Here is a 288,358-nt window from a genome sequence, read left to right as displayed (position 1 = left end):
ATGTGACAGAACAACTGAGCCTGCACAAGACGGCAGTGATTAAATCTGGTGAGCATGGGGTCAAGAAAAGTGTCATAGAAGACAAGAGGTGACCTTGAGCTGGCTTTGGAAAGATGAATAGGAATACACCAGGCAGATGAGGGGGCATGCCATGCACTTAAAAGTGAACATGTCACACCAGGTGTGTGGAAAAGGGGGATGGTCATTTTCTTCTATCCTCTATAATTGCACCCTATGATCATATTAGTCTTTTTGGCAGCCACAATGCACAGCTGGCTCACAGAGGGCTAAAGCCACTATCTTTCTTGCATTGTTTTGCCACATCGCCCCTCATCGTTCATGCCAGTGAGTCATTACTCTTAATCAAGGAAACAAAAGCAAGCCCTGAGCTCCTTCATCTGTCCCTTCTTGATCACCGCTCTTTGGTTCTGGAAAACACAGCTTCGTTTCTTCAACATTCGGTGTGAGAACCCCTCCACCTCCATCAGTCTCCCTGTCCTCCCTTCCTCACGCAGCTTCTTCAGAGATGACATGCTCCTAGCTTTGCAGGAGGTAGAAATCATCTTTCAACAAGTTTTACAGAGAGTTAGATGCAGTTTCTACCCAGCTGTTGTCCAGCGTTCTCTGAAACCAATCAAAAGAAAAGAAACCAAAAACATGTTTGCAAAAATCAAATTAAAGCCAAGCTCTGATGGAGTCGCAGCTTTCTACGCCCGTACGGGCTGTCTGCCAAGAATGTTTTTAATGTAATAATCGCTCATCCATAGACCCATAATAATTGATATTTGCAATTCGATAATGCTTCTGAACAATTTTTTATTTGTTTCCAATCTCTCTGGTTCCCTCCTCACCTCATCTGCCCAACAACCCCCTGTGTCAGCACATTCATGGCTCTTAATGACCCTCTCAGCAGCTACTGATCAAAGTCAAATTTTAATTACGAGTCTAATTTTGGAAGTTTGCTTCCTTTTAATCAGAACTTTTAGAAGGGAGTCAAATCTGTGCTTGCAACAGCTCACAGGAAACACAACAAGCTCTAGGACTACTTAATTAGAGGTGGCCAACTAGTTTAGAGCCTCACACTTCCTACCAGTTTATATCTAACAGGTGATTACACCTAGAGAATGTGAAATACATCACTAATGACTGCAATATGACCTGGGAGGTGGGGAGATTGGAAACGAGATGCAATTGTGTGACCACAGAACTTTACTCTCATCATTTGAGAAGAGCTGCTTTTTCTCTAATACTCTTTTCTTCCTACAGTTTGGTCTGAGCCCACCTCAAGACTTCTCTGAGTTTCAGTACTGTTACCATCATCCCTTCAAGGAATATCTTAGTTCAGGTTTTGTAAATCCTAACCATTCTTATAAGACCATCTCAAAAACTCCATCTTCTGGGATTTCCCTGGTGGTCCAGTGGTTAAGAATTCATCTTCCAAGGCAGGGGACGCATGTTCGATCCCTGGTTGGGGACCTATGGAGACCCTATGCCAAGGGCAACTAAGTCTGTGTACTGCAACTTTTGGACCTAGGTGCCTCAACTAGAGAGAAGAATAAATACCACAACGAAAATCCTGTATGCTGCAACTAAGACCTGACAGAGCCAAAAAACAATTAAAATAACTCCATCTTCTGGAGTTCCAATAAAAATGACCCTCTGGAAATCCCAGAGTACTTATTATCATCATCAATATCAAATGGTAATCACAATGATAACTAGCATTCATTGAATGCATGCTATATTGGTACATAGGAAACATCTTTATCTTCCCAACAATTCTATTGTATACTATTTCATCCCCATTTTATAGATGAGGAAACTGAGTCTCATACACATTAAAAGGCGTTCAAAATGAAGTAACCATTTAGTGGCAGAGAATTTGAATGTCGGTTCTATCACAGCAAACCACAAGGATTCATATTCCTTCAACATGCACAAAAATAATCTCCATTATAATGTAAACTTGCGCAAGAAACTTATATCTCCTATTTTTTTGAATTTTATAACATTCACCAAGTTGTCATTTAATAAATAATTGAGGGTTGGATAATTCTCTTTTAGAACAAATGCAAATATATTTAGAAACTTGCTCATGAGGGAGAATAAGTAACTTTTTAAAAATTATTTCTCCACTTCCCAACATCTTTATAAATTTGGCACTTAAATAAGATCAATAAACTGATGCCCATACAGCACCATAGCAAGTTTTTAATGAAAAGATAAAAGTACAGGCTCGTGCATTAATAGTGCCATTATTAGACAGCAGTTATTATGGACATAATATATGGGAAACACCATGGTAGGTGCTGAAAAGGGCATGAAGATGAGCATAATTGTTCTTGCCATTAAAGTAGTTTACTTACCTAGGTTAGGAGCACAACAAAGCAAAACAGTGAATGCTTTTACTAATCCAGATTGTCTTCTGAAAATGTTAGATGATGATAAAGACAGAGTTTTTGTTCTAGAGCTTATTTAGATGAATACATGTGTGTGTGCATTTGGAGCAGAAGCCAGAGGGAGAATGCAGTTGTTACAATAATAGAATTCCAGATAAACTCTGGACTAAGTTGAGAAGGCAAGAAACAGAAACTGTCAATAGCAATGTTTTACAAGGAAAACAAAAATGTTAGCTGTGAATTTCAAATTGTTTGCCAAGTGGTACATGGTGTGTGCCTTCCCCTGTGAAATCTTCAGTATGGTTTAATGTTGTATGTGTGTGTGCTCAGTCACTCAGTCATATCCAACTCCTCGCAGCCCCGTGGACTGCAGCCAGGCTCTTCTGTCCTTGGAATTCTCTAGGCAAGAATACTGCAATGGGTTGCCATTTTCTATTTCAGGGGATCTACCTGACCCAGGGATCCAGTACGTGTCTCATGTGTCTCCTGCTTTGGCAGGTGGATTCTTTACCACTAGCGCCACCTGGAAAGCTCAAGGTTTAGTGCTGATCACCCATAATTTTATGTAAGTGAACTTTTCTGGGAAATAAGTAGTAGTAGTACTGTCAGTCGCTCAGTCATGTCCAACTCTTTGCGACCCCACGGACTGTAGTCTGCCAGGCTCCTCTGTCCATGGGATTCTCCAGGCAAAAATACTGGAGTGGATGGCCAGTCCCTTCTCCAGGGGATCTTCCCAACCCAAGAATCGAACACAAGTCTTCTGCATTGCAAGCAGATTCTTTACTGTCTGACCTACAGGGAAGATCTCTGGGAAATAAAAAGAGGCTTAATTTTGCATCTGTGTTAAAGCAGTACAGTCCAGGGACACCATGAAGGCTGGAGGGACCAGATACATCGACCAAAGCTAAGAGTAAAGAACAGACGCCATTCAAGATGATCAAAAGATCTGTGCCCTGTTCCGCCCACTCTTTCCTATGGAGGTGCTGCACTTACTCTCTTCTCCCTGGCTTGGGCTTCCTGCTCCTTTATCACATGGCCACTGCTGAACTCTGAACCCCATTGTTTTGATGGAATTCCCTTTTAGATTCCTAGGCTCTGTTGAAAGGCATAGAAAGGGGGTCTTCCAAATACTGGTATCCAACATGAACCTCAGAATGTGACCTTATTTGGAAGCAAGATTTTTGTAGAAAGAGTCTAGAAAGAAAAGAGGAGATCATGCTGGATTAGGGTGGGCCCTAACCAGTGACTGACATTGTTGTAAGAAGAGAGAGACCTGAGCACAGACACTCAGGCAGAGTTCTGTTTAATGATGGAGGCAAAGATAGAAGTAATGTGTCTACAAACCAAGCAATGCCAAGATTGCCAGCAACTCTCAGAAGGTAGGAAAAAACCAGAGAATAGATTCTCCCTCAGCATTTCCAAAAGGAATAATACCTGCCAGCATCCTGATTTCAGACATCTGATTTCCAGAACCACGAGAGAATAAATTCCAGTTGTCAGCCACTGACTTGGAGCCACCCTAGGAAACAATAGAGACTTAATTTTCTGACTGAGGTTTTGGCATCCCCCAATACTCAGTGAAACACTCTCCCTCTGTCCCAGCCCCAGAGCCCAATTCTAGCCAAATCTATCCTAAAAAGTAAAGGGATTCAGTGGAAATCCCTACAGAATGTATTCAGTTTTTTTCTAAGATCCTGACAAGGAAAACCATAAGACATATTTTTTCTATCACAACCCTTTCTGATTCTCACTGTAATAATAACTCAAGACTCTTCAGAGGTTTAGACTCCTGAGTGATAAAATCACTACAGGAAGTCAGCAGCCCAGTCATGTTAACAGGCAGTAAGTACAACGTGGCAAACTTCATTTATACTTGAAAACACAGATGATAGAACTGTCACCGTCCATGAACTCACATGTGCACACTCCATGCCCTGCAGATAGACAATAAGTGCACTCTGGCCTAGAGTCTGGATGCTGCTCTGCCATGTGGGCATCTCCTTAAATGACCTGGTCCAAGAATTGTTACATGAGACGAGCACAAGGTATGCTGCTCTGATAAGCGACTCCATTCATCTCTTTGACAAATGTTTTTCAGTGCATATTATGAGCACAGTATTGAAGACTTAATTTTTTTTTTTTTTTAAGAAAGACATAGGACTCAAGGTATGGTTAAGAAGGAAGAGACACAAACACTCATTTGTAATACATGGAGGTAAATGCTAGGACCTAGGCTCTGGGAATTCTTAGACTTCACTAAAGTTTCAAATATTCAGGAATGAGCTGAAGATGCTTTTTATAAAAATCTGGATTGTCAGTTTTGACTCTTGGGCAGATGAGTCTAGCTAACTGGCCATCATTAGCATCTCAACACAGGTTTGCTGTTCTCTATTCATCTTGTGTACATAGTTACTCCAGTGAGTGATAAAACCTTTCTTTCTTTGAGAGAAATGATCCTCAAGTGAGAGATAAAACTTTAGTGTGAGCTGAAAAGCCATACTACTTGCCTTGTGCTTCTAGAAATTCCAGAACACCTACAGACATGAAGTTTCAGAGAAACCAAGTTACCTATTCAAATATTGTCATTGTATAAAGTGGAGATTTTAGAATATGCCGTAATGGACCGTAGATAAATAGCAATAATCCACTTTAGTGAAAATGAGAAAGAAAAGGAGGAGGGGGGAACTCTTGAATGGCAATTAAGTAATGAATTTCTGATGCTTCTTTGTTTTGTTTGGGGGTGAGAAGTTTGTAAAACTGTTGGAAGAAAACCTTCATTCTCCTGTCCTTATATTCTTATGAGAGAAATTCAGTTAGAGTGAAAATGCTGGACTCTTGTCTGTATTCTTATGGATCCTCCAGAAGGACAGACAGGGGGTTCATACCAGTGGGCAAAGACACTGAAAGGGCTTAGCCCTTCCAGTCCTGTTTTTCAGAACCGTTTCTTTAGGATGCACTTCTGTAAGAAACCCAACCCTAGTGAGCAGAGGAAGACAGGAGAACTGTAATTCAGTAAAAGTGAGTCTTAGGAATTCAGCTGAGGCACAGACACCCAAGCTGCACCTCCAATCACCTTTATCAGCCACAAAGCTGATGCTATGCTTGCAATTTTTCTAACTCCTGCATTTCCTCCTCAGTTGACTCCAAACTCAGGAAGGAAAATATCTACCAAGTGTGATTTATCAATGCCTCAGACATTCGCGGTTTCCTGACTCACTTCTTCACTGTCCCCTGGGATTCCTCCATGCCTCCCTTTATCTCCTTAACTTGCAGCCCTCCCTGCCAGGTTTCCATTATGAAACACATTTAGGCTCTTTTTAATGCTGGGAAACGGTGTCCAACCACATGGGCTCTCCTCTTACACTGATCACTGTGGCACATCATGAATATGACTCTGCGGCAGTTTCCATTATACCTTGAGATGCAAATTTTTTTAAGAATTGATTTTATCTGCCCTGCTAAACTCCACCCGGGAGAAGGAAATGGCAACCCACTCCAGTGTTCTTGCCTGGAGAATCCCAGGGACGGGGAGCCTGGTGGGCTGCTGTCTATGGGGTCGCACAGAGTCGGACACGACTGAAGTGACTTAGCAAACTCCACCCACACCACCATGTTGTCAGCTCCATCCTCATCCCCTTCTTCACACAACTGAGCTTCAAGTTCAGAGATGACAGGAACTCAGACTAACTTAGCAGTTCCTAGGCCACCTGTGGCATGGTTTGTTGAAAGGAAGTATATTTGTAATGTACTGCTCATTTCATGAAGACTCTTCATTCTGATGAACTTCCCCGGTGGGGAAGGGGGTCTCCTCTGGAGGCTCTCTACCACCCACTTCAGTTCAGAGGGATTCACTCATCTGTGGGGTGGGTGGGTTCTTCTTCCAAGTAGCAGAGAGAGAAATGCAAGATCTTGTCAGTCACAAGGCAACATCTAGGCATCAGATGATTCCCATCACTCATCCATCCTCTTTACTTGTGGAAAAGGTGGTCCCTTTGAGGGCCGTGGGGTTCTTTTCTGCCAATCAGTTATGACCATCTCAATCCGTCAAAGAGATTCTAGTTGCAATCTGTTTTTCTAGGAGATACCTTGGCCCCTATGCAAACTTGCTGCCTCACACGTATCTGATCACATCTGCATTGGGAGGGGGTAGCCTTGATCAGGATTCAACATATTCAGTGTGTCCACACTCATCTCACAGTTGCAAAACTAAGTCTTCTGAAAATACAATGATTCTCTAAACTCACTGACTGGGTTCATCTAACAAAGAAATTCATAGCCCTTATAGCTACAACCTAAAGTTAAGTAAAATTAAATAAAGTTCACCTTGCCAGGAACCTTAGCAAAATTACTTATGCCCAGAAAATATGTGTATGTATCTGTTTGCCAAGGCAATGTTTAGATTTTTTTTTTAATACAAATACCTTCAGGAAGGATATACATACTCCTCTTCTCCACAGGATCTACCTAAATGTGAAAACTCAGTTTTCTGCCTGGTCTCTGTAGGCATTTGAGTTTGTGCAATCTGCTTTATGAGTCCACATGGTTAGTTACACCTCTGGAGGTATGGGGATGAAGATACACATACATACACACACACAGACACACACACATACACACACACACACACACACACACAGAAGGCAACATGAGCAGAGAAAGCATACACTTCACAACACTTATATGTTTCTACCATTCATCCCAGTGCTCCTTTTAGCAAATTGTCCTCTTAACAGCCATAGGTAAAGTGGTGGAAATTGAAGCTTAGCAGCACAAGAAGAAAAGATGGCCTTCCATCACCCATAGAGCTGAGACTTTTCCCAATCATGCATATTATTGTAATGGTCAGATTGTCTATTGGATAGTTTAAAAAGCTACTCCATGGGATGTACTGAACTAGGTTGGTCGTTGTCCTGTGGGTGGGCATAAGGGCCATCTGCAAGGAATGGGTGGCCTAAGGAAGTGGTGATATACGGGAGTCAGTCTCCCCCACCAGCACCTTCTTTGGTAAAGGAAGCTCTGTTTCCACCTATTTTACATATTGGTGACTCCACTAGGAGAAAATGAAGTGGATGAGAAAACCACTGGTATGAGTTAAAATAATTTTTCTAAGAGTACTCTCTTTAGAGAACCCTACACTTCATTTATTTTGCTTAAGTGAACTTGAAGAGTAGTGATCCTCAACCTTAGATCTGCATTAAAATCATCTGGGGAGATTTTTAAAAACACTGATGTCTAGGTTTAAGCTCCAGAGAGTCTGATTTTTTAAGTTGTCTGGGGTGTGATCTAAGTACTGAGGTTTTTTTAAGTTCCCAGAAGATTCCAATGTGCAGCCAGGATTAAGAACTCCTACAGGAGGGACTTTCCTGGTGATCCAGTGGTTAAGACTCCATGCTTCCACTGCAGGAGGCATGGGTTAGATCCCTGGTCAGGGAACTAAGATCTCACATGCTGAGTGGCCAAAAAGAAAGCTAAAAATAAATAAATAAATTGGGCCAAGATATTTAAAATAGGACAGATTTTGGAGTCAGGGAGATAGAATGGACTCTTGGCTCATCTCTAACATAAGCTTATTACACAAACTCTCAGATCCTCCGTTTTATGCACTAACATATCTAAGTATACCTATGTTATTATTCACTTGTACCCTTTTGTCTTCAAAGTCATTCCAGCTGTCTTAAAGAAATACATGTAGCACAGCAAGGTGCTTTGAGGGAAGGAAAATGAAGCAAGAGTAGAATATTCCCTAACAGTTATTTTAGATAGATCTCCACACTTCCTAGACCTTTTCAGCAGTGAGTATAAGTAAAGAGGGACTCACAATCACTTGCACAATCTACAGCTCTTGTAAGCCACTGATGGCTCAGAGAACCACAAGCAACAGGGTTTTGTTCTGGAGTTTCCAAAGAGATCATTATGTGATGTGATTTAAAAAAAAAAAATCCTTAGAACTACAGGAAGAATAATAACAAGCTCTATAGGGTGGAGTCTCTGTTTCCTACCTACACCTACAAAGGGGGGACCATGGCAGAGATGACCATGACCAGTGTCACCTTGCTCCTTAGCAAAAGAACCATAGTTATTGGAGGCAACAATGACACAGGCAGGGAGGAGAAAAGGGAGGGAAAGTCCAAGGACAAGAACAGGAATAGGATGAAAGCAGAAAAAAAAGAAGAAGAATGAGAAGAAAAGGAGAAGGAGGAGACCTCTGTTTTTCCATTTGCTTGCAGATGGTGGTGGCCAATGGTGGGTAAGGAGAAGTCCTTGAAGATCAAGTTTTCAAGGTCATTCCTCAGGTGGGAAAACTACTCTTGTTCTTTATCCTTTTCATTTAGAACAAGGGCCTGATGCTGGACTACAGCAACCATCTCAGGACCACAAAGAAAAGCACAAAGAACTGCAGAAATCTTAGTCCTGAACTATGAATTCATAAACTATAGCCAGTGACAATTGAACTCCTGATGACATTAAGCCTTTGTTGTTGACATCATTATAATCAGGTAGGTCTCACCAACTTGCAGCCAAACTCAATTCTTAACAAATATAGGGATACTTACACCTTAAAGTCTTGTGAAAGATTGAAGGGAGGAGGAGAAGGGGATGACAGAGGATGAGATGATTGATGGCATCACCAACTCAATGGACATGAGTTTGAGGAAACTCTGGGAGATGGTGAAGGACAGGGAATCCTGGTGTGCTGCAGTCCATGGGGTCATGCTGCCCTCCAGAGTCAGATACAACTTAGCAACTGAACAACAATAAAGTCTTGTGAGACTTGAACATGAGCAGAATTTCTGGAATTTCTTTGTGCAATCATGTTATTCATCTATTCATTCAGAATTTATGAAATGCCTCCTCTGGACCAGGCACCATTCTTAGTGTGGAGGACATGACCCTACCCTTATGCAGATTACTCTCTACAGAAGCATTAATTTTGCTTGCCCAAGCACTCCTGTTTTTATTTCTCTATATCTTTTTGCTGACTTTTTGTCTTATGAAAAATCTGGGTTTCACCACTTTCCATGGACAGTTTTAGCATTAGAGCCATTGATCAAATAGGATTTGCAAGTATGTGTGTGTGTTGTTATGTATCAATAGGCAATGAATATCTTTAAACCACAGTACGTTTTCAAGAATCAAGACTTACTGGGAGAGAGAAGACCTGAATGAACAAAAACAAATCCATAAGAGCCAACAGACAATAACACTAGCTAATATCTACAATTTGTCTACTAATCTAGCTTGTATGTGCCAGACATTTTTAAAGCATATCACATGGAGTATCTCATTTATTCCTAAAACCAATCTCTTGGGATAGTGATTAATATTATCTTCATTTGTACCATAAGTAAAGTGCCCCCAAATCATAGAACTCCTAGGTGGTAGTCCCAGGATTCAAACACACTTAGTCCAATACTAGAGACCATGGATTCCTAAACAGGCTCGAGTAACCAGAGATAACAGCCATGACAGCCATGGAAAGCTTATCCAAACACTGTCCATGAAACTCCTTCTGAATGCCAACATTGGTTGGGATACACACAACTCCATCAGAAAACAAATCAACAAAAACAGAAAGGGAGAAAGGAAACCTGTCCATCAGAGTGGTCATCACTTACACTGTTACAGTATGAGTAATCACTGGCAAAGGCAAATGTTGTATGAGGGGAACAAGGGAGATGCTTTCAGTATTGCTTTTAGTATTTCACATACTTGCAGACAAAAAATTAGACCACATTCCTCAGTAAGCCCCCTGGTCACTGAGAAATCTCACCACCAGAGACTCTCTCCCCCTGCTCTTCCCAAACTCCTTGTAGAACAATTCATTTTGTTCCTTTTCTTTCCTTCCCTGAGTGGTGACTGATTTTTTTTTTAATCCCCTAACATTTCCTTTCCTCTTCCCCCTTAAAAAACAAGTGTCAAAATGATAGTCGGTAAGGGCTTGCCCAAATTTGGTAAGTTGTGAGAGGCAGTTACCAGCATGACAAACCAGAATGGTATTTCAAGGACGGCTCTGTCAGGAGGGAATCATCTGCAGAGTGTGGTCTCTAGTGAGAGAAAGGCCCACAAATGCATCCTGAATAGAACCCCTTAGTCACAGGATGTGATCACGCTTTTAATCCTGAGGGCTCTTCACTTTCACAACCCCCAGTGAGCCAAGTTGAATATGGTTCATCTCTCTTTTAAGAGTAAAGAATATTCTTAGCTTCATACCTTCACTCTTTAGGAAAGAAAACAAAATGAAGCTATTACATCTTTTTCTTTTCTATAAATAAGTCAATCTCTTGGATAAATATGTTGTATCCATTACAAATAATAGCCACCATTTATAAGGCATTTATCCTGCATGTTCCTGCCACTGTGCTCAGTGTTCTGTGAGCAGTGTTTTCTCGTTTGGTCTTTCCACAACCTTAGGAGGTGGGGTCTTTTGTGTACCCCATGTTACAGATAAGAATAATGAGGCTTATGAACTATGGAAAAAGGTTAGTGGTTCCTAAAAATGTTAAACGTAAAGTCGTTGTTTGACCCATCAGTTCCACTCATAGGTGTATATCCAAATGAATTAAAAATGGGTACCTAAACAAATATACCTACACAAATGTTTATAATGGCATTATTCACAGTTGCTAAAAGGTGGAACAACCCAAGTGGTCATCAATGGATGAATGGATAAACAAAGTATGATGTAACCATATAACAGAATGCTATTCAACCAGAAAAAGGAACAAAGGACTGATAACAAATGAATACAATAAGAATGAGTATCAGAAACATTGTGCCAAGTGAAAGAAACCAGTTACAAAATACCGCATGTTGTATTATACCATTTATATGAAATGTCTATTATAAGTAAATCCATAAAGACAGAAAGTACACTTGTGGTTGCCAGGGGCTGGGGGAAGGGGAAACAGGGAGCATCTGCTTCCTGGATACAGGATTTCATTTGTGGATGAAGAAAATGTTTTGAGACTAGCTGGAGTTGATGGTTGTATATGTGTTGCAAATGTACTAAAATGCCACTGAATTATATACTTTTAAGTGTTTAATTTCATGTTATTTGAATTTCACCTCCACTTTATTTTTTTTTAATCAAACTTTTATGGAGTAGCAATTATGTGCATGCTTCATGATCCAGGCATGCTCTGAAATTGCTGGGAATGTAATTTTTCTTTTTTTTTTAATTTATTTATTTTAATTGGAGGCTAATTACTTTATAATATTGTAGCGGTTTTGTCATACATTGACATGAATCAGCCATGGGTGTACATGTGTTCCCCATCCTGAACCACCCCCCACCACCCTCCCCATCCCATCCGTCTAGGTCATCCCAGTGCACCAGCCCTGAGCACCCTGTCTCATGCATTGAACCTGGTCTGGTGATCTGTTTCACATATGATAACATACATGTTTCAATGCTATTCTCTCATATCATCCCACTCTTTCCTTCTCCCACAGAGTCCAAAAGACTGTTCTATACATCTGTGTCTCTTTTGCTGTCTCGTATATAGGGATATCGTTACCATCTTTCTAAATTCCATATATATGTGTTAGTATACTGTATTGGTGTTTTTCTTTCTGGCTTACTTCACTCTGTTTCATCCACCTCATTAGAACTGATTCAAATGTATTCTTCTTAATGGCTGAGTAATACTCCATTGTGTATATGTACCACAGCTTTCTTATCCATTCGTCTGCTGATAGACATCTAGGTTGCTTCCATGTCCTGGCTATTATAAACAGTGCTGCAATGAACATTGGGGTACATGTGTCTCTTTCAATTCTGGTTTCCTTGGGGAGTATGCCCAGCAGTGGGATTGCTGGGTCATAAGGCAGTGCAGCCCAGTGCAGCACTCTCACACGTGAGCTTTGCTTACAACTGAGCTGCGAGCTGAGGTTCCTTCCACTCACTTCCACTTCCTCTCATCTTTAACATATCTGATGTGCACTTCGCTCCTCTACCTCCTCCTGCTCCTCATCACTTACCCACCAGAGACGTTTTCCCACAGCAAATCTTTGGCACATCTCAGCGTCTGCTTCTTAGAGAACCCAAACTGACAAAGCAAGTAAACTGTCCATAGTTACACAGATAGCTAGTGGCAAAGCCAAGATGCTATATCTAAATATAGTACTAATCTTCATCAACTGAACAAAAATTTTAAAAAGTAAGATGTATTTGATGATGAGAGCTAACTCAGTAGGGTTTTCATGTATTCCTGGTGGAATGGTTCTGATTCTCTCATTAAATAGCTGTGATTTGCAGCAAACTGCTTGCCTTTCTATATCTCTGGTTTTTTTTTGTTTTTTTTTTTTTAATGTAAAAATGAAAAGGTCGCCCACTTAACAACTTATAAACCACTTCTCCCTTAGGTGTCCGTGGCTGAGCTCATTAATCCATCCTCAGCCTTTTCTCACACTGAGGCTTCAGGCAGCTATTCTAATTGATTAGAGCTGGGTATAGATGGGGCTTCTCAGGTGGTGCTAGTGGTAAAGAATCCACCTGCCACTGAAGGAGACAAAGAGATACGAATTCAGTCCCTGGGTCGGGAAGATCTCCTGGAGGAGGGCATGGCAACCCACTCCAGTATTCTTGCCTGGAGAATCCCATGAACAGAGAAGCCTGGTGGGCTACAGTCCATGGGGTCACAAAGAGTAGGCCACGACTGAGCACATCAGCATATATATATATATAAATGATGAAACACTTGCCTCAGTGTGTAGGGTCTGCAGCAGCCAGCCCAGCCCATGAGTAAATCATCACTTTTTTTTACCTTGGCACTACCCAGAGCAGTGAGCTCCTCAAGCAAGACCTCCATTCCTTCCTGCCCAGCATTCTCACCACCATAATCAGTTGAAACCAGGATATCCAGATGAACTGATCTAACCCTATTTCCATAAGTATGTCAGTTCACACCAGAGGCTTCATTCTCCAGGTCATCCTGTACCATCTGATAATTATGCACATCTTCTAATCTGACCCCGTCTCCCACTCCTCCCCATGAGCTTTCTAGAATTCATGGTCCATTTTTCTTCCACTTCTCTTATTTATTTTAACTGAAATACTGCTGAAAACCCTGGCTCCCCCACAGCATTCTCGAGTACTTTTTCCTCTCTCTCCCTTACCTCTCATACCATTGAACCTCAGGGAAGTGTGCTGTCTTTGTGCCTCTTAGCCATTTCTAGATCATTGTCTCTTCCTCTCACTGTAATTCCCAGCTTTGAACTTAACTCAGTCAGACAATACCACCATTGCCACCCTCCTTCTTCATCACTAGTCCTTAGTCACTCATCTTTTAACAATTTTAGCACCGGGCTGATTCTTAGTTTGCAGTACTCCTCCTGTTATAATTCTTGATAACTCCCATATCCACTTAGTCTTTGTTACTCTAGCCTCTTGGTTAAGGTGTTTCTTGACCTCCCTTCTTCATGCTCAGCGTCAGCCACTCAGTCCTTGGGCTATTTCCTGAACTTTGTCATCACCATCATCTCCAGTCCAGCCCCGGCTGATCCAGGGTATTCGAAGCGGGGACGGCGTCGGCGACTTATTTATTTATAAATATTTATCAAAGATTTAAAGAATAATAGAATGAGGATAGCTCAGTGAAGAAATTCAGTGGAGAAAAGCGGCTGAAATAAGGATAGCTCAGTAGGAAAATTCAGTGGAGAAAAGCGGCTGAAATAAGGATAGCTCAGTAGGAAAATTCAGTGGAGAAAAGAAGCTGAGTGGCTTGGTTTACGCGGAAAATCAATATAACCCGTGACACCAGGTTAGCTCTGACCACGGAGGCCGCAGGCGCCCTCTCGAATAGCGGAAGGTGCCCCACCTTAGACACCTTCTCGAGTGGGTCTTAGAAGCCCAGGCAAATAAATGGTCGCAGAGGACATCCACGCTCCAGATGGACACTCAGCTGGAATTTGGGAGAGAGAGTGACATGGGGAGACCAAGTTTCAGTGAACAAGGCCCGCACTTTATTTTCCAAAGTAGTTTTTATACCTTAAGGTATGCATAGAGGATAATGGGGGAAGGGGTAGAGTCATGCAGCAAGCCAGGCTTTCTTCCTGCAAACTTATCATATGCAAAAGTTCAGGTGATAGACATCATCTTCTGGCCCGGAGGCCTGTTAACATTTTAAGAAACTTATCTTTCTCTAAAGGTGATTATTCCAAAGTCAGGCGCCAGCCTTCCAAAAAGCATTGAACAAAGCTGCATTTTACATTTCTATACACCCATTATATCAATCAATACACTGCCAAGGACACAGTAGGTAAGGAGTATGGAGACTTAGCAGCAAACATTGGCCCAACAAGTGAAAAACCCTTCACCAATACAATTTCTAATCAATCTTTTAACTACTCAAAGGAATCTGTGTTTAGGCAGTTTAGAACATCTCCTGCCTCTCACAGTTGGGAGGCTCTGAACAATCACATGTGGCCGGAAAAACCCATTCAGGCAGGCTAGAGGATTTCCAAAGGAGTTTGTAGGTTAAACACTGTCACACCCAGGAATTATTAACTGGAGCTGTGAGCTAACTCTTTTTTCAGAGAGAGGTAGTGGGGGACAGCCCCCCGTAAAGTCAGAGGTGTAGGTGAAAGCACAAAGCAGAAAGTAGGCAGACTCTGGTTTTGGGGGTAGATGCTCGAGAATTTCCAGGGGGACTCCTGAGGCTCGATCCCGCCTTTGCGTATGCCGAGCCTCCTTCCTCATGACCTTTGTCATGGGCGGAGTGCCTCACGCTGGCTCCCGGAAGTGATAGAATTCCAGTTGAGCTATTCCAGATCCTCACTCAATATGCAATGTGCCGGCTCCCAGCATCTCCCCCTTTTTTATTTCTTAAAACAGCCAGATGCAGCTCAGTCGCGAGCTTCTGAATGTTCTGCCGAAGAATCCTGACAATACAAGGAAGAATGAATATGAGAAGCAAAATTAAAGCACCAGCAGCGATGTATCCAAGGATATTAGACAGAATGTTTTTTCCTGAAATAAAAGTTAGAGAAGGTGTGAAAAAAGTCATTAGCTGCTCCAGCGATGGTAAAATCCAGTCGAGAGTGTTTCAGGGTCTAGATTTGATTATGAAGTTTCCCTAAGTCCAGGCCAATGTCAGAGCTGTTCCAAACACCTGAGATATGATTTTTGATTTTTTCCCATTCATAATCTGTCTCATGTACCTTTAAAGATGTCACGCATATCCACCGGTAATCAGCATGGCAAGACAGAGCCATTTTCACTTTTAAAGTCTGTAACTCAGTCCCAATATGCATTATTGCCTCTTCTAAGGCGTCTACTCTCATCTCTAATTTCCTATCTATAGCTTCCTGTGTTGCTAGAGTTAGTGAAACATTTTTAGACATGGTATCAACATATTGGGCAGTATGCACTTGTTGAGTCAATGATATTGCTGCCACAGTAACAGAAGTAATTGCAGTTATTAAAGCTGATATTCCTAAAATAAGTAAGCCCACAAACCGTCACAATCGCATTAAATCCTGAAGTTGTTGTAATACAGCAAGACTATAGTTATATCAATAAGTGGTTACATTATAAGATAAGGTGGACATTGTAACACTACAAAGGAGCAAACATTATATTGAGGGTTTAAACAAGATGAGAGCATACATTGTTCACAGGTCACTACATTGGGTCCACCAGTTTAAAGTCACATGTACATTAAGTTTTCCAGAATCATTGGTAAAGAGAAAAACATAAGAAGAGGGTAGACAAGCCAAAACAGAATAAGTAGAATTATTTTCTGGTTGGAGTTCGCGCTGCAGCAGCCCCGTCGGTCCCGCGGGGATCTTGATGTTTATCTTGCCTCCCCTTCTGGCGGGCTCCTCTTTTGTGATCGAAGCAATGCGTGAACTGGATGTCTGGGGGTCTGCAACATGGCGAATCAGCCTGTCTAAATTGAAGAATCTGCATTCTGTGGAAAAATATAAGCACGTCCTCGACTGCTAGTTAATAATGGGTCAGGACCCTTCCATTGTCTTGAGAGAAGGTCCTTCCATTTGACTAATGGTTTTGCATTTAATTGCTCTGGGCACCAATGGGAAGCATTGCAGTAATTCTGGCTGAATCAGTATTTAAAATATTTATTATGAAAAGAGCATGTTGCAAGATTTGATGGGGAGAACTATACTTAAACTCCCCTTCTTTTAGTTTTTGAATTTGGATTTTTAATGTTTGATGTGCTCTTTCAACAATGGTTTGTCTCTGTGGATAATAAGGGATGCCTGTATTATGTTTAATTTGAAACTTTATGCAAAATTTCTGAAAAGACTTAGAACTGTAAGCAGGAGCATTGTCAGTTTTCAAAACTTTTGGCAGGCCCAAATATGAAAAACAAGTAAAGAGATGTTGTATTACATCTTTACCTGTCTCTCCGGTACGAGCAGTTGTAATAATAACGTGAGAAAAGGTATTTATAGTTACATGAACAAAAGACAGTTTTCTGAATGAAGAGACATGAGTTACATCCGTCTGCCAGAGTACGTTAGGTTTGAGACCATGAGGATTAACTCCCATAGGTAGACTATTATAAACAGTGGGGCAGTGTAAGCAAGAACGCACAATCTCTTGAGCAGTCTCTCTGGGAATTGCTTTGGAATTGTTATCTCTCTTTGGAATTGTTATCTTAAAGCAGTAGCGTATTGATGATGAAGTGAGTGAGAGGCTCTGGCCTCCTCAATCACAGTAGTCACTGTATTTCTGGTTAACAAGTCAGCCAAATCATTAAAGGCATTTAAAGGGCCGGGCAATCTGGAATGAGCCCGAATATGTCCAATGAAAAATATTTTATTTCTTTTCCAAATTTGTTGCTGTAACTTAGTTAACAAATGAAATATGGTAGTTTTATTTTCAGGCAGGACCGCAGTCTCAATGTGTGTAAACAGCCTGACCACATACTGAGAATCAGAGTAAAGATTAAATTCCTCATCTGCAAACATAGCAAAAGCCTCTATGACTGTTGTTATTTCAGCTCTTTTAGCTGAAGTTTTTTGTGTTTTTAAAACTTTTTGGTGATTTTTAGTAACTATGAAGGCTTTACCATTTGCTGACCCATCAGTAAAAACTATTTGAACATTTGGAACAGGAGATTGTTTATATCTGACAGGAAAATTAACTGGATGTCTGGATATAAAATTCAGCAAAACATGTGAAGGAAAATGATGTAAAAATTTTGACCAAAATAGTTTCCTATAGCAATCTGCCAATTTTCAAACATTAGAAGCACATCAAGTTGTTCTTTATTATATGGAATTACAATTTTTGATGTCTCTTTACCAAATAATTCAATGTTCTGCTTTTTTTTTTTAATATCAAAGTAGCTGTCAATCCTGGATAAGAAGCCGCTACTTTTTTAGTTTGAGCCGGAAGATGGACCCACTCTAGGGGGCCGTTTTGCCATAAAACCAATTTTTTGTCTGGCTTCCCCAATTACACCTATGGGGGTTTTATGGCAAAGGAATTGTCAAGCAGTTGTCAATTTAATTTTTTAATTTTTAAAATTTACATTTTAACAACATGAATTTAAAGATATGTTAATTTAGGTCTAATGTTTAGTTTAGGTCTTTGTATAAATTTAAAAAATAAACGTATAACCTCCTTATCTCATTTTAGTATACAGATATACCTAAATGCAAAATGTATTTATAGTTTATACTTGTTACCATATAATATATATAAATCGATATACTTGAATTAATCTTTATAATATATTAATATATATATTACAGCAATACAATACGTACACAGCTAATACCAACCAACACAAACCAATGCACTGCAATAATACATGTCACACATATATAATACAGTATATAGAACATATATCACAGTACATCAATCCATACCAATTAATATCAGCCACTCACACATTATATTACTGTAATATATATTCAATTATACAGTATATATATAATATGCATATATAGTATACATATTAATTTATATACAAATTAATCAAGTATAGATCTATAAATAGAATTAGGTATACCTTTATTATATTTTATTTATACCCATACCTAATTAGGCAAACTGTAATTATGTAAATATATTTATATTATGTATTTATAACATATAAAGTATTGTTAATTGTATCTCTTGTTGATAACTAAGAAATTGAGAAAATTCCTCTGAGTATCTCTTATTTGAGACAGCACGTCCCTCCCCCATAGGGTAAAGGGGAGCGTAGGAACTACATAGGGTTGGAAAGTTCCACAGGTATCTTTAAACTTCCAATCTAACATTTTTGAACTTTTAACTACTGTGGGGGCTTGAGGGCAAATGAAACAAAATTTGACTCCTGAAATCTATCAGGGCAACTTGCCAATCATCACTATTTTGTAAAAGACTTGTAGTTGATCCTTATTAAGTGAAATTATTATATTTGTTACTTTTTTTTTAAAAAGTTTTACACTTCTTTTTTCCTCCTTTTATAATTAATTGCGTCACCAAGCTGGGAAAAGATAAAACTATTTTTCTTGGGGTCACTGGTAGATGGAACCAATGGGCCTTTTTGTCACAAGCGCCTTGTAGGTGTATGTTTTGTGGCAAGAATAGTTTAATCTCATCTTTTGGTAATATTAATCCTAATTAACTGATCATTTAAAGTCTCATCTACTTTAACAAGAGCGGTCTGTCTCATTTAGTCAACTTTTTCTTAGAACTGGAATTAGGATTGCTTTTTAAGTAATCAAACAAAGGCTTTAAATCTGCAGTAGTCAGTTTTAAATGTGGGCGTATCCAGTTAATGTCTCCTAATAATTTTTGGAAATCATTTAAAGTTAGTAAACAATCTTCAAATGGGCATTATCAATTTTCAAAACTTTTGGCACCTAAATATGAGAAGCAAGTAAAGAGGTGTTACACAACATCTTTATAAGCTTCTCCAATTATCATTTTGTAAACTAAATCTGGTCTATAGCTTTTTATATGACAAGTAACCATCTAATCTTTGTTTGAATACTTCCAGCAACGGGGAACTCACTACTCTTCAAGGCTTTAAACGCTCTCTCACCTTTTTCTCTATAGCATTCCCACTCTGCTTTTTCTAATCCCACCAACTCATTTTCAGTAGTATGTGTTGGCCAGGAGCTGGGTCAGTCTTTCCCAGAAATGTTAAGAGACGTCTGTTCCTGTGTCTAATAGCCCTGACATTTTATTTTTTTGAATTAAAAGATCTTTTAAAGGCCTTGGAGCTGTAATTTCCTGGCACCCAAAAGGCTAGATCACTAGATCTAAATGTTTTGTGGCTCTTAGCTTGAGAAGTCAAATTTTTTCTTGTCTGATAAGGTAAAAGCAAAAACTGTGTTATTTTTTGACTTTTATTAATTTGTAGTTTTAGTAGGCTGTGAGATCAAAACTTTAATTTTTCCAATATAATCAGAATCTACTACACCATGTACCACCGAATTTTTTTTTTTTTTTTTTTTTTTTTTTTTTTTAAGAAAGCGAGCTTCGCCCTAGCACAAGTCTTACAATGTCCTCAGGCAGGGGGCCAGCCACTCCCATTGGAATTGGAGTAACCAGCTAGTCAAGGGTTAATATTATTGCTAAATCCCCTTACGGTTTTTTTCTTAGCCTGGGTGAGACCCCCCTGAGGGGGTTTTTTCCAAGGAGCACGCTCTGCATATTGTGCATGTAGTCTTGTTTTAAAAGCTCCACTGTTTAAAAAACTTTTTATCTTCTTCAGGCTTAGGCAACACTTTGAGAGGCTTTGGGGGCAAAGTGGGGAACTCTTGGGCCCTGAAAAGCGCAAACGGAGGCGGCGGCGATGGCCTTAAATCATAAAGTGGTGGATAAGTTTTTTGTTTTTTAAAGGTTTGTGCAGAACGGGAGGGAGCTCGCCAGGGCACCTGGTCACAGCGTCTCTTTCTGTCTTTCTCTCTCTCTTCTTGCCTTTTTCACTTTTTTCTCACCCTTCTTTTTTCGCTACCCTTCTTTTCCTCGTTTCTTTCTCTTTACCCTCTTCTCTTCTTTAATTTTTTTTTTTTTTCTATCTTTTTCTCTGTATCTCCTTTTTTAACTTCTTTTTTCTATCTTGATGTGTTCTCTGATTCCTTCCTTCTCCGTTCTTCTCCTTTTCACTCTTTAGCTCTTTCTCTAGATCTTTTTCTATTTTCTTTCCTTTTTTTTTTTTTTTTTTCACTTTTTTTTTTTTTTTCTTTTTCTTTTTCTCTTTTTATTTTACTCTTTTTTTTTTTTTTTTGCTTGGGTGAGGCCCCCCGAGGGGTTTTTCTGCAATGAGCAGGCTCTGTATATTGTGTATTCTTTAAAAGTTCCTTTGTTTAAAAGAATTTTTTTTTTTTTTTTTTTTTTTTTTTTTTTAAATCTTTTTCAGCCTTAGGCAATGGTCTGGGAGGCTTGGATGTAAACTGGGGAATTCCTAGGCCCTGGGAGGTGCAAGCGGAGGTGGGGTAGTCTCCTTAAATCAGAAATTGTTGGATAAATTTTTAAAGGTTTGTGTAGAGGGGGAGGGGGCTCGCCAGGGCGCCCGGCCGCAGCGTCCTGTAAGTCTTCTCCTTCCTCGGGAGGTAGAGCACAGTCTCCCTCCTTTCTTTTGTCAAGGGCAGAAAATATGATCTGCGCAGAAGGTGGAGACCCACTACCATCCACCGCTATAGCCTCTCCCATAGGCTATCCCACAGCCTCATGATGAGGGTCCAGAACATTTTTAATCATATTTATAGGATAAGTTTTTAGTTGTTTTTTACCTTCACCCAAGTATCTAAATTAACAGTAGCCTCTTTATCAGTTTGAAGATTATTTGTATAAAGAGTTGCCATTCTTAGTTTCAGTGTTACCCATGTCAGAAAATTAAGTATAATAGAAGATAAAGCTTTTAGCTTTTAAAAGATCAGGCTTTTCTTTGGCCTTTTAACTTCAGAAACTGTTTTTTCTCTCTAACTCTTCAACACTTTCAACACTTCCCACTCCTACTCGCCCTGTCTATCCTACAGGGGGGTCCGCGGCACCCTGAGTGGGGTCCTATCCGTCCCTAAAATTCAACACTGGGGGAAAGGGTTGGGGACCTACCTTCGAATGTCCCCTGTTCGGGCGCCACCTGCCGGGGTCCAGCCCCGGCTGATCCAGGGTATTCGAAGCGGGGACGGCGTCGGCGACTTATTTATTTATAAATATTTATCAAAGATTTAAAGAATAATAGAATGAGGATAGCTCAGTGAAGAAATTCAGTGGAGAAAAGCGGCTGAAATAAGGATAGCTCAGTAGGAAAATTCAGTGGAGAAAAGCGGCTGAAATAAGGATAGCTCAGTAGGAAAATTCAGTGGAGAAAAGAAGCTGAGTGGCTTGGTTTACGCGGAAAATCAATATAACCCGTGACACCAGGTTAGCTCTGACCACGGAGGCCGCAGGCGCCCTCTCGAATAGCGGAAGGTGCCCCACCTTAGACACCTTCTCGAGTGGGTCTTAGAAGCCCAGGCAAATAAATGGTCGCAGAGGACATCCACGCTCCAGATGGACACTCAGCTGGAATTTGGGAGAGAGAGTGACATGGGGAGACCAAGTTTCAGTGAACAAGGCCCGCACTTTATTTTCCAAAGTAGTTTTTATACCTTAAGGTATGCATAGAGGATAATGGGGGAAGGGGTAGAGTCATGCAGCAAGCCAGGCTTTCTTCCTGCAAACTTATCATATGCAAAAGTTCAGGTGATAGACATCATCTTCTGGCCCGGAGGCCTGTTAACATTTTAAGAAACTTATCTTTCTCTAAAGGTGATTATTCCAAAGTCAGGCGCCAGCCTTCCAAAAAGCATTGAACAAAGCTGCATTTTACATTTCTATACACCCATTATATCAATCAATACACTGCCAAGGACACAGTAGGTAAGGAGTATGGAGACTTAGCAGCAAACATTGGCCCAACAAGTGAAAAACCCTTCACCAATACAATTTCTAATCAATCTTTTAACTACTCAAAGGAATCTGTGTTTAGGCAGTTTAGAACATCTCCTGCCTCTCACAGTTGGGAGGCTCTGAACAATCACATGTGGCCGGAAAAACCCATTCAGGCAGGCTAGAGGATTTCCAAAGGAGTTTGTAGGTTAAACACTGTCACACCCAGGAATTATTAACTGGAGCTGTGAGCTAACTCTTTTTTCAGAGAGAGGTAGTGGGGGACAGCCCCCCGTAAAGTCAGAGGTGTAGGTGAAAGCACAAAGCAGAAAGTAGGCAGACTCTGGTTTTGGGGGTAGATGCTCGAGAATTTCCAGGGGGACTCCTGAGGCTCGATCCCGCCTTTGCGTATGCCGAGCCTCCTTCCTCATGACCTTTGTCATGGGCGGAGTGCCTCACGCTGGCTCCCGGAAGTGATAGAATTCCAGTTGAGCTATTCCAGATCCTCACTCAATATGCAATGTGCCGGCTCCCAGCAGTTTTCATAACACACATCCTCTCTGTGCAGCTTACTCACTCTTTTTGCACAACTTAAATAATGAAGAAAGCCCACAGGAACCAGTAGACCATCCATCCCAGCACCACTCTACATTTGTCTTCATTTCCCCACTGTCCCCAACGTAGATTCCACGATCCTTGGCAAACAGGCTCAAGTCCCTTCCCCTCTTTTGCTCCATCATGATTCCCTGGTCAAGCCCCAATCTCGAATAAATGTGATTCCCCACTTTCTTTATGCCTACACCAAGGTAATTGAACTTAGCTAGAGGAAAACATATACAAATTCTCACTCATGTCACTTACAACCATTACCATGGCTCTCAAGAGGGTCCTGAAAGCTACCTGAGAGTTCCCAATTCAATTTTCTCTCACATGATTCTAGGCGACAATTTTGTATCTTCCCTTTAAAATTTCAACACCTCCTGCCTCCACCTTACTCCCCACCATGATGTTACTGCCAAGTGCACTGAGAAAATGGAAGCGATCAGAAGAGCACTTCCTCTGCCCTGCTATCACACTCACCCCTCCTCACTCCTTTTCTCTTACTCCCATGTTGCCTCACCCCACACTGATTTTTACAGAATGATTATTTATGTCACCATTTCTTTATTGTTTTGCCATCCGTTTCCCCCTGTAAAATCATATTCCCAAGATAGCAGAGATTTGTCTTTGTTCATCGCTATACCCTGAGCACCAGAGCAATGCCTGGCATACAGTAGTGGTCAATAAATATTTGCTAATTGTGTAGCCATTATGTTAAACAGGCACAATTCATGTGTTCAATCACCAGCAACCTGGCTGTGTCTCCCATTGCCCTTTTAAGCCCACTCTCAGGGTTTCTAGTCCTGCCAGGAAACTCTGCAGGGTTTATGATGTTTCTTTGGTCACCCTTCAGCTTACAACTAGTTTTTTGTTAAAGTAACCAAACACCGCCTCAGTTCAGTAATTAAAATATGTAGTTCCATGTAACAATATATCTTCAATTAAAATGAAAGCTTATCCCTCCCTCTGGCTCAGTCTTATCCTTTTCCTCATCATCTTTTCTCTTCTTTTCCCTTTTCCCTAATTTGCTATACAGGCTTTCTGATGGCTCCCCTCCCAAACCCAACACTGAGGGAAGTAAGAGAAGAAAGTAAAGGGAGGACATCTCTTTTTAGCTGACATTGTCATGTTGACTTGTCATTGACTCTTTGTGTAGTTGTCAGATGTTGACAACTGACTCTCTTATGAAGCGTTAGTATCCTTCCATCACTGAGACTCTTACTTGCCTCACCTGCAGTTCCACAGAACAGGGTGAACATGTTTCTACTGATTCTTACTCCTTTCCCCAGATCCTAGGAATCCAGCAGCATCTCCAATTCCTCTCTGCTTAGATCTGCTCACCTCTTTTGGACGAGATTTAAGACCCCACCTTGCAGATGTTTATTGTGTATAGGCACACGAATTCATATAAAATATTCTTTCTTCCTCTACCCTTACAAACTCAAAAGCACCTGCTGCCTAATGCCGCAAACTTGCCTTTGTTTTACCAAAATGATCATTCAGCTGGCCAGCCCATTCTTGCTGGAACTTAATAGCAGACCTAAGTCTCCAAATAACCATGTCATAATAACTAACAATTTGGTACTTAATATATGCCAGCAGCCTTTGAAGCACTTTAAGTATATTAATTTATTTAATCCTCTATAGTCATTAGAGGTAGATATTATAATCATTTCTATTTTACAGATGAGGAACAGAAGTCATCTTCTCTGTGGCAAATCCTGCATGAAAGAGTCTAACTTTGGAGCATGATTCCTAGTATGTCTAGCCTTACCAAAACAACTGAACTCATTTACTAATAATTCTAGAGTAGATAATTTCTAATATTCTTCCCCATACCTATAATTTAAATTTTTAAAATTATATCACTCTTCCATCCACCCATGGGGAGGAATAGGAATGGGTTAAAGTTGTGGTAGGACAGCAGTAGAAGATTGGAGAAGGATTTTCCTGGTCTAAATCCCTAGAGGTGCCCCAATGTGATTCTTGCTATGACTTTGTAGCTCAGCAGAAGACTAACATAGCATAGATGGTATTACTCATGGAACCATGGAGTTACAACTCTTCCCAGGTCCTAGTAACAGATGTTTAATTGACCATTCACACTTGCACCAAACTGCATGAAGCAAATGAAAGCATAGTGCCAGAGACAGTAGATATGAAGGCCTGCTTTTTTTTTTTTTAATGTATATACTTAAAACCAAACTCCCAACTGTTTATGCATCTCCGCCCCCATAGAATTCCAACATTCCTCTATTGAAAAGACGTCAGAGAGTGGGAACCAAAATTAACTCTGTTACTAGTTGGAGGTTTTCTGACACAGGAAAAAGATGCAATAAACATGAATTTTATGACAATATTTTGGTATTTGCTGCTGGGGCATCTCCTTCCTGAAAGAGAAGAAACTGAAGGACTTAAATATGCATTGAAGAAGACACTTAAACTGGCTTCATGAACTGTGATCTTTGATGATCACAGACTTTGGGCATGTTCTGTTAATGTCCAGTTGAAGAGCATCACCAGTTGAAGAGTAGGAATAAGGAAAGCAAAGAAGTATTAAAAGTTAGAAAGCTCTTATGCCTCATGTCTTAGATTTTGAAGGCTTTTCAGAGCACCTGGAAAGCAGAGTCCCCTGTCTGCCAGGATGCAGCTGTAACTGGTGAGGCATCAGTGAACTCATAAATAAAAGCCAAAGAGAATCCATAAATGTAAGTGTGTAACAGTAAGGTGGATGTAGAAAGAAAAGGATACCCAGGTCTCTTCTCTCTCACCCCACTACCATTGTCTAGACTTCATTTCACTGCAGTTAGTCCTAAGTCTCTTCTCTCCTTTTAGCCTTCCTATTCTTATTCACACTCAACTTCACAGCCAGAGTCATATTTCTAAAATGCAAATCTGATCATGTCACTTCTCTGCTCAAAATGTTGCTCCCCACTGCCTACAGGCTAGAGTCCAAACTCATTAAAATGGAAGTCAATGCCTTGAAAAGCTGGCGCTGACCCACCTTCTGGCCTCATTTCTCAGTATAACATTTCCAAACCCATCATGCCCTCTTCTCTGTGAGCCTTTGCACATGCAGCCCTCCTATCTAGAATTCCCTGCAGTTTGGGATAGATTAGTTGCAAGTAACAGAAAACTCAGCTCAAACAGGCTTCAATAATGAAGTGTACGTATCAGCTCACAGATCGGAAAGTCAAGAGGTTGACAGGATTCAAGGTTGGTTGAACCAGCGGGTCACCAGCATTATTAAGGGTTCACCACTTAGCATCCCTTTCCTCTGCCTTTTTACAGTACCTATTTCAGTGCCAGGAAAACTCATCTTGGGGTAACAGGATGAATATCAGCAGCAATCAGGTATGCATGGGATGGAGGATACACATCTTGAGCAAAGGGTGGCTCCCCAGAGAAAAATCTGGATGCTAAAAGGAGAAACGGAGAAATAAATTAAGTGTATCTTTCAAGTCCCAGCGTATCAGCTGTGGGGAACCCCCTATGCCCCAGGCTAAGCTAATAGTTTCTTCCTTAATGCTCATCTGACACATTATACATAGCTCTTTCCTATTTATTAGTACTCCTACAACTCATAAAAGTTTTCATGTTGGCCTATTGTATGCTGACTATTTGATATATGTTAACATATTTAACACTAATGGCAAAACTTTGAAACAGATACTGGTATCCATGTTTTATTTATGAGGAAACTGTTCTGAAGTGTTAAATAACTCTCACCAAACCCTCTAACTTCTGAGTTCATATTCTTTACTCTATACTATGTAAATGAAAGCACATTACAAAATATTCACTACATGGCAGCCACCCGAAAGGTATTTTGAATGAATTATAACACTTACCACATTGTCTTATATTTATGGATCTCTCTTCCACACCAACCATAAAACCCCTATCTTATTCCAGTTGAGAGCTCTAGGGTGTCATGATTAAAACTGCTGGCTTTAAAGACAAACTTCCTGTGTTAATATCTGAGTTTCTTCACTTCCTTTGAGACTTTGGACAATTTTCTTAAACTCCGTATGCCTCATCTGCCTCATCTGTAAAATGGGGATGATAATAACACCTACATCATGGAGTTGTTATAAGAACTGAATAATCTACAGAAAATCTAAACAATTATTCCTGAAGCATTGAAAGACTTCAGTAAGTATTGCCTAAAAAGTATTGTTTATCTGCTGCCCCCTTAGGATGGTCACTGCTACACAGCTAAACAATGCGATCAGAGCCATGAGGAAAATCTTTACCCTGCAGAAAACATTTACTCTTTCCTCATATTTTCCTCCCTGTTTCGTAACTTTAAGGATACAGAGCTGTTTTGTTGATCTGAAGAGGAACTGGCCCTGTTTAGCACAGAACAATGACTTTTTGGTGTCCTGGACAGCACGACATGGGGGAGGGGAAATCATGTTACAGTGAGATGGAAATTAAGCATTGTCCAGAAATCAGCAGATTTCAGTTCTTGGAGTTGTTCTCTTTAACTGTGTGTGAGATTGAGGTGAAATCAATAGAACTAGATGACAGTCTGAATGTGGGGATTGAGAAAGAAGGAATTAAGCATCATTCTCAGCTATTCTGATTTAGTTTTTTATACCAATGAGTGTGTTTCTATTATATATGTTCTTCTATTTTTTTAGAGTCCACATCTAAGTAATAATATACAGTATCTGTCTTTCTCTTTCTTCTTTCACTAACCAGAATAACCTCAGGATCTATCCATGTTGATGCAAATGGAAAAATTCTACTCTTTTTATGGCTGAATAATACTATATATATATATATATATATATATATACACTATATATATATAGTGTATATATACACTATATATATATATAGTGCAGTTGGTTAAGAACCTGCCTGCCAATGCAGAAGATATAAGAGATGTGGTTTCGATCTCTGGGTTGAAGATACCCTGGAGGAGGCAATGCCAACCCACTCAGTACTCTTTCCTGGAGAATCCTATGGACAGAGAAGCCTGGCAGGCTTCTGTTCATAATGTCACAAAGAGTGGGATATGACTGAAGCAACTTAATACTATATATATATATATAACATCTTTATATATATATAACTATATATATAAATATATATATATATATAACATCTTTATCCAATCTTCTGTTGATGGACACTTAGGTTGCTTCCATATCTTGGCAATTGTAAATAATGCTATGAACATTGGGGTACATGAATCTCTTCCAATTAGTGTTTCTGTTTCCCAGAAACCTTATTTAAAATGGAGTCAAGAGGAGCTGTCATGCCCTACCATTCCACCTCGATTGCAGATTCATCAGGAAGAGACACCTTGCACCTGCAACAGAAAGAAGGTTATGACTTTGCTACTCAGCAGAAGGAAGAATTTCTTCTTGCCTGGCAACAGCCCAGACAATGAGAGACTGTCACAACTCTTGATGAAAAGAATAAGGTGCAATAAAACTTGTTATTTTTTTTTATTGTTCTACATCTGTTCACATTTCAAAACCAAGTAAACTATGATAGAGCCAATCCTTGGTATCCACTGAGGATTGGTTCAAAGACTTGCTATGTTATACTTAAATCCAGAGATACTCAAGTCCCACAGTCTGTCCTCCTCTCTCTCCATATCTGTTGATTCCACATTCAAGGGTTCAACCAACCTGGAAGAGATTATAAGTATAGCACTTTTTACAATTTACAGTTGGTTAAATCCATGGATGTATTAATATAATAGCTGATAGCGAAGGCCAACTTTATAATACAGTTACCCTTTGAAAAACAAGGGTTTGAACAGTGTGAGTTCACTTACAAGTGATTTTTTTTCAAAACATATACTACTATGTCTATAGTTGGCTGAATCTCTGGATGTGAAGTCCTGGATAGGAAGGGCAAACTATGTGTTTTGACCCTCCAAGGATTTTGGTAACCATAGTGGGTTACTGACGGAGAAGGCAATGACACCCCACTCCATTCCTCTTGCCTGGAAAATCCCATGGACGGAGGAGCCTGGTGGGCTGCAGTCCATGGGGTCGCCAAGAGTCAGGCACGACTGAGCAACTTCACTTTCACTTTTCACTTTCATGCATTGGAGAAGGAAATGGCAACCCACTCCAGCGTTCTTGCCTGGAGAATCCCAGGGACAGAGGAGCCTAGTGGGCTGCCGACTATGGGGTCGCACAGAGTCGGACACGACTGAAGCGACTTAGCAGCAGCAGCAGCAGTGGGTTACTGAACCAATACAGAGGGATGACTGTATAATATATTGCAAAGATATATATATATATATATATATATATATATATATGGCAGAACTATAGAGGAAAAAAAGAGGATTTTAACAAAATGCAGGATAGAGATTTTCTTGGGAGGCAGGGGCACATGCTTTAAAGATGTTGGTGATTTTTAAACCTTAAACTGGTCAGTGGATACAAGGATGTCATTTCATTATTATCTTTTAAGCAATACATTTAGGTCCTCTAAACTCTTCTGTTACATAAAATAGAATGTGTGTATGCTACATTTCACAATAAAAACAAAGATTTAAAAGAGTCTATTGTCTTGGTCTGGGCTTCCCTGGTGGCTCAGTTGGTAGGGATTCTGCCTCCAATGCAGGAGACCAGGTTTGACCCCTGGGTGGGGAAGATCCCTGAGAGAAGGGAATGGCTACCCACTCCAGTATTCTTGCTGGAGAATTCCATGGCTGGAGGAGCCTGGTGGGCTACAGTCCATGGGGGTCGCAAAGAGCTGGATGTGACTGAGCGACTAACACACATTTTCTTGGTCCAGGTTGTGGCTTGGTCCAAGCGGGTGGGGACTAAGATACTGGGCCAGATTGGTAAATATATCTTAGAGGCAAAAGGGGAAGGACTCTGTGACTGTTTGCATGTGAGTGTTGGGGGTGGGAGTGTCAAGGATGACTCCTAAGGATTTGGCATAAAGACTGAGGGGACACAGCATTAGGCATTATTTCTTAAAATGAAAGGACTTAAGTGAAGTGATGCAGAATTTGGTCCTGAGTAAGTTTGCAGTGCCTGTGAGATACCTGATAGGAGATGGCTTTAGGCATCTGAGTGTGTAGGTCTTGTTCAGAAGAGAGACAGTGACTGGAGAACTCAATCAGGAGTCACTAACATGAAGATGACCATGAATATGGTGCTTGATAAAAGGTAGTACTTAATTAATATTATTACATCATCAAGGTCACAGAAAATGCTGACCCAATGAGTGGGAAGGAAGACTTGATGGTGGTGGTGGTTTAGTCGCTTAGTTGTGTCCAACTGTTTTTATGACCCCATGGATTGTAGCTCATCAGGCTCCTCTGTCCATGAGATTTCCCACACAAGCATACTGGAGCAGATTACCATTTCCTTCTTCAAGACTGTCCCAATACAGGGATCAAATCTGGGTCTCTTGCATTGACAGACAGATTATTTACCACTGAGCTACCTGGGAAATCCAGAAGACTTGCCACCTGGGAAGTCCAGAAGACTTGCTACACAATTCTGCCCTTTTCATTCTTGCTGGGGAGAAATATCCACTCTTTGACCAAAACTATATCTTTTATTCCCAGCCTAAGGAAAGTGGAAAGCAGGGCAGAGAAACCAAGGAAGACGGAAGGAGGGAGGGAACACTGGCTCACCAGATTATATTGCATTTTAAAACAACATATGTCCTGCCTATTAGCATCACATCCTGCTCTCTGTCTGAGTAGGCTGCCCAAGTCCCTAAATGTATCTGAACCATGCATAAACTTCATTTTCCCTTCCTCTTTTCTTTACTTTTCATTGAGCTCATCCACACACATCATTGTCTCTCCGTGAAAGTCACCATACTCATCTACAAATAAACATTAAGCTCTCAGTTTTGTCTGTCATTGGGAAACATTTTCAGAAATTTGGTATGAAGATTGCTGAAGAAAAACAAATTGTGCTCTCTCCTACCTGCCAGAATGATTGTTGCCATACCAAATTTAATGAAAGATTGCCATCAGGTGTCTAAATGCTTTAGTGACCCAAAGGTCAGAGTATACCTTTATCTGCTGTTGCAAAACCTAATGTAAATTACAGACTCCTAGAGCCAAGGGAGGGAGAGTAAACAACAGATATCATCATGAAACTCCTACTCCTTCTTCTTCTCCTTTGTCTTGTCCATATTTTCATGCAAATTTTCAAAATACTAATAATGCAATACCTTTTCTGTGAAAAATGTGAAATTAAAGCTCACCTTTTTTCAAAGCTCACAGCAATGTAGTTCTGAAATTTAAATATTTTCTAAAATTATCATTATTAGGAATAATCTCTTCAATTATAAATATATTAACCAAAAACATTATTTCTTTCAAGCAAAAGTAAAATACTATAAAATATTGAAGTGATTTTAACTCTCAGGAAACTGCAATGCTCTACCTCAGTTTCAAACATAATAATTCATTCATTTATGCATTATTCACTTTCACTTATTTAATGAACAACTATTCAGTGCTAGAGACTGTTATAGACTCCAGGGAGAAGCAATATAACAAAATAGACAGGCTCTCTATACTCTTAAAGAGTTTGTATTATAATCGCGGGGCAGGGAGCTGAAATGGGAAAGACGGACAATAAGTATAAACAAAGAATCAATTCAATTACAGAGAATGAGAAGTGCTTTGAAACAAAAATAAACAGAGTGGGGACTCAAAGGACATAGGGATAGAGTGTTCAGGAAAGGGGGCAACCCCTCTAAATGAGGTGGTATAGACATCCCAGAAGGATGGGAATGAGCCATTCAGGTGATAATGGGGGTGAGGAAATACTCTTCCAGGCAGTGAGATTTGGAAATGTAAAGGCTCTGGCTGGGAAAGCACTTGGCATGTTCACAGATCACAAAGTAAGTCAGTGGTTGGGTTATATAAAGGAAAGAAGTGAATGCAAGAGTGCATTTCCAAAGCTTTATGGGTAGTGAGAAGGTTGTATTCAAAACCAATCCAGTACCTTTGGACCCAGGAGTCTTACTATTACCCTAAAGCAATAAAACAGCTCGTTATTTTCACCAGCAAAATGAATTTACTCAGCAACAGCAAAGAATTGCAACTCAGGATATGCAATTCATGGTGAACCACAGGCAAGTCTGGACAACAAAGGAAAGGACCATTGTTTTTTTTTTCTTTTTGTTTTTATTATTATTATGTGTTTTTTTTTTTTTTACTTTACAATATTGTATTGGTTTTGCCATACATCAACATGCATCCGCCCTGTGAAGTGAGTCAGAAAGAAAAACACCAATACAGTATAATAATGCATATATATGAAATTTAGAAAGATGGCAACGACAATCCTGTATGTGAGACAGCAAAAGAGACACAGATGTATAGGAAAGGACCATTCTTGACAGAGGAGAAAAGAGAGTTGAGAAGGGCTGTTATAAAGAGTCCATTGGAGGAAACTGGGAGTTTGCAGTGACTTTTGGGCTGAGTTGTGACAGACTCTCATTGGCTGGGGGTGTTGCCAGGCAAGGAAAATTCTTTCTTCCTCCTGCTGAGTAGTAAGATAGTAACCTTCTTTCTGTTGGAGATGCAAAATGTATTTCTTCCTGTTGGGTCTGCTACTGAGGTGGAGTTGTAGGGAATGATGACTCCCTCTTCTGGCCTCCTAGGTCCATTTTAAATAAGGTTTCTATGAAACAAAAAACACTAATTGGAAAAGATACATGTATCCCAATTTTAATAGCAGCATTATTTATAATAGCCAACATATGGACGTAATCTAAGTGTCCATCAACAGATAAAGAAGATGCGCCATGTATAAATGCAATGGAATACTACTCAGCCATAAAAAGGAATGAAATTTTGCTATTTGCAACAACATGGATCAAGAGTATTTTTCTTACGGCAGTAAGACAGACAGAGAAAGACAAATACTGTATGTTATCGCTTGTATGTGGAATCTAAAAAGTAAAAGAATGAACATAACAAAATCAAAATGACTCATGGAGAACCAACTAGTGGTTTCCAGTGAGGAGAGAGAAAGGGCAGGTAGAGGATTAAGAGGTACAAAATATTATGGATAAAATAAATGAGCTACAGGGATATATTATATAACCCAGGGAATATAGCCAATATTTCATAATAAATAACTTTAAGTGGAGTATAATCTATAAAACTATTGAATCACTATGCTATATACCCAAAACTAATACAATATTATAAATCCTCTGTACTTCAATTTTAAAAATTGTATCCACAAAAATAAATAAATAAATAAGATTTCTGTGTCTTAATTTTCACATTACCCACTTGTGAACAATCAGAGGAGAAAGCTACGACAATCTGGTGGCTGTTTTGATTTCTTCTTTTTTGTTGGCTCTGTCCTATGGCTGATTGAGTTTACTGATGCAACGTTTTTCAAATCCCACCCAAAGCTCCTGGCCCAATTTAGGCCTTCACCATTTTTCACTTGGCCTGTTGAAGAAACTCTGAGCTCTGGACTCCTGCTGTTACTTTAGTCCTTCAGACTAAAGTTTTTCCAGTCTGCTGCAAAGTTAGCTTGTTAAGGTACCTCTGACCAGGCCACTTGAACTCAGACAACCTCAGAAGCTCCCAGATGCTCAGACTGCTGGACCTCCAAAGGAAAGACTCTCACAATCTAGCCCCAGTTTGCATTTCCTGCTTCACCTCCTGTATTAGTCTCCTAGGACAGCACTAACAAAGTACCACCGACAAGGTGACTTTAACAACAAATTTTATTGTACCACAAGTTTGTGGAAGAGTTGGTTCCTTTTGAGGGCTGTGGGAGAAGGATCTGTTCCAACCTCTTTCCTTGACATATAGCTGGCTGTCTTCTCCCCGAGTTTCTTTACATCACTTTCTCTCTATGTGTGTCTGTGTCCGAATCTCTTCTTGGAAGGACACCAGTCATACTGGCCTAGGGCCCACCCTAATGAGCTAGTTTTAACTTGGTTACTTCTGTAAGGACTCTCACTCTAAGTCACTTTCTAAACTACTGGGGGTTACAACTTCTACATATATATTTGGGGGAAAACACAGTTCAACCCATAACACCTCCCATCTCCCAACCAATATTTTTTCATCCTATGCTCTGCTCCCATTTAACATTCAGTTCCCCAAATCATCCTATATTCTTTGATACCACCAGGGGTCTCTTGACTCTTTTCTTTCTGCATATGGAACATCCTTCATATCTTATTCAATATGGTGAAATCTTTCCAAAATAAGCCAATCTCAAAAGTTATGACCTCTATCCTTATCTTCCCCCAATGCACACATTTCTACAGTTGGAAGAAATGGCCTCTCCCACTTGTGTTTTTGTACCGATTGGTTCATAGCCAGACATGACTTGTGATGCATTTTATTAATTAGTTTGGGGTGCATCCATCTCCCCAGATAGAGTGTGGTGAGCTGCTCCATGCCTTCTATGTAATAAATCATCAATAAATGCTTAACGGACCACACTGCATGGCATTGCTTTTACTCTTACTCCCTTGGTTTTCGCTTTAGAAACATTTTTGTTGGAGACTTTTGACAGTGACAAATGGCATTATCAAAATAATGATGGAGACAGTGTGATGGATCATGTGTCAGACTCTACAGTTTCTTTTATATACGAGGTATTGACCAGCTGTGTGATTGAGGAAAATAAAAGTATTATCTATTGGATGAGTGGTTGGACTTGACAACCTTTAAGCTCTCTTCCCCACCCCCAACATGTTATGATAGAATTTTCAGTTGGATTTGAATAGCTGTTTAATTACTAACCCATCCCAGACCTCCCATAAACAATACTTTATTACCTAGCTTTTAAAGATGCAATGAATAATAATCCAAAGCATTAACCAATGAATAAAGGAACCCCGTGGTCAAATGAGTTTGACTAAAGCTAAATTACAAATCTCCCTCTTGAAGACAACAATGATGTCAATATATTAAAGACTGAAAAATCCAGCAGCAAAGAACTTTTTAAATGTGCTCCAATATTTTCCTCACACATTTGAATATACAAAATTATATATATACACAAATAAATAATGAATAAATTTATAAAGTGTTTCAGTTCAGTTCAGTTCAGTCACTCAGTTGTGTCTGACTCTATGCGACCCCATGAACCGCAGCACGCCAGGCCTCCCTGTCCATCACCAACTCACGGAGTCCACCCAAACCCATGTCCATCAAGTCGGTGATGCCATCCAACCATCTCATCCTCTGTCGTCCCCTTCTCCTCCTGCCCTCAATCTTTCCCAGCGTCAGGGTCTTTTCCAATGAGTCAACTCTTCACATCAGGTGGCCAAAGTATTGGAGTTTCAGCTTCAACATCAGTCCCACAAATGAACACCCAGGACTGATCTCCTTTAGGATGGACTGGTTGGATCTCCTTGCAGTCCAAGGGACTCTCAAGAGTCTTCTCCAACACCACAGTTCAAAAGCATCAATTCTTGGGCACTCAGCTTTCTTTATAGTCCAACTCTCACATCCATACATGACCACTGGAAAAACCATGGCCTTGACTAGACGGACCTTTGTTGACAAAGTAATGTCTCTGGAGTAAGCGTCTTTTAATTTCATGGCTGCAATCACCATCTGCAGTGATTTTGGAGCCCAGAAAAATAAAGTGAGCCACTGTTTCCACTGTTTCCCCATCTATTTCCCATGAAGTTGTGGGACCAGATGCCATGATCTTAGTTTTCTGAATGTTGAGCTTTAAGCCAACTTTTTCACTCTCCTCTTTCACTTTCATCAGGAGGCTCTTTAGTTCTTCTTCACTTTCTGCCATAAGGGTTGTGTCATCTGCATATCTGAGGTTATTGATATTTCTCCCGGCAATCTTGATTCCAGCTTGGCTTCCTCCAGCCCAGAGTTTCTCATGATGTACTCTGCATATAAGTTAAATTAGCAGGGTGACAACATACAGCCTTGACGTACTGATTTTCCTATTTGGAACCAGTCTGTTGTTCTATGTCCAGTTCTAACCGTTGCTTCCTGACCTGCATACAGGTTTCTCAAGAGACAGGTCAGGTGGTCTGGTATTCCCATCTGTTTCAGAATTTTCCACAGTATCAAGTGTTTATTTGCATGTAAATATGTATGTGTATTTACATACAGTTAAAGTGCATGTTGAGTATGTAAATACAGGCATAAATGCAGATAGATATATAGATAGCAATATTGTAAATAGGCATTTCATCACAAGAAACTAGTGTCTGTGAAGTCAACTTTAGGAAAAGTGGACCCAACAACATTTATTGACTTTAATAAAAAAAAAAAAAAAAAGGCTGTTTTATTACGAGTAGTCATTTATATTTCTTTTTTAGTACTATATGCTTGTATTTTTCCCCCAGTATACACATACATGTATTCAAGGGAGGAATATAAAACTCATTTCTCCACCTAATTCCTCCTTAAAGATATAACAGCAAGAGTCCTGAACTTCTGAAGACAATGTAAAATTGGTGAGTATAATTTCAAGATAAAATTGTTAGCACGTTAGGTAACAGATTCTTGTAATATTTGCTCAGCAGACATTGTGATTTTGGAAGAGCTTTACATTAGATCTCTGACTCATGAGAATTTTGCAAATGATGATTGTGATAATCAATTTTGTCTGTCAGTTTGACTGGCTCTAGCTCCAGGTTATTCAATCAAACACTAATCTAGGTGCTGCTCTGAAAGTATTTTGTAGATGAGATAGACATCCATAATCAGTTGACTTTAAGTAAGAGACTTTGTCTTCGATAATCTGGGTGGACCTGACTTAATCCATTGAAAGATTTTAATTGCAGCTGAGGCCTCCCTGATAAAGTGCAAGTTGTACATGTGTCATCAGCCTCCACTTGAGCCCGTGGATTCCAGGAGGGCCTTCCTGATGGATCTTATGATCCTGATGGCCCATCTTATGGACCTGAGACTTGCCTAGACAGTCCCCACAATTGCATAAGCCAGTTCTTTGCAATAAATCTTTCAGCATGTATCTCCTACCAGTTCTGCTTCTCTGAATAAGCACTGATTGATACCAAGGTGATGTGTCTTCTATGACCACCACCTTACACTTTATTTTGCTTTTTTTGATCAGGAGACTTTGAAGGGCAGGGAGCAAGTCTCATTCATCTTGATGGCCCAGTACTCATGGGACTTGGCAGACTAGAGCTCAGTAAATATACACTGAATGAAGTAATTAATCAACACAGGCCAAACCTATGGCAAAGACATTTAAATAGGCTTTTCTGTGCCTCTATATGGTTTTATAATAACCCACTGAGGTCATATTTTTGTGGTTTCGCTGATAAAGGAAAATAATTCTATTTTTCTCTATCCTTCTGTGGAATGAAAGAAAAATATAAAAGCACTATAAACACAAGCCTCAGCTAATTATTAGGGAAATTACATGGAGCAAGCACAACAAACAAAATAGTTTCAAGGGTAATAACACTGTGACATTTTATATAACTATATACTTTTGTAACAGAAAGCTTTCTTTCCAACTTTATGATAAAAATTCATAATTTTGTAAATAAGACTAATTTCTTATCACACTCTAAAATGCAGGTGTATCATCAGGGGAAAACCTAGAGTTTCAAAGGGACTGTGTTGGTAAGAAAGAAAGAAAAATAGTATAATTTTCATCAAATGTGTATGTCATAGATGCTGCCCTGGATTAGTTTGAAATCCCAACAAAAATATCCTCCTTCAACAAGAGGTCAAGTGATTGTGATAAAGTGAAATAGGCTTATGAATGTGCAGAGGATGTGTGTGTGAGGGTGTGGAAGATAAATATATGTTGTTCAAGAAAAGAGAAATGAGGAAATTAATTCACAGTAGAGTTCTACTATATGACAACCTTGGTGATATTGAGAGAGAATGACACAAGTTATGCGTTTTACTCATGTAATCATGTAAGTCCCATGAGATAGGTTTTGCTTGTGATATTTCCCAGATGAGGCTTAGATAGGTTGAATTATTGGGATGATAATCACAGAGTCAGACACGACTTAGCAACTGAACAACAACCACTGGTTAGTTAAAAAGGCAAGATGTGAATTCAGGGCTTGACTCTGAGGTTGATGCTCTTTTCACTACATAAATGTTTTCCTTGCATTTCATTGCACTTTATACTTGATAAACTCTTTAATATTGTTTGGGTTGCAGACTCATGCATGCTCAATTGCTTCAGTCATGTGTCTTTGCGATCCCATGGACCATAGCCTGCCAGGCTCCTCTGTTTATGGGATTCTCCATACAAGAATACTGGAGTGGATTGCCAGGCCCTCCTCTAGGGGATCTTCCCAACCCAAGGATAGAACTTGTGTCTTCTGGGTCTCCAGCATTGCAGGTGGATTCTTTCTTTTTACTGTTTAGCCACTGGGGAAGGTGGATTAGGTGTTACAAAAAATCACACACTATTTCCCATGCCCATCTCTTAAGAAAAGAGAAAAAAAAGTTAGATGGAGAACAAGTATCCTTTTTATTATAAGTAAAAGTGGAAGAGAGAAACCAGCTGAAATGGGCATCCACGTTAGGGTTTTCCAATTCTGACCCCCAAATCTGGATATGGGAAGACCACATAAGGGATAATGTAGACAAGTAGATCAGACACTGTTACTCAGAACTGTTGGACCACATGCCTTCTGCTTTATTAGTATAGATTCAGAACTCCAGCCCATCCTTCAGAAACCAGGCTTAGCCTCTGATTCACATGTGCTAGCCAAATGGAAGAGCAAAGCAGAAACAGTTATCCTGTTGGCAGGCAGAGCCAAAGGGAGAAACTGGAAATGGATTCAGCTCTGAATATCCACCCTCTTTCCAATCTCAGCAGTCAAAGTCACACTTCTCCACAGGAGACGAGTGAGTGAGTCAGAAAGATCAGAAGCATACCTTCTGAAATGTCCCCTCGGGTAAGAGTGGTGGAGCCCCACTCCACCAGCACTCCTCACCTTGCTAGTTACAGAAATGTAGGCAGTGAGAATTGCTGCTGCTGCTGCTGCTAAGTCCCTTCAGTCGTGTCCGACTCTGTGCGACCCCAGAGACGGCAGCCCACCAGGCTTCCCAGTCCCTGGGATTCTCCAGGCAAGAACACTGGAGTGGGTTGCCATTTCCTTCTCCAATGCAGGAAAGTGAAAAGTGAAAATGAAGTCACTCAGTCGTGTCCAACTCCTAGCGCCCCCATGGACTGCAGCCTACAAGGCCCCTCCGTCCATGGGGTTTTCCAGGCAAAAGTACTGGAGTGGGGTGCCATTGCCTTCTCCGAGTGAGAATTGAGGCCCTTTCTAGTATCTTTCAACCATGTCAATCAGAATGTAGCTACGTTACTGGATGCAGATAAGGGAGCATTGGAAGAGTAGCATTTCATCTGGGACAATCTTACTCCCACTTTTATGAGGTGATTCCCCTTACCACTGCCTCTTTGGAAGAGCAGGAGGACAGCTAAGCTTTTCCTTAGAGAAGGCTCTGAAATTATGTTTTGTTTTTTTTTTAAATTGATTAGTTAAGCACCAAAGTCAAGTGCCACCCATGGTTGCAAATTCATTTCTGAGTCTATTTATCATCCAAAATTTTGCCCAGTAAGTTATTCTACATGGCTTCCCAGAACTATACAATGTATATTAGTTTCCTAAGGCTGCCAAGACAAGTAACCACAGACAGACTGGGTGATTTAAAAAAATAATTTTTTTTTTTTTCTCAAAGTTTTAATGATGGGAGTCTGAAGACAATCAGAGCCATGCTCCATCTGAAACCTACTCAGGGAATCCTTCTTTGCTTCTTCTAGCTTCTGGTGTTTGCTGACAATACTTTAAGTTCCTTGGCTTACAGATACCCAACCCCAATCACTCTCTCCATCACTACATAGCTCTCTTCTCCACTTGTAGATTTGTGTCTTCACATGGTGATCTCTCTCCTATAGTCTTTTCTTCTTGTTGTAAGGATATAGTCATATTAAATTAAGTGCCTATCTTATTGCATTATATGGGGCTTCCCTGGTGGCTCAGATGGTAATGAATTTGCCTAAAATGCATGAGACCTGGGTTCAATCCCTGGGTCTGGAAGATCCCCTGAGAAGGAAATGGCAACCCATTTCAGTATTCTTACCTGGAGAATCCCATGGACAGAGGAGCCCAGCGGGCTACAGAGCATGGTGGGTTGCAAAGAGTCAGACGTGACTGAGTGACTAATGCTTTCCTTCACTTTTACTTTCTTTCACTGTATTATACCTCTTAACTTAACCGGCCATATCTGCACTGACCGTATTTCCAAATATGTTTGTGTTCTGAGTACTGAGAGTTAGAACTTTAACACATATTGTGGAAGGACACAATTCAGCCCATAATACAAAGTCATTGCATGAATACCTAAAGGTGCTAAGACAATAAAACATCAGCAACCCATCCAAGAGCTCCAGATGTGGACAAATATTTACATTCCTAGAGAAAAATTAAGGCTTCAAAATCAAATGTTCCTGCTCAATGATGTGACAATGCAAAACTCCTGAAGTTAGGGTCCCAAATTTATCTCATTCTGCTGTATCTCCACCAGAACATCTATGTTGTGTGCTTCCAGGAGTCCTCCAGCACAACCAGGAATGAAGGTGATCTTCCACTGAATTGTTCATAACAAAGAATTAGTTCAATACAGTTTCTTTTGTGTTTTCCCTTCTCAAAAGTCTGAAGAGTTTGTAGGACCCACAGATAATTACAATACCCCCAAGTCCACATAATTTAGAGAACAAGACAAACCCCAGTACCAAAAGCAAGATTAATTCTCCCAACTCAGCATGGGTACGATCCTAATAAAGAAGCAAAAATCCTAATAAGTGGTAGATTACTCTATGTCTGATGCTTTCCAGCAGGTCCACTACTTATAACTATGGGACTGGAGCAAGAAGACATATAAATGGAGGCCTTCATACCGTTGTTTAAACATTCAAAAGTTATCGATCAAGTTAACAAGCTATGAAATACAATATGTTCTATCCTCCTACCTAGACAAAAATATAACCTGGAAGTCAAATTAGAATTTGGAATTCTCAAACTTTTCTGTGTTCTTATTCTAATCATCTTTTTAAGAGCATTAGACCCCAGGGCATCCCTTTTCTCCTCTACCCTGTGATCATGGAGTTAGTCTCAGCAGTCCCCTCCAATTTATTTTCAGTTTTTGGATCTACCTCAGTTTCTCTGTTTCCAGAGTTACACACTTTGCCTGAGTTCTGGTTCCAAGTTCTGGTTCATCTAAAATATCTTCAGTTTGGTTAATTTGCTCTTTCAGGTCTTTGCACTCTTCCCACATTCACCTGCCCCCTGAGAGAAGACATTCTAGATAAAATCCATCTTTGGTAAACTTGTGGCCTTTAGATTTGTGATGGCAACTTTTTCTCCTCCTTTGTTCACAGAAACTTTCCCCATGGATCAAGAACACCACTAATCTCAACCTGTTTATCAATAAAACTACACTACTCTACCAGGGTTGAAGCAAGTGTCCAGGCATCTAGAATAAAAACCATTGTCAGAGTTTTCATAATTGACAAGTCTAGAGCCAAAGTGGAGTAATGTGATGGAAAGGTGGGGAGAATTAATGACCCTAGGACTCTGTGAAAAATCCACACACAATCAAGATGTGTGTCTTTCAGAGTCCCATAATCAACCCTCTTTACAGGTAGTTCACAGAAAAGAGAGTGAGAGAGAAAAGAAACGGAATAGGGGCAGCTAATTTATTATCCTTTATAGGCTCATATCTAAAAATCAGTCTTTTGCCTGTTCCAGTAGAACTTAGCTGCCCTTTGCATTTTCAAGTCCTGTTTTGAAGTTCTAGGGGAGAACGCAAAAAAGCAACAACAATAAAGATATTGTGACAAATACAGATAGAGAAAAAGTCAGCATGCTGCAGATCTGCTCATTTGAAGTGAGCTTTAAGGAGAAATAAAAATAGCCTTTTCCTTATAATCTAATCACTTTCTCAGTTAAGCCTGAAAGGTCAAAGCCAGTTTTAAAAGTCAGTTCATTCAATCCCCATGTGACTAGGCTCAGCATGGCCCAGGTGAGTTTCAACAACAAAAACAACAACAAAATTTTAAAACGTTGCTCATTGTTCTCTCTGGTCCTTACTCACACACAAAGAAAAAGAGGTGTGGTGACAGACGGGGTGGGGGTGGGGCATTCAATTCCTTCCAAAGAAATAAAAAGAGGTTGAAGAAATAGTCAGCATTGTCCACTTACATCATGACAATGTCTCTTGTGGTTTTACAGGTGAGAAAACCACTTGCCTTTGCATCACAGGCTGAACCACGCTGATTTTACTGAGGATGAGCAAAGATCTGCATTGGTACTTTGAGCTAAACAAGAACAAAGGAAGGCTTTTTCTTCTCTCAAGATTTATCTTGCGGGAAGGAGAATAGTTCTAAATGATGACCCTTTTTGGTTCTGAGAATATATGAATCTAAGGTTATCAATTTCTCTGAACCAAGACAATAACAATTAGGTTATCTTGGAAATTTCTCTATAAGTAAGAGAAATCATTCAACTGGAGGAGTGGACAAGACATCAGGGAGAAGGTGACATTTGAAATAGGAGAGGGTGGATTGACGTTTATACTCTTTGACTCATGTAACTATTTCTCTATAATTCAACTTATTTTGCTCAAAAGCACCATTTCCTACCTTTTGGGCAGCAATGGATTCAATTTGATAATCTCCAGGTCCATCCATGTTGCTGCAAATAGCATTATTCCATCCTTTTTAATGGCTGAGTAATATTCCACTGTATAAATGCACCACATCTTCTTTATCTGTTCACCTGTTGATGGACATTTAGGTCGCTTCCATACCTTGGCTATTGTAAATAGTGCTGCAATGAACATTGGGATGCATGGATCTTTTCAAATTATGGTTTTCTCTGGGTATAGGCCTAGGAGTAGGATTGCTGGGTTATATGGTAGCTCTATTTTTAGTTTTTTAAGGAACTTCTGTATTTTTCTCCATAGTGCTAAGTCACTTCAGTCGTGTCCGATTTCTCCCTAGTAGCTGTATCAATTTACATTCCCACCTACAATGTAGGAAGATTCCCTTTTCTCCACACCCTCTTCAGCATTTATTGTCTGTGGGTGGGATGAAGGGAGAGTAAGAACTATAGTTTGACTTCAGTTTAGGTTTAAATCATACTATGAAGAGCCATGATTATAGAGTTTATTCAATAAACTAGGAGGAACCATTAAAATGCTTAGCTTTGTGAGCAATGTAACTGAACCAAGTCTGGGGGAAAAAAACTTACTGAAATCGTCCCCCATAGGAACTCAGAATAGATGTGACTTTGGCGGGGGGGGGAATCATAATTTACAGAAATAATATATGGACAAAGGAGTACTGCATTCTAGAAAATATCCCTTTCCCAAACCTGAACTAATAAATTTTACCCAAAAGACCATAGAACTCTCTCAAGTAAAAACTGTTATTTATATCACTAGGCATACACATAGTCTTGAGAAGTACAAGACACATCAAGACATTTTTTTTTAAGAATATTAAATATAGGTCATTCACAAATTCCCCTGACTGATCACACCAAATGTGTTCAAGTTATGCTTCGATGACTTACACTCTGACAGCCTGGCATGACTTCCGAGTGACAGCAGCTGAGATGTGCTTTAAAAATAGATTTTCTTTAATTGGATTCCAAATCAATTAAAATCCCATTAGGAGCATAATTGTAGTGATACAAATCATAAAATGATATCTTTTAAAATAAACTAAAATTCAGGGGGTTCTGGTGTAATTATGGCTTGATACACATAGACAGCATCATATTTTTCAGTCACCACCTGCCCAGAAGCAGGTAGATGTTTCCATTACTGAAGAAGGAAAAATTGGAAAAGTGTGTCAGCTGCAGATGTGGGCACCAGTAAAATGTATAGATCCCCACTGGTTCACTTGTAAGAAAATCAAAAACCTTGTAGATATTTCATCATGGTTTTGGACACATTCTACATCCTTTCTATCAACTAATTAACCAGTAAGAACATACTGAGCAACACCCTCTACTACTTACTTTTACCCATTATTCAAGATCCAACTCACATCCTGTTCTTTCAACAAAGCTAAGCCGCTTTCCTCAGCTGCAGTTACCAGTTGGCTCTTTAGAAGAAGGATGATACAGTCCTTTGGCTTTTATCACTTCAAAATTCTCTTTAACAAAGACTCGGTCCTTGTTCTCAAAGATGGTCACACACCAGCAGCAGCAGCATCACCTGGGAGCTTGCCAGAAATGCTCAGTCTCGGGCCCCACTCAGATCTACTGGATCAGAACAGCAGTGTGACAAGATGCTCAGGTGGTTTGTCTAGACATTAAAGTTCGAGAAGCAGTAGTACACTTTGCCTTGTCCTTAGTGGAGTGCCTTGGAAAGAACTAATTCTCAACGTACAATTTTAAATAAATTCTTTTACAATTCTGATGTATTAGCAAAATTACATTAAAAAATTGAGCCCATTTTTTCCTATATTAAGGGCATCCTTTGCTTCTGAGTGGTAAGAATTAAATGAGACAATTACATATAATGTGCTTATACAAGGCAATTACATTTAAAGCATTTAGAGTGCCTATCATTGAGCTTATTAAATGTTACTTAATAACATCATTATCTGGACTCTTTTGCCAATTGGTTTCTTTACCCATATAGGCATGATCTCCCTATTTTGGTCGATGTATTCCAATATAACTTGGTTGAATTTTGCTTTCATTTTAAAAGGAGCGAAATGACACAATATTGCAGAATCATTATTTTAAAAACCAGTGGAAAAGGCAATGGAAACACGAACTTTTTCTCTTGTAGCAAATGACTGTGAGCCTTAATGTGAGGAATACAATTAGTATGATCATCGTATAGAACATTTAAGTATCCACGGGGTATCTGAGAAAATTCAGAGCCCACAGAAAAGATGTATCTTCTACCCAGCATAGTGCTACAAAAATGATTTTTGTGAGGGAGTAGGAGAAATCTTCCTTCAACCAAAGGAAATTTCAATTTTCACTCATCACCTTGTCAATCTTGCTCTTAAAAATCTCTTTAAAAGAAGATATTTAGGAGAAAAAAAAAAAACTTTGTTTTAGAAAAAGTGGACATTTCCAGTTTCTGGAATGAGTCTTGAAGTAAAGCCCATATAAAAATGAAGTACATAGTTTAATTGTCCTTTTATCAGATTGGGGGTGGGTGTGCCTGATAAGATTCCCTTCAGCAGCCTATTGACTCTTTCAACCTTGCCTCTTGAAACCTTTCTGAACACAGGAGCTGATACTGCAGGTTTTATATTTATAATGATTAATTAATTCTGCACTAAGCAATGTTCTTGACTGCAAGAACAAAATCCACTTTAGAAGGCCTAAATGACAGCTTGCCTAAAATAATTAACACTCATACTGATAGAATTGAAATGTTCTTACTCTACCTATGCAGATTTCAGCAGTTTAATTACTAGTATTTCTAATTGTTCTAGAATTATAATAAAAATAAAGAGAGTTTGATAAAACAATAGTCCTAGTTGCTCAGTCATGTCCATCTCTTTGTGACCCCATGGACTGTAGCCCACCAGGCTCCTCTATCCATGGAATTCTCCAGGCAAGAATACTGGAGTGGGTTGCCATTTCCTTCTCCAGATAAAGCAATGGTGCCAATGAGAAAAATCAAGCCAGGGATAGGAAATGAAAAAACAACATTTAAATGTGGACACACTTAAAATTATTATATACACAACAGGCACAAACAGGTATTTTGGTTTGGTGAGCCACAAACAAAAAGATGGTGCCGATTATGGTCTAGGCTTGGAGAGAAAGCTCTGAGAACACCATTGTAACTCTCGGGAACTAGTAACTCTCTGGCACCCCAGTGAAGTACTATGTAACTGTGGCTTCTGAATGTCAGCGATTTACCATTTCCTTGAAACTCCTTGGCCCTGACTGTCAGCTTTGACTATTATCTAGTTCATCATGGGACTTTAAAATCTACAAATTTAAGAGTTCTGACATCTGGTTCGCGTGACTTAAGCAAATAAAAGAGGCAGAAGCATGTGATACTGCCTCTTGCCTTTTCCTGTGAATCTCTGAGTAGAGTTCATAAAATTACTCTACAAGTGGAAGCTTTCAACCGAAGCAAACTCAGGGTAGTGCCTGTCAGATTACGTCTCTATAAAGTGACAGCTTTGCTGATAAAACACTTTGATGGCATCCTCACACTTTTCACTCTCCCATCTCTCAGTTTCATATTCCCTAAATATGTAGTAAATGAAATCTAAATATTTCCTCCTGTTCTCCATAAAATCCTCACTACCTTTTAAAAGTTTGCTTTGAAAAAGGTAAAAGCAACCGAGTTCCTATTTTGAGTGAACAAATCAGTTTTTTTTCTTAAAAGCAAAATAATATAGACCCTTCTTTTCTTTGTAGATTTAGCCAATGTAATCCAGAATTTCACTGACAGGATTGATTCATAAAATCTTTGATCACATTTTCCTTTTTGTTAGTTATACTATGGCAATCTTGCTGTGGCTAGCAACTTCAATGCCTTCCGTAGCTTGGAGAATTATCCAAATTGACAGAGCTGTTGTCTAAAGCTCCCCAATCCAATGTGGTAGCTGCTAGCCTCTTGTGGATTTTAATCACTATTTGAAGTGTGGCTAGCTCCCTTTAGGGGCTTCCCTGGTAGCTCAGTCTGTAAAAGACCACTTGCAATGCAGGAGACCCAGGTTCAATCCCTGAGCCAGAGAAGATCCCCTGGAGTAGGAAATGGCAACCCACTCCAGTATTCTTGCCTGAGAAATCCTGTGGACAGAGGAGCCTGGCAGGCTGCAGTCTATGGGGTCGCAAAAATTCAGACATGATTTAGCAACTAAACTGCCACCACCGGCCACCATTGAGATGTGCTAGAAGTTTAAAATGCATAATGGATTTCAAAGACCAAGCACAAGAGGAAAAAACAGTATATAAACTCATTAGGCATCTCCCATACATGGTTGAGTAAAAATATTTTAGATATAGCAAGTTCGAAAATGAAATTAATTTCACCTCTTTCTTTTTTTAAAAAAACACCAACATTTAAAGAAAAATAATTTTATTTTTTACTTATTTATTTTTGGCTATGCTGGGTCTTCACTGCTGTGCCAGCTTCTCTAGTTGTGGCAAGTGGGAGCTACTCTCTAGCTGCATGGGAGGTTCTCACCACGGTGCCTTCTCATGCTGCAGAGCTCAGGCTCTAGGTACACAGGCTCGGTGGTTGTGGTGCACGGTTGCCCCGAGGTATGTGAAATTTTCTTTGCATTGGCAGGCAGATTCTTAACCACTAAATCACCAGGGAAATCCTCACTTCTATTTTTTTTTTTTAATTTGTTTTAAAGTGACTACTAGATAATATTAAATCACAGCTGTCTCTTATTTTGAGGGCTCCCATCCTATTTCTATTAGACAATAGTGGTATCAAGAGAGCTCTACACTCAATATTTTACAAACTCCACCTCTGTATGTTCTTAGTACAGAAAGAGAGTAGACCTTGGAATCTGAGAATCAAGGATTTAGACCTTCTTTCTGGGTTTTTCTATCAATGAAAATCAGAATACTCACTTCTCAGAGTTACTGTAAACAATAAATAAATAAGCTCTCAATGGGTCAAAGGTAATGTCTAGCAATGGTGTAGAAGAAAGAGTTTGAATTTGTCTCACTGGACAGAATAACACCTTGGAATATGTGCTTCTTCCCAGCATCATAGTTTTGGGTCAGGTAACCTCCCAGCATCAGTTTTTTTCACCCACAAAAAAAAGTGATGACACAGGCTTGCCAGGTCGTCACGGTGACAGCACAGGGCTCAACGAATAGAGGTCATTATTAAGCGTCTCCATAAGCACAATTATATTCCTTCTGCTTTTTACAGTTTGCTGCTTAGCAGGTGCCAGGGATGGTTTTAACGAATTTCAGATACATTGTACAATTTAGTCCTCACCACCATGATCACAATGATGGTAAGAGCTGCAGCTTGTAGAGACTTGACCGGGCACTGAGCAAAGTGTCTCACTGCGTCACCTTACAGCCTCACTGGTAAGGAAAATGGAGACAAAAAGCATTTTTAGACACACTTTACGGATGAGAATATTGAGACTCAGAGAGGCTGAGTCATCTCCCAAAGTCCCAAAGTAGGAGACAGATCTTAGCATCACGTGCGTTCGTTTTAAGTTGTTTTCTAGATCACTGCAACACTGAGTCTGCCAGCGTCCTCTCTCCCTTCATGGCTTTGTTCCTTCCTGCCCTTTTTCCTTTCCTTCCTCCTGTCTTTTCCTTCCTCCTGCCCGTCCTATTCTTCCTTTCTCTATGTCTCCTTTTCTTTTATTCTCTCTTCTCTCCAATCACTGTCAAGGTGCCTCTTCAGACGTGAATACATTTTTTGTCTTTTCCTCCCAGCAATGTCTAGTTCAGTGGATCAAATAACTGTTTAACTTGTCTTAAGCATCTCTATCAAAACCATCTCTGTCTGTGATGTTGTGTTCGTACTTTTAATCGTAAATTAAGATGTGGTGTGTTACTGTTTCTCTAACATATCACAGGGGCTTTGTGCTGCCGTAGAGGTGCCTCTGGAGTTGCACTCACTGACTGTCAGATGTCCAGGCAAAACAGTCACAGAGCACTGCCGCCAGGTTCCAAACTGACAATAAATATGCATGACCTTACAGTATAGACAGAGAGTCCAGCACTAAACAGCATATTGGACGTTATCTAACTTCTGTGTTTGACACCACCACCATCATCATTTCTACATTTTATAAATAAAATAATTCTGCCCCAGAAAGATTTTGACTTGATTTTCACTTTCATATAACTATTTGGCCATTAAGGTCTACAGTTAATCCTATGTTCTTTATATTATACTAGTCTATACTCCAAGCTTAATTATCTTGAATAAATAGCTAAAATCCTATTTTTAAATAGAAAGTTCCATTCAAGAAAATAAAATCCAGGGAAAGCAAAGCAATACTAAAATTTTTGTGGCTGAAACCCATTATTACTTTTTTACCTACATTGCTATATTACTATATCTATATTACTATCTAATTATCTATATTACTCTTTATGTATATCTCCTGACCCTATTTTAAACTGTTTCCTTGTCCCATAGCCAAGCCTTCCTTTGCTCCAAACTTTAGAGCAGAAAAGAACAAACTGCCTTTCCCCAAGGCTTGACCTTTCAGCATCCAATGGAAAATTGGTCACTTCATTTCAGAGCTGCAAATCCACCTGCCTAGTGTATGGCACCCCACTCCAGTACTCTTGCCTGGAAAATCCCATGGATGGAGGAGCCTGGTAGGCTGCAGTCCATGGGGTCGCTAAGAGTCAGACATGACTGAGCAACTTTACTTTCACTTTTCACTTTCATGCATTGGAGAAGGAAATGGCAACCCACTCCAGTGTTCTTGTCTGGAGAATCCCAGGGACGGGGGAGCCTGGTGGGCTGCCGTCTATGGGGTCACACAGAGTCGGACACCACTGAAGTGACTTAGCAGCAGCAGTAGCACTGTTATACAAATCAAAACAACAAAGTTATCAAGTCTGGCTAATTTCTCAATCACGCTTGTCTCCTTTCACAAATCTAAGCCCTTGGTCCACGTTAGGTATTATCATTGTACTTAGGACTGGAGCTTTATCATTTTAAAAACCACTCTGGGAAAACATGTGAAGCTGAGTGAAACCCTCTAAGCATTTGGATAAAACTTTACCAATCATCTGTATATCTCTAATAAAGCTTTTCAAACTTGGGAGCATCACTTCCTGTTTATCCACTCTTAGTAACAGTGAGCCGTTTCGCAACACTGGAGGAGGAGTGATTTTTTTTTTTCCTTTTTTAAAATTGGACTATAACTGCCTTACCATGTTGCATTAGTTTCTGCTGTACAACAAAGTGAATCAGCTATATGCATACATATATCCCCTCCCTTCCTCCCCTCCATGCATTTTAAAATGCCTTCCCCAGTAGAGGCATTTCAATCTGAAAGAAGATTTACAAACTCATCTTTGTGGCAGCTTACTCCCACCATGCTTCATACAATTTCCTCACCATCTCTATTTCTTGTCACCTTCCAAAATCAATTATTGTGATTATATCTTCTAAAGAAGGTGGCAGAAATGATCGTTTATTGTTCTACATCTTTAATTCGCTGATGAGAAATGAACTACAAATTTATTAACCTTGACCAGACAGTAATAAATTTGATGGAAATAATGTTAATTTGTAGCAACCACTGTACACGTTGACATCTCTCTAATCTCTGAGGCTGGTTACCAGTCCTTCTGATCCATATCTCTAGCAGAGGAATCTAAATCCTTCCCATCTCATGGGGTCATTAGTTCTTAGGAGAGTTAGATATATTTTCCAATTGTGTGTTCTGGTGAGTGAATGGGGAGAAATCATCAGAACCAGCATCTTTAAACAGCATCAATGGAGTAGCTTTCTATCCCCAGCAGAGGTCTGGGTAGCACATAAAACCAGATAAGTAGAGGCTGCCCTGCCCTCCAGGAGCTTCAATATATATCCATTCTGTGGATACGTAGAGGCATCAAGCATGCATTTCTGCTTCTATGTGCTGGACACAGCGCTCAGTTATACAACATACAAATATTGGGTTTCAACAGCACTTATTACTGCGGTCTCTATTCATGAAGCAAATCCAGTAGAATGGAACTAAGTTTCCTAAGAAAGTATATTTTTAAAACTTGTGTTGATTACCATTTTGCTTCAAGATGGAGCCAAAAATTGAACTTGAATTATAACTCAATGCCTGTCTACAGCCTCTTCCTTTCACATCAATCAAACTGTGGTACAAAGATGCAGATTTCTGAGAGATGTGGGGGTGGATGTCCCAGGGAATAAATACTATACAATACATCAGACATATCCTTTTTATAATGTAGAGAGAATTGTTTAGCTGAAAGGAAATAGATCCCTATTTCTCCCTTAACCCCGGACATAACAGACTAAGTGTGAATGTGTTCCCTTTGAGAGTAATCATTCTTGGATGCCTGATGACCTGACCCACATGTTAAAGGTATTTCACGTTCCTTCCCCTAAAGTCTCTCTTGATTATTTCTCAAGGTCTCCTGGCAGTGTGACATGCCCTCTGAAGTGTTTTCTTGCTTTACTCCAGCCCCTGAATTGAAAACCCATTCTAGAAACTTCTCCCATTTCTGCTTCCTCCAGGATCCTCAGTAAGATCAAAGATGTCCACGTAGGGGTCTGAATCAGAATGTCCATCCTCCCTACATAGTGAGCCAAGGGGCTGAGGGGTCCCAAAACAGCACTGCCCCCTCTCAGGCCTCACATGGGGAGAGATACCATGCCATGTTTCACACAGAAATGAAGAGAAGCATCACCCAGCCAGGTCCACGCAAGTGCTGCTGGGAACCCTGACATCCAGAGTACTCTCACAAATCAACAAAAAATAGTCCACAAAGTCGAACCCACCAGGCACTGAGCATTTCCCCCGCCACCCTTCTTTCCCTCCCCAGCTCCCCTCATGCAAAATCAGGTTATGAAAAACAGATGTCTAGTTCCTGCACAGCTACAGCCAGGCAGGGGCTTCCCAAGATGTAGAAGAACAACTCACCCTTTCTGAGCATTTGATGTAAGCCAGGAGTTGTTTTAAGCAGCTGGTGGGTTTAAATCCTGATTGTGGCTGTGTGACCTTAGGCATATTTCTAAACTCCTCTATGCCTCAGATTCTTCAGCTCTGAAATAAGGATCACACTAATCATAATAACAATAGTACCTATGTCATAGGTTTCCCTGTGCACCAAAGGATTCATACATAAAGGACTTAGACTAACACCAGACACATAACAAGCACACTATTGTTTGAATTGCTAATAATTCTCACAGTAACCCTCCCAGGACCAACATTATTGTCAACTTGCAGATGAGGAAACCAAGGCCTATAGAAGTAATGTCACTTGTCCAGGATAACCCAATAAGTAGGTGACAGACCGGGGACTGAGAGTCAGAGATACCACAACTCAAGCTTTTAACTCCCACTTTTGACTTGTATGCAATAAAATTCAAATATGCTGATTATCTAGCAAGAGTCTTGTAAAATTCCCATTTGAGGCTTCTACTTGATTATCTCCAGTTCTTGCATAGTGGGGGCAACGAGGGATAATAAGCAAAGAGCCCCTAAGCACCAAATTCCCTGGCAGTGCCCTCTACAAAGCCATTTTCTCCTCTCAAGTGCAGTCAGTATTAAGTCCGTAGCACCCAGTGCCGCATCTCTTCAACACCAGTAATTGCCAACCATTTCGCTTGTATTTTTGTCTTGTGTTGTGTTGTCCTGTTTTACTCCCCTCTAGCACAAGTATTGCCTTCATTGCCCACTTCCACACTACAGCTGGACATATGCCCTGAACTTTCTTTTTCGTACTTGATTCCATCAAATAACCTATAACCGAAGTTCGGAAGTAAACTTGGGCAGTGCAGCCCTCCCCCTAGTGGTGATGCAGGGAATATCCTCAATTTGCTTGCATTACAAATGAATAACGTTTTATTAAAAACCTACCTATTTCTTTGAAAGATATTACAAAAAGAAGCAGTAGACGAGTGTAGCCTGTCAAATGAGGATGAAACAGGTTTCTGAGGTGCCCTGAAAACTCAGGTACTTCAGTCATCTGGAGGCTACGTGGAATTAATAAATTGGAGGAGAAGGAGGCTACTGTGTGTATACTCAGTCGTGTCTGACTCTTCGCAACCCCATGGACGGTAGCCCTCCAGGCTCCTTGGCCATGGCAAGAATTTTCCAGGCAAGAATACTGGAGTCGGTGCCAGTTCCTACTCCAGGAATCAACCCGCGTTTCTGGCGTCTCCTTCACTGGCAGGTGGATTCTTTACCATAAGCGCCAACTGGGAAGCCTAAAGGGAGAGTAAGAAAACTCAGATTTACAGGGGAGACCAGGGAAGTGCATTCAAAGTGTGTGCGGGTGTGCTCAGTCATGTCCGACTCTTTGTGACCCCACGAACTGTAGCCCACCAGGCTTCTCTGTCCATGGGATTTTCCAGGCAAGAATACTGAAATGGATTGCCATTTCCTTCTCCAGGGGATCTTTCCGACCCAGGGACTGAACGTGAGTGTCCTGTGTCTCCTGCATTGGCAGGCAGATCTTTTATCTCTGAGCCACCTGGGAAGAGGTGCATTGGAAGTCCCTGATGCAAAAGGGAGTAAGCTGTGTGGGGAAGGTGGGGGAACTAAAAGAAAAACCTGTGAGGCTAGAATTCACAGAAGAGAAAGAATTAGCAAGACCAGCACATGCAAGCTTTTCTAGGCAAAGTTTAGGACTGGGCAGGGGGTGGGGGTGGAGCAGTGCTGTTGTCTAATAGCAATGGGCAGCACTTAAATGTCTTTAGTCAGGGAAATGGCATAATCAGACCAGAATTCTTAGCCAGTCCCTTAAATTCTATCTACCCCATGCTGGAGCTGGGAGTCCTTCCCAATACAGGGGGTTTGTTTTCCCCATTATCCTCATTTCATATTCCTGGACACAGGCTTGACTAAACCAATAGCAGAAGAGACCTGCTCCTTTAACAAGACTGTAAGAGGGATGGTCTCACTGGTAAGTAAGGGATATTTGTAAGTCAGCATTTCCTCCTGGGGGGATGTCAGCTCCATCTGGAAATGGCTGAAGCACTGTTGGAAACATAAGTGTCATGATTCCTCAGCAATCTTCCCCTCTGTGAAAGGAAAAAGTATAGACACTTCTCTGTGGTTACAGTACATTTGCTAATCTGTTTACTTACCCAATGGCAAGGGAGTCCCAGAGAATCTAGGATTTAATGTTGCCAAAATTCTACCTGTCCTTGAGACACTTTTCCATGAAACCCTGCAGGCTGTGATCTGCCCCTTCTTTCTCTGCTCTCCTACAGTAACTGACATCACTATGGAACTGAATAGTCAAACCTTAGTTAACATAGTCCAAAGAGAAACTGTGAGCTCTCTTCCCTGCCCCTAGCCTGCTCACCATGTGGACATACACATAGAGATGAGGATGATGCACCTACAAGCCAAGGATTGTCAGCAAACCACCAGAAGTCAGGAGAGAGGCACAGAACCAATTCTCCTTTGCAGCCCTCTGAAGGACCCATCATTTCTGACCTTGACCTAGCACTTCTAGTCTCCAGACAATAAGCTTCTGCTCTTTAAGGCACTTGGTGTGCAGTGCTTTGTTAAGGCAGCCCTAGCAAACTCATATGGCTTTTGGTCTCAGTCTTTCGTATCTGAAGAAACATCACCCCTATTTTCCAAAAATCCAAGGTCACAAAGTTGAGTCATGCTTGATTTGTCCATTTTCTTCAATATCCACCACCCACCCATATTCCAACTATCAACAAGCAGTCTGTCAATGAGTAACATTGGCTCCTCCTTCCATTTTCACCACTATCCTCTGATCTAAACTTGCACCACTTCTTTGCCTGGACTGTTGCAAAAGGTTGTTATTCTCCTGGTTCCCTGCTTGTTAGTGTTAGTCACTCAGTCATGTCCATCTCTTTGCAACCCAATAGACTGTAGCCCATCAGGCTCCTCTGTCCATGGAAATCTCCAGGCAAGAATATTGTAGAAGCCATTTGCTTCTCCAAGCAATCTTCCTGACATGATCCAGAGATTGAACCCGGGTCTCCTGCATTGCAGGCAGATTTTTTTTTTTTCTTTTTTTTTTACCATCTGAGCCACCAGGGAAGCTAAAACCTTCCAATAACTTCCATTACATTTAAAGTAAAACCCAAACTCCACCCGGGGGCCTCCTGGCTCTCACATGACCTTGCCTTGCTCATTACACTGGCCTCTTCTCTTACCCATCTTTTTCTTATGCTTCAATACACTCACCTTTTTCTATTACTAAAATTCACCAAGCGTAGTCCTACCTCAGGGCCTTTGCACTAGCTGTTCATTTCTGTATAGAATGTTCTTCATCCAAATATTTACATGACTGGCTTCCTCTTCTCAGTCAGACCTCAGCTCTAATGTTGAACGCTTCAGTGAAGCACTCCCTGACTAGCCAATCTGAAAGAATCCCATAGTTCCTCCTGATCACATCTTCAGTTTATTTTCTACCAGGCACATTCTATTACTTGGTAACATGTTTCATTAATTGAAAATATTGATTGAACCCTTACTCTGTCTTGAGAACTCTTTCAAGTATTATGGAATACAGTGGTGGAATGACAGTCTTGGTTCTTAAGTTTACCTTCCAATGGGGAAAGACAGATAAGTGACTTATCCCTACCTGATGTTTTTCTGGTTTATTCTGGTTAATTGTCTGCCCAGTCCACTGCCCTTCCCACTAGAATGTAAACTGTTAGACATCAGGGCACTCTTCTACCTTGGTCATCTCTGTATCTCCAAGGCCTTAAAACAGATCCAGAAACATTTTTATTTGGATAAAAGTATTGAACAAATAAAAGGAAAAAACACCGTATGTTAAGTCTCCTAATTAGTCTCCACTGACTAGCAGAAATATCTGGAGGAAGTGAAGAAATCTCTCCAAGACCTAAGTTTCTTTCATAGTAAAACAGATACCATGATATCTACCTTGTTGAGGATTTATACTGTCCAAACACCAGGTTCAGAATTTTTAATCCAAGAAAACCTTTTAAAAAAATGTATGGTCTCATTTGCCATAAATAAAAACAGGATTATCAAACAGGAGAAATATAGAAATGGTCAACTATGAAGATTCCACAGATAAGCAAGTGCTCATGTTGAAAGAGTGAAAACCAACCGGCAGGAATGCCTGTTGGAACATAATTATAACTAAACCTGTAAAACCAGCTGGGGGGTGCTTAGATCTCAGGCTTTTTCTCTATATCCTCAAAGCCCACATGGAAGCAGGAATCACTTATTGAGGAAAATAAACTTTAAAAATGACTGTGTAAAGTAGGTAATAAACATAAGAAACTAGTAAACCTGAGATATAGTATGAGATGAAATGGAAACACAGAAATATAGAACTGAAAGGGGATTTAAAAATCCAGAGCTTATCTGAAAATCTTTCTTAAAAAGAGAAGAAAAGTCCAGGAAAAGGCAAAATCATTGTTACAATGTTTATTCATCAAAATGTGTGTCTTTTAGTCTCTTGGTGTCTATTTACCTTTTGTTTACACACAATTCTAACAAGTATGGAAATTTAATTTTCCTACTTCCTCTAGATTCGGCTCAGTTATTGAACAAGCACTAGCTTGACAGAAAGACGATAAATAACAAAAAAATTAGACAAAACCTGAAAAACAATAATAAGAACACCCTGAGGCCATTTAATGAAGAGGAAGGAAGTCCTACATAATGCAGTAGCATCAGTGCATTTCTATTTTATAGACATACATAAGTATTTTGATTAAACCAAATCTTTCCAAAGATGCAAAAAATTATACTTTACATTTTCTCTCTCTAACCATGAAAGTGTGCCGTAACTTCATAAATTTTTATTGCTATTTGGCATTAAAAATTATATATGATGTCACATTTCAGTCTTCCATTGAATTCAAGTATAAATCCCCCTAACTTTGTGACAGCAGGTAAATAAAATACTAAATAAATGCACAGAGAAGGATCTCAGACACCTAATGAATCACTGAGGGACACTGGGCTATGCAAAGTAGCCCTTAATCTTTGTGACATCCAGAACGAGGGGCACATCCATGTGCCCATGTCACCTGGGACTATCAGACAGAGGGTTCAGCAGGTGAGCATGTAACCGCTTGAGAAAGAAGGTTCCAACTCCAGTGCCTGGACTTTTCATTCTCTGCGCAGGGATGACTCTTTTACAACATCACACTGTGCTTTGCAGTATCGACAGGGTCCCTCCATCAATTTGCCCTGTTGTCGATTGTCCCATTTGCAAGTCATTTAACCAAGAGCTATTTCCCCACCTAACATTTTTCTCCCCAGTGGTTCTTCGAGGACCTCACATGGAGTGAAAATGCTCTGTGCTGTATATTCAACAGTTGCTCCTATGATCTCTCTCTCTCTCCCCATTCTGCTCTGGGCTCCAAAAGGCTGACCTCTAAGGCCTGCCTGACAGAACCCCTGGTTCTCTGGCTTCTGGGTAGCTACCGTATCTATGAGAGACAGTAGGAAGGGAGAAAATTTCATTTTACTTCCCTAGTTTCCTTTCTGCTGGACCAATTGTTAGATGTGGCTTCCTTCCTTCTTCCCTCACTCTCTCTTTTTCCTTCTTCTTCGGTCTCTCCCTGTCTCTCTCTCTCCTTCTTTTTTATCAACTTTTATTTGCCTGTCATAAAACCACTTTTACTTGTACTGTTCAATGCATTTTTTAAATGCATACACTTGTGTAACCAGTACCACAATCAAGAATTTGGAAAGCATTCCATCACCACAGAAGGTTATATGACAAAGGAGCCTGGCAGGCTACAGTCCGTAGGGTCGCACAGAATCAGACAAGACTGAAGTGACTTAGCACTTATGCACACACTTGCAGTCCGCCCTTGCCTTCCCAGCCCCAGGCCACACAGATCTGTCTTCGTCAGTACAGATTAGTTTTACCTTGAATAGAATTTAATACAAATGGAATCACAGGGTATGAATTCTTTTGTTCAATTTATTTATTTTGAGGTTCATCTCTGTTGTTGAGTTTATCTATAGTTCACCACAGATTACTGCACTGTAGTATTCCACTGCAGGCCTATCACAGGAGCGTAGTACTTCCATAGCAGTCCCTGGAACATAGTACTTCCCTGTACCTAGAACACAGGCTTCCCTGGTGGCTCAGACAGTAAAGAATCCTCCTGTAATGTGGGAGGCCTGGGTTTGATCCCTGGGTTGGGAAGATCCCCTGGAGGAGGGCACCACAACGCACTCCAGTATCCTCTCTTGGAAAATCCCATGGACAAAGACAGACAGTGGCTACTTTTTTACAGGCTTTCCTACAACTGGCATTTTCCCTAGTTTCACTATCCTTGTTGGTTTCCTTTAAGTCTTTTCCATTTTTGTAAAGAGCTCCCTCAGGACACCATCATCATGATCCCCTGTGGATATGCCCTCTGTCTCCTGCTGGGCCTCTAACTGCCCCAACATCACTTAGAAAACACAATACGAAAAGAGTATATACAATGTTCATTGCAGCACTGTTTACAATAGGCAAGACATGAAAATAACTTAGATGTCCTTTGACAGATGAGTGGATAAAGACCATGTGGTACATGTACACAATGGAATATTACTTGGCCATAAAAAAGAACAAAATAATGAAGTTGCAGCAACATGGATGGACCGAAAGATTGCCATACTAAGTGAAGAAAATCAGAGAAAAACAAATATCATATCACTTATGTGTGGAATCTAAAAAAGAATGATACAAATGAACTTATTTACAAAAAGAAGCAGACTCACTGATGTAGAAAACAAACTCATGATTACCAAAGGGGAAAGGTGGGAAGGGGGAATAACTTAGAAGTTTGGGATTAACAGACACACATTCAGTTCAGTTCAGTTCAGTCGCTCAGTCGTGTCCGACTCTTTGTGACCCCATGAATCGCAGCACGCCAGGCCTCCCTGTCCATCACCAACTCCCGGAGTTTACTCAGACTCACATCCATTGAGTCGGTGATGCCATCCAACCATCTCATCCTCTGTCGTCACCTTCTCCTCCTGCCCCCAATCCCTCCCAGCATCAGGGTCTTTTCCAATGAGTCAACTCTTCGCATGAGGTGGCCAAAGTACTGGAGTTTCAGCTTTAGCATCATTCCTTCCAAAGCAATCCCAGGGCTGATCTCCTTCAGAATGGACTGGTTGGATCTCCTTGCAGTCCAAGGGACTCTCAAGAGTCTTCTCCAACACCACAGTTCAAAAGCATCAATTCTTCGGCGCTCAGCCTTCTTCACAGTCCAACTCTCACATCCATACATGACCACAGGAAAAACCGTAGCCTTGACTAGATGGACCTTTGTTGGCAAAGTAATGTCTCTGTTTTTCAATATGCTATCTAGGTTGGTCATAACTTTCCTTCCAAGGAGTAAGCGTCTCTTAATTTCATGGCTGCAGTCACCATCTGCAGTGATTTTGGAGCCCCAAAAAATAAAGTCTGACACTCTTTCCACTGTTTCTCCATCTATTTCCCATGAAGTGGGACTGGATGCCATGATCTTCGTTTTCTGAATGTGGAGCTTTAAGCCAACTTTTTCACTCTCCACTTTCACTTTCATCAAGAGGCTTTTGAGTTCCTCTTCACTTTCTGCCATAAGGGTGGTGTCATCTGCATATCTGAGGTTATTGATATTTCTCCCGGCAATCTTGATTCCAGCTTGTGCTTCTTCCAGTCCAGCGTTTCTCATGTTCTACTCCGCATATAAGTTAAATAAGCAGGGTGACAATATACAGCCTTGATGTACTCCTTTTCCTATTTGGAACCAGTCTGTTGTTCCATGTCCAGTTCTCTGTTGCTTCCTGACCTGCATACAGATTTCTTAAGAGGCAGGTCAGGTGGTCTGGTATTCCCATTTCTTTCAGAATTTTCCACAGTTTATTGTGATCCACACAGTCAAAGGCTTTGGCATAGTCAATAAAGCAGAAATAGATGTTTTTCTGGAACTCTTTTGCTTTTTCCATGATCCAGCAGATGTTGGCAATTTGATCTCTGGTTCCTCTGCCTTTTTTAAAACCAGCTTGAACATTGGGAAGTTCACGGTTCACGTATTGCTGAAGCCTGGCTTGGAGAATTTTGAGCATTACTTTACTAGTGTGTGAGATGAGTGCAATTGTGAGGTAGTTTGAGCATTCTTTGGCATTGCCTTTCTTTGGGATTGGAGTGAAAACTGACCTTTTCCAGTCCTGTGGCCACTGCTGAGTTTTCCAAATTTGCTGGATATTGAGTGCAGCACTTTCACAACATCATCTTTCAGGATTTGAAATAGCTCAACTGGAATGCCATCACCTCCACTAGCTTTGTTCATAGTGATGCTTTCTAAGGCCCACTTGACTTCACATTCCAGGATGTCTGGCTCTAGGTCAGTGATCACACCATTGTGATTATCTGGGTCATGAAGATCTTTTTTGTACAGTTCTTCTGTGTATTCTTGCCCCCTCTTCTTAATATCTTCTGGTTCTGTTAGGTCCATACCATTTCTGTCCTTTATCGAGCCCATCTTTGCCTGAAATCTTCCCTTGGTATCTCTAATTTTCTTGCAGAGATCTCTAGTCTTTCCCATTCTGTTGTTTTCCTCTATTTCTTTGCATTGATCACTGAGGAAGGCTTTCTTATCTCTTCTTGCTATTCTTTGGAACTCTGCTTTCAGATGCTTATATCTTTCCTTTTCTCCTTTGCTTTTCGCTTCTCTTCTTTTCACAGCTATTTGTAAGGCCTCCCCAGACAGCCATTTTTCTTTTTTGCATTTCTTTTCCATGGGGATGGTCTTGATCCCTGTCTCCTATACAATGTCACAAACCTCATTCCATAGTCCATCAGGCACTCTATCTATCAGATCTAGGCCCTTAAATCTATTTCTCACTTACATTGTATAAAAATATAAGGAAAAAATAGAAATCATTCATAAATCTACTTTCCTGATATAAATGTAACCTAAGTCTCTCTCCCTCCACCTCACCAGTGGAACTAAGGGGAGCCATTTTAAAGAACAGCTTTATGCAACTGTTTTAGAGAAATAGGACAGTTTGGTTTTCTGCCTTTTTACACTTAATTATATATTGCAGCAGTTCCATTAGCATTAAATATTATTCACAGAGTTTTTTTTTAGGGGCCATATAAGCCTTATACTGTACAGTACATGTGTTCAACTACTTCCCTATTGTTTGTGATCTTTGGCTTCTAAGTACATTCTGAACTACATTTCACAGAAAGCAAACCAAGTTTCAATTCACTCTTTGGCCATCATGATGGTGTTCTTTGACATTTAGGGCCAGCCTCAATCCTAAATAGAATTTAAAATCAAAGGATTTAAGAATTGAGAGAATGGTGCTTGACAGCTAATGGAGGCATTTGGGGAATACTCACTGGGTCTAACAAGGAAAATAGAGGGGTTCTCAGTCTCCACCTCCAGGTAACTTCGAAAGCCTGCCCTGCTGAGGTTCAATTAAGATAAGAACGATCAGGTAACTTCACAGGAAGACCATAATTCCTGCAATAACAAATGTCAAATGCTGCCATTTTAGCAGTTCTGAGTGACTGCCTTGTTATTTCTGAGGGTTTTACGGGTAGTATTTGTCAATGGTAGTCTCACTGACTTTTCAAAGTAATTAACTTTGTATCCAAAAATAAACTTAATTGTTTAACCACTGGTGTATTAGGCACCATGGGAGGGATGTACCACTTTCTTTGGAAATAAATCTGATTTCTTCAGCCTCTCGATTTATTTCTCCAGGAACTGTGTTATTGTCTTGTAAAATGGTCCATCCCTCCCATTATCTCCTAAGTAGCAGTTAGGCTGGGGAGAAAACAGTTATATTGATATATGAAGTTGGAGGCAGATGCCAAGCTAATTGATCTGAGCAGGTTAAATGGGAGAAAATACTTCGGAGAATCAATAGAGGTGCTAATTCGACTAATTGTTGGATAGTGTTTCTTTTTTAAGTGAGCGATTTTCCCAATTACTGTTTATCATGTTGATTTTTTTGACACTGAGTTTATCAGTTTTAACTTTACTAAACCTTCTATGATATTGGATTCCAATGCATCTTGGTCCCAAAGTTTTTATCTGCAGCCTGGTGGCAGGTAGTTTTCCTGGATGTGTTTCTCTTAAGGTGCAAAAACAAGGCTGAATCTTTTACCAAGAAGACCCCAGTAGGGACAAGTCTCTTCCAGTGGCATCTAAAAAAAAAAAATAAGATCTCTATCTCACTAGAGTGGATGGACCAAGAAGTAAAAATTTAAGCACATTATGTAAATCTGGCTTCCCTGGTGGCTCAGCGGTAAAGAATCCTTCTGCAAGTCAGGACCCTCAGGAGACACAGGTTCAATCCCTGGGTCCAGAAGATCCCCTGGAGAAGGGCATGTCAACCCACTCCAGTATTCTTGCCTGGAGAATCCCATGGACAGAGGAGCCTGGCAGGCTACAGTCCATACAGTCTCAAAGAGCCAGACAGGACTGAAGCGACTTAGCACGCACACATATGTAAATTTACAAAGGTAACCAATAGACAAACTGGACATTTAATATCTTACTAATTTAAAACTGGGAAGAGAAATGCAGAGGGAGTGGATAATGAACTAATGTCTCACCTTTCCAAAAGTGTTGGGAAGGGGACATCAAGAGATATTGCTCCAGACTGATAGTTCAGGACATTGATCAACAATGGATACAAGGAGTGGACACGGGGGAAGGGTTGAAGGGGCAAAGACAGAGAATTGTCTTTTTTCATTCAACCCATCTGTGTAATGACATAAAACTAATAATAATATGAACACAAAGATATCAAGAGTTTGAAAAGAATACTGAGCAGGAAAGAGAAGTCTTAAATCCTAGAATGTCAGGACTAAAAGAGACCCAGGAGAACGGTCTTTTCCCCACTCATCTCCTTTACAAACAACAGACTAAGAGACAGATGGTTGAATAATAATACAGACTATCACAAACATTGAGACGCAAAAAGGACAAACCAGAGAATATCAATAGTCTATTGATATTTGTATTTTCTTTGAATAATACTTGGAAAATTCTCCTTGCTAACTCATACCTCCAAACCTGCTCACTAAAATCTGAAATTCTTTAAAGATGGGACTAAGCCTTTTATTCCAAAATGAAGGCTACCCTAGGGAGAAATTTACACATTAACTCAGGGTTCTGCTTGAGTGATTCTGACCTAAATTGGAACAAAGGTTTAAATGTCTGATATTAGAAGAGTACAAAACTCTGAACACAGAGACAGAGAAAGCCCTGTCAATGTGAACTCCAAAAGGGATGACCAGAAGCATCAGATACAAGTATTTTACATCATAACTGTTTCCTGCTGTGTCTCCTGCTCTCTGCTCTCTTTCTCCAGCCTCCTTCTTTCTTTATGTGCGATGGTCCATGATGTTGGAGTTATTTTACAGCTAAAATCAGCATCAGAATTGGAATTTCAAACAGTTACCATCAGCTTTTGGCTGGCATCTTTGGCAGATCCTCCTTCTGGAGTGATAACTGTCATATCAGGGGGTGGTGATAAACTAGAACCAACATATCAGCTGGTGGCTAACCTGGAACAGAGAAGAATGTTTCAAACTCTTTCTCAGGGAAATTGAAGTTCATTGCTCAAAAGAATTCACACAAACATCAGGGTACCAACAAGAATCACCCTGGAAGTAATGTGTTATCATCATCATCAACAACAACACTTCACTTGGGTTGCCACGTGACCAAGGACTTATTTCACTTCTCTGAGATCAGCCTGTCCATCTATAAAATGGAAACATTGAACATGGCCCTGCCCACCTTGTAAAGAGAAATAAATATGGAAAAAGAAATGAGGCAAATGCATAAGAAAGCCATGAGAAAGCACAAAGCAAATATGAAACTAATAAGAAAGATTTCTAGGTTGGGAGGTCTTTAAAGACCCCAGAGGCCATTGCATGGAGCATTGCACATTGTGGATATTCAAATGTGTCTTATGTATACCTCACAGAGAAAATAAGGTAAAAATACACAATAACATAAATGATAATATAATTCCATAAGGTATTAGGCATATGATAGCAAGGGATATGAATAGTCAATGCTATAATTTCAGAGAATATGGGACCAGCCAAAAGGATTCTGGAGTAAAGTTATGGAGAAGAAACTTTAGTTGAGCTTTGAAGTATAGATCAGATTTAGATAACTATTGAAGAAAAGATATCCAAAGGTAGGAGAAAAATATAATTGGCAAATTAATCTAATTCTTATGATACATCCAGATATGATGGTCTGGTAGCCCTTTAGATGTACTCTTCAGTCTTTTTCCAAAAACTTTCTGAGGGATTAATGTAAATATTAGTATAAGTTTCCAGTAAGTTCTATTTCATAGATGAACCATGATACAAAAATGTTGAGTTGCCTGAAACTGCATAGCTAATCATGGGGAGGCCAGTATGACTGATGCCAAACCCTGTACCCTTACGCACACTGTAGAGTAGATGTGCACACAGTTTGTAGACTGAAGACCATTATTCACTTGACAGTAAGATGTTCTTGAACCCTTGGGGGATGTTTAGTCTTGACATTCTAGAAAGGATGCTCCTTTGTAGTCTGAGCTCTGTGAAAATGCAAATAGAACCAACCATGAGTATTTGCAGACTCCATATTTGTGAATTTACCTACTTGCTAAAGTTTTTTGGACAAAATCAATACTTGCCGAGCTTTTGTGGTCATTTGCAGACATGGGCAGAGTGACAAAAAATTTTGAGCTACTGGACATGCGTGCTCCCAGCTGAGGTCCAACAAGGCAATGCTTTGCTTTCTGCTTTAGCTCTCATCCTATAAATGAGTGTCCTTTTCAGAATCTATTAAGTGCCATCCTTTTCACATTTTTTTTGTGATTTTAGTTGGTGATTTCGCCACTGAAAATGACCCCAGAGTGTAGTACTAAAATTCTGTCTAGTGTTCTGAAGCGCAAGAAAGCTATGATGTGGGAAAGAATGTGTTAGACCAGTTTCACTCATGCATGAGTTATAGTGCTGTTGGCCTTGAGTTCAATGTTAATGAATCAACAATAGATACTAAATAAGGGGGTCTTTAGACAGAAACACACATAAAACAAGTTTATGTACTGAACAGTTGACAAAAATGTGACCTGAGACTCACAAGGACCTAACTGTTTTTCCCCTGGGAGTAATGGTTCAATATCCTCTAACTCAATGTTCACAGCAACTTTATGGAACATAACTACCACAAATAACAGGAATCGAGTCTATTTCCTTGAAAACACAGCCTGTGGCTTGCAGTATTGCTCATTGGTTATCTATCACAAATTCATTTATTGGATTTGCTCACCCCTCTTGGGAATGGGAAGTAAAGTTGGAGGCAGGGACAGAGGTGTAGAATGGGAAGGACAGAGAGGGTTTAGAACTAGGATAAGCACAGGTGGGTTAGCACAATAGTGACGAAGATGGCATCAGTTAGAGTAGCTAGAGAGAATTGGGTGTTTGAGATTCCCAATATGAGAGACTCTAAAAGGAACCAAGGAAGGGACCATTGAGCTCAAGCTTCTGCTGCTCACTACTTTGTCTTGAAAAGAATGACTGCTGTTTTGTGGAAAGTATCTGTTACAGCCAATAGAAATTATTCAGCATGATTGCCTTCTTCCTGAAAACCTAGTTAACTCTCCAGTTAGGGCTCAGGAACTCTGCAGTCTCCTTTCAGCATCTTCAAGAGCTGTCATTTGCCCATCCTGGCCTCTGCTTCTAAACCATCCCATGGAGCCAGTGCCCATTAAATCAGAGGAACGTCCAGGTCTGGAGATTGCCTGAAGCTGCCTATCATCAAGGTTCAAAGCTTCCTTGAGGGTCTATGTTTTGTCACAGAAATTCATACTTAGGCAAATGTTGTGTTCCACTCTATAGTGGACCTGCACCTATATGTGCAACAAAAATTAATATAAATAAACATTTTCAGTTCAGTTCAGTTCAGTCACTCAGTCGTGTCTGACTCTTTGTGACCCCATGAATCGCAGCATGCCAGGACTCCCTGTCCCACCAACTCCTGGAGTTCACTCAGACTCACGTCTCGTGTCAGTGATGCCATTCAGCCATCACATCCTCTGTAGTCCCCTTCTCCTCCTGCCCCCAATCCCTCCCCGCATCAGAATCTTTTCCAATGAGTCAACTCTTAGCATGAGGTGGCCAAAGTGCTGGAGTTTCAGCTTTGGCATCATTCCTTCCAAAGAAATCCCAGGGCTGACCTCCTTCAGAATGGACTGGTTGGATGTCCTTGCAGTCCAAGGGACTCTCAAGAGTCTTCTCCAATACCACAGTTCAAAAGCATCAATTCTTCGGCACTCAGCCTTCTTCACAGTCCAACTCTCACATCCATACATGACCACAGGAAAAACCATAGCCTTGACTAGACGGACCTTTGTTAGCAAAGTAATATCTCTGCTTTTGAATCAATCTAGGTTGGTCATAACTTTCCTTCCAAGGAGTAAGCGTCTCTTAATTTCATGGCTGCAGTCGCCATCTGCAGTGATTTTGGAGCCCCCAAAAATAAAGTCTGACACTGTTTCCACTGTTTCCCTATCTATTTCCCATGAAGTGGTGGGACCGGATGCCATGATCTTCGTTTTCTGAATGTTGAACTTAAGCCAACTTTTTCACGCTCCACTTTCACTTTCATCAAGAGGCTTTTGAGTTCCTCTTCACTTTCTGCCATAGGGTGGTGTCATCTGCATATCTGAGGTTATTGATATTTCCCCCGGCAATCTTGATTCTAGCTTGTGCTTCTTCCAGTCCAGCATTTCTCATGATGTACTCTGCATATAAGTTAAATAAGCAGGGTAACAATATACAGCCTTGAGGTACTCCTTTTCCTATTTGGAATCAGTCTGTTGTTCTATGTCCGGTTCTAACTGTTGCTTCCTGACCTGCATACAGATTTCTTAAGAGGCAGGTCAGGTGGTCTGGTATTCCCATCTCTTTCAGAATTTTCCACAGTTTATTGTGACCCACACAGTCAAAGGCTTTGGCATAGTCAATAAAGCAGAAATAGATGTTTTTCTGGAACTCTCCTTCTTTTTCCATGATCCAGCGGATATTGCCAGTTTTATCTCTGGTTCCTCTGCCTTTTCTAAAACCAGCTTGAACATCAGGAAGTTCACAGTTCATGTATTGCTGAAGCCTGGCTTGGAGAATTTTGAGCATTACTTTACTAGTGTGTGAGATGAGTGCAATTGCGTGGTAGTCTGAGCATTCTTTGGTATTGCCTTTCTTTGGGATTGGAATGAAAACTGACCTTTTCCAGTCCTGTGGCCACTGCTGAGTTTTCCAAATTTGCTGGCATATTGAGTGCAGCACTTTCACAGCATCATCTTTCAGGATTTGAAATAGCTCAACTGGAATTCCACCACCTCCACTAGCTTTGTTCGTAGTGATGCTTTCTAAGGCCCACTTGACTTCACATTCCAGGATGTCTGGCTCTAGATGAGTGTTCACACCATTGTGATTATCTGGGTCGTGAAGATCTTTTTTGTACAGTTCTTCTGTGTATTCTTGCCACCTCTTCTTAATATCTTCTGCTTCTGTTAGGTCCATACCATTTCTGTCCTTTATTGAGCCCATCTTTGCATGAAATCTTCCCTTGGTATCTCTGATTTTCTTGAAGAGATCTCTAGTCTTTCCCATTCTGTTGTTTTCCTCTATTTATTTGCATTGATCGCTGAAGAAGGCTTTCTTATCTCTTCTTGCTATTCTTTGGAACTCTGCATTCAGATGCTTATTTCTTTCCTTTTCTCCTTTGCTTTTCACTTCTCTTTTCACAGCTATTTGTAAGGCCTCCCCAGATAGCCATTTTGCTTTTTTGGATTTCTTTTCCATGGGGATGGTCTTGATCCCTGTCTCCTGTACAATGTCACTTCATTCCATAGTTCATCAGGCACTCTATCTATCAGATCTAGGCCCTTAAATCTATTTCTCACTTCCACTGTATAATCATAAGGGATTTGATTTAGGTCATACCTGAATGGTCTAGTGGTTTTCCCTACTTTCTTCAATTTCAGTCTGAATTTGACAATAAGGAGTTCACGATCGGAGCCACAGTCAGCTCCTGGTCTTGTTTTGGTTGACTGTATAGAGCTTCTCCATCTTTGGCTGCAAAGAATATAATCAATCCAATTTCGGTGTTGACCATCTGGTGATGTCCATGTGTAGAGTCTTCTCTTGTGTTTTTGGAAGAGGGTGTTTGCTATGACCAGTGCATTCTCTTGGCAAAACTCTATTAGTCTTTGCCCTGCTTCATTCTGTATTCCAAGGCCAAATTTGCCTGTTACTCCAGGTGTTTCTTGACTTCCTACTTTTGCATTCCAGTCCCCTATAATGAAAGGATATCTTTTTTGGGTGTTAGTTCTAAAAGGTCTTATAGGTCTTCATAGAACTGTTCAACTTCAGCTTCTTCAGTGTTACTGGTTGGGGCATAGACTTGGATTACTGTGATATTGAATGGTTTGCCTTGGAAACGAACAGAGATCATTCTGTCGTTTTTGAGATTGCATCCAAGTACTGCATTTCGGACTCTTTTGTTGACCATGATGGCTACTCCATTTCTTCTGAGGGATTCCTGCCCGCAGTAGTAGATATAATGGTCATCTGAGTTAAATTCACCCATTCCAATCCATTTTAGTTTGCTGATTCTTAGAATGTCGACATTCACTCTTGCCATCTCTTATTTGACCACTTCCAATTTGCCTTGATTCATGGACCTGACATTCCAGGTTCCTATGCAATATTGCTCTTTACAGCATCGGACCTTGCTTCTATCACCAGTCACATCCACAGCTGGGTATTGTTTTTGCTTTGGCTCCATCCCTTCATTCTTTCTGGAGTTATTTCTCCACTGATCTCCAGTAACATATTGGGCACCTACTGACCTGGGGAGTTCCTCTTTCAGTATCCTATCATTTTGCCTTTTCATACTGTTCATGGGGTTCTGAAGGCAAGAATAATGAAGTGGTTTGCCATTCCCTTCTCCAGTGGACCACATTCTGTCAGACCTCTCCACCATGACCTGCCCATCTTGGGCCACAGGGTATGGCTTAGTTTCATTGAGTTAGACAAGGCTGTGGTCCTAGTGTGATTAGATTGACTAGTTTTCTGTGAGTATGGTTTCAGTGTGTCTGCACTCTGATGCCCTCTTGCAACACCTACTGTCCATTACTTGGCTTTCTCTTACCTTGGCCGTGGGGTATCTCTTCACGGCTGCTCTAGCAAAGTGCAGCCGCTGCCCCCTGCACTTACTGAGCCAGTCTAATAAACATTTTAAGAATAATAATTAATCTATACAAACACTGGTCATGAGTCAGGCAGTGATCTATGCCCTTTACTTACATTATCTTTTTTTTTAATATTCAACAGTATGATTATATTGCCATCATCCCCCTTTTACAGGTGGAAAAACTAAGACTTGGAAAGAATACTTTGCCCGAGTGCATTCAACCAATCAGTGCTGGAGGCAAGATTGAAACCCAAGCTGGCTGACTCCAGAGCTCAGTTGGATCCTTCAAGAACCATCCGAAGTTTATCCTCCTGTGCCCATCTCTCCATGTGCCCCGTTATGAGCTAAGTGTCCTCTGAAATCATGGCATTTACCATCCATCCCCTTCTGTAATCATATCCTCCTTAGGTTATCAGGTATATTGGCATTCATATTTAGTGCAATATGCTTACACTGGGGCTTCTAGAACTCCCAATCCCAAGAACTTAAGTTTGCAAAGGACAGATCTATTAGACCTGCCAGGGGAAGTCTTAACATTGTCTAAGCTAAGCAACGGTTTTTCCAGTAGTCATGTATGGATGTGAGAGTTGGACCATAAAGAAGGTTGAGCACCGAAGAACTGATGCTTTTGAATTTTGCTGCTGGAGAAGACTCTTGAGAGTCCCTTGGATGGATCAAACCAGCCAATCTTAGAGGAAGTCAACCCTGAATATTCATTAGAAGTACTGTTGCTGAAGCTAAAGCTCCAGTACTTTGGCCACCTGATTTGAAGAGCTGACTTATTGGAAAATACCCTGATGCAAAGAAAGATTGAGGGCAGGAGAAGAAGGGGGTGGCAGAGGATGAGATGGTTAGATAAAATTACTGACTCAGTGCACAGTATGAGTTTGAGCAAACTCCAGGAGGTAGTGAAGGACAGGGAAGCCTGGCATGCTGCAGTCCATGGGATCACAAAGAGCTGGACATGACTAAGTGACTGAACAATAATCAATAGGCTTCAGCCTGTGTCACAGCCTGAAGGCCTCCAGCGAGGGAAAAGAGATGAAAGAGTATAAAAGAAAATGGTGGTAAGAGGAAAAAAATGGAAAAAGATTTTTAAAAATAACAATAATAAAGTTAATAGAGGGAAATGAAGATGGATTAGAAAGAAAAATAAATACAAGTGGTGAATTAGCCTGGGTGTGTTAGAGAGAAAACAACAATGAGAAAGGTATCTGTTACCATGTATATCCCACGGGTTACCCATCTCGCACAGGCTGGCCCAAGCTCAAGGCTAGTCAGAAAACAAGAGCTCTGACCCTGTGTTCATTACTAATTAGTTGGAAAATCTTGAACCATTCAGCCAGTTTCCAATCAACACACTTCACTTAATCTCAGCTTCTTCTACTCCATTACCTCTCCTGACCACTGCATGAGATGACTGGAAGAACTAAGTGACTTCACATTGTGTGAAAACACTTGGAGGGGAAAATGTATTTGGCAGAATATTACATTGCACTTCTATAAAATATTGTATAAGGTCTCATGGTGAATGTTAGAGATTCAGAGGTGAGCAAGACCTCACCTCACCCTCAAAGAACCCACAGGCCAGGGATGGAGACAAGATGGATTAACAAATGAATTACAAGTGTTGGGACTTCCCTGGTGGTGCAGTGGTTAAGACACTGCACCTACAATGTGAGGATGGCATTAGAGTTACACCTGGTAGCTGCCTTTCTTTTGGGCTTATCTGGTGGCTCAGATAGTAAGAATCTACCTGCAATGCAGGACACCTGGGTTCAATCCCTGGGTTAGGAAGATCCACTGGAGAAGGGAATGGCTACCCACTCCAGCATTCTGGCCTGGAGAATTCCATGTACAGAGGAGCCTGTCAGGCTACAGTCCATGGGGTCAAAAAGAGTCAGACATGACTGAGTGACTTTCACTTTCATGACAAGTGTAGGGCTTCCCAGGTGGCACTAGTGATAAAGAACTCACGTGCCAATGCAGAAGACACCAGAGACATGGGTTCGATCCCTGGGTGAGGAGGATCCCCTGGAGGAGGAAATGGCAACCCACTCCAGTATCCTTGCCTCGAAAACTCCATGGGCCGAAGAGCCTGGCCGGCTACAGTCCATGGGATCACAAAGAGCAGGACACGACTAAATGACTGAGCACACGCATGACAAGTGTAATAAGAAAATACATCCCAAGAGTAGGGAACGGTTAACTCTATCAGGGGAGGGCAGGGAAGACAGCATAGAAGATAATACAGGTATCAGTATTTGTTTTATGAAAAAAAAAAAAAAAGGAAGGTGATGAAAGGAAAGACAAGAAGTTAATAAAAATGTCCAGTCTAGCTTTAAACCCACCTGATTCACTATCAGAGTAACAATGTATTTGTTAATGTCCTACTTCTTTTCTCTGCAATTTTAATCAAGCCCTAAAAGACACTTATGAGATTAAATCACCACCCACAAGACCTTGATTTATCCAGGGAAAATGGACTATTTCAGCCTCCATTCCCTGAGCAGAACAGACAGGCCAATTTTGCTTTAAAAAATCAACAGGTAGAGGCATAACAAAGGTCATATATTATGAGGCTGCAGATGGAAATTCAGCCCCAGCAGTTACATCGACACAGTTATTACTGTTATTACAGCTAAACCTCCTCATTCTGCTGACATTATTAACCAAGACAAACGTGGCCCTGCAGCTTTATTTCATGGGGCAGATCACCTATTAAACCAAGAACAATATCACTGTCTTTTGCAGCACTTCCAAAATTGCTTCCTGCCTCTAAGAGGTTTCCTGGGCTTTTTTCCCCTTACCCTCAAAATAGACACCATCCATCTCGTACATGTTGTATGGGCAGAACTGGTTTCGCATACCCCTGCATTTCGCCATGATATTCAGTCAGGTGAAAGATGTGCAATTGTTGTGATCATTTGTGAAACCATCAGCATGCTCTCTGTTAATATTATTTAGGTGCTTACAGACTGAATCCACCTTTTAAAAAGCTCAAAGTTTATCAGGCTATTTTTTTCCTCTAGTCAAAAATGCACACTTGAGGATCCATGAGTGAAACTCACCCCAGAATTTGAGAGTCCTACCTTCATCTAGAGGAAGAAACTGAGTCCCAGACAATATAAATGACTTGACCAAAGCTACACAGCTATATGTGGCTGAACAGGGATTAAAACTAAGGTCATATAAAATGTTTTCTTATCTATTTAATCTAGAAAAATAAGCTACTCTTTGAAACAGGATCTTATTATTTTTCTTGTGTGTTCACTCATGTCTAACTCTTTGCAGCCTCATGGACTGTACCTGCCAAACTCTCTGTCCCTGGAATTCTCCAGGCAAGAATATTGGAGTTTATTGTCATTTCCTCCTCCAGGATATCTTCTTGATCCAGGGATCAAACCTGAATCTCCTGCATTGGCAGGCAGATTCTTTACTACTGTGCCACCTGGGAAGCCGATTCTTTTGAAACAGGATCACAAGTCCTTATTTACTATGTGGATGATAACTAAAATTCAAACTACCTTTCTTTGACTGATAGGTTGGGCTGATGTTTGCAGAGAAATTTCCCACATTTAATTATCCTTTTTTTCACCTCTATTAATGTACTGAGTAAATCATTTCCACATTTCATATCATGTGACCTGGATTTGTTTCAGTTTGAGTGTAGTCCCTTCTGGTCAAAGGGGGAACAAATCCCCTCTAAGCATTGATGATCAAGGAACTGACAATATTGACACTTTTTAATGTAGCCCTAGGCACCCTGTGTAATTGTAAATAAAAACCCAGACAGAAATAATTACAGTAATCTCTCAACAGTGTCCTTAGTTCTCTTGTGAATGGTACCCTCAAGAGGCAGAGTCCAGCAAGTTTAGGACAATGTGATCTTTCAGAAAGGGGAAATATCTTCTAAGTTTTGTGAAACTCCAAATGATCAAAGCTTTCCCAGGAGGTTTGCCATATGGCTTGGGCTTTTGCATGTCTTTTCTTGAATTTTCTTCTCTAATAAAACACATCAACATGTTACTGTTGAACGACAACAAAATAGCAGGACTTGATGTTCCAGAGGCATCAAGGTCGGATGTCTGACCCGCAAAGACCTCTGTGGGCTGCCTCTCCCTCAGCCTCCACTCTCCCAGCCAAGCTGGCCGCCGGCAGACAAGTGAGATGTGGGGGGCAGAGCCTGTCGCCTCGCTGGTTCCTCTGGTCTGTGGGCAGCCAGACTGATCCAGGGCCAGACCTGGCTCCCCAGCTCTCTGCCTTTTGGCGACCAGCCACCTGGAGTCTGTTCAAATGAACAAGCTGCCTTTTCTTCCTACATATTGGTTTCTCCTCCATTTGAAAACAAAACTCTTCCCCATCTGCTTGCTTCTGGGATCGCCATAATTGCATGGAGGATAATTGGCGGCAACTCAATCTGAGGAAAACCCTGTTGATTCGAAGCACAGGCTCAATAAACGTTTGTGTTTCATCGTTTTGCTAAATGGAGCCTGTATCCCAGCCAGCTTTGCTAACGCAGGAGGAGAAATTAATGGGAGCCATATGAAGAGGAGGGAAGCATTGAACAATATTCTACCATGACCTCTTTGTTTCTAAGAATTCTTTGCTGTCAAGGGAGCCATTGATTTGTCTGGAAAGTGTCCCCCCCAATCCATAAAGCACAAAGTAAATGACATCAGGATGGAGCCCTAAAAACAATGGTACTGCCAAGAATAGGGCTACTTACCTGACTCCACGTACTAAACTGTGGTTCTGGATATGAGTACTGAGCCGGATGACTTCCATAAAAAAAGAAAAAATCATTGCCTTAATACCTAACATTTGCTTTCTGAAATAGTCCTTGATGCCGTGAAATAAGCCTCGCAAGTTTGTGCATACTCCAAGCAGGGAGTACAAGAGAATAAACTAGTCATTCACACACCTGGATTTGAGTCTTGATACTCACAAGCTGTATGACCTTGTGCACGTCCTTTAATCTCAGCCTCAGGGTCTCATCTCTAATATGGGGATGAAGAATCATTTCTAACTCATTGGATTGCTGTGAACAAGATGGTTCGTGTAAGCACTACATCAGTATCTGAAGCATAGTAAGCTCTGTAACATTTGGTTATTATTACTTACTACATTTGGTGTTCATTCAATAAACCAGTACTGAGTATTTACTATCTATCAGGCACTCTTTTGTGTTCTGGATATACAACATAGAAAAAGACAATGTTTGGCAGTCATGAATCTTAGAGACTTGTAAGGGAGGCAGGTAATAGAGCAAGGAAATAAATTAGTAAATGAGATTGTTTGAAATAGTTACCATTTCTATGATGAAAATAAAACAACCTAAACGTCCGTTGACAGATGAATGAATAAAGAAAATGCAGTGCGGTGCTGTGCTTAGTCACTTAGTCGTGTCCAACTTTTTGCAACCCCATGGACTGTAGCTTGCCAGGATCATCTGTTCATGGAATTCTCCAGGCAAGAATACTGGAGTGGGTAGCCTTTCCCTTCTCCAGGGGATCTTCCCAACCCAGGGATTGAACCCACATCTCCTGCATTGCAGGCAGATGCTTTACCAGCTGAGCCACAAGGGAAGCCACAGGGAATTATACTGAGTATTTTGTAATAACCTATAAAGGAAAAAAAATCCCAAAAAGAGCATATATAACTGAATCAGTATGTTGTATACCTGAAACTAACACGAGGTTATAAATCAACTGTACTTCAAAAAAAAAGAAAAGAAAACAAAAGAAGCAGAGAAAGACTAAGATAGGGATGATAAGCTTGGATAGAATTTAGGAAAAGCCTCCCTGAACAAGGGAGCTTCCTTGGTGGCTCAGACAGAAAAGAATCTGCCTGCAATGCAGGAGACCCGGGTTCAATCCCTGGGTCAGGAAGATGCCCCTGGAGGAGGAGATGGCAACCCACTCCAGTATTCTTGCCTGGGAAATCCCATGGACAGAAGAGCCTGATGGGCTTCTGTACATGGGATCTCAAAGTATCCGACACGACTGAGTGACTAACACTTTCCCTTTCACTTTCATTTCCCTAAAGAGGAAATATCTGAATCACAACTTGAAAGCTCAGGCATAGAAAAGAGCTAGGGCGAAGGTCAGTAGTGGGAATGACCCTGACATGTTCAAGAGGAAAAAGGAGACCAGTGAGGCTGGAACACAGTGAACAAGGGGTGAGAGAGATGTGAGAGGAAATCAGAGGACTTGGCAGGACCCTGTAGTTCAAGGTAAGTATTCTTTTGTACACTGTGGAAGGTTCTGTAAGTAACCAGAGTCATGTAATTTTTCACGTTTAAATGCTCAGTCTGGCTGCCTGGGGAACGCTATTATGAGCTTAAGCAGGAGCAGGCCAATAGCAGACTGGTGCTGTGACCTCATTGGTGGAAGGAGCAAGATGGAGAGGGGTAGATGGTATTTGAGCTATATTCCATCAGCCTGGCACTTACTTTCACTGATCTGATTAAGCTGAGTTTCTGAATTTCAGTCCTGAGATCACCTGTCCAGCAGCAGTCACATAGACAGTGAAGAGGGTTGGAAGAAGGTGTATTCAAGGGACTTTTTCACTACATCAAGTAGGCAGGATGGAGTAGTAGAAAGTGCCCTGGGGTTTTGTCAAAAAAGCCAAGAATTAGCTAGACTCCACCACCTACCAGATGTGTCACTTTGATCAAGACAGTCAACATCCAGCCTCAGCTGTTGCCTCATCTGCAAAATGAGGGGGAATTCCAAACTCATGGACTGGTGAGGATAATATATGTAGAAACTGTTCCGTGAACTTTAATGTGGTATTAAAATGTAAGAAAGTATTTCCAAACAGAGAGCTGGAACAGATGGTTTCTGCTTTTCTTGATGTTCAGTGCCCAACCACAGGGCCAACTGGGCCTCTTGTTTGAGTTTCTATATTAGTTTCCTACGCCTGCAGTAACAAATTAACACAGACTGGGTGGCTTAAGATAAGACAAATGTATTCTCTCACAGTTCCAGAAGCTAGAAATCCAAAAACAAGGTGCTGGCATGGCCATGCTCTCTCGAAAGACTCTAGGGAAGCGTGCTTCTTTGCTTCTTTAAACTTCTGGTAGCTCCAAGGGTTCTATGGTTTGTAGCACCATTATTCCAATCTTTGCCTCCATCTTCACATGGCCTCTCTCCTACATGTCTGCGTATCTCTGTCTTCACAAGGCACCCTCCCTATGTGGCTGTTTTCCCTTCTCCTAAGGACGCAGTCATATTAGTTTAGGGCCCACCTTAATCAAATATGACCACATCTTTAACTTAGTTACTTCTGCAAATACCCTATTTTTAAACAAAGGGACCAGGTTGCAGAGATTGGGACTTTAACGTATCACTCCAAGGAACACAAAAAAGAAAACGTGCAGATTTGAACCATCCTGGTATCTTGCTAAACAAGAGAGTAGTGTCCAGTTTAGAGTTGCAGGACACAGCTTTGCAAAAAGGCAAAATGAGGAATCCAGGATATAGGACCATGAGCAGACGGGATAAAATGGGATGCTTGATGTTATGGTTAAAAATTAAACTGGAGCCATCTGGTGGCCCTAAGGAGGGTTGTCAAGTTGGAAGAACTAAGGAAAAGAGGGACTAGAGAACAAGCCAGCATTGTTATGGAGAAAGAAAGAGTTAAACTGGTACAACTGGGGTGGAGGAGACAGTTGCCACACACAAAGGACATGGCCAAAGCATTCCATTTTTTCAGGCAAAGAGTGTTACCCAATAAGAAACAAAGAGAATGATTCAAAGAAAGTAGGTTTCAAGTTCTGCAGGTCATTAACTGAGCACAGGTGGAAGCCCTAAAGAAATTAGACTGTAAGTCACTCTGAACTGTATATGTGTTAGATGGTGGCTCAGTCTGGCAGGTAGCCATGTTCCTAGGCAGACAAGACAGAATTTTTTTAAATTGTCCTTTATCAGTTTCCTTTTTGATTTTTGTTTTAATATTTAATTTTAGACTGTTCATGAATATATGCTTAATTCCACTAAACAAAAAGTAAGCAATAATCTCAATTTATTAATATTTTTCCTTTCTCAGCTGGGTGAGAGAGAGGCTTTAATTCTGGAATTAACTGGGTACATTAAGAAATATTCAAATGGAGCTTCATGGGATGTCTTCTGAAAGAAATTAATTCAAGAAATGTCGAATTTTGTGTAGAAAGGAAAGAACTGGAATATTCTCTTTCCACAAGAAATCATAGTGGCTTTCAGGGATCAAAGCTGCAAGCAAATCATTATACTAGTGCTCATGAGATGAAATGTGCACTTTGAATCCATAAAGTGGAACCGACGGTGTTTCTTCCATGGCATCAAGTACTGTCATGTGAATTTCACTATATATAATTCACCCACATATGTCATATCAAACCACATTAGCAGACATTTAGAAGCACCAACCTCTGAGAGAGATTCAATATTGCTAGTGTAGTTGTATGTCTCTGTGTTATATATTTACCCATTTATCTCCCACTCTAGACTGAAAGTCCCCTAAAAGCCAGGGATGTCTTTCATTTCCATATGCCTGGACCAGTGTTTAATCAAAACTCAAAGAATGAATTTACCTAACATACAAATATCTCACTTAGCCCTAATTCTAGGAGAGAAAGCTCTTGGGGAACATGACCTTCGAACTGAGATTTGAAAACAGAATAAAAGGACATCCCAAGCAGAGAAAATGAGATGAACAAAGGCATGGAAGGAGGAAATCACAATGTGACAATTGGTAGATGGTAAATTCGAAGTTAAGACCAAAAAATTAGCTGGAGACATACAGTGGCCACATGCAAGTGATCCCAGACTATCTTTCCAGACTTCAGTATCAGCTGGGGTTCAATCCAGAAACACAAACCACCCTAGATGTCTTAGTCAAGAAGTGGTTTAACTTAGAGAGTTGGGAGTTTATAGGATACTTGGAGCTGATGGACTGTACCTCTGGGAACATCTCCCAATCTACACAGAATGAGCCATCAGGAGAGCTAGTATATCTGAGACCCCTGGAGCTGTGCCAGAATCAGGAAGCTGGAACACCATGATTGCCTCCAAATGCCCCCACAAGGTGGTGGTGGCCAATGGAAAACTTCTGCAGAAATACCCACCAATCCAGGCTCTTGTCCAGGAAGGTCAGGAAGATAGCACCTTCCAAATACCACACAAAATCACTCATTGGTAGCCCCAAATTCAAATCCAAAGCCCTATCCATAAAGACGTGTTAGTCGCTCAGTCGTGTCCAACTATTTGCGATCCCATGGACTGTTAGCCTCCCAGTTTCCTCTGTCCATGGAATTCTCCAAGCAAGAATACTGGAGTGAGTAGTCATTCCCTTCTCCAGGAGATCTTTCTAACCCAGGGATGGAACCCAGGTCTTCTGCGTTGCAGACAAATTCTTTACCATCTGAGCCACCATTCATTGGAAAAGACCCCGAAGCTGGGAAAGATTGAGGGTAAGAGCAGAAGGGGTGACAGAGGATGAAATGGTTGGATGGCATTACTGACTCCATGGACATGAGTTTGAGCAAACTCTGAGAGCTAGTGAAGGACAGGGAAGCCTGGCATGCTGCAATCCATGGGGTCACAAAGAGTCAGACACAACTTAGCAAATGAACAACAACAACATCCATAAAGAATTCTAGGAAATGTAATTTTAATGTAGTTTTCACCTTCTTAACTTCTTCAACTAGAAGGAAGTTGGTGGTTTGAGTGATCCAAACCACAGCATTCAGAAAACCTGTTACAGGATTAAAGTGCTGATGCTAAAAGTGATGGCTTGAGAAATTTTTCCAGGATGAATTAAACAGTCTGAACACAGAGAAACTAACAGAAACAAATGAAAAATTTATTTTAAAACATGTACTAAATATTACTCAGAGATTTTATTGATGACAAAAATCTTTTTAAAGAAAATATCTTTCCTGCTTTGGAGTGTGTGTGAGTGCGTGTTGGCATGCGTGCATGCATGAGTGTGTGTGTGTTTTAAGGAAACTGTTTTATGACTGATAAGGGCATTTATCAGTAGGGAACAATGAAATACTGATAAGGAAAAAGCGTCCCTCAGCTCAGAAGGACTGCCTACCGTTGTCATCTCACCCTGTAGCCTGCTGAATCCTGGAGCCATCCACAGGATTTCTTGAATTCATTTGGCATTTCACATATCAGCTGCAGTTTTAGGTCAAGCGTTGGCTTAAATTTCTATGGGGTTTGTTCAATATGGTGCCTCGGGTTTGGGTATTGGCGAACTGTCATTGTAATTGCGCATTTAATTTGATGTGACTTCAGTGTGTACCTCTCACTAAAACCTCCTGAGCAGCTTTTAGAATCTTTGATTAGTTTAGGAAAAGAAAAAAAAAGTTTCTCCATTAAAAGAAAGAAATAAAAATGGCCACATTAGTCATGAGGCTTTCGAGATACGTGGCTGTGAGCGAACAGAGTCCCCGTCACAGCCACCTTCCAAGCTGCTCTCCACTGCGCCGCCGGGCAGTGGGCACACATGTGGGCAGCCTAGGCTGAATCTCAATGTTGTGCTCTACCAGCTAGTTATTTCACTGCTCCAAGTCTCAGTTTTATCTTCTGTAAAATGGACATGACACTTATTTTGTAAAATGGTTGAGGAGATTAAAAAGATAGTAATTTCTGGCCTATAATATGTAGTTTGGGCTTCCCAGATGGTGCTAGTGGGTAAAGAACCCATCTGCCAATGCGGGAGACATGAGAGACACAGGTTCAATCCCTGGCTTGGGAAGATCCCCTGGAGAAGGGCATGGCCATTCACTCCAGTATTCTTGCCTGGAGAAACCCCATGGAGAGAGGAGCCTGGCAGACTACAGTCCGTAGGGTCACAAAGAGACCCTATATAACCATAGGGTCACACAATTGAAGTAACTTAGCATGCATGCATGCATACATAGTTTATATACAAGTATAATTATAGCTTTAATAAATATCAGTGCATTCTCTCTTTCTCTCCTTTGCTGCTTAACTGTGTGCTTAAAGAGCATAATACTGGGTGCTCCCTTGTTTCTTGTACCTATGTATACACCTGGTACACAGTAGGTTGACAACTGGTTTCTGGATAATTAGTAAATGTTAGGATGGACAAGTGGGTTGTTTACAATGGTCACTCATACCATGAACAACTGTTGGTTGACTGGGCTGTACCCACATCTCTGTAATGCCAGGCAGTGGGTCTATAGTGCAGACTCCAGCCCATGCTGAGCAGTGAAGCAACTGTCATTTTCACTCCTGACTAGTACCCGACAGGACCCTCCCCTTTCTGCCTCGGGACGCCTTTCTTGCATTTGAGGCCCCAGGAGTAATTGTCCTTTCCTACAGGCTTATTTCACAGTCGATTATCCTGTGGCAGCCCCAGTCATCTCATTTTAAACATGTATAGCATGTCCTTGAAGAACCCAATTGCTTCAACAAGAAGCAGTCACTCAAAATATTAAATATCACTCCATCTTCAAAGCGACTTATCATATCATCCAGCCTCTTTTGCGCAAGATCGGCTCTTATCAAAAAAGAAAAGAAAAAGAAAACACAGTTGCTTAGAGACGCAGTCAGTCAGTTACCGAGCCATGGTGGCCATAGTGCTGGACACCATCAAAGAAGCATCACCTGGTGACAGGCTCAAATACAGCCGTTTGGCCAGCAATATCCAAATAAGTACTTTGCACCAAATAAACACGGGCTCCTATTCTCCACAACATGAAAGAACCTAGATGTGCAGTCCCCATGGTCGTGGTAGGAGTCCCATGGCTTACTCTTGCCTCCTGGATCCTTCGAGTGGGCATTTATCTTGGCTGCCTAAGCCACCGCTGGTGTCATCAGTGACTGCAGAAAGAAGTGCCAACATCACGCTGCTGCTTCCAAATCACTATGGACCACAGAGACAGGGTGGTTCGGATAACTCCTGAGAAGCAGGCTGCTAGACGAGGTTTTTCTCTCCTCCCTGAGAAGTGAAATTATTATACAAGCCTTTGATCTCACTTTATTTTCTTTCTCTGAAGAGAATTTTTTTGCCTGTGGAAAGTACCAGACTAGCAGGCCAGGAAAATGAAGGGTTGTACTTGCCAGTAAGAAAGGTCAAAGAAGAGGAACAACCTTGCTCTCAGTGGTCAATTTTCCTGCCACCACCACCCCTCCCCATCCCCTATCTAGGAGGGGTTAGAAGAAAACTGTCCAAATATCAGAGGAGTCTTGTCCTGGCTTCAGACTAACCGGAAAGCTTGCCCAGCTTCCTTGCTCCACCTCGGTTTTCCTTTCCACTGAGTGAGTAGAGTCAGTCAGATTTTTCTTCCTCAGAGAAATACTTGAAAACAAAGGTGCTTTCAGGTTTGAAGTGCTTCTGAGTTCACTAGAGCGTAAGTGTGACCGCAACTCAGTCAGAAAAAACTGGGCTTGCTTCTGAGGTCTGTGTGCCTTTGTGTTCAGTCGTGTCCGACTCTTTGCAACCCCGTGGACTGTAGCCTTCCAGGGTCCTCTGCCATGGAATTTCCCAGGCAAGAATACTGGAATGGGTTGCCATTTCCTCCTCCAGGGGATCTTCCCAACCTAGGTATTAAACCTATGTCTCCTGCATTGGCAGGCGGGTCCTTTACCACTGCACCACCTGGGAAGCCCCATTCTGGTCTAAGAGGAATGTACAAAAAGGACACCATTCACTCCCCATGTCCAACTTCCCACTCTGTTCCCTAGAACGGCCCCACCTCTGCATGGAGACATAGGAATGGAATCCTGCCCTCAATCAAGGACTATCTATGAAGCTTCTTCTCTTTCCTGAAAATGGAAACATAGGTCTAATCAGAAAAATTAAATGAAGCCAATAAATAATCGAGAAGGAAAAAAGTTAAACCAAAACTGACTTAGCATAACTTAACAACTGTGAAGTGTTAGGAAGGTAGCCATTGCACCATGTAGCTACCACCCATAGGGCTGAGAAAACTAAGGGGACAGATAAGCATCATTAAAGCAGAACAAAGACCCCATAAGGCTGAAACTCAACTCGGATTTCCCAGGAGGGTGTGCTGCATGGCTGAAGCTGGTATTTCTTAGGGGATGTGATGGGACTGGTCCTACAAAAGTTTGAAAAACTTCAACGTGCTTTCAGCTGCTGGGGTGAAGAAGCACCCCCTAAGTAATAAGGGCAGGAACTGGAGATTGAATAAAGCAAGAAGGAAAAAACAGGAACAGGTACCTTTTCCCCTCCAGTCTTGTTCACAGTGTCCCTCTAGTGTTTCTTTTCAGCAAGACTTAGCAAAGAGCAGTGGGCAAAGCAGATAGGGGGTTGTAGAGTCCCAGTGGCTGCAACACATGAGGGAAAAGAGAAGGGTCAGTTTGGAGTGGGAAGACAATTCCTTAATAACTGGCCTTAGGGAATAAATAAGGAGAGAAAGAAATCTGTACCATCTGGGCGTTGGGGCTATAAAGACAAAGGGTAGAGAGTAAGACGAGAGAAGCAAAAAACTGGAACAAAAGTAATCAGTAGAAAATGTAAGCCTTTGAAATTCACAAGAAAAATATAAAGAGGGAGTAAATATAACACAGAATGTAAGGTTAAGGCAAGGCTGTTGGGTAGGGACAGGCAGCAGTGAGCCAAACAGATCTTAACATCAGAGCATGAACTCTGATTTAAATACAAGTTACACCAGTTATTCAGTGTAGGACCCTGGGCAACTTGCTCAAACTCTGAGTTTCTTTGTCTACATCTGCAAAGTAGGGATAATAACACTAGCTATGTTATAACATTACTACGGTGTTATGAACAGTGGATGAGATAATTTTGTAAAAGGGCTTAATAAAGTGAATGGTATAAACCAAGATCTCATTGTTTTGTGTAGCTTTTTTTTAACATATTTCAAATCTATTCACACTTGCTATTCTCTTTTGTGATGTTATAAAATAAACTGCTCTTTGTGTCCCAAGACTCACTTTTTATTTTAGCATAATAGTGGAATTTTTATCTGGGCACCTGGCTACACAGAGTAACAACTTCTTTCTCAGCTATCTCTGTATCTGTGCCTCGTAGGTTAAGTTCTGACCAATAGGATAATAAGCCAAGTGATGGTGCAACTTCTGAGTGCTGTCTTTAAAAGAATAGGGCACTGTCTCCTCTTTCCTTCCTGCCTTACTGCTGGCTGGAATGTAGACATCCCAAGGAGCCCTCTTGACTTTTTGGATGAAGGCAGCACCTTAGGGAAAGCAGAGCAACAGCATTAAAGGAGCCTGTTCACATGACAACATCACACAACCATCACAGTAGCTCAGACTTAGCGTTAAACAGAAATCAACTTCCATTGTATTAAAGTCACGGTCATCTGGAGTGAAGTAGACTTGATCCCTGTCTTCATGGAGCTTTCATTCTAAAAGGAAAGTATAGCTGTTATAAATGTGTATCTGAGAGCATACTTTTGACTTCAAGAAACAGAATAATCAGAACCTAGGAGGTTTTGAAATAAAGGTTTGTTTGTCTCACAGAAAAAGGAATTCGAGTGGCTCTGGGGTTCATTCAGTAGCTCACAAATAACAGGATTCTGTGTCAGCTTCTCTCTAATGCTGTTGGACCTGTCCTCATGGTGTAAAGATAGCTGCCATAGCACCAAATATCACATCCTCACACACAAAAATATGTAAACCAAGAAAAATGGTCCCTGTTTGTCCTTCTCTTCCATCAGAATGGAACATCTTTAACAAATGTCCTTATCAGTTTTGGTCTCAGATTCCACTGGTTAGTATTGGAGTCCCATGCCAATGCCACAACAGCTAGAGAGGCCAGGCTAGCAAGGAACTGATGTTCTTCATTTTTACAGGCTTTGGATGGTGGGCTTCTCAGGAAAGGAAGGAGTAGGCTCATAGTATTGTTAGGCATCAATCTTTTTAGGAACCATTCTTTGCTTTTTGAAACTTTCATGTGGGTAGGTTAGTGCTGAAATTCTTCTTCAAATGTGTTTATTTATACCTTACTGTCTTGTTGAGTTGCCACCTTATATTACAGAGAAATAAAGTAGGGTTAATAAATCTACATTTTTTTTCTGTACTATTATTTAATTCAATTATGCCATGCATCAGGCTTTGTGTTGAATACTTGAAACACATTATATCATTTAATAAAGTGTGGTTTCTGAAAATTGCTGGTCATCTGCTTGTTACCTTCCAAAGCACTGCATTTTTGTATGAATAAAATAAAGCTGGATGATAGAAGGTACTGTGAATCAATTTTCAATATGCTCAAGAATCAACATAGCAGAAAGCAGACATCTTATTATCTTGGCCAAACCACATAAAGTGTTGGCTTAGCTTTTAGCTATGGTTTCAAATCAATTCTGATAATGGTGACAGAAAACACGGTGAAAAACTAAAACATATCTGGCATTTTCCTGTCAAATAAACCAACCACTCCCTGGGAAATGAGACACTGGTCAAGAATTTAGATTGACTCACCAGGGTTATTCCAGGACTTATCAGAAAGCCTCGAAGTCTTCTAATTTGCTTAAATATTTGCCGCAGTTGTGCACTCTGCTAGTTACTTGCAATGCATAAATTGCTACACATTCTCATGTAGACTGTGGACTTGCCTTTAAATCTGCTGAATTTAAGAAATTAATGCTTGGAGACTTTATTAAAACTGCCACTCTCACATCCCATCACCTTCAAACAAATGGTCAGATTGCAGATACGGTAGACACAGTGAAGAAACTTGTAGAAAGAGTTGTCCAATGAGACTAGACTAGACAGGTTCCTCATCACAGAGCACAGCTCAAGGGCGGAGTCAGGACTGCAGTTTAGCGAGCTGTGCAGAATCTCATGTCTTGACAACATCGAGACTTCTATATGTGCAGCATCAACACAAACAGCGCCTAGAATAATTGGTTCTCAAATTTGTGTGGTCATAATAATCACATTAAGGAGTGTATTAAAATATAGATTCTATGTGCTAAGTCCCTTGAGTGGTGTCCAACTCTTTGCGACCCTATGGACTATAGCCCACCAGGCTCCTCTGTCCATGGGATTATCCAGGCAAGAATACTGGTATTGGTTGCCATTATTGATCTCTAATGTTGACCTCCCCTGGAGGAGAACCTCCAGGGGACCTTCCTGACACAGGGACCAAACCCCCATCTCCTGCATAGCAGGCAGATTCTTTACCGCTGAAACACTAGGGAAGCCCATAGATTCTTATATCTTATCCCAAACTGAGTGGGTTGGGGCTAAAGTAGGTGAATCTGCTTATTTGACATGAGTTCCAGGTGGCTCTGATACACCTGGTAGACCAGAGCACAGACCATAATTTGAGAAACATGGTCTAGATGCTGTTTGGTTGGCGTCTACTGTTCCAACTTTGAGTTATACAACTTAGTTTTTATGAATTTGGCCTAAAGTAGGATCCCTTTAAAACTGAAATCACATAGGTCAAGTTGTGCAACGATTAGACACCGTGAAAATCAACATGGCATTACCATGTTCACTGGGTGAGATTTGTATGTACACACACGCGTGCATAGTCCAGTGACTAACAGAATCAGAGCTATTAAAACATCTAATCTCCACCACTTAGGAAATAAACTATCAAATTTATCAGAAATAGAATGTAAAGAACATAATTATTTTAATACTACCACAAACTGCTGTAATTTAGTTATCTAATAGTTTTAAATCTATTGGCACAAGGTTCAACCTGAGATGTCCTCTTCCAGGATAAACAGTTATATTCATTTTAGGGAGTAAGAGTAAAGATTTGATAGTCAAGGAATTAAGACACATTAAGTCTTAGTCTAACAAATATCCTTATTTCCCCATTAGGTTCCCGGGAGACATTTATGCAAAATACAGAAGCAGAATGTTTAGAATAAAAGAACACTAAATTAATAGAGCAACAGATCCTCCTCCTACTTTACTCTGTTGCATGGCAGAACTGGAGCAAGTTTGCTTTTGTCTTGAGACCTAGGCAGGGTCTAAGACTCCTGCTCTCTTCCTGTAAGTCTAAATTCTGGGGCAATTATATGCTATCAAATCTATGTGGATAGGGATGGAAGAGAAGTGGCAGGATACAGAGAAGAGAGAGTGAGACCAGGAATGAGGAGGAAATCCAGAGGGTGGGTCCTGGCCTGAGTCGCCTACCTTATAATACACTGATAGACTGAAAAATAATTAACCAGGAAACCAGGAGTCACTAGAATGGCAGGCTCTGCCAAGATCTGCCTATCAAATGAAGAGGTATCAAAATGGCAAAGGAAAGCAGCCACTCCCGCCTTTAAGGACGGTAAGCCTGCCTGTAACAATGCTATGGCTCTAAGGTGTGCTTTCATCTGGACAATCATATCAGCAAGTCTGGCTCAGACTCTTGTGGGGTCACTGCTCCTTTCCCATGGGTCCTGGAGAAGACTCTTGGGAGTCCCCTTGGACAGCAAGGAGATCAAACCAGTCCATCCTAAAGTAAATCAACCCTGAATATTCATTGGAAGGACTGATGCTGAAGCTGAAGCTCCAATACTTTGGCCACCTGATGTGAAGAGCCGACTCATTGAAAAAGACCCTGATGCTGAGACAGATTGAGGGCAGGAGGACAAGGGGGCAAAAGAGGATGAGATGGTTGGATGGCATCATCGACTCAGTGAATATGAGTTTAAGCAAACTCGGGGAGATGGTGAAGGACAGGGAAGCCTGGCATGCTGCAGTCCATGGGGTCGCAAAGAGTCAGACATGACAGAGCAATTGAACAACCATCACCACCTCACAGCAAATGCAGAGGGATGGGGCAGGGGCAGGGGAAGGAAAGTCTGAGTTTGCTCCAGCTGTGATTCACTCCATAATGGATTTTGACCTTGAAATGGATTGGCCAATCTGTTTCCTCAATCCTACCTACCTTCCTAAATCTTACTCAACTTTTAGGGTTCAGCTCAAATACATTCTTCTGCCTGACACCCAAGAAAGTAACTCTTTCTCTGCAATCAAATGGCACACATCTATATCATCCGATAATTACCAGCTCACTTATGGACAGATTGTGAATGACTTCACTTATAAGAAAGGAAGCTAACCCTTGTATGAATTCATAGAATAATTGGGAGGAGTCTCAGAAGTGTGATCATGCCTCCTCTCTGTAACTAGATTCTCTATTTCTGAAACACAGAATTTTTGTTTCAAATATTTTTGTCATCTTTTGTATCACCTGTAATTATAATCTAGAAATCCCCTCACTGATGAACAGTCAATTTATGAACTTCATTGTAACAAAGATTTTCACTCAGGTGAAAGGGAAGCAATCTGCCGGCCATCAACAGATGGTTGGGCATGGTCCCTTGAGGTGTGGGGATCAAGTCTTTCATTAATTAATGGCATGTCTGAAGCAGTACCATGCTATCAACTTATTTTTTATTTAAAAAAATTAAAATGCAGGCATATTGGGGGAAAATGTTTAAGAAGTTTTTAAAAATCATAACTGTCAAATAATCACAGTTCTTTTACAAAACTTGACAGAAATATGCTGACAGAGATTGCTTGCCGGGTATCCTGGGACTTCTGAACAAATAAGCTAATGAACAGCCTTTTGAATCTTGACTTGATCATAAGTTAAAGAAGATTTTGGACTGGAATGTAGTAATTATTCAGTAAATTTTTATCTGATTTTAATTTCTTTGGCTTCACAACTAAATTTTTCACCTTTTCAAAGGCAAGCAACTTATCAACTGCTTCTTTTGCGTTCACCACAAAAGACCAAACACGATGCTAAACAGCACTGCCAATCATAGAAAGAGAACAAATTGTAAAAGTCATCATCCCAAATAAGTCCACAGCACATACTTGTGTGTAAGGTTCTACACACTAACATGGATATTTTTCCTCCAAGAAAATATCCCAGGGAAGGAAAGGAAAGGAAAGAATGTGGAGATTTGCAGATACTTGTGTGCAGCAGAGGACGGAGGTCCAGGTCAAACAACTTTCTTCCCGTGGAAGCACTCACTGAGTATTCAACTTTGAGTACACTGCCTAGTCATTCTGTGCCTCGATTTACTCTTCTGTAAAATGGAGGTGACAATAATAGCAGGACCTATCTTATAGAATCAGGCTGAAGCTCAAAAGAATTAGAGCTTGGCAAACTAACACCCGTGGAGCTGTCCAGGCGGCACTGGTGGTCAAGAACATGCCTGCCAATGAAGGAGACGTAAGAGACGTGGGTTTGATCCCTGGGTCGGGAGATCCCCCGGAGGAGGGCATAGCAGCCCACTCCAGTATTCTTGTCTGGAGAATCCCATGGACAGAGGATCCTGGAGGACTCTAGTCCATAGGGTCACAAGAGTCAGACACAACTGAAGCAACTTAGCACAGCACAAAGAAACAACCTCCCATAGCTGAAATCTGGCTTACTATCTGTTTTTTTTTTTTTTATAAATAAAGTTTTATTGGAACACATACACAAGAGTTAATGCATGCGAATGCTGAGAGTTTTCCTGCCCTCTAGCCAATGCTCAGTGAATACTAGCTATTGTTTTTGTGGTGTCAGGAAACAGTAGTCCTAGCTCTGCTGCTATTGCACCCTTTGATTCTATTTCCTTGTCTGAGAAATGGAAATATTTAAGTATTTAAACCACATGATCTCTAGTGCTAATTCTAACCTGAGTGATTATATTCACATTATTCATATTCTTCTGTTCAGAAAAGAAAATGCACAAGGTAATGGGAAGAAAAATATAAACAAAGAAAAAAGAAACCAAGCAGAGTAAATTATTTGACAGAAAGCATCCTGCCTCCCCTTCTCACACCCAAAATAAAAGCAGCTGAGAGAAGGAACAGGATACAAGAAGAGATAGTGACACTATAAAAAGAACGAAGAGGCAATATTTCACTCAGGGCTCTATTGCTTTTATTAACTGTGAGACAGATTCACTCAGAACTTTTAATTCTTCAAATAACAGGCATCATAAACACCATTATCTGTTTGCTTGTGCCTGTAGCATTTACTGTAATTCCTCAGATGAAAACCTCAGCTTCTAATATTACAGGACAAGGATGGAGTGAGAAAGGCTTAATGCAATTCAAGATATTCAAAGGTAAAAAGCTGCAAATGAAAATTATCACAATGAGCAAGAATAAAATTATTATAAAACTGTCACATTTCTAATATTTCATATCACTTCTGACCATAAGCTCTGCAGCTATAAAAGCAATATCTTTTACTCCCCAGTGTGCTGTGGTGATGGTTCGCATTCTTCAAGGCTTATGATGTTAAAATGCCTTTAATTATGTTCCGGATAGCTTTTCACAAGGCATTCTTAAACCTCTCCAAGGTCAGCGTCTTCCTTCTCACTGATTCTCAGATCATCACTCTCTGATTCTGGCTTCACTGACATATTATTCATTTTATCCTGGGGAAAGGCACAATTGCTGAATTGGTCACACTGGCATCCGGGACGGGAGCAAGACTGTCCCAGAAGGTACCTTTGCTGGGCACTTGACGTCTGCATTGGTCTCCTCTGCCATTCTTTAGAGGTCAGCCAAACAAAATTCAGATGGATGCTTAATGCAATTCAAATGTCTGAGCTTTGCAAACAGCCACCACCTTTTGGGGCCATTTGGAGACCTGAGTACCAAGCAGATGGTCAGAGGCACAGCCCCTTATAGATTTGTGTTTCTGGCAATACCATGTAATGGGGAACAGGAAAGCAATGTTGAGTTGCCCATCGCAATGTTAAGTAGGCACCTTGAAAATTGAAAACCTAGGTCTACCCATAGTCTATCCCAAACTTAAACATCCCAAACTTAAACAGTTGCTGGTTATGTTGCCTACAGTATTAAACTGTACTCCCAATCCATCCATTAAAATGGTTAGACACCCAAACCCCAAAAAGGAAATCAACTTCATGGATGGCTGGCCTTGTTAACAAGTAGTGAGTGGTTAAGTTATATTTCGGGAGCACTGGCTCACCAAATTCTTGTTAAGGGCATGGCAATTTTGGAAATGTCCTTGTTTTAAGCAATTTTCTTTTCATTTACACACATACCCACCCACACAGACCCATACATCTGTTTCCCCTATATGAAATTTCAGAAACGCTGTGAAAAATAAGCGGAAAGGGAATCCAAAGCCCAAATCTATCAGAAGGAAGACCGAGCACAGAATGGGCTATGGGGTGACTTCCAGGAACTACCTAGGTGATGGGAGATGACTTTATTCTCTTGTTAATAATTTTTAATAGTACTTTTTGTTATTGTTGTTCAGTCTCTCAGTCGTGTCTGACTCTTTGCAACCCCATGAACTGCAGCATGCCAGGCTTCCCTGTCCTTCACCATCTCCCAGGGGTTGCTCAAACTCATGTCCATTGAGTCAATGATGCCATCCAACCATCTCATTCTCTGTTGTCCCCTTCTCCTCCTGCCTTCAACCTTTCCCAGCATTAGGGTCCTTTCCAATGAATTGGTTCTTCATATCAGATGGCCAAAGTATTGGAGTTTCAGTTTCAGCATCAATCCTTTCAATGAATATTCAGGGTTGATTTCCTTTAGGATTGACTGGTTTGATCTCCTTGCAGTTCAAGGGACTCTCAAGAGTCTTTTCCTACACCACAGTTCAAAAACATTAAATCTTCGGTGCTCAGCTTTCTTCACAGTCCAACGCTCACATCCATACATGACTACTGGAAAAACCATAGCTTTGACTAGATGGACCTTTTTGGTAAAGTGATGTCTCTGCTTTTCAATATGCTGTCTAGGTTGGTCCTAGCTTTTCTTCCAAGGAGCAAGCGTCTTCTAACTTCGTGATTGCGATCACCATCAGCAGTGATTTTGGAGCCCAAGAAAATTAAGTCTGTCATTGTTTCCTATTTCCCCATCTATTTGCATGAAGTGTTGGAACCGGATGCCTTGATCTTTGCTTTTTGAATGCTGAGTTTTAAGCCAGCCGGTTCACTCTCTTCTTCTACCTTTATCAAGAGACTCTTTAGTTCTTCACTTTCTGCCATAAGGGTGGTGTCATCTGCATACCTGAGGTTATTGATATTTCTCCCAGCAATCTTGATTCCAGCTTGTGATTCATCCAGCCCAGCATTTCGCATGATGAATAGTACTTTACTGCGTTTTTTGCAGTAACTGAGAGAAATCTATGCCCACTATAGGTAATTTGGAAAATACAGAGATGTTATGGAATAAGTTCTACCACTCAGGGACTGCCACTAATATGATTTTGGTATATTTTTAACTGAATCTTTATAAACATTTTTTATATTGCATTATTTGTTGTATACCTCTTCCTTTCTAACCTCGACCTAATTCCAAATTTTGTTTATTGTCTGTAACTCCCCCACCCTGAAATGTTCCTTCTGCCCTGAAAAGTATGCTTCTGAAAGGAAAAGAGTTTTGTCCTATTCTTTGCTTCACAGAACCCAGGATCTCTCAGGCCCAATAGATTAGTGAACGCACCCAACAGATTAGTGAATGCACCCAAATGATTATTAGTGAATGCACCAATTCATTGAGATCCTACTGAACATGTAACTTTAGATCTTATATTTCTCTCCCAACACTACAACAGAGTAATAAGCACATCTTGTACATTATGACACAATCTTTCCAATCTCTCTATCTATCCAAGTACTACCGAAGAGGCAGATACCTGAATGCCCTAATGCAGCTGGTGAATGCCTCCCACAGACTTTTGCTTCCAGCCTGAAGGCATTTCTCATTCCCTAGAGACACTCATGGGAACCCTAAGCACAACCTGGAGGTGTGCCCATGAGGCCACCCTTGATCAATGACAGTCAGGAGACAGTGGATAAATCCTCTTCTAAGCCCTGAAGAAGATGGTTCTGAGATGTCTTTCACAAACCCCTCTGAAGGTCCAGATGGGTTTGAGTTCATCAGCCAAGGACAACATGAAAACACATTCTTGTTCTGGTTCTCCCTCTTCCTTCTCTTTTGCTCTGCAAGCCACCCCCAGGAAAACCCATCCTAAAGATTCAAAAAGCCTTCATCTCAGATTCTGCATCATGGGAAGTCAGCCTAAGAAAAACATAACTTTTATACGTTATTATAAATTATTTAAAACAATTTTAATGGCTGTATAATATTCTATTAACAAGAATTACTACAGATATATAATAATTTTAATATTATTGGAATTTCAGGTGGTTTATCCCTTTTAATCTTACAAATAAAACTATGTCAGTCTTCACATGTAAATCTTTTTCTTCATTTAAGAAATGGATTTGGTGATTCAAACATAAGAATTTTTTTTTAAGTTTTAGACCATATTGGCCAGTTTCTGTCTGAAAATTATAGCCTATGAACTTGTTCTTTCATGGCAACCTTGCCAGCACTGAATATTATCTTCACTTGTATCTGGGAATTTAGGAAGCTGAACATATTTTTATTTTAATTTGCATTTCTTTTATTTATAGCATTTCATCTTTTGGGAACTGTGTCTTATGGAAGAACAATACTGTTCAGAATTTTATGAAATTCTGTTACACATACCCTATGCCACAAGCCAGATCATCCTAGGATATGACCATTAGGTTAATGTGGTTGGAGAAGAGCTCTATGAGAAGTTTTGAGTTGGAAGAAGAAGAAAAAGGGACATTTCAATTAAATAAATATAGTGCCTACTACATGATGGCACATTAGAAAATGTTGAAGTCCAAAGATGAAAAAGATAGAAAATGTCATCTTGGAGCTAATACTCTAGTGACCATGCTAAAGGGGAAACTGAATGGCTGAACTAAAGTCATCCTAGACAATGGCTTGACTGGAAAGAGAAAAACTAGTTCCAAATTCTCACATTTTAGATTAAGAAAAGTACATTGTTTGGACTGCATTTAGTTTGGCTATGAAAGAAAATAAACAAAGCCAGTGGTTTAGAACGAGATATAACTGGATTAAGCTCAAGTGATACCAAGTGGAGTAAATGATAATGTGATATTATAAGAAAACAGTTGTTATGTGACTTTAAATTAAATAGGGTATGGAATACTCTAACAAACTCAATGGTACAAAGCAGAAAACTGATAAAAATCATAAAGCAAAAAAAGTTAATGCTTTTTCTAAAGTCAAAGACAAAATTCCTCTGAGGATAAGAAGTATACTTTTGTCATGTAAAATACATCAATGCCACATTTAACTGTGAAAAGATAGACCTAAAACAAGAGAATAAAAATGAAGGAAAGGCTCTAGAAGATAGAAACTATGAGGAAAGTAAAAAGTAGTAACCAAAAAACAAGTGCTTAGAAATAAACAGAAAAACTGTCTCAACAACTTTTTTAACAATGAAGGATATGAAACAGCCAATTAAAAATTGTTTGTTGTCTGGTGACTACAGTTCATAATACTTGAAATTTGCTAAGAGTGTAATGAAATTTGCTGAGAGTCTTCCATGTACTCAGCACTCATACACACAAAAAGAAATGATGTGAGATGATGAATGTGTTAATTAAATTGACTGTGGCAATCATTGCACAAAGTATATGTGTGTCAGATCATTTTATTATTCATCTTAAATATGTATAATGTTTATAATCAATTACACCTCAATGAAGTGGGGGAAAAGTGACTTTTCTACTGACTAAAATTGGATGTGATAAATCTTCAAATTTTGGCAATAAGATCTGTTAAATTATTTTATTTAATAATTGCTTTAGGTATTCCCCTCCAGTATTCTTGCCTGGAGAATCCCATAGACAGAGGAGCCTGGCAAGCTACATACAGTTCATGCAGTCGCAAGAGTCAGACATGACTGAGAACTAAACAGGCAAAGTTGGGGAATAAAAAAATATACCTTCAAAAAACTTTGCTACACACATAGTCTAGTACCAAAATGTGTTAATTAATATGCATATGAGGGTTTAAGATTGTTAGCAGCTCTCTTTTCTCCCACACTCAGGACCTGTTTATGGAAAAAGTATATTAGATATAGGAATTAAAAAAGATGTTACATATATACCTAAAATATTTTTATCCACTAATTTTTGCGTGTGAATCTAATACCTTCTGTTCAAGTAAAATTCTCTCAGCTGGCTTCCCAGCCATCTTTCTTGCATAAATCATACCTATAATATAGCATTAATTTCCATTTTTATTTCGTGAAAGTGGAACAAGAACTTAAAGACACTTGTGAAATAATCTGAGTACAGAATCTTTCTGGAGTCTTCCAATTTTTTTCCAAATCTTTTACTGTTATTTTTCCCAGGTTTAATTTAACTGTTTTTAAACAGCTCATCTTTATTGAGACTTGCCACTATTATTTCATAATGGACAAAAGCTTTTAATTTTTTAATCAGTTAGGATAATATTTCTATAAATTAATTATACTAAAAAATGTCTGTAGTAAGCCAGTTTGGTAACAGACATGTCTCATATTACTAAGCATACCACCTGACTGGTGCCTGTGCATGAGTGTAGTTCTAGAGGATAGCCTATAATGGTTTCTATTTTAGCCGTATGGTAGACTAGATCTTTCTGAACAACCTTCCCGACTGAAATAGCTAAAGTGTTGGATAAGGTATATATATATATATATTCAGTCTTTTAAAAAGAACTGCTGTGTTGGCATAAAGGAAGAAACTCACAGAGGTCAAGGTAAAAGTGGAAACAGGAACCTTAAAGACAAAAGATACCAAAATCAGATTACATGTAGAGGTTTCTGGTAGACCCTGGAGTTCCTGAGCTCCACTTTTATGCTATGAAAGGTACAGAGGACTGGAGTTAAAATCTAGGATTTACCCAAGGATGGAAACTGTGAAGACAAACTTCACTAGGTTCAGCTTCCAAGGACTGCCTACTCAAGATAAAAAGGGACACAAGGAAAATTTCATTATTGATTTATCTCATTTATTGATTCTATGCTGAGTCAAGAGAGAGAAAAAAATATCATTCAAGAATTTGTTGCCAATAGACCATCATTATAGAAGTTTACAATCCAAATCCATGCTCCCACTGAATAATAATGAATTCCCAAATCATCTTGTGTCAGTAATGCTACTGAATAGCCTGCTGCTGCTTCTGCTAAGCTGCTTCAGTCGTGTCCGACTCTGTGCAACCCCATAGACGGCAGCCCACCAGGCTTCCCAGTCCCTGGGATTCTCCAGGCAAGAACGCTGGAGTGGGTTGCCATTTCCTTCTCCAATGCATGAAAGTGAAAAGTGAAAGTGAAGTCGCTCAGTCGTGTCCCACTCTTAGCGACCCCATGGACTGCAGCCTACCAGGCTCCTCCATCCATGGGATTTTCCAGGCAAGAATACTGGAGTGGGGTGCCATTGCCTTCTCTGTTGAAAAGCCTAAACAAACACAAATGTAGTTTGGAGGAATCCAACTATTACTTAGGCCTCAAGAAATTCTCACAGATAAAGTGCCAAAGGAAATGAGCAGACCACAGCCAAAAATCACAAAATGCAAAAGTGACAGCCAGCAGGAACAAAGAGATGGCAAATTAGAACTGGAAGTCTTCAGTAATTCTAATATCAGATGCTGAGTATAAAATATACAAATTCAGTATGTTTAAAGAAATAAAAGAGAAGCTTGAAAGTAAAACAGAAAGAAAGTAGATTATAAAGAGCAACTAAATCGATTTGGAAAGACCTAAATTACACTCCTAGACATGAAAATAAATTAATTAAAATTAAAAACACAATGGGTAAATTCAACAGCAAATTGGAGACAACTGACATGAGTGTTAATGAGCTGAAAGACAGATCCAAATAAGTTATCTAGAATACATCCAGAGAGAAAAATGATTGGCAACATAAAAAGGGCTAAGAGTCATCGAGAATAGAGGGGACATGTCCAGTATAAACCTAATTAGTGGTCCAGATAGAGGATGCATTTGTCAAAATAGGCTAGTCTATGACATAGCCACCTTTTCATGGCTTAACAAACAAGTGTATGTCTCATTCACGTAAAGTCCAGTGTGAATCAGGCAGCTGTTCAGGGAAACATTCTCCCTTGCAGAGCCCCAGGGGTACTGTGGATCTTCCATCTCCATGAGTGGTCTCCACAGTTTCTGCCAAAGCAGAAGAGAAAGCTAGAAGGTCACAAAATAATCAACAGTTATAAGGTAAATGCACAGCATTATCTCTGCCTCTGTTTCCCCTTTAGTCATCAAACCATTCCATTCTTCTACCCACACAGAGAACACACTCAGCCTCAACCCGAAGTCCCATCTAGTTACTATCTTTACCTCAAAATCCTTGGATTTTGATAATATTAATCTCTTTAAACCTGGCCTCTCTTTTCATGACATCTGTGAACTAAAAAGTCAGCATTATGTTCCATCCAAAAAAAATCAATAATGGTGAAAGAGTAAAAAATAATGGCAATAAATATTCCCATTCTGAAAGGAAATGAAAGGAAGACATATAATGTAATATAACATAATATAATATTCACTGAAGTCCAATGGGCAGACCGCATGCATGCTCCTTACTCGAGAGATTTTCCTTAATTAAGCCCTGATTTTCTCTTTTGGAAGAATCCTTTTCCACAGGTTTTATGCCCCACTAGTGTTACTCTATAAAGTTATTCCTTTTTACTTACTATCCTTTGCCAAGTCTAACGGAGAAGGAAATGGCAACCCACTCCAGTACTCTTGCCTGGAAAATTCCATGGACGGAGGAGCCTGGTAGGCTGCAGTCCATTGGGTCGCTAAGGGTCGGACACGACTGAGCAACTTCACTTTTCACTTTCCTGCATTGGAGAAGAAAATGGCAACCCACTCCAGTGTTCTTGCCTGGAGAATCCCAGGGACTGGGAAGCCTGGTGGGCTGCCGTCTATGGGGTTGCACAGAGTCGAACACGACTAAAGCGACTTAGCAGCAGCAGCCACATCTAAAATGGGTTTTTTTGTTTTTTGTTTTTTGTTTTAATTTTATTTTATTTTTAAACTTTACATAATTGTATTAGTTTTGCCAAATATCAAAATTAAAATGGGTTTTTGAAGTCAATAACTCTTTGGAGTCAATAACAGATTTCACAACCCATTTTCTGTTCATGGAAAGTTGGAACCCAAATGTTGATTTAAATTGGAAAAGTCATATGCTTTCTAAAAAATCAAGCTAATAGTTTCTTTGTCTATATAGGTTTCCTAAAATATTATTAAGTTTCTGATCTATCTGCTTTCAGTCAGTTACACATATCAGTAATGATATCAGAGGTAACCTTAGAGACATTTTTTCAGATATGATTTATCTCTTTGTTTTCTTGTCCCATAGGTCCCATATACTTCTTTTTCTCTCTCAGTTTAATGGCAGATATTTTAAGGCTTTTGTAATAAGCAGTGAAAGGAAAAAAAAGCTATATATAATGTGTATTTATCCTGGGTCATTTTATCTGTTGATAAGTTTTGCTAGTTGCCACTTTTAGATATTTTGGCTTTCCCAACTCTGCAAGTTTTTGAATAGATTCTTGATGTTCTCTTCTACTGTGCTTGTAAACTGACCATATCTCTCTTGAACAAATCCCATTTTTATAACATTGTCACAGGTTGGGTTCTCTAGAAAGGAATTTCAATGGGAGTTTAATATACAAGATGATTATTGAGGAATGTTCTTTGAATCGACAATTGTGGGAAAAAAAGGAAAGACAGGAGAGTTAAACAGAGGGGAAAACTGAGATATGATGGAGTCCCATGAAAGCCTCAGTCTATCCCACATGGAACTCTGGAACTAAAATGGCCCAAGAAAATGTTCACATGCTGGGCTAAAATGATTGGATGTTCATATATCTGTTTTAATCAGTCATTGGATATAAGCTAGGTGGCCAAGGACAACCAGCTAAGTCAGTACCTCTTTCATGGAGGATAGTCTATTACCTATTGTACGCACCAATAGTACATTTCGCTAACGTCTTATAAAGATCTTTACACTTAGCATCAATTCCCATGTATTAACCTATGTGTCTCTATATGCCAGATCACTTCATCACTAGTTTTCTAATCCTTTTCCTTCCAGAAGTCTGATCACCTGTTTAGAATATTCACATCTTTCCATGAATCCATATACATATTTTATCCTGAGGAGGTCACTCCTCTGGCCACACAAGTTGATAACCAGGTGTACCACTTGTATACTTGCCAAACTTGACCGGAACCAGCATCCCTTCCACCCACATTCCACTGTCCACATCTCCACATAGTCTTTACCAGATTTAAAGAGAGCTAGACAAGCTAAGTGGCACCCCACTCCAGTACTCTTGCCTGGAAAATCCCATGGACGGAGGAGTCTGGTGGGCTGCAGTCCATGGGGTTGCTGAGGGTCAGACACGACTGAGAGACTTCACTTTCACTTTTCACTTTCACGCATTGGAGAAGGAAATGGCAACCCACTCCAATGTTCTTGCCTGGAGAACCCCAGGGACAGGGGACCCTTGTGGGCTGCTGTCTATGGGGTCGCACAGAGTAGGACACGACGGAAGTGACTTAGAAGCAGCAGCAGCAGACAAGCTAAGAGTATTCTGTCTGGAATGTTCAAAGCTTTGTCTATGCCACAGAGATAATAGAAAATAAAGAAAAGACAATGTTCAAAAATTGTTGAGAATTTTCCAGAACTATTTAAAGATATCAACATTCAGGACTAGGAGCTACAATAAATCCCAAGGGGAATAAGTAAAAAAGCAATAGATACCTCAATCATAATAATAATCCTGAAGAACACAAAAAATGAAAAGAGCACATCTTAAAACATAAATTACCTACCAAGAAATGGATATTAGACCAATTTATGATTTATCGACAACAATGAAAGCCAGATAGTATTGGAATAATATCTTTAATGTTATGAGAAAAAAAATTGAACTATTGTTCAGGAAAGAAGGTAATGACATTCTCAGACAAATAATATATGAGAACCTCAGCCTAGATTCTCCTTGGAGTAAAATCTATGGCATATAGTTTAAAGAGAAGAAAAACAATCACAGATAGAGTATCTGAGACACAAAGATTTAAAAAAGATGGGAAATATGGGTAAATTTAAATCAACACTGACCATCCAGAAAAGTTTAAGAAATGTTAAATGTTGGGGGAAAATAGGAGAGAATTAAAATACAGAATAATGTTAAGATTTAAATTGGAAAAATAGGTGATTAAATTTAAAATATTTAAGGCCCTTGAATATCTTGTAGGACAATAAAGTGGTGGGGGTGGTTAAATAAATGTGTTAAAAGTGTTCGGGTAACAAAACAAAAAATACATTGAGCACATAGCATCCAAACATACAAAAGGGAAAAAAAAAATGGAAAGGAAATAATATTTAGCCAAATAAGTATGTCATAGAAGATATATCAATATAGAATCATAGTATTTTACTTACATATAAATAAAAATAAAACAATATATTTTCAGGGGTACGTATAAAATCACAGAGGAAATTTAGAGCATAATTTAGAGAAAATTTGAAGGTTGACTACTGTTTAGAGAGTGCAAGGGGAAGAAGAGTAGTAGAGCGATGCTGTGAGGGAGGGGCACATACATTCTGGTTTTTTAAACTAGAGGATGGGTACCCAGGAATTTATCTTATTATCCTTTTTCAAAAGAGTCATAAGTGTTTCAAATATTCTTCTACATGTATATTTCATCAAAAAATAAATATATGTTAGAAAATGTGGACTACTGACTCTGAGTATTCAAAGTGCCATGAGCTTTTAGTCAGTATGAGTTGTCAGCACATATGTTTTAGAGAAGGAAGGGAGAGTGCCAAGTAAAGCAATAAATCAATCCAGAAAAGCTCTAATCCAGCAATGTGATTAAGTACAGATCAGATAAGAGTGATTCCACTCTGGGTAATACAACTGTTTGGATGTGCGCTCCCGGGGAGAAGAGAAGAAGAGGGAAAACCTGGCAGAATTCATTGCTCCTGGTTTGATTTCTTGGAAATTGCTCTGGATCCTGGATGTGGATTTAACTGACTGTGATGCTTGCTTTGGTAAGACTCTATATGTGTTAACTGAATTTTATCATATGTACAGACTGAATGTCACTTCTTCATGGGCTATATCTTTCTATACTGCATATTTTTCCTCCATGAAAAGCACAGCAATAGGTTACTGTTCAATAACAACAAAAAGATGATAGTTAATAAGCTTTGTATTTCTTATAAAGTTGCTTAAATAATGCCTGCTCAGCTTCCTGAAGAAACTGGGATGAAATAATAAAATGCATTTTAATAAAACATGCAGGGAGTTTGAACATTAAAACTGTCGTTATCAGTATTACCATTATCAGTAGAGAAGTTGTATACCTAATTCTCCATACATTATACCAAAAAATTAAAGCATTATATCTAACACAATGTCAAAGACAACGTTAATGCAAAAATTAACTACAGGAAAGCACAAAAGCGAAAGAACAGAATTCTAAATGAACAGATTAAAGAGATGGTAGCATTAAGATGTCTCAGCTTCTAGAATTAAGACATAAAGTTTTCTAATGTAGCTCTCTGAAAAAAATTATTCCTGGAAGTTCTACCTACAGTCATTTATAAATATTTTCATTAATGGTATGTAAAATGACTAGTTGTTAAAATGTAATATTGACTTTAGATTGATAAAGAATCAACAACCAAGAAATGTCTGAAAATGATTTCATTCAAACTGTCATCATTGGCCAGAGACTGTGCTTTGTTTGAAATACAAAGCCTAAGTTAAAAATACAAAGCCAAAACAATCAGGATTCCTGCCTAAGGGGATGAATGAAGTGAACCAAGTCAAGAGATTCCATGCTCACATGGTGAGTCTCTGGCTCCCGGTTCTCCATCTCTTAGTAGGTGCTTATTGAAATATTATTTGAATGATGGCTATGTGCTTTCAGAATACCAAAGAGTAGGTGAGCTTGGAGCTGAATCTTTAAGAAAGGACAGGGCATTTCTAAGAAGAGAAATATTCAGATGGAAGAGCCCAGTGGAAAGAAAGATTGCTTTTTTCATGCAAAATGTAAGTAATGCAGGGGTAAATGGACATGTAAGCCCTGAAAGATTCAGAGGAAGCCTGGAACAGAAGTATGAAGGTACAGATGAGATAGGGAGGTAGACTGAGCCATATAAAAAAATGACATTTAAAAAGCTTGTACTTTCTGCTACAAAAAAGAAGACTTTAGAGGCTTTTCTGCAGGGGAGTGTACATGCAGACTTGTCCCTAGAGATCTCCTAATGCAGAGCAGAGGATGGGTCAGGAGAGGAATGCCATGTCCTAGGCCCTGTGTTAGTGACCACATGAAGATAAAGAAGATGCTGTCATTGCCTACCAGGTGGTGGATGCCTGGTGGACAAGGGAAGTGAAATCAGGGGACAAGATAATTGTTATTCAAAGGCTAAGCGCTATGATGAATTTATCCACAGTGGTGTTTTGGAATATCCAGGACTACCTAACTCATGGTGAAGTCAGGGAAGGCTTCCAGGAGGAAGTGTCAGCTGAGCTGAGGCTAGAAAATCAGGAAATAAAGGCACATAAGCTGTACTTTAACTCACTGCTCAGCGTACCATAAGGTTAAGACACCATAACTGATTCTTATCCCATCGTGTGTATTTTGGGGAACATGGCACGGTATAAATATAAAAGAAATTCATGTAATAAATCAATAAAATAATAAGGGTACTATTTAATCTTATTAAGCACAAAGAATGTTTCATTGATTAATCATGCGCAGAGTGTGTTTATCAAGAGTTAGGCACTAAAAAAGCTTCAGGAGAATTTTCAGAAGTACCAGAACTGTGACCAATGGGATTCTCACAATGGGAAAAACTAGATCACATTTAGAATGTGACCTTAGAATAGGTCACATTTCACGAAGTCCTTTTGAATACTGAGGTTCCATTTCTGCCACCATGAAGTTTATAACCTAATTGATGAAGCAGAGTTTTTTCATGCCAGAAAAAATAAAGGTCTAAAACAAAGCTTACAAAAATGTAGGAAGAAGTAGTATGGTACAAACTGAAGCTTTCATGGGGATTTTAAGAGATGAACTGAGAAATTCCACACAGGGGGTATTCTAAACACAATGCCTGGGAATAAACAAAAACATGGCTGTCTCTTTTTCCTTCCTTCCTTCCTTCCTTTTCTTCTTTCTTTCCTTCCCCACTTTCTTTCCTCCCACCTTTTATTCCCCCCTCACTCTTTTCTCCTTTCTTTCTTTCCTTCTTCCAATACATATTTATCTATCTAGAATTATTTTAAAAATCAAATTTTAAAAATTTCTAGTATTTCTTTGCTGTAAATTGCTTACAGTTCAGTGAAAGGACATCAAAAAAAAGAGAAGATGGCCTGCCTTCCTTCCCCTCCTAAATCTAATTCCACCTTCCAAAGTCAGGAATAAGGGGTTGATAGGGAATACATCCCCAAAGAGGTGATGCCCAAACTAAATCACAAAGAGCCCAGAAGGTACCCAAGGCAGAAAAATAGTTCACACGGAGCAAAAGACAGAGCGTGGCATGTTCAAGGAAATACAAGGATTTCAATACAGCGAAAGGTTGGGATGTGCTGGAGAGTGATGAGGGGCGGGATCGGAGGAGCCATGCAACGATGACTCGGCAACACAGGACACTGACCTGGCTGGTGGTGAGGAACAGTAGGAGATGAAGATGAATAGGTCAAATAAGGTCCTGCCAGCTAGAGGAGAGCAGATGGACTTCACATAAAAAGGCTTCCTAATAGTCCTGCAGCACTGTGTTGGTTAAGCAATTTTGCACACTTGAAAGCAATCTGGGTCCATTTAGACCTTCCAACTACAGTTTGTGTTACCTGTAATTATTATTAATTAAGGCAGAAACTGGTGTATATGAAAGGAGTGTGGAAATCTGCAGGGTTCATTTTTGTATTTGTCAACTTTTATTTGAAAACAGCAGGTGAAATTCTGATTTGAGCAACGTTTAGCCTGAAACTATCATGCAGATTGTTTTGGTATCTATGTAATTGCAAAAGACTGCTTTGGTCGAAGCTCCCAAACACTTTTTATTGCTAATTTTGGCAATAAACCTGTTAATTAGTTAATTGTAAAACATTAGTGAATCAAGCAAAAAGAATCCATCTGTTTATAAATTTCAAAGATCTCTCTGGGCATAACATTTAAAAACAAGAGCTGGCTTGCACTGTATTGCCTACCAACTACAGACCCTGTCTTTGGAATATTTGTACAGTCTCCTCTTAGGGCTAAGAGGGGTTATTTTAATGGAACCAATTGTTGTATTGGAAGGTAATTCTGTAGGTACATGGTACTGCATACCATTTTCTTCAGGAAAACTGGAAAATCTGGTGAGATATATATGACTTTTTCCTCTATAGCCCAAACCAAACATAGAAATAATTAGCCAGACAGGAAAAAAGCAGAAGGGCATTTCACACAGAGACACACAGTTATAAAAGTGGGGTGGTGGGGAGGACTGCAAAAATCCCTAAACAAAGAAAATCTTTTGTGCATTCTATGAGAAGGACCAGAGAGAAGGCTAGTGAGAAATGCAGGGACCAGACTATAAAAATATTTCCTATTGTTCAGGGTTCTGATTTGCTCATGAAGTCTTCACTTAAATATTAATCAAAGTTGATGAAGTATGATATGATGAAGTATACAGAACCAAACTAACGAAGTCAGTTATGTCAGGGACAAATGGAGATGGTCAGTGCAGGTGTACAACGGAAGCTTAAACTAACCCTGTGTGTTGTTCTTAGCCACTCAGTTGGGTCCAACTCTATGCGACCTCATGAACTGTAGCCCACCAGGCTCCTCTGTCCATGGGGATTTTCCAGACAAGAATACTGGAGTGGGTTGCCATGCCCTCCTCCAGGGGATCTTCCCAACCCAGGGATAGAACCCAGGTATCCCACATTGCAGGAGGATTCTTTACTGTCAAAAGGGCTTCCCAGGTGGCTCAGTGGTAAAGAATCTGCCTGCCAAATGCAGGAGACACAGGAGACCTGGGTTTGATCCCTGGGTAGGGAAGATCCTCTGTAGTAGGAAACGGCAACTCACTCCAGTATTCTTGCCTGGAAAATTCCAGACACAGAGAAGCCTGGTGAGATACAGTTCATGGGGTCTCAACTGAGAACACATGCACAGGAACTTATAGCTCTTCTCAAAATCAGCAGAGGATGTCAGCCACTCCCCAAATGCCAAGTATGTCCATGCCATCTCAGTGGATTTCCTTGTTCCCCTGACTCAGAGTCCTTGATCCATTAGGGAAGAAGACCCCTAGGCAGCCAATAAACTGAAAAAAAAAAATGACTTCTGCATTTACCCCATAAAAATCCCCCAGTCTGTGAGCAACTTGGAAGACATTGCTCCTTTCATCTTAAGTTTTCTGACTTGCTGATGGAAAGTTTTGCAACAAACTCATCATTTTGCTTTGTTTTAGTCAATGTGCAGAGTGTAGAAAGAGCACTGAGTTGGGAGCCACAAAACTTGGCCTCCAGTCTAGTCTTGAGAACTATGTGGCCTTTAATAATACATGTAATTTCCTTTAGCTTCCTCAACTGTATTTCCTCCCAGCTTCCTCAACTATAAAAACAGAGTTGGATCAGGTATAATTTTAGATTACTTCCAGTTAAAACGTTATGAAATTTGATTTCCCAGGCTAATTTGAGGGGCATCCATTTGCTTCCAGCCCAGCAACAAAGACCAATGCTATTATAACCTGACAGCTGGAGAGATAGGCAAAGAATACAAGTTTCCCTAAATGCTACTGATCCTCCTTTTCTTATTTTTTGGTAAATAAATGAAAAAACTTTATTTTCCAGAGCAAATCTTGAGTTGCAAATGCCATTTTTTTTTCTTTCATGGGGAAGTAAAAAAAATTAGCATTTAAAATATGCCAGCATGTAACATTCCGTTTGTTTCCCTAATGTCTGATTTAAGGATAAAGATCTTTTTTCAACACTGAAAGCAAAACCTCCTAATTTATCTGGCTTAGAGGATCATTTACATACCCAATGGAACATTTATTTTATCTGACCAGAATTGAAGATGATACAATATTCTTGGCTGAGATTAAAAATATATAAGGATGGAATATTGATGGCAATATGCAGGATAGAGAAGAACAGCCCAGATGATGCACTGTGGATGATAAGAATGAAATGGTTCCTAGCTAAAGTGGAGTGATAACCTCAAAAGATACAGATTAATGACAGTAGTTTCTAAGGTTGAAATGGGAGAGGCAAGGATAAAGAGGCATAAATTTAAGCATATCGGCAAAGGATAGAGAAATTTAAAGGATAATGTTAATTGAATTATGTGTTGTAACCAGATAATACTCTATTATACAAAGATGAAAGCCACAGTCGTATCAAACCATCTAGTAGAAAAGACGTCAACTAAATCTGCAAGAGTTATGTTTAAAGTGGCAGTTTCTAATATGAATCCAAATTTTTGGAGTCCAAGTTTCCTTTAAGCGTCTTAATTTATAATGGTAATAAACAGTTTGATTGTTCAGGAACATATATGGCAGGTGTATGGCAACATCAAAATAACTGAACGCACTGTTACTTTTCAACCAGAATTCATTGATTTATTTTGTATACATTTATTGAGTTTTTCTATGTCCATAATCCCAGATAGCTCAAAAGGTTTTATTCAATCTTCATCCACTGAACAAACTTTTCCGAAGTAGCTTCTGTGTGAAAAGCACTGTGCTAAAGTTCAGAGCTTAGAAGAAATTAATGTTTTTTGAGGACAAGAGCTATGTTATTTTTACCTTCCCATGCCTGACAAGAGGACCAGGCCTGATATAAGGAGTTGATAAATGTTAAAATGACCTAAACCTTTTAGGAAGACAGATATACATAAAACTATAAGCTAAAAAAAAAACAACAAATAATACCTTAACAATGTATATAATCATGAACTAAAAAAGCTGGAGGAATATATGAAAGCAACCTAAGTGTGCATCAACAGATGAATGGATAAAGAAGACATGGTACATATATAGATAGATAGATATCAATACACACACACACACACACACACACACACACAATGGAATACTACTAAACTATAAAAAAGAATGAAATTTTGTCACAGCAACATGGATGGACTTGGAAAACATTATGCTAAGTGAAATAAGTCAAATAAATAAGACAGAAATAAAAGACTAATATTGTATAATATCACTTACATGCAAAGTCTAAGACATACAAAACTAGCAAATATAGTGAATATAATAAAACTGGTGAATGTCCCTAGTGAATATAACAGAAAAGAAGCAGATTCACAGATATAGAATAAACTAGTGGTTACCAGTGGGGAGAAGGAAGAGAGGAGGAGCAATGTGGGGGTAGAGGATTAAGAAGTAAAAACTATCAGGAAGCTATAAGACTATATTATACAATGTTTATTTATAATAGCCAATATTTTTTAATAACTATAAATGTAATAAAACCTGTAAAAATTGTGAATCACTATATAGTATACCTGTAATATATACAATATTGTACATCAACTATACTTCAATAAAAAATAAAGATAAATGAAAATAAAAAAATAAAAAAGTTGGAAGAGATAGTATAAGTCATTTAATCTTATGTTTCCTAGGTTTGTTCTATGGAATAAAAGTAACAAATATTATTCAAATTAAAAGGGATAGGAGATTTTTGGGTCAAATAATTTCAAAGGAAACAGAAAAACACAAGTTTCTTTACTTCCCAGAGACTTTGATGTGCTAAAATTTTGTATTTCTCTCAAAATTGCAAAGACTACATATCATTTCCAACTTTATTCAATCAGGGGCTCTTTTATTGTTAAACTAATGTTCTGACTTTGGTAAGGGGTGAACTGATCCATTTTCCTTGCTTTCCCTCCCAATCCCAACCTCTCTTAACCTAGTGAGAGACAACTGTTTAACTCTAAAGAATTCAGTGAGTAAGTGATTCATCCAATTTTTTGAGCAATCCCGTTCTATCATTCAGTTCAGTTCAGTTCAGTCACTCAGTCATGTCCGACTCTTTGCGACCCCATGGACTGCAGCATGCCAGGCTTTCCTGTCCATCTATCACTGGATAGCTTTAATCATTAGAAATCTTGAGTTTTGAGCCAAAATCTATCTCAAAGTCTACTAGAGTACATCCTAGCAAACAGTAGTCAGAAGGAATAATCTGCCTCATGGTCTACTTTTGTATGACCCTGAAGCTGAGAAAAATTTTATATTTTTAAAGAGTAAAAAGAAGATGAATATACAGTGCTGATCATATTTGGCCGATGCCACCTAAACTATTTGCAACCTGAATTTTTACAAAAGAGTCTACAGACCTATATTCTAAAAAAAGTCTCCAGAATTTTTTATCACGTGCTCTGTGGTAAGTAGTCTCTAAGGGAGTTCCCCCAAATCTCTACCTCCTTGTATTTAAATCCTTATATAGCAACCCACTCCAGTGCTCTTGCTGGGAAAATCCCATGGACAGAGGAGCCTGGCGGGCTACAGTCCATGGGGTTGCAAAGAGTCAGATACAACTGAAGTAAAGCAAGCAAGCAAGCAAATAACCTGCTCCTGTTGAGTTGGTAGATTCAGCAACTCATTTATGTTTGACTTGATTCTATCATATTTTATTCTACTGAACAGTGGTAAAGAACCACCTGCCAGTGGAGGAGATACAGGAGACACACGTTCGATCCCTGGGTTGGTAAGATCCCCTGCAGGAAGGCATGGCAACCCACTCCAGTTTTCTTGCCTGAAGAATCCCATGAACAGAGGAGCCTGGCAGGTTACAGTCAAGTCATAAAGAGTCAGACATGACTCAGTAGTAAACTAAGCACAGAACACTGAATAGAACTTGGAATTTCACTAAACAGAATATGTAAACATTGATGGAATGCCTCCTCTCAGATTAAGTTGTAAAAGAGTCTGGCTTCTGACTTGGATACTTCCTCTACCTCTCTCATTCGTCTTCTCTAAGGAAAGTCAGCTGACATATTGTGAACTACCCTATTAAAAGGCAAGGAAAGGAGAAAGGCCTCCAGCTAACATCCAATGAAGGACTTAAGCCTTCAAACAGTCTGACAGGGACTGAATTTTACCAATAAAATAGGTGAGTGAACCTAAAACAGAATCTCCTCTAGTTCAACCTAAAATGTGATCACAGCCCTAGTCAACAGCTTTATTTCAAATTCATAAGAGACCTTGAGCTACAGGCAGCCAGCTAAATTACACCCAGATTCCTGACCCATAAAAACTGTGAGATTGTAAATGCTTGCTGTTTTAAGATGTTATGTTATGGAATAATTGTTATACACCAATATAGATAACTAACATACACTCCCATTAGTAAAAATTTTCAAAGCATGCAATCACAATATATGTATATCTCTTTATGAACTATAAACATGTCCTACTGCAATTTTTTTTCCTACTGCAAATTTTTACTTTAAATACTAACAAAGACATTTTTTAAAATTTTTAGATAAAAATATAGAAGAAAGTCTTAGTAACTCATTATGAGTATGGACCCTATTGGGTTGATTTATCCATCCTTTGATATGCTCACTTTTTATATCGACTTTGGAGAACACTGTTAAAAGTACAATATAATACCATAATAACACAAACACTCCCCAAAATTATAAACTAGAAATTTATTTGTCTGATCACTACATCCTTTCGGGAGAATCAGATCATTCTCTCTAAAATACTTTATTTGTTCAGAAATGTTAGCTCTTCATTCATGTTAATCAATGGACAGCTGGGCACAGAAGTCACCTTGGAAACCTGTACTTCAGTTTGTAGGAAATTTTCAGACATCTAAAAGAGTTTGTTCCTGTCTTAAGGGTTGCTTGGCCACTGAAGAGGAATGTTAACAGCTGTGGGAGAAGCAATTAGTGTCCATTCTATCCTGATTGACAATTCTGTAAAATGCCTGGTAGCATTTTCTATGGTTTTACAAAATGGCGACCTTCTGTTTCAGAGTGCTTGGGTAGATTGAGTTCTCAGTACAGTTATCATCATGTGGATGCCCCATGTAGCTTCCAATTAGGAAATCACAACTAATTTTACTCTCCAACCAGACTGAAATATAAAAGAGACAGATAAGACCTTCATAGTGAGGTGTGAACAGAGATTTCAGGAAAGCAGAATTCATGAATATCAACTTTGAGGAGCGTTCAATTAAAAATGCAAAGGCAGAGCTCTCTGAAAAACGGGAAGGCTCGGATGAAAGGAGAGAGATTAGTGAGAACCCTGCGACGAATGCACTGTTTTCATACAATGTCCTAATCAAGAGACGAGAGGCAGTTGTGAAGCAGTGAGCTGGGAACAATGCCTTTCCCAGGGAAGTAGTCACTGTGAAACAAGGGCTGCGGTAGTACGATACTGACTCGTATGCATGAAAAAGAATAATTACTTTCAGACATTGTGTTTGACATCTGGTGAGCTTCCTTGGTCCAAAACAAAAAAACCCTAGAAACTGGAAAGTAGTGGGTTATTTTTCCCTTGGCTTCCAAACTTCCTATTTTTCTCACTGCACATTTCATATTTTCCCAATTATCTAAGTTGGTGCATTAATATAGAAATACTATGATCTTCCATTTTCCCTAATTAAGACTATTAGGAAGACATTTTATGCTCTTATTTTTTTAATGAAATTCAATTTAAAGTCACTGTATCAGATCTTATTAGCTGCTACATTATAACATATAATATTTCATTGGGGGCAAAATGCCTAAATCAAAAATTAGATCCAAACTTCAAGAATACAAACTATGATAGTAACATAGTCATGGTCTTTTGCATATATTTCATCCTGTATAAGAAAAAAAAAAAAAAAACTTCCCTTGTGTCAAATTTTAATCAAGCATGTCCCTAGGAAAAACTATGACATGGGAGACTGTGAAGACTTTTTATCATTCCATCTTTTTAATAATAGGTTGTCCAAATTAAAAGTCCCATTATTTTAAGGAGGGTGTGAGAGGTGAAGAAAGGTTGAGTCACACTAAGTAGTGTTTTATTCAATACACACTAAGTATTTTATTCAATAAATTTATTGAAAGTATATATAAGTATATACTTAAGGAAGTATATTTCAGTGTTAACTGCACTGTGAACATGAAACTGACCACAATGGGATGGGGTAACACACTGGAGAAAGACACGACCAGCATACAGTAGCTGCTCATACAGTATTTTTAAACTAGCTCTGTGAAGTCCTTATTCTTTTACCTAAAGAAACATACAATCTAATTGGGATTAACACACATTCTCTCAACTAATGTTCAAATTATCTCTAAGGAAGGAAATATTTTTCAGCTAATTTTGTAAATGAAGAAACTGAGGTTCTGAAAAGTTAATTTGCCCAGCCAAGCTCAGAGAACTAGAAAGTGTGGAGCAAGGAATTCAGCCCTGTCTGGCTGGCTCTTGAAGCCAGGCTATCAACTAGGATTTGCATCTTTCAGCTGCTGATGTTCCACTCTTCTGAGAACTAAGGAATGCCCTCAGTGATCTCCTGCTAGTCCTTCAGTCTTGGCCTCTTTTTAGTATGCTTTCTTCCCTTATCTATGATTCTCCCTTAGAAGCATTATAGAAGGACAATTCAGCCTCATAAGGGAAATCTTCCAATAATAATTATTAAAACACAAGTAAACCCATACCCCAAAAACTTTAGGGAAAATCATTTTCAAGTAAAACCTTCAGGGCTGCCTGGCAAGCCACTTTGCATGTGCCCAGAGCTCAGAACAACCACCACCAGGACAACTGATACTCCGGGATGTTTTCTTTGTCATTGCTGGACAGGAAGGGGCTTTCTCAATGATTTTCTGTCACCACTTGAAAGTGATAAGCTCTATGAACAGTTTAACGGCCAAATAAAGGATTTCTGGATACCCCACAGTGGGGATTCTCAATTTTGCTGTGCTCTCAGTATATCTCATAGGTATGCTTTGAGGACACATCGACGTTCAAATTTTCACCAGGGCTCAGCATAGTCTATTTCTCTTAGAACAGCTCACACTGGTGGAGCTCAGATGAGACTAAAGATAAAGCATCTTAGGAAGTGAACAATCAATATAATACACGTCCTCAGTTTTAAGCTTATGGGGACAGAAAGGTTTTTTTTGTTTAAGGTCTAAATTTTTTAAGCCTTAATAAATTTGAATAATAAGGACTGTACAGTGGGGAAATATGCCAGAAAATAAAAATGATGAGTGGGATTCCCTAACAGGAATGGGTTGCTTCGTAGGAAGATATCTGGTTTCCTGTTTTTCTTTTGTTTACAGAATTAAATACTTAAATTATAGCATTTTTTCCTGAGACTCTATTACTCTTGAAGGAGGTACAGCCACTCTTGACCAAAAGACTTCATTCATCCAGCCAGAATTGGAACTGAGAAAACCGGCAGCTCTGATTCCTCCCCCAAAAATGACAGATTACCAAAAGCCACAGAAACAGGAACTTCCAGAAACACCACAGAATTGCTCTCACCCAATTTTTCTGTAAAGTCTGATTTGTAGCCTATCAATAGACTGCACTTCGTTCTTCCTATGATTCCCATACAATTTTCCATCAGACATCATAAGGACCATGTAATATGTTCCTGCTGCTGCTGCTGCTAAGTCGCTTCAGTTGTGTCCAACTCTGTGAGACCCCAGAGACGGCAGCCCACCAGGCTCCCCCGTCCCTGGGATTCTCCGGGCAAGAACGCTGGAGTGGGTTGCCATTTCCTTCTCCAATGCATGAAAGTGAAAAGTGAAAGTGAAGTCACTCAGTCGTGTCCGACTCTTAGCGACCCCATGGACTGCAGCCTACCAGGCTCCTCCATCTGTGGGATTCTCCAGGCAAGAGTACTGGAGTGGGGTGCCATTGCCTTCTCCCTACTTCCGGTTTATTGTAAAGCCACCCCAGGAATTAGCCTTTATGTCAACAGATTTTCTATTATGCCTCCAAAAGACCTCAAAGCCATGAGGAGCAGAATGTTTAAAGTTTATCCATGCAATGCCAGTAATGTGTCCGTTACACGTACCTTCCCTTTACCTTTTTCCTTACTATTTGGAGATAAAGAAAATGATTTTTACTTTTTGAAGTCAAGTCCTTCAATCATTCAGTTTTTTCAGGGTAAAAAATCTTGTCCTAGCCTTGCAAATCCTTTCTCAAGGGTCTTCAATACCTTCTTAGTCTGCCCAGAACCTGTGCCTTTATCCAATTCCTAGGCAGTCAGTAAGAGTGATTACTTCTCTCGACCCCTTACCCACTGCAGGCACACTGTAAACATAAACCCATTCAAAGGCTTGATGCCTTTGTAGTTTGAAATGTGCATGTCTTAGATTTCATCAAGAAAAAAGAAGGGAGGTTAGGCACCCCCGTCACATGCTCCATAGCACTCTGTGCTTCTCCTTTACCGTCCTCATCACACTTCTAATTACTTGTTCAATGTCACTATCTAATTACTTGTTCCCCACATGTTCTCAATTAAGACTTTTAGAGGCCCTAAGCTCTGACAGGATAATGGTGTCTCTTCCAACACCATATGGATTTTGAAATTAAGAAGAAAATCAAAACTTTTAAATAAGTTTAAGATGTCCAGCAAGATTTTATTTCCCATGATGACTGCTCCAACACGTTACCCCAAGTATCATATACCAAGCTTAATTTTTAAATAGGAGGGGGAGGGCACATCTCTGGTGGGTGCCTAAGCAGGTAGGTCTTTCTTTGGGGAATCCAGCACCATTTCTACACAAATTGTAAGCTTCATGAGGACCAAAGCTGTATGTGTCTTGATCGAAATGTAGTCATACCATGCCTGAGCTAAAATAGGTTCTTAATACATGTCTCATGAAAGGATAAGAGGAGGACTAAGTGAACAAGTGGGTGAGTGAATGAGTGAGTAGATGATGGAGAGTTACGAAGAGAATGAGATAGGAAAAAAAATGTGAAAGGGAGAAAAGGAGGGAAGGAAAAGAGGGAGGTCGGGAGGAGGAAGAGAATGAAAGGAGACAGAAGGGCAGGAGGAAGTAAAACGAGTTGGTTAGTATCTTAATTTTGCAATAATTTAGGAGAAAGATGTACCAAGACTAGATACTGTAGTCCATTGCGAGAGCTCAAAGAATTATCTGTTTTGTTATAGGTTAATTCCAGAATAAATGCTGCCTTCATCCTTTTATAGAATTATGAACTGTGTATTTACTTACACAACATAATTTTCAAATATGTGACAGTCTGTTGCTCACATTGTCTTTGTCATAGAATTAGAGAAATGTAGCATAAACTTTAAATCTGCAGCTGTCATCCAATCAGTGAGGAGGGCCTGCCATGCAGACAACCCTGTGATACATGGAGTTAGCTATTCAACTGCTATAGTCCTTTGGATTTTCAATTTCTGTCACCCTGGAAAAGGAACAGCATTTGTGCTGACAGCTTTTTCTTTTTCCCAATTCACCCCTTCGTAATGAAGCTATTCCAAACAGAGGTGTGCATTTAAATAAATTTTATAAGCCATATCAAAACAGAAACATTAACAATACTCCTTGCCAAAAAAAAAAAAAAATCCCATGCAAATTACAGGAAACTTACAGACACAAAACATTTAGCCAAAATAGGGCTTTTAGATGACATAAATCTTGTAAGTGTCAACAACTAGCAATAATATTCAGAGATTTCTGTTCTTCCTTTTTCTTGATAAGAACAAAAGTACACTTTGGCATAGCATTCAAATTTGTCAAATAAGCACCCAAGAATGGATGTATTGGCCAATCTAAAGTTTAGTAGAGAAGGCCCATATGTTGTTTTAAAAAAGCTCCTGTATCTTTAGGTCCCCAACTCCGAATGTGACAAGGATATTATTATCCACTAGAGTTATAAAGCCTTTTATAGAGATATTTCCCCCCTTAGCCCAGTTATTTTAATTTGTGCACAGATTTTAGCACAGGCAATTTCCCCCTGCAAGGGCCTTTCACTAATAGAATTATACTATCTTAGCACAAAATGGCCTTTGGTTCTTAGTCCACTGGGCTCAAAAGATTATTTCCTTGTGGTAGAGAGTTTTCCACACCACCCAGGAACCCACCATTATTGGTACTGAACACCCCAATCCTCTACATCCTTCAAAAGGCTACACAGCTGGGCCCAGCATGAAAATGACAAGCATTAGGAAACTCCAAGAGTTTATTTTCCTCTAGCTGGGCATCTTGGCTTCTGGACTCCCGTCAATGCCATCACAATGCATGCCTTTCAATAAAAAGTGATCCTAACAGGATTAAATGTAATTTAGAGTCAATAAGGAGAAGTTTGCCATCGGGCGGAATTATAATAGACAGTGTGATCAGAAGGAAGAGAATCTGGAAGGTGTTCAGAGCCCATTCTACTGTAAAATGAAATACAGAAAATAGAAAAAAAAATTATTCTTAGTCAAACCCTTTCACTAATTCCATCTCGCACATGAATCAATTCAGTCTATTAAAGTGCTAAGAGCCATGTATTGTCATTTATGGGGAGGAAAAAGAGAGAGAGAGAGTGGAAAACAAGTATGATTTCTACACCAGTCTTCTCTATAGCTATGCAGATAAAATGTTTTCGGTTCTGCCTGACATGTGAACTGAACCCACAAAAGGGTCATGGAGCCCAACAAAGAATCATATTTGAAGCAGTGAAAGTGTTAATTGCTCAGTTGTGTCTGACTCTTTCTGACCCCATGGATTGTAGCCCACGAGGCTCTTCCATCTATGGAATTCTCCAGGTCAGGCTATTGGAGTGGATAGCTGTTCCCTTCTCCAGGACCCAAGGACGGAACCCAGGTCTCCCATATTGCAGGCAGATTCTTTACCAGCTGAGCCACCTGGGAAGCAGTTCAGTTCAGTTCAGTTGCTCAGTCGTGTCCGACTCTTTGTGACCCAATGAACCACAGCGCATCAGGCCTCCCTGTCCATCACCAACTCCTGGAGTCCACCAAAACCCATGTCCATCGAGTCAATGATGCCATCCAACCATCTCATCCTCTGTCATCCCCTTCTCCTCCTGCCCTCAGTCATTCCCAGCATTGGGGTCTTTTCCAATGAGTCAGCTCTTCACATCAGGTGGCCAAAGTGTTGGAGTTTCAGCTTCAACATCAGTCCTTCCAATGAACACCCAGGACTGATCTCCCTTAGGATGGACTAGTTGGATCTTCTTGCAGTCCAAGGGACTCTCAAGAGTCTTCTCCAACACCACAGTTCAAAAGCATCAATTCTTCGGCACTCAGCTTTCTTTATAGTCCAACTCTCACATCCATATGTGACAAATGGAAAAACCATAGCCTTGACTAGATGGACCTTTGTTGGCAATGTAATATCTCTGCTTTTTAATATGCTGTCTAGGTTGTTCATAACTTTCCTTCCAAGGAGTAAGCATCTTTTAATTTCATGGCTGCAATCACCATCTGCAGTGATTCTGGGAAGCAGGATGGTTCCCAAATCTTCACTCAGCAGGCAGCAGCTTTAGAAAGGCAAGTCACTCTCTGGAAGGCAGCCCTCCATGCCCTGGGCAGGGTGGATCTGGAAAATTAATGGAGGAATGGAGTACTGGATTGGAACTCTAGTCCAGAAAGAATAACCCTCCATGGCCAAAAGGACAAGCTGCTGCTTTCTTAGATCTGCCAATGGATGCCCTTCACCAAATCACTGCTTTAGTACCAATGAAAGGGATAAGGAAGCAAAGTGAGCATGTAGCAAGAGGTGACTGCCTGAAATTAATTCCCTAATTTTCGAGTCTTTGCTCTAATATTAATAGAAAAAAAACGGTAATATCTACCCTTTAAAGGACACTGTAATTATCACTGAGTGGAGAGTGTTCTAAGTTATGTTAACTGTACCATCTCATCTAAATTTTCACTATGTGGATTTCTCTGGCAGCCCAGTGGTTAAGACTGAGCGCTTGCAATATGAGGGATACAAGTTCAATCCCTGGTCAGGGAATTAAAATCCCACATACCATGCAGGGTGGCAAAATAAATAAATAAATAAATTCTCACGATAGTCCTATAAAGTAGGACTTTTTTGTGTTAGTTTTATGGTGGGTTTTTTGTGCTTGGGATCTTGGTTCCTCTACCAGAGATAGAAACAGTGCCCCCTGCAGTAGACTGTTGGAGTCCTAACCACTGGACTGCCAGGGAATTCTCAATAGGTAGTTTTATTTTCATTCTTAAATACAGATGAGGGAAAGAAAAATCAGAGGTCAAATGTTTAATACACAGTTATAAGTTGCTTAGTTATGCCAGATATCACACTACATACTAGAAATATTAAGACCTCAAAGTTGATTGCCATCAAGAAGGGCAAACAAAAACATTATTGTGACAGAGATAATGAATCGGTCCCAATCTGCCCATCTGCTCTCCTAAGGAGAACTGGCCTAGACCCTGCCTCCTACCCCCAGCAAAATTTATGCTTTCCACGTTCATATTTTTAATATATTATTTTTATATTACATTATTTTCCCTTGCCTATGGAGTCATACTGTTCTTTTCATACTGTTCATGGGGTTCTCAAGGCAAGAATACTGTAGTGGTTTGCCATTCCCTTCTCCAGGGGACCACATTCTGTCAAATCTCTCCACCATGACCCACCCGTCTTGGGTTGCCCCACGGGCATGGCTTAGTTTCACTGAGTTAGACAAGGCTGTGGTTCTAGTGTGATTAGATTGACTAGTTTTCTGTGAGTATGGCTTCAGTGTGTTTGCCCTCTGATGCCCTCTTGCAACACCTACCATCTTACTTGGGTTTCTCTTACCTTGGGCGTGGGGTATCTCTTCACGGCTGCTCCAGCAAAGTGCAGCCATTGCTCCTTACCTTGGACGAGGGGTATCTCCTCACCACCACCCTTTCTGACCTTCAACGTGGGATAGCTCCTCTAGGCCCTCCTGCGCCCTCGCAGCCACGGCTCCTTGGACGTGGGGTTGGTCCTCCCGGCCACTGCCCCTGGCCTCGGTCCTGCGGTTGCTCCTCCCCGCCGCCACCCTTGGCCTTGGGATTAGGGGTGTGGGGTAGCTCCTCCAGACCTACAAGACCTTTTAGAACTAACACCCAAAAAAGATGTCCTTTTCATTATAGGGGACTAGAATGAAAAAGTAGGAAGTCAAGAAACACCTGGAGTAACAGGCAAATTTGGCCTTGGAATATGGAATGAAGCAGGGCAAAGACTAATAGAGTTTTGCCAAGAAAATGCACTGGTCATAACAAACACCCTCTTCCAACAACACAAGAGAAGACTCTACACATGGACATCACCAGATGGTCAACACCGAAATCAGATTGATTATATTCTTTGCAGCCAAAGATGGAGAAGCTCTGTACAGTCAGCAAAAACAAGACCAGGAGCTGACTATGGCTCAGACCATGAACTCCTTATTGTCAAATTCAGACTGAAATTGAAGAAAGTAGGGAAAACCACTAGACCATTCAGGTATGACCTAAATCAAATCCCTTATGATTATACAGTGGAAGTGAGAAATAGATTTAAGGGCCTAGATCTGATAGATAGAGTGCCTGATGAACTATGGAATGAGGTTCGTGACATTGTACAGGAGACAGGACCATTCCCATAGAAAAGAAATTCAAAAAAGCAAAATGGCTGTCTGGGGAGGCCTTACAAATAGTTGTGAAAAGAAGAGAAGTGAAAAGCAAAGGAGAAAAGGAAAGATATAAACATCTGAATGCAGAGTTCCAAAGAATAGCAAGAAGAGATAAGAAAGCCTTCTTCAGCGATCAATGCAAAGAAATAGAGGAAAACAACAGAATAGGAAAGACTAGGGATCTCTTCAAGAAAATCAGAGATACCAAAGGAACATTTCATGCAAAGATGAGCTCGATAAAGGACAGAAATGGTATGGACCTAACAGAAGCAGAAGATATTAAGAAGAGATGGCAAGAATACACAGAAGAACTGTACAAAAAAGATCTTCCTGACCCAGATAATCACAATGGTGTGATCACTAACCTAGAGCCAGACATCCTGGAATGTGAAGTCAAGTGGGCCTTAGAAAGCATCACTATGAACAAAGCTAGTGGAAGTGATAGAATTCCAGTTGAGCTATTTCAAATCCTGAAAGATGATGCTGTGAAAGTGCTGCACTCAATATGCCAGCAAATTTGGAAAACTCAGCAGTGGCCACAGGACTGGAAAAGGTCAGTTTTCATTCCAATCCCAAAGAAAGGCAATACCAAAGAATGCTCAGACTACCGCACAATTGCACTCATCTCACACGCTAGCAAAGTAATGCTCAAAATTCTCCAAGCCAGGCTTCAGCAATACGTGAACCGTGAACTTCCTGATGTTCAAGCTGGTTTTAGAAAAGGCAGAGGAACCAGAGATCAAATTGCCAACTTCCGCTGGATCATGGAAAAAGCAAGAGAGTTCCAGAAAAACATCTATTTCTGCTTTATTGACTATGCCAAAGCCTTTGACTGTGTGGATCACAATAAACTGTGGAAAATTCTGAAAGAGATGGGAATACCAGACCACCTGATCTGCCTCTTGTGAAATTTGTATGCAGGTCAGGAAGCAACAGTTAGAACTGGACATGGAACAACAGACTGGTTCCAAATAGGAAAAGGAGTACGTCAAGGCTGTATATTGTCACCCTGTTTATTTAACTTCTATGCGGAGTACATCATGAGAAACGCTGGGCTGGAAGAAGCACAAGCTGGAATCAAGATTGCCAGGAGAAATATCAATAACCTCAGATATGCAGATGACACCACACTGTGACATCTATCAGTTCAACCTTCACGACAGCCTTAGGATGAGCCCATTTTACAGATAGGGAAACTGAGGCTCAGGGACACTCAGTAACGTACTTCATGTCACATATCAGAAAGTGAAAGTGCTAGTCACTCAGTCGTGTCCAACTCTTCACAACAATATGGACTGTAGCCCACCAGGCTCCTTTGTCTGTAGAATTTTTCAGACAGGAATACTAGAGTGAGTTGTCATCCCCTTCTTCAGGGGATCTTCCCTACGTAGGGATTGAACCCAGGTCTCCCATGTCAGAGATAGGATTTAAATGCAGGTGAATTGGTTCTTAAAGATTCTTAATGATTACACTCTATTGACCTGGTGTTTCTGTGTGTGCTCACTCTCTAAGTTATGTTTGACTTTTTGTGACCCCATGGACAGTAGCCCGCCAGGCTCCTCTGTCCATGGAATTTTCTAGGCAAGAATATTGGAGCAGGTTGTGATTTCCTACTCTAGGGTATCTTCCCAATCTAGGGATCAAACTCACATCTCTTGCATTGGCAGGTGAGTTCTTTACCAGTGAGCCACCCGAGAAGCCCATATTGGCCTGATATCAGGGACCAATACCACCACTCAGGCAAGGTCACATAAACCAGTTATGGGTCAGGTGTTACTTAGAGACCTTGAGAAATCCTGGAAAACTGGGCTCCATTTACTCTCCACAAGAGACATTAACTCTCACAATTGGGAATCTAACCCAGTGCTTCTGCCGTCTGCCCATCACACCTATTCAATTCAGTTCAATTCAATTGCTCAGTCGTGTCCTACTCTTTGTGATCCCATGGACTGCAGCACGCCACGCTTCCCTGTCTATCACCAACTACCGGAGCCTACACAAACTCTTGATCATTGTGTCGATAATGCGATGGTCAAGAGTTTGTGTAGGCTCCGGTAGACACCCGCTTCTCCTTCTGCCTTCAATCTTTCCCAGCATCAGGTTCTTATCCAATGAATCGGTTCTTCGCATCAGGTGGCCAAAGTATTGGAGTTTCAGCTTCAGCATCAGTCCTTCCAATGAATATTCAGGACTAATTTCCTTTAGGACAGACTGGTTGGATCTCCTTGCAGTCCTTCTCCAACACCACAGTTCAAAAGCATCAATTCTTCAGCACTCAACGTTCTTTATAGTTCCAACTCTTGCATCCATACATGACTATTGGAAAAAACATAGCTTTGACTAGATGGACCTTTTTTGGTAAAGTAATGTCTCTGTTTTTTAATATGCTGCCTAGGTTGGTCATAGCTTTTCGTCCAAGGAGCAAGTGTCTTTTAATTTCATGGCTGCAGTCACCATCTGCAGTGATTTTGGAGCCCCCCCAAAATAAAGTCTCTCACTGTTTCCAATGTTTCCCCATCTATTTGCCATGAAGTGATGGGACTGGATGCCATGATCTTAGTTTTTTGAATATTGAGCTTTAAGCTAATTTTTTCACTCTCCTTTCACTTTCATCAAGAGGCTCTTTAGTTCCTCTTAGCTTTCTGCCATAAGGGTAGTGTCATCTGCCTATCTGAGGTTATTGATATTTCTCCCTGATATCTTGATTCCAGCTTGTGCTTCCTCCAGCCCAGTATTTTGCATGATTTACGTTGCATATAAGTTAAGTAAGCAGGGTGACAATATACAGCCTTGACATACTCCTTTCCCTATTTGGAACCAGTCTGTTGTTCCATGTCCAGTTTTAACTGCTGCTTCTTGACCTGTATACAGATTTCTCAGGAGGCAGGTCAGGTGGTCTGGTATTCTCATCTCATTCAGAATTTTCCACAGTTTGTAGTATTCCACAGTCAAAGGCTTTGGCATAGTCAATAAAGCAAAAGTAGATGTTTTTCTAGAACTCTCTTGTTTTTTCAATGAACCAGTGGATGTTGGCAATTTGATCTCTGGTTCCTCTGCCTTAAATCCAGCTTGAACATCTGGAAATTCACGGTTCACATACTGTTAAAGCCTGGCTTGGAAAATTTGGAGCATTACTTTGCTAGCGTGGGAGATGAGTGCAATTATGCAGTAGTTTGTGCCAAAGAATGCTCAAACTACTGCACAATTGCACTCATCTCACACACTAGCAAAGCAATGCTCTCACCTATTGCCACCATCTATAAGGTTTCTTCTCCCTTCCTGCTGCCACAACCCATAACTATAAGGCCACCATGAGTGCCTCTACACCAAAATGTCTTCTAATTTCATTCTTCGCGGCTCATCATGCTTTGTGCTCTGTACTGTATCTCTCCCAGGACAACTAGAGCCTAAAATATCATGATCAGTGATGAGTATGTGTTCTCCAGGTAGGGAACACTGCTAGTAATTAAACAGTATTAATTCCATCAGCTTTGATTTATTCTGCTCTCTCAATAATGAAGCTCAATCTTCTGTTTTCTTTCTGCCTAGCACTGAGCAATAGCGTTGGTGTTTAAGGATTACCATATAAATCTACTTTTTGGTCAGCCAGTGCTGGGGAATTTTTTCAATATATTACAAATGTATTCATTATTCTCTCATTCACAAAAATAATTAAAACCTACAGGCCAAATACAAATTCCCAGACCACAAAAGCCTGACTGGCACTCTGCTGCCAAATACCAAGGTTGCAAGTGTCTTAGTTTATGGGTTTCTTAATGAGAACTTGTACTGCTCATTCAATAAAGGACTTAAGTGGACATTTCCTGGTGTTCACAGGAATGTTAAAACAAGCCCCATATAACAAAATGAAAAGGCAATACTAAAACTTTCTGCATGTTTTTAGGAACTCAGAAATGAATTACTCTAAAACTATCAAAAAAAAAAAAAAAAAAAACCTCTAAAAGTGATCCCCAGGATACTAATAATGTGTTCACAATCTCTTTAAAAAAAAAAATTCAAAAAAGGAGGGTAAAGAGAAATACAAGTGGATCCAATCCATCATTGTGATATTCAAGTTTCTCCTTAGATAAAACAGACATAAAACATGTGCTTAAGAAGCCTCAGATGACCTTCAAGACATCTGAAGTCCAGTATCTATGGATTTGTAAGTATAATTAACAACTCCTGTTTTTCCATCTAAAGAATCCAAGTTCTGTTTCTCTGACAGGCAAAAGCCAATCAGCTTTGTTCCCAAATGCTAATACAAGCAATTTTAAAATAACATTAATTAAAATATTACCAAGGCTGTTAGGGTTTGTGCTGGGGGATTTTTTTCCCTCTCTTTAACCTATTGTAATTTTTATTTACAGGGTTAATGAGGGAAACACTGGTTGATCCATCTCTGGGACAAAGAGCTGGCCTTTCAAATACAGCAGAAATCTGTGGAGACCACCGCACTGCCAGGCTACATGGCCATGGCAGCTAGATTGTTTGTTTCACCTGGCAGACCAAAAGTGACAGATCATTTTATCACAGTGTGAGGAACAATTTTCTGGTTTTGGTAATGAAAATACAATGCTCATCTGTATTGTTGTAAAACTTATAAATATGTCCTGTAGGATAAGTAATATTCAAAGCAATGTCCTAATTAAAAGGAAAGCTCAGTTATCTTGCAAGATAATATAAGGAAGGCACATAAATTGTAAATAAGATACATGGTAAAAATGAAAAAGACAGGCTGGATAGGAGAGGAATAAAATAAGATTTGGAAACCTGCTGTCTAAATGAACACAAATTGTGAGATTATGTCTCATTGAACAATAAAAATAAACTAGTGGCAAAGATGTAATAGAATTTCCTATGTACACCATTTTAATCTTAATATAATTTTCCCTAGTGCATCCACATTTATTGAACTACTATGACCATTTCTTTCTCGCTCTGACCAAAGTTACTGAGAGAATGTACTTTGATATAAATAATTTCCTGATTATGAACATGAAAACAGTCCAGAAATTGACCACAGTGTTTTGTTGTTATTAACTTTTTATTTTGTATTGGATTATAGCCACTTAACAATGCTGTGGTAGCTTCAGATGAACAGCAAAGGGACTCAGCCATATGTACACATGTATCCATTTTCCCCCAAACCCCCCTTGCATGCAGGCTACCACATAACGTAGAGCAGAGTTCCATGTGGTATACAGTAGTAGGCCCTTGTTGGTTATACATTTTAAATATAGCAGTGACCATAGTGTTTTTTAAAAATGACAGGATATCTGCTCAGGCCTCAAGCCTTAGAGGAATCACAAAATATCTGCCATTTCCTCAAGGAAGCAGACGGAGAGTACAGAAAACCAGCTTTCCCATTTCCTCCTGCATAAAGTAACTCCACACATTTGTTTCTTTTTTACTTTTTTTTTAAAAAAAATGCAGAGACGACTTCTATGACACCCTGATCTAGACTGATGGCCACCTGATGCAAAGAACTGACTCATTGGAAAAGACCCTGATGCTGGGAAAGATTGAAGGCGGGAGGAGAAGGGGACGACAGAGGATGAGATGGTTGGATGGCATCACCGGCTCAATGGACATGAGTTTGAGTAAACTCTGGGAATTGGTGATGGACAGGGAAGCCTGGCATGCTGCGGTTCATGGGGTCACAAAGAGTTGGACACGACTGAGCAACTGAACTGAACTGATCTAGACTGTGCTGGACAGAAACAGAGCTGATGCCAGGAAAGAGCCAGGGCCAGTAAACATTGATGTGGCTTAAGGAAGAGGACCATTGGTGTGGCCTCAGTTTCTCAGTCTGCAAAATGGGATGATAATACTTAGCTCACCACTTCAAGCTTCATACATGAATGTTTAGTAAGTATTACTTGAACATGGATATGAAGGCACAAACTGTACATATGTAAAAGATTCACTGGAGTGAAGCCATGAAGTCCAGAGGGGGCCCTACATCTCCTTCAGGCTTTACTGAGGAAGCTCAGTAAAATATCCAAGTCTAACCAACCTCACATACATCTTAAGCAATTCAAACACCAAGGTAACAAACTATACCCTCCTTTGCTTATGCTCATGTTAGTCAGTTAACTCATATTTATTTTCTGGTTGTCATCAATGTTCTAATGGATCCTCAATTTTTAAAAATACCCAGAAGTAGAGACTATACCCTGCTCATTCTTTTGTTTTTAATGTGGTGTCACTATTATGCCAAAGTCTTTGACAATGTAGATCAGGACAAACTGTGGAAAAATCTTCAAGAGCTAGGAATACCAGACCACGTTACCTGCCTCCTGAGAAATCTGTATGCAGGTGAAGAAGCAACAGTTAGAACTGGACATGGAACAATAGACTGGTTCCAAATTGGGAAAGGAGTACTTCAAGGCTGTATATTGTCACCCTGCTTATTTAACTTATATTCAGAGTACATCATGCATAATACCAGGCTGGATGAAGCACAAGTTGGAATCAAGATTACTGGGAGAAATATCAATAACCTCAGATATGCAGATGACACCACCCTTATGGCAGAAAGCTAAGAGGAACTAAAGAGCCTCTTGATGAAAGTGAAAGAAGAGAGTGAAAAAGCTGGCTTAAAACTCAGCATTCAAAAAACTCAGATCATGGCATCCAGTCCCATCACTTCATGGCATACATATGGGGAGCAATGGAAACAGTGAGAGACTTATTTTGGGGGGCTCCAAAATCACTGCAGATGGTGACTGCAGCCATGAAATTAAAAGATGCTTGCTCCTTGGAACAAAAGCTATGACCAACTTAGACAGCATATTAAAAAGCAGAGACATTACTTTACCAAAAAATGTCCATCTAGTCAAAGCCATGGTTTTTCCAGTAGTCATGTATGTATTTGAGAGTTGGACTATAAAGAAAGCTGAATGCCGATGAATTGACGCTTTTTAACTGTAGTGATGGAGAAGACTTTTGAGAGTACTTTGGACTGAAAAGAGATCAAACCAGTCAATCCTAAAGGAAATTAGTCCTGAATATTCATTGGAAGGACTGATGCTGAAACTGAAACTCCAATACTTTGGCCACTTGATGTGAAGAACTGACTTATTGGGAAAGACCCTGATGCTAAGAAAGATTGAAGGCAGGAGGAGAAGGGGACAACAGAGGATGAGATGGTTGGATGGCATCACCGACTCGATGGACATGAGTTTGAGCAAGCTCCGGGAGTTGGTGATATACAGGGAAGTCCATGGCATCACAGAGTCCGACACGACTGAGCAACTGAACTAATAGTGTAGGAATCCAATTGCTATTAAATGACAATGCTCAAATACTTCTTTTGCTGTTCACATTCTGGTTTGTGTTATTCATTTATTATTTTCCAAAAGTTTATCAGGCATGAGAGACATGTACTTGCTCATGCATAGCTATATGCCAAACACATGAACCAATCAACTTTATTAAGTAGGTTATTAATTAATTCTTTTGGTGAACAGAATGTATAAAGATATAATATGACTTTTTTAATGTGCCCTTTATTAATTTTTTAAAATGCTTCATCAGTTCTATCAAGTCATCTATTCATAAGTTTTCCAAATGTTCAAATACAGTTTCAAATACTCTGCCAGTTCTTTTTCTTTTCAGCTGCAGAACTCTCTCCTGAAGTTCTCTGATAATGTGACTAACTTTTAATTTTGATATCTATACTAGATTAAACAGCAGAAAGTTATGGACAGTGGACCTGCTAAGGCAAATAACAGTTTATGTAAACAAAAAAAATAGTTTCATAAACAAGCCTTCTTTTTTTTTTTTTTAATTTTATTTTATTTTTAAACTTAACATAACTGTGTTAGATTTGCCAAATATCAAAATGAATCCACCACAGGTATACATGTGTTCCCCATCCTGAACCCTCCTCCCTCCTCCCTCCCCATTCCATCCCTCTGGGTCGTCCCAGTGCACCAGCCCCAAGCATCCAGTATCGTGCATCGAACCTGGACTGGCAACTCATTTCATACATGATATTTTACATGTTTCAATGCCATTCTCCCAAATCTTCCCACCCTCTCCCTCTCTCACAGAGTCCATAAGACTGTTCTATACATCAGTGTCTCTTTTGCTGTCTCGTACACAGGGTTATTGTTACCATCTTTCTAAATTCCATATATATGCGTTAGTATACTGTATTGGTGTTTTTCTTTCTGGCTTACTTCACTCTGTATAATAGGCTCCAGTTTCATCCACCTCATTAGAACTGATTCAAATGTATTCTTTTTAATGGCTGAATAATACTCCATTGTGTATATGTACCACAGCTTTCTTATCCATTCATCTGCTGATGGACATCTTAAATTAAGTGATCTGTTCTTAGAGTTGCAAATCATGAGCACACCCTATTTATTAATTTTGCATTACTTTTTCTAGAAAAAAAATCTAAGGATTTAAATTGAAACTACCAAGTCCATCTGATTTCTTAATTCAAAAATCAATTGCAATGGTTTTCTACTTATTCAAAAGCCTCATTGATCAAATACAAATAGAGTAAAAGCCATCATTAAATAATTTCCAGGCACTACATATTCAGACTTCATGATCACAGATCAGCTGGTAGGACATACTGATTACCAAGGCAACTTGAGGATGTCTGCAAGGGTCACCAAAGCAGATTCCATTTCCGAGGGCAGAGTCCTCCTCCAGGTGAAATTACCCAGCTATGTTTTCTATGGAGGGCCCTCCAGGCCATTGTTTCGGATGATCTTAGCATACTCCTTGGCTGATGTGTAAGGGACTCGGGGTCTTGCTGGATCTTCAAAATCAACATGGAAGAGACCAAACCGGCTGCTGTATCCCTGGTTCCACTCAAAGGTATCCAGGAGAGACCAGGCACAGTATACTTGAAGATTGACTTTGTCAAGTTGGATAGCTAAAATTACAAAAACAAAAATTTACCAATTACTCAAAGATTTTATGGAAACATAGACAAAATCATTGATGACCAGTATGAGTTGGTAGCCTTCTCCTGCTGAAGATCACAGTGGAAACAGAAGAAGCCTTGTTTCAATCCTCTTTTCCAATTTCCTGTTTTAAACAAGCATGAGCTTCATTTCAGAAGTTAGATTACACGCCTTGTTATTTGTCAGCCCCCCTGCATCATATGGGGGAGCTCTTTAATCTCTGAATTTCAGCCAAGTCCAAGTATATAAAAGACCAATTTTTATTAAAAGTGTAAATAAATGAATAAAGAAATTATGACACTAAAAAAAGTTAAATTACATAATTCTAAACATTTGGGGACTTCCCTGGTAGCACAGTGGATAGGAGACCACCTGCAGGGTGGTGCAATGCAGGGGGCGCAGGTTCGATCCCTGGCCCAGGAGGATTCCACATGCTGGAAAGCAATGATTAATAAGCCCATGTGCCACAACTACTGAGCCTGGACTCTTGAGCCTGCTTGCTGAAGCTGGGAGGGCCTGGGTAAAGCAACAAAGACCCAGTGCAGCCAAAAATAAGTAAATAAATAAAGTTAAATATTTTTTTTTAAATATAGTAACTTTTAAAAATTAAAAATTAAAATAAATATTTGGTTATTCACTTATTTTGAAATGCATTTTATTCATTCATCCATTTACTCAATAAATGTCTTTTCAATACCTACTATTTTTTAGATATGAAACACACATATACAGAGTTTCTCCTTAGTACCCTAGAACTGCACTCAGTAAAAACACTACTAGCTTCTAAATTCAACTCCAAGATAATCTAGAAAGCTCATTGATAAACTGGAAAAAAGTGATATCATAGCTGAGGAGGCCCCAGCTCTTACTTTGTGTCCTTATGACCAAATTAATATATATTTTATAATTCTGGAAGTAGAACCTCCAAAATGAAAAGGACAAGCACAGGGTTCTGGCCGTGCTTTTACCCCAGACTAAGAAGGTACAGACGGAGAAGGCAATGACACCCCACTCCAGTACTCCTGCCTGGAAAATCCCATGGACAGAGGAGCCTGGTGGGCTGTAGTCCATGGAATCGCTGAGGGTCGAACACGACTCAGTGACTTCACTTTCACTTTTCACTTTCATGCATTGGAGAAGGAAACGGCAACCCACTCGTGTTCTTGCCTGGAGAATCCCAGGGATGGGGGACCCTGGTGGGCTGCCGTCTATGGGGTCGCATAGAGTTGGACATGACTGAAGTGACTTAGCAGCAGCAGCAGCAAGAAGGTACAGAAATGTTAGGGCATTCTCTCTGCCCCATGTCTAAACTCAGAGTGGTGCCAAAGAACTAGACCACCTCTGCTCCAAATGCACATATGTACAAGCAAAATATCCTATATAATTTCATCTGTGGATGCTCCAGAGCCCATCTATGGACTCCATAGTAAGATACCAAAGGGTGGAGAATTCTCTAAGTACACTAATTTCTATCTTTTAGTCAGGGAATTAAGTTCATTTTTAATTGGCATCTTAAGTTTGGAAAACTCTTAGGTTATATGAATCTTTTTTTTTTTTTTTTTTGGTTATATGAATCTTTGCATTGAGCATTTTCTTTTCTTAAAACAATATTAACCAAACCTTATCTGTGGGATTCACTAATATTTGTTTTATTGTGCAGAAATTAAAGGGCAGGTTTTCTTTATAAGATAGACGTATTCCTAAATAAGTTTGGAGAAGGAAATGGCAACCCACTCCAGTATTCTTGCCTGGAGAATCCCACAGACAGAGGAGCCTGGCGGGCTACAGTCCATAGGGTTGCAACAGGTTGGACACAATTGAGCTACTAACACAATTTCTTCCTAAATAAGTTAGATGAAAATGAACATTTATATAATAAATCAAATTTTAATTTTACCAGGGATTGCTTTCTTTTTTTTTTTTTTTCAGTTACGAACTAAGTAATTGTTCAAATTTTTATTTTGATGCACCAGGGATTGCTTTCAACCCAAATGACTCGTCTAACTTCAGCAAAGTAAGATCTACCTGTAATTTTTCCTGTTATATTTCTGTATTTTTCTGGTCTTTCGAAAGTACTATACCCATGAACGTATGTTGATCTCCAAATCTTGGAATTTTTTTTTCACTGTGGATATTCCATAGACAAATGAAATTGTTTTTACTATAGATATTCCTTTGACAAAAATTTTCCGACAGGTTAACTGATGCATAACCCCTTGACCTTTATGCATGGAGAAATGCAAGGGGCTTTACCTAGAAAGCGCCCTGTGAATGTTCTCAAGGCAGGAATTAAACCAAACTGGACAGATTCCTTTGCAATGAAGTATTGTTAGAAAATGAAATATATACCATTCAAGCACAGCAAACTTTACAGGAATTAAAACATTTACTAGATATTCCTTTTCCTTCTACCTGTCCGCCTTGCCACATGTGTCTCCTCCCCTATCAACCACAATCTGCAAATACCAAATTTTTAAATAATCTTTTTATATTTAATTTCTGGATGGAATATATCTAAGAATGAAAATGACCAAAACCAAACACCAGGCAATAATATAGCAATCTTTTTTGACTACTTTATAATTCAATGTGGGAACATATGAAAATCAGCACTTTTTCTTTCTCGTTTGCAGAACTACTGCTCAACAAGCCAGTCTGCCAGGTATGAAGCCAGACAGTTTCTGAAAGCATGCACGGTCCCACCAATCAAGTACAAAAGGATTGATTCATGTACTAAACTGGGGGATAAAAACGATGCCCTGCCTGCTTGGAAGGGAACAAAAAGGAAATCTTGACAATTTCATCGTCATCTGCCGGGAGTTCCACAGCAGGCACTAAACGGCCCAAGTGAGACTGGTGGATATCTCTGCGTTTTCATTGCAGGAACGCTCAAGTAGAGAATTACCTAGTTAGGGCTGAGGAGCCACCCTGCTGGAATCCTTCTCATGGTGCTACCACTGGGAAAAATTAGAAAACCGTACTGGAACCTGCATGCCTCTCCTGTTCCAATCTCCTCAAGAACAGAAAGAAACCATCGTCGCATTTCTTGTCACTGTGATTTATGAAGTCCCAAATCTATGCAGGAAAAAAAACACTCCTGTGAATCCACTCTCTTTCTTTAAGCAGAGTTTCAGGCCAAGTAAACACAGACTGACAAGAACTGCAGATGAGTACCGAGTACATGGGGATGTGAACAAAACACCCATCCCGGAATAACCAGAGTTTGGTTTTGAACTAAAAGACCAGTAGAAAAGGTGTCACGGTCAGCAGGTTGAATATAAAGATGAAAGGATTTCTTGTCTCATAGCATTGGGATGATGTTGAGTCATTTATAGAGATGGGGATGGACTGAGAGTGTGTCATACAGAGTGAAGGAAGTCAGGAAAAGAAAAACAAATACCATATATTAACACATTTATATGCTGCTGCTGCTGAGTCGCTTCAGTCATGTCCGACTCTGTGCGACCCCATAGATGGCAGTCCACCAGGCTCTCCCATCCCTGGGATTCTCCAGGCAAGAACACTTACATATATAGAAGGTAAAAAATGGTATAGGTGAACCTATTTGCAGGGCAGGAATAGAGACACAGATGTAGAGAATGATGGGTGGACACCAGTGAGGTGGGGATGAGTTGGGAGATTGGGATTGATGTATATGCACTGCCATGTATAAAACAGATAGCTAATGGGAACCTGCTGCATAGTGCAGGGAGCTCAGCTCGATGTTCTGTGATGACCCAGATGGGTGGGATGTAGGGGAGGCTCAAAAGGGAAGGGATATATGTATACATGTAGCTGATTCACTTCATTGTACAGCAGAAACTAACACAATATTGTAAAATAACTATACCCCAATTAAAAAGGAGGCAAGGAGAAAAATATCTAAGGTTTATTAATATATTATAGCCTCTGGCTGTTCTCATTATAACTCCAGTGTTATAATATGCATACACACACACACACACACACACACGCACACACACACTCACTGCCCAGTGTTGACCAAAATGAAAAGGTTGAGAAGGCAGTCCTTCACCAGACTGCTCTCTCTGCTGACACAACTTCAAGTTCAAAGTGTTCCCAAAACCATGCTCAGGTTCAGTAAGTTGCTACAAGAACTCTCCAGAACTCACACAAACCTCTTATAGTCAAGGTTATGGTTTATTCAGCAAAGGATACATATTAATATAAGTCAAAGGAAGAGGCACAGATCAGAAACCGATGCGCTTCAAACAGAAAGTTTTCATTGTCTTTTTCCCTAGGAGTCAGGACAACTTGTCCTCTTGGTGCTGACATGTGACAACACACATGGAGGGCTGCCAACCAGAGAGGCTCACCTGAGCATCAGTGTCCAGAGTTTTCACTGTGTTAATAACTGTGTTATTAACATACTGGCATGACCGACTGATTGTTCATGTGAATGAACTCAGTCCCCAGGTCAAGTGACACTGTGTGACCCAAAGCCCCCCACTCAGGCACACAGTCAGTCTTCTACTGAGACTAGCCCTCACCCTAAACAAAGATATTCTGTCATATAGCAATAGATTTTTCACCCAGAAGCTGAGGACAAAGGGCAATCTACTCTTTGGGCAAAATCAAATTATTTACTACACACACACACCTATTTTAGAAGCTGACCATTTTATGGTATTGTGCAGATTCTTCTCAATTTACTGACCTACGTGGTGCCATGAATATGCCTGTGTACTGCTGCTCTACACAGCAGAGAGAATAGAAAGGAGAGATAAGAAATTCTTCCTCAGTGATCAGTGCAAAGAAATAGAGGAAAACAATAGAATGGGAAAGTCTGGAGATCTCATCAAGAAAATTTGAGATACCAAGGGAACATTTCATGCAAAGATGGGCTCGATAAAGGACAGAAATGGTAAGGACCTAACAGAAGCATAAGATATTAAGAAGAGGTGGCAAGAATACACAGAACAACTATACAAAAAAGATCTTCATGACCCAGATAATCACAATGGTGTGGTCACCAACCTAGAGCCAGACATTCTGGAATGCGAAGTCAAGTGGGCCTTAGGAAGCATCCTACCAATAAAGCTAGTGGAGGTGATGGAATTCCAGTTGAGCTATTTCAAATCCTAAATGATGATGCTGGTAAAGTGCTGCACTCAATATGCCAGCAAATTTGGAAAACACAGCCATGGCCACAGGACTGGAAAAGGTCAGTTTTCTTTCCAATCCCAAAGAGAGGCAATGCCAAAGAATGCTCAAACCACTGCACAATTGCACTCATCTCATATGCTAGTAAAGCATGTATAGATGTGAGAGTTGGACTGTGAAGAAGCTGAGCACTGAAGAATTGATGCTTTTGAACTGTGGTGTTGGAGAAGACCCTTGAGAGTCCCTTGGACTGCAAGGAGATCCAACAAGTCCATTCTAAATGAGATCAGTCCTGCGTGTTCATTGGAAGGACTGATGTTGAAGCTGAAACTCCAATACTTTGGCCCCTGATGCGAAGAGCTGACTCATTGGAAAAGACCCTGATGCTGGGAAAGATTGAGGGCAGGAGGAGAAGGGGATGACAGAGGATGAGATAGTTGGATGGCGTCACTGACTCGATGGACATGGGTTTGGTTGGGCTCCAGGAGTTGGTGATGGACAGGGAGGCCTGGCATGTTGGGGTCACAAAGAGTCGAACATGACTGAGCAACTGAACTGGACTGAACTGAACTGAACTGAAAGTAATGCTCAAAATTTTCCAAGCCAGGCTTCAGCAGTACATGAACCATGAACTTCCAGTTGTTCAAGCTAGATTTAGAAAAGGCAGAGGAACCAGAGATCAAATTGCCAACATCCGTTGGATCATCAAAAAAGCAAGACAGTTTGAGAAAAACATCTACTGCTTTATTGACTACATCAAAGCCTTTGACTATGTGGATCACAATAAACTGTGGAAAATTCTGAAAGAGACGGGAATACCAGACCACCTGACCTGCCTCTTGAGAAACCTGTATGTAGGTCAGGAAGCAACAGTTAGAACTGGACATGGAACAACAGACCAGTTCCAAATCAGGAAAGGAGTACATCGAGGCTGTATATTGTCACCCTGCTTATTTAACTTATATGAAGAGTACATCATGAGAAATGCTGGGCTGGATGAAATACAAGCTGGAATCAAGATTGCTGGGAGAAATAGCAATAACCTCACATGTGCAGATGACATCACCCTTATGGCAGAAAGCAAAGAAGAATTAAAGAGATTCTTGATGAAAGTGAATGAGGAGAGTGAAAAAGTAGGCTTAAAACTCAACATTCAAAAAACTAAGATCATGGCATCTGGTCCTATCACTTCATGGCAAATAGATGGGGAAACAGTGGAAACAGTGACAGACTTTATTTTGGGAGGCTCCAAAATCACTGCAGATGGTGATTGCAGCCATGAAATTAAAAGACCCTGCTCCTTGGAAGAAAAATATAACCAACCTAGACAGCATATTAAAAAGCAGAGACATTATTTTGCCAACAAAGGTCCATCTAGACAAAGCTACGGTTTTTCCAACAGTCATGTATGGATGTGAGAGTTGGACTATGAAGAAAGCTGAGCGCCAAAGAATTGATGCTTTTGAACTGTGGTGTTGGAGAAGACTCTTGAGAGTCCCTTGGACTGCAAGGAGATCCAACCAGTCCATCCTAAAAGAAATCAGTCCTGAATATTTATTGGAAGGACTGATGCTAAAGCTGAAACTCCAACACTTTGGCCACCTGATGGGAAGAACTGACTCACTGAAAAAGACCCTGATCCTGAGAAAGATTGAAGGCAAGAAGAGAAGGGGATGACAGAGGATGAGATGGTTGGATGGCACCACAGACTCAAGGGACATGAGTTTGAGTAAGCTCCAGGAGTTGGCGATGGACCAGGAGGCCTGGCATGCTGCAGTCCATGGGGTCACAAAGAGTCAGACTTGCCTGAGCGACTGAACTGAACTGCTGCTGTTGCTGTTTATTTGCTAAGTCGTGTCCAACTCTTTGTGACCCCATGGACTATAGCTCGCCAGGCTCCTCTGTCCAGGGGATTTCCCAGGCAAGAATACTGGAGTGGGTTGCCATTTCCTTCTCCAGAGGATCTTCCCAATCCAGGGATAGAACCTGGGTCTCCTGAATGGGCCAGGCAGATTCTTCTACCTGCTGAGCCACCTGGGAAGCCCATTCCTGTGTTTCTCATGTTACAAAGGGCTAGAAATCAGGCACTCAGAATCAATGGGATTTATTTCCCCACAGTTTATAAAGAGATAATCTTTGTTTTCAAGATTGCCTAGGACTTCTATAAGACATCCATGAATGTGACAGAGCTATTAAGCTACAAAACAAACTAATCCACAGAGCCAAGCTGCCAGGAAAAGAATCAGTGGACAGGTCCACAGCAGTGCAAAAGACAGCAACTCACAGGGAAAAAAAGAGAGATAAAGCCCAAGAATGGATGAGAATAAAAAATTATAGGCTTCTAGATTTTCATATGTCAAGTAATAGTAGACTACACTACCCAAGAAAGTAGTGAAAATAAGTAAACATGCTGGATAGAATTTTTTTTAACAAATCTTCAAAACAATGGAAAGCTGAGAGTTTCATAGGGACTTACCAGGACAAAGCAGGAAGTGAGAACTGAGATTGGTGGGCATGGCAGCTACTTTTGCATGATGAAATTTTCCAATATTAGAAAATCAGAAACTTTTTCTCTTTTCTGGAGTAAGAATAGGTGTCAAAGAATTGTAGTTTGAGAACTCACACACAGAAAGCTAAGATCCCAAAAGACTAAAACTTCAGGGTAAGGGTGAGCCAGAAGGAAACCAGTCACTGGAAAATCACAAGTCACCTGGTGGTTCAGAAAATGTCAAGCAATATGACTGATGTCCTTATAAGAAGAGAGAGAGTCACCAGGGGCGCATGACCACAAAGGAAAAACCAGAGAGGACACAGTGAGAAAGCACTTATCCAAAAGCCAAACAGAGACCTCAGCAGAAGTCAAACCTGCTGATATCTGAAATTTGGACTTCCAACTTCCAGAACTGTGAGAAAACAAATTTCTGTTGTTTAAGGCGCCCAGTCTGTAGCATTTTGTTACAGCAGCTCTTAGCAAACTAATATAGGTTGAGGATGGAGAATTTCTGTTCTTAATAAATTCCCTGAGTGATTTTTATATTTAATCAAGTTTGAGGCTCATAAACCTAGGATAAGCTCTGGTTCTGCTGCTAAGTCACTTCAGTCGTGTCCGACTCTGTGCGACCCCACAGACGGCAGCCCACTAGGCTCCTCTGTCCCTGGGATTCTCCAGGCAAGAATACTGGAGTGGGTTGCCATTTCCTTCTCCAATGCATGAAAGTGAAAAGTGAAAGTCAAGTCGCTCAGTCGTGCCTGACTCTTAGTGACCCCATGGACTGCAGCCTACCAGGCTCCTCCGTCCATGGAATTTTCCAGGCAAGAGTACTGGAGTGGGTTGCCATTGTGGGCAACTACAATTTTTGAAACCCAGCTTCCAACCTCAGAGCCATCCTCTAGAGGCATATGTTAGACAATCTTCATCGGCCCCTCTCCTCAACAGTCATAGCTGGAGGAGCTCTTTGCAGAGACACAGCCATGTGTGGGCCATAGCTTTCAGACATGGAGGACCACTGTGAGACAGGGGGAAATGCTGCATGCTTAGGAGCATCAAATGCCTATTCATCCCACTGCTTAGTCCATACCTAGCATTACCCCAGCAGATGGTGGGAAACCATCTCAATTCACCATTGTGGGATGGGTTGATTGTATGCTCATACAAAAGATGTGTGCATCCAAAGCCCATGAGTGTGTACTTATTTGGAAACAGGGGTCTTTGCAAATGTAAATGAAGGAGCTCAAGATGAGATCATCATGCATAATGTGTCTGTGCATGCTCAGTCATGTTCGACTCTGCGATCCCATGGACTGTGCCCTGCTAGGTGCCTCTGTCCATGGAATTTTCCAGGCAAGAATACTGGCATGGTTGCCACTTCCTATTCCAGGAGATCTTCCCAACTCAGGGATCGAAGCCATGTCTCCTGGCTCTCCTGTATTTGCAGGTGGATTCCTTCCACTGAGCCACCTGGGAAGCCTCTATCATTCATAATGGTGAGTCTTAAATACAGTGACAAGTGCCCTTAAAAGAGAAATGGAGAAGTTATAGATGGAAAAAGGCAATGTGAAGAGAAGCAGAGACTGGAGAGATCTCCTGCAAGCCAAGGAACGCCAAGGCAGCCACCAGTAGAGAAGCTGGTAGAGCGGCTTGTACCCAGGGGGTTCCCAGGTGGCACTAGTGGTAATGAATCTGCCTGCCAATGCAAGAGAGGCATGGTATGGATTCTCCTTCAGAACCTCCAGAAGTTGCTGATGTTACTGATAAACCTTCCTTTCAGACTTCTGGCCTCCAGACCTCTGCTGCTGCTGCTGCTGCTGCTGCTAAGTCGCTTCAGTCGTGTCCGACTCTGTGCGACCCCATAGACGGCAGCCCACCAGGCTCCCCCGTCCCTGAGATTCTCCAGGCAAGAACACTGGAGTGGGTTGCCATTGACTTCTCCGTCCAGACCTCTAAGAGAAGACATTTATGCTGTTTAAGCCACCAAGTTTGTAGTAATTTGTTTCAGCAGGGACAGGAAACAGACACACCAGACTCTGGTGTGTCTCTCAGTCCCAAACCACCCACCTGATTCTGCCGAGTGCTTATGAGAATCCCTCTCAAGGCCCACAAAACTGGAAAGAGTAAGCCTTCCCGGGACACAATTCAAAGCAGATTTTCTGGCATTCATCCCACACGCTAACTTTGAAAATGTGTCTCTCAGAGTGTGGTGGATGTGCACAAGAGCACTACAACTGGAGGACAGTTTTAGCTGTTAAACAGTTCCTGAGAGAACTGGCACACCAGCCGCTTCCCCTTTCTTCAAAAAAATAAAATAAAACAACATCAGGAAGATCTAAACATAGAAAATGCATAATAAGCCATCCCCTCCCACCCCCAACAACTCCAGGTGAGTATCAGTGGCTGGACAGCATCTGTGAAAATGCCCAAATAATCCTGAAGCTGGAGGCCCCACCTGCACATGGGAACTCTTCGAAGCAAAAACTATGACTCTCTGAAAAAACAGTCTTTGAAAAGCTACGGCTGATTTATAAATATTTTATAGGAAAATGACAATTAACCAGAAATTAGCTTAAAGATTTCTTAATTATCTGCATTGTTCCTATTACTTAGATTAGATTAGGGTGGGGGTGGAAGTAAATAGCAAGCAGATGAAAGGTATCATTTAAAGCTGTATTTTTATTTATTTATAAAGTTGATGGGCGGATAGGTACACATTTGGAGTCACCTTCTATAGTTTCTCCATCAATATTACCTTTACAGTTACCTCTGCTACAGTACATAAATTGTTGTAAGAACCAAAGTTCTCAGCACATAAAATTGTCTTCTATTAGAAAAGCTGCCTTCCATGTCCCACTCCCTCGCTTTCTCTCTTCCTTCCTTCTTTTCTTTCTTTCTGGGATTTACTTTCCCTTTCTGTAAAATGAGGATTATAGCATTTTCTTCCAAGGATTGTGGTGGGTATTAAATCAATATAAAGCTCTATGCATAATGCCTAGTTTATAGTAAATACTCAATATACACTACTTGTTGGTACTGTTATTCTTGTTATTTTTCTTAGAGTCTGGAAGGGCAATGAATGAAATCTGTTTTTTCTCTTCCTCCCATCTGGCTCCAAACAGCTTTCAGAGCATACAGAGTCAGCACAAAACTGTTCAATGCTGAGAACCAGAGAAAGCAGGGCATCAAGGGAAGTGCAGCATCTGGGGCCGGGTTTGTGCCTGGTGGAAAGGGTCAGTTGTGGGTCACGAAAAATAAATCACTAAAGACAGGGGCCTTAGGGTGAGGCTGCCAGAAACACCAGATGTTGCTGAAGCCTCCCTGCATCAGTACACTTGGAGGTGGGAACAGCATCACTTTAGGTTTCAGGGATCCATATCCATCCTTGGGGCTTTCTCAGTGGCTCAGTGGTAAACAACCCACCTGCCAATGCAGGAGCCGCAGGAGATGCAGGTTCCATCCTGGGTTGGGAAGATCCCATGGACTAGGAAATGGCAACCCACTCCAGTATTCTTGCCTGGAAAATCCCACGGACAGAGAAGCCTAGTGGGCTGCAGTCTGACCCGACTTAGTGATTAAATAGCAACAACACATCCATCCCACATTTATTCAATAAATATATATTGTGTTAGGAATTGGGACCATAAGAGTGAACACAATAATCAGCCTCTCTTTTTAAAGAGCTTAACAGGCTATATGGAAGACATATCTTAATCAAATTACCACCCTGTGAGCCTTTAATTACAATCTGTGAAAAGCATTATGAAAGGAAAGACATGGGAACTATGGGAAAGACCAGCACATTAGCTAACATTTATTGAGCACTTGGGTACCACTGTAAGGGTTTCAGGTGTGCATTAATTCACTTAATCTTTAAAGTAAACCTGTGAGTTAGATGGATATCACCATTGTCTTCATTTTATGGAGAAGGGAAGTGATGCACAGAGAAGTTTGGTAACCTTTGCAAAATTCAAATATCAAGTAACTAGGGGAGTTGAGACTGGAACTCAGGCAGGATACCGATGGAGCTATGACACTAGACTGAGTCTGTGCTTGTTTTGTTTAAAATGCCAAGTTTCTTTTTTTTTTAATTTTTAAATTTGTATATACTTTTTAAAGGTTACTTTCCATTTACAGATGTTACAAAATACTGGCTCTATTTCCCATGTTGTACAATACATCCTGGAGCCTATCTCACACCCAATAGTTTGTACCTCCCACTCCCCCACTCTTATACTGCCCCTCCCTCACCACTGCTAACCGATAATTTGTTCCCTATATGTCTGTGAGTCTTCTTTCTTTTTTGTTATATTCACTGGCTTGTTGTAATATTAGATTCCACATATAAATAGTATTATATATTTGTCTCTGTCTGAATTATTTCACTTAGTATAATGCCCTCCAAGTCCATCCATGTTGCTGTAAATGGCAAAATTTCCTTCTTTCTTATGGCTAAGTAGTATTCCATTGTGTGTGTGTGTGTGTTTTATATACCACATCTTCTCTTTCCATTCATCAATTAATGGACATTAGATTGATTCCATACTTTGGTAATTCTTTGGCAATTATAAATAATGTTGCTATGACCATTGGGGTGCATGTATATTTTCAAATTAGTGGTTTTCATTTTTTTCTGATACATACCCAGGAGTGGAATTGCTGGGTCATATGGCAGCAAGAATGTGGATAAAAGGGAACACTTTTTCATTGTTTGTGGAAATGTATCTTGGTGCAGCCACTGTGGAAAACAGTATGGAGGCTTCTCGGAAAACTAAAAATAGAACTACTATCCTAAGTCTTGACAATAAGCTATAGTGGAAGATCTATCTTAGTCAGGAAGGGTGGGAGAACAGGACAGAGGGAAATGGAAACAGTTTCTTGGAATGAACTAGAGCTGAGAGCTCAAAGACTAGCCAGACTTATCAAATGCTACCAGTCAGGTTCTTTCTTGCTGCTGCTGCTGCTGCTGCTGCTAAGTCACTTCAGTCGTGTCCGACTCTGTGCGACCCCATAGACGGCAGCCCACCAGGCTCCTCCATCCCTGGGATTCTCCAGGCAAGAACACAGGAATGAGTTGCCATTGCCTTCTCCGAGGTTCTTTCTTACTTGTGAGTAATAGAAGCTGAACTTGACTGACAAAGCAATAAAGAGGTGAAGCGGCAGTTGAGTGGCACGGGAGCGGCGGCCGAGAGGACATACCCCACGTCCAAGGTAAGGAGTAGCGGCTGTGCTTTACTGGAGCAGCCGTGAAGAGGTACCCCACGTCCAAGGTAAGAGAAACCCAAGTTAGATGGTAGGCACTGAGAGAGGGCATCAGAGGCAGACAGACTGAAACCACAGTCACAGACAACTAGCCAATCTGATCACATGGACCACAGCCTTGTCTAACTCAATAAAACTAAGCCATGCCATGTGGGGCCACCCAAAACGGGTCATGGTGGAGAGGTCTGACAGAATGTGGTCCACTGGAGAAGGGAATGGCAAACCACTTCAGTATTCTTGCCTTGAGAACCCCATGAACAGTATGAAAAGGCAAAAAGATAGGACACTGAAAGATGAACTCCCCAAGTTGATAGGTGTCCAGTATGCTACTGGAGATCAGTGGAGAGATAACTCCAGAAAGAATGAAGATATGGAGCCAAAGCAAAAATAACAGCCAGTTGTGGATGTGACTGGTGATAGAAGCAAAGTCCGATGCTGTAAAGAGCAATATTGCATAGGAACCTGGAATGTTAGGTCCATGAATCAAGGCAAATTGGAAGTGGTCAAACAGGAGATGGCAAGAGTGAATGTGGACATTCTAGGAATCACAAACTAAAATGGACTGGAATGGGTGAATTTAACTCAGATGACTATTTTATCTACTACTGTGGGCAGGAATCCCTTAGAAGAAATGGAGTAGCCATTATAGTCAAGAAAAGAGTCCGAAATGCAGTACTTGGACGCAATCTAAAAAATGACAGAATGATCTCTGTTTCCAAGGCAAACCTGTGGCTCTAGAGGTAGAAAAATAGATAAACAATGATAAAACTGACTGTGACAGCAAAAGAAAAAAAATGTATAGTTTTGCTCTAAAACTGATTCAGGGCTTTAGAATTGTAATTTGTCAATCCTTTCTTAAATCCACAAAATATACTGTAGAGCATCTACTCTATACAAGTTACTATTTTAGGCAGAGTGATTCTCACTGGGGGTTGGGAGGAGGAATCTAATGCAGACCTTTGCCCTGGAGGTGAAGTAGAAGAGCAAAGACCTCATTAACCTCTCTGCTATGTGCATTCACTCAACACCATTCATTACCCTTTTGTAACATGAATAAGACACGGATATAACTATTTGTTCAGTGCTGTCTTCTACTCCAGACTCAGAGCTCCATGAGGGCAGGCAGCACATAGATTTTATATTTCCAAAACCTAGCACAGTGGCTGGCGGAGGATAATTTTATAGTGAATATCGCTTAAATAAGTGAATGACTACAAATAGATACAGAACACTGAACAAAACCTTTGCAAGGTAAGAGTAGACAAAAGGTCATTCTCAAGAGGGCAAGAGTATCTTCTTGACCAAGATGACAAATTTCAACTCCAAGTTCAGCTTGTCCAAAACAAAGAGGAAGAAATATCTCCTTACAATCTGATCAACTCATTTGGCATTTTGTATGCTAAAATATTTTCCTATGATCACTTGACCTCAGGAACATGTCTCTTGTCAGTTACTGGTATTCCTATACCTATACAATATATATTGAACAAATTATACTAAGTACCCCTTAAAAGGGCTTCCCTGGGGCTCAGTTGTAAAGAATCCACCTGCCAATGTAGGAGATGCGATTTCAATCCCTGGGTCAGGAACATCCTCTGGTGGAGGAAATGGCAAGTCACTCCAATATTCTTGTCTGAAGAACTCCATGGACAGAGGAGTTCTTTTCTAGCACGCTATAGTTCATGGGGTCGCTAAAGAGTCAAATACAACTCAGCAACTAAAGAACAACAGCAATCCCTTAAAATGCCATTCTCAGAGGAGTTAATATCTCCTTTTGTTAATGACAAAGGAAAAGAAAGTAAGCATTAGCCTTCTCCTCACCCCAATAATACTACAAAAACATTTCAAGTGCTTGCATTTGATGACCACTGTAATTGCACAGAGTTCAGAGATACAGGAAAGTGAGCAACAGAGAGTTGGGAAGACAAGACAGTGACATGTCTTTAAAATGCTACCATGTACGTTTTCATATCGGCACCAAGTTCAAGCTCAGATGGGTACACCTCACCCAGACTGCCTGTCGTGGCCTACTGCACAAATCTCGCTAGTCTGCTTTTTAAGGACAAGAAAGGACACTGCTTGGTGATGTGGCCACAAGCTGTTCAGGGAAGAGACTTTGCTCAGCACATTTCAGCTCCTGAGCAAGGCTGGGTTCATTTCAGAGAGCCACATAAAATAAATAATCATGCAAAAGCAGATTCATTCTGATAGGGCTCTGACAGCTGCTCCGAGAGGTGGGTGCTTGCGAGCCCATCTTTCAACAATGAACTGACCCAAAGATCCAGGAAAGCTCCAGACAGGACCATATGGCCTGGAATAAAAACATATTTCAAACTCTGTTTATTATGCATATCTTTCAAAGGTTCACTACTCTGTGATGAAACATTGCACCTGCAAGGCTTTAATAAGCTTCCCTAGCAAGTACAATTATAAAACCCAGGAACCTGAAGAATTTGTCTTCTCTTACACCTAGCCATGTACTGCGCACCAATAACTGGTCTCATTCTTTTTAATTATATAGGTTTGCAGTATTTTATAAGCTGTGATCAATACTTATTCAGAAAATAAAACTTCTTATAGACCTCGCAGTGAGAGCCATGAAATAGCTCTCTTAAAATTTTGAGGACTCCAACATTGCTGTCCATAGAACCCTCTAATCTGTCTGAAAAGAAAAGCAGCAGTTTAATCATGCACAGAAGAGCATATGACATGAATTGAGGTAGGGCTTCCTTCATCAGCAATAGCCAGGGCAGAGGATACATGAACAGTTTCCCTTCACAAAGTGAGCCCTGTGATTCCACATTTGGTCCAAACATTTGAGAAGTCTAGCTTGTTCATTATTCACTCTACAAATATCGACTGAGCAGCTCTTATGTGTCAGAATCCAGGTCAGGTATAGAGATTCAAAGATCAACAGTACATAGTTTCTGCCCTCAAGAAATAACAGGGCTTCCCTGGTGGTCCTGTGATTAAGAGTCTGCCTGCCAATGCATGGGACACAGGTTCGATCCCTGGTCTGGGAAGATTCCACATGCCATCGAGAGACTAAGCCCACGTGCCATAACTACTGAGCCTGGACTCCAGAGCCTAAGCTCTGCAGCAAGAGAAGCCACTGCAATGAGAAGCCCACGCGCCGCAATACAGTAGCCCCTGCTCACCACAACTGGAGAAAGCCCACGTACAGCAATGAAGACCCAGCACAGACAAAAATAAATAAGTTAAAAAAAAAAAAGAAATGATGGTATCATTGGGAAGACAGACCCAAAAAGAACTGGCTGGAGAATACGAAGAAACACTGGTAGGACAAACCAAAAGTCTACATGAAATTCAAAACTCTTTTATTCCTCTACCCTAAAATAGTACACTTGAGACATTTTAGGATTTTAGAAATGGATTTCATGTAAGATGGCTTAGCCTAATCACTTTGCAGAGTGTTAGCACAGTCGCATCTTTCTAAGATCGTATCTTATTCCCCTTGAACCCATGGGGAATTATATCACTGGATTTATATCATAGAAGTATTATATCATACAAACATCATTGTGAAGAATGTAGGACCAACAGTGGTAGATGATACAAATACTTCACTATGAGATTATGTGGTAAACCTGGAGACATATGAAAAAAAGTAATTGTGTCTTCCTAGAGGTGTGATGATGCCATCAGTATATGAGCTTCTTGGACCAGGGGTTGTTACTTCATGGACTTCCCTCATAGCTCAGTTGGTAAAGAATCCACCTGCAATGCAGGAGATCCTGGTGAGAGAAATACACAAAAGGAGGAAGGGAGGGAGAATGAGAATAAAGGATAGAGGAGGCAAAGAAGAAAGGAAGAGGCAAGAGGAAGGGAGGGAAAGAGGGAAGAAGTCAGGAGGGCAGGAATAAACATTTACTTTCTACAATCAGTGGCATCTCTAAACCGCTTTTATCTCCAGACTCTCAAGAATGATTCACAAATATGTAGCCAGGACATTAGCTTTCAAGCCTTTTCAGAATCCAGAAGAGCAAAGGATTACCAAAGATGACACCTGATACTGTCTAGACACATAGGAAAAAGAACAGCTATGATTTATTGCTAAAAACCATGCTGTTCACAACAATTCTTAAAGACAGATTCTATTCTGTCCATTATATAGTCACAGGAAATGAATCTCAAAGAAAGTAAACATGTTCAAGGTGATCAAGACAACAAGTAACAGAGAAGGGATTAAAACCCAGCTATCTGCCTCCAAAACTCATGTTCTTCCCAAGATCCTATCCTGCCTTTTTCCTGATTCATCTTAATAAACATTTACATTCCTGCTTAGGAAGGTATCCATTTTTTCTCCATTTTACTTATGCTTTGAAAGACTGCTGATCAAAGCCATGTAGGTGGCCATAACAGACAGGTGCCTGATACCAAGCATGTGACTGGCAAGGACCAGTCTAACCAGTATCTCTTCATTTGACCTTGCTGTCTCTCGAGTATCAGTTAACCTTCTCTGGTTCTGAGTATTAAAAAAAAAAAAAAATAGTCCTAAGAGACATCAGCAGAAACAGAGAAAGAGTAGAGCATGTGCATTGGGAATGGAAAACCTTTTGCTGTGAACTGCATGGCAAAGAAAATCATCAAACCAAGAGAGAATGGGGTCAACAGATTTCTGTTTTTCTCATGCTTATGCCAGAATTCTACAAGTTTTTTTAACTCCATTGTTTCTCTTGATGGTGTTTTTGTTTAGATGATAATAAGTCCAGTCTTATTTTAGCTACTTCACTGAGATCAAGAAAACCTATGGACCACCTCTTTCACCTAAACTTTCATTGACTACCTCTAAGAGCAACTTTCTTGAATGAAGGATGGGGTGAATTCACTTGCATTTGGAGCTAATAAGATGGTAGTAATTCCCGTTTACTGAATACCAAGCACACTTTTAAAGTTTTATATGCATATTTAATTTACTCTTTACAACAATACCATTATATAAGGTAGATACTCATTATTCCCACTTTACAAAATGAGAAAAATGACTTAGAGATGCTGTGTCATTTGCCCCAAGGTCATGCATCTAATAACACACATCAAGGATGATCTTTGTAAATCTCTGGTAGAGTCAAGTGGATAGCAACTTGGAGATGATTCTTAAAGGACAATTACATTATCTTATCTTCATTAGGCATAATATTTATTCTTTCATTCAAATTCTATCTTTCAATTTATTGTTTTTTTTTTCAAGCCAATGGGAATACAGAAACAAATATGATGAGATACTAATCCTCAAGTGTTTCTCTTTCTTTTAAGGAAGAGAAATACATAAAGGAGTAATTGGGATAGACGCAATCAGGGCAAACACTGGGCATGGTGGGGGCATAAAAGAGGAACTGTTAACTCAAGGCATCAGCAAAACGATGTCAGATAAGGTTTCTTTAGACTAGCTGATGCTAGAATGAATAACCTTGAAGGGCATATAGAATATAATGGGGAGGAAAAGGCCAGAAAGCACAAGAAAAAGACATGGACACGTTCTGGGGAGATATATCTAATTTGATGTGACACAAGGCATCAATAAAGACAAAAGGGCAAGAGTGACCCGGGGGAGTATGTAAAAAGTATGTAAAAAGCCATGTCACGAGAGACCTTGCTCGCCATGCTAATAAATTGGAATTTTATGCTGAAGGCAATGAGAAACCACTAGGGATTTTAAAGTAGGAGAATGGGAAGAATGAATTGCACTTTAGGACAATCATTTTGGTAGTAGACCAAAGACTGGAGCCTGGGAGGCCAGGGAAGTGGCTGCTAAAGCCTTCTATTTGAGGAAATTGCAATGGTCTAGAGGGAGGGGCATGATACTAGAGATATTAAGAAAGAATCAAATCTTACAGTCAATTCATTGAGATGAAGGGTTTAATATGACTCCCAGTTCTATAGCTGTGTCAATTGGATTTTAAAAAGAAAGAGAATTTGGGACTTCCCTGGTGGTCCAGCTGTTAAGACTCCTTGCTTCCAATGCAGGGGGCATGGATTCAATCCCTGGTTGGGGAACTAAGATTCCATACGCACTGAACCATGCAAGTAAAGCAAGTGAATTGTATGGTATATGAATTATAAATCAATTTTTTAAAAAAGAAAGAATTTAAGAGAAGAATCAGGTTTGGAGAATTAAACATTATAATGCACCTGAGGCTTTACAGTATAAAAGAAAACTGACGATAGTGTTTTATCATTTCTTTAAACAACCCCAAGAGGTTGGTCTTATCCATCCTCATCTCAGATGAGAGCCCTGAACAGAGAGATCAAGTGATTTGCTCAAGTTCCCACAAATAGAAGAGGGAAGAACTAGAAGTCAAACCCTTTTTGAGTCTCATTTTCTCTCCACTGCGAAGTCTGATCCATGCAACAATAGTAGCAAAATAATAATGACGATAGGGAATGTATGTCAAATGCCCAGGACCTCTTCTGAGAATTTCATATTTAATTTTTTAATTTTTTTAACTTCATATTTAATATTTAACTTCATAACTCATTTAATTCCCATGACAATTCCACCCAGTAGGTATTATTGTTAGCTCCATTTTATTTTTTTTTCAATTTTTACTTTGTATTGGGACATGACCGATTCACAATGTTGTGATAGTTTCAGGTCAACAGCAAAGGGACTCAAGTCATACATATGCATTCTCCCTAAACTCCCCACCCATCCAGACTGCACATAACATTGAGTAGAGTTCCATGCGCTAGCTCCATTTTATAGCTGAAGCAAATGAGGCACTAAGAAGTGTCAGCAAATAAGTGGTATCAATTGGGATAAAAATATGCCTGTTGCCATCTCCCCTATGAATGGGTCTTGTGCCACAGCGAACAGAACTACACAGCAGTAAGTCAGGGACCATCTTTGTGTTCCTCAACAGAAACCATGGTTTTTTCAAAGCCTGTGAACTAGGAGAAAATCCAGACACAGGTCCTCGTTGTTTCAATCCACATAGGAAAGTTAACAGCCATCGCTCCACTCCCTCTGCCACCAATTTCTTGAGTCTACCAGCACAAATATCCAGGCCTTCCTTGCCAGGTTGCCAGCATTGACTTTCAGAAGCCAGAGCCAGGCTCTGTTGATCCAATTTGCATCTTCAATAGGGAACAATTTTCCAGCAGCTTTAGTGCACTTGGGCTGTGCTGTCCTGGAGCGGGATTAACAACCCCAGGCTTGACTGCCCCATGCATCAAGCTGTGGAAACAGTCCTCTGGAGGACCCTGCTCACCAAAAACCCATTAGCCAATTACTCAGAGCTGGTTTCATAAATGAGCTTTCTGTGGACTAACTGGAGTGCCGTGAAAGCGAACCTGCAAGGAGAAGCTAGCTCTCTGTAGCAAGATCTCTCTCCGTGCACCCCAGATTCAGGGGTCCTAGAGAGCAGATGGTGCAGTGCCGCGGCCACACACTCTCAGCCTGGGCTGTGTTGTGTGCTCAGTTGCTTAGTCATGTCCAACTCTTTGCAACCCCATGGACTGTAGCCCACCAAACCCTCATGGGATTCTCCAGGCAAGAGTACTGGAGTGGGTTGCCATTTCCTCCTGCAGGAGAATCTTTCCAACCCAGTGATGGAACCCTCATCTCCTGTGTCGCCTGCATTGCAGGCAGCTTCTTTACTGCTGAGCTATTGGGGAGGCAGCTCAGCCTGGGCTGCTCAGAGTCAAATCCCAGGTCTGGCCCAGCTGTGCCCTCCAGCAAGGTGTTCTGGTCTCAGTTTCCCCATTTGTAAAATGAGGATCTTGGGACCCATTTCAGTGGATCTGGAGCTCTCAAATGTGATGATGCCCTTGTGCTCAACACATAAAAACCATCTCAATCAATGTCAGTTGGTATTATTTATTGCACTTGTTTACTTGTGTGGGAAAAGCCCACTTTATTCCAAAGGATGCAATATTAAAAAGTGATAGGAGAGAGAGGATAAATTCATTTCAGTTTGATTACTCAGCCTTGAGTAAGTAACATTACTAAGGCAAAATGTGGTGTTTGCTACAGCCCTCATTTGGCACTAAAATCTACTTGATTATTAGTTTGTATCACTGTGTTGCTAAGTGACTTTTCTTCTACCTAAGTATTAATTATCTCATCAATTTGATTTTATGCTCCTTGAAGACAGGTTCTAAATACTTTAATATCTGCCAGTATCATTCAAATATTCAGTAGATATTTGCTTGCTGATTTATGTTCTTGAGTAAATTTCTGTCATTTCTTACAAAAAATGGAATACTGGTATGTTTGCTTTATTACCATGAATATTTAATTCTTTAAGATTGAAAGATTCCAATCAATTTAACCTCTATTCTATTTAACCAAACTACCATGTTTTGGTGTCAAATTAGACTTGCATATAATAAGACCCAAAGAATAAAATGGCAATAAAATAAGCCAGGGCAAGAACTTGTATTTCTGAGTCACAGGTAGTTTATTTTATGAAGACTTCATATTAAAATTCAAGTAGATGAATGCAAAAGTCTTCATGATCTTAATGCCACTGGAGCTGGACAACTGTTAGCCTAAGAAGTAGAAGACTAAAAAGTAAATTGAAGTTCTGCATGAATTAACTGTAATCGTCACTGAAGCTGTGCAAACTTGATCAAATAATTTTATTGTCTGCAAAATCTGAAGTCCATTTTAGTATACATGAAAATAATATGCTTGGTACTATTGAAACAACATTAACCCAGTAACCATTTTATGGCTTGAATACCTGATTATTACTTATTGAAAATTATAGTTGTCAAGGTAAGCATTAAAAATAATAACTTCATAATGTGAAAAGCCAATTATTGGTATTCAATGTCTTTTATGTTTTTAATTTAATCTCTTTTAAAAGCATAAAAATACTATGCTGATTTGTTTAAAGGAAAAATAAGAAAAAGTCACATCTTTTGATAAATATAAGTAGCTTCTGGGTGGAAAAGTAAGAACTGTTTACCTGCAAATTTGTCATTCAGACTTAGGTAAAGAGTTAAATTACTCTTAATTATCAAGTTTCTATGAAAATAACTTTGTACTCTAAAAAAAAGAAGAAAACCCTGAAGTAACTTCTTTTCTTTAGTATAGTCATTTTCCTGATCCCACAACAGAAGCAAATACAATGTGACCAGCTAATTCCCAGCTGTATAGAGCTTTAAATCCATGTCTGAACATTGGACAATCAAATTATGTAGTAGCACAGTAGCCAGAAATAAACCCAACACATAAATACAGTTTATTCAACATTATTAACACAAATAAAATTTACACCTACGGTCCTGTGCATTAAAAATAACTTCTCTCACGTCAAATAGCAATATTTTGTTATGCCAATCAAATTAAACCACCAGAAACATATGGAAAGAAATCAATTCTATAACAAACTGTTGTAAAGTATGGCATTCATCATGTTCAAGACAGGTTAATTCCAGTTCTAAACAAACTTTCTCCTTCCAAGTTGGGCTTTTGTTTTAAGTTCTTTTCTTTGCTGGGAATGTACACAACCCGTTCTGTCAATCTCGCCACAAAATCCTTTCTCTCCCACCTGCATGAATTAAAAGGAGAAAACACACACACACACACACACACATAGACATTAACCAAAAAAATTTAACTGTATTGATTTCAGGCAAAAGTGGGACTCAAATCCTATGCAAAGAATGAGTTTGAAAATTCTGGTGAGAAGTGTTTATAGAAAAAGAAATGTTTCTTGTCAACAGCTTCAGAAACTAAGTATAAAATCACACCAGCAAATCTACCTGACTAACGAGAGAGAAGCCATTTTTAATGGCCTTTAAAATGCTACACTCTACATAGTTCTACAGATGGAAATGGATAGCCTCAAGCAGAGCCCTACTCTGAACAATAACTGCATATCCACATCACCTGAATAATATTCCTAAATTAGCATCCTTCACAGCCACTGATGAGCTCACATTTGAAAGACAGAGTCAGGACCCATCTTCCAAATCATGGACCAGAACTGCCTTACTTGCAAGCTATGAGTGGAGGAACAGCAGCCACTCTAAAGTGCATGCAGAATGGAAAAGAAGGAAAAGAAAGGCAAAAGGTGTATATTTTAGAGCAGAAAGAGACCTTCCCAATTACCTAGTCTGGTCTTATAACTTCTATCACATGAGAGTGTGGGAGTGAAAATGTGGGATGCAAAAAACTTTCCCCACTGGCAAAGAAGAAATGAACATACAGTGCCAAATGCCCATAGGGCTTCTCCACATTTGTACAGGTACCTAGTTATTCTTCACGGAAACGGAAACAGTCAAAACTATCGTGTCAAAATTAAGAGAGGAGTTGGCTTTTCAGCTAGGGATTTGAAATTTGCATTTAGTTAAAACCAGTCAGCTGAAACATCAAAGTACATTTCTTTATTTTGTCTCAATCTTATCTTATACATCCTAATTAATTCATTAGGCATTCACTTATTAAGTCAACAAATATTTACTGAGAGCTCCCTCACTGCCCTGGCTGCAGGGGTGGAACAATGAACCAAGCAGAGAGAGTCCCTGGGAGAGAGCAGTCAATAAACTAGTACAGGCATGTATACATCAACTGGTGATAGGTGATATAAGGAAAATGATATCAGGGTAAGAGCTGAGACCGTCAGAAGATGCTGTTTTATATAGAATGGTCAAGTAAAACCTCACTAATAAGGTGATATTTGAGACAAGATTTACAAAAGAAAGGAACAAATCTGAGAGTATGTAATAAGAGCATTCCAGACTAATGAAACAGCAAGTACAAGGTTCTCGGGTGAAAGCATCAACACATACAAGGAACAAGAAGACCAGGCTAGACTGGAATGTGCAGAGGGAGAGTGGAGCAGGAGGGAGAGAAGTGAAGACTGTCAGGTAGGGTGTTAGAGGCCACAACAAGGACACTGGGTCTAATCCTAAGTGAGATGGAAAGTCATCAATGTTTTGAGGAAAGAAGTGACATTATATGACTTGGCTGTTATGTGAAACACGGACTACTAGAAAGCTAGGACAGAGCAGTTTAAAGAATGCCTGTAGGCATTATCAGCCCCTTCCCCATGGAGCTGGCTTCATTTAAGACTTCAGTTCATCATCCATGATCACAATCTCTACCATCACTCCACCAGACCCAGTACATACGAGTAGAACCAAAAGGGGAAAACATCATCTTATTACAGTTCATAGAGAAGCAAGCATCCTCTCTTCTTAGACCTATCATCCCTTTGTATGATACTGATGGGATCCAAATGTTCTCCCTCACCCCTGGTAAGTCAGGAACTGGTGACTGTTTCTTTGCTCGGGACTAAAGGCAAAGGCAAGAGCAGGATGGTAGAAGTAAGAAAGACAAGGCTGCTGGTTGGGGAGCAGACTGCATCACCACAGTTTACCAAAGCAAAGATATAGAATATTCCTATGGGTAGACCAGATGCCAGAAGATAGAGGAATTTAAGCACTTCTGAAAGGGCCACTCATTAAATAAGGGCACCCTGTGCAAGAGTTAATGGGGTGAGTGGCCTGCCCATGGTCTGGACTGAAGCTGGCAGGAAGACATCAAAACTAAGAAAGGTCTCCTGGGCCAGGTGACTGTGTAGAGTATGACAAGTATGACAAGAGCTCTCCCATGAGCACCCAAACGAGGTAACTCTTGGGGAAACTGTCACACAGAAGACTGAAAGCCAGTTGATAAAGGAAAGAGGACTAAAGGGCTCTAAGGAAGCCTGAAAAGCCCCTTGCCCTCAAACTGTTGCCTTTTGTGTGATAATAATGTAATTCTGGTGATAACTCATCAAGGAATTTGCAAACGCATACAGTTTAAATTTTGGAAACACTCCAGTGAAAATTTTCCATATTAAAAAAATTCCATCACAAGAGACTGATTAAATAGAGCTTATACATATAGTCTCCTTTTACAGTATTAAATTCAAAACAATTCAACACAGAAAAGTTTAATAGTTCTCTCCTAAAGTGGTATTCACTAGCTCTTGAGTTTTCAAAGTTTTGAAATTAAGTAAAAAAATCATTTTCAAAATCTGACTTTTTAAATCATGTATATGATTAAGAAGTAGCCTGGTCTGCTGGTAGAGCATTAGAATGGTGTCAGCCTGACTCTACCTTTTAAATTGTGATTCTATGGTAAGTCACTTCCTTTTGCAGAGATGACATCGTCTTTAAAGAGTTGGTATATATAAAGTGTTCTGATTGCGTACATTTTCAGCCCTTTGGAGAGGGTTCCTCCTGATATCTCTTACCTCCCATCCTATTCTTACTGCAAGGTAGCCAGGAATCCACCATGAACTTCCTTCGGTACCTGTTAGTTTTGCCGAGACTACTTTTCATCTATCACCCACCAGCCACTGGTAAGAAAACCTCACTTTTTTTGGAGAAATACTGTCGATATTCAGTGCACATGCTTCAGATGGGACTGGTCCTATCTCCTAGATCCAGGTCTGAACATAAGATCTATTTCTGGCCAGTCGACATTTTCCCAAACTGAAGTCATAGTGATTCTGGCCCACTGGTGAACTCCTGATTCAAGTTCTGTGATCAGAGATAAGCTAAGCATTGGCTAGGGAAACAGGAGGATATCATTCTCCTCCCTTTAATCTTGAACCTATAGGATGCAAGCCTGAGTCTGCTAGCAACCACCACATGGAGAGAGCCTAGGAGTTGAAGACAGTCCACAAAAAAGCAGAGCCAAGAGGTGAATTAGAAACAGATCTCTTTAAGCCTCTAAGTCCAATTAATTTGAAAAACTATCCTTGGACCTTTCAGTCACTTGAGCAAGTAAATCCCCTTATTTCTATTAAGTTTTTTTGTAACTGAAACCAATATCTCTCTGTAACTGAAAGAGATGTATCTGATGTACATAGTCTATAAGTTGAATTATTTATCCATTCTAATTTAGTGGTATACAAATATTTTATAATATATATATGTTATGAACCAAATAAAATATAAATCAGCATAGAATCACTTTCTACATGTTTTATTACCATTTTCTCAATTAATAAATAGTAAAGCTATGTATTAATTAATTAATTAACTAATACATAGTAAAGCTAATTCAGAAAATTTCAACAGTCCTTTTGGGTTCTAAAACCCTATAATATTTAGAAGTCTTTGCATTACATAAGTTAAAGTATAAACATTCATAAAATGATACAGGACATTAGTCCTCAGAGATTAATCAATAAGCACCTTTCCTGGTAATGTGACATGTGAGAACTTTGAGACAATGATGTTACATTGTGGGTTTTGCTGATTAGACGCATGGAAATAAGGTTGTGGATCCTGAGTAAGACCAAAAAATTGTTTAAATCCAAAAATATGCCTTTTGTTTTGATCTTTCTTTTGGTGCCAGTGGAGATTTCACACTGGGTAATGTAAATCACCAACGTGCTAATTAAGCTGTGTTTCTCACTTTAAGGTCTTTTTGTGCTTCCCTCAAAGTGATAACAAATGGAACATCATCATTTCCCTTAGATCTCAGATCACAAAATGTCCACAAGCTATATCCAGTTGTAGTGATACAATAGCCAGCAAAAAATAAGGCTTTAAATATCACTCACCACAAAACCTGGAATATAAAATGTGAAATTTGCAGAGGCATAACTAATGGGGTGATTTCTATTTTTCCAGCAACTGAACACCCAGTCCATGAACTGTGCACATATAATACTTAGAAAACAGTCTTAGAGAAAACTGACAGATATATGGGGTATTTTATCTTGCATTATGTGATTTGTAGAAGTAATCTCCACTGGAAGTACTTCAAAGGAAGGCATTAAACAAGTGTAAAATAACTAATCTACAAGTATTTATTAAGTGTTTGCTATGTAGCCAGCCAAATCCAATGTGATTGAGGAGGAAATAAGGATGTGAAGTCTAAGGACCCTGTAGAGAGTAACCTGCTAACTGTGTCCCACTCTTTGGGACACAGTTGGAAGCTTCATCCTTCCAAATCATTATACATGTGGCTCCCAGGCTGATGGACTCAAAGCACAGTCTGATTCATTTCACTGTCCAGCTCAAGGATCTTCAGTGGCTCCCAGATGCCTTTGAAATACATTCTGGATATTGCAGATGGGCACCAAGATTAGACATCCTAATCTTCTAGCCTTATCTCTCAGTATTCCCCTTTGAGTGACTTGGACATAAATTAGCATTTTGTCTGAGAAGGAATTGGTTCCAGAAGGGCTATGATGATGAGGACAATGATGATGGAGAAGAACACAAAAGGAAAGAGGAAGGAGAGGTTGACATTCTTCGGTTGGTTACCAGGTGCTGAATAGCAGCTATTGTACTAAGTATCTGTAGTCTCATTATAACCCCATGAGGGGTATATTATTTTCATCTCCAGTGTTTTCTACTGAAGTAAGTTTCACATAATGTAAAATTAACCATTTTAAAGTGAAGAAGCATTTAGTACATTTACAATGTTGAACAACCACCACCTCTATTTAGTCTCAAAATATTTTCATCACCCCAAAGGGAAACTCCACTTTCATTAAGCAGTTTCTCCCCTTCCCCCCTTCCTCCCAGCCCCTGGCATTCACCAATCTTCATCTATCTCTGTATCAGCCCTACTTCAGAAAAGAAAATCCAGTCTTAAAAGAGGGGAAACTACTTGTCCAAGTTCTCACTGGTAAGAATAATTGAGTTGGGATTTTCTCTCCTGCCTGCAAACAATTAAGCTATGAGGATTTGAAACAGTTGCTTGAAGAATAAACCTGCTATGAATACAGGGATTAGAGAGTGGTTAAATGGTGTGCCATGGGGACCCAAAAACTATAAAATAGACCAGATACCCTACCTATCCTGAAGAGACCACATGCAATGAGCCAAGGAGACATCCATCACCAGCAGCTCTCAGTACCCTGAGATTCATTTCTAACCAGCATTTGATCCCACCTTTTATGTATACTATTATGCAATATGTATTGAGGACCTACTGTGAGCTCACTGTATAGTGCTCAGCTACAAGCATAGTCTACTTTAAAACCCCCAGATGGGACAAGTTTCAAAACAAAATATCTTTAAGCCTGTACATGCCATCCATGATAAAATGGACCACTGTTTTTCTCCTGTTGGGAATCCTACTTCTTTTGTATAATATAGTATGAACATTATAAAATATCTTCCATAGCAGATGTAAATATCCCAGACTATAATATGATATGCATATTGAAATATCATATTTATATAATTACATATTATAATAACTAATCCAAATCTAGATATACTATTTTACATAAGAAATCATACATATTAACTCAGTATAGTGTTGTAAGATATCTCACTTGACCCTGGTCTAGATGAACTGAAACAGGAGGGAAAGGGCAGGGTATAGTCTTCAAAAGAGTGATGTAGCCACACATCAAAACATAACCTGAAGAGAACCAAACAGATCCAGGATGGCTGACGAGTTGACTTCCACAAGACACTCAGCCTGGACATACACTCATCATAACATATCAGCAAGCTAAATGACGCATCCACCAGGCCAACCTTTAAGGTCAAAAATCGGGTGGAGGCCCAGTTCCTAGAAATCCCCACCCCTTCCCCCAAATAGCTGGAATACTCCTCCCACTCATTAGCCTATGAAATTACCCATCCCTATAAAAAGTGACAGCTACATACCCTGGGGCCACGCTGACTTTCTGAGACGGCCCACACTCTGTGGAGGGCGTTTCTCTCTGAATAAATCTACTTCTTACCTATCATTTTGTCTCTCACTGAATTCTTTCTGTGATAAGACAACAAGAATCTGAGATTCATGAGGTCCTGAGACCTCATGAAGTGTGTGATCTCAGTTAATAGATCATTGGTCCAAGTCCCAATCTGGATTTTGGATGGGTTCAAGTCCCTATAGTCATGTAAGCCAGTTCCTCCTCAAAATAAATGTCTCTCTACATCCACCCTTCCTTCCAACACACACACACATCCTATCGGATCTGTTTTTCTGAGGTGTTCTAAAACAGGTAGTAGAGCTGCCAATACATGCACAAATCAGACAGCTATGGAAGTGGTTCTGAAGCCATGCAATTCAGATTGGGACTTGAAGGAGTCAGGGACCCAAAGAGAACAGACATCAAATTCTGTCCATGCTCTGTGCAAAACCTTACAAGGACTCCAATTTCCATCAAAGTAGAAGCCAACGCCACTAAAGACTTAACCTGTTCATGGAGGTTTCCTCTCTCCCTCAGTGACTTCTTTCTGCTCAGCCATGTTGTTCCAATTCCGTTGGCACCCGCCTTTCTGCCCCTGGGCTGTGGCTGGCCAGATCCCAGCTCAGAGATTCTATGCTGGATCTCCCTGCTGCCTGGCAGCTGTTTCTATGCTCATCTCCTCCAAGCCAGCCCTCACAAGACTCTTCCTCAATGAGACATAGACTGCAACCAGCCTTTGACCTTCACCCCCCACCCTCTTCACAGGTAGCTTCCCAGGTAGCACTCGTGGTAAAGAACCCATCTGCCAATGCAGGAGCCATAAGAGATGCAGGTTCAATTCCTGGGTCAGGAAGATCCCCTGGAGGATGACATGGCAACTCACTCCAGTATTCTTGCCTGGAGAATCCCATGGACATAGGAGCCTGGCAGACTACTGTCCACTGGGTCACAAAGAGTTGAACACTATGGAAGCGACTTAACACACAACACACCCCAACTTCTAGTCCCAGTGTATCTGGTCCCCCTGCCCCTGCTCTACCTCATTGATTCTCTCAGGAACTGCATGAAGTACATGCTTTTATTATTACCCCCATTTTACAGATGAAGAAACTGAGAAACAGTTTCATTACTTTGCCCTTCCCATGAATCCTCAAAGTGGAGAGACCACAGAATTTGAAACCAAGCAGTCTTCCCTAACTCCAAACCCATAATCACTCAATTAGACTGTCTCTAGCTGTTTTGGAGGAGAGAAGGAAATGCCATGTTTTCCCAGCTTTATTGAGATATAATTGACATAGACCATTGCATAACTTTAAGATGTACAGTGTGATATTATATATCTACATATTATGATATGATGACCACAGGAAACCCTGCTTTCTGAGTGGGCCATGCAACAGGCACAGCCCACAGCCCAGTGCACACCTTTGGTACATTATTTCATTTAATTGCCAAACAATTTCTGAAGTCAGCATGGTCCCCTTCATTGAACTGTAGGAAAGACTTTTTAGGAGACATTGGGTAACACAGCAAATGAGAGAATTCCAGTCTACTCTCCAAAATCTTTATCTCTACTATTCTATGCTCCAAGGATCTGGGTTCTCTCTATCTGTCTGTTTTGGCATCCATAATATCTGTTTCAAATTCAGGATTCCCTCGGTGCCCCAGAGCTCCAGGCTCTACCCTTGTGAATGTAATACAACAGCCAGAACTTCCGGCCTCCTCTTCTCACACCACAAGAGAAAGATGAAGCTGCTCCTTTAACTACTCCAATGGAAGGGACTGAAACCATCTTTTAGAAATGTCAGTCAATATCTTCCTGCATCCCTTTATCTCTGTTTGGGTAACATCCTTTTCCATGTTCCAATCAGAGTGTCTCAAGAATGAGATTCTCTTATGGACTTTAACTAATTAGAGCTCTTGGTCTTCTCTGAAACTAGGGTGGAACCATTCTTCCCAAAACTAGAGAGTTGTAATGGGAACCAAATGAACTGCTCAGAGAAACTGTGGGACAATATCAGAAGATGTAGCCTATGTCCACTAGGAAAGTGTGTGTATACGTGCTCAGTTGCTTAGTCATGTCTGACTCTTCTGTGACCCCATGGACTATCACCCACCAGGCTCCTCTGCCCATGGGATTTCCCAGGAAAGAATACTGGACTGGGTTCACTTCCTACTCAAGGGGATCTTCCCAAGGCAGAGAGTGAACCCGCATCTCCTGCATTGGCAGACAGATTCTTACCACTAAGCTGCCTGGGAAACCCCTACTAGGAAAGAGTAAGCTATAAAACCATTTTAAGTTGTTAATACTTAATCAGGATATTGGTGTATTCACTGATTGTCAATTGTGGCATTTTGCCTGGTACATGGAAAGAAGAGTGTACAGGGGGTGTCAGTCTGTGTGGGAGTTAAGGGTCGAGGTAGGGGGGACAATGCATTTCATCTCCTGCAGCAGGAAACTGGCAGAACAAGCAAATGCAAGAACCAAGTCAAACTGAGAGGATTGAGTGCCTTAGGTTAGCAGTGAGCACCAGAAGCTACAAGGCAGAGCAAGAACAGGAAGGCAGATAGGTGCAGGAAAGAAAATGAAGTTTTGCCTACTTGACAATTTTTTCCCTCTCTGTGAGGCATGAACTATTGGACAGGCAGGCTACCAAAGGAGAAGAAATTGACTCTGCAAAAACAAGCATACGTTACAGAAATTCTCAGTTGGGATGATCCTCCCGAGAATTCTGTTATGTCCCAGCTAATTAGCCAAGTAGATAATTCATTTTACTCTTGAGAATCCAGTTTTCCCTGAGGGGGGGAAATATTCAAGGTCTGCAAAAAAGAGAGTCCCTTACAACTGTGAGTGTTAACAAGTACCAAGCGTTCAAACTGCAGGGTTGGAGCCCAGCAAGGACAAAGCAAAGCCAAATTATCTGGCTTTGAGTGGCAGTAGCCACTCCTCCGCTCATCCTTCCCACTATCCCCTTCCATCTAATTCTCCTGCCCCTCCCCTTGCATTTAGGCCTAGAGATATCTCATGCCGTGGGAATGCAGATCCTGGAGAGAATTCCTCTTGTTACTGCCAAAATAGACCAAAGGGAGAACCACACAGTATGAGGTGGGCAGAACACAGGGGGAGCAAAAGGCATGCCCAGTGCTCAGTGAGCTAGAAAAGCACCACTGGGTAAACACGGGTGAGCAAAGACAGCTCAGAAATGTTCTTGTTTTATGGACTAAAAGCAATCGTGCAATCATCCTGTCATGGACTCAAGGACCCACTTCATAGAGCCTGCTTATCTTATTTCCTCAGATTAGGTCTCTCCCCAACCCTGGTACAGAACAAGGCTGACAAAAGCCATAATGAAAGTGTGGCTACATCCAAGGAGGAAACGAACTAGTCAGAGCACAACTCCTAAGACTTCATCACAAGCATGCTGCCATCTTCCTTGTGATTATGTTGATTGGTTTCCCAGCCCAGCTTAGATTCCTCAAGAGTTATCTTCCTTTAGTTTTACACTTTTGTTACTAATCTAATTGTATATGTTAATTTTGTTTTAAACCCTATCCATTCCTGTATGAAAGCAAGGAGACAAAGTAAATTACCCATTTAAAATACCTCTGATGGTTACAGAAACTCTATGTACAGAAACACTTAGTCACTTCAGTCGTATCTGTTTGCAACCCTATGGACTGTAACCCGCTAGGCTCCCCTGACCATGGGATTCTCCAAACAAGAATACTGGAGTGGGTTGCCACACCCTCCTTCAGGGGATCTTCCCGACCCAAGGATCCAAGCCTTGTCTCCTGCATCTCCTGCATTGCAGGCAGGTTCTTCATTGCTGAGCCACTGGGAAAGCCCCACAGGAGCTAACTGGTAATGCACACACTATATGTGGATATGTTAGCAACCATCTTTCTTTAAAAATATGATGCTGAACCTAACTTGGGCAGTCATGAATCTGGAGTGTTGAAAAATAGGAAGAAGGCAAGTGTGGCTGGAGTAGAATGAGGCAGAGAGAGTAATGGGAGATGAGATCCAACAGCCTGAATATGGTGGCTGTGTAGGAGACTGTCAATCAGTTAAGTGTTTTCACCATTATTCGGTGTGATGTGGAAAGCCACTGAAGAGCTCTAAGCAGATTATTCATATGATCTGACTTACACTTTAAAAGTATAATTCTGGCTTCTGTAAGATAGAGAAATGAGAAACCAGGTAAGAGCCTGGTTCATTAGTTCAGGCAAAGAGACAGTGGCTTAAAACTAGATGTTAGGAGATTTATTGGCTAAGAGGACACAAAAAGAAGAGAGGAGACAAAAATGGCTCCATGATTTGGAGCTTAAGTCACGGGAAGCTAGGAGTTGCCACTGAACAAAATGCTGTGCCAAGGCATTGGGGATGTAGAGATGAACAAGACACAGTGGTATTGAGAATCCACAGTCTAAATGAGGAGATGGGTCAAAAAAAAAAAGATGTCAATAAAAGTAATCCCATATCTTAGAAACTTACTTTGTACTGGGCACTGAAGTAAACATTCTATAAATATGACATAATTCAGTCCTTTTAATGACTTCATGTGGTTGATGTAATTGCCCTATTTTATAGATGAGAAAACTGAAACTCAGCAGAGTGAAATGAGTTCAGAGCTGAAAGATGAAGAATTGGTTTAAACCTATATCTGCTTAACCTCAAACTTATGTACTATGCATGTGTGCTAAGTCGCTTCAGTCATGTCTGAATCTTTGCAACCCCATGGACTGTAGCCCGCCAGGCTCCTCTGTCCATGGGATTCTCCAGGCAAGTATATTGGAATGGGTTGCCATGCCCTCCTCCAAGGGATCTTCCTGACCCAGGGATCAAACCTGCATCTCTTATGTCTCCTGCAATGGCAGGCGGGTTCTTTACAACAAGCTTTACCTGGGGAGCCTCTTATGTACCTCTTATATACCTGAGCCTATTTCTGACTCTACCTAATCTGAGAAAATAAGATAGGCAGGCTATATGAAGCAAGTCCACGAGAAAAGGTAGCAGTTTACCTATGACAGAATGATTGCACAATTGCTTTTAATCCATAAAACAAGAAGGTTGGACTCAACGATTTCCATGGTTCCTCTCAGCTCTAAAAGCCTATAATTTTAAAACATAGCGATGCTTCTTTTCAGTCAGGTGAAAGTCATTTTTATTCCTTAAGATTGAACAGCATATAACATAATTCTCTTATTTACACAAACCTATTCCATGCTGGGCTGAACTGAGCCTCAAGCCTTACAGTTTGCCTATTTTGAAATAGAAAACCATTAAGGGTAGAAGAATAGCACTGAACACAGAAGGGTAAATGAGGAAAAGGACAAGGCACATCACGGAAATAAAGGCCTTGTCATAAAATAAGCAAGGGAAATAAAAATGAGGCTTGGAAAATTATTGTTTTCCAGAAAACTGAAGGACTTTTCTATCTTTTATAGTGAGACATCTTGATTGTTGACTAAAAAGTTCAGTGACAACTAAAGAAGTATCTTGAGTATTAACAGAAACTTTAATTTTCAGAGTGTTTGTTGTGCCAAATCCTAGTCTGTAGTATCACATCTTCAATTTATCACAATAGCAAAATCATATAAGCATATTTTTACTCAGAAGGGACATAAATCATAAACAGCCAGAAAAAGATAACACAATATATTTAAGTTTGCCTTCAATATGAGATATATCTGTGAAAGTAAACTAAAATTTTGCCTAGATTTAAGGAATCATAAAATTAACTTTGGGTTTAACTGGAATATAACAAGCAGCGTGTTTTTCTTCATCATCATCACTAAGTTTACAATGGGTGTCGATAATGTAGCAATCTCTGCAGCACAAGGAGGCTAGTGGGTATGTCACTTGATTTGCTAACACTGAAGGCAAAATAAGTTACAGTAAAATGATACCAAAGTGTCCGATTAGCATAAACAGAAAAGGAAAATTTCTAAACTCTGCTTTGTAAAATATGCTTCATGGAACTATAATATCATAGTCCATGGGTAAACCTCTCCTTCTCCTTCTCTCTCCTCCTCACTTTACCCTCTTTTGGACACTTTCATAGGATGTCACTAATATAATTACATTTTAAAATCTCATTTTAAGCTTTAAAAAACATGTAACATTGCATCTAATATAATGAATGGATGGAATGGAATGGAATGAATGAAATATAATGAAAGTTTAAAATAAAGAAAATTGAACACTATCCCATATTTTATTTTATTTATTTTTAATATAAATTTATTTACTTTAATTGGAGACTAATTACTTTACAATATTGTAATGGTTTTGCCATACGTTGACCTGAATCTGCCACAGGTGTACATGTGTTCCCCATCCTGAACCCCCATCCCACCTCCCTCCCCATGCCATCCCTCTGGGTCATCCCAGTGTACCAGCCCTGAGCACCCTGTATCATGCATCAAACTTGGACTGGTGATTCATTTCACATCTGATACATGTTTCAATGCCATTCTCCCAAATCATCCCAGCCTCGCCTTCTCCCACAGAGTCCAAAAGACTGTTCTATACATCTGTGTCTCTTTTGCTGTCTCGTATATAGGGTTATCATTACCATCTTTCTAAATTCCATATGTATGCGTTAGTATATTGTATTGGTGTTTTTCTTTCTGGCTTACTTCACTCTGTATAATAGGTTCCAGTTTCATCCACATCATTAAAATTGATTCAAATATATTCTTTTTAATGGCTGAGTAATATTCCATTGTATATATGTATCACAACTTTCTTATCCATTTGTCTGCTGATGGACATCTAAGTTGCTTCCATGTCCTAGCTATTATAAATAGTGCTGCGATGAACATTGGGGTACACGTGTCTCTTTCAATTCTGGTTTCTTTGGTGTGTATGCCCAGTAGTGGGACTGCTGTCCCAAATTTTAAAATCTTCATTCTCTATGTACTTTCTGGGGACTGTTACTGCAAATGACAATCAGCTATTGTAATGGCTAGTATTTTCTTAAAACATATGCTAAATATGAAAACCACAATAGAACTTTTAGAAGACCTGAACAGACGCCTTACAGAAGAAATTCAGATAAGTACATAAAACATAATCTTCTCTAAAATTAAATGAATGTAAGTGAAAACAAGAGAAATATACATGCAAATGTAAACATCATATCAACTTAGCAAGCTGTATGTTGTGGGTATATGTGCACTTTAAACACAATATCTACTATTGGTGAACATGTGGCAAAATGGGAATCTTAATAAGTATCAAGAAAAAAATTAATTTCTAGAAGTCAATTTGAAAATATATATTTAAACACTTTTAAAAGTGCATACTTTTTGACTCAATTTTCCATCTAGAATTATATTTTAAGGACATAAACAGAAGCTGAATCAAAAAATTATTTCCCAATGATGTATCATGATTTTAGGTAAGGGGTCAGTGTAAGCCCAAGTATCCAATTCTCTCAATTGCCATATTCCTATAAACATTTCAAAATATACAATAGATAAAACCTGCATTAATTCTGGAAACCATAAGGATTTGCAAAAAAATGTTAGGTCTCTGGTTTATCTACTGTAGAGAGGGGGCAGATGGCACCAGACTGAAGGAAGAACAGAAGGTAGACAAGGGTAGATGAGAAGTAAATACAGAACAGCCCTGTGGAAGATGGACACCCAGCATGAAGACCATGGACTGGATTCCACCCAAATGAGGAGGAAAACAATTAGACCCTTGAAAAGCTACTGCCTCTCATAAGAAACACTCCTAAAAACTATAGAAAATGTCTTACTCTAAAAGAGGCTTATTTTAAGAAAAGTAGGCATGTTTAAAATGTTTCTGCCCTTTTGTCTCAAAATTATATGAGGGTTTCTTGTATCTGTGAAACTAAGGTAAGTAGTCGTGAGATCAGGAAAGAACACTTGAAGCTACTGAGCCAAAACCAGCATGGTGGTAGAGATCAGACAGCCAAGCATGACCACAAATCAGATTAGTACAGTGGGAGACATGATCGGAAATCTGTTCAAATCTCACAGAAGGGCAAGAAGATTTAAGTATAAGGCAAGAACTAAAGACTTGGAGAACAGATTCTGTAAAAATTAGAACACTCAGAGGCTACAGTACAGATGAGACACACCTAACTCTCAAAGATATAATAGCATAAAATTTTTGTGAGCTTAATAAAAAATGAAACAATTGTTGCAAATAGCTTATTGGCAGGCTAAATAAAGAAAAGACAGGAAGCATGGATTACATAACTCAAGATAAACAGCTATTCTCATAAGCATTCTTGTGGATGCTTGATCACCTACAAAGAAACAGAGACTTCACTTCCACAACAGTAACATCCAGAAGAATATGGATCAAACTCTTATTTTCAAAAAGAGGGTCTTCTCTGGTGGCTCAGTGGTAAAGAATCTGCCTGCCAATGCAGGAGACAAAGGTTTGATCCCTGATCCAGGAAGATCCCACCTGCCACGGAGCAACTAAGCTCATGAGCCACAACTATTGAGCCTGCGCTCTAGAGCCCAAGAACCACAACTACTGAGCCCATGTGGCTAAGAGCACATCATACTGAAGCCTTGACTAAGAGCACAGCATACTGAAGCCTAAGAGCCCTAGAGCCTGTGCTCTTCAACAAGAGAAATCACGGCAATAAGAAGCACACACACCACAACTGGAGGGTAGCCCCTCTTCACTGCAACTACAGAAAAGCCCGTGTAGAAACGAAGACCCAGCTCAGCCAAAAATAAATGAGCCAATTTTTAAAAAATTATAATTTAAAGAAAAAGAAGAGGAGAGTTTTAGAGGCATTCACATTGCTACTTGCGTGCAAGGGCAACAGAAATGCACTTTCGAACAGTACCTGTCAGGAAGGCTTTGAAAACATTACACCTGTATAAAACTTTTCCTGAGTATTTTTCAAAAAATCCTACCATTTCACAATAGCTCAGCATAAATGAGAACACTGGTCTAAAGTGTCTCTTAGAAACTAGGTCTTTTTAAATTCTCAGATCCACAGAGAGTCTATGTTCTATGCAAACGATGCTCCACAAATAATAACATGGAAATTTTTAGATTTCTCTTTAATATAAGGAGATCAAAGCCCCTAAATCAGTGATTCTCAGCATTATCTGCACATTAGAGTCTCCTGGGGAACTTGTAAAATCCCTAATGCCCAGGTCATACCCCCTGAATTTAAATTAGAATCTGTTTCTGCCCTCTCATGTTTATTGCAGCATTATTCACAGTAGCCTAGAAATGGAAACAACCTGTCTACAAAATTGAGTAGATTAAGAATATGTGATAAAGATACAGATAACATAATGTATGTGTATATATGTGCACTGTATATATAGAGTATGGGGCTTCCCAGGTGGCTCAGTGGTAAAGAATCCTCCTGCCAAGGCAGGATACTCAGGAGACACAAGTTCAATCCCTGGGTTGGGAAGATCCCTTGGAGGAGAAAATGGCAACCCACCCCAGTATTCTTGCCTGGGAAATCCCATGAACAGAGGCCTGGCTACAGTCCATTGGGTCACAAAGAGTAGGATACAACTGAGCGACTGAACTTGCACATATATTGAGTATACATATATACACATACTAATATATATATATATAGGCTTCCCACGTGGTGTTATGCATTCCCACCAATGCAGGAGACCAACAGATAGGGGTTCGACCTGTGGGTTGGGAAGATCCCCTGGAGGAAGGCATGACAACCCACTTCAGTATTCTTACCTGGAGAACACCAGGGACAGAGGAGCTTGGCATGCCACGATTCATACTGTTGTAAAGAGTCGGACATGACTGAGCACTGAGCATGTATATATAGAGAGTATACATATACATATATGTATACACACACACTATTATTTATATATATATACAATATAATATTATTCAACCATGAGAAAGAAGAAAATCCTGCCATTTGCAACAACATGAATGGACCTTGAGGCCATTATGCTAAGTGGAACAAGAAAGACAAAGAAAGACAATTACTATCAAGCTCTCAGTTACCTGTGGAATCTAAAAAAAGCCTAACTCATAGAAACAGAATAAAATGTTAGTTGCCAGGGGCCAAGAAGAGGGTGGGGCCGGATGGGAAAAGGAAGTTTGGTCAAAGGGCACAAACTTCCTGTTATAAGATGAATAAATTCTGGGGATTTAATGTTTAGCAAGGTGACTATCGTTAATAACACTATTGTATATTTGAACGTTGCTGCAACAGTAGATCTTAAATGTTCTCACCACAAACACACAAAAAGGACAATTATATGAAATGATGGAAGGGTTAATTAACTCTATTGCGGTAATCATTTTGCTGAATATATACACACATATAAACATCACATTGTACACCTTAAAATTACACAACATTTAATGTCAATTATATCTCAAAAAACATGGAAAAAATAAATTGTAATCACTAGGGGAGGACAAGGGAGAGCCCAGATAGAACCAAGTATTTTTCAAACCTTCCAGGCTATTTCAACATGCAGCCAAGATTGAGAAGTAGTACTCCAAATGTTTGCTCTGTATACAGCAAAAATTAGAGTATTAAAGAAAGAGTAATGTCAGAATATGCAAACTTCCATATTAATATTTTCAATTTCCCAGATTTTTTTGCTTTTCCATCTAAGATCCTTTCAAAATACTGACATGTCAGCCTAAATGGAAACTTTAGGCCCTGTTGACTGAACATTCTTAGTGGCTCCATCACTCACTCCCTCAGTACTATAGCCCTTACTCACAGCACATTAGTCTAAACTACATTTGGAAAACATAACTTAAAACTGGATTAATTTCAAGGTAAACAAATGGAAAGGAGACACATAGAAAGGGACATGGGCCAGTAGAGGAATTAACGAGGTCCCAAAACTATATGGCAAAGGAATATTTTTAAAGGCTGCCCATCTTGCATATTTACTAATGCAGAAATGAAAGCAAACATTAAAAATCTGGGGCTGTGAGGGTTCAGGATGGAGAACACATGTATACCTGCGGCGGATTCATTTTGATGTTTGGCAAAACTAATACAATTATGTAAAGTTTAAAAATAAAATTAAAAAAAAATTAAATTAAATAAAATTAAAAAAAAAAAAAATCTGGGGCTGTAATCTACGCAGGGTCAGAGTGGCTTCCAATGTTATAAGTACCCTGAGGAAGTATGTTCATCTCTTAGGTCACTGTGATACCGTGAGGACCAAGGGACTACAGGAAACATGTCAATGATATTCTAACACTCCTTTCTGAAGTATATGAAGGACCGAAAGGCTGGATCCACACAACGGCCAAGGTCATGTCTTTGGCACAGTCCAGACAATTCAGACCAAAATGTTAGATTCATAATGGGATATCCAAATCTAACCTACCAAACTGTTCCAACCACACATTTACTTATTAATGTTCTCTAGTGCACTGAAGGAGGTTTCCAAGTCAAACACATTGTGATTGATTGGGACAGACTTGACTTTAAAGAATTAAGTGTGCTTACTTATAATTCTGCAAAGTCTCTACTTTATAATTCATGTTTTTACCATCAATGAGAATTCCTGAGATCCAATTCTAATGCAAAAATATTTATCTTGACAGAGTTTGATTAAATAAAGCCAACACACATCATCCTAGCTCGGAATTCATATTAACTTTAAAGACCAGAAGAGATGTGAACCAAAGAAAAGAAACTCTTTTTTATATGTTATAATCTTTCATGTCATAAAAGCAAAGCTACTAGATCTTAATTTTTCCAAAAACTTAAAAGAAATAGTTATGTGAGATGATAGAGGTGCTAATTATCACTACCATGGCAACCATAATACAATATATAAATGTATCAAATCAACATGTTGTACACATTAAATTTACACGATGTTATATGTCACACAGACTTCAATTTCCTTCATCTGGGGTACAAAAGTAGAAGTTGGCTATGAAGTGGTTTTCTGAACCATGTTCTTTCCTGCTGGGCATAAAGTTAAGTGTCACTGGTAGGTTGGCAGTGTTTTGAGACCTCATAACTTCAGACTGCTCTAATGTGGAATTTGTGAGAATTACATCAGAGCTTTGGCTAAAACTCCCTGAGACTCATGGAATTCAGGACTGGAAGTTGATCACGTCCAGACAGCAGCTGTGCCTTATATATTTCTGTATCCCCCACAGAAACAGGCACACCTTGGGTACTCAGTAAATATTAGGTGATTTCACACACTTGTGGAATGACCATTCCACATGGGCAGACATCCTCTGAACCGTGTCTTTGACAGATGGGCATCTGGCATCTGCTTCCATGCCATCTATTGACAGGTATCTAATGACCTCCTGAGGACATCCATTCCCTTCCTCAGCCCCACTGATTGTTAGAAAGCTCTGGCTTATTTTGAACTGAAACTTGCTTTCTTGTAATGGGTCCCCATTGGCCTGAGCTCTGCCCTCCCCAACAACACAAAATGAGTCTTTTTAGTCTTTTGCATGATAGCTCTTCAACAACTTTAACAAAAATTACAGGCCTCGCCCTATATGAGATTATCCTGGGTGTTCTCTTCTGGGTATGATTTAGACTATTAATGTTAATGCTTAATGGTGCCATGGATAAAAGATAATATTCCAGATATAAACTGAGTGTGATGCTTCTATATCTTATAATCAGGCAATCTGACACTATGGATGTAAGCAAAGCAAAGTTTTAAATGACTACAATATACATGTTTGCTTCCATGGAGTATATTCAACAATTTCTATCAAGTTTCTAGCTTGACTTCTTCCAAGTTTCATTTCTAAATCAGAAATCTGATCACGTCATTGTATTGCCTAATATTCTTCAATGGCTCCCACAACTTTCTTTCAATCAGCTGAAATTTATTAAGTTCCTATTATGTGTGTATGTGCTCAGTCATTCACTCATGCCCAACTCTTTGCGACCCCATGGACTATAGTCCATCAGGCTCCTCTGTCCGTGGAATTTTCCAGGCAAGAACACTAGAGTGGGTTGCCATTTCCTTCTCCAATTCTATTATGTACCAGGAACTATCCTATGTCCTGGGGTGCCAGAAATGAGCAGAGAAGCCCTCTCCCTTCTGTCATTCAGCTCACAGTCTAGGACAATGCATCAGGAAACCAGTAAACAACTAAGAAATACAATTTCAGATGAAGAAACAGGTAAAAATTGATTGGAAATGGGAGGCCATATATTAGACGCACAGGGAAAACCTCTGTGAGAAGGTGAAATTTAAGCTAAGACCTACTTGATAAAAAGAAACAAACCATAATATTTTTATAATATTTATAATGTTTATAATAGCCAGGACATGGAAGCAACCTAGATGTCCATCAGCAGATGAATGGATAAGAAAGCTGTGGTACATATACACAATGGAGTATTACTCAGCCATTAGAAAGAATACATTTGAATCAGTTCTAATGAGGTGGATGAAACTGGAGCCTATTATACAGAGTGAAGTAAGCCAGAAAGAAAAACACCAATACAGTATACTAACGCGTATATATAGAATTTAGAAAGATGGTAACAATAACCCTGTATACAAGACAGCAAAAGAGACACTGATGTATAGAACAGTCTTTTGGACTCTGTGGGAGAGGAAGAGGGTGGGATGATTTGGGAGAATGGCATTGAAATATGTATAATATCATATATGAAAAGAGTCACCAGTCCAGGTTCGATGCACGATACTGGATGCTTGGGGCTGGTGCACTGGGACGACCCAGAGGGATGGTATGGGGAGGGAGGAGGGAGGAGGGTTCAGGATGGGGAACATGTGTATACCTGTGGCGGATTCATTTCTATATATGGCAGAACCAATCAATATTGTAAAGTTTAAAAATAAAATAAAGTTAAAAAAAAAAAAAAGAAACAAACCATCACAAAAGGAGCAGCATGTTTTTGTTCTCCCCTAGTGAGATTTTTGTCATCTTTTTTATGACATTCGAAATGAATTCACTCAGCTCTTTACCCAGATCATTGGTTAAACTGTTACCTGGGGCAGGGTCACAAGGAGACAAAACTTTAGGCACCTAGAAGTTTCCTGCTAGACCTTCCTGTAGCAACATCTAATTACAAAGACTTTGTGTAATAGGCTCTAGGTTCAACCACTTTATTAGAACTGACTCAAATACATTAGCTTTTTTAGCTGAGTAATATTCCATTGTGTATGTGTCCCATAACTTCCATATCCATTCATCTGTTGATGAACATCATAGGTTACTTCCATGCCTGCTGCTGCTGCTGCTAAGTCGCTTCAGTCTTGTCCCACTCTGAGCGACCCCATAGACGGCAGCCCACCAGGCTCCCCCGTCCCTGGGATTCTCCAGGCAAGAACACTGGAGTGGGTTGCCATTTCCTTCTCCAATGCATGAAAGTGAAATGTGAAAGTGAAGTCGCTCAGTCATGTCCAACTCTTAGTGACCCCATGGACTGCAGCCCACCAGGCTCCTTCATCCATGGGATTTTCTAGTGCTGCCATGAGCACTGGGGTACAAGGATCTTTTTCATTTATGGTTTCCTCAGGGTATATGCCCAGTAGTGGAGTTGCTGGGTTATATGGTAGTTTTATTCCTTGTTTTTTAAGGAATCTGTTCTCCCTAGTGGCTGCATCAATTTGCATTCCCACCAACAGTGTAGGAGGTTTCCCTTTTCTCCACAGAGTGAAGTAAGTCAGAAGGAGAAAGATAAATATCATATATTAATGCAAATATATGGAATCCAGAAAGATGGTACTGATGAACCTATTTGCAGGGCAGCAAAGGAGACACAGAAATAGAGACTTTGGGACACAGTGGGGGAAGGAGAGGGTGGGATGATTTGAGAGAATAGAGCTGAAACATATACATAACCATATGTAAAATAGATAGCCAGTGGGAATCTGATGTAGGACATAGGGAACCCAAAGCCAGCGCTCTGTGACAACACAGAGTCTGAGATGGGGGGGATGTGGGAGGGGGGTTCAAGAGGGAGAAGATATGTGTATGCTGCTGCTGCTAAGTCACGTCAGTCGTGTCCGACTCTGTGCGATCCCATAGACGGCAGCCCACCAGGCTCCCCCGTCCCTGGGATTCTCCAGGCAAGAACACTGGAGTAGGTTGCCATTTCCTTCTCCAATGCATGAAAGTGAAAAGTGAAAGTGAAGTCGCTCAGTCATGTCCGACTCCTAGCGACCCCATGGACTGCAGCGCACCAGGCTCCTCCGTCCATGGGATTTTCCAGGCAAGAGTACTGGAGTGGGGTGCCATTGCCTTCTGCAGATATGTGTATACCTATGGCTGATTCATGTTGATGTACGGCAAAAACCATCACAATACTGTTAATTAGCCTCTAATAAATTTTTTTTTAAAAAGGAAAAAAGAATAATTACAAGGACTTTGCAAAGCAAATAATACACTTGCAAGGTTTCCAAAGCTGGGCAGAATTCCTCCCCAACTAAACTCCCATCAATAACAGAGGGGACATCACACTGCCTGTTGTGGGGCTGTTTTCCTCTCCAGGCAAAGCTACCTAGTGAGAACCAAGGGACTTTAGATGAACGCATTGCAATGTATTGACACTTGTAACACCAGCCCCAGTGGGAGGTTCACAGCTTGGTACCTTCAGCCCAATACAAGTCAAACTTCCTTTCCAGGAGCAGCCACAGATATACCTTCTCTGCACAACTTGCCTTCCTTAGTAGCATACATTTGACTTGGCAGATGAAGCCTGCACTGTATATGTGTTTACACAGAAGGGGCTTGAGGGCATTATTCTGGAAAGGGGGAAATATGGATAATGACTCCTCACACTATCGCTTGGCCCAACCACCAGTCCAGCAAAAGCCTTGTACATCTTCCTGTGCTCTCCATTTTCAACATATTATCTCCCAAGAGGAAAAGAAGGTGATAGAGGATGAAATGGTTGGATGGCATCACCAATTCACTGGACATGAACTTGGGCAAACTCCAGGCGATGGTAAGGGACCGGGAAGCCTGGTGTGCAGCAGTCCATGGTCATGAAGAATTGGACACGACTTGGTGACTGAATAACAACAACAAAAATCTCCAAAGAAGATGCAATTCCCCAGCCCCTACCTTTAGTTGGAATTACCTTAAGTAAATATCAAGCATGAATCTATTTAGATTCCAGTTGCTAACCTGTCAAGCGCATGAACTCACCCAAACTCTGTATACCCTACAGATTTTCATCCCCAACATTCAAGACTGCTGCTTATGATTATGCAGATTGTACTTCGCACAGCTCTAGAAACCCTGACAGAAAGCCACTGTATATTTGTTTAGTCTTTGTGATCAAAGTTTTCCAAAAAATGTTTTGAGGGAAGGGAGCCTCATTCTATATGGTACAAAGATACCACAGGGGCTAAATGTGGGACTGCTTCATAAACCCTCATGTAGGAAATGCCTTTCAAACATATGAGCTACTCCAAAAATAAATTAATTTTTTTAAAAAACATATGAGCTACTCAATGATATTCAGTGCATCACTGTTTATAAAAGTGAGAAAAAATCCATCATTTTGACCCCAAAGATCTGTCAACAAGCAAATGGATATTAAATGTGGTCTGATCACATATCAGAATATCATAATGCCTTTTAAAAGATGAATTCAAGCTAAAAGTATCAACACGGATAAACCTTAAAAAATGTAATGTTGAAAGCAGCTATTGTGACACCACTTATATAAATACTAAGATGTACAAACAATGTACAAATAGGTTATGGGTCCATGCATTTTGTAGCAAAATATACATCTAATGTGCAATTTGATGTTTATCAATTTCAGGATCAGGGTTATCCCAGGTGAGGTATGGAAGAAAGGCAATTTAGGAAGGGCACAGAAGTGCCTCACCTGGGTCAATCATATTTTTTTCATGTAAAATATATGTGGCAAAATATTAATATTTGTTAAATCTAGGTCATAGTTGTATGGATACTTGTATTTTTTTCTATATGCTTGAAATATCTTTTTTTTTTTTTTAAGTGAAAGAGAAAAGAAGTGAGGCTTCATTTCCCCAAAGGAGCTACTATGCTTCTTCCCCTCTGATAATGAGATCCCTATTAGTCAGTGGCTTTCCACTTTTTCTTTTTTTAGCAACAGAGTCTTCCTTTCAAATGAAAATTTTTATGGATTTCTAATATATATACCCAATGAAAGCTGAGGTGCCCCAGAGCCCTAATTTCTCACCTTCTCTCGATGCAACCTAACAGAGTCCCCAAAGATATCTCCACAGAACCCAAGGCTCCAGAGCACACAATCTGAACACTACTTATATAACGAATGGTGAATCCCCTTTAACCCTGATGTCAGAAAGCTATGGGCCAGTTTTCAAACTTTCTAGTCAACATCTATGTTCAGAACATTTGTAGTCTCCCTTTCCCTCCTGTTTCTGACTTGCTAGCTGGCATTTCTTTTCATCAAGAACCTGAATGTAATAAAATGGCCTATCTTCAATAATTGACAAAAATTAATACCTCTCAACAAGTTAAACTGACATCTAACTGTCCTCCCTACCATTATTCTCTGAATAACCAAGATTTAACAGTGTTTATGTTATTCAAAAACACTTTTTAAAATAGAAATACAAAAAGAAGATGATTTTCTAAAGAAGCAAATCTCTCTTAAATAAAATGAAAGCAATAAATGACTCAGATTGAATGCAATTACCCATATTTATAAGAGAATCCAGCATTAGGAATGTCAAAAGTTAAAAAATAATAGACTCATTTTCACAATATATACCAATATTAAATCATTATATTGTATACCTGTGACTAATATAATGTTATATGTCAATTATACTTGAATGGAAAAATTCTAAATTAAAGAATAAGAAACATAATATAAATTTCCCTCAACTACTGACCAATATACAGATACTCAATACCACATTTATTGGTACAAAAATCTAGTGAAGATATTTCTTCGGCTTTAACTTTTTATATTAAGATAAATTTATTTGTTCTGACAAGGAGATCTGATACTGTTCTTCTGAAGATTTCACATATTCTTAAAGAAGTTTCCTCAATAAAACATTGCAGTTGATCATTCTAATATACCAAAGTTCAAAATTGTCGCTCCCAGAAGATTCAACATAGCCCAGTCATGTAAGTATGGTTTGTCAAACATGAAACATGTTTGCAATAGTCAAAGAGATATAACTGCTGTGGCTAGAGAAACAATGACAGCATTCCAGTCAAATTGCCTGCTTTTAATACATGTCTATATAACAAGGAAAAAACGTTACCTAGTGAGAGTAGTCTCAGAGACAGCGCAGGGTTAGAGTGCTAACTGTTGCTTCCTGGTTATGCACCCAGGCTCCCTGTCTTCACCGAGCATGTACCCAGACATCATCAAGGAAGATCCTATACTTTGACAGGAGCACCTTCACCAGTCCTGGCTTTCCACCAGGGCCAAGAGTTGCCTGATCTTGGAAAACAAAATTATCTCTTCACCAGCTACCCTGTCCTCGTTCCTCATTTAAAGGAAACAATCTACCACCTTCTGCAGCCGCCACTGTACTCACTAAGCCCTGGGAGTGTCAGCTGGGATGTGGAGGATACTGTGGGAGAAAAAAGACTGTCGACTGGAAGGGGGAGTTTCAGAGCAAGGCAGATATTTAAAGGAAGGCAGTATGAGGCCAGACAGAGGAGGACAGATGAACATTATGTTCTTTGGTGATCAACTAAACCTCTAAAATCAATCTGCTTGCCTAAAAACCTACCTTACCAAGATCACAAAGAAACAATACATTGATAAATTCTTAAAGACTTTATTTCTAACACAAGACAGTTGTTAGCCATCTTTTAAAGCAGCATATGGCATTATATGGGAGAAGATATAAATGCAAGAAATGTGAAAAACTCAAAGAACCACAAAAATGATTAAATGCATAGTAAAGTTTTCATCAGGAAGGTTCAGTTCAGTTCAGTTCAGTCGCTCAGTCATGTCTGACTCTTTCCGACCCCATGAATCGCAGCACACCAGGCCTTCCTGTCCATCACTATCTCCCAGAGTTCACTCAGACTCACATCCATCAAGTCGGTGATGCCATCCAGCCATCTCATCCTCTGTCGTCCCCTTTTCCTCCTGCCCGCAATCCCTCCCAGCATCAGAGTCTTTTCCAATGAGTCAAATCTTTGCATGAGGTGGCCAAAGTTCTGGAGTTCCAGCTTTAGCATCATTCCTTCCAAAGAACACTCAGGACTGATCTTTAGAATGGACTGGTTGGATCTCCTTGCAGTCCAAGGGACTCTCAAGAGTCCTCTCCAACACCACAGTTCAAAAGCATCAATTCTTCGGTGCTCAGCTTTCTTCACAGTCCAACTCTCACATCCATACACAACTACTGGAAAAACCATAGCCTTGACTAGACGGACTTTTGTTGGCAAAGTAATGTTTCTGCTTTTTGATATGCTGTCTAGGTTGGTCATAACTTTCCTTCCAAGGAGTAAGCGTCTTTTAATTTCATGGCTGCAGGAGGGTTATGTAGCCTAAAAAAGTCAGGTGAAGATAAGTCTAAAACATAATTGGATAAAAGTAAAGGCTGATGAAAACCAAGACAGGTTGAATACTAATGTCAGTTGAGGTGCCCATCTCTAGAAATCCATAGAAAAAGAATGGACAGTCCTCTGGGTGAGACGATTTAGTTACTCATCTGCACAAAATCAGATTGGATGACCAGTTTTATGAGCTTGTGATCAAAAACACACAAAGGGCCTTGTGTAGACTCAGACTATTGTTTGAGAATATTTAAAGGTTAGTTCTAGAATTTCCACCAGGGAGTAACATCAACACACTGATTTTGAGAATGGATATAAGGCCTGTGCGAAGTGAACCCACACAGAAAATGCCCAGTTGATCCATAAAGAGTTTGGGTTCCAGCAACATACAATAAATTCATTATTAGTTAGATAGTCAGGAAATAGAGTGCTCCAGCTAATCAAATATTTTTCGTTAATTGTTACCACATGCAGAAGGATTACAAATTTTTAAAGAATGAGAATAAATTAAAATACACTTAACACTGAAACTAAACTGATTATAATTTAATCTTTCCCTAATTATTCAGAATGCATTTCAGGGTCATCAAGAAAAGCATAAATTATCAGTGCTTGATGACTGTGCAGGAAGTCACAGTTTTTCTAAAATCCTGGTTAATAGATGCTGGGTAAAAAGAATTCACTGCATTCATTATGATTTGGGGGAGTTATGTGCCAAGCATTTTTCTAGGATATGAAGTATATCATTAATCCTCACCAAAAATAAAATTTCACAGATGATGAACTGAAATTCATAAGAGTTAGAATAACTTGTCCAAGGGTACACAACAGGAAAGAGTGTCAGAGCCAGGTTTTGAGGGCAGAACTGTGTCTTTAAGGAATATGCTCTTTCACTATTTCAAACAAGGTATTGCATAAAAGTATTCATAAAATTTATTGCTTGTATGCATAAAACTTAAGCATAGTCAGTGGGTCAGATGGTTCATTTTTCCAGACATGCTGAAGAATTTTTCTGAACCATTCTTGAGATTGCTACCATGTATTCATAATGGCAGAAAACTCTGCGCATGAAATATTTTTGTAGATTTTTTTTTTTAAATAAAAGGCCAACTGCTCATTCAAAGCCTCAAGAATATAGCTCAAACATCTTTGGACTAAATTAGCATAGCCTCAGCCACAGAACAAAATGATTTACCAATAAAGGTATATACTTAATATACATTCATTTACTCACATTTTATGCAATGACCTAATTTCTGTGTTAATCCACACATATTTAACTGTGAAACATATTTGACTTGACTCAGATGGTAAAGAATCCACCTGCAATGTGAGAGACCTGGGTTTGAGCCCTGGGTTGGGAAGATTCCCTGCAGAAGGGTATGGCTACCCACTCCAGTATTCTTGCCTGGACAATTCCATGGACAGAGGAGCCTGGCAGGCTACAGTCCATGGGGTCACAAAGAGTCAGACATGACTGAGTGACTTTCACTTTCATAAAAGAACATTTAAAATTATTTAAAGTCTTTAGGCTGAATTTACATCTATAAAGGAAATGAATTCAATTTGTGATGGAAGAAAAGAGTTATTTCATCAACAAATGTGATACATCCCTTCTCCCATCATCTATTTTTGCATCCCAAATATTCACAGTTTCACCTGAGACATTTATGGCTTCTCGTTCACCTGTATTCACAAGCACCAATTAAAATTCTTCTGGGTTCAAATGCCTTGTTCCTCTACCCATAATGGTTTCACTTATCTCTAAAACAGGCTGTAACTCCCATAATGGAATTTCACAAACAAGGGGGGAAAGTGGCTGAACTTTGGAAGGGGGGGGGGGAATCATCTCTGACCATGATACTGTTTCATTAGCTAATCCCATTCACACCCAGGAGACTTGGCAGTTCTGAGAGGACCCTCATCAAAGAGGCTGGCCTTCCTCCCCTCCTCTGCACGTAGCATTTCCAGATAAGCCTTACGAGTTACTTTCTATTCCAAAAGAAACTATTTTCATCTCTAGGACCACACTGATATTTCCATCATGTTGAAGAAAATCCTACCTAAACAGTAACTTGGGGTCAGAGGATCCCTGACCGGAGTTAGCTCTTTGCTCAAAAGTTCAGAATAGAAAAACAGACTTCACATATATGAAGTAGCACACAATTATGGTGGGAAGGTAATTCTGAAATTTGATCCTTCCTTCTAATTCAGGATCTTGCCCAGAGACAAAAGTTTCATGCTCAAGTAAAATTTAAAGAAAGTTAAAATTACTGCACTGCCTAACTGAATTAAATTACACATTTATAGTGAAGCTTGAAAATCATACTTAACTGTCTTAAAACTTGATAGATTAGGTGGTGCTTGCCATGATCATGTTTTGAAAGGTGATTTCACTGCTCATGATTGTAACTGCCATGGAGCTGTTCAGTTGGGAATTTTACTCTAATGCTTTGAACTGATTTGCTCATTCAATTTCCTCTCTGAGATTTTATACCCTCCACAGTAACTTTGTTAAACTTGAATCTGAGGTGACCCTTCTGATTCTGAACTCCAAGGGATAACTTTCTCAGGGGAAGTAAAGTAAGGTTCATTTTCAATATGAATGAATAAAAGAGGAAACACCCAGACTGAAGGTCAAGAAAATGTTACCTGGAACTGAATCAATATCAATAGAAACAGTTCATTGAAGAGCAAGGGCTAATTTTATGTCCAGATAAAAAAGGTGCTCACATTTCAAATTAAGTAGCTGGATAAGAAGAATGAAGAAAGTTCTTTTTAAAAGACTATTAATTATAATTCCTTAGACTTAATTTTATAGCCAAAGAAATTACCAAGAGTTCTTATAAAATATGATACTTGACATATACGCCTAGAAAGAACATTTGGAGGGTCACATAATTCTTAAACTGAAAGGATCCCAAATGAATAGCTAGTTCACCCCTTTTGTTCTTCAAATGAAGAAACTGAGGCACAGTGAGGTGAAGTGTACTTATAGAAAAGAAAGTTCAAAAAAATTTAGCATAGATTTCAATTACTGTCACAACAAACTCAAGTTTAATATCAAAGGGGTATAATTAGCACCCATGCATTATACCAATGCATGAAAATTGTCTTAATAACAGTAAAAACAATCTATCATTTCTTTAAAATTTTCTTAAAAAGCAAAATGGTGGAATAAATCTAATACTTCATTGTAATTCCCAGGAGTAATTCATTTCTCCTACTAATCTAGACTCAATCTCCTAGTCACTCATTAAATGTTTACTGAGCATTTACAGAATGCTAAGTATGGAGCTCAAAACTCCAAAACTGTATTCTGGTCAGAAATTTGTCTGTAAAAAAAATGGTGATTAAAAGTTTACTACATACTATTCCTGCCTCTGAGTGTTTATACCCTTTAAAACTTCCATTTTCTTCTAAAAATGGCTTTCTTCCTTCAAGGATTATAGTAGGCACTGTCTTCAAGAATCAAAGTGTTTCTCAAGTTCTATCTATTCAATCATCTTATTTAACAAATATTTACTTGTTACATGACTATGGTTGTGCAAGGATCCTATGAATTACTTACAGTATCAATGTTTAATATTTCTTTCAAAATATTGTTGATTTTCTTACATACAGTGTCAAGCTCTCTATTGGAATATATATATATATATATATATATATATATATATATATATATATATAGGATGTAGTTAATCAATAGTTTATCCAATTACAAGCCTGGGAAAGTTGTCAGAAACCATGTTTATGTCACTATAGAGCACATGTCCAGCATAAGCGATCTCAAAGTTATATAATAAATATAGAGCAACTGTCCAGCATATGTTGAAGTTATAAACAAATAAGACCAGACCATAGGTGAGATTAACACTGTTTAAGGTCTAATTAGCAATGCTGCAAATCCAGAGACTCATTTTCTCAGTGTACCCAGAGTTAATACCCACTGTTGAACTCACAAGACTTTGATTTGCAAGACATAATGTCAGAATAATAATTCATAGTGAGGAATATCCTCTTCCAAGATTTGGAAAACTCCAAAAGTTCCCTGAGTAGGAAGGGCTAACACCTGGCCATGCACTTCTCTCTCTTCTTCCCAAGAGCCCACAGCTGTCCAGCCGAATGCGTCTTAACACAGTTACCAAGACATCCCCTGCCAGTCACACTAAGAAATTCTACTCACCATGTTCCAAAGTACGTTCTTAGATAACTAAGAAGCCAGGTAGTAATCAGGTTATTTTGCAGATCAGGAAACAAGAGCTAATGCAGGCAGACACGTGGAGGTCCACATCACCTGGGCCTCAGGGAAAACCTGAGACTTGCACCTTCTCCCACTTCCAAGACTCCGCTCAGCACCTGAATATTCCAGCATTGCTCTCTCCCTGAACAGGTGAAAAAAGTTATCATCTCTTCAAACTCATTTCCATTTCCTTTGGATATACACTCTGAAGTGGATTTTGCTGGATCATACGGGAGTTCTATTTTTAACTTTTTCAGGAAGCTTCCTACTGTTTTCCATGGTTGAATCAATTTACATTCCTACCAACAGTGTACAAGAGTTCTCTTATCCCCACATCCTTCCCAATACTTATCTCCTGTTTTCCTGATGATAGCCAAGAGATATATGAACTCCTATGTTTATTTGTTTGTTGCAGCATTATTCACAATAACCAAGATATGGAGACAACCTAAATGTCCATCAGAAATGATCAACAGATGAATGAATAATAGTGAAGTTGTGGTATACACACACACACACACACACGCACGCACATGCACACACACATAATGAACTATGAGAAGAAGGAAAAGAAATCCTGCTATTTGTAACAACATGGATGGAATTTGAGGGCATGATGCTAAGTGAAAAGTTAGAAAAATACAAATATTGTATAAAATCACTTTCTTATAGAATCTAAAAAAGACAAACTTGTAAAAACAGAGAGTAGAATGGTGGTTACCAGAGTCTGGGAGTTAAGAGAGATGTTACTTAAGGATACAAACTGTGAACTAAACGATAAATAAGTTCTGAGGAACGAATGCACAGTATAATGATTATAGTCAACAATACAGTATTATAAACCTTAAAGTTGTTAAGAGACTAGATCTTAATTGTTTCTACTACCAAAAAAAAAGGAAATGATAATTCTGTAACATAATAGAGGTGTTAGCTAACACTAAGGTTGTAATGATACTATAATATATAAATGTATCAAATCAATGTGGTATACGCCTTAAACACTGTTATATCTCAGTTATGTTTCATTTAAAGCATGTGTGTGCTCAGTCATGTCTGACTCTGAGACCCTATAGACTGTAGTAGCCCGCCAGACTCCTCTGTCCACAGGATTCTCCAGGTAAGAACACTAGAGTGGCTTGCTACATTCTCCTCCAGGGGATCTTGCCAACTCAGGGACAGAACCTACATCTCCTGCATTGCAAGCAGATTCTTTACTGCTTGAGCCACTGGGTTTTCATTTTAAAAGTATTACCAAATCCTTCCTTTTGTCTCCCTTTTTGAGATTCTATTGACTCTATTACTTATTTTGGAAAGATAAGTCTTCTTCAAACAAATTATACTTTATTCTACAGATCTTTTAGTTATAAAGATGCAACTGCACTTCTGTTTGCTGCTACATCAGAACAAAAACTACTGGACAGACTGCCCTAACAATGGAGAGAGAGTTTAGAATCATCTAAATAAAAATTTTTAAAGACTGTATAGTAGTATAAAATTCACTAGGTATGGGGTAGTGGAGAACCTTAAGTAATCATCCCCTTGAAGCAATTGGAACTGAATTAAAAAGAAGTCCAAGGGACTTCTCTGTAGGGGCAGAGAATGCTATGGAAATAGAAGATAAAGAATGGTTTCTAATCAGGAAGCACAAGGGCAGATTCTCTGATGTGTGACTGAGCTGCTGCTCACAGGGAAACTCCTTGAAACCTGCTCCCAGGAAGCAGATGTACCAGGTTCTATGTCTCAAAGTGGGTGTGCCGGCTAAGTCGTGTATGTCCCTCATCATATCAGTATGGCCTCACTTGGGTTAAGTCTGATGAAGTAGCTCAACAACAGCAGTGTGTGTGTGTGTGTGTGTGTCTGTGTCTGTGTCTGTGTCTGTGTGAGTGAGTGATTTTGAACTCTGCCAAGCACTGCACCAGTCACTTGGTCATAGAACACATTCTCTCAAACCCCTGAACTGATCCCACTATCATAGCCCTTCAGAAACATGCAAGAAAATAAAAACCATAGATTCTGAGACAGGATATGGATAATAAGCACCAAACCCTTCCCTTTGCAGTGGAGAGCACGAAGGTCCAGATTATGTATTTTGTCCAGAGTGGTTGATATCCTTAAAGGTATAAAGTAACTATATCAAATATAAAACTAATATCTAACATTTTAAGATGTTCTGGGAATATGAATACATAAATTTATTTTCACAACTGACTATGAGTTAGGCAGAATGGCAATCAGCATCAGTCTCATTTAACAGATGAGGAAGTTGACATTCAGAGAGTCCTAATGAGGACTTCCCCAAAGGCACACCCCTAGAACACAAGACTTAGTCTTCTCTCTTCAGACTCTGCAGACTTTCTACTCTTCCACCCTTCAAGAGAAAGCATGCTACTGAACAGAAATAGCGGAGAAGCAACAGAAGACAATCATATGCCATGTTTCTCTTTGAGGTTTATTCTATAATCTCTGGTTGTCTGAGTTGATGTGTAGTCTGAGTATGTAGGTTGGTGGTGGTTTAATCGTTAAGTCATATCCAACTCTTGTGATCCCATGGACTGCAGCCTTCCAGGCTCCTTTGTCCATGGGATTTTCCAGGCAAGAACACTGGAGTGGGTTGTCATTTCTTTCTCCAGGGGATCTTCCCAGTCCAGGCAGCAACCCTGCATCTTCTGCATTTCAGGCAGATTCTTTACCTCTGAGTCACCAGGGAAGCCCTGTAGCCTTGTAGGTTGGTGGGATACAAATACATTGGAAATTGTTTTCTTCATGACTTTTCAAATTCCACAAGTCTATACACTAGCATGCTCAAACAATTCTGTGAACAGCCTTTGAATCTCATTCTTCCTTTTCTATTCTGACCTTGACTCCTCTTCACAGGCTCAATTCAGTCCTGCTGGGAACAACAGTACCAAGTGCATCTGACAACCCAGCCTCCACGTACCCAAAGCTGTGAGTTCTCCATGAGCTATGAGATGAACTGCTCCATGGGGCTGAGTTGACAAAGGTTTATCTTGAGAAGCAATAAAACAATAAACATGAAGTGGGACTCTATATTCAGGTAATTGAGTCTCTATTCTGAGCTTGCAATGGATTTTTAATTGGTTCGTTTTTCCAAAAGGTCAATGTGTCAAACTTTGAGCCCTTTCCTTAATTCTTGGGATGTTTTTTAATGCACATTTAGAAAAACACAGGTGCTTAACACATTTTGTCCAGTTAAATGGGCCTCTGCAATCTGAAATTGACATAGGCAGGTGGCTGCCAGGTCTGCACCACTTTGGGAAATGGATGTATTTCTCCCTTCCCGCCTCTCCATTGGAAGGGAGGGAGGAGAATGCTGACAGACAACAGCAGGGTGATTCTGAGCTCAGCATCCTATCTTGGTGGTATACCCAAGCTGCAAGATTTATAACCTTCTTGTTACAATGCATCAGCTTCAACACTTTCAGTGAAGTCTTCAATAACTTCGATGACATCTTGCTGAGGGGTTTTGTCATTAAAAGCCTAAAGCTGGTCATTAACAAACCTTCTCTGCAATCATCTACCGCTGTGCTAACTCAGGCATGGATCTCACTGGAAAGTTAGGCTGGCTCAGAAACTTTCCAGAAGGCTGCGTTTTTTTCCCATGTGGGTTATATTTCTTTAAGAAAAGGAAATACAGTTCCCAATCATTTCATTTCATCATTTATTTCTCATTACCCATTGACTCACTGTTCTCTGAAAGACACAACCAAATTCGACAAACGTGTAGAAAGCTACTTCATGACAGAAACAGTGCTTGGGGCTGAAGATATAATTATAAAAAAGACACAGCTCCAACTCTCAAAGGGTGCAGAGATATCCCCCTCCCAAAATTAACTGTCATTTATGGAATCTTTCATAACATGCCAGACTCTGTATTTAGGCTTTATAAGCATTATCGTGTTCATTTTTCACCATGCTTTAGAAGACAGATATTTTTATTATCCCCATTTAAAGATTAAATGACTGAAGTGTTGTTTGTTTAAGAATTCCCCCCAAAATCACTGACCATGAAGTGGAAGAACCAAGTTTCAAACCTGTATCTTGCCTGACTTCAAGCTAGCTGATCTTCTCCAAACAACAGGATTGGGCCAGGAATAAGGTGAAGACCATGACATTTCAGCTGAGGAAAGACTGAGAGCCAAGCCATGGGGAGGCACAGGTTCGGTAGGTGTGAGGAACAGGTTGAACTCAACTGAAATCCTCTTTTAGGAGAGTTTACATCATGGGTCAAGTGTCACCCATTGAGAATAACTTGCCTGGTTTCTCACACTTTCTCACCTCCTCAACATCCAGATTATTAAGGTATCCCTTTATGTGTTCTTGGGCTTCCCTTGTGGCTCAGTTGGTAAAGAATCCTCCTGCAAGGTGGGAGACCTGGGTTCAATCCCTGGGTTAGGAAAATCCCCTGGAGAAGGCAAAGGCTACCCACTCCAGTATTCTGGCCTGGAGAATTCCATGGACTGTATAGTCCATGGGGTCTCAAAGAGTCGGACAGAACTGAGTGGCTTTCACTTTCATTTATGTGTGCTTATATATAGACTTTATATATAAGAAATTAAAAGACACTTGCTCCTTAGAAGAAAAGCTATGACCAACCTAGACAATGTATTAAAAAGCAAAGACATCACTTTGCCAATAAAGGTCCATATAGTCAAAGCTATGATTTTTCCAGTAGTCATGTATGAATGTGACAGTTGGACCATAAAGAAGGCTGAGTGCCACCAAAGAATTGATGCTCTCAAACTATGGTGTTGGAGAAGACTCTTGAGAGTCTGTTGGAGACGGACTCTCCAGAGCAAGGAGCAAAGAGATCAAACTAGTCAATCCTAAAGAAAATTAACCCTGGATATTCATTGGAAGGATTGGTGCTTACGCTGAAGCTCTAATACTTTGGCCACCTGATGCGAAGAGCCAACTCATTGGAAAAGACCCTGATGCTGAGAAAGATTGAAGGCAGGAGGAGAAGGGTACGACAGAGGATGAGATGGTTGGATGGCATCACTGACTCAATGGACATGAGTTTGAGCAAACTCTGGGAGATAGTGAAGGACACGGAAGACTGGCGTGCTACAGTCCATGGGGTCACAAAGGGTCAGACACAACTGAGTAACTGAACAATAACAATATATAGACTTACACTTGCCTGCTGGCACCAGAGCAGCCAAGATTGGTGTAAATTTTATGAATATAATAAAGATTCAAATCATGTGAGAAAAGCCTAATGCTTTGAAGATCACTGCTTCTTGAGTTTTTACAAAAATCCCTGTGACAGAACAATTCCAGCTACCCAGTTGTTTGATAGTTGTTTCTGCTGCCAATTATTTGATATTTCACTTAATGTGGCAACCTCTCCAAAGGAAGTAATGAATGGAGGGAGGTCCTGGCTGCTAGGTCCTCCATAGGATTCAATCGTAAATAGCCAGAGGGCCAATGCTACCAGCATTCATTAGGAAGTTTCCCAGAAAAAATGATGGAAAAATTGCAGACATGGCAGGGGACGTTCTGTCATAACTTAGAGACATGAAGGCGGATAGAAATTTTTTTTAATGTCCTGAGATTCTATGTTTTAAATAATAAGGAAAATAACCTGGGGTGATAGATATATACTTAAAAGTGCACATTTGGCAATAATAACAGTTATTACCATTGGTTGAGGGCTTACTATGTGCCAGGCAATTGCTTAGGGTGTTTAGCACAATAGCTTATTAAATGAAATTTTTACAACTCTGCCAGGGAAAGTATTACCCCGTTTTTATAGATGAACAAACTGAGAGTTTGGGAGGTTGGGTCATGTGCCCCTAGCTGAATAACTGGACCTGGAATACAAGCCCAGTTATATATCATTTCAAGTTTTTGTATCTCCACTGTGTTGCTTTTCTCTTATCCATATCTGCATTAATTAAAACAAAACCTGTTTAAAGGCATTTAAATAATGCAGTGATTAAAAAGGCATTCACTGATTTCTCCCTTTTTTTTCCTGAAATGACATTTTCCTCTTTTTTTTTTTCCTCCTTTTCTCATAAGGAAATAGAAACATTAGCTTTCTTTTTACAGCTCAATTAATTGCTGTGGGATTTTACCTGACGAGATTAGTAAGACCTTCAGGCAGACATCATTGATCCAACTATAGTGTCATTATGTGCCTGTCCATATGCACGATGTGGGAGGGAAGGGTTTGTTCCCAAGAATCACAAAGCCATCATCCATCTGACTCCCTGGGTTCTGGTGGCCTCTCTCTTGCCGTGCTTCCCACAAATACCTTCCTGGGCTTGTTATTGCTTTTAATCGCTCACAGGGTGGTTCTTCCCAGTCAAGTGCTCGCCAGTCAAGATCATCGGCATTACCTTGGAGGAGTCTCAGCAAATTGATCAGTTACTTCAGCTCCCTTCCTCTGCTGAGAGGCAGGATATGGGGCATCTGAGCTTTGTCCAAGGTCATAGGACCTGCTGGCTCCCGCAGAGGCAGCATGAAACGCTTTCAAAGAATTTATGCAAGCCCAGGGCACCCAAACGTGAGGCAAAGTTTCTAGAAGTGTGGTGGGACAAGCAAGTACTCTGAGTCAGAAAGCCCTGGACTCAGGGATCCTATCAAACACCAAAATAGTGGTAGTAATAATACTATACACATTCTGCCTTGTTCTAGCAAATATTACTTAGTAACTTTGTGATCTCGAGCAAATGACTTAGCCTCTTTGAAACTCAGTTTTCTCATCTGTAAGATAGCAGCAATGACCTCATCTCACTGTCTTGAAAATAAAATAATGTGATGGCATCAATTAAGACTCTTTTTGTTCCAAGTGATAGAAATCCAATCAGAATCAGGTGAACCAGAATTGGTTCTGGTAATGTCTCTCAAAAGTAAATGTAATGTCTCTCAAAAACATATTTGCAGCTGAGTCTGAGACAAACTGGAATTAGAAGCACAACTGTCCCCCTGATCTCTCCCTGGTTTCTTGTCTCCATTTCCCTGGGGGCACTGGTAGCTGTTCCCCACCCATCTTCTCACTACCCCTAAGCTTTACATGGAAAGGCATAGCCACCAATGGCCCACAAAGTTACATCACCTTGCCAATCCATGCTATGAGACAAGCAAACTGATTGGCCCAAATTCTAAATCTCAGGGAAGAATTGGGATTGATCCACCTCACCGTCATGTGCCTACATCTAGATCAATCAATTATCTGTTGACAAACAGCAGTTGTTTATTCTGCTTACATAACTATCTCTATGATAAGTCTAAGAATAGGGGCAAGGTGGGTATTTCCTAGAAAGAAAAGGGACTAGTTATTAGAAAAGAGTTTCACTGCAGAAGAGAGAACTGGTATTCACTACAACAACATATGAAAAATAGCTATCACTATATCCAGTCCAGAATAGATACACTTAATATAGTGTTTCTGGTCAATGTGTAGATTTCTACACATTTTGAAAAACTATATTTTAAAAAAATACAATATTATTTATTAATTACAAAGAATAGAAGTCATAATATTAAGAATCAGAAGAGAATGTAGATGCTGTGAATAATTAATAGTTTAAGTTCATACTTTTTACATTAATTCAACAGTACAACAGGAATTCAATAATTTCAAAAGCAGGATTTTGTTCCTAACCTTATCTTCTCTCCTGTCCCTCACCAACCCAAATCTTCTCACATTTTCTTCTCTTGCCTTCAGTTACTTTTCTATCTTTATCTTAGTTTGAGGGTCCACTGGTGAATTTTTAGTGTTAAAGATCTAAGGCACTGTACAAAGTACTAAAAATGACTTCTGATAACAAAGAAATGTCCTTATACGTTAGCGCTAAACAGAGCACCAAGATGGGAATGAAGACAATGTCTATTTTTTCCCTTTTTTCCCTAAAATACACAGAACAGTTTTGAACAAGTCCTTTGGGGTCCCTAGGGCATCCATAAATCTGATGATGATAACTAGCCTACTTGTCTCTTGAGGTGAAGTTGGGAATGTTGGTGTATTAACTATGAGCAGGGTCATTTATAACCCACTCCAGTATTCTTGCCTGGGAAACTCCATGAACAGAAGAGTTTGGCACACTATAGTCCATGGGGTCGCAAAGAGTCGGACATGACTTAATGATTAAATAGCAGCAGCAGGGTCATTTACAGGGAGAAATGGGGAAGAATCTCAGAAAACTAGAGATTTCCTTTTCTTATCAGAAGGTGAATTCCCACACAGAGGATGAATCTTTTTTCTGTGTAACACAAAAGGATGATTTTGCTTGTGTAAAATTGAAAAAATCCAATTGCCCTCTGTCAATAAACCCCAGGGCTGGGTGAGGAATTGAGTCAATATATTTGAGGTTTGGGAAAGAAACCACTTTGTGTCACTTTCCAGAATTCCTTCTCACTGATTCCAGTATATTACTGATTTAGTTTGGAAAGAATAATTCCAGGACCTCTCAAACAGAATGAGGAGAAATAACTGCCTATCATGGTTTTAAAAAACAGGAAATTGAAAGTCTCATTTTCATTGAATTTTGTTGCTATGATATGATTTCTTTATAGGGAGGAGAAATTAAATTTATGAAGCAACAGTGTTCCAAGTGGTAGCTAAAAGGGAGAAATTAACTGAGGCAGAAATATGTGTTACCAGCCAAAGATTATTCCTTCACATTTGTTTTCAAATATGAAAAGAATTCCTTTGGGTAAAAGGAGTTGCCAGAATAACAATATTGTCTTGAAATAAAATTCACAGATTCTATATGGCAAAAAGAATGGCTGCTGTTTGGTTACACTTTAAATGAAATATGCATTGATTGAAGACACATACCACTTGAAAGTTTATTACACAAATGCTTGATTTTGGTCCTTTAAGAATTCTGCCAATTCGTTTCTTGATAGTTAGGATATTAAAATATACAAATAAGCATGCTCTAGCTGGTCAGTGCTGATCTATGTGTAATAACTAATGCTCTCTCCCAATAGCCACCACTCCTTCTATTCATGTCACCTTCACCCAGGAGTCACAAAATGCTAAACACTGTCGCTTTTTACTTGATTAAATTTCAGCAGGTTGAAGCTAGGCCAAAATTCTAACCTTCCTCTTTCCTAAATACTTTTTTCTCCCCCCTCTGTTAATTACATAGCTTTACACTGATTTACATGAATTTCAGCTTTCAAAATCATTGGTCTTTGCTGAATGCAAATAGGCACATGGGAAAATCATATCAAGTTTGCACAATTGATCTTTCATCATTTCAAATGGTACCTTTGAACAGTTCCTGAAATGTCTGTCTGAAATACTCCCAGCGCTGAGTGTCATCAAAAGATGTGGGGTCACCCTGGGGAAACCCATTCTCGGTGATGTAAATTACAGGGTTATTATATGTATCCTGGAATGAGAAAGCAGAAGTTTTATTCCAAACAGATGTAAAAAAAAAAAAAAAAACTCATAAAATCAGGTGCATTACCCTCTATCTTCTCTAAGCTACAACCCCAAAACTAGTTTTCATCAAATTGCACTGACCCTATTAACTTAATTTTCCACACACTGACCTTTTATAACTAACAATGGAAAAGAAAAACTGTGCAAATATCCATGAAGACAGTCAAATGACTCTTATTATAATGAGAAGACAGAAATATCTTTCTTCCATCAGCATCTGCTGATTGTTATTGCTCCTTAACCCCTTGGTCCCCCTCTCCCCAGTAGCTATATTCTCTATCCCCCTGATAGCTGCAGCTGCTGCTGCTGCTAAGCCGCTTCAGTCATGTCCAACTCTGTGCGACCCCATAGATGGCAGCCCACCAGGCTCCCCTGTCCCTGGGATTCTCCAGGCAAGAACACTGGAATGGGTTGCCATTTCCTTCTCCAATGCATGAAAGTGAAAAGTGAAAGTGAAGTCGCTCCGTGGTATCCGACTCCCAGCAACCCCATGGACTGCAGCCCACCAGGCTCCTCCATCCATGGGATATTCCAGGCAAGAGTACTGGAGTGAGGTGCCATTGCCTTCTCCCCCTCTCTGCCCAACAGTGGGAATCCTAAAAAACTGATAACTTAAAATTTTCATTTCAGCTACCTAGATGCCATTCAGTATAACAGAGACCCAGAAAGAATTCAGCTATTTCAAATCCCTATTATGCCTTTTAGTAACTCAATTGTGACCCCAGCCTGAAAAATATGTCCAAGGTACTACTGTAGCTACAACTGAATTTAACAGCAAATCCTAAGTCTAATCATGGCTTTGAAGCCCTTTATCCCTGGTGGCTCAGACCGTAAAGAATCTGCCTGTAATGCAGGAGACCCAGATTTGATCCCTGGGTCAGGAAGAATCCCTGGAGAAGGGAATGGCAACCCCACTCCAGTATTCTTGCCTGGAGAATTCTATGGACAGAGAAGCCCTGCAGGCTACATACAGTCCATGGGGTCACAGAGTTGGCAACTGAGCAACTAACACTACTATCAGCTAATTATCCTTCATTGACTTAAATCCTAATCACCTCTTCCCAGGCCAACAAATGTATATGCTATTGCCTAAAGCATTCATTGTTCAGGTCTTTATACACGTAGACATAGGCCCATCTTCCCATCTTCCCACGTTTGGGTACACAGGGATGCAAACAAATAGTGCATTTACCTTAATGTATTTCAGTAGCTTACGTATTCCCCATGGCACCACACAGACCCAATTCAAACTTATCCAAGATGGGTCTGGAAAAACTTCAACCTCCACATCCTGGAGTAAACCCAGTTCTCCTTTCCTGTTCTCCTGGTTCTTGACTAAGCGAGTTGTGTAATACTGCACAGCAAAGAAATCAGCAGTGCCTTTGATCATCCTCTTCTCTTCTTCTGTAAATTCCGGAAGCCGTGATGATGAGTAGCCCTGCTTTTTACTCATGAGGGCAACCTGAGACTTGACAACTTCAGGATAATCGCCATCAATAAATATGGGTTTAGCAAAGAAGTCCAGTTGGAATGCCATGGCTCTTTTAACTGCTTCCTGGTCAGACGCTGAGTAGGGTTCTGCTGGTTCTGCCCAGCCAGCAAAAATTGATAGAGATACCATGCCCTTCTGCTCTTTTCGGAATAAGGAATCATAGCTGTGCCAGGATCTGGCATGAGCTTTAATCAAATTATGAGCTGCCTGATAAGCCTTAGTTCCAACGTGAGGCACACCAGGAGGAAATACACCAAACTCATATGCCATCACAGCAAAAATATTAGGCTCATTTATGGTGATCCACTGCTTGACTCGATCCCCGAACGTACTGAAGCAAAACCGGGCATATTTGTCGAAGGATTCGATGATTGCCTCTGAGAGCCAACCTTCTTGGTCTTCCAAGGCCTGAGGCAAGTCAAAGTGGTAGAGGGTCACGATGGGTGTGACCCCATTTGCTAACAAATCGTCAATGATCTTGTTATAATAGTCTATTCCTAGGAGAAAAATAAAAGAAAATATGAGAAGAAAAGTCATCTTCATTATGCTGACAATAAATAAGGATTGGGAGAGGATCAGGAATAACAATTTCCTAAAAAACTTTAATCCAAAATAAAGTTCATAACTTCCTACCTATAATCAATTAAAGGTTGGAAGAAAACATGAAGTCCAAAGAAGACTGGCTCGTCAGAGACAAGAGAATGTGATGGGGTGACACAATTATGGACGCTGTTACATTCTGAAAGGGATTCATTTGGACAGGTTGCTACCACATAACTTTGTGCCAATGGGACACTTACTGAAATTATTTAATTTATTGGGTGGGGGGATAAATTTGGAGTTTGGGATTAACATATACATACAGCTGCTGCTGCTGCTAAGGCGTGTCAGTCATGTCTGACTCTGTGTGACCCCATAGATGGCAGCCCACCAGGCTCCTCCATCCCTGGGATTCTCCAGGAGAGAATACTGAAAGAGATGGGAATACCAGACCACCTGACCTGCCTCTTGAGAAATTTGTATGCAGGTCAGGAAGCAACAGTTAGAACTGGACATGGAACAACAGACTGGTTCCAAATAGGAAAAGGAGTTCGTCAAGGCTGTATATTGTCACCCTGTTTATTTAACTTCTATGCAGAGTACATCATGAGAAATGCTGGACTGGAAGAAACACAAGCTGGAATCAAGATTGCTGGGAGAAATATCAATAACCTCAGATATGCAGATGACACCACCCTTATGGCAGAAAGTGAAGAGGAACTAAAAAGGCTCTTGATGAAAGTGAAAGTGGAGAGTGAAAAAGTTGGCTTAAAGCTCAACATTCAGAAAATGAAGATCATGGCATCTGGTCCCACCATTTCATGGGAAATAGATGCGGAAACAGTGGAAACAGTGTCAGACTTTATTTTTCTGGGCTCCAAAATCACTGCAGATGGTGACTGCAGCCATGAAATTAAAAGACGCTTACTCATTGGAAGGAAAGTTATGACTAACCTAGATAGCATATTGAAAAGCAGAGACATTACTTTGCCAACAAAGGTCCGTCTAGTCAAGGCTATGGTTTTTCCTGTGGTCAAGTATGGATGTGAGAATTGGATTGTGAAGAAGGCTGAGCGCCGAAGAATTGATGCTTTTGAACTGTGGTGTTGGAGAAGACTCTTGAGAGTCCCTTGGACTGCAAGGAGATCCAACCAGTCCATTCTGAAGGAGATCAGCCCTGGGATTTCTCTGGAAGGAATGATGCTAAAGCTGAAACTCCAGTACTTTGGCCACCTCATGCGAAGAGTTGACTATTTGGAAAAGACTCTGATGCTGGGAGGGATTGGGGGCAGGAGGAGAAGGGGACGACAGAGGATGAGATGGCTGGATGGCATCACTGACTCGATGGACGTGAGTCTGAGTGAACTCCGGGAGATAGTGATGGACAGGGAGGCCTGGCGTGCTGTGATTCATGGGGTCACAAAGAGTCGGATACGACTGAGCGACTGATCTGATCTGATCTGATATATATATAAATAAAACACATATATATATTCTTATATACATATATAACACATATATGTATATGTAACTGAATCACTTTGCCATACATCTGAAACTAACATTGCATTGTAAATCAACTATACTTCAATTAAAATTTTAAATTTACATATTCATATTTTTAAAAGAAATTATTCTTTGCTTGTTTGCATGTTTGACTTTTCGCTCAATTCCACTAGAATTGTTATTGTTGTTGTTCAGTCGCTCAGTCATGTCCAACTTTTTGCCACCACATGGACTGCAGCACACCAGGCTTCCATATCCTTCACCATCTCTTGAAGCTTGCTCAAACTCTTGTCCATCAAGTCTGTGATGCCATCCAACTATCTCATCCTCTGTCATACCCTTCTACTTCTGCCTTCAATCTTTCCCAGCATCAGAGTCTATTCCAGTGAGTCAACTCTTTGCATCAGGTGGCCAAAATATTAGGGCTTCAGCTTCAGCCTCACTCTTTAAAATGAATATTCAGGATTGATTTCCTTTAGGATTGACTGGTTTGATCCCCTTGCAGTACAAGGGACTCTCAAGAGTCTTCTCCAACACCACTGTTTGAAAACATCAATTCCTCAGTGGTGCTCAACCTTCTTTATGGTCCAACTCTCACATCCATACATGACTACTAGAAAAGCCATAGCTTTGACTAGATGAGCCTTAGTCACAAAGTGATGTCTCTGCTTTTTAATACGCTGTCTAGGTTGGTCATAGCTTTTCTTCCAAGAAGCATCTTTTAATTTAATGACTGCAGTCACCATCTGCAGTTATTTTGGAGCCCAAAAAAATCACTGTTTCCATTGTTTCCCCATCTATTTGCCATGAAGAGATAGGACCAGATGCTGTGATCTTCAGTTTTTGAATGTTGAGTTTTAAGCTAGCTTTCTCCTCTTCTCTTTCACCTTCATCAAGAGGCTCTTTAGTTCCTCTTAGCTTTCTGCCATAAGAGCGGGGTCATCTGCATATCTAAGGTTATTGATACTTCTCCCAGCAATCTTGATTCCAGCTTGTGCCTCACCTAGCCCAGCATTTCACATGACACTCTACATTAAAGTTAAATAACCAGGGTTACAATAAAAAGCCTTGACGTACGCCTTTCCCAATTTTGAACCAGTCCATTGTTTCATGTCCTGTTCTAACTGTTGTTTCTTGATCTGCATACAGGTTTCTCAGGAAACAGATAGGTGGTCTGGCATTCCCATCACTTGAAGAATTTTCCAGTTTGTTGTGATCCACACAATCAAAGGCTTTAGCACAGTCAATGAAGCAAAAGTAGATGTTTTTCTGGAACTCTCTTGCTTTTTCAGTGATCCAACAGATGTTGGCAATTTGATCTCTGGTTTCTCTGCCTTTTCTCAATCCAGCTTGAACATCTGGAAGTTCTCAGTTCACATACTATTGAAGCTTGGCTTGGAAAGCTTTGATCATTACTTTGCTACCATGTGAAATGAGTGCAATTGTGTGATAGTTTGAACATTCTTTGGCACTGCCTTTCTTTGGGGCTGGAATGAAAACTGACCTTTTCCAGTCCTGTGGCCACTGCTGTGTTTTCCAAATTTGCTGGCCTATTGAGTGCAGCACTTTCACAGCATCATCTTTTAGGATTTGAAATAGCTCAGCTGGAATTCCATCACCTCCACTAGCTTTGTTGGTAGGGATGCTTCCTAAGGCCCACTTGACTGCACTCCAAGATGTCTGGCTCTAGTGATCACACTGTCGTGTGATCGTATGAACTATCATTATCTGGGTCATTAAAATCTTTTTTGTATAGTTCTTCTGTGTATAGTTCTTCTGTGTATTCTTGCCACCTCTTCTTAATATCTTCTGCTTCGGTTAGGTCATGAGCCTTGTCTAATTTACCTCTGGATCCCCCAAATCCTGGGACAATAGCAGAAACCTAGTAGAGACTCAATAAATAGCTCTTGAGTGAATGAATAGATTTCAACAATATTCAACATAAAGTAAAGAAGATGAATGCAATGACTGCCTTGGTGCTTCTCCAAACAGGTCAGTCTTACAAGTCTAAGAAAAGAGACTCATTGAGCATGGACAAGGGCTCAGCATCAGTCCCAGGGTGTGAGTTACAAAGACAGAAAGCTAAGGGTTTGACACATTAAAGAACTTTCCATTGGAGAGTTTGCTCTAAAGTTCTGACATAATCCATAGGAATACCTGGGCTTCCCTGTTGGCTCAGATGGTAAGGAATCTGGCTGCAATGCAGGACACCCAGCTTCGATCCTTGGGTTGGGAAGATCCCCTGGAGAAGAGAATAGCAACCCACTCCGGTATTCTTGCCTGGAGAATTTCATGAACAGAGGAGACTGGTGGGCTACAGTCCATGGGGTCACAAAGAGTCAGACATGATTGAGTGACTAAGCACAGCACAGCACATGATTATATGTGTAAGAGTATGGAGGGAAAAAGAGGAGATATATGTATATGTATAGCTGATTCACTTTCCTGTACAGTAGAAACTAAGAAAACATCGCAAAGCAACTATTTCCTGATGGCTGTGCCTGCAACGCAGGAGATCCAGGTTCAATGACTGGGTTGCGAAGATCCCCTGGAAAAGGCTACTTACTCCCATATACTTGCCTGGAGAATACCAATGGACAGAGGAGCCTGTTGGGCTACAGTCCATGGGGTCACAAAGAGTCACACATGACTGAGCAACTAATGCTTTCACACTTACACTCCAGTAAATACTTAAAACAATAAAAAAAAATTCAATTAAAAAAATAAGAGTTTGGAAAGAAACTAAGCAAAGAGGAGAGAAGCATTCCTGTTTTGAGAGATGATTTTCTGAATAATAATTGTAAATTCATATGCAGAATTTGTGTTGCATTCAAAGTTTGCATAGAAGCAGGGTCCCTTTATCTCTTCTTAAAGTTATTATCTTCCAATTTTAAATAATAATTGAGACTTTTGTGTACATTTCATTTATTCAATCATTAATTTGTTCATTCCTCAAATATGCATTTAGAGAGACACTACTATATGCTTGATTACAAACATTATAAACACTCTCCTTGTACTAAGAAAACTTTAATTGTAGTAGTAACCAGGCATGTTTAGTTGCTCAGTAGTGCCCAACCCTTTACGACTCTTTGGACTGTAGCCTGCCAAGGCTCCTCTCTCCGTGGGATTTCCCAGGCAAGAATACTGGAGTGGGTTGCCATTTGCTTCTCCAGGGATCTTCCCAACCCAGGGATAAAACCTGCATCTCATGTGCCTCCTGCATTGCAGGCAGATTCTTTACTCACTGAACTATCAGGAAAGCCCCTTAAATGTTAGTAGGGACTACAAATAAATTCATAAATAACTATCATACAGTACTATTATTAAAGGTAAGTCCCCATCCCAAACTGAGGGCATATGAAAATCTACTCTGAAAGCAGAGTAGCAGCATGGTTTCAAAAGTGAGCTATGGTGACAGGCTACCTAAGTTCTATCCCCAAACCTTCACCTACTAGTTCAGTGACCTCAGGAGAGTTACTTTATCTCTCTGAGTTATCTTTTCTTGTCTGTAAAATGTAGGCAATAATAGAAATCTATTTCAATAATTGCTCTGAGAGTTTAATGAGTTGATAAACTGAACATGCTTGGAACAGTTCTTGGCACAGTTAACTATGACTCTAATAATGATTATTATTGTTATTGTTGTCATGAGTGACATCTAAACTGATCCTTAAAAGGTGGATACAAATGACCCACATAAGGCAAGGAGGAGAAATCCAGGAAGAGAAAAAAGGGAAACAAATGTGCAAAAGGCCAAAAGAAGAATGGAAATCAACAAAGACCTCCCAAATGTGAACAGTCTGCTTATTCCAAGTTTGCAACAAGGAGCCAGCCATTATCACTAGCATTTGGCAGATACTCAAAGGCTATCAGGGAGGCAGGAAAGTTTCACAATAAAAACAATGAGGGGAGGATCCAGGTACCTTGTGACTGAAAGCTGTTGGCACAGGGAGGCTGGAGGTGAGCTAACTGGAACCAGGGCATCTTGGGTAATTGGGTTGGGGAGCAAATTTGCTTTTTTCTGATTGGTCCTAAGTTCAAAGAGGACAGAGGAGCAAAAACAAAGAAGGGGCATTTGTTGACCATATTCTGACTTTTCTGGGTCAACTGATATAGAAATTGTGGTTTGGCTGCCTGGACTTTTTATGAGGGTCAGAGTTTTACCACCATATATGGCATGGCCATTATTTGTAAATTAATTCTCTTAGAACAATATGGCTTTTCCTGGTAACTGAAAGCTCACAATAAGGAGAATTTACAGCTCAGCAAAAGGGGAATAAGAATAATGAGAGGTAAGCAGAAGCCAAATTATGCCAGGTCATGGGTTATCTGTCTGTCTGTAAGAATGGGTAATTTTTAACAACAGCTCACTTATTTTGCAAGCATGAACATCACGTGGGTCATGCATAGCAACTCCATACTTGGAAGCCCCTTTTGCATGCCATTATTCACTGGGTGGACATAATAAGTTACACCACCCAGAAGATGCACAAGTTGTAATCCACAGATCATGTGACTATGTTACTTTACTTCTTATGTTACTTCAAAGGGGCTTTGCAGATGTCATTCTGATTAAGGATCCTGAGTTGGGAAGATGTTTCTAGATTGTTCAGGTGGACCCACTCTGCCATGTGAGTCCTTGGAAGTAAAAGAGGATGGCAGAAGAGTGGGTCAAAAAGATGCAACAACAGAAAAAAGAGGCACAAGAGGTGGCAGCATGAGAGAGATTCAACCAACTATTGCTGGTTTTGAAGATGGAAGAAGGGAGCCAGCAGCTGAGGAATGCAGGTGGCCTATAGAGGCTGAAAACGGTCCTCAGCTCAGTCATCAAAGAAAAGGAGACTCCAGTCCTACAGCCACAAGAAATGAATTCTGCTAACAACCTGAATGAACTAAGAAACCGAGTCTCCCTTAGATCTTTGTAAAAGACATGCAGCCTGTAAGCACAGAGGTATTTATTCTGGAGAGACCTGTGTCAGACTTCTAATCCACATAATTCTAAGGTAGTAAATTTGTGTTATTTTAAGCAAGTAAGCTTGTAATAATTTGTTGTAGCAGCCATGGAATACTAACACACTCACCGAAGTTTATAAAGCTTTCCTCTCTCTGTAAAAGATCTTTCCACCATTCCATCTCTGGGCCTCTGTAAGCCCATATTTTCTCCTTTGTAAAAGGGAATATCCAAAGATCTGTATGATGGAATCATCTTGATATTGGACTGTGTTAAGGTTTTCATAGTCAATGCCTTCCACTGGCTTTGAATATAAAAATAATATCAGTTTTTGTGTTTTGTATTCATACTATACATACATGATGTCACACATTTTGTTTAATCCCTGCACTAAGTCCAAGAGGTAGGCATTTTTAGTTTCAATAAATATATGAAAAAATGGAGATTCAGAAAGTGAGTTCCAGACTTCAGGTGATAATGTTTTCAGATAGCAAAGCCAACATTTAAAGCCAATCTGTCTCACTATAAAGACTGAGCTGTTCCCACTGTAACATTCCCCTTCTTACACTAATGTTTCCGAACCAAAATCAGAGTGATACTGTTTTCCTAGCCTTAATAATCACCTACTTTGGATCTGATTCATAATATCATGGGTTTTCTCATTTCTGGAGGAATCAATGATTTATAAGCATCATTTAATATGATGCAATCATTAATGATGGCAATCAATGTAACTCAAACAACATGATGATGTGCAATTGAATTGAAGATCTAAAAAATTTAAGTAAAACTTTTTCTAACTCATCAACATGGCAGAGCAACAAAGCATTGCATACTTAATATTTATCATCCCAGAACTTTACTTCTGGATTATTCAGTTTATTCAGTACTCCAGTGAAACCTTTCCATGATGAAATGGAGTGAAGCATTGAAGACCAGAGCTCCAGAGTCGGACAATTAAGACAAGGGATCATGGACAAATTACATGACTGCCTCTCTACACCCACATTTCCTCATCTCTAAAAGAGGAATAGTAATAGCATCACTGCAGGAGTATTTAAGCATTGAGAACAAATAGTCAGAGAGTTCTCTAGCTTTACCAAACTCATACAATTCAGGGTAACTCATTCTATCCATAAATACGTATTTTTGTTTATTTTTTTTATTTCTTGGTCGCATGGCATGTAGGTTCTTAGTTCCCAAACCAGGGATTGAACCCTCTGCATTGAAAGCAGAAGTCTTAACCACTGGACTGCCAGGGAAGTCCGCATAAATATGTATTTTTAAATGATCATCAGTTACCAACCTAGGGAGCCTGAAACCCTAAGAAGTCAAATGGACCCTGTTCTACATCTTGATATTTAGGGCAGGGTTATTGTAAGTATTAAAGCTTTCATAGCCTTCTTTCACAGTTAGTATCATCACCTTTGTTTTAATTACACCCATTCCCTCTTATTTGATCTTTGAAAATATGAAGCATGTTTAAATCAAAGGTCTTTTGGAAATAGGGAAAAGAAGCCCAATCAGATTAACTCAAATGTAAAGGTGGCATTAGAGGCAGGAGGCTGACTGGTAGGGAATGCAGTGAGCATTATTTGAAATGACAGAGAGATATCAGATACCAAATGACAGGAAATAATCACAACAGGAACTTAAAGCTTGGAGCTGAGAAAATCTTAACCTCTCAAAATAGACTGATGTCTCCTACCCTAACTTCCCTCAACACATCTACTCCATTCCTCTCCTGCTCAAAAAACCAGTTTCCTTTGTGTAGCCAATTTGTTACAGTCTCAAAATGGGCATCCTATCTGCCAAGACTACCTCACAACCTTAGTGCCAACCACCCACCAAATCAGGCTTCAACTCCTCAATTCCAAACATCCTTGAGACAGGGAGGCAGTTGAACAGGATTATCTTTTCTAATGAAGTTACAAAATTTATATGTCACAGGGAAATAAGTTTTCCCCCATCCAGTCAGCTGTGGCCAAGAGCAGAGCAGGGTTATATAGAACAAAGAAATGGGAAAATTCCCTTAAAAGAGCATGCAGCTGAAACTTTCAAAGATAATGTCTCAGTTCATAAAATAACTATACTGGAATTCTTCTAGTCAAACTGTAAATGTCTTAATGAAGAATGAACTTTGACCTAGTGCCTACCTGTGTCAGACATATAATTCTCTAGGTTCACTCCTCCTTAGACCCAACCACCAATTTCTGTTGGCATAGTCTCTGTGTTAGTTTCCTATTGCTGCTGTAACAAATTACTACAAACTTGGTGGCTTAAACCAACACCGAGTTATTACCTTACAGTTCTAGGCATCAGATGTCCAAAATGGTTCTCATTGAGCTAAAATCAAGATGTCAGCAGATCTTCATTCCTTCTGGGAGTTCCCAAAGAGAATCCATTTCCTTGCCTTTTCCAGCTTCTAGAGGCTCATGACCTCTTCCTCCATCATCAGAGCCAGCACTGAAACTCCTTGTCTTCTGTCTGACCTCTGCCTCAGTTCTTATACCTTCTCTCTCTGACTGTGATCCTCTTACATACCTTTTTTAAGGATCTGTGTGATGACGCCTATCCAGATAAACCAGGATAATCTCCCCATCTACAGATCCTTAACTTAAGCACATCTATAAAGTCCCTTTTATCATGTAAGATAATATATTCAGTTTCTAAGAATGAAGACATGGACATCTTTGAGGGGGCATCATTCAGTCTACCATGCTGCCCAGTATAGAGTAGATTAATAAATACTCCTTTAGTTTACTTAACTACCATTCCTCTAAGTGTGCTAATATTTTAAATCTTAAAGTGTGAAAGAAATTCTGCATAACCATTCCTCTTCCTTTTCCCTTTCTATTTCCAATAATTGGGTCTTTAGCTAATCACTTGAAACTTACATTTGTGGCAGATATGAAAACGCACTTGAACAGTTGAGAAATACAGAAATATGTGATTTCAGTTGCCAGCTCAATCTCTTCTTGTTAAGCCTCAAAAACTTGACATTTGAAAGAGAAAAGCCGTGTAATAATTCTACTTTATAAAATATTCTTCCAGTTTGGGAACATGGGATTTTATTTACACATTTCCAAATGTCCTCTCATCAAGCTTTAAAATAGGAAGTCAAATACAAAAACTTGAGTTTCTTGGAAAAGACAGTGACAAGGATTCTCTAATTCTTTACATGCTCTTTGAGAAAATGTTTAAACAGAAAAAACAAATGATGGCCTTTCTGAGTTAAAACAGTTCCAACTGCTTCAACAGATCACTGCACAAGAATGAGCAACCACTTATTGAAATTCTGCCTACTGGAAGCACCTCCAGTGCCCTCTTGCTCATGGAAAAGTCTGTAATATTAATCAGCTTTGGCTTTACGAAAGCTAGTGCCAAACATAAAAAGCTCAGTGCTGAGACAATGTGATCCCCAAGTGAGAACTGCAGCAGTGAATCCCTCACATTGTCTGGGTGGCCCCAGTGACTCCAGCCCCCTTCCACCACCACTCTCTACCTTCTCTGCTGCTCTGTTCTTGGACATCTAATCTACAGTGAGCTCCATGAACCTCTGTGAATCTGGAGTTGGTGTTAAGTAACTAGACATGTTAAGGTATTGCCACAGGTCCATAATCCTTTATCTGAAAATCTTGGCAGCCATGTTTTCAGAATTTGAGGATTTTTAGAAAAGAAACACGGTAAATATTGTATATTAAGTTTAACACCCCCAGTGGGGGTGGGTCAGTATCCCTTAATATTTCTGCAGTAAAACAGATAAATATTCTAAGCAAAATGAACTGAGAAGACATTAAAACTGTGCCATCAACTCAGGTCAGCTTTTGCTGCCTACTTTGTTTTAGAATTAAACTTAGTAAAAAACAATTCAATATTCAGAACCTTTTGGATTTTAGAATTTCAGATAAAGAATTATGGACCTACATTACAAGGTGGTGGGTTTTTTGTTGTTGTTGTTTACCACCCAAATGGAAACTTAGTAAAAACTCCAAACTCCTAGAATCATAGGCTAGAGCAGAGGCATGAGTTTTAGTAATGTAGTGCCTCCACCTCATGTTACTATCAGGGAAATTGTAGCACAAAGCATGTGTGTGTGTGTGTGTGTGTTAGTCGCTCAGTCGTATCCGACTGTTTGCGACTCCATGGACTGTAGCCTTCCACGTTCCTCTGCCCATGGGATTCTCCAAGCAAGAATACTAGAGTGGGTTGCCATTCCCTTCTCCAGGTGATCTTCCCGACCCAGGGATTGAACCCAGGTCTCCTGCATTGCAGGTAGATTCTTTACCATCTCAGCCACCAGGGAAGCCCAGCACAAAGCATACAAGTGGTTTCATGTTGTAAATGTCTCTGGAACCTTACGTTTTTGACATGAGACAGAACTAGGTTGAACTCAGCTCTAACTAAATTTGTTGTCTTGGCAAATTTTTGCCCAGCCTTACAGCTCAGATTACCATGATTCCCTCTGTTTAGGGAAAGCCCTCCTCACTCACAGGGCTGTTAGCAGCATTGACTCAGCAAAAGCAGGTGCAGTGCTTGGCACAGGGAGCTGCACACACTATATACTCAATAAAAGTCAACCACTACAATGGCAACCCACTCCAGTACTCTTGCCTGTAGAATACTAAAGACAGAGGAGCCTGGTGGGCTACAGTCCATAGGATCACAAAGAGTCAGACACGACTGTGCAACTAACTACCTACCCTTAGAGTGACCTTTATGATGGTTATTGATTTAATTCAGTTAAGTGTTTCCTGAATTCCTCCCTGCAGGGCACTGTACTAGGTCACAGGGGTAAACAAGGCAGACATATCTGCCCATTACCCTGTAAACAATTTCAGGGATTCTCTCATATTTCTGTTAAGAGTATGGAGCACTGTCCCTGACACAAAGTAGACACTTGATGTATGTTTGCTGGGTTGAATTAAACACAAAGTGCTCACAATCAAGCAGGGGATTCAATAATGCCAAGAGTGAAGAATGTAAGAAATATTTTAAGAGTTTTTCAAACCACTATGAGAATTTAAAGAAAAAAATATTTTTTGTCCTGAAATGGGGACTCCAGGGAAGAGAACACATTTGTGCTAGACCTTGCGCTGTGTGCTGTCCTTAGTCCTTTAGTCGTGTCCGACTCTTTGCAACCCCATGGACTGTAGCCCACCGGGCTCCTCTGTCCATGGGGATTCTCCAGGCAAGAATATTGGAGTGGGTTGCCATGCTCTCCTCCAGGGATCTTCCCAACCCAGGGATGGAACCCAGGTCTCCCTGCAGGCAGCTTCTTGATCATCTGAACCACCACTGCTAGACCTTAAAAGTATACAAAACATTTCACAGGTATAACTGGGAATTTTTTTTAAAAAGCCATTCCAGGCAGGAGGAAAAACTTAAAAGTTTTTCTTCAAAAGTGGAAATTACATAGCATGTTTAATAAGTAGTGGGTTATGTGCTTAGGACATTGTGTGGAGGAATTGCATAGACCACATGTATGGGGGGATTTCAGCCCGAAATGCCTCAGAGGTGAGTCAAGACTAAGTCAAGTAAAACCTGAAATGATATATGAAGGAGTTTAGATGACTAAAAAAATTTTATGTTGCTTTGTTTTAGCAGGAGTTGATGCAAGCCAGCATGTCTGGGGCCAAGCTTTCAGAAAATTGCTGTGGTGGCATTTTGCACGAAGGATTAAAGGACAAAGAAAGAGAGTGAGAGTAGGTATATCCATCAAGGGCATATCAAAAAGCCCTTGATGAGGATGATAAACATCTAAACCAGGGCAGGGAGAGAGAAGATGACTGGAGCGGGCAGGGGGAAGAAGTTAAAGAGGCATAAGAAGAATGGGTCAGATTTGGCAACTAGTTAGATGTAAGAAGAAAAGAAAAGAGAAGACTCAGAGATTACTCGTAGCTTTTAATCCTTGAAGGTTATGAGGGTGCCAAAGAAAAGAGAGGGTACAGATGATGGATTAAGACGGTGGAAAATTATAAGTTAATTTTTAAACTGAGCCACAAATTACCTCCTGTTCAAAGTCAAAAAATAAAACTGGCCACTGATACCAAGAAAGGAAACCTTTAACCAAGAGCAGTTAAAAACAGGGCCTAATATCTTTAGAATCAAGTCATGGGCCTGCTAAACTTGTATTTTTCTTATCTGGGGGAAGCTACTTGAAAGCCATGGTGTGGTGCATCCATAAACGGTGCTTCCATTTCACAGTGCAGAGGTTTCCCCCACCTCCACACTGAAAGCAAGTGCACAAGTCCACCGAGGAGCTGTTATCACAGGTTGTTCTCACTACATTTGTTGTTGTTGTTGTGTACAGGAAAGCAGATAACTTAATCAAGGAGAACCTCTCCGTTTCAATGCTGTCTCTTTGAAGTGCAGGTGTGGTGAGGCAACCTCGCAGTTGTGAGATGCTGAGAGAACACGCCTCCCAAATCCTGCACTTTAAGCACCCCCTTGCCTCACCCTGTCCCAACCCTAAAAGTCATGGGAAATCTTATCCAGAACAAAGGAGCAATAAAGGTTCTTTATGAAGAAGTCATTACATTGTCATGCAGGGGTTACAAAACTTTTTCTATAAAGGACCATGAGGTAAACATTTCAGGCTTTGCAGGCTGTACAGTCTTTGCCTCAACTATTCAATGCTACCATAGTAGTGGGAAAGCAAACTCAGACTACACATAATGAAGGGGTACAGTTGTACTACAAATAAAACTTTATTTATACAAATAGGGATCAGGGCAAATTTAGATCTCAGGTCATAGTTTGCCAACTCCCATTGTGTGGAAGGAGTTAGCCAAACCTTAGGCTTAAATTCCAGATAGATCCACCCAAAAATACAAATTTACAAAATATCTGGGTTTGAACATGCACCTCTGTAAAATGTGATACTTATACCTTCCTCGTTGATTTGTGAGGTTTAGAGAAAATATATGCAAAATGCTTCATAAATAATAGGTTTCAAATAGGGCAATGCTGCTAAGTCACTTCAGTCGTGTCTGACTCTGTGCGACCCCATAGACGGCAGCCTACCAGGCTCTGCCATCACTGGGATTCTCCAGGCAAGAACACTGGAGTGGATTGCCATTTCCTTCTCCAGTGCATGAAAGTGAAAAGTGAAAGGGAAGTCGCTCAGTCATGTCTGACTCTTCGCGACCCCATGGACTGAAGCCTACCAGGCTCCCTCGTCCATGGGATTTTCCAGGCAAGAGTACTGGAGTGGGTTGCCATTGCCTTCTCCAAAATAGGGCAACAGTCTTTTTCTTACAAGGCATAAGAAGAAGAATAACTAACACTTATTGAATGCTTTCATGCTATACCAGCTACTGTGTAAAGCACTTTAAAAGACTGTTTCATTTACTCTTCCAACAACACTTGGAAGTAGGAGCTATTACAGTATCCCTTTCTCCTCATGGGGAAACTGAGGCACCAAGCGAGGTCCACGAGATGCTCACAAAGATAGTAAGTGAAATCTCTGGCACTTAATTCAAAAAGAACAGATTCCAGGGCCTCTGGGGCCAACCTCTGTGCTAGCTAATTAACTCCACTAATTCAGCTCCAGTTGAAATGCTGGGAATCTTCTCAAGTTCTACAGGGCTTTTCATGACTTATCATAGCATAACACAACTGAAAATAGATTATGCACAACCTTTGGAAATTCACCTTCAGGTCAATACTCGAGTAACATTTTACATAAATAAAACACTTATTCCAACCCACTTCCTGTCCATCTATTTCCACCCCTCCCAACAAAGATCTCCAGTTGAGGAAAACCAGAATAATACTGGAAAAGTTAATGGAAACCCATTTCAAAAAATTTATCCCATAATCGCTCTAAAAACTTGCAATCTCAAAGCTACACTGCAGAATAGCATCCTGGATTAATTATGCCAGACTGCAGCAATAACCTTGAATTAAAGCTGCAACCTTCTATTTTTAAGAAACACTTGCCTTTCTGGTTGATGAAACCTGTCGTCCCATCAGGTAACAGACGTGACCAGGAAAGAGAGAAGCGGTAATGAGTCAATCCAAGCTGTTTGATACATTTCAAATCTTCCTCCCACAGAGTGTAGCTGCCACAAGCTACATCACCAGTCTGGTTCTTGAAAACTCTCTCTCCTCCCTGATGGGTGAATGTGTCCCAGACACAAGGGCCTTTTCCATCTGCATCCCAGCCTCCTGAGAAAAAGAAGAAAATGAAACCGTTACACTCTTGACATCAAGAGGCATATGTGGAATGTAAATATTTGTCACCAAAAGAACATCCCTCATTAACTCAATGTACCATATTGATAACTTTAAAATATGTCTTTAAAATAACATGCATGAGTGGGTTATGTGTTCAGCTGTCCTTGATCCCTGAAGCTGACTGGTGGCAAATGAAAAATTATTGCATAATGCTGCAGCATAGCAGGCTTTCACGGTTCATTATCTGAAGATCTCCCAGCTGGTAGACAGAGGCAGGGCTCAGCTTATGAGCGTCTGAGTTGAAAGCATCTCCTTCTTGTGAACATTTCTCCTGGTCCTGACAGACACACCTTGTCCTCACTGTGCATAAAGCGGTCTCTGGACTCTATCTTTGACCCTTGACACCTGAACCCTATCTTCCTGTCATCTAACCATGGAGCCTGAGATGGTCCAGTCAGCTACTGTGGGAAGGGTGTTAGTTCCTGCCATTGTTGAGACGATAAAAGTATCCTACATTTATTCATTCATTCCTCCCTTAATTCAACACATGCTCTGTATCAGGCTCCAAGCTAAGCTTAGTGGATACCAGGGTGAATTCTGCTGCAATTCTTGTCCTTGTCAATTACATGAAATAATAAAACAGCCAACGTAATGGTTCCTGCAAGAAAGCCAGGGAGAGGTGTTTATCCAGGTGTGGGCAAGAGTCAGAAAATTCTTAGAGAAGACACTCCTAGACTGAATTCTAGAGGAGATGTTGACTCACCAAAGTGAACTGCTAGGAGGTAGGGGTGAGTGAAAATAGAAAAAAAGAGGAGCTAGGATCAGAATAAGCCCAGAGGTAAGAGAGAATATCACACATTAGAGGGACAGAAAGCAACAATTACATTAGATTTGAAATATCTGTTCACACAGAAATTTTTTTCTAAAATGGTAGTTAGAATCCATTTTATGGTACAAATGATTAATTTTTTAAAATCTCATGACTCTTTAATTCCACTTCTAAGGGCATACCCTGAAAGTGTGCTCATATATTTTCACAAAAAGATTATATGAGATTATTGAGGCAGAGTTTTCTGTCACAGCAAAATCCTGGAAACAACCTATGTCCTACCAACAGAACAGATAATTAACTTTAGGTGTATTCATAGAGAGGAAACACAAATAAGTTGTTACAGTGAATGAATCAGAGCATAGATAGCCCTTCTACTCTCCTCTGACTGCTTCAGATCAGATCAGTCACTCAGTCATGTCCTACTCTTTGCGACCCCATGAATCACAGCACGCCAGGCCTCCCTGTCCATCACCAACTCCCGGAGTTCACTGACTCACGTCCATCGAGTCAGCGATGCCATCCAGCCATCTCATCCTCTGTCGTCCCCTTCTCCTTCTGCCCCCAATCCCTCCCAGCATCAGAGTCTTTTCCAATGAGTCAACTCTTTGCATGAGGTGGCCAAAGTACTGGAGTTTCAGCTTTAGCATCATTCCTTCCAAAGAAATCCCAGGGCTGATCTCCTTCAGAATGGACTGGTTGGATCTCCTTGCAGTCCAAGGGACTCTCAAGAGTCTTCTCCAACACCACAGTTCAAAAGCATCAATTCAGTGTTTCAGGTTTAAAAATAAAATAAAATAAAAAAGCATCAATTCTTCGGTGCTCAGCCTTCTTCACAGTCCAACTCTCACATCCATACATGACCACAGGAAAAACCATAGCCTTGACTAGATGAACCTTTGTTGGCAAAGTAATGTCTCTGCTTTTGAATATGCTATCTAGGTTGGTCATAACTTTCCTTCCAAGGAGTAAGCGTCTTTTAATTTCATAGCTGCAGTCACCATCTGAAGTGATTTTGGAGCCCAGAAAAACAAAGTCTGACACTGTTTCCACTGTTTCCCCATCTATCTCTGACTGTTTCTGTCCCCCCCAAATTCAGAGGTGGAAATCCTAACACCCAGTGTGATGATATGGGGAGGAGATTAAGTCAGGAGAATGGAGCATTCATGAATGAGATTACTGCTTCTAAACAGAGACCCCACAGCACTCCCTACCTCCTCTGCCCATGAGGATACAAGAAGCCTGTAATGAGGAAGAGGGTCCTCACCTGGCCGTGCTGGCACCCTAACCCCAACTTACAGCACCCAGAACTGTGAGGGACAAACGTGTGTTGCTTACAAATCCCCTGGTTTACGGTCTTTTGTTAGAGCAGTCCAAATGGGCTAAGACACCCTCAAAACTATAATGTTAAACTAAAGAAAACAATCAAGATTTGAAATATATATACAGGAATGAATACATGGAGCACAGGAGATTGTTATGGCAGCAAAACTACTAAAATTGTGCGTGCCTTTTCCTCTGGGCAGTGGGTCTGTTGCCCTAACCCCATGTTGTTCAAGGGTGGACTCTATTCTGTATGATACTATAATAGTGGATACATGACATTATACATTTGTCAAAACCCACACACTGCGAACTTCATTGAATAATAATGTGTCAATATTCACCCACCATTTGTAACCAACGACCCACACTAATGCTAGGTAGGGGAAACTGGGGGAATGGGATACATGACAATTCTGTACTTTGTGCTCAATTTTTCTATAACTCTAAAATTGCTCTAAAATATAAAGGTTATTAATTTTTAAAAAATTATATACAGTATTGTATCATTTTATACAAAATATATAAAACTAAAGATGGATTTTCTGAACATATACATATGAGGTAAACACATAACACTCTGTCTGGAGAGGATCAGATCAAGCTGGTGGCTGCCTTTGGGTAGAAAAGGCAGGGAAATGGAAACAAGCAGGAGCCTGAGGGCCCTTTGCATCTCTTGTTTCACTCCTTAAGCTGGCTAACAGATATCTAAGAGGCTGATGATTACATTATCCACAACCATTTTTATATACCTAAAATAGTTCAAAATGACTTTCACGCAAGAAAGGAAGTCACAGCTAGAGTAAATAGACTAAAACATTGCCAGTCCAGGTTCGATGCACGATACTGGATGCTTGGGGCTGGTGCACTGGGACGACCCAGAGGGATGGAATGGGGAGGGAGGAGGGAGGAGGGAGGAGGGTTCAAGATGGGGAACACATGTATACCTGTGGCGGATTCATTTTGATATTTGGCAAAACTAATACAGTTATGTAAAGTTTAAAAATAAAATAAAATTTAAAAAAAATATTATGAAATTGAAATAGACTAAAACAATTATAGGAAAGTTTTTTAGGTCTACATTTAGCATTAACTTTCTCATATTTTGTGCACAATTCTGATAGGATGAGACATAGTCTCCAGACCAACAAAAAGACAACATGTGCTATAATTAACAGGAGAGAACCATGGGGACACAGGAAGACGGCTAAAAGAAGGAGCTCTGACAATAGCAAAAATGACAGTTGATATAAAGGCAGGGTATTAAAGATCTATACAAAGAAATTATGAATATTACAGATTATCATACTTTGGGGCCATATCATATAGAGGCAAAAAGCTTTATACATCCCAATGGCTCTCAAGTTATGTCTATATATGGGGTTAAGAGGGAAAAAGAAAAAGAATACTGATATTCAATCTTAGAATGAAATAGGTACGAATATTAAAATATAACTTCAGTCAAGCATGGTATTCATAGTTTGAATAATTGATTTACAATAAATGAAGGAGCTTAATCTCAGACAGTTTAGGCAGTTGTCTGCTGGTAAATATTAACAACTGGCTGTATATTAAAAAATGTATATACCATTATGTATACATATTTATTACAAATTATATTGGTATAAAGGATGTATAATACACAATTTCCAAATAACAATATGCAATGCTCTTTACTGTATATTTCTTATAGCCCATTGATTCTCATAGAATACTTGTTTAGATTTTTGACAAACTCTTATATGGGGAGCCAATCTACAATATACAGCCTGACAAATGTGAGTAGTTCTCATGTGACTGTTGACTGGTATCTTTGCTTAAATTAACGGGTACAATGAAAGGAAAACGATAATATATCAGAATTTCACTTGTTCATCAGTGACATGAGCAATTTTCTTGCTAAATTGGTAATAGTTTTCAAACACTGGAAGAATATTCCCTTGATTTTTTTTGTCCTACTCACAATGTAACAGTTACAGGTATACTACACATATAAATATTATTTATATTTTACCTGTCGTTTTCTTGAGTCCAAGCAACCAACAAAGCAATAAATCAAATGCTGACTTGTAGCACTTGCCAATTTCTGTGGTGTAAATACTTGCTGCTAAGCCGCTTCAGTCGTGTCCGACTCTGTGTGACCCCATAGACGGCAGCCCACCAGGCTCCCCCATCCCTGGGATTCTCCAGGCAAGAACACTGGAGTGGGTTGCCATTTCCTTCTCCAATGCATGAAAGTGAAAAGTGAAAGTGAAGCCGCTCAGTCTGACTCTTAGCAACCCCATGGACTGCAGCCCACCAGGCTCCTCCATCCATGGGATTTTCCAGGCGAGAGTACTGGAGTGGGGTGCCATTGCCTTCTCCGGTGTAAATACTTACACATGACCAATTTCAGGCACCCCATAGGATAGCACTGAAGGCAGAGTTGCAAGGTGAACAATGGCACATCATTAGACAGTATTTCTTCTATACATGTACAAGAGCCTCAAGGGCATAGCTAATAATAAAATGTGTTAAAATAATTAGGAGATAAGGATTTGAATACTTATTATCTTTGTTTTTAATATAAATTATTTATTTATGTTTATGTAATTGAATCTTTAATACTGGCTATATATTTAAGAATCAGCTCATAAGGGATTTTCCTGGTCGTCCAGTGGTTAAGAATGGGACATGGTAAGGGACATGGGTTCAAATAAGTTTCCACATGCTGCAAGGCAACTAAACCTGAGCACTGCAACTGCTTAGCCTGTGTATTCTAGAGGCTCAGAGCCACTGGAGAGAAGCCCACGCACTGCAATAAAGAACCCATACACTGCAACAAAAGATCCTACATGCCACAACAAAAATCCTATGTGCTGCAACTAAGACCTCATACAGCCAAATAAATCCACATTAAAAAAGAATCAGTTTGTAAAATTAATGAAAATTTAACAGTAGGCACTGGTGAGCCAGTACAAGCTGGCCTCACATATCACCAATAAGTGACTTACCTAAGACAACACTTTTCATTAAGTGGTAGAGCCAAGATATGGGGACTTCTCTGGTGGCTCAGTGATAAAGAATCCACCGGCAATGCAGGAGCCGCAAGAATTGCAGGTTTGATCCCTAGGTTGGGAAGATCCCCTGGAGGAGGACATGGCAACCCACTCTAGTATTCTTGCCTGGAGAATCCCACAGACAGAGGAGCCTGGCAGGCTACAGTCCATAGGGTCGCAAAGAGTTGGACATGACTGAAGCAACTTAGCATGCACAGAACCAAGATGTGTTTCAGAGCTGTCTGATACTGAAGTTCAAGTCCTTCCACTGGACCATACTGCTGTTAGTAATAAAGCCTGACTGATGAGTCAACTGACGCCCATGCTACTCAATGTAAGAAACATTAGAAATTAATAACTTGACATGCATTTTGGAACACAGTCCTCCTTAAGTGCTTACAATAAATTTTGCAATTTTAAGAGGTCAATGTCAGCAGGAAAATGCACTTATGTGGAGTAGTTTATTCTAGGTGTATATTAGATGAAGCATGTATAAGCAATATTGTTCTTATGAGAACCAGAATGTGAATCAAAAATTAACCATTATAGTTGAAATTTTGATAAAAGAAAATATGTATAGTGGCCTTTTAAAAATATATATAGTATACTAACAATGAAAAATCAGAAAGAGAAATTAAGGAATCAATTCCATTCACCATGCGTCTGCCTGCAATGCGGGAGACTCAGGTTCAATCCCTGGGTACAGTCCATGGGGTCACAAAGAGTCGGACATGACTGAGCAACTTCACTTTCTTTCACTTTCCATTCATCATTGCAACAAAAAGAATTAAATGTCTAGAAATAAGCTCACCTAAGGAGACAAAAGAACTGTACACAGAAAATTATAAGACGCTGATGAAAGAAATCAAAGACAATATAAACAGATGGAGAGATATTCCATGTTCCTGGGTAGGAAGAATCAATATTGTGAAAATGACTATACTACCAAATGCAATCTACAGATTCGATGTGATCCCTATCAAATTACCAATGGCATTTTTCACAGAACTAGGACAAAAAATTTCACAATTTATATGGAAACACAAAAGACCCCAAATAGCCAAAGCAGTCTTGAGAAAGAAGAATGGAGCTGGAGGAATCAACCTTCCTGACTTCAGAGTATACTACAGTCATTGAGACAGTATGGTACTGGCACAAAAACAGAAATATGGACCAATGGAACAAGATAGAAAGCCCAGAAATAAACCCATGCACCAATGGGTACCTTATTTTTGACAAAGGAGGCAAGAATATACAATGGGGGAAAGATAGCCTCTTCAATAAATGGTGCTGGGAAAATTGGACAACTACATGTAAAAGAATGAAATTAGAACACTTTCTAACATCATACACAAAGATAAACTCAAAATGGATTAAAGACCTAAATGTAAGATCAGAAACTATAAAACTCTTAGAGGAAAACATATGCAGAACACTCGATGACATAAATCAAAGCAAGATCCTCTATGACCCACCTCCTAGAGTAACAGAAATAAAAACAGAAATAGACAAGTGGGACCTGATTAAACTTAAAACCTTTTGCACAACAAAGGAAACTGTAAGGAAGGTGAAAAGACAATCATCAAAATGGGCGAAATCAATAGCAAATGAAACAACTGACAAAGGATTAATTTCCAAAATATACAAGCAGCTCATACAACTCAATGTCAGAAAAACAAATAACCCAATCAGAAAGCGGGAAAAAGATCTCAACAGACATTTCTCCAATGAAAACATACAGATGGCTAACAAACACATGAAAGATGCTCAACATCACTCATTATTAAAGAATTGCAAATTAAAACTACAATGAGATATCACCTCACACTGGTCAGAATGGCCATCATCAAAAAGTCTACAAACAATAAATCCTGGAGAGGGTGTGGAGAAAAGGAAACTCTTGCACTGTTGGTGGGAATGTAAATTGATACAGCCCCTATGGAAGACGGTATGGAGATTCCTTAAAAAACTAGGAGTAAAACCACCATATGACCCAGAAATCCCACTCCTAGGCATATACCCTGGGGGAAACCAAAACTGAAAAAGATACATGTATCTAATTGTTCACTGCAGCACTATTTACAATAGCTAGAACATGGAAGCAACCTAGATGTCCATAGACAGATGAATGGATAAAGAAGTTGTGGTACATATACACAATAGAATATTACTCAGCCATAAAAAGGAACACATTTGAGTCAGTTCTGATGAGGTGGATGAACCTAGAACCTATTATACAGAGTGAAGGGAGTCAGAAAGAGAAAGATAAGTATTGTGTTCTAATGCATATATATGGAATCTAAGAAAATGGTACTGAAGAATTTATTTACAGGGCAGCAATGGAGAAACAGACAGAGAACAGACTTATGGACATGGGAAGAGGGGAGGAGAGGGTGAGATGTATGGAAAGAGTAACATGGAAACTTACATTATCATATGTAAAATAGATCGCCAACAGGAATTTGCTGTATGGCTCAGGAAACTCAAACAGGGGTTCTGTATCAATCTAGAGGGGTGGGATGGGGCGGGAGGTTCAAACGGGAGGGGATATATGTATACCTATGGCTGATTCATGTTGAGGTTTGACAGAAAACAACAACATTCTGTAAAGCAATTATCCTTCAATAAAAGAAAATAAATTAAAAAGGAAAAAATAATATATATATATATATATATATATATATATATATAGTAGCCAGTATTCATTAGTGTGCTCAGTGTTCAGTCACTCAGTCATGTCCAACTCTGTTACCACATGGACCATAGCTCACTAGGTTCCTCTGTCCATGGAATTTTCCAGGCAAGAATATTAGAATGGGTTGCCATTTTCTACTCCAGGGGACCTTCCCAACCCAGGGATCAAATCCGCATCTCCTGCATTGGCAGGTGGATTCTTTACCACTGAGCCACCTGGGAAGCCCACTCACTAGTACTTGAATGTAAATTTTCCTGAATGAATGATATTAATAATTCATTTCTTCATCAGGCATTTTTTCAAGATGTGATTATGCCTACTCTTTAAAAGTTCTGACCATTCTTTATGAGGAACAAGACTACTGCTTCCAGGCAGATTACATATTGAGCTCTCCTTCAAACAACAAGTGCCTGATAGAATATGGAAAATGTATTGTTAAATGTGCCATCCATCTTGCAAGATGTTAGGCAACCCAAAATCAAAGTGAGAGAAATTCTGAAGCATAAATGAGTAGTGATGCAGGATTTTGTCTTCAGAGCATCTGAGAAGCCCAGATGTTGTGAGCTTCCATTTTAATGGCCTGTGGGACAAGGGAATAAAAAAAATTCTAAAGCTCACCAAAGATGGGAAACTGATGATAAGATGTTCACACAAGTCTGATGATGCAAGGACTCCACACACTGGGCCAGAATAAACAAGAAACAAGTTCTGCCTAAGAAAGAGACAACAAAGCAACTAGCCTGTGGGGGAGAAATTACTCCTCAATTGAGTGACTGAACATGAGCACATTTGTAACCACAACTCATCTCTCCATTAATTAAGAGTGAGAATGGAGAAAGATTTTAGCAGACATATAAGCTCTCACAGGATATTGGAAAAAAAAATGTATCTCTCATTGGATATTACTAGAGGATAAATGTCTCTAAAACAATGATGTTAACCCAGAAAGAGAAAGATCTAGGATCCAGGAAATGAAAAATTCAGCAGTATAAATCTCCAGAATGATGTAGCTGTGCAGCAAATTCAAGGAGTAACTGGACAATTTGCACATGTCATAGGCTATGGGAAATACTTCTTTAAGAATATTAATCTACTAAAATATTTAGTTTGATATCTTCAAATTTTAAAATATTTCCCACTGAACTGCCAACATGCACAAAAGTAGGCAGAATAAATAGTACATCGAAGTCCCACACATGCACATGGGGTTTCACAGTTTCCCACCTTTTCCTAATCTTTCATATCTATCCCACCCATGCTTTTTCATTTAATCGGTAAACATTTCAGTATACTCTCTGACAATATTTTAAATAGGGGTAAAATACACATAATATAAAGCGTGCCACCTTAACTATGTTTAAGGAGTACAGTTCCGTGGCACAGAGTGCACTCACATTGTTGTGTAATCATTAACATCCATCTCCAGAACTCCCTTTATTGTGCCAAAGTGAAGCTCTGTACCAACTCAGCAATGATTCCCATTCTCCACAGTACTGGAATTGTGTTGAGGGATGGTGAAATTGAGAAGGGAGAGGGAGAGAAAGTGGACAAATGGGTAAATCTTCATCTTTCACGGGGAGAAGTCAATAGATTATGCCTACAACAGGCAAAAAACTCAAAACCTAGGAATATAAGCATGCCATTTAAGGTACAGAAGTCAATGCCAAAAGGATTAACCAACAGAATTTAAAGAGGTTTCCTCTAAAAAAGTACATGGAAGAGAACAGGGGGTCGATAGTTTCTAAAACAGTTTTGTTTTGACTCTTTAAATTATTTTATTATATTTTGATTAGCTTGAAAATGAATTTAAGTACTAGTAAACATGAGAAAATATGGCATTGCAAATATACTATTAAATATGGATATTTTAAATATAGACTAAGTGGATAATCTAAATAAGCTATTAACATGCAGAACAATAACAAAATGTCTGTTTTGTGAGAATTAAAAAGACTAACTAGATAGAATTAAAATCCTGGACCTGAGACTATAAATATATATATATGTATAGATATATATTGGAGAAGGACATGGCAACCCACTCCAGTATTCTTGCATGGAAAGTCCCATGGACAGAGGAGCCTGCCAGTCCATGGGGTTGCAAGTCGGACATGACTTAGCCACTAAACCACCACCATATATATATATATATATATATATATATATATATATAGTATTCAAATTAAAATTTCTAAGGTAAGCACTTAAGGAAAAAATGCAATTTATTGTTTTAAAGATGAGTCCAACACATTTATAGCAAGTCTGTGCCAGGCTCTACTCTAATCAGTTTATATATATTTAGTTCAGTTCAGTTCAGTTCAGTTTAGTTGCTCAGTCGTGTCCGACTTTTTGTGACCCCATGAATCGCAGCACGCCAGGCCTCCCTGTCCATCACCAACTCCCGGACTTCACTCAGACTTACGTCCATCAAGTCAACTCCTTACAATAAAATTATTAAGTAACTGCCATTATTAGCCTCATTTTCAGGAAAGGAAACTGAGAAATGAAGAGGTTAATTAAATTTCCCATTTCAGTTTGTACTAAAGCTGAGAGGTGAATTCCAGATCTCATGCTCTTATCATTATGCTAAATAGGAAAAACTAAATAAATTTAAAAGAGGGCAAGAAAATAACTTTTAAAAATGCATAGAAGTGATAAAGGAAAAAAAAAACCATAAAGTTAAGTGGCATGACAAGTTATAAATGATCACTTATAACAATATGTCGACGGACTAAATTCCCCAGATAAAACACAAAGATCGTCAGACTGTAATTTTTTTTTTTAATCCTGGGGTACACTGTTTACCACCACACCTAAGACTATGTTAAAAATAGAAAGTCAAAATACAGAGGGAGAGATTCCTCCTTCCCCTAAAAAAAAAAAAAAAAAAAAAAGCAGAGGATTTCAAGGAGGGAAAAACAGCATTACTTGAGATACCATGGGTCACCATGTAGTGACGACACTGTTGCACGCATCTAAGAATCTAGTTTCAAAATATGTGAAGCAAAAATGGATACGACTGAAATGTAAAGTTGACAAATCCACCTCCATAATGAGAGATTTTAATTACCCAAGTTTGGAACACAGGTATACCTGTGGCGGATTCATTTCGATATTTGGCAAAACTAATACAATATTGTAAAGTTTAAAAATAAAATAAAATAAAAAAAATAATAATAATTACCCAAGTTTTATCAATCATTTAAAAAATAAAACCAAAAAACTCCACACATAGGAATTATTCCAAAAAATAAGAAAAAATTACTCATTTTATGTGCCTAGAATAACCTTAACACTAACACCTCTCTCAGCAATTGAAACAAGAGAAAGTAAGGATAGCAGATATTAACAAGCTTGATCTGATTGATATATATGACATTGCATGATAATAAATGCTTCAATGTTAAAAATATACATTCTTTTCATGTAGACAGAAACATTATGAAAGTTGAGCACAAATTGGTTCATAAATAAAGTGACCATAAATTCCAAAGGATTGGAGAAATACAGATATAAATCCCTGATCAATCATGTTAGAATGATTGAGCTACAGTACATTAGTTCATTCTTTCAGAAATCTGAAAAGGAACATCTGAATAGTTTGGGAGTAAAGAAAGCATAATAGTGGTCACCATCAAAACATTGATATCTAGCTTAAGTGGTATTTAGAGGAAAAGCCTTAATGAAGAAAAAACAAGAGTTACAGCTAATAAATTAATATAAGACTTATAGCTAATAAGCCAAAAGAATATACAATAGAATTATTTGAAAAATAATTAATCTGAAAAAGACATAAAAAGGGGGGAAAGAGAATAAAGACAGATGGAACAAAGAGAAAACAAATAACACAATGGTATATTTAAACCTAACTATATCAATATCACTAAATGTAAATGAGTCTAAATGACCCAGTTGAACGGCAGATATTATCAGAATGGTAAAAACACCAGACTCAGCTATATAGTACCTAAAAGAAACCCTTTTAAAATATAAAGACAAAGAAGCTTAAAAGTGACAGAATGGAAAAGAGATACCATGCTAACACTAATCAAAGAAAACCAAAGTAGCTTTATGAATAACTGTAGATTTCAGAGCAAGAACATTACCAAGTATAAGGGAAGACATTTCATACATAAAAGGGGGCCAATCTATCCAGAGGATTTATAACTGAAAATATTTATTTACCTAATAACAGATTCAAAATACATGTAGCAAAAACTGACAGGATAGACTGCAAAAAAGTAGGCAAAAAAATGCAAAAAATAGACAAATCCACATTTGTTTTTGGATATTCCAATTATTAATAAAAGGCCAACAAGACTATAAAAAATGGACAAAATGTATGAGTAGTTCATTCACAGAAGGAGAAACAGTGCTAGTAAACATTTAAAAACACATAGGAGATCATTAAAAAAAAAAATAGGGAAATGCAAATAAAAGCCACTATGAGATACCATTCTACAACCACACAGGTGCACCAATTTAAAAGCTGGATAATATCAAGCATCAGAGAAATTGTTACAAAGCAGGAATGTTTATACACTGCTGGTAGAAGAACAATAGGAAATATCTAGCAAAGCTGAAGAAGTACGTATATCAAAACCCCATAATTTACATACCATCATATACTCTGTTTCTACAAACATAGACCTGGACAAGTATATAATCATGATTGCAACAATAAAAACTCTCACTGGAAACAGCCTAAATTTCCTTTGTCAGGACAATAAATCAATGAAGGAATAAAATAAACCACAGAATAGTCATACAGTGAAAGACTACACAAAAGTAAAAACAAATGAACTAATTCTGTACGGACCCACATGCATAAATTTCCCAAATATAACATTGACAGGGAAGAAGCAAATTGTTAAAAAAAAAAAAAAAAAGAAAAATACACACAATGTTATTTCCATTTATATAATGTCCAAAATATGTAAAGTTAAATAAGAAACTGTTTAGCTATATAGTGCCAAGTGCTAAAATCATAAAGAAAAGCAGGAAATGAACAAATGCAAAATTCATCTTAGTGGGTACCTTTGGGAAAAGAGATAAGAAGACAGTACTGGAAAGGGGTCCTAGAAATATGCTGAGTATATAGCTATTTTTATTTTTATTTGATAGGTAAATTATAAATGTTTTATCTATTGTTTTTAAAGATTGTAATACATTTTATTGTTCATAGTAAAGGCAAGCCATTTACTGAGCATTAGCTCTCTGTCTCTCTCCTATACCAGCAACTTACATCAACCAACCTATTCTTACCCTCACAATAACCCTTAGGTGTACTATGATTATTAATAAGGATAAATGTATAAAGATTGAATAATTTTCCAAGATCATTTAACTAATGACGGTGACTATCAAACATGATACCCCAGTCCTACCATTATTAAAATCAACTTAGATGAGTCTTACACAAAAGGAAATCTTTTTTTATGAAGTCATGTTTCATTCCACCTTTCTAATTTCTCAAATAATAATGGCAATATCCACTTTCCTTTGAGGACCTCACAGTCTGAGTGATATCAGACAAGTAAAGTCTTAGACTATGTTAAGGTAAGCGCTGTATTAAAATCATGGAAAAACACTACAGGAGAACCAAGAAACAAGAACTCAAGAGTTACTCTATCACTGGGAGGCAGATAGACTTGCCCATGAGAAAACGTTTTTAAGGCAGGTGTTGAAAGATGAGTAGGAGTTATGACAGTGGCTCTGATAAGGGAAAAGCAAATGCATAATTCAGTGGAACTGCCAGGCTGAATTGAAGACAGAAGGCGCCAGAAGTCCATAAACCAATGAACAGTTTACTGCAATGTTTTTGGCAAGAAATTATAAACTCCTGTATTTTTTTAGTAATTTGGAAGAAAATAACAACGTTTCTGAAATTCTTACCATATGAGGACATAGAAGGGAATCCCATAAAAATGTAAAATATTAATATTACCTACAAAAACTAAACATCAGAAACTTCTAAGGCTGCAAAGGATTATGGAAAGAACACAGGTTCTAAAGTTGGCAAAGAAGAATTTCAGTTCCATCTCTACCCATTACTTGACTTCTCTGTATGTAAACAATCAGAGGATAATATCCACTTTGTAGGGTTCTCACAAAGTCAACTGAGCCAAGGCAAACATGTCTAGCAGGGCATGTGGCAGGCAGTATGTATCCAGCGAGTGTTAGTTTTCTCCTCTTCTAGGAGAAGGCACTGGCACCCCACTCCAGTACTCTTGCTTGGAAAATCCCATGGATGGAGGAGCCTGGTGGGCTACAGTTCATGGGGTCACTGAGGGTCAGACACGACTGAGCAACTTCATTTTCACTTTCCTGCATTGGAGAAGGAAACGGCAACCCACTCCAGTGTTCTTGCCTGGAGAATCGCAGAGATGGGGGAGCCTGGTGGGCTGCCGTCTATGCGGTCACACAGAGTCGGACAAGACTGAAGCGACTTAGCAGCAGCAGCAGCAGGCTCAATGCAATAGTGAGGGGAAAAAGTCAAAGTATTAGTCTGACAAAGTGAAAGAGTCTGACTCTGCAACCCCGTGGACTGTAGCCCTCCAGTTTCCTCTGTCCATGGAATTTTCTAGGCAAGAATACTAGAGTAGGTAATCACTCCCTTCTCCAGAGGTTCTTCCAGACCCAGGAATCAATCCTGGGTCTCCTGCATTGCAGGCAGATTCTTTACCACTGAGCCACCAGAGAAATCATAAATACTAACTAAATATATACACAAAACATGACCAGTTGCTCTCTTTTCTTCTTTCCGTGACCATCTCTTGACGCCAGAGTGCACATGTAGGAAGCACTCTAATTCATAGTATTTGTAAACTTGCCCGTGATGAAGATTCAGTGTCTGGACCTGCATGCTTGGGCCTATGGGGTCTTCAGCTTCCTGGTTTAGAAGTCATCATTATAAACAGAATCGTGTCAGTTTCACTTTCACCATGACAATGCCCTTAGTGAGGGCACAGATCTATAGGCCTCAGTTTCTGCACAAAGGAAATCATGTCAAGTAAATGCTAAGTAAGAGTGTGAATATGTATGTATGTATATATACTTATCCTTCAAAACCCCCATATGATGTTACTTTACAACCTCTTCTCAGTAACACTCTAACTCTCCACCATGACCACACGCTCCTCAGTATACACACTGGACAAATAACACAAAGCATAGAGTCATTAAAAGTATCTTTTCTCTTTCTGACTGATATTCCATTGTATATATGAACTACATCTTTATCCATTCATATGCTGATGGACATCTAGGTTGCTTCCAGTATATGCATATATATGGAATCCAGAAAAATGGTACTGCTGAACCTATTTGTAGGGAAGGAATGGAGACGCAGACATAGAAAATGGACTTGTGAACACAGCAGGGGAAGAAGGGGGAAGGATAAATTGAGAAAGTAGCACTGGATATTTATACATTACCATGTATAAAATAGATAGCTAGTGGGAAGCTGCTGTGTAGCACAGGAAGCCCAGCCTGGTACCTGGTAATGACCTAAAGGGGTGGGATGGGAGGAGGAAAGGAGGCTCAAGAGGGAAGGTGGCATATGTATACTTATGGTTGATTCACATTCGTGTATGGCAGAAACCAACACAACATTGTAAAGAAATTATCCTCCAATTTAAACATTAAAAAAATAAAAATCTTTTGCATCCTTTGTACTTTGAACTCTGTCAAGGCAGAGTCCAGGTTTCACTTACTTATCTGTGTTTCTCGGGTAGCAAGAATGGCACATGGAAACAGTATGTATTAAGTAAAACGATTTTGTGTGGCATGGGTAACATAAAATAGGAATACTGACATCTGCTGTGTCATTGCTTCACAGAAATACAGAAAAGCTATCTCTGTGTTTGTAAATGAGTGCAAATTCTTTACTTGAAAGAGGAAAAAATTCAAGTAATTGCCATTTATAAATTATGATCTGATGTGTTTTCAAATGAAAACATTTATTTTTACAGCTAACATTCATTAAGCATATTAGATGTAACTATTCTATGTGAAACACTGAGGTGGTGAATAGCAAAGATTCCTTGACCTAGAAACAGTGCCCTGTGCCAGAAGCTAATCCAGAAGGGACGAGGGCCCCAAAAGTGATAAGAAAAACCACCATACCACATTTCACTATCACAGCACAGGAGGATGGAGCGATCCAGAAGGGATGTCTTCAAGAAAACAAAAACAAAAGAAATGGAGGAAGTATGTGATATGCTTGAACACATCAAGAAGTAATTTATATTTTTAGTAGAGCATGTGAAGATGAATTAGTGAATCACAAAAAAGGAAGCCAGTAACAACAAAGACAAGTATTAACTCTCAAGCAAAATAAAAACCATGCAAGAAAAGACAATCATAAGATGTTAGACTCACTTGTGCACAATATTTACATAAAACTGTGTAAATATTTTTTTGTGATGCAAAAACTAAATGATAATTTAAACAAAATTGATTAAATATCCAATACCCACATTGGAAAATGGGGAAGAGAAAGTTTGCTTTGTGAGCAGATACCATAAGGAAGACTGAAAAAAACAATTTAATCTAACATAACAGAATGTCAATATGTTATATTTTCAACTAGAACATCAAATAAAAGCCATATGGGCATGCTCTTTAGAAACACAGAAGTAAAACCTAGAAAGACTAAAAAATCTTAAAAGTGTTGGATTTGGGTAAAATAAACAAGATCTCCTAGAACTAACACCAAAAAATGATGTCCTTTTCATCACAGGGAACTGGAATGCAAAAGCAGGGAGTCCAGAGATACCTGGAATAATAGGCAAGTTTGGCCTTGGAGTACAAAATGAAGCAGGGAAAAGGCTTACAGAGTTTTTTGAAGAGAATGCACTGGTCATAGCAAACACCCTCTTCCTCTATACATGGACATCACCAGATGGTTGGTTCTGAAATCAGACTGATTATATTCTTTGCAGCTGAAGATGGAGAAGCTCTATACAATCAACAAAAACAAGACGTGGAGCTGACTGTGGCTCAGATCATCAGCTCCTTATTGCAAAACTCAGGCTCAATTGAAGAAAGTAGAGAAAACCAGTAGGCCATTCAGTTCAGTTCAGTCACTCAGTCGCATCTGACTCTTTGCGACCCCATGGACTGCAGCACGCCAGGCTTCCCTGTCCATCACCAACTTCCGGAGCCTACTCAAACTCATGTCCCTTGAGTCAGTGATGACATCCAATCATCTCATCTTCTGTTGACCCCTTCTTCTCCCACCTTCAATCATTCCCAGCATCAGGGTCTTTTCCAAGGAGTCAGTTCTTTGCATCAGGTGGCCAAAGTATTGGAGTTTCAGCTTCAATATCAGTCCTTCCAATGAACATTCAGGACTGATTTCCTTTAGGATTGACCAGTTGAATCTCCTTGCTGTCCAAGGGACTCTCAAGAGTCTTCTCCAACACCACAGTTCAAAAGCATCAATTCTGTGCTCAGCTTTGTTTATAGTCCAAATCTCACATCCATACATGACTACTGGAAAAATGATAGCTTTGACTAGATGGGCTTTTGTTGGCAAAGTAATGTCTCTGCTTTTTAATATGCTATCTAGGTGGGTCATAGCTTTTCTTCAAAGGAGCAAGTGTCTTTTAATTTCATGGCTGCAGTCACCATCTGCAGTGATTTTGGAGCTCCAAAAATAAAGTCAGCCACTGTTTCCACTGTTTCCCCATCTATTTCCCATGAAGTGATGGGACCTGATACCATGATCTTAGTTTTCTGAATGTTGAATTTTAAGCCAACTTTTTCACACTCCTCTTTCACCTTCATCAAGAAGCTCTTTAGTTCTTCTTCACTTTCTGCCATAAGGGTGGTGTCATCTGCATATCTGAGGTTATTGATATTTCTCCTGGCAATCTTGAGTCCAGCTTGTCCTTCATCCAGCCCAGCATTTCACATGATGCACTCTGCATATTAGTTAAATAAGCCATTCAGGTATGACCAAATCAAACCCATTATGATTATACAATAGAGGTGATGAATAGATTCAAGGGACTAGATCTGGTAGACACAGTGCCTAAAGAACTATGGTTGGAGGTTCATAACATTGTACAGGAGGTGATGACCAAAACCATACCCAAGAAAAAGAAATGGAACAAGGCAAAGTGGTTGTTTGAGGAGGCCTTACAAATAACTGAGAAAAGAAGAGAAGCAAAAGGCAAAGGAGAAAGGGAAAGATATACCCAATTGAATGCAGAGTTACAGAGAATAGCAAGGAGAGATAAGAAAGACTTCTTAAAAGACCAGTCCAAAGGAATAGTGGAAAACAAAGAATAGGAAGGAATAGAGACCTCTTCAAGAAAATTAGAGATACCAAGGGAACATTTCATACAAAGATGGGCACAATAAAGAACAAAAATGGCAAGGACCTAACAAAAACAGAAAAGATTACATAAAGGTGGCAAGAATACATAGAAGAACCGTACCAAAAAAAAGCTCTTAATAACCCAGATAACCATGATGCTGTAATCATTCATGTAGACCAGACATATTAGAGTGTGAAGTCAAGTGGGCCTTAGGAAGCATCACTACAAAAAAAGCTAGTGGAGCTTGATGGAATTCCAGCTTAGCTATTTCAAATCTTAAAAGATGATGCTGTTATGGGAAAGGAAATGGTGACCCACTCCAGTATTCTTGCCTGGAGAATCCCATGGACAGAGGAACCTGGCAGGCTATAGTCCACAGGGTCACAGAGTTGGACACAACCTAGCAAGTCAACAGCAAAAACAACAACATGTTGATGATTCTCCAGAGGAATGACCACATCATGAACCTATTGCGAAATGTGGTGTGGGGCTCACTTTTCTTGTGGACAGAATTCTGACAACATCCTAACAGCTATACAACCCGCTGCCTAGGAGAGATTTTAAATCAGAGGAGGAATGAGAGCTCCCTTGTCAATAGGCTGGCTTCCATGTGCCTCATGTTGGCATAGGTAAGAGATGACATAAGGAAACTAGATCACTTTCTAACACCATACACAAAAATGAACTCAAAATGGATTAAAGATCTAAACATAAGACCAGAAACTATAAAACTCCTAGAGGAGAACATAGGCAAAACACTCTCGGACATACATCACAGCAGGATCCTCTATGACCCACCTCCCAGAATATTGGAAATAAAAGCAAAAATAAACAAATGGGACCTAATTAAAATTAAAAGCTTCTGCACAACAAAAGAAACTACAAGCAAGATGAAAAGACAGCCTTCAGAATGGGAGAAAATAATAGCAAATGAAGCAACTGACAAACAACTAATCTCGAGAATATACAAGCAACTCCTGCAGCTTAATTCCAGAAAAATAAACGACACAATCAAAAAATGGGCCAAAGAACTAAATAGACATTTCTCCAAAGAAGACATACAGATGGCTAACAAACACATGAAAAGATGCTCAACATCACTCATTATCAGAGAAATGCAAATCAAAACCACAATGAGGTACCTTTTCACGCCAGTGAGAATGGCTGCGATCCAAAAGTCTACAAGCAATAAATGCTGGAGAGGGTGTGAAGAAAAGGGAAGCCTCTTACACTGTTGGTGGGAATGCAAACTAGTACAGCCACTATGGAGAACAGTGTGGAGATTCCTTAAAAAACTGAAACTAGAACTGCCTTATGATCCAGCAATCCCACTGCTGGGCATACACACTGAGAAAACCAGAAGGGAAAGAGACACGTGTACCCCAATGTTCATCATAGCACTGTTTATAATAGCCAGGACATGGAAGCAACCTAGATGTCCATCAGCAGGTGAATGGATAAGAAAGCTGTGGTACATATACACAATGGAGTATTACTCAGCCATTAAAAAGAATACATTTGAATCAGTTCTAATGAGGTGGATGAAACTGGAGCCTATTATACAGAGTGAAGTAAGCCAGAAAGAAAAACACCAATACAGTATACTAACACATATATATGGAATTTAGAAAGATAGTAACGATAACCCTGTATGCAAGACAGCAAAAGAGACACAATGTATAGAACAGTATTTGGACTCTGTGGGAGAGGGAGAAGGGGGGATGATTTGGGAGAATGGTATTGAAACATGTATAATATCATATAAGAAACGAATTGCCAGTCCAGGTTTGATGCAGGATACAGGATGCTTGGGGCTGGTGCACTGGGATGACCCAGAGGGAGGGGTCATCGGGGAGGGAGGTGGGAGGGGGGTTCAGGATGGGGAACATGTGTACACCTGTGGTGGATTCATGTTGATGTATGGCAAAACCAATACAATATTGTAAAGTAATTAGCCTCCAATTAAAATAAATAAATTTAAATTAAAAAAAATTTTAAGATGATGCTGTTAAAGTGCTGCATTCATTATGCCATCAAATTTGGAAAACTCAGCAGTGGCCATAGGACTGGAAAAGGTCAGTTTTCATTCCAATCTCAAAGGTAATACCAAGGAATGTTCAAATTACTATACGATTGTACTCATTTCACATGCCAGCAAGATTATGCTCAAAATCCTTCAAGCCAGGCTTCAGGAATATGTGAACTGAGAACTTTCAGATGTACAAGCTGGATTTAGAAAAGACAGAGGAATCAGAGATCAAATTGTCAACATACGTTGGATCATAGGAAAAGCAAGGAAATTCCAAAAAAACTCTACTTCTGCTTCATTGACTACACAGAAGCCTTTGACTGTGTGGATCACAACAAACTGTGAAATATTCTTAAAGAGATGGGAATACAAGACCACATTACCTGCCTCCTAAGAAACCTGTATGCAGCACAAGAAGCAACAGTTAGAACTGGACACAGAACAACAGACTGGTTCAAAATTTGGAAAGGTGTATGTCAAGGCTGTTTATTGTCACCCTGCTGACTTACATGCAGAGTAGATAATGTGAAATGTTGGGCTAGATGAAGCACAAACTAGAATTAAGATTGCTGGGTGAAATATCAACAATCTCAGATATGCAAATGATACCACTTTAATGGCTGAAAGTGAAGAGGAACTAAAGAACCTCTTGATGAATGTGAAAGAGGAGAGTGAAAAAGCCAACTTAGAACTCAAGATTCAAAAAACTAAGATCATGACATCTGGTCCTATCACTTCATGGCAAGTAGATGGGGAAAATGTGGAAACAGTGTCAGATTTCATTTTGTTGGGCTCCAAATTCAATGCAGACCATGACTGCAGCCACTAAATTAAAAGACATTTTCTCCTTGGAAGAAAAGCTATGACAAACCTAGATAACATATTAAAAAGCAAAGACATCACTTTGCCAACAAAGGTCTGTCTAGTCAAAGCTTCAGTTTTTCCAATAGTCATGTATGGATGTTAGAGTTGGACCATAAAGAAGGCTGAACACCAAAGAACTGATGCTCTCGAAATGTGGTGTTGGAGAAGACTCTTGAGAGTTCCTTGGACAGCAAGGAGATCAAAGCAGTCAATTCTAAAGGAAATCAATCCTGAAATTCATTGGAAGGACTGATGCTGAAGCTGAAGTTCCAATACTTTGGCCACCTGATGTGAAGAGCTGACTCATTGGAAAAGACCCTGATGTTGGGAAAGATTGAGGCCAAAAGAAGGGGGCAACAGAGGATCTAGTGGTTGGATAGCATCACTGACTCAGTGGACATGCATTTGAGCAAATTCAGGGAGATAGCGAAGGACAGAGAAGCCTGGCATGATGCAGCTCACAGGGTTGCAAATAGTTAAACACAACTTAGCGTCTGAACAACAACAAACAAGAAGCAAAGAGAAGTGATATAAAACACCTTTTTGTTGTTGAGTATTATAACTCTTCAGACTTTCCAGGTGGATCAGTAGCAAAGAATCCATCTGCCAATGCTGGAGTCGCAGGATACATGGGTTCCATCCCTGGGTCGGGAAGATCCCCTGGAGGAGTGCATGGCAACCCACTCCAGTATTCTGGCCTGGAGAATTCCATGGACAGAGGAGCCTGGCAAGCTACAGTCCATAAGGTCACAAAGAGTCAGATATGACAGAGGGTCTAAGCACAAGAACATTATGACTCTCACAGTATTGTTTTTGTACTATGCATATATTTTACTAAAATAAATCTAAAAGTTATGTTAGAAATAAAGATAACCACAAGAGAAGGAAAACGGTAGACGTAGGTCCTGAACTAGTCAGCACTGGTTCGAAGGTAGGAGGGTGTACAACAGAAGGAAGCAGGCAGAAACATGCACGCGTGTTTTTGATTGTCCCAGGGACTGCTGCTGCTGCTGCTGCTGCTAAGTTGCTTCAGTCGTGTCCGACTCTGTGCAACCCCATAGACGGCAGCCCACTAGGCTCCTCTGTCCCTGGGATTCTCCAGGCAATAATACTGGAGTGGGTTGCCATTTCCTTCTCCAATGCATGAAAATGAAAAGTGAAAGTGAAGTCACTCAGTCATGCCCGACTCTTAGCGACCCCATGGACTGCAGCCTACCAGGCTCCTCCGTCCATGGGATTTTCCAGGCAAGAGTACTGGAGTGGGGTGCCATTGCCTTCTCCGGTCCCAGGGACTCAGATGCTGCTAATATTTAGTGACAAGACCAGTAAGAGGTTTCCAAGTACAGAGTAACCACACATGCCAAGGAATGTCCAGATCAACTGCTAACAGCATCTCCGCTGGGATACACTGCAGCAGATGGGAAAAGGGGCTTCCCAGATGGCATTAGTGGTAAAGAACCTGCTTACTAATACAGGAGACACAAGAGATGCAGGTTCAATCCCTGGGTCAGGAACATCCACTGGAGTAGGAAATGGCATCTCTCTCTAGTAGTCTTTCCTGGAAAATTCCATGGGCAGAGGAGCCTGGCAGGCTACAGTTCATGGGGATTGCAAAGAGTCATGACGCCTAAGCAATTGAGCATGTACACACACCCACACACACACAGAAGGGGAAAATAGTGCAGAAAATTATACTGAGAAGGGAAAAAGGACAGAAGAGAGGGAGTACAGAGTAAAAAGAAACTATCACATTAGACTCTATAAAATAATAAAATGGCAGAAAAAAGTTGAAATGTCTTGGCAATTGTTCAATCCTCACATCCGTCATGACTACTAGAAAAACCACCATAGCTGTCACTATATGGGCCTTTGTCAGCAAAGTGATGTCCCTGCTTTTGAATATACTGTCTAGGTTTGTCAGGGGTTTCCTTCCAAGAAGCAAGCATCTTTTAATTTCATGGCTGTAGTCACTATCCACAGTGATTTTGGAGCCCACAAAAAGAAAATCTGTCCCTGTTTCCAATTTTTCCCCTTCTATTTGCCATGAAGTACTGTTACTGGAATCAGCGAACTAAAATGGACTGGAATGGGTGAATTTAACTCAGATGACCATTATGTCTACTACTGTGGGCAGGAATCCCTCAGAAGAAATGGAGTAGCCATCATGGTCAAGAAAAGAGTCCGAAATGCAGTACTTGGATGCAATCTCAAAAACGACAGAATGATCTCTGTTCGTTTCCAAGGCAAACCATTCAATATCACAGTAATCCAAGTCTGTGCCCCAACCAGTAATGCTGAAGAAGCTGAAGTTGAATGGTTCTATGAAGACCTACAAGACCTTTTAGAACTAACACCCAAAAAAGATGTCCTTTTCATTATAGGGGACTGGAATGCAAAAGTAGGAAGTCAGGAAACACTTGGAGTAACAGGCAAATTTGGCCTTGGAATACAGAATGAAGCAGGGCAAAGACTAACAGAGTTTTGCCAAGAAAATGCACTGGTCATAGCAAACACCCTCTTCCAACAACACAAGAGAAGACTCTACACATGGACATCACCAGATGGTCAACACCAAAATCAGATTGATTTTATTCTTTGCAGCCAAAGAGGGAGAAGCTCTATACAGTCAGCAAAAACAATACCAGGAGCTGACTGTGGCTCAGATCATGAACTCCTTATTGCCAAATTCAGACTGAAATTGAAGAAAGTAGGGAAAACCACTAGACCATTCAGGTATGACCTAAATCAAATCCCTTATACAGTGGAAGTGAGAAATAGATTTCAGAGCCTAGATCTGATAGATAGAGTGCCTGATGAACTATGGAATGCGGTTCATGACATTGTACAGGAGACAGGGATCAAGACCATCCCCATGGAAAAGAAATGCAAAAAAAGCAAAATGGCTGTCTGGGGAGGCCTTACAAATAGCTGTGAAAAGAAGAGAAGCGAAAAGCAAAAGAGAAAAGGAAAGATATAAGCAACTGAATGCAGAGCTCCAAAGAATAGAAAGAAGAGATAAGAAAGCCTTCCTCAGCAATCAATGCAAAGAAATAGAGGAAAACAACAGAATAGGAAAGACTAGAGATGTCTTCAAGAAAATTAGAGATACCAAGGGAACATTTCATGCAAAGATAGGCTCAATAAAGGACAGAAATGGTATGGACCTAACAGAAGCAGAAGATATCAAGAAGAGGTGGCAGGAATACACAGAAGAACTGTACAAAAAAGATCTTCACATCCCAGATAATCACAATAGTGTGATCACTGACCTAGAGCCAGACATCCTGGAATATGAAGTCAAGTGGGCCTTAGAAAGCATCACTACGAACAAAGCTAGTGGAGGTGATGGCATTCCAGTTGAGCTATTTCAAATCCTGAAAGATGATCTGTGACAGTGCTGCCCTCAATATGCCAGCAAATTTGGAAAACTCAGCAGTCGCCACAGGACTGGAAAAGGTCAGTTTTCATTCCAATCCCAAAGAAAGGTAATGCCAAAGAATGCTCAAACTACTGCACAATTGCATTCATCTCACACACTAGTAAAGTAATGCTCAAAATTCTCCAAGCCAGGCTTCAGCAATACGTGAACCATGAACTTCCTGATGTTCAAGCTGGTTTTAGAAAAGGCAGAGGAACCAGAGATCAAATTGCCAACATCTGCTGGATCATGGAAAAGGCAAGAGAGTTCCAGAAAAACATCTATTTCTGCTTTATTGACTATGCCAAAGCCTTTGACTGTGTGGATCACAAGAAACTGTGGGAAATTCTGAAAGAGATGGGAATACCAGACCACCTGACATGCCTCTTGAGAAATCTGTATGCAGGTCAGGAAGCAACAGTTAGAACTGGACATGGAACAACAGACTGGTTCCAAATAGGAAAAGGAGTATGTCAAGGCTGTATACTGTCACCCTGCTTATTTAACTTATATGCAGAGTACATCATGAGAAACACTGGCTGGAAGAAGCACAAGCTGGAATCAAGATTGCCGGGAGAAATATCAATAACCTCAGATATGCAGATGACACCACCCTTATGGCAGAAAGTGAAGAGGAACTAAAAAGCCTCTTGATGAAAGTGAAAGTGGAGAGTGAAGAAGTTGGCTTAAATCTCAACATTCAGAAAACGAAGATCATGGCATCCGGTCCCACCACTTCATGGGAAATAGATGGGGAAACAGTGGAAACAGTGTCAGACTTCATTTTTTTGGGCTCCAAAATCACTGCAGATGGTGACTGCAGCCATGAAAATAAAAGATGCTTACTCCTTGGAAGGAAAGTTATGACCAACCTAGATAGCATATTCAAAAGCAGAGACATTACTTTGCCAACAAAGGTTCGTCTAGTCAAGGCTATGGTTTTTCCTGTGGTCATGTATGGATGTGAGAGTTGGACTGTGAAGAAGGCTAAGCGCCAAAGAATTGATGCTTTTGAACTGTGGTGTTCAATCTTGAGATTCCCTTGGACTGCAAGGAGATCCAACCAGTCCATTCTGAAGATCGGCCCTGGGATTTCTTTGGAAGGAATGATGCTAAAGCTGAAACTCCAGTACTTTGGCCACCTCATGCGAAGAGTTGACTCATTGGAAAAGACTCTGATGCTGGGAGGGATTGGGGGCAAGAGGAGAAGGGGACGACAGGGGATGAGATGGCTGGATGGCATCACTGACTTGATGGACGTGAGTCTGAGTGAACTCCGGGAGTTGGTGATGGACAGGGAGGCCTGGCGTGCTGCGATTCATTGGGTCACAAAGAGTCAGACACGACTGACTGACTGAACTGAACTAAATGGTACTGGATCCCATGATGTTAGTTTTCTGATTGTTGAGTTTCAAGCCAGCTTTTTCACTGTCTTCTTTCACTTTCATCAAGAGTCTCTTTAGCTTCTCTTCACTTTCTACCCTTAGAGTGGTATCATCTGCATATCTGAGGTGCTTGATATTTCTCCCAGAAATCTTCACTCCAGCTTGTGATTCATCCAGCCTGGCACTTCACATGATGCCGTCTGCATATCAGTTAAAGAGCAGGGTGACAATATATAGCCTTGTCATACTCCTTTCCTGATTTTGAACCAGTCCATTGTTCCATATCCAGTTCTAACTGTTGCTTCTAGACCCACACAGCTGTTTCTTAGCAGACAGGTAAGATGGTCTGGTAGTCCCATCTCTTCAAGAATTTTCCCGTTTGTTGTGATCCACAAAATGAAGGCCTTTAGTGTAGTCAATGCAGCAGAAGTAGATGTTTTTCTGGAACACATTTGCTTTTTCCATGATCCAATAAATCTTGCCCTTCTTTGGGACTGGAAGAAAAACTGACTTTTCCAGTCCTGTGGCCCCTGCTGAGTTTTCCAAATTTGCTGATATATTGAGTGCAGCACTTTAACAGCATCATCTTTTAGAATTTTCAATAACTGGGATTTGTAAAAATTATACATCCATTAAATAGTCTTGTTTCAACAAAGGTAAATATTAAGAGGAAAAGCATTTTACATGGAAGTATTGATAAAAATAAAACATATATAGTAATATTAATATAATAAAAATGAATGCAAATTTAAAAATAAAATAAGACTAAGAATAATAAGCTCATGTTAATAAAACTTATGTAACCCACCAAAACTGTATAGCAGTTATGAACCTATGTGTATCTAATGTAGATTTTTTTTAAATATACAAGAAAAAAATCTATTACAAATGCAAGGATATGCTGAAAACTTAATTAAGAGAGTGAGAAACTCCCTCAGAAATTGACAAAGCTAGAATTTGGTTAACATAGTTTATAAGCTTACTCTCTTATGGATAGAAGTCTGTATATGACCTTACACATATAGGCACATATTATACGTATAAAGTAAGTAAGTAAAGTCACTCAGTCGTGTCCCGACTCTTTGCGACCCCATAGACTATAGCCTACAGGGCTTCTCAGTCCATGGAATTTTCCAGGCAAGAATACTGGAGTAGGTTGCCATTTCCTTCTCCAGGGGATCTTCCCAACCCGGGGATTGAACCCAGGTCTCCCCACTGCAGGCAGATGCTTTACCCCTCTGAGCCACTGAATTCTACTATTTGTGAGTACTTCAAGGGTATTTCAAAGACTGATATTCAACAATAGAAAATATTTTCAAATACGCTTGAAGTACTCACAAATAATAGAATTCATGAAGGCTACATTCTCTGACAATTAAAAAAAAAAAAAAAGGAAAGGACGGAAGGGAGGGAGGGAGGGAAGGAGAGAGGGAGGAAGGGAGGAAGGTTTTTAACAACCAAAGAATAAGCCAATCTATCCACTTGGACTTTATTTAAAATTCTAACTAAATCTTGGCATAAACAGAAACTAAAGCAGAATGATTTTTGAGGGAAAAATGTGTTATTAAAATTATCTTAAGAAAAGGGAAAAACCTGAAAACAAACATCTTTAATGTAGCTAAGTGCTTTCAAACAGACTTTTCCTCAACAGATGGGAGCTGAGGCTGAATAGAGAAAGTGATGGGCTGGGGAGACAGCTTCACATGCATCTGGGGTGCTCAGATACTGCCTGGCATGGGGTCTCTGGAAGCCACAGACGCATCCATGAAAAAAGACTCAGCTCTAAATATCTGCCAACATCAGATGTTGCAAAACCAGCTTCAGAACTTTCCTTTTCATTGCCTTGCCTTGAACCAGGTCAACCGGGCTCAACCTGGTCAGAAGCTTTGGTAAACAATCGGAAATCAATTGTTTGATTGATTGAGAAGAGAAGCAGGCAAAAAAAGCAGATGACCACATCCTCTTTTCCAATAGAGCTAAGAGAGACTTAACCTTAAATCCCATTTGGAGTTTTAACTATTTCATAGATTAATTATGCTAAATACCAAAATGAGACTATGTATTGCAAATGAAGTGGGCACAGAAATTAGCCAAGGTCCTAGCAAGAAACAGATGGTACTCAAACTAGGTAACAGAGGAGAGTTTCCCACAAGGGCTGTTTACTGTATGTGAGCAGAGTTTGGGGAAAGCGACATGGAGGGAGCAGTTCCTCCAGGCTCCCTCCCTATTGTCAGCACCCCGGAAGGACCTGGGGGCAGAACGGGGCTCCAAAGCCTGTAGAGAGTAGTGATTTGCTGAAGGCCGCTGGCAAGAGAGGAGGCCTTTGGTAGAGCCAACTCAATGCAACCCAGCAGAGGGGGGAAGAGGAAGAATAAATATTTTGTCTTCTCCTTCCTCCCACACGGACTCTACCATCTCCTGCTAATGCTTCTTGTTGATCAAATCCAAAATGAAGCCAAAGGACAGCACTTTACATATAGGTTGGTTCCCAGAGCCAAGAACAGGGAAAGGTGAAGAGTAGATCTTAATGGACACCTAGAAAATGTCCAGTACAATAGATAAACAGCAAGGGCCTACTGTAGAGCACAGGAAACTGCATTCAATATCCTGTAATAAATGCTAATGGAAAAGAATATGAAAGGGAATGCCTGTATGCACATGTAGAACCAAATCAGTTTGCTGTGTACCAGAAACTAATACAACTTTGCAAATTAACTATATTTCAATTTTTAAAAAATGAAAATTTCTGCTACACAAGATTTAAAGGACTTCCCTGGTGGTCCAGTGCTTAAGACTCTATGCTTCCACTGCAGGGGAAGCCCCTGGTCAGGGAGCTGAGACCCCAAATGTTGTGTGGCATGGTCAAAAAAAAAACCTTAAGACCAACAGACAAACAGAACCCACCTGTGCTTTCTTCTAAAGAGAAAGGAAGAACACCCCCACTATTGCAAGTGTAAAGGGACAGTGAGGGGAAGAAAGAAGTCACTTTTACGAGTGTGCCCGAGAGATGTACTTTCAGGCTACACAAATATAATGTATAACAGAACATGATTATAAGTTAATTTCTGACTTAGTAATTCAGGAAAGTGATAAATTCTTCTAGGAAGAAAGAGTGAGAGGAAATTTAACCCTGGCTCTAGGACTTGACCTTCTGGGTTCCAACCCTGGACTTGTGTTGCTTATTTTCTGATGATCATAATGTCTTCAGCTACAAAGACTCCTGACACCCTCTTCATTCACTGTAGTCCTGTTTAACACATGTGTTTTTTGTCTTAACTGCCTTTGCCTCTGCTATTCTACCGCAATTACTCTTTTATCTTTCAATTAAGTCTCTTTGCATTCAGCCACTTATGCACAGAATTCTTCCTCTAGTGAAAGACACTTTTCTCAGTCTTTGAAAGAAAACCTCTCCCATTCTTTTCATCCATCAGAGCGCTGCGTTCATCGAGGCTGACTTCAGCTTCTGATTGTCACTATGCTAATCTGAGCCCCATTTGGGAGGACAGGAATGGTGTACTGGAGAAAGCATCATGATGATAATAATAGCTATCATGTATTAAGACCTTACAGGGGGTAGGCACTCTGCTAAGCACTTTACATGTGTAGGGAAGGGAAAAAATCTTCCTTGACCCTCTAAGGTTCCCTGGCTGGGTCTGAAAATTAAACTGACAAAGACAGATTAACAGGAGAAAAGCATACAAATTTATCTGATTTAACTCTGACATGACATGGGAGCCACCATAAGGAAATGAAGACCAGATGAAATGGTCTTTTTTATGATGAATCAATTGAAGAGTAGACAGTTGTGAAGGAATAAAATAGGTCAATGGGTATGTGCTAAGTTGAGGGAAACTTAGCAAGGTCTGCTTATTCAGATTCTTCTCAGTGTCCCTCTGTCTTCTGAGATAAGGGTGTTCCCTTCCTCCACGTATGGGGAGAGCACCTCTCACATGAAGCATTTATGAGCTGTTTCAGGGACAGATGATCAGAGAGACCCTCTTATTTCTGCGAATTTCTCAAACTGCTTCAATTTCCAAGCTGCCATGTTTTGGGAGAGTGAGAACGTGTCCTGAGCCCCAGCACATCCTCTCTACCTTCTGGTTCTACCCCTTTTAGACATGAAGAATCTGAGGTTTCCTTGAGTTTAAGGATTTGGAGACAATCAGAGAGCTGGCACTGAGGGAAACTAAAACTGTAAGCCAGCATAAACTCATCCAAGACTGTGCTCTGGCTACTTTCAATGGCTTTTCAATTCATATTTTCTATATATTAATTCATCTCTACACCTCACCCCAGTTGGCTCAGTGGTAAAGAATCTGCCTGTCAAGAAAGAGATTCAGGTTCGATCCCTAGATCGGGAAGATGCCCTGGAGAAGGAAATGGCAACCCACTCCAGTATTCTGGCCTGGAGAATCCCATGGACAGAGGAGCCTGGCGGGCTACGGTCCATGGGGCACACAGAGTTGAACATGACTGAAGTAACTAAACAACACCAACACCTTGCTATCTTTGTGACCTTAGAGAATTCATTCAACCTTTCTTTGCCTCTCTATGCCCAGTTTTTTAAACCAAAATAAGAATGATACTAACACCTGGGTCTTCCTATTTGACAACACTGTTGAGAAAAGGCCTTGGATGCGTTATGGGATTTGAGGCATTTAAACTTGTCGGGAGGCAGTGTTTCCTGTTGCTGTTGATACACAGTATTTATACCTAAGACTCCAGGCTACACTCTCTCCTAAGAAAAGATCTCAGAGTAACCAGTCCTTTTAGTAACCTACCTTGACTTCCTGCCCTCCTTGACAACTACAGAGCTGAATGGCTCCTGGACACAATGCACTATAAAAGCTGTTCCCCTAGAAGCAAGCATTTTTTTTTCCAGTGGCCCTTTTTCTGTTTCCCTTTAAAAGTAATAAAGTTCTCTTATTATATAACTATGGGACAAGGGATCAGACAGTGCTTAAAATGCAAAAAGTGCCCTACATTCAAACCACTGTTGCCCAGAAGAAACACCCTTTGCAAGACTTAAATAAACCCTTTAACTCTTACCTGCTTCTGATGCATGAAAATTACAAAAAGCACTGTGTCTTTATCCGTGGTTTCCTAGTGACATCAAAGGAGACATAAAATACCCCAAGATGCCTCAACTCCTTGGAATTCTGGCTGAATTCCAGAAGCAAATCAACCCAAGAATTGTAGAAACACTCATTTGATTTTCATTATTTTCTTATCAACCGTGAATTAAAGGGTTTCATTGTACAACATAACTAATCAAAATAATGGGCTCCTTAAATCTATTCCATGAATTGGGCCAGGTAAATCAATTCTGCTTGTCAGTTAAATTCAAATGTCTTATTTCAATGAATTCCATTTTGATTTATGTTTTAAGAATACCTATATAAACCTAGCATTCATGAAAATGGGCTATAGCTATCCTTTTTTAACTAGTGAAAAAAAAGTCACAAGCTTCGGAGTCAGCTGCATCTTTTTTCACCATATTAACAAATATTTATGAATCTGTACATACTGGGACATGACTCTGGGTTTCAATCCTAGTTCCCGTTTCCCAGGAGAAGAGAGAAGAGCTGGGGCTACGTAGACTTGGAGAGCTTAACCCAAAGAGAGGTAGATCACATCCAGATAGTACCATCTAAAGAATACCAAGCCCACAAATACATGAGGCAAGAATTCCTGACAACCTATCTAAATAGGAACGTGGGTTTATTATTTTTTGTCTACATTTTTTTTTTAATTATCAAATTCCCACATAATAATTTACCCTGGACAATTCAATTTCTTTGAATCTGTGAGGACACAGATCTTTAAAAAGCAATTGATTATATAGGAAATGTGCAAAATGTCTGGCATGGTGACAAATAACAGTTATTTTAAAAAGGCATCTATTATTATTATTATCATTCCCATCCTAGGAAGCTCTTTCTACAGGTGATTTTTATGTTTTCAAATATCTCATTAAACTTGCAAAGGTATATTTAGATCCATGCAATATATTCAGATGCATTCAATGACAGACTATGTCATAAGCTAACTCTGCTATGGTTTCTGTCTTTTAGAAAAATGCTGTTCAGAGTCAATGTATCATAGAAATTAAAAGCCCAGCTTGAGGTGTGATTGAGTTATAGTCCATTGCCTGAGATGAGTAAAACCATTCATCCCCCACAGACAGGTCTATACTTGGTACTGGTGAGTCTTACTAAATCTTTATGTGATCTAAGTTTTGTTATACTTGAAATGGTTAATTAGGAAAGGCAGGGGAGTCTGAAATGTCACAGCAAGTTCCTTTTGGCCCACTGTCACGTTTCATGAATTCTTGTGCTGAACCCATTTGGATTAAGCAGTGACCCAATCCAAACAAATTGCTTCTGTGCCTCTTATCTCCTATTACCTATTAATGTCCCAATACATCTGCATTGCGTAGCTCAGTAAGATCCATTAAGTCCTTGGGCAGTGTTTACGGCTAATTTTTTTTTTATTATTTCTTTGAGGCTCAAATTTATCACAATAAAGTGATAGAAATCTACAGTGCAGACAGTGAGTACAACACTTTTTAAAAGAAAGGAAAGCAAAGAAGTATAAGATATGCAATTTCAGTCTGGGAATTCTCAGAGCAACTCTGTGAGTGAGAGACAATCATTTCTTGTAGGTTTTAGGTAAAGATATAATTTACCTTTATTTGCAGACACAAAATTCTAAGAAAACATTACTTGCTGTCAATTCCTCTGGCTTTAAAAATATTTATGAGATTGAAATAGTTACCTGGAGACAGACATTTCATTTCAATGTCAAAGGTCAGGCACATTGGCTAACACCCCAGATAATATTGATGTACTTTCAAAATTTAAAATAATGTTTATACCATTTACTTATTCATTCATATATAGAGCACCCATCCTGAAGTATCTGGGACACTGAACAAGGTTTACATAAATCTGACTGTTTTTTCCTCTGGGCCATTTGGCTCAGTCTGGTTGAGCATAAATATTCAATAATACTTTACAATGACAAAGCATCTTTTATGCAAACATCTCTAAGCACATTATTCACCAATATTACAATCTCCTTTTTAACCTACTGGTAAAGTCACAGAAACTAATTGACTTTCTTCAAGGTCCCACCAGAAATTGTTTATTTTATACAGTCCAGGTATCCTGTTCCTACCTATAACTAAAAGGAAAAAAAAAAAACAAAAACACACATTTTTTAGATGCTTAAGCTGATGACCTACACTAAATATTTCTAAATTGAATCTATTAGGCAAAAACATCCTCCTTAAAGATGTTAAATGTTGTGATGCATCCAACTGAATTTTATAACTTTTCTTCCAATTTGCCCAAGGCCAGTTACCATTTTCAGAGCCCCAAGAATGACCTATTTTAATTGAACCCTGTTACAAACACTTAAACTTTAACTCTTTAATCAAATCAGTTTTCTAAACAGAAATAAAGTTGGAGCACAAAAATAAAACTTTTCCTGCAAAGATCCAGTTGAAGTATTAACATATCTGTACCAAAATAGTCAAGCAAAGTAAAAAGGTGGGAATTACTGTGAGATCTGGGCAAATCTCAGAGTTCAGGTTACCCGAGCAAAAGGAAATAATTTAAATTCTTTTTTACTTCTTCTCCCAAATGTTAAGTAATGCATGCTAAATATTAAAAATAAAATACCCCGAAAATGGGAAAATTTCTTTTTAATCAATCACCACTGTGACTGCCATAAGAACACATTTTACAAACCCCTAACTTCAGGGAGTATATGTGACTGAGGACTGAGCTCTGAAATTCATCATCTGTGCTGGAATTGGCACTGAGGCACTCTTCCCCAGGTTGGTCCCAGCCAGTGATGAGCATGGAAAGGCTATAACAAAAATCCTGGACTTAGAAGATGTGGGAGGGCGTCCCTGGATGCTCAGAGGTAAAGAATCCACCTGCAATGCAGGAGACACAAGTTCCATCCCTGGGTTAGGAAGATCCCCTGGAGGAGGGCATGGCAACCCACTCCAGTATTCTCACCTGGAGAATCCCCATGGACAGAGGAGCCTGTCTGGCTACAGTCCAAAGGGTCGCAAAGAGTTGGACACAACTAAAGTGACTTAGCACGTGTGCACAGAAGATGCGGGAATCTTCTGACAGGCGACTTTGGATCTAGGACTCCCAAAGATCCTGGTGAACTTTCTTTGAACTGCACTTATGTTTAAGTGATTCACACAATCTTCCTTTCTTTCTTCCCTTACTCCTTCACTCCTGCATCCCAGACTCTCTGGGCTCCCACTCCAGTTTCTCTCATGGGCATTTCCCCTAATCAATTTCTTGCATGTTCAGTACCATCCTGGCATCTGCTTCTTGGAGGACCCAGACTAACCCATCATCTGATGGTGATGGTGATGATGATGGTGATGATGGTGGTGGTATCACGATGGTAGTGAAGACGATGATGACAATTATCAACATTTAGTGAGCCATTTTAAAAATATCAGGTCCTGTGCCCAAGAAATTGCCTAAATTATTTCACATACTACTCCCAATAACCTCCAAAACATAGATATTATTCACCTGAGGGAAGTAAGTCTTAAAAAGGTTAAATAACAAAGACCACATTTCTTAAGAAAATTAAATTTGAACTCTTGTTTTTCCTAAGCTAGTGGAGTATAGAAACACTGTTTCCAGTAACTACTACATTATATTACTTCTCTGTATTAAAATTTTGTGGTACAATCTTCCAGTCTTCTTCTAGATAGTTATTACACAGTTATAATTATACTCAAAATAATAAATGTAAGAAGTTAAGTTTTTTTTATAAGAAATTGAATTTCTACTTGAACTTTCTGATTAGCCTAAAATTTTCACTGTTAATCTGTTTCACTGGGTTACATAGACCTGATCCAATTATTCAAATACTGTTAACATATTCACATATTTTCCATATTTGTACCACATATATGTAGAACCACTGTATCAACTCTGTGCGGTGGAGGAATTTCCCCAAGTTATGAAAACAAAGGTCAAGCAAACAAGCCAAGGTCAAGTAACTTAGAAAACCAAGACTGTTAGAACATCCAAAATAACAATACCCGGTCTCCAACTTTAGAATTTATTAACACTATTAAATAGACCACTTTAAATAACAAACCAATAGGCTTTTTCTAAACAAAACAATTGGTACAATAAAATGTACTTAAGAGGATTTATATCCCATAAGTGTCTTACTAAGAAGAGAGACCAGCCTGGAACTTGTTGCAGGTTGCCAATTCCAGAACAGAACTTTCCAATGGCGGTAGATGCCACCTGGAATAATTTGAGGTTCCTTTGACTCATAAACTAATTAAATTTCCTCAAGGTGTGTGTGTGGAATCACCTAGGAATCACTGGGTCAGTCTTCAGTCTTGGCAGATTTCCACTGATACCTCAAAATAACTCCCTTCATACTGAGTATTCTGGAGTTTGCATGTGAAAGAATGATTGCAGTTGCTATAAATAGTTTCTACTGTATGCCAGTTGGCAGCATAAAGTGGTGTTTCATCAGTAACCTTCCAAAAGGGTCTTCTTAAATACATATGCATTTTAATAAGGAAAGCACACTTGTCTTGCAAATAGAATTTTAAGACAAGTCATCAAGATGTCACTCTAACAAATTTTCAAGAATTCACTGCCCAACTAGATTGTCTCTCCCAAAGACCCTCTTACATAAAGGAAAGACACTGCTACCCTTCACTGACTCTGTAGTTCATCTTACCATTAAAGTTCCACTTCTACCAGAATTTGGATGGAGTCTGGACTATAATTGCAATGCAATGTCCATGACAACTGCCTCAATTTTGTAGAAACTGGAAAGACTCTCTTTGTTTCTCCAACCCAGCACAAACCTTTAGCTCTGCCTCTTAAATGGGCAAGAAACTGAATCCCTGAATGTCTTCATGGACTCACAAATCTACCACCTTTGCAACTCCTTCCTGGAATGTTAGAACTTAGAATGTTCACACACACACACACACACACACACACACACACCCCTCATCTGTTCCTTAAAACCCTACGTTGTCTTCACCGTTGGGCAGGCTCCAAGTTCCATGCTGCCTTTTTCTGCTTTGTTTCTTGTGGGCTTTATCACATCATGTTCTCCCTCAGTCACAAATGAGTTTCAAATGAGTTTCATGACAACGATCATGTAATCCATCATCCAGCCTCTATAAAATAAGGAATGCACATTGATGTTTTAAAGGCCCTGTTCCCTGGCAAGGAGTCAGGAGTTGCCAAGTGGGGAAGAAGCAGTAAAGAAAGGAACACTGGGTGGATAGGCATACATTTTCCCTCTCTTCCCTTCAACCAGAGATGCTCTATCTGGATCTGTTTTATTAAAGTTCTAAGTTAGATTTTCCTTGAAAACTGAGTTCTGCTGCATTAAAAACTGTTATAAAATCACTGGTCTAGACGACGCCTCAAGCTCTTTCTAATCATTCTCATTTTCTGGAAGAATGCCACATCCTTGTGGGCTCTTCTGAATCTTTTGATTCTTTTACAGCACTTAATCCAGACTTTGCAACCTGCTCGTTTTCTGTTTCCCTCTATAACCCTATCTCAAGGATTCTCTTCTTTTATGACTTAACTATCAGCTACACACTGATAACTATCAGCAAATCCCATCCAAAAATGGAGATATGAATTTCCAGTCACTTCCTAGGCATTTCCATTTAAATACCTTAAAGAAATTTCAACCCCAAATTGAATCTACCAAATTATATATCTACCAAGCAAATTCCAATCTCTCTCCTTCTCCAGTGTATTGTATCTCTATTCATAGAATCATCAGCCAGAAAGTTATCTAAACTGTTATCACAAGAGTCACCTTAGTCTTCCTTCTAGTTCCTTCACACCATACATTATATTCATGGGCTCCCCTGGTAGCTCAGTTGGTAAAGAATCCGCCTGCAATGCAAGAGACCCCAGTTCAATTCCTGTGTCAGGAAGATCCGCTGGAGAAGGGATAGGCTACCCACTCCAGTATTCTTGGGCTTTCCTTGTGGCTCAGTTCGTGAAGAATCACCTACAATGTGGGAGACCTGGATTCGATCCCTGGGTTGGGAAGATCCCCTGGAGAAGGGAAAGGCTACCCACCTCGGTATTCTGGCCTGGAGAATTCCATGGACTGTATAGCCCATGGAGTCACAGAGTCATGCACGACTGAGTGACTTTCACTACATTATGTTCACGAATATTTCCTTTTGGTTCTCTCTCAATGATACCTCTTTCTGGTTTTTTCTCCATTTTTTCCCCTCTACCTAAATTCAGGCCTTTGACACCATCTTCCTCATCTATTGCAATAGCCGAATAACTGTTCCTTTGCTTCCATGTCTTCTTCCTTCAGTTCCTCCTCCACTCTGATGTCAAAACTCTTCTAGTGTATGGACTTCACTGTAGCACTTCCTGTGCTTAATATTTTGTGGGTCCCAAGAACCAGAGCACAAGATCATGACACCAACTCCCTAGCTTGGAACCTTATATGCATCATGACAAGGCCCTACCTACCTCTCTGGCTTGAGGTCCTACCATTTACCCTGTCATCAGAAAACATAGCCGATGGCAGAATTTCTCGAATCATCGGCAACCATCCACAACACAACCACACAGAGCATTTATTTTTAAAAAACATAAATTCCTGGGCCCCATCTATAAATATCACTATTAAATAACCTGGTATAGGCCCCCAAATCTTGAAACAAGAACTCCAGGTGATGCTGGTACATTCTAAAGCATTAGCGTTTTGTTTCTTCTGCTTTCGAGTTGTCACATGCTGTCATAGTCACGTGTTTGCCTCTACTTCACTAGAATCTTGGATTCAAATGATCGTCCTACTGACCTTTTAAACCTCCAGACTCTAGTACCCACAGTAAATAAATATCTAGGAAGAACTATGCAGTCATAATTCAAATAAATATTCATTCAGTTTACTTTAATTACTAATTCATCCCCAGGAACCCTCCAAGTACAACCTGGAGATAGACCTCTTTGGAATCTTCTTGCCTAATTTCTCTACAACCAAGAGGAAAATCATCATCTAAGTCAGTCATATTGCAGGCTTAGTATAGTTGTAGCTGATCTTTCTTTGAGCCACACAGCATATACTAGCATGCCCCTAGAGGATGTCTGGCCCAGCTGTATAGTTTCTATGCGGACAACTCTTCTGTTTTCCCTTCATCTAATCAGTTGAGCCACAAGAGTGTCTTGTGTGCCTACGCTCGACAGGCTCTTGCCACCACAAAGAATCAGAGGATTGGAGAGGGGGGTGGTGGGCGGGGAGATCTATGTACTAGCTACAAATTTTCTACGCAGTAAACATGGTTTATATGTACATTGTAAATTTAGCCAACTAATTTGTTGAAATAATTCCAATGAATTGGAACTGTTAGGGCTAAGAATACCCAAAATTTATAGTTTGGGTCCAAACCAGATTTTCCCCTATTACACAAATAGGACTTCATCAACCTTGTTCCCTAGCATTTAAGTGGGTATATTTCCTAAAACTGTACAAATGTTAGATTTTTAATCTTTGGTAATATGATATTACAAAGAAATTGCTTTTCTTCTGTTATTGTTCAGCTCAGTCATTTTTATACATGCTTAACCCTTACGAGTCACTTGTGTTATTTCATGTCTTCTGTTGTGTGTTTTTTTTTTTTCCCTTGGTATAGCAATGTCTTTGTTACTAGTTTCTAAGAATTCATTTATGGCTAAGGATGTTAACTGTTTGTCATGCCACACAAATGAAATACTGTATTTTATTGTCAGTAATTTACTATGGTGTTTTGTATTTTGCTTGTATATTTTTTTAATTTAAAATTGATTTATTGAATTGGAGGCTAGTTACTTTACAATATTGTATTGGTTTTGCCATACATCAACATGAATCCACCATGGGTGTACACATGTTCCCCATCCTGAACCCCCCTCCCACCTCCCTCCCTGCTTGTATATTAAAATATAATCATGTTGTGTTTTTTTTTTTTTTAAAGAACGAGAGGATACAGCACCTCCCTCCCCATGTCTTGCTCTTCACACAAACACAATAGACAGTGACCAAAGGCCCTTTGTAATATTTCACTCTGTGAAAGAGCCTTAGTCTTTTATGCTCTGGTGCAGAATGGCTGCTGTGCATCCCTAACCAGAGCCTGCCACCCAAACCTGGATAATAATTTGTAAGATAAATGAAGGAATGGACCATCAAGAGAAAATGTTGCTCTTTCAAAGATCCCCCAGTATGCATCTGTATGATGGACTACAATAACGCCAAAGGAAGATTATTGTCTTTAGAGTAAATAATGCACTTTTTTCCCCAAGTCTCAAAGCCTGCATTTAAATGATTATTCATGGGTGTTATGGGAGTCTTTAAGCCTTAGGTTGGCAATTCCCAACATAAAAATGGGTCATGTTTCAAAAAGCATCTTTATGAGTCACCTGCCCAGAAACTCACCATTGCTTCTTACATTATGTTCCAAATTCCCAGGTCAACCCCCAAAATCTATTTATCTCATTACACACCTGAAGGGTATTCAGTGACACCAATCCCTATTTACAACATCGTTCCTTTGCGAACATGTCCTCTAAATTCCCAGTCAAGTGACATGTAAATACATTTCTCTCTGCATGTGGACATGCATGGGGAAATATGAAAGGATGAAAATGAGAAGCAAATGAGATCAGATATTTCCAGAAAACAGAATCCTGTTAATCTTACACAAACATTCATGAAATGCCTTTCTCCACATGGTTACTGCTCATTAGGGACAAAGAATTATAGCCTCCACTTTCAAGAGAGAGCTTTTCAGAATCTGAAGTAACTCCCACCCACTCCTTGCTACGTTGAAACATAAACAGGGTTATAAGAGAATCTGACATTGAATATGAAACCATCCAAACTCTTGCCTATATTTTCAATTTTTCCCCTAACTCCATTAAGTACCTATTATGATTAGTATACATTTTAAACTGGTGCATCATAGGAAATAGTCTCCTATTTTGAATCAACTTAAAGCCAAATATATCAACATTTACTGTTTCAAAATATAAAATAGGCTCTTTTTGATTAAAAAAAGGAGAAGAAAATCTAGCTTGGTTTTTTTCTATTATTAAAATGTAAAGGATTTTTAAAATCTCATTTATTTTGTCAATTGGTTCTGCTTAGCACTCTTCAGCCCAGTCCACTCTCAATTATCCATGCTAAGGAAGGAGGATCAGTGGCCTGGATAATCTAAAACAGCAGACAATTTTAAAAGCCCTTGCACTTGGCCTAGGCATACTTTACAATCAAACTCTGATTATCCACACTAATGAAAGGAAGAGCAGGCACCTTGAGAAAGATCCAAAGCCAATACAGATCTGCTCAAAAAAAACAAACAAAACAAAATACAGATCTGCTCAGCTCAAGGCAGCATCCCACACAGCAAAGGAGAAGGAAAATAACAGGGCTGCAACTGCTCACTTGCCATCGGAAACACCAGCACTCAGTGTAACAGCCATGTTAATATCGTATCAGTCCATATCAATAATTCTCATGATATTGCATGCATGCTAAGTTGCTTCAGTCATGTCTGACTTTTTGCGACCCTTTGGACTGTTGCCCACCAGGCTCTTCGGTCTATGGGATCTTCCAGGCAAGAATACTGGAGTGGGTTGCCATGTTCCCCTCCAGGGGATGTTCCCCACCCAGGGATGGAATCCGCATCTCCTGCAGCTTCTGTATTGCAGGTGGATTCTTTACCACTGAGCCACTGGAGAAGCCCCTCTCATGATATTAAAAATTCTTAAAAGCATGGAGTTATGTCCAAATGCTCAGGGAAAAAGACGTATTATCCATGTCGTTCCAAAGAGTTAATACAATAGATTGTTATAGGTACTAAAGACTTCTTTGGGAGGCTTCCTTTGCCATATGCCATTCCCAGCTCCTCACTATCTCTACCAAGCTCCCATAATATACTCAGATGAGTAGCATAAAGGATGAAGGCGAAAGAGGCAGTATGCTGCAGTAGGAACGGAGACCCAGGCTGGAAGTTAAGAAGCCTGGATCTTTGTCCTCTGTTGGTCTCTGCACATGCCAGAAGTCAGGTATGCATTCAAGCAGAGGGAACAGTGCGTGCAACAGTACGTGAAGGTCATGGCACATTTAAAGAATTACTTGTGCTTCATTTTGGTCAAAGAATAAGATACAAATGAAAAGGAAACAAGAGATGAAACTGGGGACGTAGTCAGAGGTAAAATTACAAACAGTTTTTATTTTTTTAATGCCATGCACGGATGCAGAAATAGTTCTATAGAAGGCAAGAAGACAATTAAATAATTGTTAAATTTTATTGAACACATGCAGTTTGCCCAGTGCAAATCTAAACAGTTGATGTTCATAAACATATTTACAACAACCAAGACAGATATCCCTACTATTCCCATTTTACACATGAGGAAATGAGGTACAAAGCTTAGTTGTCTCCGAAGATCACACAACTGGTAAGAGGTGAAGTTAGAGTCCAAACTTGGTCTGTTTGATTTCAGAGCTCACACTATCTCTCAAGAAATGGAGGGATTCCCCTGGAGGTCCAGTGGTTAAGACTCTACACTTCCAATGCAGGGGGCTCAGGTTTGATCCCTGGTTGGGGAACTAAGATCCTATATGCTTCACGGGGCAACCAAAAAGTAAAAACTAAAAACTGAGGACCACTTAGCTTCTCTTACCAAAAAAAAAAAAAAAATCATTAAAAAAAAAAAGAAATGGAATGAAGTGGTCAGAATTTTAAAAGACCATGCTAGAAGCAGAGTGTTAGAGAGATTGGAGGAAAGTGGAGGGAGGCAAGAAGAATTTAAGACAAAAGATGGTGAGTTCTGGAACTAAAAGAAAGGAAGCAGTAATGGGGAAGACGGGTGTAACCAAGGGGTTTAAAAGAGATAGAACAAAAAAAATAATTAAATAAAGAAGGGTAAGAGGCACAGTCTAGCATGAGTCCCATGTTTCTGTCTGGGACACTATGTGATGACCCAATAATTCTTGAAGAATCACTTAAGCTTTGCACCAGTGAACTTACCTGGAAAGCAACCCCTGCCAGATGGGCAGGCCCAAGAAAGAACAGCCTTTTTTTCAGTATGATGCTGGCACACATTCATCCAAATAAACAAATGTCCCAGCTTAACTGATGGATTTGGTGGTGGCAAATTAATTTATGTACAGATATGTAGCACACGATACAGAACTCTACTCCAAACAGGAGATGTAGCAAATTTACTGAGATACAGCAAATTTTCTCTTAGCTTCAAAGATGCATATTGACTCACATTTGTTTTGTTTTCTTTTTTTGTTTATTTTTATTTTTAATTAGGGGATAATTACAATATTGTGATGGTTTCTGCAATACAAGCAGCTCATGCAGTTCAACAGCAGAAAAACAAACAACCAAATCAAAAAGTGGGCAGAAGACCTAAACAGACATTCCTCCAAAGAAGACATACAGATGGCTAATAAACACATGAAAAGATGTTCAACATCACTCATTATTAGAGAAATGCACATCAAAACCACAATGAGGTATCGTCTCACACCAGTCAGATTGGCCACCATGAAAAAGTATACAAACAGTAAATGCTGAAAAAGGTGTGCAGAAAAGGGAACCCTCTGGCACTGTTGGTGGGAATGCAAATTGATATAGCCACTATGGAGAACAATATGGAGATTCCTGAAAAAATTAGGAATAAAACTACAATATGATCCAGCAAACCCACTATTGGGTATATACCCTGAGGAAACCATAATTGAAAAAGATATACATATCACATTTGCTTTCTATGCAACATCCATGTGTATAGAAAGAGAGGAGAGAAAAAGAGGCAAATGTGTTATAGTCTATCAGGATATTTTTAAGTATCTTACAGAAACCAAAACCATCTATAGAACGTTCCTATTAGGATGAACAAAAGTAGATGAGTGTATGAAAATCTGTGAATGTAAACAAAGAGATTGAAGTACATACTCAAAATTTGAAGACACTTCTCTGGCTGATTTTTTATTTGTTTGCTTGTTTGTATATTTTAAATACTCTACTATTATTTTGTAGTAATTCCATCATACAGATAAAAATGCTTTTTCCTAAACATATGTGATAAGCATTCATTCGGTATCAAGAACTTTGCTGATAGAAAAGAATACATAAGTAGGCAGACTGTTATCGGCAAATACCCCACATGTACCAACAGCGATGGCAGAGGATACCTTTCATCACTGCCCATGAAGCCAACTTGTTACCAGGAAACTTGGTACACGGAGAATCTGTGTCCAGAATAAAGGGATGTAAGAAAGAATGAAAAGTACAAATGGCTTAGAGCAGCTGACCCCAGAGGCAAGCACTTTTCTTGGGCATAGCACCCATCCCCCACTATGGCTTTCCTCACACTCTCTCAATATTTCACTTTCTCTCATTGTCTGAAATGCCATCAATTCCATGTTATCTCATCCTCTTCCTAAAAAGCATAAGACCAGAAAATTTCCAGAGCCTGGATGTGTTAGTGATAGAGAGGAGGAGGATAAGGGTAAGAAGAAGATGGGGGAATTCATTTGCTAAACTTTGAATAACGCTGTATGGTTCATAGGACACTTTTGTTCTATAAATGCATGTTAATAAGGACTTCCAGTTCAAGATGGGGAGTGGAATGGACATATTTAATTCCTCTCCCTCTCACAACCCCACTGAAATGGCAACCAATTTAAAAAAAAAAATCCATGACATAACTGAAAACCAAAAAAGCCCCTAAAGAATGCCACACTGACTAAAGTATTTGTGGAAAACAGAAAGTAACTAGAATGGAATTGTCTGAGAAACTAAAGCAAAGGATTACAACACACACAGACACACACACACACACACGACGGCTGGTAAGGATTAAGAGGGGTTGCCCTAGAGAATCTACGGGTCAGCCACTGCAGAGAGCAGAACAGACTCAGAGCAATCATCAGAGTAATTAACTAAAGGATTATCTAACGCGCTGCCGGCCTGACTGGTTCCTCGCCCACCCTTCAAACAGAGCAGTTGGTACTGCCTTCCCCCAACCTCGAAGTTACAAGATATGCTTAATAAAAGCGAGATATGTGACAGGAAAAGATTGCTATCAAGGGTACTGAGACAGTCCAGAAAGGCAGAATAAACTCTAGAACTAAATATGAACTTGAAGGGTAATACAGATGGGAAACAAAAGTCAAAAGTGAACAATCAGACAGAGAAAGATGAATATGGTATGATCTCACAGTGGAATCTAAGGAAACAGAAAAAAACAAACTCATAGAGGAAAAATAATTAGATCCATATCCTCCAGAGATGGGGGGTGAGGGAAAGAGAAATTGGATTAAAGTGGTCAGAAGGTACAAACTTTTGGTTATAAGATAAATTAGTACTGAGGAGGTAATGTACAACATGATGACTAGAGTAAACTTTGTTGTATGCCATATTTGAAAATTGCTAAGAGAGTAGATCCTAGAAATTTGTGTCAAAACTTTTAAACTCTTTTTTCTTATTGTGGTAATCAATTGACAATATATGTAAGTCAAGTCATTAAGCTGTACCCTTTAAACTTATACAGTGCTGTATGACAATTATATCTCAGTTAAACTGATTAAAAAAAAAGAAAGACTTGATAAAAACACTTTTAAAAGGCAAACAAAAACATTCTTTTTTAAAGTCCTCATTATCTGGCCATTATTGAGATCTACACGTTGGCTTCCTTCCCTCACACACATAGTCCTTTATGAGTAGACTGACCGTCAATGGGTCCCACTCACTTACACAGAACCCTGCTTCTTACAGGGTCAGGACTGTTTCAGTTGAACAAAACCACTTAACTTCAAAGGAAGCCTAACTCAGTTACTCCTATCAATGTATTCTTTCATTCAAAATCATAAATGGGTATTCCAGGATCACCAACCACTTGACAAAGACAAATAGCATGAAAGATGAGGACCCAAATAAACAAATAACCCAAAGATTTCAAAGTGATACAGAAAAGGAGAAAAAAGACAATTTTTAAACTAGCATTCTTAAAAAGATTTAAAGAATGATTGCATCCAAAAAATAAAACATGACTTCCTGGAAATTAGACAATCAAAGAATAAGAATGTGTTCCTAAAACTTAAAAATATGATTGCCATAATTAAATACTTCATAGAGAGGTTGAAAGATAGAATGTACAAAGCTAATGCCCAAATTAGTAATCTGAAAGAAAAACTTGGGGAAATCAACCCAGATTCAGAGAAGCACACAATGTAAGAAAAAGGTCTCCAAATCTTACCCAATGAAATTTAATTTAAAAAGAGAGAGAGAGATGAGCATACGGGATTTTGCAGGTGAAAAATCTGAGGCTTGGAGAAATTAAGAGAATTAACTCTCCAGTAGTTCACAAATAGTCTGATATGGTCTTCATATGTCCCACTCATATGCCTAAAGCTAAAATTCAATCAGTACATGAAATTGTGGCCTCAGTGGTTGATTACAGCTGGTAGCCACTCTGACTAGTTAAGTGAGTGCCAGGCTAGTCAAGTCAGTTGTTGACAGCTGGCCTCTACTCTTAATGGTCAATGAAGATGCTACCAGTAGTCTGTCCCATACCAGCAGCTGATGGTTGGAATTTCCTCTCATTAGTCAATGTAGGTGCGAGTCCAGTCTATGCCAATTTTTTTACAGTTAGCATCTGATTGGTCAGTGTATCAGCTGATGAATATCTGAATACCATCCAGCCAAAGCCCATACTTGTTTGATGATACCTACATAATTTCATGGTACAATCAAAAATGGGGGCAACTACTGAGTTTTTGTGGATCTCAAATTTGAAACTGGGGGAAAAAATAAGCGTGGTTTCTCTCACCTCAACTTCAAGGTATGAGAAATTTCATGGATAAATTCTTACCTCTCCTCCTCCTTTTTATAAATGTCCATGCTTTTAAGTCTGCTTCCACTCCTTTCTTAGATGGTTCATACCAAGTGAAGACCAGTTTGGTGAACACTGTACCAGAAGACTACCAAGGGTAGCCAAAAGATCAAATCCCCAGCTGAAATGTTTGCGCCAAGGAGTTTAGTAGAAATTAGGAAGCCAGATACACAGCCAAAACTGGTTGAGTGGAGGAAGCAAACAGGAAGTGGTCTAAAGAAATATGGGGCCTGTGCTGACATCTACAGCAGGTAGATAAAATGGGCATCTAGCTCAGGTTGTATAGTTGAATTCAGTTTTTAAAAGGCACAGAGAAGAAACAGCCTGGATAGAATCACCACAGGCCCTCCCTGGTGGCCCCGTGTTTAAGAATTGCAGGAAACATGGGTTTGATTCCTGCCCCGGGAAGATCCCACAGGCCTGGGAACAACTAAGCTGGTGCATCGAAACTACTGAGCCCCCACTCCAGAGCCCGAGAGCTGCAACTGCGGACTCCGTGTGCTGCAACTGCAGAAGCCCCTGTACCGTAAAGCCCATGCTCTGCAACAAGAGAAGTCACCGCAATGAAAAGGCCACGCACTGCAAACTAGAGAGTAGCCCCCACTCAGCTCATGTAACTAGAGAAAGCCTGCTCGCAGCAATGAAGACCCAGAGCAGCCAAAAATTAATTAAAAAAAAAAAAAGAATCACTTAATACTGGACCTAAAACCAAAGAATTTGTTCATTCTCCCACTTTTGTAAGCACAAAAGAACCTCAAGTTTCTCAACTACAGGAGTTCACCTTTGATACACCAAGGCAAATAGAAGGCCAAATTTTGGGGCCAGCCTCAATATCTGCCAACATAAAGTCAAAGTCCAAGTTAAATCACAGTCCAAACATTACACTGATATCCAGTGCATCATGGAGGGTTGGTAATCGTATTCATAAAACTGAGGGCTTCACCTCCTTAAAAACCACAAACTTGGATTCCACCAGGAGGCCTTAGTGGAGTAGTTTTAGACTTTACTTAGGACCCGTAGGATTTTTGCAGAGTACATTCACCCCTTTACAGCCTTCCCTGAAATTACTGGGAGTTACAATCTCATAAGAGCTGTAGAATCAGGTCTTAAAATTTACTTTCATAGGCCCTCGTGGCTTACCAAGGAAGTAAACAATGGCACTGAGCTATCTGCTGTTTTGTGCCTCATGTTCCCTGCAGCCAGAAACACAGGCAAAGAGTTTCATAAAGGGTTAAAAATCATGGGGGTTGTTTTGTGCTTTAAAATATTGCATGAAATTCACTTCTGTACAAATGATGATCATCTTCATTTTCTTCCCTGCCTCTTTGTCTAATAAATACATTTTTACAGGGTTTACAGTGTTCTTTACAACTCACCTAAAACACATAATTTTCCTCCTGCTTATATCACTTGTTTATTATTTATTTATTAGATTTATATGATGCTTTCCTCCAAAAAGCTCTAGGCACCATGAAGCCAACTCTGGTATAATAAACATTCAGTTCAGTTCAGTTCAGTCGCTCAGTCGTGTCCGACTCTTTGCGACCCCATGAATCGCAGCACGCCAGGCCTCCCTGTCTATCACCAACTCCCAGAGTTCACTCAGACTCACATCCATCAAGTCAGTGATGCCATCCAGCCATCTCATCCTCTGTCGTCCCCTTCTCCTCCTGCCCCCAATCCCTCCCAGCATCAGAATCTTTTCCAATGAGTCAACTCTTCGCATGAGGTGGCCAAAGTACTGGAGTTTCAGCTTTAGCATCATTTCTTCCAGAGAAATCCCAGGGCTGATCTCCTTCAGAACGGACTGGTTGGATCTCCTTACAGTCCAAGGGACTCTCAAGACTCTTCTTCAACACCACAGTTCAAAAGCATCAATTCTTTGGCGCTCAGCCTTCTTCACAGTCCAACTCTCACATCCATACATGACCACAGGAAAAACCATAGCCTTGACTAGACAAACTTTTGTTGGCAAAGTAATGTCTCTGCTTTTGAATATGCTATCTAGGCTGGTCATAACTTTCCTTCCAAGGAGTAAGTGTCTTTTAATTTCATGGCTGCAGTCACCATCTGTAGTGATTTTGGAGCCCAAAAAAAATGAAGTCTGACACTGTTTCCACTGTTTCCCCATCTATTTCCCATGAAGTGATGGGACCGGATGCCATGATCTTCGTTTTCTGAATGTTGAGCTTTAAGCCAACTTTTTCACTCCCCACTTTCACTTTCATCAAGAGGCTTTTTAGTTCCTCTTCACTTTCTGCCATAAGGGTGGTGTCATCTGCATATCTGAGGTGATTGATATTTCTCCTGGCAATCTTGATTCCAGCTTGTGTTTCTTCCAATCCAGCGTTTCTCATGATGTACTCTGCATGTAAGTTAAATAAGCAGGGTAATAATATACAGCCTTGACGTACTCCTTTTCCTATTTGGAACCAGTCTGTTGTTCCATGTTGTTAATGTTTAATAAACATTAAACTCTTCTTAAAAACCATAGCCAAGGAAGTGGCCAACATGAAGGTGAAAGAGACATGGACAAGGACAGAAAGAAGAAAGAGCCATAGGTCTGGTGAAATACACAAGCAAACAGTACGTTAGGAAGCCTAGTGACTGAAAGGCCTATTTTGCCCTTTCTGGTTACTCTACTCACAAAGACCCTGACAGTGAATTTCATTCCAAGTAACAGACAAAATATCACTATTTCTGTGTGGGGTTGGGCATGGATCTGTAGAGGATGGCGGGGGCCATGGAGTATGACAGCTATCTCTCCAGACTCAGGAGAGGGTGTCTGAAACAAAGATACCTACACAGACAATGTGTTTTGAAAATCAGTATAAAAAGACACATTATGATGTTTTAGAACAAATGACCAAGCTAGATTTTTTTTTTTTTTTTTTTTTTTTTTTTTTTTTTACAGTTGCTGCTCAGTCCTCAGTTCTGCTAAATGTCCATGACTTCCAAAGACTCTGTGAACTTTCAGAGGCTAGGGAAGCTCAAAAGTTCAAAGATTATCAAAATTAGAAAGTGACAAGGTAACTTCAGCTTTTAAATTTCAGGCCACATTGATCTAACAAAGCCACGTGTCGACATCCTGCATGTGTTATCCCTACAGTGGTGGAAGGGGTAGCTAAACAGTAACTCTCCCAGTAACTGGACAAGAATGAGCAAGAACAGAGTGCATTCTTATTTAGGGTCCAAAGAAGAAAGGACCATTCCCAGTAAATGGAGCAGATGACATAGTGGGACAGAATCAAACAAGGAGAAAAATAACATTCATCATCATTACTAGTAGTAATAGTATAGTAGTGCTATTTTTATTTAGTGGATACTATGCACCAGGCATTCTTGTGCTCCAATCATATATGCAGACCTCTTTAATTCTCAGAACAAAGCTACAGGGTGGGTATGACCATTTTCTTAATTTTACAAATAAGGAACCTGAGACTTAAACAAGTTATTTGTCCAAAGTCACTCAGCTAGCAAGTGCTCGATCTAGGATTCAAACCCAGCATAAAACTATAGGTAAGAAAAGAAAGTCAGTCAGTCAGTTCAGTCACTCAGTCGTGCCTGACTCTTTGCAACCCCATGAATCGCAGCACGCCAGGCCTCCCTGTCCATCACCAACTCCCGGAGTTTACTCAAACTCATGTCCATTGAGTCAGTGATGCCATCCAGCCATCTCATCCTCTGTCGTCCCCTTCTCCTCCTGCCCTCAATCTTTCCCAGCATCAGGGTCTTTTTCAAATGAGTCAGCTCTTTGCATCAGGTGGCCAAAGTATTGGAGTTTCAGCTTCAACATCAGTCCTTCCAATCAACACCCAGGACTGATCTCCTTTAGGATGGACTGGTTGGATCTCCTTGCAGTCCAAGGGACTCTCAAGAGTCTTCTCCAACACCGCAATTCAAAAGCATCAATTCTTCGGCACTCAGCTTTCTTTATAGTCCAACTCTCACATCCATACATGACTACTGGAAAAACCATAGCCTTGACTAGATGGACCTTTGTTGACAAAGTAATATCTCTGCTTTTTAATATGCTATCTAGATTGGTCATAACTTTCCTTCCAAGGAGTAAGTGTCTTTTAATTTCATGGCTGCAATCACCATCTGCAGTGATTTTGGAGCCCATAAAAATAAAGTCAGCCACTGTTTCCACTGTTTCCCCATCTATTTGCCATGAAGTGATGGGTCCTGTTGCCATGATCTTAATTTTCTGAACATTGAGCTTTAAGCCAAGTTTTGCACTCTCCTCTTTCACTTTCATCAAGAGGCTCTTTAGTTCTTTCTCACTCTCTGCCATACGGGTGGTGTCATCGGCATATCTGAGGTTATTTTTGTTGTTGTTGTATTTTTATTTTTTTTATTTTTTTTAATAAATTATTCTTTTTTTATTATTTTTTAACTTTACGGGAGAATGGCATTGAAACATATATCTGAGGTTATTGATATTTCTCCCAGCAATCTTGATTCCAGCTTGTGCTTCTTCCAGCCCAGCGTTTCTCATGATGTACTCTGCATATAAGTTAAATAAGCAGGGTGACAATATACAGCCTTGACGTACTCCTTTTCCTATTTGGAACCAGTCTGTTGTTCCATGTCCAGTTCTAACTGTTGCTTCCCGACCTGCATACAGGTTTCTCAAGAGGCAGGTCACCATGAACAGTATGAAAAGAAAAGAAAGCAGACATATAAAAGGCATCTGTGTATTGACAGAAAGAGAAGGGAAGATCAGTTTCCCTTCTGAAAGCTGTTATTAGACAGTGAACAGCATAATAGCGGGCTAGGGATCACAAATAAAGAGCTTACAGTAAGGCAGCAGCAAGCCAGGTGTAGACAGAAGAGGTCTAGCCATGCAGAAGCCCTGTGAAGAGAGAAGCTCAGAAGGAAGCCGTATGTTTACCCCCCGCTCCTGAATGAGCAGGATCTGGAGCTGGGAACTGAAACCCACTGTGCTGTCTTAGATAACTGATTGCACATTTCAGCCAAGTTTACTGTAGAGTTCTAAAGTGAGTCATTCTCAGTAATCCCTTTGTGACTGACCCCCATCTAAATATAAGTACCATTCAGGGATCACTTGCTAATCATTCAGCATTTAACATATATCATTGTATTTAAACCTCATAGCAACAATATAAGGCTGATAGTACCATTATTATCCCCATTTACATGAGAAGGCACAGAGAAGTTGAGTACTTGCCCAAAGTCTCACAGAGTTAGGAAAAGGTAGAGACGGACCCCAGGTCCAGGGAGTCTGTCTCCACAGCCTGATTTCCTAGTCTCCATGCTATGCTCCTTCTAGAACCTGATTCTGTTCACTTCATTCCAGCACTCTGCAACCCCCTCTCGGTTCTGTCTGACCTCTCTTCTGAGAAGGAAACTAGCCAACGTGATAGCTCTCATTTTTACTCCTAGAGGGTCATCCCTGTCAAGTCACCCACGCTGACCAAGTGGAGATTATCTGGGAAAAGATGAAGACGGTACTAGAGAGAGAGAGAAAAGTGATGTGGGATCTTGCTTAACTGGACATTCCCAGACCTTTTGAGCATGCCTTGTATCAGAGCATGAAAGTATCAAAGTATTGGTTGCTCAGTCGTGTCCGACTCTTTGTGACCCCATGCACTGCAGCCCTGCCAGGCTCCTCTGTCCATGGGATTCTTCAGGCAAGAATAGTGGAGTCAGTTGCCATGCCCTCCTCCAGGGGATCTTCCCAACCCAGGGATCGAAGCCGGGTCTCCCACATTGCACGCTGATTCTTTACCATCTGAGCCAGCAGAGCATATGTGTATTAGAACACAGAGTCCCCATGGAAGATGGCTTCTACCTGGCAGTTCCATGGAGGTGAATGGAGACCAACTTCATTCTGGATCCTCTTTAACCTCTCACAGTTGCTTCTCTTTACTTCTCAGCCACTGAGGAAATGGGGGGACTTGTGCTCAATAGAAATAGAACAGGGCACCTCTCCCAACTGAAAAATATCCCTTAATGATGTCTCTTGAAATCTTTGAATGTACTTGGTCAATATTTTCCAACCAACAGGAGCAACTATTTTTAGGGAGGTTATGGCCAATGTGTTCAAGAAACAAATGATGAAAGCAACTCGTTCAATGTACACTGATGTCTCAGATAAGCTGAAACTGACCAAAAATACAGCTGTTGCTGGGTCTTCAGCCCGTCACCACCACTACCCTTGTGCCCAAGGAAAGGGACATGGGAAGCGAGCCTCTTCTATGGGAAAAGCGGTCGTTTCCTTTATACAATTATGGGCTCTTCGGTGCTATTCTGGGGCTTCCCAGGTGGCGCTAGTGGTAAGAACCCGCCTGCCAATGCAGGAGGCCTACCAGACGCAGGTTCGATTCCTGAGTCAGAAAGATCCTCTGGAGGAGGGCACAGCAACCCACTCCAGTATTCTTGCCTGGAGAGTCCCCATGGACAGAGGAGCCTGGCGGGCTAGAGTCCATGGGGTCGCACAGAATCGGACATGACTGAAGCGACTTAGCATGCACTTTCCCTTCTTCTTCTTCTTCTTTTTTTTTTTTTTTTTTTTTTTTTGCCTCTATCCCCACCTTCTTCCGCAGACATACAGAATCTATGAGAAGGCATCCAGCCCAGCTGTAGAGAGGGAAAGGAGTTTCTCCTACCTTCCACTTGATAAGCTGAGGTGGCTGCCCCCCATCCAAATCCTGCAGGGAAAGCCATGTGTTTCAGAGACAGCCGACCCCGACACTCGGACAACGGAGAGGCACTTTTCAGGCAGAGTCCCGCGGTTGAGCAAACAGTAAGTGAACTCTCATCCTGACTGAAGTCTCCGATCGTGAGCGAATATGCAAACAAGAAGGGAGCCTGATTAAACGACTCTGCTTGAATGGCCACAGCCTTGATAGGAAGCCAAATCACTGTGTTCAGGGGGAGTGTCTATAGTTTCTTCTCTGGACACTCCCTGATTCTTAACAGAGTTGGGCCAGCCTGGGCACAGACCTAGTCCCTGCTTTGGCAGGGTACCCATCCTTTTAATGAAATACATGGACATTGCTTTTAAAAGTCACGTAAACCCTTGTGGCTCAGCTGGTAAAGAATCCGCCTGCAATGCAAGAGACCTGAGTTTGATCCCTGAGTTGGGAAGATCCTCTGGAGAAGGGAAAGGCTACCCACTCCAGTATTCTGGCCTAGAGAATTCCATCGACTGTATAGTCCATGGGGTCACAAACAGTCAGACAGGACTGACCGACTTTCACTTTCACTTTGGGCTTCCCTGGTGGTTCAGTTGATAGAGCGTCTGCCTGCAATGCGGGAGACCCAGGTTCTATCCCTGAGTCCAGAAGATGCCCTGGCGAAGGAAATGGCAACCCATTCCAGTACTCTTGCCTGGAAAATTCCATAGACGGAAGAACCTGGTAGGCTACAGTCCTTAGGGTCACAAAGAGTTAGACACGACTGAGTGACTTCACTTTCTTTCTTTAATCCTCCTAGAACTTTCCCTTGACCATTTCCTCACAATTCCTTATCCCCATGCCCTAGAGGTAACTATTCTCAGCTGTTTCTGCTGGGTTTTATTTTCATGTTGCTTCCCAGGTGGCGCTAGTGGTAAAGAACCTGCCTGCCAATGCTGGAGGCATAAGAAAGGCAAGTTCCATCCTTGGGTGTGGATGATCCCCTGGAGGAAGCATGGCAGCCCACTCCAGTATTCTTGCCTGGAGAATCCCATGGATAGAGGAGCCTGGGATTCAGGCTACACGACTGAAGCCTGCTCGGCATAGGTATGTATGTCTAAGCAATAGGCTGATACTGGTGCTTCTTAATTTGTTTTTCCATTTTCCATAGTAACTATTGACTTCTGGATAGAAGGGTGGAAGATCCCAGCGTGTGTGTGTTTTCTTTCTCTCCCCTTCCTGCATTCCCCCCAATGTGGTTAGATTACTATTTCTGTTTAAATAAATGTTCACTATTTGCATGAATTTGACCAAGTATGGCTCAAAGTAAACCATGTAGCATACCACACTTATGTGAAACTTTTATTTTCTCTACGTTCATCAACTGTCTGGTTTTAATATTTAATTTCCTGTATACTTGTCACTAATTTATCCCCAAACAGTCTGCCTGGGCTATGAATCTATGTTCAGACACTTCTGTTTTCCTGCTCCACACTGCACTGTTTATTTCTTAGGCAGCCACAGATGTACCTGGTCTGCAGCCTCCTTCATCAGCTCTAGGATTTCTCCCTCTTTGTTTCCTTTCCCTTTTTAGAGAAGCAAGCCCTTGAATAACTTTCTGATACAAAGGGCATGCTGCTGCTGCTGCTAAGTCACTTCAGTCATGTCCAACTCTGTGTGACCCCATAAACAGCAGCCCTCCAGGCTCCTCTGTCTCTGGGATTCTCCAGGCAAGAATACTGGAGTGGGTTGCCATTTCCTTCTCCAACAAAGGGCATAGGAGGCATATTTTTTGAAACCCCATAGTCGTACAATTATCTTTATTCTAATGTCACAGTTTGGCTACTCTGGAATTTTATGACACAGATAATTTTCACTCAGAATTTTGAAAGCATCGGTTTATGGTTTTCTAGCTTCTGGTGTGGCAATTGAGAAGTCTGATGACAAGCCAAGTCCTAATCTTTCATATGTCACCCATTTTGTGCCTTAGCTCACTCTCACTGCCCCCTGAGCTTCTGTTTCTGGAATTTCACAGTCACATGCCTCATGTGGAACTTCTCATCCACTGTGCCAGACACAGCGTGTGGACCACAGTCATGAGGATGCTGACAATAGGAGAAGCTGGGTGAAGGGTACACAGGGACATTCTCTACTATCTATGCACCTTTCCTGTACATCTAAAATCGATCCAAAATTAAGTTGGGTTTTTTAATGCCTGGGGAGAGAGGAGTTAGGAAAAATCAAAGTGAGGAAAGTTATTTCTTCAGTTCAAGTATTAATCACACAGTCATGTCTGACTCTTTGCAACCCCAAGGACTGTAGGCCTCCAGGCTCCTCTACCCATGGGATTCTCCAGGCAAGAATACTGAAGTAGGTAGCCATTCCCTTCTCCAGAAGATCTTCCCAAACCAGGGATCAAACCTGGATCTGCATTGCAGGTAGATTCTTTACCATCTGAGTCACCAGGGAAGCCCCCAGTTCCTCCAAGACAGCAATAATGCATCCTACACTGTATAAGACAGGAACATAAGATGGGATCAAAGTATAGCTAGGTTGAAATCCTATCCTCTCTAGTTATCCTAATCCTAGGAAAAAAGAAGAGGTTAACTATCAAAGGAAATGAGGGAAGACATTTAAATGGTATATGTTTGGTGAAATAAACATAAAAAACACAGGGCATGCTATTAAAGTCCCTCTAGTCTTTCAGTCTGCAGCAATCATGAGCTGAATGGAAAAAAATATTAAAATATTTTCACTATATAACACTAGATGGCAGTATTGCAATTTTTTAGGTTTACAAATTGCTGTGTGAAGTGTTACTAACATTTACTTATCCCACCAATGGCCATCTACACCATAACCCCTAGCTTCTAATGATTTTTCTCCAGAAAGAAAAATCTACCTTCTCAGTGCTCCACATTCTCTGAAATTATTAGACCACAAAAGGCAGGATCTAATTTTTCTCAGCTCTGGTGGCATTCTGCAATCTAGCATTCTTAAGTATCTTGATGTCAGAACCTCTTTACATCCTTAAAAAGAACTGAAGCCCTAAAGAGCCTTTTTTAAAATATGATTTGTATTTATCAATATTTATTCTATTTGAAATTAACACTGAGATTTTTTAAAATATTTACTGATGAATTCATCTAAATAGCAATAAAAAGCATGTGAGCATAAATATTTTACAAAAAGTAATCATATAAACAAAGAATATTTAGTGAGAAGAGTGTTTTGCATCTTTGCAAATCTCTTTTATGCCTGGCTTAAGAGAAGACAGCTGGATGTTTATATCTGCTTTCATTTGATCCGTTGCCTCTGGAAAACTCTATACACTCATGGAGGAAAGAAAGATGAGAGTGGAAGAGACAAATCATGTCTCAGTATAAGTATGGGTCCCCTCAAAGGGCCTTCAGGCCCCAGGGGTACCTTTGCTCCACTGGCAGCCTCTCCAATACCTCCCTTTGCCTCTCCAATACCTCCCACAATCTCTCTGTATTGTTGCCTTAGAGAGAGCTCATTCCACTAACACTCCCTGCACTAAAACCCTCCTGGCGAATCTGCAGCCCCCATCTTCAGTAAGAAAAAAAGTTATTTCTTAGTTTTCTTTATACAAAAGAATTCTGATTTCATGGCCCCATCTAACAAGACTGTCTGGCAATTTAACTTGTTACTGAGTCCCCTCCACTCCATTTTAGGGCCAAATAAGAAAATTCAGGTCTTATGAAGATGATTTTTTTAAATGCTTGATGTCCCCATCCTCCCACCTCCCAATTTTAATCCCTACTGCTGCTGCCAAGTCACTTCAGTCGTGTCCGACTCTGTGCGACCCCATCCCTGGGATTCTCCAGGCAAGAAAACTGGAGTGGGTTGCCATTTCCTTCTCCAATGCATCAAAGTGAAAAGTGAAAGTGAAGTCGCTCAGTCGTGTCCGACTCTTCGTGATCCCATGGACTGCAGCCTACCAGGCTCCTCCGTCCATGGGATTTTCCAGGCAAGAGTACTGGAGTGGGGTGCCATTGCCTTCTCCTTTAATTCCTCTTAGCTGATGCTAATACGTCCACTATCCAGTCTCTACACCTGCCATTGCGCCCTGCAGTCCACTAACTCTCAGCTTTTGAGACATAGGAACCCATTAAGGGTGTAATTCTGAGCCCTCTGGTTCAACTCACTTTCAAAACCACACAATAATCCCTTTGAGATCCTACTACTTTCCCAGTGTCCAGCCTTGGAACAACAGCACACCAAATCCTGCCGTTCAGGACAGTCACCGACCTCTGTCCACATTCAAAACTGAAGGGAAATGAATATATGACTTGCATTATGGGTTTGGCTGCAGCCATGCTCTTTCTAAAAATCCTGGAGTGCTGTAAGACTATAAATGCTGTACCCTCTGAGGTAAAAGTAGATCTCACAGAAATTCTTCTTTGCTAACAAGCTGTTACTCAGTAGAGATTCAGCACCATCAGTCAGACTTTGACCCTCCGAATCTGAAAGACCAAGATTCAAAAACCCTGGCATTCACCATGTTCCTGTGTAGCTGTGTCAGGAGAAAAGTGAGGTTCTACATAAGCATTTTTCTACCTGCAGCGGAGATTGCTATGGGATAGCCAAATCCTGGTTCCTTTTCCATCTGGGCATACAATTAGACCACATTTGTCAGCTCCCTTGCAGTTAAACGTGGCTATATGACCATGGCCTGGCCAGTGGAATGTGGGCAGAAAGAACAGCATCACTTCCAAGCTAGGTGGAGGAAATCTGCCCACACAACCATCCACGTTTTATCCATATGTCGTTATCATCCTTCATCCAGCCACCGGATATGGAGGCTCCACTGGAAAACTTCGACGTCCTAGGTATTCCTTCAATAGAAGACACCTGGTTCCCCGTATCATCAAGTGAAGCAGGTCTCAATATCAACCCCACAAGCAACCCACTTTGCACTATGGTGTGAATTAGAAATAAATGTTTGCTAAACCACTGAGATCAGACACAAACTGATAAATACACTCTCTGAATACTGAATAATGACTATGTTTTAAACAACAACAACAAAAGCCCAAGGAAAAAGTTTGGTGACTTCAAAAGACTCTTTTCCAGCAGGGGATCCTGTTGTGATATCCTATCACAGGAGGAAAAAGCAGGTGAGACAGAAAATGAAGGAGGACAGGGCGGGATGAGGCACACCGCAGGGCAGTTGTATGCGCAGTTGTGTGTGCAGTGGATTATGCATCTTGATTTTCTGCCTTTGCCAAGAAAGATCTCCTCAAATCTTGATCTAAGGGTATATATTTTACAAAAGTGCATCCCAAACAGGGCCCTGGACTCCTGAGAGTCAGCAAGCTATTTTAATATTTCAATATGTCTAATTGCAATTGTACATTTACTTTCTAGCGCGTCTCTCAGGCTATCTAAAACATCCATTTTATTGCTTTAGGATGGAATTGCATAAACTCATTGTGGTCATACCAGCTTCTCATGCATGAAAATGCAAAGATGAATTAGTTATAACAATGCTCTCAGTTTCTTCACAGATAGAATCTGTCAAAACATGAAGTGCAGAAAGCAAATCAGTTATAAAAGAAATCTTCAATTGTGAAGATTCTGACAATTAAGGTGTATGTGTGTGTGTGTGTATGTGTGTGTGTGCCTGCAGCTGAGGCAGTTTGTTGATCTGGGCCACCTAGAACTCAGCCAGTTCTCAGGGTTCTCTCAGGAAGTGAATCTGATTTTCCTGTAGGTATCTGCCTTTCCCCTATGCAGCCATTCTGCTTGTGGAGACATTGACACTGCACCCCACCCAACAACCCGCCATTTCCAGGAATTAATTTAAGGCCATCTTCACATCTCATTGGTTACAGGAATTAGATCTGAGTTGGGCTTGAAATCCAATCAAACAATGAGACATAAGAAAACATATGTTAGGGTTTCTGAGAAAGAAGCTTCTCAGTCTTTCACAGAAGCTATCTATAAAGACATGCTCTTCCTGCTAATTTGGAAGGTCTTGGCAACCATTTCAATAACATAAAGAGGGCTAGCTTTGGGATCTGGAGGAAAGATGGAAGAAACTGAACCTTTGAGAACCAATAAATCCCCTTTATGGTTTAGGCCTATTGGGTTGAGTTTCCTGTTACTTGCAACCAAAAGATTCATGTACAGGATATGTATATATTTGCACTGTGTGTGTACTTGTATCTGTATCTATATATGTGTATGTGTCCATATCTATAATATTTATTTTCATGTTTATGTCTATCTACACATGTGGTTTTATGTAGATGTGTATCAGTGAATATAGACATACTGTCCCTATATACAGGGACATGATATATATATATCATGTCCTTACATATATACATGATTCATATGTACCTCTTATATATCATAAATCCCCTCCAAATAAAGGAACTTCGCTGGATTTTTTTCCTCCTGTCTTTAATGTTGGCCCATATCACCAGTGCTGCAGTGAAGAGATCTGTGAGATAATTAATGGCAGGCTCAAATGGGATTCAATTACATCATTTGCATTTATTTATTGAAGGCCATACATGCCATAAGATTTAACATGAAAGCAATATAAAACAACAGCAGTGTATCACTTAACATTTCAAAAAGCCATACTGCTATATAATTAAGGATTTACTATTGAGTAATTTTCAAAACAAATAAAAAAAAAAATGGTCTGCCCGTCAAGGTGTTGACAGGCCGGTACTAGCAATGGCATACAAGTAGTCACAGGAACCACTCAATAGCACTCAGAGCTCAACCACTGAGCTTAGAAGCACTAAGAACAAAAGGCAGTCAGTAGAGGCAGAACTCTTAGAAGGCCTTTTGGGAGCCTGCCAGCACACACCCATAGCTGTGGTGTCAGATTCTATTAGCAGCACTTCTCGGGACATCATTCATAGCCCAGCTGCCAGGGAGTCTGTCTGTCCATCAACATGATTTAAATTCACCAGAGTTGTTATTCCACCAACTTGGATTTAGCCACTCAGATTATCTTCCTAAAAATACCTCTCCATCAAAATAATCTAAACTTCATTTACCTTCTTAGGGACTATTTGGAGATGTGTTAAAGCTGGAATTAGCATGAAGCAAGTGAAGTGCCCAGGATGCAAAATTCAAGGAGGTGCTTGCTCTCAACCTGGGCTCTGGTGTTAAGTACCAGAAAGAGAACATTCAGGTTGTAAGGCCTTGTTCAAGATCACATGTGTGTGTGCGTACAGTGTGTGCCCAGTCGTGTTCAACTCTGTGACCTCATGGACTATACCCACCAGACTCCTCTGTCCATGGGATTCTCCAGGCAAGAATACTGGAGCAGGTAACCATTTCCTCCCCTAGGGGATCTCTCTGACTGAGGGAGAGAACCCATGTCTCCTGCATCTCCTGCATTGGCAGGCGGATTCTTTACCACTGAGCCACCTGGGAAGCCCCATGATTACGAACAGGCTTTATTACTAAACTGTGGCAATGCACAGGTGTGCCATATGCCTCAGGACTAGACTATAGCTAATCCACCTAAATCCCATGAGTGTTTGCACATTTGAGAACATCTTTGGTTGTCTGTCTTGCTTCAGGGATTGGTTTGGAACTTCAAAAGGATTTTCTTCCCAAAGTGAAAAGAATGATGCATTGGAGGCCCACAATCTGGAAAGGAGGCATCAAAGGGTGGAATCTAGCCAAATAAAATGTAAAATCAGAGTGGAAACAACAATTTCAGTGATCATGTTATTTTAGACAAGCTATGCTGGAGAGCAAGCACAGCTTTCTCTGTGGCATGTGATGGATGGTCAAAAGGAACCTGCCCAGACCTCTCTCTTGTATCCTCAACCAAGTACCACTGCAGAGCCTGGACACTATTCTTTCCTCTTGTCCTCCTCCTTTCTGTCACGTGCAGCTCACGTCCAAACATTGTTGACTCTAATTCCTTGACAGGTCTGACATGTGTCAAATTCCCTTCATCCCTCCAGCCTCTTTGTGCAAAGTCAGTGGAAATCCTCTCTAGCCTGGAAACCTCCAAATGGGCTCCCTACCAACAGATTCTACTGCAGCCTGAGCCATCTTTCTAAAACATTAATTGTTCGGAGATTGTGCTCTGTCCCAGAAGTACAAACTTGTTGATCTATGCAAAGCCCACATGACCTGCTTCCCACCTCCCTTTCCCATACAGTCACATCACCGTTCCACACATAAGCTCTTTTAACTTTGTTCAGCTTTCCAAATCTACCATGCTTCTTGCTCTTTATCCACAGTGATTCTTGGAAAATGGTGCTTTCTCTGCTGGAACTTTCTCTGCCTTTATATGAAAACCACCTCTTACTCCTCTTCAATTGGCAAGTTGCAATTTACACTTCTCAGAACAGGCTAGGTCTGCCTGCCCTGTGTTCCTTGCACTTTGTGCACCTCTTAATCGTAACACTCGTGGTTATTTCCTTGTAAAATGTGTTTAGCTGCCTGGCTTCTCCATCAATTTATAACTTTTCTGAGAGCAGGAATTGCCTTAACCAGGCAAGCTAATATACCAAAGCTCATTTGGTGTATTTTTCCCTTAAACTGAATGACTCTTCACCAAATGTAGAGTCGTTATTTACAGTGAGCCAGGCTAAACCCTATGCGGAAAGCAGTGAACCAGTCCAACCAAATCAGTTCCTGAATATGCCATCAAGGTTTGAATCATCTTTCAATCTAGCAATTAAAGCTCCCAACTTTATTTTATTAGCATCTGATTTTGATCCTGCATTACTCAGAGAAGAATCAAAAAGTAAGTAGAGAGTTACTTGTAGTTTCCCTAGGTGTACTATTCTGGAGAAAGGAATGGCAATCCACTCCAATATTCTTGCCTGGAAAAATCCCATGGACAGAGGAACCTGGCGGGCTACGGTCCATGGAATCACAAAGAGTCGGGCACAACTGAGTGACTTACACACACACACTCACCCCAAACCCCACCCGCATGCCTTATAGATTCAGAGAAGAGAAAGGAGATGGATACGGAGGAGGACAGAGTATAACCTGACACTTTTGGTCCGTTTGCCTGTGAGGTCATCAAGGGAGAAAGGAAGTGGTCCTCTGGGACCACTGGCTGAAGTGGGTTTAGGATTTAGGTTCAAGGAACAGACAGTAAAGCTACTCCTTAGAGAACTCCATCCAAAAAGTTGTCTGTGAAACTTCTGGGTCTTAGAGTAGCTGGTACAAAGATCCCCCAGCCAGTGTGGAATACTAACAGTATGGGGCATCTCAGTCTCTGAACAAGTCAGGGAGCCCTCCTCACTGCCTTCCAGAAGGCAACATTATACAGCACCCACGTTCCTTTTATTTGGGATCCCCTTCCTTGGGCAATACCAGCCCTCAGCTTACATTTCTGTTCATAACGTTTAGAGCTAAAATGTACTCTGCTCATTTTAAATGATTATAAAATATTATTATTCTATTCTCATTTCCTGTGTTCTATGTTGTTTCATTCTAAGGATTTCTTGCATTGTAACCTTCATATATAATCAAAACGCATAAAGTCAAGCGATATATTAATAATACTCTTGAAATCAAGGTGAGGCTGTTAAAACATGCCAAAATAGTTAAGGTCAGTGAGAAGGAGCTTGTGACAAATGAGAATTTTTCCTGGGGACCCCTTTTTATAACATTCATTTCCTGTGCTTAGAGATTCATGGAAGAGACAAACAATATACACACAAACCAGCAAGCAAAAACACAAAAATCTAACTGTGATAAAACAAAAATTCTAGCTTCCGATCATGCCAGAGTAGGATTTGTCAGAATTATCCTTATGCAAATTCCAATTACAAAGTCTTAACATAATACGAGAGACAACTTTTTAAAGAAACTGAAGATGATACAAAAGTGGGTGGAAACTGCTGCTGCTGCTAAGTCACTTCAGTCGTGTCCGACTCTGTGCGACCCCGTAGACGGCAGCCCACCAGGCTCCCCCGTCCCTGGGATTTTCCAGGCAAGAACACTGCAGTGGGTTGCCATTTCCTTCTCCAATGCGTGAAAGAGAAAAATGAAAGGGAAGTCGCTCAGTCGTGTCCAACTCTTCGCGACCCCATGGACTGCAGCCCACTAGGCTCCTCCATCCACGGGATTTTCCAGGCAAGAGTACTGGAGTGGGGTGCCATCGCCTCCTCCGGTGGAAACTGGGGAGGATTCAAACCATGAAAGACAGAAGTGAACCATAGTGCTATTCATTTTTCAAGATGTTTACCCTGAGGACACTCCTCGGAAAACAATTAAAAAACCTCTCTATCCTTGCATCTTGATGGGAGACAGTGAATGGAGCTTGAGGGAGAAGAGGGGCTGGAAGGGAGGAAATCTGAAAAAGGAGGGAGCTAAAACTTAATAAAATCACCATGCTCTCATTACATACTTTTCTAGGTACCTTCTACATGATGCTTCTTATAACACATGGTGCTAGTTTTCTATATACCACCATGGTATAAGTTTTTCTTTATAAATTTTAAACTTAATAAAAATTTTAAGTAAAAAAAAGAGTCCATATAAATTAAGTGGTAACTCAAGAATCACAAAGCTACAGCAAAATAATGAAACAGTGTTAAAAGTGATATCCAAAGGTCTGAAATTTGTGTAGCTCCATCTTAGGCCATTATTTTCATCTGTTTTAAACCCATGCCCAAACAATAATTTTACCTCTGACAATAAGGAATATGCTGATTAGCTTTCCCTTTGGTGGTTTTTATTGGGAAGGAAATTGGAGTACTGAGTATTTTCAAACCACGGCAGACCCCTCTTTTCTAGAACAGTAAGTAGTAGAGGTATGTGAGCTTGGGTGTCAACCAAAGGGCCCCATGCAAGGACGGCGTGGCTGTTTCATAGGTGTGTAGGCTTGGATGAACTTACCTCTCTGAATAACACTTTCCTCATCTGTAAGCTAGTAATGGTTCTCAGTTTAACCCTGTTGTGAGGGGAGAGCATATGTGAGACAACATATGTGAAGCACTAAGAGAAGTGCCAGGCCCACAGCTGATGCTTCATCAAGAACAGTCATGGGTAACATATTGCTATGTATTCAAGGTAGCAATTTGAATAGTGTATAATTCCGTTCTTATTTCACATCTGTGAAATAACAATTATACAATGCAGAACAGACTAGGGGCTGCCTGGGATTAGGGATGGGAGGCTGGCTATAAAGGGACAGATGGGATCCTTGGGGTAAAGGTAAAGTAGCTAATTATGGTGGTGTTTACTGCACAGAGTTACACACATACTCAGGAAGAGCACGTGTGTTAACTGATGACATGGAATTTGTACAATGTCAGTTCCCTAGTTTTAATACTGTACCATAATGTCTGATGGGGAAACAGTGGAAAGTGTCAGACTTTATTTTTGGGGGCTCCAAAAATCACTGCAGATGGTGACTGCAGCCATGAAATTAAAAGACGCTTACTCCTTGGAAGAAAAGTTATGACCAACCTAGATAGCATATTGAAAAGTAGAGACATTACTTTGCCAACAAAGTTCCGTCTAGTCAAGGCTATGGTTTTTCCAGTGGTCATGTATGGATGTGAAAGTTGGATTGTGAAGAAAGCTGAGCACCGAAGAATTGATGCTTTTGAACTATGGTGTTGGAGAAGACTCTCGAGAGTCCCTTGGACTGTAAGGAGATCCAACCAGTCCATTCTGAAGGAGATCAGCCCTGGGATTTCTTTAGAAGGAATGATGCTAAAGCTGAAACTCCAGTACTTTGGCCACCTCATGCGAAGAGTTGACTCACTGGAAAAACTCTGATGCTGGGAGGGATTGGGGGCAGGAGGAGAAGGGGACGACAGAGGATGAGATGGCTGGATGGCATCACTAACTCAATGGACGTGAGTCTGAGTGAACTCCAGAAGTCGGTGATGGACAGGGAGGCCTGGCGTGCTGCGATTCATGGGGTTGCAAAGAGTCGGACGTGACTGAGCAACTGAACTGAACTGAATATCTGATGTAAGACATTAATATTGGAGGATACTTGGTGAAGGGGGCACAGATTAACTTGTACATCTCTGAGCAGCTTCCTATGGATCTTAACAACTATTTCAAAATAAAATGTTAAAGAAAAAAAGGTAACAGTTTGACATTCAGAAGGCTATAAAGATAGCAACAAGCTGGGTTGGGCAGGGATCTTTTCAGATATAACATATTAAAGAAGCTAATTCCCTCTGTCAATGTAACTTGCCAGTGGGAGGGGGCTGAGGGGTGGGGCCAGCCTCCAGACTCAGAGAAAGTGTGAAGATGTACAATTATAAGATGTATAGGAGCAATTTGTTTCCACGGCTCACACTTGTGAATGAATGGCTTCTCTCATTAGTCACGGCCTCTATGAAATGGATTCTCCCACCTTTACAAGTATCTGCTCTTGTTTATCAGAGAAGGCAATGGCACCCCACTCCAGTACTCTTGCCTGGAAAATCCCATGGATGGAGGAGCCTGGTAGGCTGCAGTCCATGGGGTCGCTAAGAGTCAGACACGACCGAGTGACTTCACTTTCACTTTTCACTTTCATGCATTGGAGAAGGAAATGGCACCCCACTCCAGTGTTCTTGCCTGGAAAATCCCAGGAACGGGGGAGCCTGGTGGGCTGCCGTCTATAGGGTCGCACAGAGTTGGACACGACTGAAGTGACTTAGCAGCAGCAGCAGCTCTTGTTTATACAAATTCAACCAAAGAATTGAGCCAGAACAGAAGTCACATCGGCATGTGGAAAACTGTCCTCCGCTAACTCCAGTTAGCATGGGACCTTATGTACCCCTCTCTCACTGGACTTGTGGCCTGTTGCCATTTGTTATTCCAATCAAATCCCTGTGTAGTCCAAGAAACACTATGAAAATGAATGTCTCACTTGTCTAGAAAAAATACACTTTTCCTTGGTTCTTACAAGACTTCTGACATCAGAAGTGAGGTTTTCCCTCATTGACTAATTCTCTGATGCCAGCTGGATGTCTGCCAATATGAATCAAATCTGACAATCTGCCTAGAGTTAACATCAGACCCCATGAGTCAAGTGCTCAGTCCCACCGACTACCTCCACTTCAGAGGCCAGTTGCAAGCCCCAAGTTGTTACCTGTACTCCTGACTAAGTTGGGGTTCCCACACCCCCTTCCTTGCGCTTAATTGTTTATTAGAGCAGGTGACAGACTCAGAGAAACTTCCTTTATGTCAGTGTACTCTATAATAAAGAGTATGATCAAGGGTAGAGACAAGCAGCCAGATGAAGAGATATGTAGAGTAAGGTCCAGAGGGTCTCGAGTATAGGAATTTCTGTCCACGTGGAGTTTGGCTTGTCACCACCCCAGCCTGGATGTGCTCACCAACCTGGAAGCTCTCCAAACTTCATGTTAGTCACTCAGTCATGTCAGACTCTGTGTGACCTCATAGACCGTAGCCCACCAGGCATCTCTGTCCACGGAATTCTCCAAATAAGAATACTGGAGTGGGTAGCCATTCCCTTCTCCAGGGGATCTTCCCAACCCAGGGATTAAACCTGGGTCTCCCATATTGCAGGCAGATTCTTCATTTTCTGAGCCACCAGGAAAGCCCCCAAACTTGTTGGGATTCTATGGAAGCTTCATCTCACCAGCATGATCGATTATTATCTCCACTTCCAGGACATTTCCTCTCCAGAGAATGGAAGATAGGGCTGAAAATTCCAAGCTGCTACTCATGATTGGGTCTTTCTTATGATCAACCCCCACCCAGAAGCCCCCCAAGAGTCACTCCTTTAAAAAAAAAGATGGTCCAGAAACTCAGGAAATTACAAGGGCTTTAGGAGCTCTGTACCAGGAACTGGATTAGGTGTGTGTGTATGCGATCACATCAGTGGTATTTTTTCATCAGTGATTTTTTTTTTTAATTCACATCAGGGTAATTAAAAAAAAAAAAAAAACCCACTGAATTCTTTGGATCACTCACCTATGCTCCAAGCAATATTTGCTACATTTTCTACAATTAAATATCAATCCAGTAATACACTTTAAGAAGTTCTTTATGTAGTTCTCATGGGGTTGGCCTTATGTTCTTTAGAGAGGCATTCAGAAACTATAAAAGTGAGAACAGCAATAGGGAATATTAAGGCTGAGGCCTGGCCCCTTCTATTTTCATGTGTTTGGATATCACTTTTGTTAGGACAAAATACCAGCATGTGTTACCACATCCTTTTCTGGATCACTTTCTCCAGTTCACAGCTTTTGTTTTATTTCTGCCTCTGTTATTTAGAAGCCTGGAGGCTTCTACTAAAAATGCCTCATTTTATGGCGTAATTGCTAATGCAAAAGGCAAACATTTCGTCCGGGGTATTTTTCTTTCTCCAAACCAATTGATCCCTAAATCAATAATTGTTTTCATAGTTTTTTTAATTGGATTGTCAATGATTGAATGGCAAATATTGTTAAATTCCCCAAAATTGCCTTAATTTTCCTACAATGTTCATTTATTCCATTTTGCCTGTGGTCTGTTGAGCTATGCCTACGCTTCTTTTCTCATTCTGTCTTGTTTTCTTTTCTCTCCCTCCCATGTATCTGAGCTTCCAAAAATTCTAGTGACTGGAATTTTGTGGTAGTAAAAAGCAGGACACTCACCAAAGATCTTTTTTCCTTCAGAGCAATCACCCATATACCTCCCCACTAAGAATTTTAAAGCTTCACCCATTTAAAAGGAGCAGGATTCTTTATTTTACCCATTTTTTGATGCCTTAAGCAGAACTGTCAATTTTGCCAAGCTAAGGGGGAAAAAACATTTTTATTTGCAACATTCTCCACAAATATTCTATGTAGGGCTTTTATAGTTAAAAACACATCATCTCCTCCAAGTGTAAATATTTTCTTGGGATGAGAAATCCAATAAAACCACAGGTCCTTGGCCTTTGTGGTTGGTATAAACAAGCTCTACTTTTTGAGCTTTCAGTCTCAAAATGTGACAGCCACAATTTTAGTTTAAAGGTTATACTTTGCATTTTTTAAGCATTTTCAAGATTTATTCATTGGTGGTTAAATATTTCCACATCTCTGAAGTCACCTGCTAGGATCAGCCTCACTTTACATATGGGAAAGCATTTATGGGAAGTGAACAATAATTCCTTTGTCTCCAACCACAAGCTGGCTCAGCATCACCTTCACAATTAAAGTGAGTTTCCAAAATTATTTTCCTGGTGTGCACTGGATTCTTTTCTTCTCTGAGAACTAGAGAACAAAATTGTTCTTATCCCGATTCCTTACTGTAGTTTTTCAGCGTCAACAATGCTTTTGCTCTTCTGAAACATTTAGCTGAGCCCCAGAGGAGGTGCAGTGTACCGTAACCATCTGTACCAGTCGCAAAGGTTACTTGGCTTCTCCAGGTTTATTCCCCTATGTGGATGCATTTCCTACCTCTCACCCCTTTGGCTACGTATTGGTATATTTCTTACCAGATCCATTTCCAAAATGTGGTCATATCTTGGTGTTGAGGTTATGATCTGTTGGGCAGCATATATACACTATATATATATATATCAGAAGGAGGAACACATTTTTCTTAAAAATGAGACCACATAAGGAGTTAGAGAAATTCTACCCACCATCACCAGACCTTGATTCTAACCACTAATACTCTTCAAAGCAAGTTGTGTGAACATCCTCCCCACCCCCTAGGAGAGAGAGAGGACAGGGCTACACGGGCTTCACAGGCTCACAGTTCTCTGCTGAGCAGTTGCAACAACTGTTTTGAATGGCAACATAGTTGCACTGAGTGATAATGTCACGGCTGGTTGCCAATCATGGGGAGCTAAATAAAGTGAACATTCCAGAGGCTCCGGCCCTTATTCTGCCCTTGTCCACTTCCACACATCATATTTTTTTTTTTAGAAAAAATGCTGGTAGTACAACTATTCTTTGTCCCAGATGGTGTCACATTTAACTACCTAGAGTCCCTTTCCAGACCTTTCTTCTCCCTTTCCACACAGTGGTCAAGCTGAAGTGAGACCATTCAGAATCACAAAGCAGATAACTCAAAAGGCCCTATTCATGGAGTTTGGAGAAGGCCTCAGTTAGGGTCATAGAGTCTTCTGAGCTAGAAATTATATTAAAGGCCATTTAGGAAGATGCAATCATTTATAAACAAAGAAGCAGGCCAGAAAAGCACCCTTAGAAGTGAGCAAAGCCAGAACTCGAGTTCAGGTGTTTCTATTCCAAGTGCTATCCCTTTCCAGCACTCCCATTCCATGTGGAGATGCAGCTGATTAATACTCTAGAAGACACAACATATTTCTACCACACAGCCCCTGTAATAGAAAAGCTTTTCCCAAAATTTCTCTAATTTTTAAGCCTTTCACAGGCATTTATTTTCATTGGATTTTGCAATAGGCATATACCTAAAGCTTATGCAAAGGATCATGAAAATTCCACTTCTGGCCAAAGTCTTTCCCCTCTAGGCTTTTCTTTAAAATCATCTCTTCTACTTTTCCCCTCTCTCTCCATTGTACAAAAGTAAAAATGGCAAAGAGAGAAACAAATCTGAAAATACATGTTGATATACGTCTGGCACTGGGTTACACACACTGGAGTAAAGGAAACTCTTGAGATCGCAGCATGCTTGAAATGAAGTGGTACCACCCTGACTGAAAAACAGGGAACTGGGTTTCCAAACCATAATGGAGATTTCAAAACATCAGCACATTTTGAACAAATATCTCTTTCCAGGGTCAATATACAACCATAGTTCTGGCACTCCATTTTGTTGGATCAACACTATGCTTAAAAAAACTGCTTAAAATATTTCCCATGATTTAAATGGTTCTATAAAGAGACAAGGAATCCATACTTGGGTAAATTTAAGTAGATTGTGTGTGCATGTTCAATCGCTCAGTCATGTCCAGCTTTTTTGCAACCCCATGGACTCTAACCCACCAGGCTCCTCTGTCCATAGGCGTTCCCAGGCAAGAATACTGGAATGGGTTGCCATTTCCCCTCCAGGAGATTTTCCCAATCCAGGGATCAAATCCAAGTCTCCTGCATTGGCACATGGGTTCTTTCCCACTAAGCCACCTGGGAAGCCTTTTTTTTTAACACCAAAAACCTTTTGTATGGGGGTATCCAAAATCACTGTAGATGGTGACTACAGCCATGAAATTAAAAGATGCTTACTCCTTGGAAGAAAAGTTATGACCAACCTAGGTAGCATATTGAAAAGCAGAGACATTACTCTGCCAACAAAAGTCCATCTAGTCAAGGCTGTGGTTTTCTCAGTGGTCATGTATGGATGTGAGAGTTGGACTGTGAAGAAAGCTGAGCGCCGAAGAACTGATGCTTTTGAACTGTGGTGGTGGAGAAGACTCCTGAGAGTCCCTTGGACTGAAGGAGATCCAACCAGTCCATTCTGAAGGAGATCAGCCCTGGGTGTTCTTTGGAGGGAATGATGCTAAAGCTGAACCTCCAATACTTTGGCCACCTCATGTGAAGAGTTGACTCATTGGAAAAGATTCTGATGCTGGGAGGGATTGGGGGCAGGAGGAGAAGGGGACTACAGAAGATGAGATGGGTGGATGGCATCACCGACTCGATGGATGTGAGTTTGAGTGAACTCCGGGAGTTGGTGATGGACAGGGAGGCCTGGTGCTGCGATTCATGGGGTCGCAAATAGTCGGACACGACTGAGCAACTGAACTGAACTGATAGCCAATTAACAATGTTGTGATAGTTTCAAGTGAACAGTGAAGGGACTCAGCGATATATATATATACTGCTATATTTAAGATGTGTAACCAATAAAAACCTACTGTATAGCACATGGAACTCTGTTCAATGTTATGTGCCAGCCTGGACGGGACAGGGGTTTAGGGGGAGACTGGGAAACGCTTTAAGTAGATTAGAATAATACTTTTTTGAAGATAGCCAGATAGCTGGACTTCAACAGAGAGGGAAAAGTCATAGTTCGCTGAGTAAGATCAGATTGGTTCTAGCACTTTAGTTTCCCCTTTCAACTTGGATCTCTTGTTCCAAAACATAGACTGAAGCTCAAGATCAGTTTTGGATAAGACTACAGTAGGTTTCCCAAATCAAGAATTGACCATTTACCTTTCTTCTTCTTTCTCTCTTCACAAATACCTAACACAAGTGCAAAAAGTTCATAAACTATGAAGAGTTGGGGGAAGGAGAAGAGTGTGGAAAAATAGAGATATTCTTTCAATGACCATTGGCAATATGTATGGGACTTGGGTTCACAATGCCCAGGCCTATAACAACTTTAACCTCTTCACTCTGTTCTAAAGCTCTTCTCATTCTTCATGATGAAATGAGGTATTTATGAGGAAAGGTGAGTAGAACCACCAAGTGTAGACCAGGCTTCATCTTACCCACTTTGCCAAGCAGACATAGTTCCTTTTCACAACAATCCTGAACACTAATAAGTCTTATTGCCTTTTTAAAGACTTTGAAATTAAAGGCTAGCAAGGTTTAGCAACTTGCTCAATTCAAAGTTGAAGATGAGTGTCATAGGGATTTCTTTGAAAATAAGACCTGTTGGCTTTGCCCCAAATCATGACAGTTGAAGCTTATCTTCCATGTGTGAAGAGTGTGTGATTTTTAGCTCTTCACCCCTAGGCAGGAGGACAAGCCTCAGGCCCATACTTGTTCTTTCTGTGAACCTGAATTCTTAGAATATCAATATTTTTCATCTTGGAAAAATCCAGACTCTTCTAAACAAATGATGGCTTGGGAAGGAGAAGGCTAAGCCCCTGGGGTAGGATTGTATATTCACATTGATGGGTGAAAAAAAAAACATGTGCAGTGGGGGGACTCTACCTGATTTCCACTATGGGAATCACTGAACCAAAAACCTAAGGAAGTCACTTTCCCATATATATGTCTGTGTGTGAATGTGTGTGTGTGTGCACACTCAGTCATGTCCAACTCTTTGCAGCCCCATGGACTGTAGCGCACCAGGCTCCTCTGTCCATGGAGTTTTCCAGGCAAGAATATTGGAGTGGGTTGCCATTTCCTACTCCAGGGGATCTTCCCAACACAGGGATCAAACATCTTACACACATCTCCTACATATCCTGCTTTGGCAGGTGGCTTCTTTACCACTAGTACCAACTAGGAAGCCCTATATATATATATATATAGTATGTCATATACATATATATATATTAACATATAATGTTATCAGTTTCAGATGTACAACATAGGGACTCAACACTTGTAGACATTGTGAACTGATCACTGAATTAAGTCTATTTACCATCTGTCACCACACAAGGTGATTACAACATTACTGACTATATTCCTCATGTCATACTTTACATCCCCATTACCTTCATTTTATAACTGGAAGCTTGTACTTATCCCCTTTACCCATTTCACCCCACCCCCACCTCCCTTCCCTCTGACAACTACCAATCTGTCTTCTGCATCTATGAATCCTGGTTTTTTTTAGTTTTTTTTTTGTTTTGATTTTTAGATTCTACATTTAAGTAAAATCGTGTGGTATTTGTCTTTCTCTATCTGACTGATTTCACTGAGCTTAATACCTCCAAGTTCCATCCATGTTGTTGTAAATGGCAAAATTTCAGTTTCTTAATGGCTGAGTAGTATTCTATTGTTTATGTTTACCACATCTTCTTTATCTACCCATCCATCAATGAGCACTTATTTATTGTTTCCATAGTTTAACTACTGTAAATAATGCTGCAATAAGCATAGGAGTGCAAATATCTTTTCAAATTAGTATTTTTATTTTCTTCGGATTGATACCACAAAGAGGAATTGCTGAATCACATGGTGGGTTAATTTTTAACTTTTTGAGGACCCTCCATACTGTTTTATTTAGTGACTGCAACAATTTACATGCCCACCAAAGGTGATAAAAGAATTAAAGAAGTACACAGATAGATGAAAAGATATTTATTGCTCATGGATTGGGAAATTAATATTGTTAAAATAGCTATACTACCCAAAGCAATCTACAGATTCAATGTAATTCCTATCAGAATTCTAATGGCATTTTCCATCCTTCCTTTTTATTGGATACTAGCTATTACAGAGATCATTTTGTTTGGAGCTTCTGACTTCCTGGACTATGAACACCTTCATTAAAAAAAAAAAAAAAACTTTAGCTTCCTATATACAACAGAGGTTTGCAGTCTCTCTCTAAAGGTAGGTTTTAAGCTCATTAAGTACTTTGGCCCTGTATTAACTATCTTGACATCTACAAAGAACCTGAACTTGCACTCTGATGATTCTCTTGAAAAAGGTAGACAAGGAGGGGGGAGAGGATTAGAAGGTTGGCTAATGGGAAAAGAAAAGCTACCGCTTTTCCCAGCTTTCTGAGCTCTGCCACATGTTTTTAAATTCATTTTCCATGAATCATCTTAGTTGTTCTCTTTCTCATCTTGATGCCTCCTTTTATCTTTCTAAAACCATAAATTAGACAGACAATTACTCAGATGCGGCTCAAATGTACTCCATCAGCAAAATTAAATTTTCTGTTAGTGGACAAGCCCAAACCCTAAGACCTCATGACTTGACCTGCTCGTGATTGTGCCAGTCACTTTGGGAAAACAGTCCCACAAGCTGGATCTGATGCCTGTGGCAAATATCATAGCAGTGAGTACCTGTTGATATACTACGTAAAGAGAAATCAGAGAAAGAGAGACTACGCTTGCTTTTATTTACAACCAGATAGAAATTATTTCTGCTTTCCTTATTTGTAAATAAGGCATTTAAAACACTTGCTACCGCCTGCTAAGACCAGTGGGAATAGATCCTATAACCATTGCCTTCTGTTTGCTCTCACCATGCACAACTCAAGGTTAGCTAGAAGGTGCTCATAAAAGGACTAGGACGCTACTAAGACTATCTTCACAGCCCATGGAAAACCTGTAAATCTAAATTGTTACTTTCAAATACATCACTGAAGAGATTTACATTATGATTGTTATTGCAAAGTATTGTTATATATGTTCTGTCAAGCCCAGAAATAATTCTCTTATCTTTAAAATGTTGTTTATTTTGCATTTACATTTATATTAACCACCCCCCACTAAAAAACTCTTGCTCTTGGAAAAATACTTAGGCATGGTGATACAAGTTTACACACCCAAGCCCTGCACCATGAGTTCAAATCCAGGCTCTGAGCCTTAATAGCTGCAAGTACGTGGGACTGTGCTTCAATTTCCTTAGCTGTAAAATGGAAAAGATACCTACTGTGAGCAGTTGTTAGGATTAATTTACCTCGTTCACAGAGAACATATTTCAATGTGCCGTAATAATGCCTATATTAGCTTTTATCATTTATGCTGAAACAGACCTTGCTGACTTGTATCAGTTTCTTTGTGGGAAGAACAAGATGATTTAAAGAAGAAGGCAAAGAAATGTAAAATGCCAGTCCCTACCATGACAATACTCAGGAGATCGTGAGCTTGGAGTCAAAAGATCCAAATACACTCTGTAAGAACAGACTGAGCTTAGGAACATCTCCTAAAATTTTTTTTCGAGATTCCTTATCTGCCTGCATCCAAAATTGCTTACGGATCAAATGAATCCTCAGTTGAAGCTGGTCAGAAACTGGAAAAAAGGGAAAACAAAAGACAGTTTTGTTATTTGTCTTAGTTTTTACCAAAATTACTCTGACAATGGTTTTTATATTAAAGGTTGTTATAAATTCATTACATATCAACTTCCAACATCTTAAAACCATTTTGATCATGTCTCTCTGCCAGTGGTTTCTACAAGTAAAATAAAATTCCTGTGCCCATAGTCAAGGCTTTCCCTGGCAAAGCATCTTTCTCAGTCTTATTTCCCCAAGTCTGGTCAAACTGAGTGGTTAGTCAGGATTTCAGTTCACAGACTGAATATTTCTTTATTCCCTCTCTAATGTTATGCCTGACATGTGGAATGCTTTTTCGTCTCCATCTCCATCTGTCCAATTCTTACTCATCCTCCAAGTTCAAATGTCTCTCTTATGAGATCTTATATAATTCTCCTAGAATCAACATTACTTTCTTACTTCTCTCAACTATACTGCTTCTTTATGCATGATGTCACAGGAAATCAAAGCCACTGCATGTCAACAGCTGTAGCAAATGACATGCTCTTCCTCAAATCAACTCTGCTTTTCTCTCCTGGGGAGAGTCTATACATGCTGACTCTACAATCTGAGATTTCTTCCATCTGCTCATTCACTAACTGGGTTTCTAATCCTGCAAACCTTAATCTAAGAGCTACTTTGTCAGCCAGGACTCCACCAGACAGGACTAAGTAAACCCTTTGTACCATCTCATAGTACCAAAGACCCTGAGCACTTCAAAAAACCATAGAAGGTAGTTTTTGACACTGACAACCCTGTGTTTGAATCCCAGTTCATTCACTTATTACTCTGATAATTTTGTCAATTAAGCCTGCTCTAAACTTGTTTCCTCCAAAAAAAATATAGCAAGAGATTGAAAAGAGAATATTAATTTTGGGGAACAACTACTAAAATAATTTACAAAGTCATGAAAATTTGCAGCATTGTGAATAAAGCACACGCACATTTAAGGAATAAATAAATCATATATATTTTCACATAACTCTGTGTTAGTTCCTATCATAATACAGCAGAATTGCTTTTTTGATTGATGTTTCCTTGTATTATGAGCCCCTGGAAGGGAGCTATCATGGAGCAAAACAGTCTTAGAGCCTGACAAATACACACCTGGGTTTAAGTATCAGCTCCATTACTTTGGAGCTGTGGTCACTGAGCAAGATGCCTCATCTCGTTATGCCTCAATTTTACTACCTATAATATGCAGGTTATATTAGCTATGTGGGAAGGGTGTCTTAAGGATCCACTAAAGAGAAATAAGAAGCTCAGAAAAAAATATAGGACATGGGGACTTCTCAACACACTGAAGTTATTATTTCTCTGATACAAATAAGTATAGTATATAGTAGCTAAATACAGAACATTGTTGTTGTTGTTTAGTTGCTAAGTCATGTCTGACTCTTTTGAGACCCTGTGGACTATAGTCTGCCAGGCTCGTCTGTCCATGGGATTTTCCAGGAAAGAATACTGGAGTGAGTTGCCATTTCTTTCTCCAGGGGATCTTCCTGATCAGGAATTGAACCGGAATTGAACCCCAGTCTCTTGTGGCTAATGCATCAATAGGCAGATTCTTTACCACTGAGCCACCTGCTGCTGCTTCTGCTAAGCCGCTTCAGTCGTGTCCGACTCTGTGCAACCCCATAGACGGCAGCCCACCAGGCTTCCCCGTCCCTGGGATTCTCCAGGCAAGAACACTGGAGTGGCTTGCCATTTCCTTCTCCAATGTGTGAAAGTGAAAAGCGAAAGGGAAATTGCTCAGTCGTGTCTGACTCCTAGCGACCCCATGGACTGCAGCCCACCAGGCTCCTCCGTCCATGGGATTTTCCAGGCAAGAGTACTGGAGTGACTTGCCATTGCCTTCTCCAACTGAGCCACCTAGGAAGCCCAAATATAGAACATGGTGGTTTAGTCACTAAGTCGTGTCCAACTCTTGCGACCACATAGACTGTAGCCCATCAAGTTCCTCAGTCCATAGGATTCTCCAGGCAAGAATACTGGAGTGGGTTGCTGTTTCCTTCTCCAGGGGATCTTCCTGATCCAAATCTCCTGCATTGCAGGCAGATTCTTTACCGACTGAGCTACCAGGGAAGCTCAAAAATACAGAACATATAATTTCTATATACAAAAAATATAGAACATAGCAGATGCTAAATAAACATTTCTTGAGTGAAGAAATGAGTAGTCTATAAAATACTGCTGCTACTGCTAAGTCGCTTCAGTCGCGTGCGACTCTGTGACCCCATAGACAGCAGCCTACCAGGCTCCTCTGTCCCTGGGATTCTCCAGGCAAGAACACTGGAGTGGGTTGCCATTTCCTTCTCCAATGCATGAAAGTGAAAAGTGAAAGTGAAGTCGCTCAGTTGTGTCCAACTCTTCGCGACCCCATGGACTGCAGCCTACCAGGCTCCTCCGTCCATGGGATTTTCCAGGCAAGAGTACTGGTTGGGGTGCCATTGCCTTCTCCGCTATAAAATACTAAGCAGATATTAATAAATATTCTATTGATTTACTGAGGTTATTTCAGCTCAAAGAACCTGTTCTCAGCTTTGAGTAGGAAATGTTATTCCATCATTTACTCCAGTCGTTGTGAACAAGATCCAGGATGCAGATAAAAAAGATTCTAGCTTTTTTTCAAAATGTGCTGGAAAATATACCTGGACCGATAGCCAAAATGTATTGATATGCAATGAGACAATCTATCCAATTTTCTATCACCAATCTTCCTATGGGCCAGAACAAAAAATGTTGCATCTAATGTTCTTCTGGAGACTTTTTTTCCTAAGTACCCTTTTCAGTGCTACAATCAACCAAGATATTTGTTGAAAGTCTCAAGTCTGGCATTTGTAGAGCAAGACGTTTTGACTAACTCTTCTCTAAGAGTCCTTCTAGGATTTCAAGGTGCTCAGCACCTGACTGGGTTCCATGGAGAGATGACAAAGTATGAGGCATGTACCCTTCCTTCAAAGACTACAACCTCAGAGTTAGTATTTTTAAATTAAATAGGGAATAAAGAGGAGTTGCTCATTAGAATTACAGTCCCTTGGTTTTCAGTTTAAGACTGGAAACATTGCATATACTTACTATGGGCCACTGTTTTTCATTATGACCAGAAACTTTTGATTCTCTGGAACTCTGTGTATTGCAATATCACGTATTCAATTTCAACACCAAGTTTTATAGGAAAGACATTTTCAATGGGCTGTCTCATATATGAGATAAGTAAGACAGAGCCTACCAGAGGGTGTCACCTTCTGACATATTTCACTTTTGCAGATTTTAATGTTTTTTCCCTGCATCCACATTGTCTTGACACTTCTCTGTTCACATGCTTCAAATATGGCAACACTAAAAGTAACAATGAGTTTTAGTGTTAAAAAGGAAATGAAGAATCATATTATTATTATTGACTCTTGCAAAGACAGCTTTTAGGACACTTAATTTAGTTTTGAATTTTTAAACTCTAAATTACCAATTTTAAAAAAAAGTATGTTACTGTGTGCCTTCCTGAAATTTTTCTTAAATAACTGATACATCGTCGCTCTTTCATTGTTATTATTTTTCACTTACTTAATATTAATTCTATATTATTTAATGATTTATACCTTTAACCTATATCCTTAAAAACAACCAGCATTTTTAAGTGCTTAATATGTATAAGACACCACTCTATATCATGTAACTTCACACAACAACCATATAAAAATGTGCCCCATCTCACAACTGAGAAAACAGGTTCATTACAGCATGTAATTTTCCCAAGGACCTATAGCCAGGAAGTACAAGAGCAAGATTGGAACTCGGTTTCTCTGACTCCAAATCATAAATCTTTCATTCCTATGTCTCAGCAGCTTTCTTACCAGACTGAGTCTTTCTTTAGAACAGAAACAAATATATTGTTCTGATTTCTGTATCTCTAATACCCAGCATAGAATCCCTTGCCTAGAAGCTGCTTAATAACTTCAGAAGAAGAAGGAGAAGGAGAAGAGGAAGAGGAGGCAGCAGAGGGAGGGGAGGGGGAAATGGACTCCAAGAATGAAACAGTGACGATGATACAGTTTCTTCTTTATTGAAGGCATCCCTATGCTTCTCTCAAAACCTTAGGCTCCAGCCAAGAGTGCCCACCCACTACGTGGGGGATGAATATGGGAAGTGGGTGGGCAACGAATTTCTAATTTTCTGCATGGATGCCTTAGTTACTATTAAGATACTGTCAAAGGGAAGTAATTTCAAAGAAGAGAAGCTAGCCTGATTAAGAAGTTAGATTAAGATTGACTTTAAAGAAAAATTAAAAGCTCAGAGGAAAAAGAAAAGATTAAGATTGGGAGCCACTAAAGGGAACCCAAAGACACCGGAAAAGCACAGAGCAGCTGCTCATTGGCACAGAGCACAAGGCCTTTATACTGACAATGCCTTTAATCATAGCAATCACAGCACAAGTGTGCATTGTCAGCCTGCCCAAGGCCAAGCATGTCCATGTTAGCTGTGATTTTAATAAACTTAGAGCCTCTTTAGAGCCTGCAGGTCCTCAGGGGAATCACACAGCCTCCCTGCTTACCTTGCCTCTTGCTGGCCCACTCAGGACTTGGACCCTAATCACAGCACCTAGTCCCACTCCTTCAACCCTGTGAATTAATTTTTTCTCTCCTTACAGATTTGCTGAGAACAAGTAGCCACCCCAACCACCTCATTTAAACAAGAGAATTATTATTCTTAACCTACTATATGTCAAGCTCCTAGTTGGTGGCATTTTTGGCTAACTGTCCAGATTCCTCTAAACACAATACGCTTCCGGCCAGTGCTGCCCAGTAGCTGATGGTCTGGCTTTTGGTCTCAGGAGTGTAGTCTAGAAAGGATGCCAAGACTGTTGCTCTGGGGTGATGTCAGGGATGGGTCCTCTAGGGACAAATGACATACAGATCTGTACTTCCTGACTTCTACAAATCCTACATGCTTCTGTGTCTGTTTTATATCTTTGTCAGCATTTGAAAGCTGTCACTCAAAATAGACTCTGGCTACTCATTCTTGGTCAGTTCAAATGTACTTTAATGTGCTCTTAACACTAATAAGTAAGGAGAAAGCTGTCAGCCTAGTCATTAGTAGAACTATAGCCAATAGGAAATGCTTAGAAAATTCTACTACAATTAAAACACTAGGCACCCCTAGAAGGGACAGGGACTAGAAAATTCGAATTAGCAGAAAACTAAATGGTCCCTTTCAGCTTTTTTTTCTTCCTAATTTTCCTCAGAACAAGAAATCTGAGTTTTAAAACCCCACATTTCTACAGAAAAATAAGAGATAATGATATTGCCACCCTAAGCGTTTATAATGACACATGGAAAGTTTTTGTGTTACTGTATACATGTGTGTTCAATGTTCATGGAATTTTAACCTGGCAAGGAAGAGAAATGAGGCGTCTCAGGTGGCTTAGCAGGTAAAGAAATCCCCTGCCAATGCAGGAGATGCAGGTTCGACCCCTGGGTTGGAAAGATCCCCTGGAGGAGTAAATGGCAACTCACTCCAATATTCTTGCTTGGGAAATACCATGGACAAAGGAGCCTGGCAGGCTACATTTACAGGGTTGCAAAAGAGTCGGACACAACTTAGCAACCAAACAACAGCAAGGAAGAGAAATAATGTCTTGTTCTATTTACTCTGAGAAATGTGAAACTCAAAGTGACAACAGTTTGTAACTTGTCACTTACCACCACAATCCAAGTTACAATATTCTACTTTTAGAAACTTTCAAAAGTATGTATGTGTGAGGAACGAGGGTCAGGCCAGAAATAAGAAACATGCCTTGGAATTAAACCTTTTAGAATCACATTATATTCTAATGTTACATCTGCCTTTCTGAGCTCAATAAACCCCCAAATAATTCTAAGTTAACATTTGTCAGTTTCTTCTGAATGTGTGTCTATGTGTGTGTGTGCGTTTATGAACTTAAAATTTTGTTGTTGTTGTTCAGTCGCTCAGTCGTGTCTGACTCTCTGTGACCTCATGGACTACAGCATGTCAGGCTTCCTTGTCCTTCCCTGTCTCTTGGAGTTTGCTCAGATTCATGTCCATTGAGTCTGTGATGCCATCTAACTTAAAATAACTTTTACTTTTTCCTTATTTCTAAAAAAAAAAAAAAAGAATTATTGTAGATATATGAGAAAGAATAGAGAATTAGAAATAAGAAGAGAAAAATCCCACTTCTGGAGGTAGTTAACATTTAACCTCTCAAAATACATCCTGTCCCTTAGTGTGTTACGTTTTGTTCATTTAAACATAAGAAGTCCTTTTACTCACATCTTTCTCCACAGTGTTCTTCCATAAAATATAAAATGATTTTTTTTAACTTACCTTTAATAACTACAGAGTAGATCTAAGGGAGCAAAAAGACAGGACCCAGTACCCATATGTAATTGCATGTGTGCAGAAAGTCAAACACAACATTTTAAAACTAAAAAGACTTTAAATATGGTGCATTGAATACTTATTTACTTTGTGCTCAATGCATGCTTCTTTTCAATATCCTATGAAATAACAATGTAGGTCTAAGCTCACAATGTCAAAAGGAATGGGGAAAGTGATAGCAGCAACGAATTTTAAGAAGAGAGCAAATGGACAGGTCGTAACAGACTTCGCAAAACAGAGAAACATAGAAGCCAGCCCATGGCATAAACACTCCCACCATGGGTGGTTTCAAGCTTCTACTATAATGTTAGCAAACACAGGCTTGGGATGAGATGAGCCCACCATTTCTAGAGAGACGATTCAAGCAGGCTCCAGCACACCTCTGGTTAGAGCAATTAAGCAGTAGAGGTGTTAGCATTCTTTATCGGCAGCTATTCTATGGAGACGTTCCAGAGAGACCTAGGACTCAGAGACTTGAGGCTCCGATAGGAAGGAAGCGCAGCACTCAAAAGGAGGGCTATGTGGACATGTTTTTTATGCTACAGCCCCTTTTTCCTCTTGGCTGGAGATGGGAGAATCCTTTATGAGTAAACTGAAACTCAAGCAGAAAGATCAATAGACAGGGCATTGGGGGAGTTTCTCAGTGAAACACAGCAACCACATCACACCAAAGTGAAGCCCATAATCAAGATGTTCCACTCTTGCCCCAGAGCCTTCAGTCAGCATTTTAGTGCATCACTTTAAACAATAAACATAAAATCATATTGGTATTGGTACGTTAATATTACTATTATTATTTTTGTGCTAAGTACTATGCTAAGCAAAATAAGTCAGACAGAGAAAGACAAACACTGTATAATATCACTTATATGTGGAATCTAAAATACAACAAACTAGTGAATATAACAAAAAAGAAATAGACTCACAGATACAAAGAGCAAACTAGTGGTTACCAGTGGGGAGAGGGAAGGATAGAAGTTGATATAGGGACAGGTGAGAAAGAAGTATGAATTATTAGGTATAAAATAAGCTAAAAGGATATATTGCACAGCACAGGGAATATAGCCAATGTTTTATAATGACTATAAGTGAAGTATAACCTTTAAAAATTGTGAATCACTATATTGTATACCTGTAACTTATTTATTATACATCAACTATACTTCAATTTGGAGAAGGAAATGGCAACCCACTCCAGTGTTCTTGCCTGGAGAATCCCATGGACGGAGAAGCCTGGTAGGCTGCAGTCCATGGGGTCGCACAGAGTCGGACACGACTGAAGCAACTTAGCAGCAGCAGCAGCAGCAGCATACTTCAATTTAAAAGTATTGTTATTATAAAACTGTTAGTATAGTACGGGATAAAGAATGAGTGTACTGTGGGATATTCAGCTATCTTCTCTGTCCTTGCGAACGAGAATTCTTAATGCAGAAGAAAGGAGACTAAATGTAATATAGAAGGAGCTGAACTCTCATACTCATATTTATGGTCAAGTAATTTTTTGGCAAAGCTATCAGGGCAGATCAATGGAGAAAGAAAAGTATTAAGACAATTGGATATTCACATGCTAAAAATATAAGCTTTGATTCATAGTCATACCATACACAAAACTACCTCAGAATGGATCCCAGACATAAATGTGTATGCGTGCTCAGTCATATTGGACTCTGTGATCCCATGGACTGTAGCCCGCCAGGATCCTCTGTTCACAGAACTTTCCAGGCAAGAATATTGGAATGGATTGTCATTTCCTACACTGGGGGATCTTCCCAACCCAGGGATCAAACTTGAGTCTCCTGCCTCACAGGCAGGTTCTTTACCGCTGAGCCACCAGGAAAGCAATACAGACATAAATGTTAGCACTAAAACTACAAAGGCTCTAGAGGAAAGCATAGAAGGTAATCTTTATGACTTTGGATTAGATACGACACCAGAATTAGAATATATAAAATAAAAAAACTGATAAATTGAGTCTTTTTTAATAAATTTCACCAAAATTAAAACCTTTATTCAAAATATGCAGCTAAATAATGTAAAGGAAACACACAGACTGGGATAAAATATTTGTAACACATATATGATGAAAGACTTTTATTCAGGTTATGAAAAAGATTTTTGAAACTCAATAAGATGCCAAACAATCCACCAAAATACTAGATAAACTATTTGAATAGACACAAAGAAAAATATACACATGATTGATAAGCACATGAAAAAGTGCTCAACATCAGTAAGTAATCATCAGGGAAAAGCAAATCATCACGTACTAGTAATCATCATGTACTAGTACATGAGCTACTAGTTACAGAGCAGATAGATTGCCTATAATCAAAAATACTACTGAATATTAGCCAAGATACCAAAAAAACTGGATTTCCTATGCTTGCTGGTGGAAAAACAATCTGGAAACTTTGGAAACTAATGTGATGTGCTTCTATCCCTAGGTATTTACTTGAGAGACGTGAAAACTTTTATCCACCCAAAGATTTAAAAGACCGTAGCAGCATTACTATTAATAGCCCAAAAGCTGGAAACAATTCAAATATATATCAATGGATAAATAGACAAATAAGATGTGGTATATCCATATGATCAAACACTAGTTACTAACAAAAAGAAATGGATTATTTTTACATACTACAATGTGAATGAGCCTCAAAAACAGCGTGCTTAGTGAAAAATGCTAGACACAAATGGCTTCAAATATTGTATAATATTTGAAGCAAATTCATAGACACAGAAAGCAGATAAATGGTTCCCTGGAACTGGATTGTGGCAGTGCAGTTAGACACAAGGGAAGTATTTGGGCTGATGAAAATGTTCAAAAGCTGGATTGTGGTGATGGTTGCACAACTCTATAAATTTATTAAAAAATCAATAATTGTAGTTATAATGGGCAAATTTTATGATATGTAAATTATTCTTCAATAAGGCTGTTAAAACATAAGGAAACCAAAAAGCATATTAAATAAGTGAACGAAAATGAAATGTGACATCTAGCATGACATCTTTGACAATGAATCTAGAAAGAAATATTAATATAAAGAAGTGGTTATAATTTGACTTTTTTGTTCACATTTATTCAAAATTCCCTTAGTCTTCATATCCCACTGAGTAAAAAGGACATCATACTAAGAGATGGCCCACTGTTTCTAATTTTAGAACTATCCCTTCCTATGGGGTTTCCTACTTTCTGCAGTCTTCCATAGTTAATTCAAGAAGTCCATACCAGTATCTCACTGACATCATAAACTAACCTCTCAAACAGAATTATCTCATGGGATCATTGAGAAGACAGTGTTCTTCTCATTGTTTAGCTCCTTTTGTTATTATCCATGTATGAGCTATGATGCAGTCCATAGGGTCGCTAACAGTCGGACATAACTGAGCGACTTCACTTTCCCTTTTCACTTTCATGCATTGGAGAAGGAAATGGCAACCCA

At 40.0% G+C, this 288,358-nt stretch overlaps 1 protein-coding gene and 1 long non-coding RNA gene across 3 annotated transcripts; both read right to left on the bottom strand.

Annotated features, from left to right (window-relative positions):
- Positions 1–14,340: 14,340 nt before the first annotated feature.
- LOC129657709 (uncharacterized) lies at positions 14,341–22,777 on the bottom strand. 2 transcript variants are annotated; one of them, XR_008717011.1, is made up of 2 exons: positions 21,427–22,777; positions 14,341–15,281 (listed from the first exon to the last, which is right to left on the bottom strand). It is a non-coding gene; the product is annotated as an uncharacterized LOC129657709 (long non-coding RNA). The 2 variants fall into 2 exon arrangements; XR_008717010.1 differs by lacking the exon at positions 21,427–22,777 and adding an exon at positions 15,561–16,298.
- Positions 22,778–125,352: 102,575 nt separating this feature from the next.
- Positions 125,353–257,819, bottom strand: LOC129657191 (cytosolic beta-glucosidase). The gene is made up of 5 exons (XM_055587450.1): positions 256,947–257,819; positions 204,205–204,432; positions 188,961–189,757; positions 187,592–187,715; positions 125,353–126,081 (listed from the first exon to the last, which is right to left on the bottom strand). Exons 1-5 carry the CDS (start codon positions 257,002–257,004, stop codon positions 125,879–125,881), a joined length of 1,410 nt encoding a protein of 469 aa, XP_055443425.1. The 5' UTR covers positions 257,005–257,819; the 3' UTR covers positions 125,353–125,878.
- Between the last annotated feature and the right edge of the window lie 30,539 nt (positions 257,820–288,358).

Source organism: Bubalus kerabau, chromosome 7 (assembly GCF_029407905.1).
Source record: "Bubalus kerabau isolate K-KA32 ecotype Philippines breed swamp buffalo chromosome 7, PCC_UOA_SB_1v2, whole genome shotgun sequence".
Taxonomy (NCBI): domain Eukaryota; kingdom Metazoa; phylum Chordata; class Mammalia; order Artiodactyla; family Bovidae; genus Bubalus; species Bubalus kerabau.
This window is presented reverse-complemented; position numbering and strand designations above follow the sequence as displayed.

What these genes read in the sequence shown, in the direction of transcription:
- LOC129657191 (XM_055587450.1), bottom strand. Translation starts at nt 257,004, where the DNA reads ATGGCTTTCCCTGCAGGATTTGGATGGGGGGCAGCCACCTCAGCTTAT. An exon ending in CTCAGCTTATCAAGTGGAAG is followed by an intron (nt 204,433 to 256,946) that starts GTAGGAGAAACT and finishes TCTTTTTCTCAG; the next exon opens with GAGGCTGGGATGCAGATGGA. An exon ending in ATTTCAGGAACTGTTCAAAG is followed by an intron (nt 126,082 to 187,591) that starts GTACCATTTGAA and finishes TTGTAATTTTAG; the next exon opens with CTATCCAACTTGACAAAGTC.